This window comes from Helicoverpa zea, chromosome 1 (assembly GCF_022581195.2).
Source record: "Helicoverpa zea isolate HzStark_Cry1AcR chromosome 1, ilHelZeax1.1, whole genome shotgun sequence".
Lineage (NCBI taxonomy): Eukaryota > Metazoa > Arthropoda > Insecta > Lepidoptera > Noctuidae > Helicoverpa > Helicoverpa zea.
This window is the reverse complement of record NC_061452.1, coordinates 6,922,848-7,211,205: the sequence shown is the minus strand read 5'-3', so window position 1 is coordinate 7,211,205 and position 288,358 is coordinate 6,922,848. Positions and strand designations below refer to the sequence as shown.

Genomic DNA, 288,358 nt, shown 5'->3' with positions numbered 1-288,358 from the left:
TTCACATGCTTATTACATAAATATGTAACTGTTAAATATGATACAAACCGCAATATACGTACCTATTTACCTATTTATAGGAGAGTACAACTGTAATTTCACGTAGTGAAATCCATTGTTAATAATGACGCCTATAATCTAATAATACGTGCTAATGTGAATATCATGCAGATCATGACTAATTGCCACGGCACCGTATTTAATCATATTCCGTGTACTGATTACGGCTTTATTACTTTTCAATTGAATGCGAGGAAAATCATTAATGAGTTTTTGGGATTTGACGATTATTATAATATATTCTGATAGGATTAAAGAATGACGGGTGGAAAACATAAAAGATGACAAAAAGACGCGTTTGAAGCAAAGTAGGATATAATTGGTTTAAAGCTTAATTTGTCATCGTATTGTTAGCATAGCTAATTACGTAAGTGGATAAGCCTCCTTATCAGGCCTTATTCAATAGGTTAATTAATTGCAGTTCCGTCTGAACTTATTTAATTACGGCTCACGGCCAGCTGCAAGTTTATTTCCGCATGAACTCTCCAGCATCCACTAGTCTTTCGCCAATTACCCACCTACTTACTTTGTGTCTGCCCTTCTTTCTTGCTTATTTCACTTCGCCTTTGGCTCAGATAAGAGCAATGAGATTCTCTTTGGAGTAAGTGCATGCAGCTGACAATAGACGCTACCTGGAAGCGGGTTTTTAATGTTTCTAAGAAAAAATATCAGAGGACTTCACTTTTCTAATTAACGGGTTATTATGTACTAAGGATGAGGCGGCCATTAACACTTTGTAGTTTTATTGTTTTAACCTTGCTCTTATGTATAGCTGCATGATTCTTTGAGATTTAGGTAAGTATGGTATGGCCATGTTAAGGTATTTTTTTTATGAAACAATATTTATGTAAAACAAATAACGGTGCTTTATTACCATTTTATAAAAGTACCTACTTAAAATACCGAATAAATAAGTTTTACGTTTACCGTTCATTTTCAGCACAACAAGGCAACAAATAGGAAAATAAGTCGAAAGATGGCGGAATGATAGAACACATCTGCATCTGGTTGTCGGCACAATGTTGTGAAAATGAGGATTCAGCAGGTTTTACTTTGAATCAACTTACTGGATTTTGAACAATTTTATACACTAGCTTAACAAAGTACATGCTAGACGAAAGTCTCTACTACCGTTTGTGTTTTAAATACAAACAAAGCACTAAAACGTATTTGCTAAAACTCTAATAATGATTGACAAGGATTAAGTACGCATCTATTACGGTACTGAATGAACTTACATAGGAAAGCGTTCATACTATTACAAAGTTGAACATTTTCCAATTTCCGCCGCATGAAATATTATGAATACTCTTCGATGCTTGCACTGAAGGCGCACTTGAAACAGGAAATATCAAATAAGTCGCTTACGTAGAACCAATAAATTGCTCTGAAATACATGATTTATTTCTGAAGCAGTGAACAAGAAAACATATGATATTTTATAATAAGACGATGATACTACAAGCTTAGTTACCGTTGGCTAAATATCGGGTACCTAAATGATACATCAAAAGCCAGCTTTGCTTACGAAAATATTTTTTTATCAATATAAATATCACGATTTAGTAGAAGCAATAAGGATCGATAGACATATTCTCAGTCGTACCTAATTACTTGATTAATTAGTAGAGGCCTCATTAATGATTATCGAGTGAGGCTGGGGCAAATTGTATTTTCCAGTAAATAAATTAATTGTTTCTCGGCGGCCTCGGATTAGCGCTCTCGGCGCCTCGCTCGCCATGTGAACGTTTTTCTTATTATTTCTCCCGGGACACTCGCAACTATTAATCTTGTTTAATGCGAAAATGTGCTGCTTCGTAATTTGCACATTCCCCTAATGCAACTTCGAAACTAATTGAAAAACTAGTCTACTGTTTGACTAATGCGAGTGCAACGTAAGCTTATGCTAAAACTGACCGTTACTGTTGTGATTTCATATGCTTATTCCACTTCTCTACTTAAAATATTCAAATTGAACAACACTTCTGGTGTAGATGCGCTAATGGACTCTTTTAGGTTTCGAGACAACAATGGAAGAGTGTCTTTACATATAATGGTACCTAAGAATACAAAGGAATATCAAATGCTCACTTATTTCCCTCGTTCGTAAGCCTTAAAACCTTTTATTGTATTAATAGGTCGCGTGTATCACGCGTCGGTCGGCACACACAACGACATAATCATTAAAGCTTGTTAATAATCAACCAGGGTTCACCTCTAGAATCGGTCGCTGCCACCAACTCACTTACATCTGTTTATATTAAGACCCTGGAAACGCTTGAATAATTAAACACCATGATTACACAATCAGACCGAACACAAACCGAGTTGCTATTAGTCGTATGGTCCCCAGGTAGAGTAATAGACATCTCCATTGCCTCCCTTGGGTCGTCAAGTGTAATAAAGCAGAAGACAGTGTACCTAACCTGTAATGTGGTTGTTGTCAATCCCGCTTTGGTAGACAATCTAAACGTGTTATTCAATTTTGAGTCTTTTCTTCTTTGAAAAAGTTCAAGTCAAGAAGCCTCTTTACAATGAACCCGTTACCTAATAAGTAGTTTCTGTCCGTCGTAAGTAGTTCGACGTCTGGCGAGCACGTTGCATTAATAAGTACGAAGCGACCTCATCATCAGAGCCTCGGTTTTAATATAGCGAGTTTCAGCACGTCTTTCAAACTGCACCTACATGAAAGAGATAGCTTACATTAAAGACTTTTTGGAGTTCAACGTACGGCACACATGTGAGCGGAGGTGGATCTACCGTAGTGGACTGTGGGCCCACAAGCAAAATTTACTTGTGACGCCACACTTCTTCTTTTTTTTGGTACCTACTAAGCATCCCTCTCTATGTTCAGACCTCTTATTAACTCCCTTATATACTTGCTTATGTACAACCCCATGTACTCCTTTGTGTACCCTATTATGTGCTACCTCATATTTACTTCCTTATATACTGTCCCTATTTATACCATATGCCCTTCTTATTGTAGCTACGTGAATTTTCAGCCATGTATGTGCCCAGATACGTCCCCACGTGTGAGCTTTATTAAGTGAAATAAAAGCCTCACCGCGGTCAAGGCTGCCGGTGACACGAACAACAGTGTCGACGTGAATATGAGAACCGACGGATAGATAATGGAAAAGCCTACACTTGACTGGTTTTATTATACAAGACTGAAAATCTTTCCAGACTGATGTATCAAATAACATGAATATTTCTTACTCATAGATATCTAAATCGAAATCAAGGTAGAAGAAGTTTTTTAGGAAGACATCCTATGGGTTATATATGTACTTTTGCTGAATAAATAAACTCAAAAACGATACAAGATATAGGAACAACTACCGAAATTAATAGGGCCTTATTGAAGAAATAGGTCATCTTGTTTATTTTTTGCATCATCTGTAACTATAAAAGACATACCAACTTCAGTCAAACACATATTTAGATTGATATCACAAAAACCCCCTGGTGATATTTCAAACAGTACATATTTACAATGTCAATGTACGCATCCAACGGAGTCATTTGTGAGACGAAATTAAATCGTACAGATTAGGCCTCAGAGAAGATAGAGGCTTAGGTCATATATGGGTCAATAGAAAGTTCAATCTCCTCTCCGCGAACGTGCCCAATAAGGCTAGATTTATTTGAAAATTGCACCATTTATAAGATTGGAGAGAAAGCTTGAATATTTTACGATTTTTTTTCGTATAATGTGAGATTTTTTATCATGTCTGAGTGATAAATAAACAGATTAAAGCAATGCGCCATGCACTGGTGCGATGTAGTTAATGTGGTTATGCAAAGGTAATCGACCCTTAGGAATTGAACAACCCTGCGACATTGGCGCTCCGTCGCTCTGCGGAGTGTGTCGACCTGGCGGCGTAGGACTTCGTCCGCTTCACTCGTCCTCCCAATATGACTAGTGAGTAGGGACACCACATTTTCTATTTTGCAGGATTAAGCTTTTCAGATCATAAAAATAATGAAATTATTTCGTATAATGAACATTACGAATAAATAAGATATATATCAATATTTGTGTAAAACCCGTAACATGGAATAAAAAAATCCACATACCTATTTATCTATTTATGTTAACAATCCAGTAATAATAAGCATGACTCACAGTGGGTGGTTAACGAATAATAATTTCAAAACACAAATTACTGTATATTTTTTCCTGTCCCATTTATCTAACGATACAGCTTATATAGAAATACATAGTTAAAACGCGATTTTTATTGTAGGTAATGTCCTAAGTTTTAGGTCTGAGTATATGGTGTCCCGAGTGGCGTCTCCGCCCGCCGTCGACGCAGGGCGGCGAGGGCGCACCGTCCAACCACTGCAGCATCAAATCATTCACTGTTCTCGCTGAATATCATTATTAAAAGCCGCATTTTATGTTCCCAATTATTCCTTAATCCTGCTGCGCTGTTAAAAGTTCAAAATAACTGTATTTTTTTACAGACTTTCGAATCTATGAAAGGTTGGATTCTATTAGGTTAGCCACCACTTTTCAGTTTTTGTATTTTTTTGTTTAAAAGTGGATGTTCGTGGGAGTCACAATAGTTGAACAATGTGTTTCACATTTCCAATTTTTTTAAACATCAGTTTTTCCTGAGCATATTAACTAAACTTTTAAAAGAAGTTTTAACAAACTATGTAGTACGAGTATTCTGTGGTTTTAATGACAAACTTACACAAGTAAAGATCCACCATATAATTGAATGGGATACATGAAACTGTACTCTAATTATGATGAATGCGGTGTAACTAACCCTATAAATTACGACTCTGCCTACCTTTGGAGCTTAAATGCTATGTACTTTGGGGAACCAGCAACAAATAATAATACGTAATACTCAGGAAAACCCATGTAATTTCTCAAACGGCAATTTAAACACCTTCTGAGCTCATGGGAAAGTGATGTGAACAAATTACGTAAATGTATGTTTAGTATTACGGTGGGGAAATTGAATCCTAGGGGAGTTTGCAACCCACGCTCTAAGGTTTTTTAAAACCGATTGTTATGCGTTAGAGTAGATTATAGCCATCTGATATTATGAAATGGTTATGAATAACAGAATCAGTGTTTATATTATAGACCTAATTAATAATTATAATTTATGAATGTTTTTGTTTGAGGCTGATAAACCGATCTAATTGAGTAATTTATACTTTTATGTTTTACTTTTACATATTATGTTTTATTACATATTATGTTTTATTTTATGTTTTATATTTTATGTTTTACATATTATAAAATAATATAATAGGTCAGGCAAGTACCAATGCAACTTTTCTAAGTTTGTATGTACTTTCTAAGTATATCTTAGACACCAATGACTGTGTTTCGGATGGCACGTTAAACTGTAGGTCCCGGCTGTCATTGAACATCGTTGGCAGTCGTTACGGGTAGTCAGAAGCCAGTAAGTCTGACACCAGTCTAACCAAGGGGTATCGGGTTGCCCGGGTAACTGGGTTGAGGAGGTCAGATAGGCAGTCGCTTCTTGTAAAGCACTGGTACTCAGCTGAATCCGGTTAGACTGGAAGCCGACCCCAACATAGTTTGGAAAAAAGGCTCGGAGGATGATATAAAATAATGATTAGCATGGCACAATACAACTGGTAAATCACAGTTATTTAATTTATAATATCAACTTTAACAAATTCATTATGTTACAATTAAAACTATAGATTCACTGCAAAAATATCTATCCTTTCATGTCCTTCATTGAATCATTCCAACTGAACATTTGCTATTTTTTAATAAATTTTGTTACCCAACTAAAAATATAGTTGCTGAAAACTGTTCGGTTCATCGACCTCTTTCATTTGTACGCGTAAACATTTCGTTGTGTTAGTTACGCACACCCTTCCTTATGGGGGCGAAAATAGTCATAAAACAGAGACAATTTTTTTTTTCACTCGCTGTTGGGCGAGACAGACTCTCTGCCGAGGTGTGCTAGCCCCGAGGCCTTTGATAACTCATGAAAAATTCAAGTGCTCCCGACAATATCTACAGATACCTATGTATAAGTTTCACAGGCGGAAGAGTTATACAGTTACAGAGCTTAAAAGTTTACTTGGTTGATAACGAGGAGTTCTGAGTGAAATATTTTAATTGGGAGTTAGCATTTTATGGTGGTTGGCTATTTATAACCAAAATGGTTTTAACAAATAACACAATTTGTTTGTCTGTGCGTAAAGGGCGCAGCAAGTAAGTACTCGATAAAGAAGGATTTTACATAATGGATTGCTCACCGCTTGGGGAAACTTTATGAAACAGTTATTTAGGAAAAAATTACTGACATAGTAACGAGAATGAGAATCGCTACGTTAATGTTGATTAGGTTATAAAAGTACTACAAAATTATTATGATGCCATATCTTACTACTACATTCACTCTATTACACAAGCCGAATGTACACAAGCCGAATGTCAAGAGCTTTTTCTAGCTTAACGTGTTCGTTAAGCTCAGCAAGGCTTCAGATGATAGTACTTATCAAACTAGAATTGTGTAACTTGCAATTTTGATTTATAACCTGGTAACACTAGACCAGTCCTTCACAACACTTGCTTAAAACAGTGTTGTAATCATTGTCACATTTCACAGATCATTTTTATAATAATCTGAAATCTCAAATTGGTACTCGCATCACAAATATCAATTTCAAGATTTACCCGAATCGTTTGTAACAAATTCTCAATTTCTTACGTTAGGGGAGTATGTTTATTCTAATAAAAGTCATGCAATCTCAGCGCCCCACACAGATAGCGCAGATATATTGCCTTCATATCTGCCACGAGCAGTAAATTGCCGAAAAAATGTCGGTGATCCCTCGTACATAATAAACTAATACATATTTCATCAACTACAACATAGATGCTTCTTGCTAGCATTTACTTATTCGGGAAAAATATGTGCGAATGAGGAAACATCGTGAAACACAAATGCTGTTTTTATGTACGCGACTAATCTACATAGACGAACAAATATGTCTCGATTCCACCACCGGCATTCCCAAATGTAATCAGTCAGGCTTGAGTATATACTCTAAGGGAATTTCTATGTAAATTGTTTTACCAGACCGCGAAATGATTGGCATCAAATTGACATTTCTGCGGAATACAGATCGAGTTGCTACCTAGTCATAGAACCTAGATTTGTTGGGTATTATTAACAGTGTATTGGCACGTTAAATGGTGGGGCGGCTTTCGCGTGAACGTCTTCGGCATTCGTAACGGGTAGTGCGAAGCCAGAAAGTCTGGCAACCAGTCTTACGTACCCACGGGGCCTAGGAGACCCAGGATTAGGCATTCGCTTATTAGTCCATGTAAAACACTGATACTAAGCTGCATCTGGGAGGACTGAAGCCGACCCCAACAGGTTGGAAAAAGGCCAGGCTGATTATGATTAACAATGTATTAGCAAAAGATTTAATAAATCTACAACGTATAGGTAAACTTATTGTGAACATCTACAATCTTCCTTACATCACCCACTTGAATAAGAATGCTAATCCAATCCAGAAATCCCTCCTCGGGACGTCATGAATAGCTTCGTATAAAATGTTCTCTACGTACGTGATCGGCATTTACACAATATCGTTTCATCGCATAAAATCATTTGAAGCATACATTTAACAATAATGTTTCACATAATTTCTGTATCAATAGTTGTAGTTGGTATTGAATATTGTTTTGGGCACGCATAAATAGAAATGTATCGTGAAACACCTGGGTAACGGATGTACTCGTATATTCATCAAGTAGAATTTCTGTTTCCATTTCATTATCCGGGTTCTCAGTGGGCGTAAATAAGACTGGATGTAAATCATGTCATTAAAGGCGGCTGCGATCGGCCCTCGGCCCGCTTCTAATTGAAAATAAATCTCATTAGTTGAGAGGTTGGCAGAAGCGCATTTTATATTTACTTGCTCTCGGTTAATATACCTGAGATTTCGGATTTACTCTTGTAAAATTTTAATATTATGTTTATATCTTTTTATTGTTTAAAAATGTGGAATAATATTACTGATTACAGAATTTGTAATATTGAGGAATATTTAGCCTAGCTTAGCGTGATAATTGTTAGATTCTGGTGAATTTAGGTTCTAATTCATCAGAATTAAAATCCCTGTTAGCATATATAAAAAAACACTTCTCATTAATTGAACATGTAATATGTAGAGGAACTTGTCCTATTATTCTAGCCTCTACCGTTATGGAACACATGATTACACATCCATTGGAAATGCATGAGATCAATAAAATGCGTAAGTAATACTGGACACGATCCAGTAGCGTTCTACGAATGGTAAAAATAACACGAAGATACCGAACACAATGCCAATAGAGAAATAAAAAGATTTTGTAACTAGTTGAGCTACCTATTCCTGTGTGCGAAAGATAAGGGTCATAAATGAACTCCGATAGTAACGGTTGAAACAAAGGCTGGAGAGCGCAATGTTTGCCCTGACTCAGATACCCCGGAGAGAATGGAATGAAATGGGGCCGAGCGAAAACTATGTTGGCTAGGGCATGCAATACCGGTTAACCGGTTTCGTTTTTACCGGTAAATCGCCCATTTTTGCGAGTTTTAAATTACCGGTAAAAATAATACGAAACCGGTAATTTACCGGTTTTTACGTTTTTCTGATAAAATATAGCAATTGTTCATTTAACGTCAAATCTTTGTTATGTAGCCTGAATATAATGTAATGTTGCATACATTACGTATTGTAAGAGTGTTAAACTTGGTGTTTTTTAGGAAAGTAAACTTGTGTGTCCTTAACTATCTCTAGGTTAGATACAAATCTTCTTTCTCATCTTAATTTATAAAATCTAAACAAATTGTATTCATTCGGTTATTCTGTTTTTCCTCATAGCTGTCAGCTCATAATAGGTACAAAGTAGCTAATGCTTATTTTACCTACTCTATGACCTTACTGAGCAAGAGCTTTTACTTCACCACCTTGCGGACAGCTCTGAGGACACGGTGGAGCACACAGTCCAGGTGTGCACTGCTTGGGAAGGGTACCGCCGTGTTGTCGTCGAGGCAATAGGCAGCGGCGACCTTTCGCGTCCTTCCCTGGTTCAAGCCATGGTCCGGAGCTTGAGGGAATGAGAAGCCGTCGTCTCCTTCTGGAAGCAGTCATGCTCGAGAAGGAGATGGCGGAGCGACTGCGAGTAGCACCTCTCATCCCAGCCGCTGTAGTGGACCAGGAAGACACCACGGGCACCAAGGGTCGAGAGACGACTCCCGGCCACCATAGGCGTCGGTCTGTGGGCTTTGAGTTCGGGTGGCTCATCGTTCCACCGTCTGCATAGACAACAGACCCGTGTCAGCGGCGCGCGTTGTTCCACGGGCTCCTCAGGGAGATGTCAGCAAACCCAGTGGGACCCAGCAGGGCCAAGGCCTGCCGGGGCTGCGGGATTGTTCGAAAGAGTTACCGCGACCCTGGTCCATAAAACGCCTACTAAAAAACATGGGTTTTAGACAGAAAGAGTCTGTCGTTTGATGATTTAACATAAAAAAGGGCTTTCACCTCAATTAAAAATATATTTTTTTACAGTAATTCTTAACGTTTATCCCATCTTATGACGGGGTCGGCTTTCCGTATCTTCCTTCTTCCACTTCGCTCTATCCTCCTGAATAGACATCTTCCTCTTCGAGTTCGCAGATTTTCATGTCATTCATTACGACACTCAACCACCACGGTTTCGGCCTGCCTTTGCGCCTTTGACAGGGTATATTGAGATTGAGTATCACATTCACACTACCGATGTCCTCAGGTGTCACTCCTTTTTACATGTCCGTACCATCGCAGCCGTTTCTCTTGCATTTTGTCGGCGACATCGCGTACGGATGGTACTGACATGTTTTTTGTTACGGCCCACGTCACAAAAAACGTTTACCACCTTATACTTTGCATATTTATTTAGTTTTTGCTTTAAGACTACTCAATCTTATTGTTATAATATCACATTAAAAAAAAAATACAAAAATTACCGTTTTACCGGTTTACCGGTAAAAATATTTTTATTACCGATTTTTTACCGGTAATTTTTGTTTTACCGAAATTGCATGCCCTAATGTTGGCACAGTTTATTCCGCGAAAAAAGCTGCAGTTATTCAAATATTCGCTTATCATAATTATTTGAATGCATATAATGATGAAGATGGAAGTAATAAGTTATTCTGGCATGAAATTGTTTTGCTTCAGCGGGCAACTGTCAAACACTGAAGATGACTACTGCAGAGCCTTATTGGATGACTGGACAATAGATGACACAGATCTCGACTTCGAAGTGACGAGCGATCGTTGATCTTAAAATTTTTATACCTAACAATATAGATACATAAATAAAAATGTAGTGCATAAGTACCGACCCTGTACCAGTATTAGGTGCATAGACTAGAACTAAAATCAATTTATAACGGTTCAGGCAGAAGGTTGAAGTATTTTATTCCACTTTGTAACCTGAATAGCTGTTGTTCCAATTTATTATGACCTCGTGCTCGTTTGTAAACAATTGGTACCTACTTATCAACAATTCTTTATGCACATTACAATCCTCCTAGTTAACTTATTAGCCGTAAGTAACTTTGTAATTTACTCGAGACTTGAAAAATACCTGCTTAAGCACTATCCCCAGCGGGGCCCAGCAGGGCCAAGGCCTGCCGGGGCTGCGGGTTGTTCGAAAGAGATACCGCGGCCCTGGTACATAAAAGGCCTATGACGGAACACGACGGTTTTTAGTCAGTAAGAGTCTGCTGACACTCCCTCACCGCTGCTAACCCACAGCGGGAGGGGTCATTTGATGATTTTTGACGTCGGAAAAAAAAAGCACTATAGGTACACTGTGAGTTCAGATATGTATGTATTCGTTTATAGATGTATATCTACAGTGTACATAACAAAGTAAAGTGCAAAAAATGGCCTCCCTATCAACAGTGAAGCAAAAATATACAGGAGGCATATTGTATGTGTACCTCCGTCAATACCTCGAAGGTAGCCGGCCGATCCGTATTAATATTTAACGTGGATAGGGAACCCCTCCCAACGAGACATTAATGTCAGGATAGCGTGAGAACCATCACCTGCTGGAAAACTGGGTAAAAGCTTAAAAATATATCGCATTATAATTACATCATTACATACATTCATTCAAAATAGTCTACAGTGGGAACAATTAAAGTTGCTTTGGCTTCAAATTTATTCGGAATACGGTAAAATCGAGCTGTTGCGATATAAGACTTACGTTTGCAACTTCCACATCACTCCAAACTACATTCAACAGAAAAACGATAACTCCGTCTCTCAGAAATATAGCTACGTATTAAAGTGAGTCGAGTTTCAACGCAACAACATTCACTTCAATTTTTCATTTCAGTGCAGATAAATAAACGGCTCGAGCGCCGACCACCTGCCTGACGAGTTTTTCACTATATACTATCAATGTGCTCTTTTTTTTCATCCATTTTCTTTCTTTTCATCTTAATGCGGATATCTTTGAAACTAGATTTTAAAGGGCTTTGCGTAAACAAACTGCGAATTTAAGAGTAAAATCACAGATTACTATAATAGTTACTTGGTAAAATAGCGAAATTATTGGAGAGTAAATAAACTTTATTTCACCGTGCTACGTTCTAGTTCAAATGAAAATTCTTGGGGTTTGAAATTGAGGTAGAAAGAAAATATATAAAGCATCCGATAGACGAAGGCTTCCGGACTGGAGCCCCGTCTGAGTTTTTATTAAGTTGAACTTGTTGAATCGCCACCGCCATCCTGGGAGCTAGAAGCTTACTGAAAACCTACCGCATTTCTAAGTTAAATATACGATTCAAAAACTTTGCAGCAGCGTCGCATAAACCATCGACAGGATTATTATAAAATGCGCTATTACCCGCAGGCCTTTAATTGAAGATTAAGTAAAGGAAACTGAACAAAGGGAAATAATACCTCGTAAGATTATATAAATTTCCCTCAAAAGAATACAATTTTCCAAATTACCTAAACTTTGCCGAACAGCAATTTCAACAGCAATACAAAGATAAAATAAATTTGCGTGTAACGTTATTCTGCATTTATATGCATCCAATAAGATGTTAAATGGTGTTATTAGCCAGTTTGTAATCAGCGAGGAGGGTCTGGAGAGAAATCTCATTAAAGGCAAATAGGAAGCGAAGCGGCGCGACGCTAGACGGGGATGAAGCGCCGACGCAACTATTACTAACCCCTCGGAAAAATTGTTTAAGCCATAACTATCTGCATATAGACATAACTATGGTTTAAACTCTAATGAATATTCAACATCTTAACTATCTGTTCATATAGATATAGAACATGATTCCTATAAAAGATAGAGTTTCCTTCGACATTTGCATGATCTCTTAAATACTAAGATATAATTTATAAAACAGATATACATACCTACTATGCATTGTGCCCATGACTGAATTGTGCGCCTATGAATGTGCCTTAGCACACAGAATAAAGTTGCTGAAATGATGAGCATGTTTTAGCTACACCTTTTCAAAATAACATTGTAAGATTTCGGAAGTAGGGTGCAATTGTCTTTACAGGTGTGGGAATGTCAGACAGGGACTACAAAAAATGAATACGACCAATAAATCCATCAAAAACAAACCTGGCTTGAGACTATCGAAACTCTTCATAGACAATGACATAAAGTTATAAACTGAAAAGAAGCTTAAATCTTTTCAGTCATCAAGAACATCCGTCTCTTTGTACAGACTGCATTCGTTCGTGAAACTATGTTACAATTCAATTTTCTCTAAAGTACGAAGCAAAAGTAATATGTGAGGTAAGGTAACAAAGCCCCGACAGCTAGCCACGATGCTATTGTGCCAGACTGCAGACTGCACTCCCGTCTGCCCTTCAGACGCTCATATGACGACGAAACTTCTTATACGTTCATATTTATCTAGACACGTAAGCTTTCTTTTTCGTATACTGAGCGCAATTTATAACGAAATTTGTGCGTTGTTTTTTTAAGACTCGTGTTTTGTTTTTAATTCTCGTTATTTTAGTGTTTTTTTTTTCTAATTCCTAACTTAGAACTCGAAACTCGTTCTAACTGCGATAGACTACAAATAATAGAGAAAATCCAAAAAAAATAGCAATTTTTGCAAGTTTTCCATCAGCGTCAGGTGTTCGTTCAGTTTTAGAAACGGAATGAAATGGACACTGTGCAGCGAGATGAAATTTGGCTGTTGTGCAAACGAACAGCGGATGGCATCGTCCGTTCATCAAATAAAATGCGAACGAGAGCAGTTGCCGGGTGACCCCGCACTGCAAACACACAGCTAATTGCAACAGAACCTCCCGTCTGATAACTACGTGAAAATTTAATCCTCTCGCTTACAATCTTTTTATTCTCATTAATCCTTCGTTAAGTCTGGTAAAATTGAATTTGTTTTATTCCATGCTTAAATATTTGATGGTCATGTTACAAATGTTTGTGCCGCGTTCCTGGCTTGTATTTTCTCGGTATTTTATCAGTATTATGCAACTTTTACATTTCTTTCATAGTCATATTCAGGGATATTAATTTAAGTTGGTTCTGAAAATAGGCAGCGTCCACACCATGAATAGGCGAAATCACGCAGCAACTTTGTAAACAGCCTTTTTTCAGTGTATTCTTGAATGAGAATTCGTTTTTTTGGTTTGATGCAAACATACTGTTCCGTATAATCTATCAAAAAAGAAGTGGGATAAACCATAACACAGTGCAAGATGACGAGACGATAACACTACTATTTTATAGCAGTTAATCTTCAGTAGCACACTGTGTGTATTAAATCGAAAAGGTTTATAGTGTTAGGGTACTGTAATGATCTCAACGGTTTCATGGCATTTTATAGCGACGAAGTTTTATTGATTCAGTACACACGGCCCGAATTCTATATAAGGAAATATTGTATTTTAAATCGTATAAAAATATGTTACCAATATCGATAAACTTTATGACGTAACATTACTGTAAGCGCTACATTTAACGGTTGTCGAAAAAGAAAATCTATCAGAAAGTGTCCTAATCCATATTGGACAAATATTATTTTTCAAATTCGATGCACAATACACATGCAGATTTTACTCGAAAACCCGTGTTTTAAAATTTAACATAATACAAGCACAATTATAGTGTGAACGAGTTCTACGGTAAACTGTAAAGAAACGTAAATATAACAAATGGCATACAGATGTCGCGTTATCGAAGTCAGTGCGACTCGGGCCGCCCTATCCGGGGCACCGCTTTGTACGCATACGCATTCACTGTATCGTGATTTACATTAATGACAATGATTCGTAATAATTACCTTATATTCTCTATAACTAGTCTTTTACTTATTACAGTAAGAACTCAGGATGATGGTACGTAAATGTGCAACTTTTATATAAGTAACACGTGTTTCAATTTCTATAGTTTTAATTCATTTTCAGAAATACTTTCGAATTATTTGTTCGACAGCGGGATGTCAATTGAGGATGTGAAAGACGATTTATATTTGATGGAAGATAAGGTATAATTCTCAAAAGTTTGTTGTAGTGTATTTTATAATTTATTGACTATTTTTTAATCATACAAAATTTTATAGGTTGAGACGGTGACTGAAAAAGTTGACATAAAACTCTATTATGAGTGCCTCTGTCCAGATTGCAGGATATTTGACACGATGCATTTGAGACCGACAGTTGAGAAACTGGCTTCGAACCTGAACCTGAATCTTTATCCTTATGGAAATGCAGAGGTATGAAATGAAACCAAAAATATCTACTTCCATTAAAAATATGATGATATAGGACAAAAGAGAGATGTTTGTGCGATCATACATAGTAATTAAGTGCTATCATAAGTAAATAATAATTAAGTAAATGTACTATCGACCTCTAGTTTATTCAAGCGCATTTGTATAAACACTGACAACATAATTGAGGTCTATACTGCTGTTATACCATATCTAGAACCAAATTTTCGGAAGGAAGTTGTTATCTTCTGATATTAACAAAATATGTAATTCTTTTTCATGTAAATATAGATTTCGTTGCGTTAAAATAGGTAATGAACAGTTTGTCTCTCCTAAAAATTAAAAAATCATAAGATGATCAGCAACACGTGCTTGCTGGTAGTACGTTTATATCATCATCATATATTGAAGAATAATGGGAATGATTCTTGCTCATTGACCTCATGTTCAGCATATTGCACAAAGGAGGAAATACTCAGAATTCCTTTGCCTGTTCCTCAGGCGAATAACCGGTCCAAATTAAGACTTAATAAAAAGATCTAAATTACGGGTTCGACAAAACATCAATTCCGTTATACCTACTCGTACAGAAATCTCCGTGTAATAAATATTCGAAAAGTTATATTATAGTTCAGAAAGTGACTTCAAAAAATAACAAAGTGTCACGTAGATAGTTAACAGTTGTTGAAAGAAGTTCTTTAGAGGTTTGTACAGACATACTGTTCTTTCTTACTTTTTAAGAACAACTACTTAGTTCTTTCCCGCGGATTCACTTTCAAATCGAGGTAGATAGAGACACGTATTTTAGTAGAATAGCTTCAAAGAACTGTTATCACTGCGTATCGATTCGCTAATTTTATATACTATAGTTATCAAAGTACTACAGGTATACAGCGTGCTATAAAAGTGGTTTTTTTTTCAGACCACAGACAAGGGCAACGGCAAATACGAATTTAAATGCCAGCATGGCCCAGAAGAGTGTTACGGGAACAAATTACATGCTTGTGCTATTGATTTCCTGAGGAATAATACCAAAGCCGTCTTCTTCAACTCCTGTCTGATGGACTCGGCACGGAATGGCAGAGGATCAGACGACGCAGCTGCTGATGAGGTAAACAGGATCTGTAAAATAATATCCCCAAACTTTCTCTAATTAGAGACACGTTTTAGCAGATGGAAAGGGTATTTACGTGGTAATATACGACATTAACATACACCTGTTTTCTGTTTACAGTGCGGCAGAATTATGAATATTCCGACAGACACAATTAAACAGTGTGCAAAAGGTTATAAAGGCACCGTGCTTCTTAAACATTACGGAGATGAGAGCAAGAAGGTTGGCTTCAAGTATGTGCCCTACATCCTAATCAATGGAGTCGTTAATGACGGTCAAAACTTCATGAAAGACATATGCGCAGCCTTTAAATCACCGCCGCCGGAATGTGCTGAACTTAATCAAAATAAACGTTACTGAGCTTTGTAGAAAACCATGAGTTTTATTTCAACATTACACGAATATATATATATCACATTTTTTGCAGGTGCACCATTTTTAAAACGCATACCTACAGTAGGTATGTGGATGCTAAATGATAATAGATATCTAATCCCGTTGTTTTCTAAAATGTTTATACTAACCATAAGTTTAGTCAATCCTACAATAAAATCACATCGTACATGAAATATTTATAATACTAAAAAAATACAAATATACAAATGAAATAGAGAGATTACTTAAACCGAATACATTTTAAGGGAATTCGCAACCATTCATTGAATGGCATTAGCCTATGACTTGTGAGAAGATCAAATAATCTAGAATTTCAATAGCTGAATTGAAGTTAGGACTATCTCGATTTTTTACCTCAAAGACATAATTATACAGGATTTTCCTGTTTTTTATATGGGTCGTAGTCATCATGAAAGCCTGCAAAGTCCTATTTCAAATTTTTACTATCGATTTATCCTTTTTATTTACAACTTTCGGTTGCAATCAGTATCCAATAAAAATAAAATTATCGATCATCTGAAGGAGGATTTACACCAATTTACGCTATCGTAAGTTAACGAAAGTGCACGTATATGGACATAATATATCAAACATTAAACTATTAAGAAGTAAGAGTAATTGTATCCATTAAAAATATGAGGACAAAGACATTTAACTCTAGAGATAACGTTTAACAGCTTGTAGGCAAGTAAAAGATGATAAATTATCATCACATGGGCCTATTATCATAATAAATTGGTCATAGGCTATACAAGCGATACGACAATAGTCACCAACCGCCGACTTTTTTCTTTCCTGAACATATAGCATTCAGTCGTGTTTCAACTGTATACAATGCCTGATTGCAAAATTGTGTTAGTTGCAATATTCCTCGGAGTTGCGATATGTGATCCTAGAAACAGCGGTAAGCGACTACATACATGTAATTATATTCCACTTTGTAGATATAGGAAAAGAAATAATGAACGTTAATTGTTTTAGGATACTCGACTACCACAAGTAGTAGTAACTACATTGAAAACTGGAACGGAACTTTTATTGTAAGTTAATTATGAATGTTGGATGTTAGACATTTTTATTTTTCTAGTGAGTAAACTATAGATATTAATTTTGTAGGTACCGAGTATAATGTTTCGATTTAAAATATAGAGCACAGGTACTGTTAAACAAGTATCAAATTGTAATACTGTTAATTAAGTCCCATGATAAATTGCTTATTTAATACATTTCAGGTACCTTCAAACGCAACCACTGTAAAGGATAAAGTTGAAATCAAAGTTTACTATGAAACTCTGTGTCAGTTCAGCGTGGACTTCTTCGTGCAGCAACTAGAGCCAGCTCTGAAAAGACTGCCTTCACATTTAGACATACATTTAATACCCTACGGACACGCCGAGGTACGTGAAATTTCAGCATCATTATGGTTAATGTGATATTTTTAATTTATATAAAGCACGCTCCGAGCCGTTGCCTAGGCATTATTTCGCACGAAATATAAGCATTAAGTATTTGTCGTTTAGAAACTAGCTGTTCATTTGTAACCTGACATTACCGTTAGTGTAGACTGAATTACCTTTTATGTTATTACATTGTTCCACATTTAAGCAATCATATTTTACTAATTTGGGTAGTTCGAACTAGCAACATAGCTACTACAGTTGTTAATTTTCTAAAACAAGCACTGCCATCCTTTCTACCCAAGTGTTCACAATAAAGCGCGATTATGTCTACCAAGAACTGACTCAATTCCTTCTACAATTGCTTCAAACGCAAGGATTAAAGTGAACTGCAATCCATTTCAATATAAGTCCTCCTGCCAGCTATTAAAATCAAATGCTTCTTAGCATGCACTTAACCACGAAGTTGTACATGTGAGTTATACATATTATAAACTTATGCTATGAAAATTGCTTTAAACGATTCTAAATTACACTTGGAAACATAATATACGTCTATTACGAGTCTTTACCCTGTTGAAATGTCCCCTTCACGCATGTCGTGCGATAGTCAAGTGAGGGAGACAAATTGCTTGATGCTTGTAATAGGCACTACTATCCTAGTCTTAGGACAGACGATATGCGCACTATGTGTGAATACGAATAAATAATCCTCATTTACAAACAATTATTCTGATGCATGAAAACTGATCCATAACAGGTTTTGCAAAAAAATCACACTGAAAACTAGCAAGCGCTAATGAACGTTCCATAAAGCGGCTTCCTAAGAAAATCTTACAAGCTAAAGTTTCTATTACCTAGGCCTTAAACGAGCGACTAATTAAGGCAATTATGAAAGTCACAAGAGGGCTCAAGAAAATCCGCCGAGAAAGCCTTGACTTCTTTTTAATTCCATCGAGCTCAATAATGATTTTAACCAGTAGAGGGTGTTGAGCTGTGTTATTTACTTAGGTACATGGTTTATTTATCAATTTGCAGACTATTCGTGCAAATGGTGGATACAAGTTCAACTGCCAGCATGGAGTCCCGGAGTGCTTCGGCAACACATTGCAGGCATGTGCCATTGACGTGCTTAAGAACACCACCAAAGTACTCCCCTTCAATACTTGCCTCATGCAAAATATCTCATATCGAACCAGCTACAGCCACGTGATGTCCGTTATCAATTGGGTATGTATTGACAATCAAGAATCTTAGGTATAGTGCAGACAACAAACTCGCCGTTCCACTCTTCTCCCGAGGGAATTACTTCCCGCATCCAGATAAAAAAGTACCCCATGTACTTTCTCAGGCTGTAGACTGTCAATATACCAGCCATACTTACTTTCGTATTATAATATTAGTAGGGATCTATGAGGAATATTGTGTGCATAAATTCATTTAAACTGCGGTTTGACGATAAAAAAACTCAAGGAAAGTCCAAAGGTAACCGATAAAAGCTATTGTCCCCAAACAACATCATTTAATAACACCTTTTAGAAATATATAAACCAGTTCCTTTAAACAAGACATGCGAGAACATGATATAATTGACAGTACAAAGCGTAGACCTAAAATAAGTTGAGACCAGTTTCAGCCTAGTTAAATATAATTCTCACAAAACAGGTAAATCAGATAATGACGTGTACTCTGAGTTGTTTCTGTCAAGTCGGAACAACCAGTAAATAGGTACTGCCTTAAAAGACTACCAGTTTGTTTCCAGTTTAAGTCTAGTGCCATTCCGAGTGCTTCGGACCGTGTATTATTGTATCTATGTGCTGGTTTTTCCACAACACGCGAGTAGAACTGCATTTTGTAGTGCCGTGTGTAGTAATTGCAGTGATGTATTAATAAGGATACGTAATTATTGGGATTTTAGTGCAGACTTGCCTTTTGTGTTCTTTTCTTTTTCCAAAATAATAGGTTGCTGTTTGGAAACCATCTTCCAAATAGAATTGTTATCAAGCGACGTATTTAACGCAAAACAAATGTTTAGCTCTTTTTTTCTCAACCTTGTAACATTATCTTTTTCAGTGTGGTGCGGAGCACGACGTCAACGTACAAGACATTTGGCGATGTGTGCACAGCCGCCGTGGTTCGTATCTCCTGAAGAGATATGGAGACGAGACCCACGCGGTGGCTCCTGCTTTCGTGCCTTACCTGACGATAGACGGCAGCACCCTGTACCAAGAACAAGCTTTAAACAATTTAGTTGCAACAGTTTGCCAAATGCTAACGCCAAAGCCGAGAGAGTGTTTGACTGATTAATTTTTGCCATATGTAGATTAATTTATTTTTAAAATCTTGTGTACATAAGTTAATAAAATAAGTTATTTTCGTACATCCTGGTGTTTAATAAACACAAATTAACATAAGCTGAACCAGAATTACATTATATGGGGTCGGTGTAGTCTCGCTTGTAAGCTTTTATCCTGAAACCCCGGACACTAATCGCAGTTGCCTAACAACCCGTGTGCTACTCAAGCGTCCACCCCCGCAAAGGCCACCATTCTACATAGCTTGACCCACATCTTGGTTAACTAAAGGGCAGCTAAAGGCCCTCTTACTATGTTCTCCAGTTCCATTCAAACTGACATTGCACTTAAACTAAGGTGCATTAGCAGAGTAAAAATATACAGAAGTTCAAACTATGAGAATAAGCTTTTTAAAAGTTGGATATAAAAGAGAGTACTTTAAAACTATACCCGGGAGATAAAACCATTTCCCTCAGACATATTACATCTCAAGAAGGCTTTCTTTGTAGACAACTACAATCCGGTGTACCCCACATCAAGACAAAAGAGAATCGATTCCCGCCACGGAATAGCGGCATCCGTATGTGTCGAGCACGAAGCAATGTAGCCGAAATCCTAAATGGTTGAAACTATTGTTCTGTCGTATAGCTCGACAAACTCGACGGGCTTCCGAAGGCTCCCGGGAATTGTCGGTGCATGTGGAGACTTTCCCACACGCCTCCGCCGCGCCGGCGTCGACACCGGGACTCTTGCCAAACTGCAACACTCATTGTTCTACTTCTTGCGACCGAAGATAATGTTTCACCTCTGGTGCCGTCGGTCGCGTCGCAGCTTGCTGATAATTATATCATTGCCATAATGTAATTAATTTGTTTCAGTCTTATTATTTTAGCCAAAATCTTGAACACTTGCATTTCCTTCTTGAAATTGCTTTAATATTTTAAATTAGTATTAGTAAGTACATACATGCTCCTGATGAAAAGTATTTAACTGATTTCATATATTTTATCAGTTACCTACCTATGTATATTTCGTAGGTGGTACATAAAATGTGTTAAAGCTAAACTTATTATGCAAGATGCCTATTCACTTAATAACACCACGTGTTCGTTCCAACACCGGTTGCCGTATAATAATAGAAGGCGTTTCACAAATATATGTTAAAAGCATTTTTGACTAATCACGCTAACAAAAGCTAAAATCACTTTCAAATAAATAATTTTGGTCATTCGCATTAATCGTATTACAAAACAACATTTAAACAAGAGGTCCACACGGAAAGTGTGGTATGCACCGGCGACGTGCATCGGTGAATCATGTCACAAACATTTATTGAATTCGTTGCGTTATGACTAAGAGTGCATTGTGACCATTGCCCATTGGCCATAAACGTTATATTTAAAACCACACGCGATAAAACTCTAAGGAACATTGTAAGTGGCTTGTAGCCAATGAGTAATAAAATATTAAAAATGTTCGATCTAACTAACCACGATAAAACAAGTTCCATTGCCATATGAAAATTGTATTAATCGGAGGAACTGTTTACTTTCACTTCAGAACTCCAAAGTTGGATCCCGATGGGAATCAAAGTAATTAATACTCAGGACATTGTTCAAACAATGAGTTCGTTCCACGGCGAATACCCTAAGGTCCAATTACTTGAGACAAAGTCGTCATATTAGGTACAAGTTGGCGGAATGGTTCCATAACAGTTTAGTGTGTGGCCGTCGTCTATTAATAGAAATACAAACGTTTGCCTCAATTCCAAACAATTATATTGAGAGAAATGTAGGCTCTGTTAATGACAAAGATTAAACTATGTGTTGAAGCATATAAAACGTTGTATATTCGCTTCAGTTGAAACTGTTAAAAGCCTTTAATTAAACGCTGTGCTTTTTACAAGCGGCCGCTTCAAACTGCTGCAGTGAAATATAATTGTAAATGTTCCGTGCTTTTGTTGGCAATCGACATACTTGCTGAGTTTTTCAATTTTCCAGCGCTTTATTATGGTTTTGACTATTTGATGTTATTATATGAAGAGTTAGACACAAATACCTTCTTGAACACACTTATATCGTCATTCTTGAACAGTTTTGGTTTTCAAACTGTGATGTCGGCTATAAAACTACTATAAAGGTCATAAGTAGACATAAATCATTTATTTAATAACCTGTAGATAAGTGCAATAGTGATGACGGAGTTTTTTTATGACATTTACGGATTACGGAAGATTATCAAGATCAGTGATGATGAGGTGATGCTAACTGCGGACTAATTATCCTAAGAGACAAATAGAAGTATAAAATGATACTAAAACGTCGCACTCTTTAACATCATGGCATTTTCCCCCTAACTAATGTGCTAGTTATATGTATATTTATAAACACGTTGAACATCATTTAAAGGAAAACCAGTCGTATAAACAGTGGATCCAGTACAATTGTGTTCAGAGTGTTACGCTGACGAGGTGTAGCGTGTACGTGACTGCACCTACAACCGACACTTTGATTGACAGGAATCCGCAAATGAAATCGACAACGATGAAAAAACTGCTGCAAAAACTTATTTCTACGACTGTACGTGAGTTTCTACAGTTGAATAACAGGTGGCTACAGTCGTATCGCTTCTTACGATGTTGATTCAATGCTAAAGAAACAGTTTATCTATCAATTTGTGTGACTTTGTTATAGTATTTAGATTCAGACAATAAAACGAATCATGCATTACTCTGCTACTGGTTAAGATTTGTAATTCAACTGTGTCACGTTTTTATCAGAAGCTTAGATACCTTTATCAAAGAAATAATTTCATCCAAAATGGCAAAAATGAAATGTTTGCAAATAGTTAGTACTGTTCCGAATTAGAAATCCAAGATATGGAAAATTATAATAAAAGCGAGACTTCATTTATTTACGTCTGAGGGAATATTATTTTCCTTGTAGAGTGATTTCGCGTCGATCGAAGCTTTGTATTCCATGAATTTCTTTAAATATTGGGCCGAACGAACTAAAATTGTACGTTTTGCAGCAAATAAAACCACATATTCTAGTTAATATTTACAATCTTAATGAAATGCGAGCTTTCTAAACTCGAATTTTCTTTTTTCTTGTAAACAGGATGTGGTGTGAAAGTTAAAAAAAAAGAAAAAAGTTATAATCACGCACCATAGTTACCTCCATGCATATTCATGTTTCCTACAACATTTAAATACATATCTAAGAATCCACTGACCCACTAACAAATCTGAATACGAATAATTGCATGCAAATGTGTGATGCAAAAAACTAATTAGCAAAACTTGTTTGACAAGCTTGTGTTTTAAACAGCGGCATAGTGTGCAATAGGAACCTTTTCAACCAGCGAGGAGTGGAGTAGTGCGCAGCGCCTCGTGGCAACGCACTTCCGCGCCTCGGCGTAGCTGCACATTCCCGATTATTATGAGCTTTGACAGACCTTGCATGTTATAGTTCGGCCATTCAGAGAATGCGTTCCTGACACGTCGCGATTGAACTGACGACGTAACTTTGCAATGGCGTTGCAGTTACGATAAAATATTTTTGCTGGTTGTTTACCGTTTTAACAATTGAGGAGCATTAAAACAACATTATTATATCAATAATCAATGAATGTTATTACGTCGTCAGTTCAATCGCGACGTGTCAGGAACGCATTCTCTGAATGGCCGAACTATAATTAAAAACTTTGCGTATAAAACAAAAAACTAGCGGCACATCGTCCCCGCGGCACTGCACTGCTGTTTCGAGCATTTCTCCTGTTTACGTTCGTTGAACGCGCGGAACGGCCGTATGCGTATGTTCGCATCATAGTTGGTGGCACCGTTAAGTAATGTAGATGTACTTGTGATAAGATGAAGGTTTCGTGGTATTACGATATAAAGACATCATACATACTCGTCTAAAATAACATTAACATTATTGCAGACGTAACACTGCTTCCTACTCATTCGTAGGAATGGAAGTTCTATATTCACTGGCTTATTCTATATAATAGTTCATTATATTGGAAACCTTGACATCACAATAGAAATTGAACACCGCCACCGCAAACTTACGTAGTCAAGTAGATACGTTACAGTACCTATACATAGAGCCGAGGTTTTTTCGTATTAAAATAACATAAAGTTACATGATCGACCTTATAGGGCATTAATTATGTGCTTAACACATAATGGAAAATTTGAGGAAAGTTATGGAAAACTTGGAGAAATAGAAATGCCCTTCCTACACATTAAAAAGATATTTATTTCAAGACTAGCTGATCCCGCGAACTTCGTATCGTTCAAACCTTCCCTTGACCTCTACAAACATTTTAAAACCAAAATCAGCTCAATCGGCCCAGCCGTTCTCGAGTTTTAATCAGACTAACGAACAACAATTCATTTTCAAAGCAAGATGTCTATTCTTCTTCAATTCATCATTTAAAAATGCTACATTGCCTCGACTGCTTGATTTCCTATACAATATAACTACCTAGCGTATACAGTTAGGTGTAGTTAATGCAGTCGCGACAATTGTTTTTCCTAAGTACCAGCATTTCCGTAGATTTCCTTTTCAAATGGCTTTGTACTGGAAAAATACAGCAACATTAATAAAGTCGGGTAGACAGGAACTGTCTCTGAATGTAAATCTCTGGTGGTGCTTGGCATTCATATTACTCATACATTTTGGCAGGCGTCCTTTGGAAAATACGTAACTACTTTCTTAAAAAGTGACGTATGCGACGTTTTACTACGTAGACGAAACACGCAGACTAAAGTATTACGTAGACGGAAACATAGCTATTTCACGTTCGTTAATTTTATAACTTGTTTTTAACCTGCATGCAATATATTCTGATACTTTTTAATAATATATAATAATCATGCCTGATTCTTAGAGTCCAAAGGCTTAAAAATATATTCTGCTAAAACTGAAGGTTTTCTTGCTCAAAACTTTATACCATGCTACCAACCTATGTATAGATATTGGTCGAACTTCCATGGAAATACTGAGCAAAAAGGTTTGTCTATTCGCGTGCCACCGAGTGATGGCATGACGGATGACGCGAGCGCATGGCGAGGTACTCACAAGGCCAAGGTCCGTATTATGTAAATCATGGTGTTTGCGCACCGCACAGCACGGTCAGCCACGTTAATCACTGCGATAATAAGATAACAACGGCTCTGACGGTGACACGACCGGGTACAGGGAAATATCTAGTCTTATATGTATCTATGTAGTATATATTGATGATACCTTTCGAATAGCTGATCTCTCCAGTATCCCAGTTTTCTCTACTTGATTGTTGAGAGAATTACTTGCAAGCGTTTAGAAAAAATATAAATATATAAAGAAATCTTTGTTTATTTTTCTTTTGGGCGACTCAAGATGGTCAGTAATGCTTTTAAAAACATGTTAGTTTATTTAAGAAGGGTGACTCCCCTTGCCAATGTCACTTTGTGAAGTCGCTTTGGGTACACAGAGAACTTTTTACCCGCAGTCCCTAGCAGTTCCTCCAAGTCCCGGGAGAACCACTTACCTCTACCGGGTAAAAAGTAGCCTATGTAGGTATTCTCTCATGCTCTGGAATTAGTATTTACCATTAAAATTCAGTAGTAGTTTTAGCGTAAAAGCCCAAAAGACAGACAGCGTAAATTAAATGATGCACTACGGGTGTGTTCATTGATATTTTTAAGAGAACGATGATGAATCCAAAGCTCATGTGACGAATGCAGACATTTGCATTTGGAGTCACCAATTCCAGTTCTTCGTGTGTCATCAATACGGTGTTATGACCAGAATTCTAGATTCTAGGACAACTCAGACCTGAGTCAAAACTCTACAAATTTGAAATGATTCTACATTATTTCTCGCGGCTTCGTTTCAGAAAACTCGTGTGCCTCCTTGAAAAGAATTTTGAAGTAGGTACACTTAAAGACTTCAAAAACTATTCAGTTTATGAGTTTTCTGAAGCATCTCATTTATTTTAGCCGAATGAAGCCGCGAGAAACAAAGTAGAAGCTCAAAGAGAGGACACACAAAATAGATTTTGTGAAACATCTCATTGAACAAAATCGCTGACACATTCTCAAAGAAAGCAACGGAGGTGAGGAAGAAAGAGGGACGAGAAATGTGTCTGCATAAGCAATGGGTGATATACACTTATACAGATAAGTAAACTGTGCCGATATACTACTACTGCACCATTTATGTCGTGAACATACATTATTTATACACCAGGAAAATGCTGGAAAACTGATAAAGGAGTGCTTCATATTGGACACATTCCCTTCTAAAAGTATGCTTAGATATAAAGCCATTGCCTGCAGTCCTGAGCAAGTTACTTACCTCATGTTCTTATCCAGGAGTACTATAATAAATAGTATAGTATAATAAATTTCTATACGTGAAAATATTACAGATAAGTCCTTCATTTGTATGTTTACTAGGTTGCCTACCATCTTCAACTATTATGTAATTATAATTAAAATAATTTTATCAAGCTTTGTTTAATAGAAGGCTAGACAATGGAACAATACCTAAGTGGCATATTGCTGTGCCTACATATTAAATCATTTTCCTGCGCAATCATAAGCCCTTACACGTACTTTTCATAACATTCAAACAAAAAATCGTGCTACTTTTTCACTTCTTTGCTGTTAATGGAGTAATAACAACGACGCGTCGAGATAACCTTACCTTTGAGTAACTTAACGAATTTAATTAAACGTCTAATCCCTGTCCGTGTTAAGCCGTCAGTTGTACCTACCACAGATAACTACCGCAACCGCGGTTCCCATGGGGTCGTGGTCGGCTGACCTTCGCGTGGAAAGGGAATCGAAGCGAGAACGAACACCCAGATCACAGCGAGTCCGTCATTCTGTCTCACTAATTGTAGACATCCTTGTCGGGCTTTTCTCATGGGTTCAACGGTTACAAAGTATGTGATGGATATTCCAACCGTATCTACGGCAGGAACTTTATCTGTAAATATAAAAACAGTCATGTGTTTGATTACGTGTCAAAGTGATGGATAGACGATGCGCAGACTGAGATAAGATGATATTCGGAGGAGATACTGCGTATCTTACTTAGATGAAAAACCAAGATCCAGGGTACTCAAGTAGGTAGAAAATATGTTAACAAACAAAATAAAACATTGTATGAATTCGATAGCTACTTATACATGTTATGTCATAAAAATGGGACTAGTTTGTTCAACATACTTTCATATCTCCATTTTTGACAAATACCACATGCAGTGTAAACAAAAAGGAAGAAAAACGAGGGTGTAGTCAGTATTGTATCGTCCCCTGTTCTGGCAGAGTGCCCGGCAATACGTGCGCCGAGCCGCCACGTGCGACCTTACCGAAATGAGTTTACTAACAATATTGCACATCCATCTCGCCTCACACATTTACCACCAAATTCTATGCAACTATTGAGGGACTGGCTACATGGCAAGCAATTAAAATACCAAGTACTATACAAAATTGAATGTTGCGAGACTCTATCACATATACTTACCTATATACTTAACAATAATCTACCTTCAGTCTTCAGTACAAGGAGTATTTCATTCTTATCTATGGTATTCCATTTTTTAGTATAGATAAGTATATAATATAAGTTATATACATTTGATGGATCCCAAAGAAGCGGGATATGATTGAATTTCACAAAGACAAAGTCGTGGTAAAATCACAGTTGGTATTTATTATAACTTCAACATTGAAATGCGATTGCATAGTAATAGTCAATAACAAAATAATTATATTAATTATTGTATATATGTATATAAACATGTATAATATTGACTAGAAATACATTGTTCAGTTATTTCTTATTTTCCTCATAGCTCTATTTAAGTTTATTTCACCTATATCTGTGCCAATTGAAATGGTTTTATTGATCATAGATCATATAGCAACGTTTAAATTATAACGAAGTAGCCTAATCAAATACTACCATGATGTAGGTACAAATCATTAATTAGTACAACAACACACTCATTTTTTAGAACCTGGCAATGTAAAGTTGTCTACATTTAAAAATAAGCTATGGAATACCTTTTACCAATTATGTAATTAGTTTTTCCTTTATTGTAATCTAAAACATATCTTATGTATGATCATGTAAATTGAAGAACTCACTGTCCGTTGCGAGCAATTAATAACTAGGTCGGACGTAGAGAGGTCAGTTTTCATTAACGATGTTATCACTCCATGATTTAACTTCCAAGGTTTTAGGAAATCGCACAATCATACTTCGGATGGATCACTTGTGCAACACTGATATACACATGTACTCAAACAATGATTCATAAAGCTCACGCAGTAGGTAATTTTATTATTGTTATCAAGGATCTAATCATAATTATAGCAGGTATGCTAACGTAACCTGATATTTATTGGCGAGTTGAAAAGTTAGCACCTTATGTTACTGGTCGAAGTGAGTGATATTACAGCGTGATATTTAACACTTGGTTTTAGCTCTGCTAGGGTTATTTGCATATGGTTTTGATAAAAGTCCTTATAAAACACGTTGGTGGGCGTACCTATTGGTATCGTTGGTTTTATATGTACCTAAGTCATATGATAAAATATCACAATCAAGACCGAAAATAATTGTTTAAGAAGTAGCAATTCATTTGTTAAGTTTTTTGTATTCATTAAACCTTCATAAACCGTTGTTCGGTTACCTAACGGAATTTTCTATTTTATAACAAGTTAACCCCAAATGGAAGTTTACATTGTTATTGCGTATTGTTTCGCTCAATAAAACAGAAAACGAATTCATACTTCCACGGCCGAAACACGAAGCGTTGGATTCTTTACAAAATGGGTAACAATGTGATGGAACGTTATAGAAGGATGAGAAGGACGCGCCTTCTCGGTGACGTCACGGCTCGGTCCGGTTGATTCATTCATCCGCGTCCACGCCCGTGCGCGGGCGCTGCGGTCGCCCAGGCCCACTGCCAGCCACCGATGCGCTTACGCATTCGAAACAAATCGTCTATAACCTCGTCTACCAATAACGATCGCACAAACAATGAATAATGCATACCATTCCTAATCTGCCCACATAAAGTCAATAAAAATTGAACCATGAAGACAAAGAAAACGAAATTGGAAATAAACATGCTTTTAATATTCACAAAAAATGTGCATAAGGCATACCTAACTCGATATATGAATAAAAGGCTCAGGTAGGTATCATAAATACCTAAGTCAGACAAGATGTAGGCATGTGTGAGTAAGAACATTGGAATTAAGACACCTGTGTAATATTGTGTAATTCCGTAGAGCACTAAAGAGTAAGTAGGTGAGGCGTTTCGGAGTAGCGCCTGAGTACGACGTGGTCAGCAAGCCCGCAGTACAGCAGCAACGTTCTGCAGACATTCTTATGGCAACCATGATTGTGTTCGTATTAATTTGCAAAGCGGCGCACGTCCGTCAGGTGCGCGGTGGCCATCCGGTGCGCATATTCTTAAAAAAAGCCTTCAACATCGTGACAACTCAATATTGTTATTGATTAAACCGTTGCTTGCTTGCATTCTACTTGACACAAGTATTTGAGAATTTTAAAATCTCGCGCAGGTCGTTGGCCCTCCATTTTCATAGAAATGCCACATATTATATCAAACAATGACGTCGCATCCTGTTCATTAATGTGCAAGCAATATCAGTGTCGCACATGCCATGGAAGCATTAATCAAACTGGTGATAAAAGGTTCACTCCAGTGCAAATATTACAGCAGTAAATCACTGTTTAGCTGTTATTGTATTTCCAACTATATATCAATCATCGTTCACTTTAATGTGTACATTATAAACGTGTCGTCGTAATTATAATTCGCTTCGGTCATTTAAGTTCCTTATTCTTTGACGACTTCGTCGAATTATTTTGAAGCGTGCAGTAACACGGACGTAAATTAATCACTGAATCACACGGCACCACCGCACCGGTTCTAAGAGTTTTTGTAGGATTTCCAATATTCATTTATGATACCGTTCATAATATTATTCATAGCGACACGGCATCATACATTAAATTTTCTGTACTACTTGGACGCGCTGAATTCTGAAAAGGAAATTGTCACGTGAGTCATTTTATTTCAGTGGCACACGTAATAGGAATTAACGGTGTCAAATGAATAATACTGCTATAGTTTTATAACCATGGACGTGGAAGAACATTGGGGTGTAGTGACAGGCGTGCGTGAGGCGTGCAGCGACAGGCTGCAGGCCGCAGGGGTGAAGAACCTGCGCGGGACGCCGATAAGCCGCCAGCCGTGTTTACTCGCTCCACCATCATTATAAATCATATACGTAAAAGCAACCTCTGACCCCTCGTTAGTGTTTGATGCTCTACTCTAATAGTCGACGAAGCGAATCGAAACAGAACCAGCTTTGCAGCATAATCTTAAAACTACTAAATCATTACGTGATGCAGTTTTGAAATCAAGATATCTATTTAGAATCAGACTTGCTGCTCAGACATCATTTGTTTTTTATGCAATCCATTGTATAAGTTTAAGAGATTTCATCTAAATATAAACAAACCATTCGTGGCTGGCAGTCAGATTCATCAAATCAAAATTATGGTAGAAATAAAGTATTGTCAACAGTCGGTTACATAATGAACCAAGTATTCTCAAATATTTTGAGATTATAACACCTAGCTAGGGCAACCTCTGACCGCAGTGTCACCATTGTTGCCATTCCAGTTAAGTAATCAGTTTAAAGCATCAGTTTTATTATTTTCTTCCAGCTAATAAACAGGTAAAATTCAAATAAAATAATGAAGTCATTACAAGTCCCGCAACTATATCGTAAGGAACGTTAGTCAAACCGCAAGAAAACAGCAATATAACATAAATTCCTTATGAATAGAAGCGTCGCTTGTTTATAAAATGCGTTGTAAAAGCCGGTGGCCTAGTGGCTGACCACCATTTCCTGTGATGCGATACAACGACGCAGGCGCACTGGCCGCCTACCGAGCTGATAAACGCTCGTCGCTGCACTTCCGTCGCGCACGATGCCCCATCTCCGACACCCGCACATGCAACAAACGACATAACATTAACTGCACCTTATTTTAAAAATACACCAAGTTCTCTTAAAACACTATCACTAACTAGCCAGTCAAGTTGACGCAGCTCACTTATCTTTAAACGCTTTTTACATCTCTGTCTAATTACGTGCGTAAGTACAAGGAAATAACAGGATCCGAGAGCAGTTACAACTTACCTACAGCTCGCAGCATATTTGCATCTCACAAGATGAGCCATTACTAAGAAAACATAATAACCAGAGGAATGCTCAATTGTGAGCAATAAAGGAAGTGAGAATAGATCGCAAATCATTGAGACTATCTAATATTCGTAGCATGTGGGGCAGTAATGTTGAGAGGCGATAATGCGGTGTCATCCGATATTAGGGTCAATTGCCTTATACGATATGTTGGGCTAGTCTTTGATAACACTATTTAAACTGGTGTGCTACCGACGATGTCTATATCAACATGGAAATTATCGTTACATAAGTTATCGCCGCTGACACCATTTCGTACTATTAAGTTATATGTATGAAGAGGTGCACTGTTATTCGGCACAAATATTCTTGTAGTAAGTACCTAATTGATAAGTAGATTCTATACCAGAGAGTGGTAGGTGTGAGTGCGAATCAAATAAACATGTTAAATAAAGCCAACACTAGGTTTATCATCAGCTATAAATGTATTTTCGTGAACATAAAAGGGTACATCACGGTTCTACAAATTGAGAGGATTGTAAAATTACTTTATGACCGTGAACCATGGAGTACTTATTTTTTGTCTCTGTCGAATGATGCTTCCTGCTTGGTTTATTAAGTTGATTGATATTAGATATGGACAGAAACTGGTTTTCATACTTACCTGCATCTAAACCAGTAAATTAAACATGAGGGTTAACTCCCGTGTTAACTCTTGCGTGGATTTTGTAACATGATTTAATGTTAGATTTTAAGATTAAAAACGTCTAATAACTATACAACTTTCTCCTTATACTTGTGCATGTACTTATATCTAATTAGGTACCTACTACTTCAAATAAAACTTTTTACAAAAAAATAAAACCGACTCCCAAAAACACTGAAAAGCAAAAAAAAACTATTCTTAGGTGCATCGGCCTAGAAGTCAGTGTCTAATGGATGTTCCTGAGCTATAAGCTCACGCCAAAAAAAAAAAGATCCCGACGAATTGAGAACCTCCTCCTTTTTGGGAAGTCAGTTTAAAAAAACATAAATATTATTTAAATAGTGACTGAGAGAATAAAATTAAACACGTAATATTAAAGAACATTTTTATTATCTAATATTTAAAAATGTAAATAATAGGTATGTTGTAAGATACCTAAATAAAAAAGTGCACATCCCATGACATGGTCATACAAAAAAAATACATTTTTTAATTCCAATGAATTGAATTAAGCCGCTTTTAGTAAAATGTCAATGGCTTGGTAAATTCGAATTACATACCAAACATTCACTAGAATTTGAAAATTACTCATTCGTGTTGCGGTTTTCCGCACCAAACACTCTGGACAGTTTGATTATGATAAATGTCTACTACAATACATTTGTATTCCATTCCAATATTAAAGTGCTCACGTACTAGCAACTACAGTTTGATATGGTAAAATCGTAGTTTCAGCATATAAAAATAATTAATTTAATATTAACATTCTACCTCAAGTTTGGGCCATAAAGGTAGAGCCTTTCATATAGGGTCGTTCATTTGCAATATTCGGATCACAAAACTTACCGATTCATTGTTCTTTTGCTAGGACTGGCTACTCTATATAGTGACATCACATCCGCTTTCATTGTCGCGCTGAAATGGAAATCGTCTCGGTCAATCCATCATAGGTGTCGGCACTGGCGCCGAAGAACTGGTGTCATGGTCACGCGCGCTTGCGTCACGGTAGCGACACGACGCGAGCGCCACCAGCGCTGGCCGGCGCGAGGCCCCACTGACCACTCATCTGGCCACGGCTAATCTGGGTTAAGAGGACATTGACAAAGCTCCTTCGGCCGTGAATCTGTCTAAAACTTGATATCGATGCACCAATATTTAAATACGTGTCATACATACATAATTTTTATGCTGAGAATATCAAATAATATATCATTGACCAGAAGATGTTGTGAGGCACAAATGCTGTTAAAAAGTTTTCGAAAAAAGCTGTCAAGACCATAATAGTTTTGATTTATGTTGAAACTTTCATATTAATGTATGAAACCAAGTATAAAGATAATTCTTTTTATCCGTCTCATATTCCCCAAGAAGCCACCAAAATGTCGGGGATGTATCCGTCGATAAAAGATGTTTACCGTAGATAAACTTTCTATGTGGACAGTTGGACACTCCCGGTTCCATAGGAACTTAGTAAGGAGAATAAATTAAAGAGACCGCATAAGCAAACACGCCAAATATGGACGAACAGGATTAATTTTAGTACACCATCGACGGTAGCGGCGCAGTTCTGCATAATAATTCAAGGCAGAATTAATTTATACATGTATTATCGAGAACTGGTACACGCTTTTAATAAATATCTATTAATAGTTGTTATAAAGCTTTTTTTAATATACTCTGCAACAGCCAGCACCGGGACAAAATCAACGTCTGACTTGGTAATTGAATAAACGCATAGCGACGTGATGCAAATGGATCAAGGCCTAACAGTTCCGTGCGCTAACGGATTTTCCAATAATTGAACCCCAAACTACCATTAAACACGGATAGCATAAACGAGCTTTGACATTGCGATACGACAGTTTTAAATAGTGTCACCTATTTCAATTTATCACGTGAAATCATGAAGTAATTTTAGTAGCCGGTCGTGAGGTAACATCGGTCGTCAGGTAACATCAGTCTTACTCGGTAAGAGTAGGATACTCGCCTAGAGCGGTGCATAGCTTGCACTGTGTCCACGTTGCACCGGTAGTTCATACCTTAGTTGGTAGGTGGTGCTGCCTTTCGTGATTCTCGGCGCACCTTAAGAGCTTATTAAAAACGTGTGGACTTCCTCTCGATTAATTTTATCGCCTTTGCCAGAAGAAGGGAAAGTATTTGATTAATAGGTATGAAAAATCCATTGGATATTGGGTCTTATATTGTGTGCATGATAAAAGCAAAAGTAATTAATTAAAGCAAACAGATGCCAAAGCAGGTAATTCAAAGGAAACTACAGTACTATCAGTAGAGTTGTGACAGCCAAGAAGAGGAAAAATAGGCTTTTAAACGACGTTGTCCTACAAACCACAATTTTATTTGAAACAAATACACGGTTTTGTTTTCGATGTCCGCGTACGGCGCACTGGGATTCACATCGGTTTACACTGACACGCGTAAACAGCGGAGACGGATGACGGGCCGCCGTCCCACGGCCCATTATTTAAATCCCTTTGGACGTGAGTTCCATTATCCCCCTGCGCCAGCACTAGCCCTTGAGTGAGTGGACATGACGGACCGGCAAATACGATCTGGATGAACAAAGAAAATATACCTTTTCACTCCAGCGTGGCCACTATACCGTAAACGAGTCTTCTAAACTTCGCTGGAAAATGTCGAAATGAAAAACGAATTTGCATGCGCATTGTTTAACATACAATCTGAGAGGATCGTGACCGAAGGCGTCCCGAGACATTTTGTCATTTACTTTGAAGGGTTTTGTTTGATGGGGTTCTGTAATAATTAATCAGTTGGCGGTCCGATGACGGTCAATGCGCACTGTCGTGTAGGTAGTACAATGAAGATACTATTTCAAACCATACCTTGGAAGAATTTGTATAGATGCGGTTACAACAGAATAAGATACTGTGGCTTCTCAACACGGAAAGGTTCTAGCTGCTTAAATTTGTAATTGACTTGTACATAATGATCGTTTTCATTTATAAAGTGAGGAAGGAAAGTGGGGAAGAAACCCAAACATTGCCATCCCTATAAAACCCTAAGTTTCACCTCGTTTAAATACTTCAAGTGCAAAATGGCAATTAATTTTATAAGTAAAACACTAAAATTATGACCAATAGACTTACCTTAGGTAGATCTGAATACATTGTTATGCTCTAACGCATGCTAACATGTATTACCTTTCATGGTGTTCTTCGAGATACGCTCCCAGACTTGTACCGATAGGCAATCAATAAAGATCACCGATACGCAGCAAGCATAACAATTGGCATTATCCCCGTATCATATGTATTTATTAAACATCGACCAGTAAACTTCAAGTAATTCGAGGTATTGGCAGCGCTACCGAACCTCAGTCCCCATAAAATCACCATACGTAATGTTTATTGTACGACCGTTTGTTTCACTAACGCATGGACAAAGATCAATTCCCTTAATATTTAACGTTTCACCTTGAAAACAATGAAGGGCCGGTCACCGGAGTCACGTAATATTAAATTGTTAATACCTCGTTAACCTTTGAACATTGGCACTGATGCCTATCGATCCGTATTAGGTTTTAAAATACTTTTACCTCTTTTCTAGCGTAAATAAACCGTCCCTTTGTTTTATAGCTACATTGCTGAATTCGTAAATAATTTGATTCGGTTGAGATCCGTATTCCACATAGCGAACTGTTTGCATAATATTGTATTGTACACTATGAAATTAGGCCACAGTATGTTCATCATCTGTTGGCTAAAAAGCGGCCAAACGTGTGAAAACAACGTTAGATATTGTATAAACTAGGCTAGTCTTTGAAATCAGTTTACACATCATAATAAACACTGCTTGAGGCTACGGTTAAGGTATGGTCGATAAGGAAAGTGAAAAGCTTGAAAGCATAAATATGGGCAAATTAAAAATGAACATAAATGCCTGATGACTGAAATAGGGTTGTTAAACTAAAACTCATGAAATTTTGCGTTTGACATCATCTCCTTGAAAAATAAATATCTCTAGTAAATATTTTAAACTCTTTTAGACTGATAGCTTATGGTATTCCGAGAAGTTAATGTTTTCCTATACAATCGTCGTTTCTAGCTGCAGAGAAGAAGTATAACATTACCAAAGGAAATGTCTACTTTTCCATAAGATCTTGAAGATAAGTAAGCAGTTTAAGCACATTAAAATTGAGCATTTTTACAGTGTAAAACCGGCATTATCTCTATCAGATCAAGATGTTTGGAAATTATTTTATCCAGGGACATGAATATTGGTTACATAATATTCTGTCTCGTTTGTAATTTATTTGACTCAACATCATTTATCCTGGTTTTCATTTTTTTGTAGGTGAATGTAACAGCGGTAAAACTAAATTGGTTGAGTTTGTAAACAACAGTTTCGGAGCCATTGTTTAAGTTTTCAAGCGGTTCACTGTTCCATCTGCAATTATCTGTCGCAATGACGAAGACAACGTGGTCAAGGCGAGGTAAGCAAAAGTGTTTCAATTAGTAACATTAGCGGTTAGCGTTGGGTACAGCTGTTCGGAGGGCACAGGGCGTAGGCAGGGACGGGTCGCGGCTCCGAGAGCTCGGCGACTCCAAGCGACAGTAATTATCGCGGCCGTGTCGACGACTCAGAGGAGATCGTTCACCCCAGGGGTCGCACAATACTCAACTGTCGGGATCGCGCCGCGGCTATCACAAATCTGGGACGACTGCACGCATGCACTCGTCTCGCGGCACTCGGTACTCTCTGCTCGGTGCACTACCACAGAGCGCGACGGACGACGCTAACTTCGTAATTGGTCTTTAGTAGGTTTTCATGTCATTCGCAACAACGCTGCCTGTCTTCCTCCAAGAATTACATAGGTACATAATGATGGCTAAAATCACAAATCCCAGTACACTTGTTTACTCTGGTAGTGTAGCACAATTTAAATACTTACATAAATTGAACGAATACTAGGTACATGTGCTAACATCTGAAAAGAACTCCGACTAAAAACTTTTACACCAGTGCTTACAAAACTTTTATGTTCTTAACATTTCAATGAAAAGCTATAACAAGCTTTTTCGTAGTTTTCAGTTTCAGATCCACAAGATGAAAGTTATTGAAAATTTTAGTTTGTTAACTCTTGGATACATGGTAACATCCACTGACGAGATGCACCCTTTTACACTAGAATAGGTACGGCTAATTTTCCACTAGCATGGCTCCTCGGTATTCTGTGCCGGTCGAAGGCGTCACATAAAGGCTGTGTTTGACACAACGTCGTTTGCTGGGATAAAGCGAGCATGTATGTATTGTAAGGCAAGAGTATGATAGGGATATTATAATAGGTAATTATTGAAATAGGTGCGTATAGTGTCGCAACGCGCGACTGGCGGGCGGGCGAGGCGCGCTGCCGCTCGGCTAATCGCGCAAGTCGACGGCTCACGGCCGACAGCCGCCCACTCTCCGCTTAAACCCATATAAAGTATTCGGCGCTCAACTGCACAATAATATTCATATTTTTATACAAGTCAGTGAAGCAATATGCTAATTGAGAAACAATCACCAACGCACACACCCTTTCGAACAAAGCAGTCATATTTGTTAAACCCCCTTATTTACTTAAGCCATATCTATTGGTTGCCTATATGTCATTGTTAACTACGATTATTAACATTCAAACTGAAGAGAGAGTGTTTTGGCACGATAATGTATCGTAAGTACCTACTATATTTACTTATATGTCGTGTGATATGTCGCTTCGTAAGTACGAATCGGCATATGTGCTGATATGGGCGCATCCTTTTTACGATATAAGTGTCCTATATAGGTACGTTGTTACTGGACTCTATCTGTCTGTTGTTCTAGTGCATTCTTGTATCAGTATTGTTTACGTTCTAGCTATCAAGGTTTATTCATGGTTGCTATACATAGGATTCGTTAAACATGGAGTATAGAGCTTGCACAATTGACAACTCTCATAAAAACAATAACCAAATTATGGTTTTTGTTTTTCAAAACTAGTACTTACTAAAAAGCCCACATAGACTATTACAAACAAAGTCGAATTAAAAACAAACCATTCAACCAGCTAACGCCAAGTTTCTCAAATGCCAACAACAACGCGCCTGGCATCATTTTGATTACACATTCTTTACAAAGTTGACGTTCATCATTTCATGGAACACAAACGCTTGTGGTGCTGGCACATAGCGCACTACTGTGAATGTGTAGTCAACCTAGCATTGTTCTAGTCTTCAACTAGTCTGTCAACATTCCGCGCCTCAGCAGTCACCCGCAGCCGTCGCCTTAGACAGGATAGTGCGACCGTGAGACTGGAGCCGGGTTTATCACCATTAAACCGAAGCCCGTCATCTGTAAAGGTGTCCCGTCACCCGTCCTCCTTATTATAAGGTCGATTGTGCTCGAACAATAAGTCATTACGTACCTCTATCCAATTCCCGCGATCTCGACAAACTCCTACATTATTACAGTGTCAGTGAAAGCTTCCTAGTACACTCGAAATTGAGACTATTATTTACCTTCGTCACCTCACAATAGAGGCTGCCTTGTCTTGCACCTTAACTATGTACCTACTATAGCAATTTAAACTTTCCGACAAATGGTTTGGGTGAACAAACAATCAAAATCAGCTTTTGTAGAAAGTTAATGCCTTTCCTAATTTTGTGTCTGATGAGAGGGAAGAAATAAAGTCAACATAGAAAAATGTACATGAATGAAGTCAGGAGAATACCTACATTGTGTACAAGCTCGTTAAATTCATTAATTATTTGGTCAACATTAATCAGGAAATCAGTCTACTTATACTGATACTTTGGGACTATTAAAAACTATCTATATAACTTAATTTAAGTTATAACATACCTTATCGAGGTTTAAATATAAACCAGAACGGTTCCATTTGAAAACTTGGATGTCATCTACCTGATACCCTTCTCTTTGTGAAGGGTTATCGACCTCTCCTATCTTCAGGTGGCCTATTAGTCTACTTATACAAATCGACGTATCTTTGGATTAGGGACGTATCTTTGAGTTTTTATTTGCCCCTCATTATCGAATGTTAAAATGATAACATTATTATTGTGGTAAACCAATTAACTTCGCTTTCCGCAATGATGTTTTAATTAATTTTGAGCTGCATTTCCTTCTTTAGCAAGAGGATAAATCTGTTTATTTACACAAGATATTTTATCTTCTGTAAATAAACAGATTTGCAATGCCAACTGACCAACATTAAAAGGTCTTCTTACAAAGGAACAGTTTGAGCTTCCTTATAGACCTACCCTGTTACTACTATAGAAATTGCAATGTACACAATATTGAAAGTCCTATATTTATATGAAAGCTACACGCTCGTTATTCTTACATTAATACTAAAAATATTTATTAGACGTAGACTGTAAAGTCATGCAAACTGATCAACCTCAGTAGCTTTTCGATGAAGTTATAAGAATCTGGCCCAAATGGGAACTATGGCACATTTAGCTTTAACCACGTAATACTATGCTAAAGTGTTCCATCGGTCTGTTTGTTTGGGCACAGCCGCACCCGCCACGCTCCGCCTATACACAGCTTCATAAATGAGTTAATTAATCATAGTTAAACATCGCCTAATTCCAACAATATCACTGGCCTAGTAATTCCTCCTTGTGATGAAACAGTTATCAAATGTACACTGTACATGTTCAACTGTTCATGTAGGTCTGGGTTTGATTAACGAATGGGCGTTTCCATTTCTGTAAACAATAGTAAGGTATTTTCGTAAGTAGCAATTAATTCCTAATAGATTTGTTAAACCGATTTAAATCAGACAAGAAGATACCCAATAATGAAGTTTTTAATGCGTAATTTTATATCATGTTTCTCTGTCACAGCACTGTGTTCATGTTTACCCACAGTAAACACTTGACTAAAATAAAAGAAAATAAGAGCCAACCCTTGAGCGTGTTGTGAACGTCTTTATTGTTAAACAGATTAGTGACCAAAATTAGTCGGTTGCGGGTAGTTTAAACAAGGGAACGGAAGACGAGGGGCGGTGAGGCGGCGCGAAAGGAGTGGAACGCAAATAGCCACGTGACCCGGCCATTGACTCGGTTTATCCTAATCCGTCCCACTACTCCAGTTCAGAGCAGGGCTGAGGACGCGCATCACTCCCGAGCCCACACCCAACTACAGTTTAGACATCCTCTATATTCTACTCCTACGCATACACATATGTACTTTCACATGACCTAATACCGCAGCTGTGTGGTCCTACTCCTAAACAAGCGGCTGCGGACGAACTCTAACTACGCAATATTAATTCTGTTACTAAGTGAACAGCACACGAGCATAACACTCTGCAACACTCAAATAGATTAATCGATCAAATACGAAATAAAACTGAATACTATATAGAAACAATATTATTAATATCGTACCATCAGAAACAGATGTGAAAACGCTAACTGCGGCCGCTGCCGAATGAAAATAAATATCTCCTCATGGTCTATGCAAACAAACACATCAACCCACTTTTATATTTAGATCGATGGTACTTGAAAGTTCGCTCATTCTTCCGCTATGGCAGATGAATCCATTTGATTCATGTCATTCATACTGCTGTAAATTATAAAAATGTTTCAAGAGTTGGAGAGTTTAACGAAACTTTTACATATGTAGGAATATTTCCTTTCCACATTTCCACTCGTGTGCACTGTGCATATCCTTATTTTTTCTTTCTCATTACGGGCGAAAAGGAAATACCATGCATAATGAACCGTATCCCTATCGTGCAACCCTTTATTGTGTGCTCCGAGCCTAATGCCGGATTATGGTAATGTACGTGTGGCCCGTGTGGTGACCGCCGGAGTCACCGAGTCACAGTTACTCAGTTAATTTTATTGGAAAAACTATTCATGGGTTAAATAAATCCTTTCGTCGTTTTAAATCATGTATCTTCGTCAAGATCGTACATGGTACGTTACGTACATACTTACGTATATTGCAGTGAACAAAAGAAGGACACATCACTTAGTAATCGTTTAGTCATTAAACGATCGCAAAGATGACATGAGATGTGTTTTTAGATAGTAAGTAGTGGTAGAGCGAAGCGCAGACAAGTCAAGTCTGGCAGACAATGAGCACTGTGGTGCCGCCCCCGCGAGTCGCTTGTTACACATGCAGCTCCAGTATGTGGGACGCGAAACTTGTCAATCAGTATCAATATCTAGAACTGTTTATTGTGAAACATAACTGCAATATAAAAATACAGCAGAGTTGGCATGGGGAACGTGTTCAGATTGGCTGTCGGACGCACACTTTCAACTCAGGGTTCACACGCTTTGTTCAAATACAATGACTCTCTACGTTCTTTTTGTTTTCGTTCAGACGACCTTTGTTGATAATAAACAATATCGCGACTTTAATGAAAGAAATCATGTAGCGTGAGATTTTTATATCATTTATTTTGCAATTGACGCATTCCTATTCTATTGTAATCTACATGCCCCATTACGCGCACCTATTGAATTTTCCAAGGATTTTCATAAAACTTTTCAAATTACTTAAATATTCTCGTAATTTGCGTACTATTTAATAATGTAATAATTCTCAATGCACCGTAAAACTATTCAGCAACAAACACAAGGATTTCGCCGGGCTCCCACGTCCGCGGAATTGGTTTACGTCAGTGCGCCCATTACGCCCAAAATACACGCCACGCGAGCTACACCCGGTTAAAAAGCGTGTCAATCAATTTACATTAGGCCTGCTGTGACGATGCTATAAAGAACCAGTGCGTATACAACTTCGAACAGCAATAAATCGATCACAATGATGTAATCCGAAGGCTCTTGAAGTTGGATGACATCCGTCTTTAATTAGAATTTTGGTAGAAGAAAGTAGTCGACCCGTTAGCACAGTTGATGGTTACCTCACTGATCGGTGCTGACTTGCTGGGTGCTGCAAGTGCGTTATGTAACGCGATTGTGTGAGATAGCACGCGTGACATTTGCGCCGGCCGGGGAGCCTCCAGCTTCGCCCCAAATTGACTTCTGGCCTTCGGTTCGCTGAAGTGGGACACCCGCTCCACTCATGCGCCTTTTATGATACTTATCTGAGCGCCATTCGACACCGAACACTTGCAGCGCGCATGAACACTATATAAGCTGTCATCTCAACATGACATACTACTTGTATCGCATTGTCTACTTTCTAACGTGTGACTGATTGTGGCTGTTATTAACTACTCACACTGACAGAATGGGAATAACACCTGGAGTTCAACTTGGGTACAGAATGAGGAGTGCTGAAGACGCGAAAGGATACATCAACAAATAATTGACAATACTTCAATTGAATCAAAAAACTACCACTAACATTAAACTACAAAATACACAATAGAACTTAGACCGTGACTTAAGAATACTGTAATCCGAAGGTTTGGACTCCCTCTAAGATACTTCTTCGATAGCATAGTTCTTGAAACGTTCCCAATTAGATTTTACTATAGTTGTGTCTGAAAGAAACATAAAAATAATTAATTAAGGTGACTTCGGCCTCATCTAGGCAGTATTAACTGTTCTATTATAGTAAGGTCTTTACAAGTGATTTGTTCATTTATGCTTACTTAACAGAGGAGGTTCGAGATCGAATCTTACGGAGCATGTTATGAAAACGAAGACCGGTTTCGAAAATATATCAATTGAAAGCCTTCGCCCCTCGGCGCATGTATAATGTTATTGTACAGCTGAGCCTTGCAACACCGCACGACAAGCCTGTTACATGACAGTTTGTCAGTCGCCACCAGACGCCCCTGCGCCCGCGCCGCAACCTGACCCACAGCCCGTTCCACTTACACCGCACTGAATCAACTTTATTATAATCGTCATGTTGTATATCATCCTCGAGTATATCTTAAACATAGGTCACAAGACACTGACTCACCCATCAAAAGGTATAGGTACTTACTTACCTTTATCATTCTTTCGTTACCGTTAATGTTGAAGTTTTAATATGAAAAGAATCATGTTACACTGTTTTTATATGTTAACAATTTGCATAACAGCTCACGAAGTTACTGGTATTGAAATGTTGTATAATCGTTCCAAAATCAATACCAGTTGTAGGCAGGTAGCCACACTCAATTTGAATATGCAACCTCTTGTTTATTTCTAAATTCATTCATGAACTTGTCAATAGACATGTCACGATTTTAGGCCAGTTAACGTTTCTTAACAAGTTCAAGTTATGGCAGAGTAAATTTTTCCATAAATATGACACGTTTGTGTCGATACGTGTGCTTATGTTCAGCGCGTCCTTGGTGACTTCCTCGTGTCCGATACTCTATATAAACAACTGATCATTTCCAGCATTTGTTTATGGTTTTCCTTTGGAATATCACGTGCGCACGCGCTCAGCCCGTGTAAAAATCGAATTACCGTTAGACATGTGTCATCGCGTCCTCGTTACGGCCGCAAGCACTCTGCGGGAAACCTGTTCTTGCACTCATATCCTTACTATGCAGTAATTACAATTACCAAATTCGTAACCTAACCGTCGTACCTATCCCTACATTAGCACGACATCGTGACACAATTATTACGACTCTAGTTAAGCGTGACATTGTCGTCGAATGGAAATTCACAATAAACTACATTTTAAGTTAACTGCATTGTCATTGATTTCACCTTGAACTGAATAACACATTCCTATTTCAGTACAGAGATGTCTCTGTACAAACGAATGCATTGTATTGTAGCACATAAAAAATATATCAAACTGTCGTTTGTTGGCGATTCGTTAATTAGAATGACACAGAAGGTGTTATTTTACAACAGGTGTCGTTGGTCTTGGGTTGGAATCAATAGTTGGTGGTCACGAAATTAGCTATGATTACAGAGATGTTTAGCGACAGATGTATGTATCATCTGTATCCAGAGGCGCGAGGCGGGCGCCGCGGAGCAGATGCTGACGTGGGAGCCCGTGCCAACTACACGGCACCTACTATTGTTAGTGTGAATTAACGGTGATACAACCGCCTAATGGCGTTATATTACACATATCCAACAACAATGCTTACCTAGCACGAACATTAAGAGTCACTTGTGTCGAGAAAGAAATCTAAAATTATGTATCTTCGACCTCGTTCGCTAAGGATGGGCAATAGCTAAAAATTCGTAATTGTACATGAATACAATGCTGTGCAGCGGTCCATTGCGATTAAACATTTTAACAACTATGTTCTAAGCCGACCGGATATTAAAGATGCATGGAGTGATAGGTGCATCTTTCCCTGTACATTATACTTTCGTTCTAGTAGCCGATATTCGGAGCCGGTTCCACATAAACGCTGCAGCGGAAATCGAATCTCCGTGCTATAATATCCCTACAAGTTGAAACACTCGGATTTTACAGTTAAGATTCGTTTGACCCGTACCTCGTCCATGACGACAATGGTAATCATATTACTCACGTAAGCCTAGCGTTATAACAAGGCTTGTTTTGCTTCAGGTCTCAAATAAATCTTTATCCGTTAGTACGTTCTAGAAATTCTAAGTGCACAAACAATCTGATCAACAGATATGTAACCAATAGTGATAATGGCAGTAAAAAACATACTTATATCACAAATAACATAATTGTACCAGTTTTTTTTACTGAACCTTATTACCGCTAAAGATCACTAATCACGTAGTTCAGCGTAACGATATTTATTCTAATCATAAACAAACAGCTCAAAATGCAATATAAAAAATGTGATTTTTATTTTCTAACTTTTGCTAGATAGCTAATAAGAAAAAACTTTTTAGGTATTTACAATATGTAAAATGATCTAGAAAGAAGACCCAACTCTACTCAACAGTGAGATACGTCAGTAACAAAATGGTTTGCGCTAATTCCGTATGGGTTTTTCTTTCAATCATAACACTTATTTATTATAAGCCCAAACCGTGAAAATTCGTAATTTAATTTCATCATCCCAAAGCGCTCGCAACAAAGACACTGCAATCAATGACTGTAGTAAGAGGTAGTAAAAATCCGACGTCAACTTGGTGACCCTTCTGAGAAATATGGCATTTATTTGTTCATTGAAGTGCAGAAACGACAGGGTATGACTCAACGGTAATGACGTTGGAGACACTGGACTTCCAAGGTAAATAGACGAAGTGATTAAGCAGCATACCCATTTACCGGATGAACAATAAAAGTACTAGTTACCGACCAGCGTCACTTTCTAAAGATAAAACTTAATCATCACCCGGACGTGTAACTTAAGACCCAAGGCAACAATAATAATTAAAATCTTTTATCGATGTTTTGGCTACCGGTTTATTCTAGTTCAATTGAATGGTAAAACACCACGTCCGAACTTTCAAAATACTTTCTTCTAAATATGAGTACTTATCTGTGGATATGTACTTATCGTTTGTTTTTTTAGTTTTTCCTTGACGAGATAATCGTTACCATCGAGGTCGTCATCATGACGTCCGACTCACAATTTGTTTGAACATCCATCACAATATCTATTCGACGACATATCAATATTTTCTGCACCAGCGTGTACTCAATCCATCGTTTCCCACTGAATCATTAAGTATGCACTATAAAATAAGCGAGCTACGCAGCCATAGTATTCATCCATCTCTTCATTCCAATCAGATCAAATCAGCAAAGTTACAAGTTGCCAATGTCCTGTGCCCACTTAGTATTCATAGTCGCACAGAAGATGAGAATTTTGGGAGCCCATCAGACTTCAGAGGCGAGGCCAGGAGATCTACCGTTAGCCTAAATTACTAACTACATGGAAACTGTAATCTTATGTACATCTTCTGACTTGACTTATTGACTGTTAGAATTTAGACCTCTTAGTTCCAGGTGGTCACCACAGTAGTCCACTACGCTATCAAGTTGAGATTATTCATCAGCGTCATGTGTGTGTTGTCATTGTGGGGGCTCCATGGAGTCACCGACTCTATGACTTGCTCGCCGTGTAGAAATATTCAGAATGCAGATACTACGTAAACAAGGTCTTCCAGCTAAACTGAGTCATGTCTTTGTTATCTAATCGTTGTTTCCTCTTGCGCTGCCATTTCGTATTGCCAATATCAGCATTTTAAAATAAAATATGTAAATTATGAATGATGTTTTTAGTTGTGACTCATAAAAACCAATGATGCATGTTATGGCCCACTTTCAAATTTAATTGTAATGCTATTCATCATCACTTTGCTATAGTGACCCCCGGGGCGTTCGATCTCGTTACTTTACACAGTCTTTGTTTTATGATTCGTCCAATGCAGGTTTCACAAGTTTAGTATGATTAGCCAATTTTGCATACATGTACCTATAGTGTTCTGTTGTATATTGTAATCTGGCTCGCTTTATAATCATAATCGCAGTAGTAGATAAATAAAACATAATTGATAAGGTATTTTCTTTCACTTATATATCGATTTCCTTATCATCCTTCATTTGCATATGATGTTATGTGATAGTTAGCAAAAGACCATATTAAAGGTAGCTGTACAGGTAAAGAGTGCGTTTTGTATTCAATTCCTTTTTACCTGGTTTGTATGTAGAGGTTCCACTTTAATAATGTTACAATGTATGAGACTATGAACACTTAATGCGCAGCTATTACTGCGTACGAAGAATGTTTTAAATGTAGTGAACAAAGCAATAATGTGGTGAATACAAAGAACATAACACATACGTATCTCTATGTATTTGTCACTACTAATGCATGTAGTTAGGTTGCCATAATAATATGTATATTAGTGTGTTGTGACAGTGTGCGTGCGTAGTATTGTATGATGTGATGTGATGTTTGTATGAGCGCTTATCGCTGGGCAGGAAGTGGCTTGGTTTATTATTCGTGTCGTGCATCATGCGGCTGCGTGCGAGGCGCGGGCAGCGCGGGCGCAGCGACCCGCTCCAGGATAATTGCTACGCCTCTCGTACCCCGGCCCGCGGCCAGATACCTAGGGCGACACTAACGGAACACGCAGATAATATCTCTAATTAACTGAGAAAATCATACACGTCAACGTTTACGTACGCGTACCAGGCACCAGATACTCCGAGTGTATAAATAAATTGTGGTAACGAGGCGGCTCCATCAATCGTAGTTATCTGGGAAGTCGTGGACATTGAAATGTTGACTAGGAAATTGACTAACTATCGTCTGGACAACATGTCCTAAACAGATAAGAAATAATCACCCGTTAACGCTTTATCGGTTGCTCTGTAAATAGGTTTCTATGAATCTATTGAGATAAAACGGAAAATGAATTAGATAAAATTATGTTCATCTACTAATCTATGTAAAACGTTTTCTCTGTTTTATGTATCTAAGTCAAATTGCATATGATCGACAATATTTTCGCGTTAATAGTTTTCAAATGAACTTGTTTAAGTACTTGTATAAATACTTACGTCAAGAATTAGGTAGGTATGTGATCTGGGTAAGCGTATTTGGTGATCTAGGTAAGAAGTTTCCAAGCGGTTAAATAATTGAAAGCAAAATCAAAGATAACAATGAACTATTAATAGAAAATCAACATTCCTTTATCTGTGTATCAGTGAATTCCAGTCCAATGAATGACGAATCCTGCGGGACATCTATTTCTGGGTTTACGATGATATCTGTTTCGACAATAACCCAAAGCATAGACTAATAATATACTCCCAAAGTAATAGTAAACTTGACGAATTCGGATGTCGAATTCGGTTTTCTGTTTGTTTGAGTTCAGTAGATGTCATTTGTTTTGTTTTGATTCATTAAATGAATCTATCGGATTGTAAGGTTGTGGATTGTAATTGCCTTTCCATTCTGCCGCCCCACCCCTGTTTATTGCAATTAATCTCCACGAACTTATTTACAAATTCTTCTAGTTTCAGATACTTCCGGGACTTGCTTAAACTTAAGTACGTAAGTAAGTATACTGGTACCTTTGTAGATTTCTAGCGAGGTAACTGAACAATAAAATGAAGAGTTTTTTAATTTATAATTATCACCATCGTAGTCAGGCCACAATGTATTAGGTACATTGCCCATTGTTGGAAAATTCTTCAACTTGTTCCGCAAACATCGATTGTCTTCAGATATGAAAATTAGTAACTTAGATTGGTACAGCAGCTAGCATCATTTTATAAAGCAATGATATTTGAGGAGTATACGTCGTACCACAAAAACTTTTAAACGTCTATTGAACACTTGTCTATTAAATTACAAATTCTGACGTTATTAGGTCCGTTTTGCAGACACACTTTTTAGACAAGTGTTCAACAGATGTTTAAGTTTTTGTAGTAAGGCTGTAAGTGTTTATCATGTTTATTGTTTAGTTCAGTGGTTCCCAAACTTATTTTGTCTACTGCCCACTTTGAGAATAAATATTTTTTTTAGCGCCCCCCATTTTTTCACCTATTTAAAAACCACTATAACTTCAAATTAAATTAATTAATTATTGTGACCTATATATGTTTATTAACGGAGAGTTCTAAACGAAACTTTTACGATAACCCGCAACTTGAAACCTGAGCGCAGGTAGGTAACATACCGCGGCGCTTAGGTCTCAAGTTGACTCTTACAGTGGCGGCGTAGCATCGGGTGGCACCCGGGGCGGACTACCTATTGAGCACCCCCCAAAAAAACGACAAAATATGGTGCAATATGGTCATTCATGGTGCTTTTTGCCTCATAAAGAAACCGGAGAAAGATCACTGCAAACTTTTGAAGCGCTAGCGAAGCGAGCCCGTAATTTTTGAGTTTTGGGACATAATAGAACCCAAACATGTTTTATAAAAACCAGTCACAAGTGAAAAAGCCGCGAGCGCAGCGAGCGCGAAATTTTTGAGTTTTGGAAGAGTAAAGTACCAAAACAAGTTAAAAAAAACCGCGCAAATTGTTTAGTTTTGGGGCACAAAAGTACCTCAACAAGTTTGGAAAAAAAAAACACTGCAAAGAGAAGAAGCCGCGAGCGCAATTTTTTTTATTTTTGTGACGCAATGATACCTAAAGAAATTAGAAAATAGTCACTGTTAAGTAAAAGGCGCGAGTGCAGCGAGCGCAAAATTTTTTGACTGACTCAAAGGGCGCAGAATAAACCAGAAATGTTGAAAAACTCTTTTTTTTTTTTATAACTTTGAGGAATTAATTTAAGTAAACCGGGAAAAAACATAAATAAACGAGAAAGAGAGGGGTGACAGCCGGACTGGCACCCCTCCAGTGCGCATGCACTGTTGTAGTTTTGTTTAAAATTTGAATAATGAAGTGAACCTAGGTTTTGCAGATTAGAATGGCACCCTCAGTGACTTGTCTCTTCTGCCCGTGCCATCCTGGTCGTACAACTTGAACCAGCCGACTGATACAGGAATTCACAATTCGGGTTATTTAACAAAAACTTGTTAAAACATGAGAGATATCTACGAGTACTAATAACTATCAAAATGCGAAAGTGTGTCTGTTGCCTTTTTATTTGTTTGTTTGTGTCTACTTTAATTACGAAACGGAGCGACCGATTGACATTGACATGATTTTTATTTTTTCTATATTCAGTTAAATAGGACAGATATATGAACTACGTGGAGAGAAATATAGAACCGAGTCTGAGCAATCTTGTAATTCATATTAGTTGATGTTCACAAGTCGTTGTCTAAGAGGCCTCCTAGCTAAATAAAATTACAAATCACCCCCCAGGCCTCTACACAACGCCCCTATTTTCTTTCTGGGTCTCTTACCGCCCCCCTTGAGACCTGCAGCGCCCACAAGGGGGCGTTATCGCCCACTTTGGGAAACACTGGTTTAGTTGGATGTGGGGCGGAGGCGCGGGGCCCGCGTCCGCGCGGCGCCCCCCAGGCCAACTGGTTTGACTGCAGGGTGCTCCGTGCAACTGCGGGTCAACCACTCGCCTTACTCACTTACTGATCCAAACACGTAGGCTGATCGGCGAATACACCGACCCTATACATACTTTCTTCGCACAAATTGCAGTTACCTCTATCAAGGTTTGTGTTCATGCCAACGAACGAAACCTGTAGGTATAGGTACCAGTTTTTTCGTATATTTTGTTAGAACGGAAAGTAGCGTAATCTTCTTATAAAACAAGATTAGGCCGCTGACACCGTATTACGTAAATGACATCGGATACCGTTGATGTTTGTACGCATTTACTAAATAGCACATCGTGTAGTTTTTAAGAAGTCTTGTTAGTCTGGTATCTACATATAGACTAACTATATATTTACTTACAAGCTGATTGAATGATTTGTTGTAGCTATTAACACATTTTACAAAATATATGGTTGGGTACTCTATTAGTGTGGACACTCGTTAACTAAACATTTAAATAATTACCTGTAAAAATTAAGCCCTATCTTGTGACTCGGTTAGGATATGAAATAAATAATCACAGAAGTTGAAAACCGTTGATCAGTTACTAGCAATATGATCACAGCGTATTATCATAAGGATGTTCTACGACATCTGTGTGCTCTGTGTAACTTGTTTCTTTTACGACTTTTCCCAGAACTGCAGAATAATGATACTTCAATAAATAGCCAGTCAAGTGTATAAAAACATCTTTGTAAACGAGACGAGAACCATTTGCATTTGCACTTAGCAGGGATGTGTAGGACAAAAAACATAAAAATAAATAACAGGAGCAGTTAGCGAGCCCGCAGCCGCAACTTGAGAGGCGCGCGCGCACGCCCAGCCAGATCTCCGTGCCCTTCAGATGACTTCGCACTGTTAACTGGTGCGAACAGCTAGCCTAACCTTGTCCAAATTAATCAGAACATTAGCGAAATCTTTGACTTCTAATTACAACGGCCATCAACGGTTCATTTAACGTGATGAGTCACACGTTAAATTACTTTTCAAATTATCGTATCGACCACACAACTGTGGGTTTTAAAAAATAAAACATGTGTCTAGTTAAGGAGTTAAAATGTCTACAGAGAACCGGATGAGCCAATCAGCGCGAAATGAGTCACACGCACAAGCAAGCTCTCCCGACCGTACGACACCCGTATTGTGTGCACTGCGGCTGTAGGGCTGCAAGATAACCAATGTAACGAACACATGCTGTGGATTATATAACCAGATCCCAAGATGAGGCCATTCATTACACTAAAAACGGTGGCGAGTAAAATGAAGCTGTGTTTTAATTGCCATTTTTTTCTAAAGATGTTGAAGCTAGCAACCCTGTGCTTCTTAGCATAGTGAACTGTTCTCTCACTCACAACAATTATGGTACGGATAACGTAGCGGTGCGTAAAGAGTTGGAATACGAGCGATGGGTTGGCTCGACTTGTACGAGTATCTCGTTTGTGTTAATGTTTTGACGTGTAGCCACTGCACCGTACTCGCTGTGTCGCCTTAATCCGCCGTGGATATGTGATGCATACCGTTTTTAATAACTACATATTGCATATAAAATCACCACCTGCTAAAGAAATACGAGTTATTATGACGATCGCTTTAAGTTTAAATTCGTAGGTCTAGTAAGATAAACAGAACGAAGTGTCCACGTCACCATGAAAAGATCTGTGACGTAGGAACATAAAATATTTACTTAACGTAATCCTGCAGATTTATAATACTGATGAAATAACAACACCACAAGAGCAGTTATCATCGCAGATTTTATCAGAATAACAATCACGTTGATAACGAAACCAGTCATAAACAATCTATTTTCAACAAAATGTTATCGGTGATTTTTTCTGACACTTATTTTACCTTTAAATAAAGATAATTCAAATTAATTATTTATTTCCGAACCTCCATGTAACATTTTTCATTTCAACGCATGTAGGTATGCGTTGATGTGTATGCAATGACGTTTTGTGTTAATCTCCCCCAAATTAAGGTAGTCGATAAGTATTTAATTATTCGTAGAATTAATTGGAAATCAACGTTGAGACGAAAGGTCATTTAATACCGCAGTTAATTGGGTGAACACCAATTACCGATTTCTCACGCTCTATTGTTTTGTGCACTACGTAAAATTACTGCCTAGCACATTTCAAACATAAAAATGCTTGAAGAATGTGCTTATTGCCGATATTTGGCAACTATTTATTGGCATAGCTAGAAAAGCGAGTTTTCAATAACATTCTTATTTTGTTAATCAAATGGAACCATTTCGTCCAAGCATTGCGTAAATGTTCTTGAAATCGCTTTCTACGTGGCGTCACGTCGCCGTCGTCGCTGCCGTGATAAGCGGACCTTTACTTACGTAAATCGCTGAATGTTAAAGTACTTACTGTTACACCTTACCTTGCGTTTACAATAACGGGCTGCATGCGTTGCATTGCATCCGTACCGTTTTTACCGTGAGCCCGTGACATTGAGACAAAGAACTGGCTGGTGATGTCAATAGTGTATTAATTACCGTAAACACTAAGTATAATGACGGGAAAAAGATTGACTTCAATTAAATACTAGCGTTTACTTGATAATTATTATCAGTGCACCAGTGTTGTTTTTCTCAGTGTCTGCTACAACAAGTGCAAATACGCACTTTAAACTTAATTATGTAGAACGATAATGCATTGAAAATAACTGATGGTAATAATTACAGAAGCACACTCGTAAGCAGCCAATTGCATTAATCATCTGTCTTCCTCTGATATTATGTACTAGAATGAAATCTACACATAATTATAACAAGTACTACTCAGACACAAGTACACATTATTGTGAGATGTCTGAAGCCGGACCTAGAGTACATAGGTATATATATCCATTCTAAATCGCGACTTTAGCCATGACTATCCTATCCCGTGATGCATCATTGCGTCAACATAATTTATCTCTGCCTACTTTTGAAATTAATTATTGCATGTGATATAAATTATGTACCTACTGTTCTTCCGTGTGTCACCACCGTCCTCTATGAAAAAGCCGAACCCTCTAATTAATAACTGCACCAGGAACCCTTTCTCGTCACCCTTATTGTTTCACTAAATTATTGTATTGCAATCACAAAAAGGTTTGAATATTTTACAATTTAATAATAAATTAAAATCGTACCACGAATCGAAGATCTACGTACATTTATCCAGATATGACAATGCGCAACTGCAAACACATTCTTCCGTCATCTGTCATAAAAAATAGGGTAGTTGGACGACATGAATCATCAATCATATCATCCATGAAGGTTATAATATTAGCAGATATTGATGACCGCGGGGGGAGAGCTGTGGCTGTGGGGGGAAGGGGTATGACGTCACGCAGCACCGTCCGCTGCCCTGTGTGCGCCCGCGCCTCGCAGCCAGTGCAGCTCCCACGTTCACTTTCTACTGAGCCATCACTAAGGACATTACTACTTGCCTTCTATAAGTTTGCTTTAGCTGCTATCGGATTTAAATAAACTTTGTTAAGATTAAACTATGTTAGGTGCATACTTGTAATAAACTTATCTACACTAATATTATAAAGAGGAAAACTTTGTTTGTTTGTTTGGTTGTAATGGATAAACTCAAAAACTACTGGACCGATTTTAAAAATTCTTTCACCATTAGGAAGCTATATTATCTGCGAGTAACATAGGCTATATTTTATCCCGGTGCGGGGAGTAGCTCCCACGGCTACGGAAAACGGCTAGTATTAAATAAACCAGTTCACTAACTGACGGACTTGGTTCAATGAATGACAACTAAAAATGCTGGATGAATGATCTATACCCAAACCAGTTAATTAATGTTATTCTGTTGTTAGTTTCAGGGTATAATTAAACAATTTAGGGCAGCCCATGGTTTAACATCGATTATTTTCATTGATCGCAGTTTATTCCTTCTCTACTGCGTGTTAGTGTCGGGAGCATTGGCGGTTTGCCATCGCAGTAACCGTGACTCAACCATATAAACACACCCGATTCTTGACTATGACGGGCGGTTGTGAGACGCGCTTCGCATATTTCAATACAATTAACGACTTGTAGCTGCAACTAGCGATTTTTTGCCAGTCTCGTGTGAGAATACACACGATTTCACCGGGAAACAGCGCGGCGATGATACCTTTCGCTCGATTCGACGGTAGATAAAGAACAGCAAAAACAGTTGTCCCACTTCCCAATGACCTTTGTTACAACAGCTACTTACTAGAATACATTGGTTGTCAGCCGGCGTGGGCCATTCTTGTGAAATGTGGTCTCTGTGTTGAAAATAAGTATTATCATTCCTCAGATACCCCACATTAGGCTTAGGCACCAAGTCAACTAAATATGTTCTGAAGTGCATACTTAAATAACAAAAGATTTCCTTCGTACATTCAAGTCGACATTGAACTTTGTGGTGTCTGCGCAAGGAAATTGGCACAGGACCAAATGCCAAAACTTAGTCGTGGGGGGAGCCGAGCTTTGGATATTTTTTTCTTAGTTTTTTAATGCAATTGTGATTGAGACCGTGACGTCGAAGATGTTTAGTGCGAAAATGTAATACGATCATTATTGTGAAGGTACTAAAAGGCATAGAAACTGTGAAGAAACTGACAATGAGACCCTCACCCCTCGAGCCACGTGCGTCCCTTTACATGTTTTATGAATGAGCTTAACAATTCTGCAACTTCCCTTCGTTACTTTAGAAACAAAACAGAAAGGTTATTATGAAAAAAAGTTTAGTTCGTTCGTAAGGAATATCGATGAGGCCAAAGTTTGGTCACTGCTTAGTGAACAATGAACATACATGGAACTAACATTGAGCAGAATTGAGTTGTACGAGTGCAGTAAGTAATTAAGTTAAGTAAGGAACACCAGACACAAGTTATAGATTTTATTATGTTTTTTTTTTTTTTTTTTTTTTTCTTTATTTATTAAAGAGGGTTTAATCACGCAGTGATTATGCCACCCTCATCGGGAAACATTTACACCTTACTAGCTAATCTTAATATCGAATATATCTATCTATTAACTATAATTATTTTAGCTAATTTATATAGTAATCTTGCTTTTTTGGAGAAAGGAGCGGCTAAGATACTGTTGCACTTACCGACTATAAAATCAGGATATGGGAAAACTTGATCTCTTTCTTGACTGCCTCGGGCACATTCCATTAGAATATGATGGACGTCTTCTACTATACCACACAGTGAGCAATTGGGAGAATCTACTTTTCCCATTAAGTATGCAAAGCTATTCAATGGAATATGTCCTGAGCGAAGCCTTAAAGCCATAACTATTTCAGCTCTGCACATATCGGCTTGATCAATCCATGGAAGTTTATGAATTTTTGGTTGGATTGTTTTATACCAAATACCTTTTGATAAAGACCTTTGATCGAAATATTCTGTCCACATGTTAATACATCGAATCTTAGTATCCAGTAAGAGATCAGTAAAGTAAGGGGAACATTGGTATTCAATTCCATCGGATATGGCTTCTTTCGGCAACTGATCTACCTTCTCATTTTCAATCAAGCCAGTATGGGCAGGTATCCACTGCAGTATCAAGTTCTTGTTCTGCCTGCTTAATTCGTCTAAAGATCTTATAATGTTGTAGGCTATCGGTGTTCCACGACTGCTCGAGGTACATCGAGCCAGATGTTGCAGTGCGCTTTTAGAATCAGTGAGAACAACATAATTACCGCTTTCTAAAGACTTAATATATGACAAAGCTTCTGATATTGCTATCAGTTCCGCGTACATGATATTAACATTGCATTTGATTTTTAGCTTTACATGAGTATTTGAATTAGGATCTAAGAACGCTGCGCCAACCCCACTTTTATCTTTGGAACCATCGGTAAAAATTTTACAATAACTATGGAAATGTTGTTCATTATATTTTTTACACATTTGATTGAGAGTATAAGGGATATAGTGTTTTTTGGCTTTATGTATTAACTCCACATTTACTCTATAATAGATCCACATTGCTGACCCAAGTGTTTAACGAGAACATTTCAAATTGTGGACTAATGTAGATATCTTTAGTTTTAAGGCATTCGTGAACCTGTACTAATAGTGGCTTTTTTCGTAGGTTATTATTACATCTCTTTTTATAGATATCCTCTAGTTCATCCAATAAAGGTATGGTTAAATCTCTATCATAAGCCTTTGTCTTAAGCCAATATTTACTTGCCAAATAATATCTACGAATGTACAACGGTTGAAGATGAAGTTCGTTTTCCATGACATGTATAGCCGTAGTTTTGATGAATCCGCCAACTAACCTCATTATCAAGTTCTGTATTTTATCTAATTTACTTAGTTGCGTGTGACTAGCGCTATCATATAAGAAACTTGCATAGTCTAACCTGCTTCTAATAAGTGATATATATAATCGCCTCAAATGAACCGGATGTACACCCCAATTTGGACCTATTAAGCATTTAAAAATATTTGTCTGTCTTAGAACTTTATCTCGCAGCTCATTAATATGCTTTCCCCATCTTAAAGCGCGATCAAGCCATATTCCCAAATATTTAACATTATCTACCACCGGGAGGGAAATGTTATTAATCTTTATTTCCACATATTCCTTCCTATAACCATTTTTAAAGATACAGACTTTGCTTTTCGTTGTAGAAATCTCTAGACCTAAATCAGCAAGTAAGCATGTTATTTTATCTAAAGCTAGTTGTAATTTGTTAATTAATTCAGAAATGTCACTGCCCGTAGTGAATAAAGCAAAGTCATCAGCGTATTGTGATACACTAACCGATGTTATGCGTTTGCATATAGACATAGTTGCTATATTAAACAATAGTGGCGACAGTGGGTCACCCTGTGCCAATCCCCGACCCGAAGTACGGCCCATTACTTTGTTGTTTATTTTAATTTTTAGGTTTCTTTCCTTAAGATAATTCCAAATATAAGTACAAATTTTGTCTCCTAATCCTATTCGATCCATAATATTTAATAAAGCAACAATATCTATGTTATTATAGGCGTCATTTATGTCTATGAAGCATCCTAATGTAGACTGTTTTCTTGAGAATCCTGATTGTATTTTTAATATTAATCTGCTAAGGTTATCTACGGTCGAACGAAATTTTCTGAAACCGGTTGTCTCTTCTGATAGAATATTATGTTTTTCTATAAACCACTCTAATCTTTTCATTAGGATGGAATGAAAAACTTTGCATACACAAGAGATCATTGAGATTGGTCTTAGTGATGATGGGCTGTTCGGATCACGACCAGGCTTTGGGATTGGCACAATCATTATGTCGCGCCATTGTTCAGGTACAAAACCAACCGAGAGGAATTGGTTATATATAGCAACTAATATTTGTTTGCCATTCAGTGGAAGGTTCTTTATCATAGAATAAGAGATGTCGTCATGACCAGGCGAGGTGTCTTTAGAGCGAATTGCTTTTTCTAGTTCCTGATAGGAAATTTTTGCTTCTAACTTCGGGTTCTTTGAACAAAATGATGGTTCTAGGGGTCTAACAAAATCCTGTGCCAAATTATGTAGTAGTTGATTAGCTCTTGTTTGGTCAACATAGTCTTTATTGAATTTACAACCTTTAAGCCACTTCATTTTCCTCCATACATCACTTGGTGAAGACAATACATCTAATGACGAGCAAAAGGATTGCCATGTACTACTTTTAGCGTTACGCATAATCTTCTGGGAAACAGCTATTTTAGTTTGCAACTTATCTAGATTCTGAGGGGTAGGGTTACGTCTAAAGGATGACAAGGCTAATCGCCGTTCTGCAACACATTTTGACAATTCAGTGTTCCAGTATGGTTTTGGTGCAAATGATGTGCATGGGTTTTCATTAATTTTGAAAATCGGTATACATAGGTCCGCTGCCATATTAATGTTTCCTATAAACTGATCGTAGTTCGCTTGTAAATTGTCTACAAACTTGAAATTATCAAAGAGGTTGGTTAATGTTAGTGTATAAGTCTCCCAGTCTGCTTTTTTAAAGTTTCTACGAATTATATTATCTTGAATTGTCTCAATATATGTAGATAATTTGATTATGTAATGATCACTACCCAGTGTTTCATTAAAAGTTTTCCAATCAAACCTAATTGCTATGTCAGATGATATTAAAGATAAATCCGGAGAAGATTGTTGGAGTGTCCCGTTGACGAATTTTTCACGAGTAGGTGCGCCATTATTTAATATTATAAAGTCATGATCTATTATCGTATCGAAAATTTGCTTGCCCCTACAGTCTGATTTATATGACCAGTTGCTATGGTGTCCGTTAAAATCTCCTAACATAATTGTATTTTTACTGTCAATTGATAACAATTCGTCCCAATCATTTTGTGTTGTAGTAACACCTGGAGGACAGTAAACCGAAACTATATTTTCTACATCTCGACAATTGTGTATTTTGACCCAAATAGTTTCTACCCTAGAATTTTTAAGTTTCATTTTATGTAGCTGGGCTTTTATTGATGAATGTGTAACTATGGCTACACCTCCATATCCATCATTTCTGTCACTACGAAAAATATTGTATCCACTTATCTTAATACAGGTTTCCGGCTCCAACCACGTTTCACTTAAGGCAGCAATGTGTATCTTTTCTTGTAGTAAAAAGTTTTCTAACAATAATACTTTTGGTTGCAGGCTTTGACAATTCCACTGAATAATATTAATCTTACATTGTTTGTTACCTTTAGCCATTAACAAAGTCAAAGATTTTTTTAAGTATAGGCCAATCTGCTATGTTATCTACTACCACTAAAATTACCCACTCAACGCAGGATTTCATAATTCTATAAAATTTCGTTTGATAAGACACATTCTTTAAAAATATTATCTCCTTCAATCTCGATAGTAGCTCAACAAAATTAACGTCTTTTTGTTTGTTTTCTTTCTCATTTTTTGGTGTCTCTAATGTTGTATTGTAACCGTTGTCTTCTATAATATCATGTGTTTCTTTTAGATTTGTCTTTGCTTGTTTTTTCAATACATGGGTAGCTGGGGAGGGCAAGTCTTCCTTGTGAATAACTGCTTTAGTATTTATTTTGACAATATCAGCAAAAGTGGGTGTGCTACCTGCGTAAGAAGGAGAAATGTAATGGGATTTTGGCAAGGGCGATTTTATGTATTCATTTGGTATTATATCGTCTTTTGATGTCTCTGAAGGAATGTCAGGAGGCACGTATATTGATAAGGCTTTACGGTAGGTACAATTGAATTCTGCCATTAAATCTCTGATCTTCTTTTCCTTGAGGAATTCAGGACACGTTTTAGTCAAGGCCATATGGCTTCCTTTGCAATTGACACATTTAAAACTTATAGTCTCACAATTGGCGTGATTTTCTCCACATTTTGGACATACGATTTTATTTGACGTGCATGTTTTCATTGAATGACCGAACTTCCAACACCTAGTACATTGCGTCACTGGGAATATGTATGGATCTACGTTTATTCGTAACTCGTCAACATAAATATAGGCTGGAATACTGGGGCCTTTAAAGCAAAGTTGAATTGCCTCACTCTTAAGCCATGTACCCTCATTAGTATTTTTATCTCTATTTCGTTTATTGAGGCGACGTGCTGATACTAGAGGGACTGCATTTGGGCACACAATTCTTTTTAATATTTCCTCGTCAGAGATATCCATATCTACATCTTTTATTACGCCATACGAGTAGTTTTTCTCCATAGCTCGTTGAAATCTCCACCCTTTATCGACAAATGATTTGCATTGTTCTAACTTGAATGCACTTAAATTACTACTAAATTCAATGCGTACTCTGAACTTATTAATATATTTTACTTTGTTTATATCCTTAATACCCTCTTGTTTGAGCAGTTTGGCTAGTGCAAACTGCTTAGGTAGTTCTTCATTCCATGAAATATAAACTTCTACTTTATCGCATTCTTTAAACTTTTTATCCTTTCTTACTTCCTGCCATTCTGTATCGGACCCATCTCTTTCCCTTTTTTCAGGTTTTGCATTGTTACTTATCTCAATTTGCATTGTATCTTCTTCTCGACGTTGATCTACCTCATGTTCGATTAACGAACTATTACTCGATCCTCCATCGTTTGCATCGTCACTCAACTCATGATTCATAATAACTGCACTCGAACAACCGGCGAACCGGTTTCGTCCCAAGTGAATGGGCACGCGGTGTCGCTGCGCGAACTATATCTTCGTTACTACTAATTAGCACAAAGGAGCTCAAACACGCGTCCACCTCGTACGAATACCGTAACGCAACTGATTTTATTATGTTATGACTGCACTGAGTCTGAGGGGTTTGTGTGCTAACTACATTATTAATTAAAATATTATTCTCATGAACCAAAAAGAACAATACTCAAAAAAAAGGGATGTAGGTACCGTAATCAGGATCAAGTTAATAAAGTTTTATTATTTAATATGTAAGTATTACAACGAACCAATAAACATAAAATGCTAATCAGCGAGATGCCTTATCTAATGTTAATGTATATGACTCAACACAATTGAATTGAAAGAACAATAGATTGTCCTGTGTCAGTTTGCGAAGGTAAAATTTGACCCACCGGGGGACTATGGGTACAGAACTACAGATTTAATCCCGGCTTTATGTCGGCCAGTTTACAAGGGAATTAATAAATTGCAATAAAACTGAGCATTTTGCAGCTGCATTGGGGTACTACATAGTTTAAACATAGAACAGAATAAACTTCGACAGTTCAATATTGACGATAATAATGTCCATTGAATTACTTTCTTCTTGAGTTACTTTTATGAAACAAATTTTCGGAATCTGTACATACATCCAACTTGTAACACCCAGATCGGGCATAAAAAGACGTTGAAGACAACCAAACTTATGTTTTTCTAGTTATGTAGTTAGTTATGTGCGAGCCATCTAGAAGTTATAGTGATTGTGACAATTTTAGAAATAATTTTCTAGTATCGTGTAACCCGAGTAACACTTAAGAATTAGGTAGGTACCTACCTACTTTTACTATCCAAGGTGTAAGTATCTACCTACTTAAATAGGTAAGTATATAATAGTTTCACTTTTTCCAGCATTGACTAGTTTGGTAGTTATTCGTATCGACATCGCATGTTTCAATAGTGCCGCTAATTCACGCACGCGAAGTCTTATAATAACTAGACACGTACCAACCGCCTGCTCGTGATATTCAATTCGATATGGTTTCACTTCTGATGAGTAGGTACTTCTGTCGCCGATAACGCACTACTAAGGCAATACTTTTCCTTTGCAGTTACACGGATTCGGCTTTTAATGAGACGGCCATTATTTACGTTGTTAACAAAAATCTGAGCAAAGAGGTAAAGGAACCAAAATATTCTACATCCTAAATAAAAAATGTGTCAAAAATTATGAATGGATGACAATTGAAGTAACTAAATGTTCGGGCTTAATTATAGACATTTCAAAACTATCTATGTATATACCTGCCTAATCTCAATTTCTGTACGTAACCATGTATGTCGACGTTTTACCACCTTGATATCTGTAGGTACCATGGCAATTATGTTTGTCGCCGTCATAACGACCTTACTAAATAACCATTTTGATGGCTTTCAGGCATTTTAATTGGTTATTCATTAAGTCTTTAGTTACTGATTCGGGATCAAAGCACGTCGTTCTTACCAAAAAGAGACAGTTTGCGTCGTGATCAATGTGATTCTGGTTTAATTCGACTTAAGTAGTAATATCAACGTATGTCAACTCAACCAGTCTTACCTAGGAATATTGGGTTGCCCGGGTTACTGGGCTCAGGTAGGAAGGTCAGATAGTTGGTCCTTGTAAAATACTGGTACTCTGCATCCGGCTAGACTGGAAGCCGACCCCAACATAGTTTGGACAAGGCTATGCAGATGATGACTAACGTATCTACGTCAACTAGAAGACTCTTAAGAGGATGACCTGGGATACACAACCTGCCGTATTTATAGGAACATACCTACTTACAAACCAACTCAATATACTAAACACAACAAACCTATTATTAGGTGGTACTTATGTGCGAATCTCAATATGGAAATTCCTCAATTTATCCTTAGCATAAAATACATGTATTATATCATCCTTTCCTCTACATATTGACCTCTTAATAAGCTAGACATAGTTATTTAATGAAGAAGAGATTGAGTCTTGGAAACTGAAGTTACCTTATGTTTCTAAACATAAAGAAAACAATCAAAAGATAATGATTACTAAAGGATTTTAAAACGCAACTGATTGTCACTTGAACGCTTAAATGTGATTCAAGAAACTCTTAACTTGCAGTTAGATAACAAATCAATTAAATCATTGCTCAATTTACTAAAAAGCAATTTAGACAGCACTGTGCTTATCATTTTGACAGATTACGTAACAGAGGAGCTAAAGGATGCAGTGTCAACGGAAGTTGTGCACTGTGTAGGGTTATTAAAACCTGTTTAACACGTGGTTCCATTTCGGACAGAGGGATACCAAACAATGGACGTCTCTCACTTTGTTATTGTGACGATGGCTCAGAAGATGAGCACGTGTCGTGCATCCCGCGTCCTAGCTGGTTGGGTAAATGGGTATATCTGTAATGAAGAAATATTCACTCTTGAATGTGCTTATATATTATGTCACGCACACGACATCTACCTACTCGATATTTTTTTGGGAATGATAAAGAAAAACGTTTTAGGAGAACTAAAACTACTTAGTTTTTTTTTTAAGGACGTTAATTGGCCTAGCTGCCTCATGGTCAGTTCAGTCTCAACCAGAAAGGCACGTTGTTACCATCATCTCATGCAATGCTAACTCAATGACGCAACTTGCGCCATAGAGTCTGGGAGAAGCCTGCATCACGGTATAAAGTCAAACCATTTTAGGAACTCAGTCAAGGCAGTTCCTGCCCACGTAAATTGCGCAATCCGCGCACCTATAATAAAATAAGTTTTCGTGTTAGGTATGGTATCTGACAAATATTTTAATAAAGCATCTTGCAGTTACAATATTGAGTTTATCATGATACACATGTGTTCAGTATACGATAAATTCAATTCCATACCATGAAAGCACTTATTAGATGTTAAATTAAAAGCATTCAATGTAATAATAACTCGGCACCCGCATTGATTGTTTCCATGAGAACATTCAAACCATGAGAACAGAGGAGAGCACCGCGCCATTCTGTCGTTCGTAAGTACGAACTGTGTAAGTAAACAACGGTTTCATTATTCGAAACTGCATATTGTGCCACTGTTAACAATATTCTGGTATTGTGATTATTTAGTGACACGGATTTCGAGAAGTTTTATTTTGTTTTAAACAGGAACGGACCATGTTCAAGTAGTATTTTTGCAGCGTGAATTATATTAGCTACAATACAATGTTATGGTATAATTTTTATTGAACGGACGTAGCGTATGTTATGTAGGGTATTTATAGCCGCCCCACACGCAGCAGCAGCGCGCGAGGTGCGCGGGAGACCCGACGAGACGCATCTATTCCAGGCGAGACCTTGCGTGTTCCTCGAAGACATTCCCAAGAAAATGAAGAATATCCTTCGATTGCAACATTATCAAACAAAAATTAGTATCATGTCCATCAATGCCAACTCAATTACAATGTAGCCTTATAATGTAGAGCACAGTGTCTTGATTCCTTCTGAATCTAGCTACACAAGTTGCAAGCACAAGTGCTCTATCTTTTATTATGCATATTAGTGCTCTGAGTTGCCCAGGTTGTTCTCTTTTTGTCGGGTTGAAAACAATTTACTTAGGGGATTATATCTTACCTTACCTTCCTATTGAATAACTTATGACACGCTTGCGAAGAAGTACACACATGGTATCGATTCCCATAGGTGCGAAAATAAATTTCAGATGATAGATAGACAGCGAGGCGAGCCGATTATAAATAGTATTATTATAAGTATTCACATGTAGAGATTTGACTAAACTCGTGTGTATTCCCTTTGTGTAATACAATCAATAACGCAGGCCGTGGCCCTCCCGCTTGTCTTGCAAAACCAAAATTGTATAGGTATCTATTCACAAACTACATACCTATCTAGTTGGGGGAATATGAGGATAACTGTATGAATAAAGTCACGCAGTAAATGAAACATAAGCATCGATTACATAAAAATACTTACAATCCTACTTCTTACTTTAACTTTAAAAAAGAAGAGGTGTCAAGCGCTAGAGATTTTTGTTATATATGAAACTTAGCTTAAATTAGGATAACGGTCGTATTCTAAAGGGGTCTACACACCAAAGCCGCTGACCCGGCGGCACAGCCCGGCGGCACGACAGCCGCGGCATGTGGTGTTCTAGTAATTGTCAAATACTCTATGAAAGCCGGCGGCATGATTGTACAAAATACGGCCGGCGGGTTGGGCCGCCGGGCTGTGCCGCCGGCATCAGCGGCTTTGGTGTGTAGACACCTTTAGTTTTCGGGAAAGTAGGCAGTTCCCTTCTTCTACCAAACATTAAAATAAGAAATCAGATTATGATTTGCTGGTTAATAGATAATTATAATAAAAGGAAAAACCACTATTACATCCGGTCAATTCTATATACCTATTAGAATACTCTAGGATAGGATTTCTGCCTCGTTTAACGACCGTTCCCAATATTGTATCTATCTATCATTTGTAACATAAATATTCTATCCCTATTTCCTTGTAAGTAAATCAACATATGGATAGTACATATATTGAGAAAAGCCGTACCTGTGCCTGCCTGGTGAAGTAGGCGGTAAATCCAGTTTTCTAATTACATAGGTAAAGTACAGAATAACGTGATGCATGTACCTATTGCAATAAATGTTGAGCAAAGCTAATATTTCCAGCTGTATTAAGTACCTATATCAAACACTTTGGAACCAACCAGAGACATGGACGGTGAGTCGTTAAATGGTAATAAAAGATAGAGTCAACGGCACCTACGTGTTTCTCGGAGCATCAATTATTATTACTTACATCATGGTCATGTCACGAGGAAATGCATTCTAGTAATCCTACGGCAGCACGGTAGGTACCTACACCTACCTGTTGTCTTATTTAAGAGGCAGGCAGCACCCTAAACAAAATAGGTACGAGATAGAGAGATGCCTGTTGACGCGACGTTCGTAACATACATATAAATTAATAGCTTTGAAATGAGTTAAGTAGCCAAAAATAAAAATTAGCCAAGTACTGTATTTACATATGGACTCGTTAATGATACAAATTTTATCAATGCACGTTGCTACGTAACACACACATTTTTGTTGAAAGATCATTTTAAGTTTTTTTTTTTTGTATCGAGAAACTTTGAGAATGTGTTTTGAAATTAACAGGGTTCTCAGAAGTATGTTCAAGATTAATATATATTTTTTTCGCCGTTAAAAACTGTAGAGTTTTGGCCAAAAAATTGTTTGAGGCAAGCCAATTTCGGCTGTCAGCGCCTTAACATGAGTGTTAGACATTCTCAAAGTTTAAGTCTTTGCTCCCGTGGTTTTAATTAATCGAAGAAAACTAAGTAGAGTATTGTAACTGATTCTGTAGGGTCCTTGGTGTGTGGGGGTAAACATAAGCAAGTGTTGTACACACAGCACAAGTAGCTTGCAAAATGAGCCTCACTAAGCACTAAGTTCTGGCAAGACAAATAACAAAAGTACAACTTTATGTCATGTTTAGTTCCGTCATTAAAGATGGAGATGCACTCAGTGGTTCGTAAGTAATTGTTGCACCAGGAAGTAAACATGATATTACAACACCCTCCCGTCAACGTCCGGGCAAATTAGCTTCTATCTGGGCCACTAACGGCACATAAGCAGTAGTAGCGCACGAAAACACTAAAGCAATCGAAGCATGGCCTTAAACTCGATAACGTGCCACATAAGCCACAGAGTGGGCCTGCTTACACTTAGGTATCAGTTCACTGTTAAACACTGATGCTACTCAATTAAACTTTAGCACTTTTTTGACTACGGTACAGTCAATCTCTAATTATTATACAGTAAGTGGCCTTCGTAACCTTATTTTTGTAGGCAAAATAACGCTACAGAGATTGTCGGTTACGTCGATGCCTTCTTTTGTGCGGTAAAGGTCACGCAACGGACCGTAACATTGTGTTCGTCTTGAAGTATTGTCACAGAGATAACCAGATTCAGTATCAATGCATGTGTTGTTCAGGAAGTTGCCATGTAGCATTTATAATATTATTTTATCAATGAGTTATCAGAAAATAGCTGATTTACCACTTTAGTGCGTCATTAGTTATTCGCAAATGAAAACATTGATAAATGCAAACAAGGTTTTGGAGATATAGTGGTAGGGAATCAAATGAACTAATAGTATAGTACCTATTCATATTCATTTAAATTGGAGTAGGTACATGATCAGCTAAAAATAAATACTGAAGTTGACTTAAGTAAACATAGAGAAGGCAATTAACTTATGTGTAACAGTTATGGCAAAATAACTAAGTAGATGAATATTGCAGAAACGAGGATGGTTGCGCTCACCGTACGTCACGGTCCAACAGCTGCTGACCGTTTAGCAGCACGCGCCAACAGCCCAGTCGTTTACCCGTGCCACTTGGCGATTGCCACAAGGAATCATCGCGATTTAACGCAACAATATTCCAACAAATTAATGCAATTACTGGCTGGTGTAGTGCACATATTTCAGCTTGTACACACCACTTCACAAATTTAAATTTGGTCTAGAAAAGTAAACAGGGCTCGACTCAGTAGAATGAATTACAACTATTACTTTGTGCCTAATTGCCACGAGAAACTATAATAAACTCGTTTACCAATTATTATCTCCCAAAATACACTTATTACTTTATATCTTAAGCATTAAGCAGCAAAAGTTACACCAGTTGCATTTTGAATTCAATGAATGTTGTAGTTGATATGATCTGCGCAGATGACTGACCACTTGGTATGCTCTGGGCAATTAGTTGCCAATAACTGTTGAACTAGGTATTGCATGAAAGAAAAAAGTAATAGCATTCAAGAAGGATAAGCAATGTCTTTTTTTGGATTTTACAGAAAATTACTTGAATGAAATGCAAATGTAATTTATTCGCTTTCTATTGAATATCACAAATGTATTGGTATATAATAACTATAAATATTATGCCTAGTATACAAAACAACTGCTACCAACACAACATTTAGTTTCACCACAATGAAAGAACAGTTTGATCATTATAGAATTGCATGATTTTTACTATAATTTTTTTGTTTCCATTTGCCTCAATCTAGAATGTAAATACAAGTGTTATTTCACTGTTTGTACTAAAATATATCATGTAAATTGTGTAATATCAAAATGGATTGGTTACCTTATTTACTGAAGAATAAAACTTCACTTTTCAATCTCCCACTTAAAACTTTTATTATAGGTATTTTGTTATATGTATTATCACAAATCCTGGTAGACTTTAAAACACAATCACGCAACTGACAAAACATACTGCTTTCCTTGATTACTGATTTTTCATATAAACATAATTTACACAATAAAATATATTCTGCGACATCACTTAGGTGTAAGTTCTTACTCATCCTCGCACACCACTCTACACAATCATTAGTTTATTGCATATTGGATGGCTTTTTAATTTTCTAAATTGTCCTTGCCCTTCAACATCATTAATCTCATGAAATTATATACAAAGTTGACTAATATTACTTTACAATACATGTTTCTGCTTTAGACACGGCTATTGCATCTGTTTGCCTAATATGATGAACAAAATCAAGCTTGTTTTTTTGCATTTGATTAGCTATTTATGCTCCGATAAGGATATTTGTTCATATTATAACCATTATTGCGGGAGTATCTACCAGTAATAAAGTATGAAAATATAAGTAAAGCACCTTGATTGGACAATGGTATGTATCAACGATATTAACAATGTGATATGACGCGCATCGCGACCGCCGGAGCCCCAGCGGCCGGGGCCGGCGCGACGTCGCCGAGCTCCCCACTGGAGACGATCGGCCATCGAGCGGAGGCAGGCACGATCCTGCCTCGCTTTTGCAGTCTTACGAGAAATAAATGCCACATTACACTCTAAATATTAAAGCACTGTACAACAACAATAAGTTTTCTTTTCTTTTTCAGGGCTAACGTTCATTTCACGCACGATTTCGGCGAACATCTCGTTGACGTTGGTGCGACTCTTGGCGGACGCCTCCACAAAGGGGCAGCCCCACATCTGCGCGAGCGCCGAGCCCTCGGCGTTCGACACTTCGCGCTGGTGCTCCAAGTCGGCCTTGTTGCCCACCAACAGGATAGGCACGCGTTCAGATCCTTTTACACGCGTTATCAATTCCTTCATTGGCTTGATATCTTGAAACGTTTGATGATTCGTTAATGAATAAACTACGACGAATCCTTGACCATTTTTTATGTACAGGTCTCGCATTGATGCGAATTGTTCCGTGCCGGCGGTATCCAATATTTCTAAAACACATGGTGAATTGTCCACTTCTATTTCTTTCCTATAGAAGTCTTCTATTGTGGGGTCATATTTCTCCATAAAACATCCTGACACGAACTGCACAGTCAAAGCACTTTTCCCGACCCCACCCGAGCCCAACACGACCACTTTGAATTCGCGCATTATTGTGTTCCTCAAATCACACTTGCCAGTCTACACAACGTTTTAGAAACGTATTCTCACTATGTGCTATAAAAATGTCATTGCTATGTTGGTTTATGACTCACTCGGATACGATCACTGAGTAATTTACACATACAGCAAGCTAATTGATAAACAGCGACGCCATTTTATTTAGTTGGATGAGTGGCAAAACAACTTTGACTGCATCGCGATGGTAGTTACTTCAAAGATACAAACGCGGAAGCAAACATCTACCAACTGACTTGTTCACTGCTGGCTAGAATGAGCAGCAGCAGCAGGTTGGTCAATGCACCTTATTGCAATGGTTTGATTGGTGAATGGTAAGTATTACCAAACGGATGCCAGTGTAACCAGCTTATGCCAATATTTTTTACTAAAACGTATGCCACGATTTAGAACACGACAAGAACGTGAAACGCTTTGATTATTTATTTATAAAACAATATTTTGTGTCTTTCGACAGAAATACATGAATTGCTTATTTTTACAAAAAATACCGTTTTATCTTTATTGCAGTGCATATCTAGCATATTTAGATGTTTGGTTTTGCTTTGGAGTTTGATTCAAGTGACACATTCCCAATTCGGATTCATTCAAAATAAAAATATACATATATATTTAAACTTTCCCATGGTGCATATTTTCAATTATTCTGCTAGAATGTTTTTTTTTTTTTCATGAGTATCTAAACCTATTTCCAATATTTAAAATTCCCATTTGGTACTTTCTCTAAGAAATATGGTAACATTTAACCGGAAGTAATTTGCATGATTCAGTTGCCATTACTGCTATTCGTTCAGAAATACATATGCATAGACAAAAGTACTAAATGAATTCAAATAAATAAAATACAATTTTGAACACAAATAAATTATAATTCACGACTTAACAAACAATATGATTTGACTAATAAGAAAATCTTTAAAAAAATCTTATTCTATATATAAGATTTGTCTGATTCTCTTCAATATCGATAGCGAAACCTAGAAGAATACAATGGGCCCATCCTTGGCCCATCCCATAGGCTTCAAAAAATATAAGCTATCTTTATGGTTATTAATAGTCATTATATACTTTGTTGGAAGAAAAAATAAACTATTCTAAGTAGAAAACTAGGCGAAAATCTCACTTTATTTTATAAAAAATATGTTTACAGTTTCTAAACACAACTATTAACATAAAATAGTAAGTAATTTCATTTAATACCTTTCTTGTTATTATTTTTTAGATCATTATTTTTCTTCCTGATGCTATTTACGTTTTCATTCGTTTCCTATTCGATTGGCTACTATTTTCAGCGGCTGAGATCTTATTTTAGAAATAGAATATCCTAAGAATCGTTTGACAGTATTTACTGATTCTAGGCGCGCTACCGGTCAAATTCATGCTCTCAATTAATAGAAATTGCAATTTAAATTGAGGTCATTAAGGTCACAAGATTGGGCTATTATAATTGCGAAGTGACTCTAACCCAGTCTACGAATTCTCTGCTGATAATTTTATCCTCAATTGCAGGTGAAAATGTCGCACAAACCTACACCCTATTCGCCGAATTTCCCTCAGAGTCAAGGATATGCTCCACCGCCAGAAGGCAAAGCTGAAAGCTATCCTATGAATCCGCAAGGTGGCTATCCTGGTCCACCACCGGGACCACAACTTCCACCTGGAGCCCAACCACTGCCAGGAATGCAGCCTGGCTTCCAACCTGGCTTCCAGCCTGGATTTCAACCAGGTTTTGCTCCAGGATACCCTCATCCTCAACCTGGGTATCCACAATCGGGCTACCCACAACCAGGATATGGTCCTGTAGTTCAACAGCCAGGACCGCAGGTGCCACCAGGTAAGAAAATCTTAACATTATATTAACATCATGATGGAATCTCAGTGGTTTGCATCTACTCATGCACCTTACGAGTTTTTTTTGCTTTTTAGTGTTTTGGACACTTTTCACTGTTTTATAATGTTATCAGATATTGACCTGATTGTTCATCTACTTATGTTTGTCTACAAGTTTCAAAAGTTGCCCTCGATTTGTCAGGTCCTGAACCTGAGACCTGGGAAAATATAAAAACGTTATTTAAAAAAAAAACTGAATTAAGAAACCCCTTTTTGGAAAGTTGGTTAATAAAAGGTTTGATGATCGCAGTATTCTACCAGGGCAAAAAGGGCTTCAAAATGTTCCTCCAAGATTTAAATTATATTGCCTGCAGCAGCTTTTGAGAAACAATTAGCATTCTGATTACAAGACAATATTACATAATACTTAAATAGTAATTACTTTGTTATTACTATTGGAGAGGTATGTAGCTAGGTACTCAGTCTTTGTCTTATTTGTTCTTCACACATAAAGTTGTTGACATTTTCAAGATAAGGGTGTTTACTGTTTCTGCAATGATACCCTAGCTTCAAGAAAATTGATAATATGTGGGCATTGTATTATGTTCAGTGGCATTTCTCTGTTCAATCAATTATAACTTATCACTAGTTTATTTTTATTTCATTCTTAAAATTTAAGTATGTTAAAAGATACTAAAAATAATGGTGAATTATTCTTAGATGATTTCAATCATAAGAAAAGTAAAAAGTGCACAAAATGGCTAAAAAATAAATATTTTAACAAGAAGTATCCTACCCTTGGTGATATCAGAGATAAAAAGGTTTATTTTGAAACATTAAGTGTTTCAAGTGTTAAGAGAAGTATTTATAGAATTTATAGAAACCTATTCAAAAGACGCTCCAGTGGTTATGAAAAGTTTTTGTCAGATGAAGAGAAAAGGTTTTGTTTTCCTACAGACCGTAGTTTGGTGGAGGGTATTTACTGATTGTATATGTAGTGTATTTTTTGTTCTTGCCTTGTATTAAACAATATAATTAAGACTGTCATTGTCTGTGTGTTTAGAAGTATACATGTATTATATTTTATCACAGGTAATTTTGGTGTTTTTAAGAATATCAAATTAATTTTAAATTACTACTTAATTTTTTATTATGGAAATATATTATAAGAGTTTGTTTTTTCAGGTGGGTGGATGAGTGTTCCACAAGGGCTCACCAATTGTCCACCAGGATTGGAATACCTTTCTATGATTGATGGGTTACTGGTACATCAAAAAGTTGAACTATTGGAGGCCTTTGTGGGTTTTGAAACCAATAACAAGTACACTGTAAAAAATAGTGTAGGGCAAAAAGTGTACTATGCTGTTGAAGACAATGATTGCTGCACTAGAATGTGCTGTGGGCCCATGAGACCATTTGATATGAAAATTATGGATAACTTCAGAAATGAGGTAACTTCAACATTAATTACTTTTAACCATGTTATTTAGTTATTTAGAAGGTTGTATCTAATAAGGGTCGTAAAAAATTTGAATTAAAAGCAGGATACTTTCAAAAAAATTTTGGCTGTGAGTCTAATTTTAATTACAATTAATGGAAATGACCTTGAGCACTATTGAGTTCATCAAATCCTGTGCTATGATGGGAGTGGGCTTGTATTTGAAATCATGTGACAAAAGAATATTAATAAACTAGTTGCCTGTGCTGTGATAATTTTTAGCGATAAAACGACATTGTGTCATGCCATGTAACTTATTTTTACCACAATGGCAAAAAAAACACAAATTTAATCTTATATTTTTTAATCTTATGTATTTAAAAAAATTGTAGGTATACCTATATATATTTATAGGTACAGATGCCACCAGGCCAACTACTGAATCTGTCAATACCTGTCACTATCTGTCTTTACCAATGGAATATTACCCTTCCACTATTGGGATAAGGTTGAAAATCTATTAAAGAAATTTGACATATGCTATTTTCTGTACTTTAGTGTAAATGAGGTAGGAATTGCTGAAAATATAGTCTCACCTGACATAATTAGCCACATTATATCTTATTACTTAGCTGGTTGGGTACTCAGAATCGGAGGATGTTTCATGTTTCGTTATCTCTAGGTATTCACTTTTCATGGAAGTTCAAATTTGAGAACATATTTAATGTTCATTTAATTACTTGTGGTTTCACAGGTGATCCATTTAAATCGTCCATTGGCGTGTGACTCTTGCTGGTGCCCATGCTGGCTGCAAAGCATGGAGGTTTCAGCTCCACCGGGCACTGTCATCGGCTCAATTGAGCAAGAATGGTCTATATGTAAACCCTGCTACAGCATCAAAAATGCAGCTGGTGATGTTGTTCTTAGAATAAAAGGGCCTATCTGCACTTTCTCGATTTGTGGAGATGTCGAGTTTCACGTGAGTGTTTTTTGGATTGCTTATGTCTCGCTCTATCGCGTCTCATAATTATAGTTCAATTATCAGATGATAATGTGAAAAATTATAATTTGATTTCAGGTATACTCCAAGGATGGTGAAACCAAAGTTGGCAAGATTACGAAGCAGTGGTCGGGATTAGCGCGTGAAGCTTTTACCGATTCCGACTATTTTGGAATAACCTTCCCAATGGATCTGGATGTGAAAATAAAGGCAGTCCTTCTTGGAGCATGTTTCCTCATTGTAAGAATATTTTTTTTGTTTTTATAAGGATTAATACGAATCAGAACATCAAAAGTAAAAAAAAGGTATTGAGTCATGGATAGTCCATCTCAGATTAAACATCTCATCAATTCGAATAAAATAAACCGGAACATAAGGAAGCTTCAACAACTCTATTGTCTCCATGATTAGATCAGCTCTGAACCTTTCTGGTAGTGTCATCATCAGCCTGTCCTGATGACAACGGCACCACACGTATTGTAAAAACAAAAAAATGTATTTGTAGAGGCTTCGAAAGTACTGCAGCGATATTTCGAAGAATAAAATAGTTTCCAAAGGTCATGTGATAAAGAAAATTGATGGTAAATATTTTTGTATTTCAGGATTTTATGTTCTTTGAGAAGTCTGGTAACCAGGAGAGTGACCGTCCGGGCATGCTTTAAAATGAAAAAGCTTGTTCATCACACGTTTGAAGAGCTATACTGTCAACATATGAAGTAACATTTTACAATACTATATTTTGATTACGTTTTTATTTTTTGGATAAATATTTACTTTTGGATTACCTATTACTTGTTAATTTTTATGTGTTTTATAGTTTTAAGAATCTCTAATTTTGTATTTTTATACTAACAATTATTTTAAGCTAGTGGCGCCGTGAAGTTAATACTAGGTACTGAGTACGCACAAGTCGTCATACTCAAATCGAATGCAAAAGCTATTTACATAGCTATTGTAATGTATTCTTTCCCAGAGAATTTAAGTTAAGTTATAAGAATTTGAGCTGTGCATAAGTTTTGAATAACGTGTTAATGCCACAAGAGTTCCTTTGTCTTTAATACATATTAAAGACTTAAATGGAAACTTAAGCACACAATCACGACGTATCACGACGCCACTTAAATATCTGCATGCGTGTTTATACTTTTGATTTTGAATCACGATAAACACACTAATCCTAAAAAAATAAGTGTAAAATTTATATTTTGCTTATGGTATTTTATATTTGATAAAAATAATTTTATGCATTACTTATGAAGTTATGATTATTAGAACTATCTCGAATATAACTTGTCTGATTTGGTTAGAAAAATTGTAATGTTAGTCCACGAATTGAGTATTTGAATTATTATGAGAGTCAGCAGAATTGTTTTATATTGTTCATTCATTTATGGTCCAATGATGTGGGGTAAATGTCAAATCAAAGTAATTTTTCCTAAATCTGCAACAAAGTTGTTTTCTAATTGTCTGCAGCATAAATTTAAGCACAAATTAATGTATTTTACGTTTTATGAATGATACAATTTATCATATTTATAATTTTGGGAAAGCGTCTTTACTACATGCTTTTGTTGTTCTAGTCTATTGTGCATTTTATGTTATTGTCATTGTGATAGGAAACTGGTTGAAGCAGTTGTTAAATCACTCGTCTAGTTTTATACTTTAAGGGCTTTCAACTTATGCGTTTCAACAGTTGCCGCACCGCTTCGGCACCGCAGCAGCAGCATTGAAGCAGTGCACAACTCGCGCGCTCGCCGCTTTGCCTATCCTGGCTGTTTGATTGAATGACTGTTTTAACCATTTATCTGGGATATTTACATACTGATATTTGTTGTTTTGGTTTTCGCTTGGCGTATCCATGTTAGGTATATATTTTAACTTATTATTATTATAATGATGTTAATTTTTTATACAGTTTGTATCCTGTCTAACGCTTATGAATTTACATCAATGCGGTTGTTAACACAGCCCCTTGTAGAAATTTTGGTTTATATTAGGTATGTATCTGTTGAAAAAAATCCTATGAATTTTGGGAGACTAAAACAAAACTAAACTCATATTAACCATCTGCAATATGAACAGGTGCTAATTATAAAAAAATCCTCTTTTACGTAGAAAACCGAAGAATAATTATTACTGCTATACTGTATTATGTATTAACATTACGTAGACAACTTGTATACATGTTTCTATGTACTTACGTAATTTTTTGATTCAAATATATAATAATAACTAATATAAGCGTATACCTTTTGGAGATCGAATCTAAAATTGAATTATTATTCTTAAAGATTTATTTATATGTGAGTAATAATGACGCAAAATTAATATATTAATGATGCATTATAATGTGCCTGCTTTACTTAATCTCCACTATATTCTTAATACCTATATATGTATAAATTGTTTCTAATTATATACTATTTTTAAGTAAGTACATTAATTATGTAAAACAAATGCATTTAACTTAAGAGTAAACTGAAACCGAAAACAACTTAGGTATTTAAACAAAGGCAATTAGATCGAAATCGACAATACTGTTAGGATTTTCGGATCCAAAATAGTCTATGTATGCATGTCAGGACTTTATGTCACTGACTGGCAGATAATGTGTATTGTACTATGTAGTAAATCTTCCATTCGGACACAGGCGGTTCGTCATGTTAAGGTCTCTGCACACAGCGGGCGCGGCGCGGCGGGACGGGACGGCGACGCGACACTGAGCAGTTGTAATGTACTAGATATTACGGACGACGTCACACATAGCCGTCGCGCTCGACGCGACGCGACGTGTAATATCTAGTACATTGCAATTGCTCAGTGTCGCGTCCCGTCCCGTCCCGCCGCGCCGCGCCCGCTGTGTGCAGAGACCTTTAGTGAATTATATGTGATGACGTCTGTTACCTGTCGCCAAAGACGTGCAGCTTTTGTGAGCCGCCTTTGTCCCGAAATGTAACTTAGGCGGGCATTGTAATACGCACCAAAATTATGTTTCGCGATGCTCCAATGAATTTCTGCAACCACGTTGCCAACAGGGCAAGTCTCACAATTAGCTGATTTCTCCTATAACATGAATTCTTTCCTACCTTTGCTTTGTCACAGTTTGGGAATGTATGAGTTGACGTCATGCGTCTGTGTGGAACCCGGCTGTAGTGTGCCTTGTTAACTTTGTCATACGATTCCATACTGTGACTATCGTGTCAATAGACGCGCGCGGCTGTCACAAGAAATCCATGAAACGTTTCGCACAAGAACTTTAACAGTAATTTAGCTGAACATTACATGTTCCGATTAATATATTTATTACAGCCTATTAATCATTATGTACTTTTTAAGGAACTATATTATGAATAAACGTGTTATTAAACTGCATTGTTTTATGTTATTGTTAAGTGGGTGGGTGCTGCTAAGTCAATTATTCATTATTTCCAGCCTAACTAGCAGCTAAGTATGGATTTCTTTCAGAACATGAAACAAATAATTAAAAATTGACACTGCATTATATTTTGAAAAGACAAAAAATACATAATAATATTACCATAACATTCAGTTGATAAGTCTATGTTATGCTTGTCATAAATCAAAAGTTCTTGTTTGCCTTGAATGCTGATTTTTGTGTACAAACAGATACTTCAGCTTGATGGTAAGAAAGATCAGCAAAACTGTCTTCTTGTTGAGGCATTATTTTTTTCTTAGCTAAATTCAACTCCCTGTGATCATGCTTCATAACAGTGGGTCTTGGTAAAGTTGACATTATCTTCTTAGCCCATTGACATTGTGGCAGTTTCTGTTCATCAGGCATATCAATCTGCAATCAAAATATAAATAAAATATATGTTGAAGGCTTAAACGGGAAAAACAATGAATCATTATGATAGTAACTGTTTGAAAGAGTATTTTGTACTTACCACTCTTGTCTTTTTAGCACTTTTGTATGCAACTGAGGGCAAATTGACATTTTCTTTATTACTTGGTTTAGCTGGTGGTGCATGTTTCACAAATTTTGGGATTGAGGATGTCCCAGGCAAAGGCTTTTTAGGATGAACATCTTTCACTAAAGGTGCTATTGGACAGTTTTTAATGTAAGATGCTACTGGGCTGCTTATATGTTGATATGCATTAGAGCGACCAGGGGTTTTCTTCAAAGAAGTTGCAGATGGTTTTTTCAATGAAAGGGGTTGAGAGGGTGTTTTAAAAATAGGTTTATGTTTAGTTTCCCTTGGAGTTGAGTGGTCTTCTTTGTTTTTAGGCGTTTGATTAGCAGCTTTGATTGGTGTGTTCTGAGGAGGTTTCGGAGATATATTTGTATCTGGTTTTAAGGACCTTTTATCAAATTTTTGTGGAGATAAATCTGATGTAATTTCACTTTTTGCTATATCTTTTTCAGTCTTCACTAGTGGCCTGTCTACTTTTGCAGGTGGGTTATTTAAAATATATTCGATGACTTCTAACGTATTGTTCAATTCTTCTTCAGCCTTTTCATTCTTTTTTGGCGACATACATAACTTTGCGACCATATTCTCCATTTTAATAAAACTGTCATCAGCAGCTTTTTTGTCAAAACTAGAATTATTGAGTTCAGAAATATCCAGATTAGAAATTTCTCTATTAGGTAATAGGTTGGGTTGGGAGTGCGCTTGTAAGATTTTCAAACTTGCATTGTGATCATCTGAATTTATTGGGCTGTTTGTTGCACTGGCAGCATGTATTCTGGGGATGCAAACATAAATATTGGTCGGAAGGTTATCTTAGGATATGATAAGCTGCAAACTCGAAGAGGAAGATGTCCAGGATAGAGCGAAGGGGAAGAAGAAGAAGAAGGTTATCTTAGCGGCGGCTTTAAATATTTAATGAAACAGTTTAAAACTACTTAAATAACTATTGTTTGCAATTACTTCACACGACAGAATAGATATTCGATTTAATCAATACATATTAGAATATACTCGTTTGAGACTATGAGTTAATTTTATAAGAATATGTATAAAATCTTACGTTTGTTGTTGCTTATCCCACAAAATATGTTTTTTGAGTTCCTTGAGAGTCAGTTTTCCGAAGAATACCTCGTCGTCACTCAATTCATCCCTGTTACACAATGACATTGTAGCAGATAGTATGCGTTTTCTAACAAAGTAAACAATAGTAAATGAAATAATAGCAGTAATAATCAAATAATATTTTACACACTGAAAATAACACATAACGAACTTCTTTCAAATCATTGTTTCTTTCAAATTGACACTGCCAAATGCCATATTCTCCTCAGCTGCCATCTGTATTCAAAACATAACATAAACCTAAGGAAATGTTTTTGTCATCCACAACCATAGACATAATATAGTAAACAGGACTGCGCACTTTTACCCAAAAAACGAGCCGAGTGAAACAGTTAGTACGGAGGCCGTCTGTCCCTTTCTAATAGGGTGACTATGAGATTAAGCTATGTGAGACAAATCCGAATTTGCTAAGATTATTAACCACTCAAGCGTTCGCGTGCGACACCTGTCAACACCTCGTACGTTCACGCGCTCGATCTGTGTTGAATCGCGTCGAGCGCCCCATGCCGTTACCGATTTAAAGTGTATTTTCTAGCAAACTATTGCAGCTATAGCAAAGTAAAATATACCAGTATAAAGCTGAATTATTAATGAATCAAAATATGTACTAATTAAAGTACAGAAATCAATCACAAATGCATAAAAAAAAGTTGAACTTAACAGAACAGGCTAAATTCAAGCAAAATATTTGTTTTAACAAGTTTTAACCAAACGTTATTTAACTTTTCTCATTGATTTATACTTATTATTAAACTAGATTAAATAAGCTTTTTTTTATACCAATATTATATATACTTGGAATGAACAGTGTAGCACATTAAACCAAAACAAACAAGGCATTCCCGCAGCAATCTGTTATCGCCTCGGATGACAAAATGACGAAAAAAACGTTAAATCCTAACTATTTCCGTTTCTTTTTTCCGCATATTTTTTTTATACATTAATTATGACCTATTCTCTTAATTTCAAGAAGAATTTGATTAAAATATAGAATTTAACACACAAAAACTTAACGAAAAACTGGTACTCAAAGGCAGTTCTCGCATGCCGACTTTATTTAAATGTAAAGACAACCTATCAAACTTTGGATTGATAGCACTTATGAATATTTTGAAAGAATGAATCTTGAGGATTATTTTAATATATAACACTAATACAGTAGGATGATAAATAAATGAATAATTAAATATTAAATGCAAAGTTCCTAAACACTTCACAAAACTTGACACACAGTTTGTAAACAATTATTTTTTATATTCTTGCTGTACCTGACATACTGTTTTACCGACCCATAGACGCGTTATTTAATACAGATCCATCTAGTGTAACATTCGTAAAGCTCTTTGAAACTTGTCATAGATAAAAATTCGTTTGAAGTGCACAAGTCAAAGAGGCTGCTATAGTCGCCCGGACGCTATATTTTTGCTTCACATATAGACTGCTGAGCCATTTATATCGCCTTTCTACATTTTTTTGGGAAGCTATAACAATAGCACAACAGTTTTAATATCCATCACCCATATTTTGACTCATTACAAGAATTCATGGGCACCCTAGTTGTTTGATTTACGAAAATGTTATTAGCTTACCTGTGGAACGATATATTGCAACCACCATAGGATTCACTTTCAAAAGTATAAAAGCAACACTTTTTCACCATTTTCATAGTTTGAATTGATTTAATACAAAAAAATATAAACAACATTTTAAATGCTGATTACGCGCCAAGAATGTTCAGGGTTACCGCTAGAAAATAAAAAAAAAGCAAAATAATTTATGTTGTTTATGTTTTAAGAATTAATACGAATAAATTAATGGGATTGTTATTAATTTGTTGACTTACAATTGTAAAAATAAGATAAAAATATAAGTGATTCAATTGTTTTTTTGGGAAAACAAAACTGTTGATCACAACATTTTTTTATGCTGGCAAGGTGTTAGAAAGAGACAAATGGCCTCCGTTCTAACTATCCCTCTCGGCTCGGATTTGCCTCTGTGTATTATGCAACCAATTTAGTACCTTATTGCGTTGGAATAGAGTTCATTTTCATAAATATATATTTTGAGCGTGCGCAATCTTGTTTAGTATATTACATCTATGTCCACAACTTAAAAAATAGGGAATACAAAAGAAATAAAAGGAGTTAGTCGGATTATTATCCGAATATCCCAAAAGATTTAAAAAACATTTCTTCAGAAATCTGAAGTTTTTGGGTCTCTGCTCAAAGGGTTCGGTGCAATGTTTTTTTTTTTACTTGGCAAAGGTACAATCACGTAGCTGCGTAGTCGGTACAACGCCATCTATATATTTGGGAACTTTTAAAAAAGAAATTCCCATTATTTTGAATTATTTCAATTATTATTTTCCTAGCTGATGCCTAGACTATGACGATCACAGTGTACAGGGTCATATCAATGGCACATAATTTTGGGGTCATTTAAGTAGACCATCGAGATAGTATAGTTATAAGTCAATGAAGTAGACGAACTCGTAATCAACTAGTACATATATATATATATCGATATGATCAACAATTTGAAAATAAAAATTGAATAAAAGGAGAACCGGAGTTGGTCAGATTCTTATCAGAATGTCCCGAGAGGTTTTGAAATCAATTTGTGCAGAGTTCTGCGACTTTATTGAACCATGCCACAAATTATGCAAAGATGTAGAAATGTGTTCAGAATTACCTGAAAGATGCAGCAAGTCAGCCAGTTGTCGCTATCAGATTACAACTCATGGCTCAGCGGTAGATTACTCGCACATCAGTGTGCGTAATTTTTTTTTCCTAATAGTCAAGCAATTATTTACCACAAATTGCACAAAAAGTAGCCCGTTTAGACGCGCCTTTATGACAACGTTTTTTTCTTTGGAAGTGGTAACAGCGGAACACGCGTGAAACTGCTAGTATTATATAAATCCATACTGTATCTGTACTAAAGTTTAGCTGCATGTAGTGTACAATTTTTTTTTTGTTTGTACCCTAAATGAACCTAAACTTCTGAACTGATTTAAAAATTCTTACACTCCTAAGTAACATAGGCTATTTATTTATTTGTAAGGGAAGAAGTTCCCACGGGATGCGGGTGAAACCACAAACGGCTTGCCTTCTGCACTAATATTTAATAAGGAGGAAACATTTTGTTTGTTTGTATCCTAAAGGCCTCGAAACTACTGAACGATTTGAAAAATTCTTCTACTGTTGGGAAGCTAAACTTTTCCCTAGCCTATATTTTATCCTGGTACAGCAGTAGTTCCCCTGGGGCTCAGGTATAACCCTTCACAGTGAGCAAGAGTTGTATTGGATTAACTGATTGCTATAAATGAAACAAGATGATAGGCACAATGTCTATTAATTCAAAAAATTATGCCCATATTCTCTGAAATTTTTATAAAAATAAATAAAACCTGTTATTGTATAGGTACTTCAAAAATAATTTTGCAATAACTTATCTCTTAAAACTACTAAATTAAATATATACATGTTTATTATAATTGTCAAAAAATATTAGATCATTACAACATGTACATGACAACCATTTCCTGTTCCAGTTATGCCAAATGTCATGGAAAGTTGTGCATTTTGGAGTTGACACCATGAAGATAAAAATATAATAATGGTGGTGATGTTTGATACCATGGCTATTTAATTTTTTTTAACAACTCAGCAGCTTCAGTGTTTGCACGATGATCATCATTTGATTTGGCTGGATAGCTTGCAGCTAACTGTAAATAATATTTTGCTTGATCCTCTTTTTGCAACTTGAGATAGCAGTTCCCAAGTCTCAATAAGTTTACACTGTAGAATCTAGGCTGCACTGTTTCTGCTCTTAAAAAATATTCAAGAGCATCTTCATATGAGGAATATGGTGGTGAAGCAAATAAAACTTCTGCAATTTTTCTGTGATGCCATGGCATTTCGGAAATCTGATAACACCACTCACCTAACATGTGTAAAATTGTAGCATCATTGGGGTTTAGTGTGACAGCCATCTAAAAATAGAATTATATGTTACATAAGTTTATCAAAATCTGTTTATTTTAGGTAAAACAAGAACTAAAAATACATACATCCATATGCTTCTTTACATTTTCCAGCTGCTTTATTCGTTCTTTGACCCCTTCTAGTGCACTCTTGGCATCCAAAAGTAAAGCATACCATTTATGTACTGCATAATGGTCTTGGGATTCATTCAAAACTTTTAATATTATATCATATGCTTGAAGAACAAGAGTATTCTTGTATTGCTTGTCATATTTTGATTCTTTTGACATGTTATATAATGCTCGACATATTCGCCATTGTACCTCAACATTATTTTTATCCTGAAAATAATAAATTGATTTTTGATTATAATATGTGGTATATATCTGCGAAGATCACAAAAACATATCTTGACATTTAGTTTTCTATCAAGGGTAGGAACTATGATATGGGTATCACTGAATGTTGGTTTTTAGAATATTAGAAGTAAAACAAAAACTAAATATATTTTTTCTCTACTAAACTAGCTTCTGTATATTGAAGAATTACGGCAAGTCAGTAAGTCAGACCTTGGTAACTTGACAGCAATTAGTGATCTTTTATAGAGAATATTATGGAGCTATTCAGTTCAATTCCTTGATGATGGGTTGCACCATTTAACTATAACAGAATCATTTTCTAGCCAAGAGTGGTGTGTATATGGCTGATTATGTTTTGGTTTTCATTATAGGTATGTAGTTATATGGTGCAATTCACCCGTGGTGGTTTTAAATCTTACCCAATTAGTGCACCATAAGTACCTGATGTTGTGATAGCAAATTATAGCATTCTTCATAGTGCCCATTATCAAATAATTTATCAGCATCTTCTATAACACACAGGATCTCTTTTGATGATATACTCTCAGCCAATTCTTTAGTTTTGTTGACAGGCCATAATATAAACGCTAAGGTGGTTGATAAAACCAGCACCTCTTTAGGAAATACACTCTGAAAACAAATAGGTAATTACATCTTACCATAACACCTTCATAAGACACTATATAACTAATAAATAATAAAAATCATTGCATTTAGATAGGTACCTGTACTAATACTCTCTTGCTTCTATTCATAATATTAAGTTTATTGTGGTTTAAAACTTTCTGAACAAGCCTATAACTTACAGGATTTAATTTGTAAAATATACTCATTTTACTAAAAAGCTACGTACGCGTTCTGTTTTTGAATGGGTATAATTTTAATTTTATCTGTTTCGTCCGCGTTTTTATTAAAACCAACTTAGATAAAACTATGTGCTTTTTAAAGAAAATTCTTACAATACACATTAACACAAGCTTTATTTTTTGTAAACATCAGTAAACAAACACTGACCGCTAAATAAAAACGATATAATTTTACATAATGTCAGTGTCAATCTGACAGATAACATTGAAATGGGTCTTTAGGGGGCGTCCACACGGTCCAAGGACTAAAAAAAAAACTCAAAACTTATTTATTTTTCGATTTTTGATAAAGCGCACCTTAGACGATTAATTAATTTGCGGTTTTTGTTTTCAGATTCTTGTCTTATTGTCGTTTCCAGCTGAGTCTCCCTGATATCAAAATATAAAAGAAACGAATGTTTAAGTGGCATTTTTATCAGGGAGTATATAAGGGCGGTATATAAAAGAAGTCCACAGAAAAAGTACAAAAAGAGGGTACATACGTAAAGTCATGTTGATATTTGGGAGATTAAATAAGGGAGGTTTTAGATAGAATCCGCTAAACCTATTCTAGCTTTAGCCGGCTAGAACTAGGTATAGCCGCTCTTAGAGTTTAGGCCTAACATTGCTAGCATAGCTACATTGCTTAGTTACGACAGTGTCTATAGTAAACAACGTAGGCACACATTTTCATGTTATTTTAATCCCATGTTTAATCCATACACCAATGAATTTATTGTAACCATTAAAATATTTCGTTGGTGGCAACAATAGCCAAAAATCAATTTCTACGCGGTCCATGGGCGGGTGAGATTGTTGACAGTTCGTTGAAGAGTGTGTTGAATTGGTGATTCAAGAAATGTTTTTGGTTTAAATATTGGATTCAAAGGATTTTCACTATGCAGAGATCAGGTATCGCCAAGCTTCAATAATTTACCACTTATTTGTTACGCTTCAAACGCGAGAATTGCTTACTTCGCGCCAAATTCTTATTCTTTTTCTCGTTCAAACGGTCGCGAGTATTCAATCAAATGTTTGTATTCAGATGAACACTATTTAAAATCATATTGTTGGTATATAAATGTTACCTGTGAAACCATAGCGTGGTTGGCTGTTATATATTCTTACATCTATACTATGATAATAATGAGAGTGACTATATCTCTTACCATTGATGAAAGAAATGCATCTTACCCATCTTATGTATGTATATGCCCAAAGTGTATGTCGTAATCATGTTTGAAAGTAATAATCTACAAAGACAATGTAAAATCTAATTGCAACTAGACTAATCAAAATGTATAGGTACTTAATAGTTAATACTTGTTTGTGAAATTTTCTATCACTGTGATTTGAATTACATATTATTACTTGGATTGATCTCGTTTGAACAACATCATTCACAAAATGAATTATACTATTAAGTTTACGTTTTGTAATATAATTAAAAGTTAAGGAATTAATGCTACTCAGATAAGAGTTGCTAAAGATCCTATTGGTCAACTCTTACATACTAAGTTATTCAGTGGCATTGATGCTAATTATGTTAATTGGTGGTTACACGTTTTATTCTGAAGCCTTCATCTTAAGTAAGTGTTATATAATATAGCCAATAAAAACGAAACTAAGCTCAATGTTTGGTTTCATACAAATAATGTCCAAGGAACAAGAACAGTGACCATTTTGATGTTGTTTTTCTATTACTTACAAAATTTAATTGAAAAAATCTTGTTGGTACGAAAAATAAAACACTAATTACAAACTATTCATTAATCAACTGGATTTAACTCAAACGTTATCCTGGTATATTTTTCTGCACTAGAAATGATACACAAAGTCAAAGTTTTACTACTGCTTTGGTATCTATTTGTAACAAACTAAATTTAATAAGTATGGTACAGGGTACCAAGTGTAACTATGCCAAATTTCATAAAATTTTCTTTAGCTGTTTAAGCGTGAAAGTATAACAAACAAACTTTCTCTTGCAATATTAAATTACTATCCGATTTTACATGGTCCTGAGGGAACTACTGTCTGTACTATGATATAATGAAGCTTATGTTACTTGGGAAGAGTTTTCCAACAAGATTTTTCAAATTGGTTCAGTAGTGTTGGAGCTTTCAGCCTGTACAAATAAAAAAAAAATTGATTATTATATTAGTATAGATGACTGCAGTTTCATTTGCATGCTTGGATATCTACTTCCCATGCCTATCCTGTTTTAAAAACAGATAGTTTGTGTTGCCTAACTTGAGCTAATTTTATTCAGACATTAGTGTGAATCAGGAACACACAAATACGGTATGTATTTAATAACAAAAACCTGAAAACCATCATGGCAAAATTTTAAATCTGTTAACATGAATGCTTCAACTAGTAGCGGGAAATTCAAATTTGAATTATAATAGACCTTTCGAGTTAATTATAAACTGTAAATTAATTATTTAACAAAGTATTTTTGACATTTTCCAATATTAATTACAAAGAAATATGATATATTGTATATTTTTAAACTAAATATCAAAAATTTTGCACCTACCACTGCCATTTCTCCACCACCTAAAGATTGACTGGGAAAAAACACCTAAGACGTTAAGTCCGCCATTGTACAAAAAGTGCATGAAGTATTAATAAATAAATATATTAAAAAATTATAATAGGTGGCCACCGATATTGGGCACAGGGTCCAAGGGACTGTTTGGTTAGGGCCCCAGAGATAGAAATCTATGTATCAAGGAGAACTGCCTACTGAATCAATCCCTTGATCCTAACAAGTGCTTCATAAGGTGTTGGTTATCAGACCATTGGCTGTACCAACAATCGGCACAATAACAGCCAGTGTCAACATTCAACATGGCAACTATCTTGTGTGCTAAGTCGAGATGGTAGTTTATTTATTTGAGGTACTATATTACTGCGATCGATATGATTATGCCGCATATGGAATGTTATCTTAAGTAAAACATCTTTCCCGCTACCAGTGAAAGTATTTACCTTGACAAATATTCTTACTTGAATTTCAGAAGTAAGGACTTAGTTACTGAGGTACTCAACAAAAAACAGAGACTATAGTGAAATAAAAATATTTTGATCTATTTGCAGCATTTCTAGGACCACTACTTTCCATATCTATATAAAATATAGTTTATGATACACAGGAATTATGTAGCATTCTGATGGTTTTTTTTAGTCCAATTGTTTTTGTGTGTTTGTTACATATATATTTTTGTGATTGAAAATATACAAATAAAGAAATTGATTGGCTAATAGAAAACTATTAACAATAATTTGCAACAAAATTACTATAGCACTTTGATGTGCGTATAGTTAGCGCACTTGTGCTTGACCGTGTAGTATCCCTCTTGTTGGATAGATATACCTATTGTCGTGTGCAGACGTGTGCATGAAGCGTGTGACCTCATCCCAGGATGTGCGCTCTCACGCGGAAACTGACCACTATGTCGCCCTCGCTGTAATCCACACCTTTCTGCGCGGTCCCGGTACACTCGGCCGCTCTTGCCCGCCTAATCTAAACCATAAACCACTAATCTAATGATACTGTGTACAAAATTATTTTGCTACATGCGTGCTTAAGATTATACTAATCTGATGTTCTGTTTCACATTTTGCTATGCTTAGAATACATTAGTGTACAAATTATTAATGATATAGGTAATTATTGTTAAAATATCTGGTTTTGTACGTAGCTGATCAGTCCCCATTTCATATTGATATGCATGTTTGCCATCATAATGGAAGTGACCTTCATTTTATTAGTTTGCAATAAATTACACTTACAATTTATTTGTGGGAACATAAAAATAATTCTTCAGAGACTAAATACTTAGGTACTGTCTTAGAGAAAAGGGTTCAACTAATAACTATTATTCCGAAATATATATTCCTATCACATCTATACCTACGTGTACTACCTAAATTAACGCAATCAGAAATCTGAGTCCCCGGGAACTTCCTGTTACCTGTTAAAGTAGCGTACTTCACTCCGGGATAGTGAAGTCTTCTCCAACAGGTTAAGTATAAGTAGTTTACTAGCTTTAATTCTACAAATGAACAAAAAAAACATCTTAATCTTAATAATATCATAGACCAATAAATAATATTGTAGTTTCGACGCCTTTAAAAAATATAGATAATTAGAACTATCCTCCACGATTTGTGGATTGGTGGATGTTTGTTTCTCTTCCAAGCGTTCCATGTTTCTCTCGTTTTAAGCCGATTGACCTTACGGGGCACGCGACGCAGCAGAGCGCGCGGCCACCCTGTCGCGGGCTGGAATCCGCCGACTCGCGAATTCCCAGCATGTATTGAAATAGCTTGTAGTGCAATTGCACGCGCTGTGCAGTATCGCGCTTGCCAGCTCAGTCCCCGCTGACGAGCGCGCACACCGCCTGCTCTTCGTTGCCGCCGCAAAACGCATACTTATCTCACATACTTATGTAAACAACTAGTAAAGTCTCTGTCGTATATTGTTGTCCACAAAGCTAGCTAACACTTAACTTTGTCACATTGTCAATATTTGCTAATAATCAGGTTGATGTACAGTTGGTTAATCGTAGGCAACCCTAAGTGTAGTGATGCATTCTTTTTCTTTTAGAAGGCAAGTTATTCTCCAAAAAATAATTATAATATTTATGACAATAATCTAAATGTGTTATCAAAAAGAAGACATCAAGAAAAATATAAATTATCATGGAAGCTATGGAACCTTCCGGTTTATCGTGTAAGGGTTTTTATTTTATTTAGATTTTCCTTTTAAATACAATTATTTTAATATTTACCTACCGACTGCTGTAGATTTCAGTGTACTTAATTGAAATTAACAAACAATGTAGAACAAGATTTAATACGTTTTTACATATATAAAAAAACTCTTGGATTTGTATCACGATTTTTATTATGGACTCATCCAACATGGGGTGAAATTACACTTGGTTTACCCCGTGCGTGGTAGAGGAAGAGTAACAGAGTGACAATGCTAGATGAAAGAAAACCCGGCTTGTTATTGATTTTAATATTTAATGGGTCGCGTCATTTGTTTAATATGTCCATCAATGACGACGTGAAAACAATCGGGATTCAAAACAATGCTAGCATACAGGTCTAGTGATTCACTGAATCGTGCGTTGACTTTGCTATACAGAGTAAGTAGTATGGCTCGCTTTGCCACACATAGTTGCGTGTTATTTGGCACCTTTAATTATTATTTTTTGTACATAAAATAAAACAAAAAGCAGGTGAAAATAATTGTCGTTAATGGACGTTGATTTCATGAGCACAGAAAGTCTTGAGGACGTAGGTACATGTTGTCTCCCCTGTCTAGGTATGTTGAAACGATATCAATTTTAAATACAAAACTGTGCATAAAAATATATAGTGAACAGTGGCTAAAATAATACCAGTAAACACTTGATCAAAAATACAAAAATTACGATGTTTAATAACATTTTAATTTATTTGTTTCATGTGCTGCAATATCAACGGTGCATCATCAGCGGTGAGTGTATTTTTATCCTATTAAAATATTCTTAAACAGTTTTTTTTAATTTCTGAAATTATGTAAAAGGTAGGGCTCTGATCAGACCAGTTAATCAAATTAAATCGTTAATTCTGATACGAATATGGGTACAAAGATAATGTTAATATTTTAAATAGGTGGTGTTGAATAGATGAAACTTTATGGTTAGTGGTTAATTTAGGGAACTTCGTCACTAGCTACTTGTATAAATTCATTGATATCGTTAGTAATGCAGTGATATCGAGTTGTTGGAATTATTAGGTCGCCAGGACCGTTTGTCCGCTGGGCACGTATGTGTTGCGTGCGTCATTTGAATTACGAGTAGGAATTCGCGACCGCTATTCGGCCCTCAGGCGTCGCCTGTCGGGTGCAGCAAGCACCATGACACCGATACCAATTCCCTATGGTGACCGTCGTCGGCGCGAGCTGGGCCGCACTTACACATCGGTACCTACTGATTGCAGTGACGAACCAGTTCGCTATCCACGACGCGCAATTGTTTTATTGTTTCAGTAAGTTAAATTTGTAATCGTGGAACGGTCGTTGCATTGTGATATTATTGTGAAAATAATGTTTATTGAGCCTATAAAAACAACAAGTTAGTCCACGAGAAAAAAACAACTTAATTGATGAATCCTAAAAGACGTTATTTTGTTGGTTCCGGTCTGTTTGAAAATAACATTTTCATACCAGGCAGTCAATGATCCCAGATGATTTTGTTGCAATAAATGGCAACACACGGGGTTTTTTTTGACTAACGTGAAGGCGAGTTGTACAATATGTGGCCTACAATTTTATGAGTCAGATGGGGTGTGTTTATTAGTGAAACAACATTAACGTTTATCAGTTTTAGTTCTAGGCGAAGTGCTTGTCGTAATCAGTTGAATCACCCACACGGTCTTCACTCGACTCTTCTCCGGATGTGATTTGTCGACGAAAAAATGTGGTATCGCGTTTGTTAGTGAGTAGTGGAACATTATTTGCAGTAATTAAAACAGTATGTTTTCCTCTTGAACAGAATATGGATGTGTAGTTTATTTATAATTGAATAAAATAAGTACAAATTAAACTTGTGCCTGTGAAATACGTAAAAATGACGTCTTTATCAGAGTCTCCACTAAATAGGACAAGAAATAGACCAGTTTTGGCTCGATATAAGCCTTGTGGTGATTCTTCAGACCAGGTAAGAGTATGTTGTTATTATTAGAATATACATTATGACCTAATTAACGTACAGGAGTTTCCTGTTCAGTAACTAAACCCATTTGAACGAGCAAATATGTACTGTCTAGTTTAACAAGAATGTGATTTTGATAAAACAGTGACATAGCACTGTTAGTAGCTATGTTGATACTCTTATCAATGTTATGTATTTGTATAGAGGGAAGAGGTCGCTGGTGATATTATTAGTACTTTATTGCAACAAGATATTGCCCGCTTTGAAGGATTTTAAATATCAACTCCGAAGACCATGTTTTGTGGTTATTCTGTAAAATCCGGTAGCGGCTTTGCCCGCGAGGTGATTTGGTAAAAAGCCTATGTGTTAGTCCAGGGTATCACCTATCTACATACCAAATTTCAACCAAATCGGTCCAGCCGTTTTTGCGCGAAAGAATAACAAACATACATCCATACGTTCTCACAAACTTTCACATTTATAATATTAGTAGGATAGTAGGGTTAGTAGAATATTTCTGTCTATGTGCTACAAAAATAAGACGTTTGGAACTGTTATTAAGGTTGACCAGGAGTAAGATTGTAAATGACATTTATTAAGCAAATAGGTTGAAATCTATATTTTTACACGTCAAACATGATTTTAAAACAAGATGAGGACAGTGTTTCCTAGCTGACCTTGAAACTCTGAAACAAACGATGGTTGAGTCAATGTTGCCACATGTTTTAATGACTAAGGTCGTGAAGAAATTTAAAATTTCGTTTAATCTTCAATTGTTCTGTCTTCCGCTATATTAATACTCACTATATTGTTAACTTTCCTTCCGATAATCTACCCATTTTATATGGCCTGCCTTTCTCTCCGCCCATATGTATTAACACTTAAAAAACTTAGTCTTTTCTTCAAAATAATTTGCATTATTTTTTATTTGTTGTTTGGATTCTGTACCTAATCACCTGATAGCTCATTCGCATCATCAAAGTACCAAACTACTCGTTTTGTTTTTCGCTTAAATTCGATAAATAATAATTGCTCGAGATTCTATCATCATGACATATCATATCATCGCAGGTATCCCACTTATGTGACGGCCTTAAATTCGTTGGCATGGCAGTACTTAATTTTTTAAATATGTATATAAGTTCTTAATTGTCCAAAGAGTGAGTTTCCTAATATGGTATGATAGAATGAAAGAAATACGTGAATATCTCATCTTTGCGCAAATGCTATAATAGTGGTGTCCAGGCCGATTGTCGGCAACAGTGTAGCAGCATTCTCTCTAAGGAGATCAGCCAGCTACGAAGGATAATAATAGTGTTCAAGCATTTGCACAGACAAAGGTGCACTCCTCGTCTTGGTCCGATGGGACGGTAACCCGACAGGATTGGAGAGAGATCAGGCGCAAGACTGACATTTAAATGCTCTCTGACACACTGTATTAAACACCAACTTCCAGACTCCTCGCTGCTTTGTAAAAGTTTCTTAAAATTCCCTTGCATATGAGTCGCGCTATGCGAATACTTCATCTTCTCCACATATTGATATTTATTATTTCTACATATCGATTTAGAAGGCAAGCTTGCGTCCCAATTGGTGCAGTTTGGTCATTGACCAGTTGTAATGTTATGTTCTACTATGCTACGTTCTATTTCTGATTCAGCGTGACTTCGCCGAATTGTTTGAGTTGTAATTGTGCTTTGTGTACTGGGGTTTGTTTTAGAAACATGGCCTGTTAGTATGATCGCACGTGCCTGTTTAGCTTAGCGGCACGCTCGTCGCTGTATATATTTGTAGCCAGTGATTAATTTCGCTTTTGTGGATTTCTACCGGAATCGTTTTCATCTGAAAAGGTTTTAAGATTTAGTCCTAAATTGCAAGCACGTAGTGCACATGGTGAACATCAATACACCCCATTTAAAGAAACAACTTAAACGAGGTAAATTGATGCTCTAGCCTCGTTTTCCATTTTAGTCTGCAAAGGCATGTAGTAATAGCTGATTACTAATGATTGTCAAGTGCGCTAGTTGGGTAATTACCAACCTCAATAGTTTTATCACGCCTAATGTGTACATAATGTATTATTGACTCACCATGCATCTTATCTTTAAAGCTAAGTACGACGATTTCTGACAAATTTAAGTAAGTTTCAATTGGACTAATTGTACAGATTGTGGTTGTCTCGGCTACTATCATTTGGGTCCATGTTAACTTAAGTTTCATATTATTAAATTAGGTCCAAACATATTTCAGTAACGTACTTACCAACGGCACTTTTTCTTTCCCAAATTGGTGAAATGTGGGTTAATACTTATACATACTATTGCATTGGTCATGAATATTAAGTATGATTGTATCCGGACACCACGAACAATACACTTAAGGCAGGACCTTCCTATGAACAACTATGTAAATAAAATGTAAAATTAATCATCTTTTTTTGAGAACGGTTAAAACTAGAGCTAATAAGCTTATTAATTAAATTCTTTATGAATTTACTTCCCAACTGAAGCTGCTAAAATAATGCACCACTATTATTGGTATGTTCCAACATAAATTACTTAATAAACAGCATGGCCAGTCCGTCGTCATATGTTTTGATTTAGCTTGAGGTTCGTTACTAAACAGACGGCATCAATTCAGACCGTAACACATAAGTGCACATCGCAATATAGGTATTGTGCAGAAATAGCAAGTGGACACACAATGAAGGTTTAAATAAGTTTATTTCTTGAATTTTATGACTTTCTCAATGATTACAACGAACAAAACCTGTAAGATTAGGCGTATGTTTACGTGTGCTCCATTTCAGCTGGTGGTACCAGTGCTATAGCTGTATATATATGTACCCATACATCTTTAGTTTATCTTTCAACGTGTATACGGTTCAACACACTGTTCTACTCACTCGAGGCTCAATGAGAAAAGTAGATTGTTGTGTACCTCGTTGAAATTACGCATTCATACATACTCTCATTTTCTGTTCTGGTATCTAATATCTTATGTATACGATTTCTATAAATCGGGGCAATGTGTTGTGAAGACACATGACCATAAGTCATGAATCATACATATCATTTACATAATTATGCTTTAATTTCTTCTAGAGATTAATCAGCTCCATTTACTGGCAGTTTGATTGGTTAGACAAGTTTTCGGTTGCTTCTTAAGTCCTGGCTGGTAAAAAATAAACATTTCCGGGCAATTAGTTTTGTGTGACCGAAGTAAACTAGATGATACCCAAATGTCATCAGGTAATTGCTTTAGTTTATTAATTGGTCTAAGATCTGAAAAGTTTCAACAATTACTACCCAGCTGCTGGCTGGCCTTTCTTCTTCCTCCTGCCCTGTTCCCAATTTTATTTGGGGTCGGCGCAATATGTCATCCTCTTCCATTTCCCCTGTCACTCGTCATACTGACACTCACTCCCTTCCTATTCATGTCATCTTTCAGTTAATCCATCCATCTTTTCTTAGGTCTTCCTCTTCTCTCCATCCATCTACATTCATACTTAGCACACACTTTGTTGCATGCGTGTCATCTCTCCTCATTACATGCCCAATTTAAAGGTTTTGCATTTAGTCAACGCCACCTGGTGATAAGCCAGTAATAACACTGTATCCATGAGTCTAATAGTCGCTTGTGTGTACGATGTTTACATTTGTCCGCTTCATGCTACGTTTAGCGGTAATGTGCAGTGCATGCATGTTAAATACGACAGCCACATCCGTTAGATGGCGCTTGCTTATACGTTATAAATAACATTTTATAATAGGACTATCAGTGTATTTAATTGAATTCCGAATTGTAACCTGATGGTTATTTTATATGGTTCTGTACTGCTGCTGGAGTCTGGTGAAAGACGGCCAGCAGTCTTTCACCAGACTATTGTGTAGCATGATAGTCAGTAAAAACTTTTGCATATTATGTTTTATTTCTACTGCCGCTAAAACAACAAAAACTAAAAACTAGAATAAAGCTATTATAATGGGATTTAACAAGCGAAATTTTTAGACTTCTTTATTCACAATGGTTCGGCAACACTTCGTGTCCAACTTTTAATCAATCTATTAGTCGGTTTCCTGAGCCTTAACAGAACAGTTCTTAGAATTGGTATAATTTAACATAATACCACAAAGTTCTCTCAATATTTTTTTAAATTAGTGCAATACCACTATTGTCATTCAGAGGGGGTTACCACGAGGAAGCACGTTGGTGAAGCATGCACTGAGGGGTTGTGCAAAGAGAGACGGTCGCAGGATTGGGGTGAGAACGCGCATGCGCGTTGTGGCGGTCGATGGCTGGACCTCACTGCCACATGCGACTAACACGTGCTCCCTCCTCATTACCTACATTAATGAATCGCTTATACTATTCAGGACTTATACACATTCAAATACTATTTATGTCAAATTTGTGTCCATTCCTACTACACTGACTGTTACCATAAAAGGTCCTTAATTTGGAAGAGGTACCTATTGTCTTACGAATTTAAAATGGGAGCTCCTATAACACAACGAATCTTTGTACTTACCTACCTTAAATGTACTTCCGTTAGTGTAGTCGCCTCAATGCTTCTTGGATCCAGGCCGATGAACTAGACAGCGTCATTTCCTTTCTTGTTAGCTTACAATTTATTCTACCTCGCTTCATATATCGTGAGTAGATGAAAAATCTGTCTGTAAATGAATCTTTTTGTTATCTACATTTTTGTTGAAAGCGACATTTGGCTTCGGTTCCGTTGTTTCGAAGAGAAAGTACGTTTTTAGTTCATTTGTTGTTTATCAATTTAAAAAAATATATGCATCCTTTATTGCCTCATAGACGATGCTCGGAGGATGATGATTGCCTCATAGATCAACATGATAATGATCTTGTGTCGGTGGCATCATCAAAAAAATATAGTGGCTACTAAAACTTTAATCATTAACACTCACAAATTGAGGCGGGACATTCCTAGGTGCCTACTATTCTCTAAGAATATGTTGACCTTGACAGAGAGCAATCAACAATGCATTTTCAACCCTCCGGTCTGGCGGTCGTATGGCAATAATCCAGAGATGAAGCGGGGTAGGCAGCGATGGCAAGCCGCGACGTCGGAGGCGTCGAGCGCGGGGCGCCGTGCCCGCCCGCGCGCCTCGTCTGCACCGCCGAGCTGTCAAACCGCCTCCGTCGGGCACCCGGCTTGAACGCACCGGCACGACGCCGCACTAATTCGCGATCGTAACGAAGTACGCAGTGACTGAGTGTGTGTTTTGTAATACTCGCATGACGGTAAATTCTATAGGGAGATGAACGGCAGCACGACGACGGTGAATGGTGGCGCCGTCAATGGAACCACAGGTGCCCTAAATGGAATCGGTGCCGCGCCGCGTACAGCTACACTTGGAACTCCTAGCAGTTATGCTTATACCTCCAGTGGCTCTCTACTCGGCAGGAGCGGCACAGCCAGACCTGTTCCACCACCTACATTACCGAAATACAGTGGTTCATTCAGCGCAGGCAGCACTACAGGACTTAGAGAACGAGACAGAGAAGGCACTGGCGGATCACATCGCCTAGCCAGTCTTGAAAGATTAGCACTTCGTCAGCGTATCATTGAACAAAATGCTAATAATCAGGTGTCCATCGGGTCTACGCTCAATGCACCTCCGAATGGTCCCACCTCTGCTACCGTCACCCTTACCGACACGGCAACGGTGAGTGTCAGAGTCCCCTTGCCGTTTTTCATGTGCACCCTCAATATTTCCCCTAATAGTAGTCAACGCACCCCGAGGAAGGGATGTGTTATTTTAGTCGAATAGCCGTCTAAAACTAACGTTCTAATTTTTTGTCATACCGGATTTCGATAGTTTATTCATCGTTGTTTCTGGATAAAATAAACGAATCGCTGAAAAAAAAAACGAAATATTATTCAAGCTAACTTGTCTTAGCTTCAAAACACCGAAACATATATCGGATGATGTAAGTTACTTGTAGTGAGCCTGAAACTAGTTTGTTTACATTGAGACATATCGATACCATAACCACATAGGTACTTAACCGTGTCAGGTGTTGCATTACATAAAACAGTCTTGTATTAACATCGCTTTGAGGGTTGGCAGCTCAGACAAGTTATTTTTACAGGCAGCAGTTTTAAAATAATAACGTATTACGAAAAAAGGAAAAACAAAGACCTTTAAGTTAATGTGTCTTGTCTAACATATAAAGCTTACCAAATTATTAAAAAAACAGATGACATTGATATAAACTCTGTATCAGTTTTGGTATAGTGTAAATACTACTTTTGTTAGTAGTTATAAGTTCAAAGTATAAGCGGCTGTGACAGAGGAAAGCATCAAGAGTTTTATATTATTGTGTCTCAGAAATGTGGATGGAAAGAAGGTTTGACATAATGATAAAAGTGCCTACTTAAAAATACATACTTAAAACTGTCCTTATCACGAATACTTATATGGAATGCTAGTAAGGTAAAAGAAATCGCAATCCTGACTCGTGATTCATCTTCGAAAAATGCTCGTGACTAATGGCTAAAGTTCAGTTTTCCATGGATTAAAAAATAGAGTATGTAATGTCTTCTCTAGTGTTATCGGTCTTGGTAAGACATTCTGGTAGCCTATTCCCACGCAGTTCCTCATGTGATAGGACTGGTTCGGCGTGCGGGAGGGGTGACTGACCCCGTGTCTACAGGGTTAAAAATAACCTCGTGCAGTGGCGGACATTCTGCTCGCATGTGTCGAATTCACTAAACAGACATTAACTGTTTCACGGTCGCACCCTGACCTGAAAATTCTTGGAACAATAATTAAATACATACTTGAATCCATGGACCTTAGTTTACTAAAGTTCTTTTTGATTTGCTGCGAATTACATTGCCAAATTACAGATGAGTGTGATAATAATATACAAAAACTAAGTAGTCTATTCATCTCGTCGCATGAGTAAGCATCATTCACAAGGCACGCATATTTGAGAATGTTTCTTTATCACTGTTTGTCAAGTAGGTACAATTTCTTGGAATTCTAATCGGTAACGCGTTATCATGGACCATTGCATAGGGATCCAAGTATTATGTAGTTAAAAATTTTGAGAATTTGCTGTAATTTGGATTTATGCAAAGTAAAATATTAAATTAAAATAACAATCCAATATTGTTTTTGAAACGAATTTGGTATGAAGTTTTTCACCAACCGGCAAAAGCGGTTGGGGCACGTTCTCCTCTTGCATTGTGAAGTCTTGTGTACAAAAAACTAACCGCCATTGAGTGACGATATGTTCTCAACTTTGATACAATCGTATTAAGAACCATTTTGCGTCCCATTGGTAGTTTATTTTACCCTGTTTGGAACAATTGCTTTGCCTTTGTGTGTCTGGTGGGCATAAGTGTGACGGGCTGGATCCTTTTGCGTCTATATGGATACAGTCATAATTAACTCAGCGGTACCTGAGTTTAAGGAGGTCTTTACACACGTGGTGCTTTTTGTTACCGCCCGAGACCGTACCTATTCGATTAATTTTGGTATTTTTATGTAGGTAGGTAATCAAGATGTCTTACAAATGTTTAACATGATACAGCGATAATAAAGCTTATTTTCCAAATGAGAAATGTTAGAAATTATTAGGACGAAAAAAGGGTATTGAATATGTTTTTGAGAAACGCGGGAATGATAAGTAATCTTTATTTCATTGGTTTTCCAATAGTGAGCAACAAAAACGTCAAAATGTTTGTAATCTTAATCAACCCGTGTAGGACAGGCTCGAAACCGTGCGCTGGTGTGGCGCGCCAACCGGCAGCCGGTATCGCTTGTAACTTAACCTCAAACTGACAGTCGTGAACGGTGCTTCATATTACAACAAACAGTGTCTGTTTATAGGCTTTCGTTAAATCAAGATAAATAATTTTATTGTGATTTCCCTATTTTTAAGAACTGTTTATTACTTGTGTCATCCAGTGTTATGGTAACAGACGAAGAGGATTGTTATGTCGATACGCACAGTGCATCAATACAACCGAAACGGTATACACTTAGCACAAAACGTATTTTGTGTAATACAAAAGGATACTTTTAAAGGATTAGCTTGTTACAATGTTACATAAAGTGTTTTTTCAATGGTCATGAGATACAGACCAGTTTGTGAGGATATCAATAGTGAAGCGTCATTTGTGTTTTTTGTTGTCTTCAACCGTTGACGAATACTCGGATGTGTTTAAAATGGAAAACCGCGCACTAAATAACGCCAACGGCCATCAAACTAAATTAACAAGATGTTCTAGCAGCGTTGGAGACAGTGCAACTGATAAAGCTAAAGTTGGATGGACGAGTCCCCGCGATATCTGGAGGAACTTATCGTTGCGCAGGAAAGCTGAGGTGAATAAAACAATAACTATGTCAATAATTTCACACTTTAAGTAGGAAATTCCGTGCGTAACCAAGCAATAACAGATGTGCCTTTAGAACTTATGTCAGTTGGTACGTGCGTAATATGTACCTATATTGTAGCATCATTTAAACCCTGTTGCTTGTCTGTTGTTGAGTCTAAGTATAAATAAACTGTGGTTGATAACGGAGTAACTCAATTGAACCTTTGGCACAGAAAGTCGTTTGTATGCATGTCTCATGCTATCCATTGGAAGCATTTATATTACTGGTTGTCAATATGAATTTGATTGACTTCCCGTTTCTTCATGCAGAACAGATCCAAGTAACTATTTCCTAATCCTCGTCAGTTCCCGGGTCGATGACTTGTCAATAGCGTAATAAGTCACAATCGCACTTACTACGTTCGTCCATATATCTAACAACATGGTTTCTAGTATACTCTTAGATAACTTAATAAATCTTTATGTTCAGCCTTACGTTCATTGAAAACAGTCTGAGTCTTTAAAATGTGTACGTAATTTAACGAAATGTTCAATGGGAGGTTTTCTTTTTGAGAATTAAAAAATATAGTTCCCAAGAACAACAGACAGATGTCGTTGTACCTACTACAGGTTAGTGAGCCTTTGCCAAGTTAAAAAAAAAAACATTGCAGCGAGCCCTTTGAGTCGAGACCGAGACCCAAGATATTCAGGTTGCTGGACAACTTGGTTTCAAAATCTCTCGGGACATTCGGATAATAATGTGACTGAATTCTTTTCTCCTTTTATTCCATTTTTATTTTCTAGGCATCAGTTAGGAACTTATATTGAAAAAGAAAATCCCACAAAAGAGAATCGCAAAACCGATAAAAACTAATAAATTGTGTTCAAAATCAACTAAGATTGCTGTTTTTATACATTCGTAGAAGAGGTTCATTCAATCGTCTTAATTTAGAAACACGTGTAAACTTTTATTAAGTCCTTAGCTTTTAAATGAATTGCCACCAAAATATCCCGAGCTTCGGCTTGTCTGGTGTGGATTTATTCTGCTAATTTTTGACTTTGGTTCACGCACGGGTTACTATGGTATTTTATTAGTAGTTCTGGAGCTGGAAATAGTCACAATTCATACATAAGTTGTTCCAGAACTAGAAGTAGCTCTAGCACGCTAGCTCCTTATTCACGTTATAATTATTGACATCAGATTCTGATGTCAATAATTATAACTTCGTTATTGAGCACAAACCTTCTACCTCAATTAGTAATTATCCGCGTAATGATCCATTATGCACATGTAAGTTCACAATGTTAATTCAAGTGACAATTAATTTAACCTCAATTTAAAAATTCATGGCCGGTGGCGTACTAAGCTTAATGACACTAAAACATAATGATTATCTTCCTACTAGACCTGTTGCCAATATAGAAAAATTGTTTTTCTGTACCTATGCTTTATTGGACTTTGTATGGCTTTTTTTTATTCTTTTTATTTTGTGCTTCTCGTTATATCGCGGTTATTTCTTAAATTATGATTAAAGACCCGGTGTAAACATATACATAGTTTATATTATGCATATAGTTTATAGTAAAGTTTATGTAATGTAGTGGAAATCACATAAAAGCCATTCAGTTGTGTTTCGATTCACACAGGTACGTAACAGAGGAGAGTGTAATGAAGTATTGATTTTAATATTCTTGATTCTTTAGCAAAAAATTTCACCTCGTACTTCGCACTTGTGGTAAAGAATTGCTGAGTTGTCGGAGTGGTAGTACTTCAGAAAGTACCTGAGTAAGAAGCTTAGGTCGAGTTCAGAATATCGGAGTATCGGAACGCTATCGATTGAAATAAAGCATTCGCCGTATACATGTTTCCAGGTTTAAGTGGTACTTTAATATCAAAACATAGATTGAGTTGCGTATTCTCCAGCTAGAAATTTTTATTTGAATTTCAAGAACAAACAGAAAACCAATGCAGTTTAATGTGAAATGTATGTAATGGACTTTCAGTTACACGATGCTTGATGCTCCATTTCCTTCCTTAATTGTAGTTAACCAGGTCTCCCTAATTGATGTGGTTCTGTAGCTTTTTTTTGTATTTTTATTATTAGTTCGGAGCATGCGTCACTTATATTGTTTTAGACTACATGTTAAACTTATGTATAGTTCACAAATACACTTCAAAAATAAATACAATTGTGTACTTAACAAGTCTATCCACAAAAGTATTTATACCAGAGAATACTTATTGGGTTCACCTTCGTCTTTACAGCACTTAAAAAATTCAGTAGCCTCAAAAATATATCTATTAAAAATACTTTAAAGTTTTGTTGTAAAATACGAATTGAATGTAAGATTTGTAAAATTAGGTACATCACGAAGTGCAAATGAAAGTATATAGAAGGTGACGCCCGTAAATAGAATATCAATCTACTTTCTTTATGATTATAGTTCGTTTGTGATTAGATGTGTTAGCAATCTACAATCGATTCCACATTGTAATATTGCTCTACAGTGTGGAACGATAGATGTGCATGTTAGTCTTTCTTATCCACAGACCTACTTACTGACTTTGTTCTTAGTTCTCATGGTTTTTACGTGCTTTTCTCCGTTCAGACTATGTTCAATAGGATTTGTCCAATAATTTCTATTTGCCCGACAGCGTCACAGCAATGCAGTGTACCTTTACAATACATAATTAATTTGTATCTGTTTCGTGTATGCCTATCATATAGGTACGGAATTAATTTAAAGTTTTTTTCAGTTATTGTTATACGTATTCCTTACTCTTGGTCTCGATGAGTTTGTGTTGGCTCCGGTTTGCCCACGCTCGAGGGTCCTCCGCCCACTAGTGATGTATCTTACAATCTGTTCTTGAGAGGATTATTAAAATCGTAACTTCTATGGAGCGTAGGTTGGCAAGCGATCTATTTTATTGCGTAACTAATTCACGTATGTGATTGTATTCGCAATTCTCACGGTATTCACTTGTCAGTGAATTGATTTGCTTTTATATCAGTCCTCGTACGGCACGGTCGACGACCCGATTTGTGTTGACATCGGTGAAGGTTTTACTCTTCCATCAAGCCATACATTTGAAAGTAATGTTTAGTAAATCTTTGGATTCTGATAACAACTCCATAAATAATACCTGTTCGTTTACAAGTATTATTAATTAGCCTGCATAATTAAGTACCTAGTAAGAAAATAAGAAACACTTTCGAAAAATGGTTGAAGAGCAACGCGTGGTTTGTGCAGAGAAAGTTTGCAGGCTAAGTATGATATTACTGGCGACCTAAATTATCCTTTTTGGTTTTATGGTGAAACCGAAGCGATCGAAATTGAAATGCGTTTTTTAAATACTAGGTAAGGAAATCACGAGTTACTGAGAGCCCAATCTATATTTTGTGTCGAAAATAATGCTGAAGTTCTAGACGAAAAAGAGTACGTAGGTACGCACTATGAAGAAGTCGCGAACACACCTGTGCACATTAACCGCAACCATGTCTTCGCATTTAATGAATCAAGCCTTTTGTTTTGTATTAATGACTATAACTACTTATTGCTAGGATCTCGACTCATCACAACTTACAAACTGTATTGAAAGACATTATGCAGGTTTTGCTGCCATTTACTTATAACATTAAAACCAAAGGACAATGCCAGGGTGTGGGCTCAAAGTTTGCCCAGCAGTGGGAGTAGTTTCAGCTGGTTCCATAGTGCACTCTGAACACGAAATCCAAATATTTTTGAAATCGGTCCCAGAGGTCCCGAGAAAAACCGGTTCAAATGTTAAACTTGATCAGTCACTTTATAAAGTCCAAGCCATTTGCCCAGTAGTGGGAATGGTTAGAATAGGTTCTTTACTTCACTCTTAAGACGGAATCCAAATATTTTTGAAATCGGTCCCAGAGGTCCCGAGAAAAACCGGTTCAAATGTTAAACTTGAACAGTCACTTTATAAAGCCCAAGCCATTTGCCCAGTAGTGGGAATGGTTAGAATAGGTTCTTTACTTCACTCTTAAGACGGAATCCAAATATTTTTGAAATCGGTCCCAGAGGTCCCGAGAAAACCCGGTTCTAATGTCCAACTTGAACAGTCAGTTTATGAAGCCCAAGCCATTTGCCCAGTAGTGGAAATTGTTAAAATAGGTTCCATAGTGTACTCTGAACAAGAAATCCAAATATTTTTGAAGTCGGTCCCAGAGGTCCCGAGAAAAACCGGTTCAAATATTCTCCATAGATAGTCACTTAACAAAGCCTGAGCCATTTGCCCAGTAGTGAAAGTGGTCGAAATAGGTTCTTTGCTGCACTGTTAACACGAAATCCAAATATTTTGGAAATCGGTCCCAGAGGTCCCGAGAAAAACCGGTTCAAATGTTAAACTTGAACAGTCACTTTATAAAGCCCAAGCCATTTGCCCAGTAGTGGGAATGATTAAAATAGGTTTTTTACTTCACTCTTAAGACGGAATCCAAATATTTTTGAAATCGGTCCCAGAGGTCCCGAGAAAAACCAGTTCTAATGTTAGCCAGCCATTGTTAGCAAGCCATTTTAAGCAGCCACAAACCTAACAACCTCTTTTCTTGATAGATAGAGATATATATATCAGATAGATAGTGGTTTCACTGTTAACAGGATAAAAAAAAAAAAAAAACAGAAATAGACGTTTAAAGGTAATTGTTGTTGCTCTTGCTTTTCAGTCTCTATCTACCACAATCAGTCCTAAGTTCGAGTAGCGTCATGCAATTAATATCCTTAATGGCAATGGAAAAATCTTATCAAGACGAATAAAATAAGCTCAAACACGAGGTAGTAAATAGATACCGTTGAGGAGTTCCCTCGTCTCACTGTCGTCTCCATCGTCAGGTCAGGTCTTAACCTCCACAGTTTTGTGGTGTCGGAGACATATCCGATTGACAAGTTTTTATTCGATATGTGCTTACAATTTCCGAGAGTTCCATAATGTTTTAAGGTTTCTATCACCAGACCCTGGACCCTGGAACTATTTGGAAAGTAAATCCTTTTAAACAATAAAATGATTGTTTAAATCGGTTGGTAAACGACGGAGTTATGCACGTACTTACGTAAAAAGAATACAAACGAACTGAGAACCTCCTCCATTTTTTGAAGTCGGTAAAAAAAAATCTCGTTCAATACCTCGTATTTGTCGATTAATATTATAATGCATTTCAATTAAGGTAATAAAAGTGGAATAGTTAAGAGTTCGTAAGCATATTTTTCGTAGTATTGAATAAGAGTCAAACCAGTTTTTCTCAGCACTCCTGGGATAGATTTCGAAATATTTCGGTCTGGGACCTATTATAAGCCTATGGAACATAATACACTATGCAGTTACTGTGGGCAACTCTTGAGCCCAACTTCCATACAAAGAATAGCATTGTCCTTTGACTATGAAACGGAAATTAAGATCGTGTTCTTGGGTATCACTGTCATGTCTGAGTCATATTGTATACAGCCACCAGGAAGAGTCATCGTCTCATCGAGCAAGTTGTCTCTGTAGCCTGGCGCCACGCGCTGCGAGTAAAGCGTTGCAATTTTACTGGCAATGTCTGAGACGGATTTTTATATCGGTATAAGACGAATACCGACGTTGTCGACTCACAGCTTTGCCAGATGAAACTGCTTGTTATTCTACATGCGTGTAAATTTACCGTTGTATGTTTCTTAGTGTTATACAGACTTACATGCTTAGAAAACAAAGATAAGAATTATTACAATGAATGGAAAATTATTGTGGTTGGATGTTGAACAAGTAACATTTAATTGAGATAACATTATAGTATAGCACAAAGCATCGTCACAAATGAATGATCGTTTGTATACACACAATATTTTGGTTATTGACGCCTGACGTTTAGCCTGGAGGACAATACGGCATTGTCGATATCCAATCACTCGTGTAATTACTGCCTCTGGCTCATTATTTAGTGTTTTAATTATTGCTCTATTAAGCTTCAAGGGTGGAGTCCTATTACAAAGTATCAAGTACAAAGTGAGGTGGATCAAACTATTGACCTTAAACCTGTGAAAGAAGCTGCTAATTTTCAAAGAGTTTGTTGCAGACTGTAGTACAAGGGTGCACACCACATCTTTACACATATGGCAAATTGTAGTATAGTAGAACTGATTGTGAATCCGGCATTAGATGACACGAACTCTAATTACGCATATAATGTCGCTTTACGGTTAAACAATACCTAACTAATCTCTAGAATATTAGTCAGCGTCGTTTTCAGCTACAGTGTGTCAGCGTGACCGCCTCGCGCAAACAATAAATTGTTGGATAAATTTTACTCAGTTGAGTTAAGGACGACCGTGGAGCCTGTGGTTGCCTAGTTTCCCATACGGATAACTAATACGATTTATCCTTATTGAAGTTCAATAGTGTTATGTTTTAGTTCAATGATAATATGTAATAGGTACGATTATCCACATTCAAGTTCACCTTTTCAAAGTCAGTTGGATTGATAAGTTTGACGGTGAATCTTCCTAGTAATGTCCTTAAGCTATCTTCAGTATTTAAAAAATATGTAAAATGTTTAGTACACTAAAGAAAACATTAAGTTTAAAGAAACGGAAGAACGGAAAAATCAAATACGAAATTGACAGTGAAAATGTAAGTACAGAATGTTGTTGGATAACGTAACGATACGGTACCGATAATTTCACGATTGAGTGCTAGTATACTTGTTTCAAGATTTCGGTATAGGTTGTTTATACGTGCTTGCTCTACAAACAAACAAAATTCCGTTTCGATGTTGAGTTTGATTATTTACGTTACAGTACAATGTCCGTGCTGTGGTAAACACTCGCCGGATGGCAGTGCTGGGCTACGAGGGCTCAGTAGGCTATTGCTATTCTGTATCGATGTATGTGATTCATTAATGACTACTGATGTTTTGAAGTGTAATAGGTTCTATTATTGCTAACAATAAATGCGAAGTTCTTGTGTGCTGTCATGTGAAATGGTGAAATGTATTCTATGCGTGATGCGCCGTGTGTCGATGTTGCAACTGCTCCACGAATGTAACTGCCAGCTATCGGAGATAGAAACATCTCTGTACTCTCCCATCTGGCTCACACTCCCTAAGAAAATGGTTATGAACATTCAAAAATCATTTTAAAAATCTGTGTATTTATGACTGTGGGAGAAGTTAAACATAATGCTATTTCACTGTAAGTTTAAGGTTAACTGCAATAGTTAGGGTGTTGTTAGGCTGAGACATCGCTTGTAGATATTATTAGAATCAACCGTCACAGACGCATTACGGTCGTCGCACTTCGCAAAACTGCATACGTGTTTGCGTATCCACTTTCTTGTTCTTTTGCATATGCCTAAATGGCCATGCGGCTGTATTATTTATAAATATGTAATATCCAGCATATGCATGTGGACAGTACTGGTAGCTTGTCAAGTGTGTTTAATCTTTTGCTATTGTCTTAGATCAGATGCTTTATGATATTATTGACATGTGTGCCTTGAAATTCCAGAAATCATTCGTTTATATTTTAAGGCCAGTTGAGAGTTTTTATTCAGTTGACTACATAAGTTCTTGCTATTCATTAATTTCATGGGTTTTGTCGGAAAACTCGTCCTAATATAAGAGTAGGGCTTGTTTTGTGATAGTTCAGTGAATCTTAAGTACCAACTATGCAGTATGTGAGTCATCGCTTTCGTTCTTAGCACCTACGTAATTACTAGTTATTGGTACGACGAGGTTTGCTTGATCGACGCAACGATGCGTGTTTACTTCATGCACGTATTTGTTTTAAACAGTGAAACTAACTCGTTTGCACACTTTAATATTTTCTTGGGTAATGCCATCGTAGTAACTAGCTATGTTAATATTATAATCGGGCCATTTGCGCTTTCTTGTTGTTCTTTCTACGTGGAATTTATCTTACGCACTAGAATACAACGTATCATACTGTACGTACCTAATTAAGCATTATAGATATATATAACTTCATTGTCCAGTAACGTTACCTTGGAATCGGTGAGTCATCTGACGCTCGCATGGAGCCGGCTAGACCGACTTGTACGGCTATACTTTAGTTGCCTGTATTTATTGTGACGATGTTGCGTTGCATACAACTCTGTTCATTATTTGATGGGTAATTAATAGCTTTACGCAGCGGAAACCTTGTAAAGGAACTATTTACAGTGAATCTTGCATTCCAGTAATATAATCTAATAGCTAAAATACTGAAAGAGAACTTTTACTTATAAACTCGATATACTGAATAAAGCATGCGATCCATTTATTGATTTTTAACGACATGCGCACAGTACATGTTTAATAAAAAAACTAGGTAGGAATTCTCAACATTTTACGTAATTCTTTTCACATTTTCTAGTAATTTGTAAGGTATTTAAAGATCACTTATGAAGCAAAATAGAAATTTACTAAATGACAATTCTGTTCTTTTCCAGTTACAAAGTAAACGAGAATTGTTCTTCAAGTCGGACTCAGTGAGTGGCGGCGGCGTGAGTGCGACGGGTCCGCCGATAGCAGCGCCGCCCGCGCCGCCCTCCGTGCTGAAGGACGCGCTCGCCAAGCGCGCCACTACGTTGCCCGACCAGCTGGAGAACAACCACCACGAGTCCAACGGCAGCATCAGCAAGCTCAGCAACAGCGTCTCTGTGGACGCCAACAAGCCGCCCAGCTCGGCGCCGCCCCCCACCCCAGCGCCCCCCGTGCCCACCTCGGCGCCTCCTGGTGCGTCGCTGCGCTCTACAGAGAACATCATCAAGGTAAGGTGTTTCCGCTTAAGTAGACATAATGACAAACTCATGAGATTCAATAAACAGTTGGCAGTCAGCACACGCTAATATTTCCTCTTCCTGTTACAAAACTGTTCCATTTCAAATCATTAGTAGTTACTACCTTGCTTGACGATGCTGAATTAGGTACCTAGTAGAGCACAGCCGCCTTGTTTCTTACTACGTATATCTCCGTATCCTATTTATTTACAAAAGTGTATCTAGAGAGTTTTTCTCGTGGCCTACCTTTTTTAACATATACAGATGAAAAGCTTAATTATTTCAGCTTAGTTTAAATAAACGTATTTTGTATACGTAGGTATATACATGATACTTATTTGTTCGTTTTCTATCACGTGCAACTAGATAGATCACGAAGCTTACCTACCTATTTCGTCGTGCTAATAATAAATTGCATACAACCACGACGATCATTATCTCATAACAGTGTTCATTATAAGCGGTCACTCAGAACAATAACAGTGTTTGTATTCGTTCGAGGGTATTCAAACAATGCGAGTAAAAAGTTTTAGTGTTTTCATCCAACACCTAATAATTTTTTTATGATGTTTTCATGTAAGTTTATTTATTTCTATTTTTGTTTCAAAATTTTCAGAAACCGGACCACCCACCAGTTGCGCCAAAACCTGAATTACCAAAATTAGAAAAGCCAAAAACCAAAGAATTAGATGGATATGTCGGATTTGCAAACCTACCAAACCAAGTATACAGAAAAGCAGTAAAAAAGGGATTCGAATTCACGTTAATGGTTGTAGGTAAGATATTTCTTAGTGAGAGAATAACGAACATTTCTGATGATTAAAGATTTAGTTGTGTGTATTCTTGTGAAGATTGAGATACTTAATGAGTAATTAACTTGTTCACGATTTTTAGGTGAAACGGGGTTGGGCAAGTCAACGTTAATAAACTCACTGTTTTTGACGGACGTATACGATCGGGACAAACATCCGGGTCCTTCACTACGCGTCAAGAAAACGGTCGGCGTGGAGACCAGCGTGGTGATCCTCAAAGAGAATGGAGTCAACCTTACACTAACAATAGTCGACACACCAGGCTTCGGCGATGCAGTCGACAACAGCAATTGGTGCGTGATTCAAAACATCCTTTCGAGAACGCTGCATGCAATAATATTGTCGTAAATTAACACACAACACGCGAAATTAGTTCGTCGACGACATTCACCAAACAATAATAATTTATCATTTACATTATTGAGCAGAATACGGTGGATTGTCTTAGATTTCATTATTGACTCTTATTGAAGTGTTGATATTGTTGGTGCTGAAATGTTTAATGTTTTAGTTGGCAACCTATCATCGACTTCGTTGAGTCGAAGTATGAAGAGTTCCTGAACGCAGAGTCGCGGGTGACGCGCAAGGCGGCGCCGCCCGACACGCGCGTGCACTGCTGCCTGTACTTCATCGCGCCCAGCGGGCACGGCCTCAAGCCGCTAGACGTCGAGTTCATGCAGCGGCTCGGAGACAAAGTCAACATCATTCCGGTCATCGCGAAAGCGGACACTATGACTCCGGAGGAGTGTAAAGATTTCAAAGAACAGGTAAGTTACGTGGAAAGTGGAAACCGTGGCAATTTATTGATGTTAAAAAGAAATAAAGTTATACGTGAATTGTATTAGCCTTACCGAAAGGCGGCAGAGTACCTAGTACAAACATCAAGAGGTAGTTTGTCTTTCCTATGACTTGTTCATACTGTTTATAAAAAATAAAACAACTCGTCTGCAGATAATGAAAGAAATAAGTCAACACAAAATCAAGATCTACGACTTCCCGGAGAGCACGGGCGAGGAGGGCGAGGTGGCGGAGGCGGCGCGGGGGCTGCGCACGCGGGTGCCGTTCGCCGTGGTGGGCGCCAACACCGTCATCGAGACCGACGGCCGGCGCGTGCGCGGCCGCAAGTACCCCTGGGGCATCGCCGAGGGTATACTCACTCTACTTTCACACTTGAACAATTTAATGTACAGCTGACTTGAAATTATAACAATACGTTTGATTATTTACAGTGGAAAACCTGGAACACTGCGACTTTCTGGCGTTGCGCAACATGGTGATAAGGACGCATCTCCAGGATCTGAAGGACGTAACGAGCTCTGTACACTATGAGAACTACCGCTGCCGGAAGCTCGCCGGCCTCTCTCACGACGGGAAACCGCACAGAATCAATTCCAACAAGTAAGACGACCGTTGCTAACCTCTATCTGTCGCCTCATTCCGCTCTCCATGTCAACTTGTCATTTATATTGTGCTAACAGATTAACTTTTCAATCGAGTGTTTACCTGTTTCTCGGGTCTTAGTAGATCTTTACAACAATATTTTTGAAACAGGCATGATTAGACATAACAACCTAAGTAGACAGGGTTGCTAAAACGTACATTATATTTAATAATATTCTAACATTTGTTTATTTTATTACTGCTGTCACCGCATTTAAGGTGACCAGACTTCATTTTGGGATTCCATGGACTAAAATAACTTTTTGTCAAGACTTTAAACATTAATGAGTGGTCATTTAACAGTCTTCATTGCTGCATGTCTGGTCACCTTTAACATTAACTCTTCTATTTACTGTCGCATTTATGTGCTACAGAGTTTTATTTTATTTTTAATACTACTTAGATACATTTTTTAAAATAGCTCTGCATTGATATTCCTTAATTAATGAATGTTCTGTGCTTGGGCATGCAGAAATGAAATATTAATTGTTGTCATAATCTTTGGTTCATGAATTATTTGAAAAAATAACATATGTGTTTAATGCTGTTGTTTTTTAAAATAACCATGATTAATATCATATATCATAATAACTTGCAGTCCACGCGCTTACACAGTGGCATTAATAACAATTTATTCCTCATTATGTCCGTTGCGTCCAAATAGTGATGACTGCAACTAATTTGCGTGTGTCACACTCGACTGCACACTGATTTCTCAGCATTCATTTGTGTAATAGGTACATGAATGTCTTGTAAACTGTCTTTCAACTGCAATAAACCGCTTACATCACACGGACACGAAAAAAGCAAAATTACCTGTATTTTATGTTCTTAATGTACACAACTTGTTAATGACTATGCATATGAAACAGATTATTGTTTTACGCAATAGTCGTATGTATTGAAATGTTGCTTATTGTGTGTTGTTGTGTTTGTTAATGATGCCACTGTGAGTGTTTGCGGGTCACAGCCGCGTGTCGTTAACTCTGGTTGTGTTGGTTCAGTTTGTGCCCGCAAGGATTGATGAACAGTTTCATGACCGTTTGGTAAGTCCGTCGCGTCGACGTATTTTCATAACTGCAGCTTGTACATGTAGCACGTTGTTATTGTCTATTTGTTCCCGAACATTTAGTTACTGAATCATTTCTTTTATCCCCCTGCTTCTTTTTCAAAGAGTGTAAGCTTTAACTTTGGAGTCACTTCAATTACTTATTATAATCTTTCTTGTTACAGTAAGTCATATTCGGTATTTATAGACGGATGGAAACTATTTTAAAATGACAAGTTAAAGCTTTCAAAAATTTTTACGATTTAATTGTATAGTTTTTTATGTGTGTAGACTTGGGTTTGGTGACATGCACGCTTTTGCTTTCATTTTGTAATTGTATGTATTATATTCATGTATCTGTCTTCAGCGGATATATCTCAACGCGTTAATATCGTCTGGCATGTAAAATAACTTTATCCTGATTCTAGAAACGAAGAAATTGCTCTCGTCAACTAATAAACCCAATTGACAAATTGGCCGTCGTTTAAACGTGACTGGTCTACTGTGGCCCACATTTCACATATCGCCTTACCTCCTTTGTCTATAGAAGTACCTATTGATGTGAATGTCGTTAAACAGTGAATATGTCGAATAAAATAAATGATACTTGAACTGAGCCCCATTACTTGCTGACTTGTTTTGCATGTCTTTTTTGATACGTAATTCATTATATTTACTTCTTTTATTTTATTGGTGATTTTTTTCTTTATTACGATGTTGTCTATGGTCGAGCATATAGTTCTAAATGTTAATACTTGTTCCCAGGAATCCTTTGGCGCAAATGGAGGAAGAAAAGCGGGAACATGATCTTAAGATGAAGAAGATGGAAAGTGAAATGGAGCAGGTCAGTTATTCTATGGCAAAGGCAATCTTTAAAATATAACACACAAACAATCGAAAAACAAGTTTATCTGTGATCAATGCAGTGTTTTTACTCACAAGCTATCGAGTCCATGTTGTAACTCTGCTGAGCAGTTTTAGTCAGCTAAAATTAGGAAGTTACGTATAATTTTTACACTACACTTGTATTTCGTGTACACCAAAGCGGTGCTAAATAATAGTATGGACGAGATGCGAGGACTTCACTTATATGGGTCAGGCAATTGTCATTTCCGCCGAGGCATATAATGCTTTTTCCAGAAGAATGTCTGAAAATGAAATAATAATTATTTAATTATGTATAAATAATGACTACTTTTCAGCTTTGCTGACAGCTTTTTTATTATAGCCGAAAGGCAAATGCATTGATGGCTATATAGCCACGTCAACGTATTTGTACAAATTAAACAAAACGACTTCTTCTAAGGAGGCCCTAGACCTGCAATAGCATTGTGCTATACAATAAAAATATATTACGATAAAAATATTTTGGAATTAAAATTTTGGTCGCTATAAAAAAATAAAAAATATATCGGAATCTTCAATATTACATTATTACTGCAAACGTCAATTTTGGGCAATATTTAAATGGACGTTAAAATAATAACTCTGATGAGCGTTAAATAGCCATTCATAAAGTATATAATAACCCCAGCACTTCATCTCATACAAAACTACGCGCTAAAGAACCGCTCGACCGATTTTGTGAAAACTTCACGTAAATCATCTCCTAAATAGTCCGTTCTTGAGTTATAACGAATAGTGCCATTGATTTAAATTCAGTTTCATCATCATCATCATCAGCCTATAGCAGTCCACTGCTGGACAAATGATTCCAATTCAGTTTAATGTTTCAAATTCAAAAAACATGCCTCTTCATACAACATTTCTGGAGCAGTATTCCAAATTTAAAAAAACTCTAAACTTCTTCGCCACATTCTCTCCGTTTTTCAGCAAGAGCACCTTGGGCAGATGAGGTTTTTAATTCAGGCACGGATGATGTTGATTGGCCCCTTGGCATGATTGGCCCATTGGGCGACGTGACTGTCAATAGTAATGTTACGACAGGGTCAGCGGTTAACTAGTATGGCATAAGTTATTAAGCATATCGTGTGACCGGTCACCAGGTGTTCGAGATGAAGGTGCGGGAGAAGCGCGCCAAGCTGAAGGAGTCGGAGGCGGAGCTGGCGCGGCGGCACGAGGCCACGCGGCGCGCGCTGGAGGCGCAGGCGCGCGAGCTGGACGAGCGCCAGCGCGCGCTGCACGCCGAGCGCCTCGCCTGGGAGCGCGACACCGGCCTCTCGCTCGACGACCTGCGCCGCCGCTCGCTCGAGGCCAACTCCAAGGAGTACGTACTGCTTGTGTCTTATACCGCGCTACAGCTGCAGCAGTCGGAGGCGGAGCTGGCGCGGCGGCACGAGGCCACGCGGCGCGCGCTGGAGGCGCAGGCGCGCGAGCTGGACGAGCGCCAGCGCGCGCTGCACGCCGAGCGCCTCGCCTGGGAGCGCGACACCGGCCTCTCGCTCGACGACCTGCGCCGCCGCTCGCTCGAGGCCAACTCCAAGGAGTACGTACTGCTTGTGTCTTATACCGCGCTACAGCTGCAGCAGTCGGAGGCGGAGCTGGCGCGGCGGCACGAGGCCACGCGGCGCGCGCTGGAGGCGCAGGCGCGCGAGCTGGACGAGCGCCAGCGCGCGCTGCACGCCGAGCGCCTCGCCTGGGAGCGCGACACCGGCCTCTCGCTCGACGACCTGCGCCGCCGCTCGCTCGAGGCCAACTCCAAGGAGTACGTACTGCTTGTGTCTTATACCGCGCTACAGCTGCAGCAGTCGGAGGCGGAGCTGGCGCGGCGGCACGAGGCCACGCGGCGCGCGCTGGAGGCGCAGGCGCGCGAGCTGGACGAGCGCCAGCGCGCGCTGCACGCCGAGCGCCTCGCCTGGGAGCGCGACACCGGCCTCTCGCTCGACGACCTGCGCCGCCGCTCGCTCGAGGCCAACTCCAAGGAGTACGTACTGCTTGTGTCTTATACCGCGCTACAGCTGCAGCAGTCGGAGTCGGCGGTACCAAAACAGCTGGACGTTCCAGCTGTCGTACGTCTTCGTCATCGTATTATGCAATTTTCACCAATAGATTGCTTGGCACGGTCGCTCCTTGGCTGGGTGTACTAAGGAGTATTGGGTTTTCCAGATACTAGGTTGAGGAGGTCAGCCCAGTTATTCTGCAAGCCAACCCCAACATTGTTGGGAAATGGCTAAACATATAAGATAAATTGGTTCGTAAGGAAAAACTAGTTCTATGAAACAGTGACTAAAATTACAAATATTCCTATGTTGATAAGAATGGTAAAGACGGGTGGTGCGCACAACCTATTACCGATATCATCACAATCTACCAATTGTCCCTTTCGTTTTACTCCTTTTGTTTCCCTTCTGGTTTTGAAGGGTTAATATGTACATATTTCTCAATGAAGTTTTACTATGTTTGATTCAACGTTACTTTTCTGTACGGTACCCATTAGTAGACGGAAGAGTATGCTTATTGGTATTTAGACTATCACAAAAAGGAATTTAGGTATGTGGTTTCTTTAGGTGTGTATGTGTTAACACATTATTTTTATGTTCCAGGACTGTCGACGGCAAGGATAAGAAGGATAAGAAAAAGAAAGGTTTGTTTTAAACTCGCCCATAGTCTCGTTGGCCTCGCACCCACCGTTACTTGCGCGTGACTAACCTCGCGGCGACCGGCGCCACATCATCGATCGACAGTCGGATCCTCGGTCGCACACTGCATACATTTTGGAGGTCCGAGTACAAATTATACAAGTTTGATTCCTAATGTCGCGTTTTAAATTTAAAAATAACGAAATATGCCTTGGCGTCTAGCCTCTTTATTCGTTAATACCGAATTACCCGAATAAATTCGATCGATGATTGTTACTATTAGTGCATAACTATGCTAAATGAGATTTCATTTTCTGACCGCATCCTTACTGCGGCCTCTTGTTTGATAACAAAACATACTCGACGAAATTATTTTTAATGTCTATGATATCTGTGACTTTTCGAACATAATACTATTTAAATACTATACGTATTTTAACTCTATTCGCGTTGTAAAATAGATACTTAAAACCTTCTGATTGCTAGAATTGACAAACCTTAGTTTATTGGGACTGTACATATCGAGATTAAATTGTTGAAACAGAACTCGTGATTGTCTTTGTATTTCAAATCTGAAAATCAGCTTTGAGTAGCGAGATTTGTTACATAATAAGTTTTTAATTTTCAACCTAACTGGGTTATATTATAGTGCCATTTTCAGTGTTGTGACGAGTAACTTTGCTGTCGTAAACACAATAATTGTTATTGAAATTGCTTTTGTCTTCTGTCCAGCAATGTGTGTTCACAATAAGTATTTGTCTCACTAATTACTGTACTTCAAACTTTTGTATGTTCAGGTCTTCTTAACTAAATAACTTGTTTGGTGACTCTTCTGTTTCTATTTGAACAACGGTACACGTATGCCTTTTTACTTGTAATGAAATAGATTCAGCATATTATTAACCTTATAAAAGTTTTAATCACTCAAATTCAACAATAAATAATTAAGTAAAAGGGTGTGCCACTGAACCTCACTTGAAAATGTTTTGATGTATGCCAAAAATATTGTAATTGAGTATATTCTTGTAATTTTACGTCACGTATTGAGATTTTTTACGTCATTTGCAGATTGGTCTTTTAAGAGTGTCGCAACTGGAATAGTAATATAATAAGGACCATAGTCCGCACACGGCGCACTTAACTAATTAGTAACTTATAGTTGTATGGACTTAGCATAATGAAACAACGATTATCGAAGACTACACGATGTAATAACATATAACTGATATTGCGTTGAGGAACTTAATACAAAATTCTACCACAAGTCTACATTGTATGAGATTACTTTTGTATGTATTTTATTTATAAGACTTTTCCATGACAAAGCATTTATTATGATAAGTGAGGCCTAATTTTATACTTCTTGTGTTTCCAAAATATTTTGTAATACATATTTTATATAATTATTTATTACTTTTGGGGTTTGAAACTGTTTTAGCTGCCTGCAGCATTCGACGTAGCACAAACAATATTACAGCTTATGAGTAGACATTTACGTCCAGAAAGATGCCAAATAGCTTAATATTATATTAACGGTATACTTTGATCGAAGACAGATGTCTCATGATTTATTGTATTTATTATATTATGATATGTTCATAAACACTAGATAGACAAACTTAATCCGGAAAGTGAAAGATTCAGCTCAATACTTGGATGAAATTAAGCATAGGCACTAAATCTATATCTTTACTGATAAATATAGCATAATAAAATTTCAATATAATAATATTGGAGATATACTTATGTTAACGCTTTTATTTTCTGTTATATTTATAAGTAGAGAGAGAATACTGTAGCTATTTGAAAAATTCGCATTAGGTAAAACACCATTCTAAATTTTAAAGCGAATTAGATAAGAAATATTTTTTACTTCTATATCATTACAGTGTAATACGATTTCGGCTTAATTGGTGCATTCCACCTGCCGGAGGTTTGATTCGCACGGCGTTTGTTATAACTATACAAAGTTATATTGTGCTTAGTGATATTAAAATATGCTCATAGTTCAGTTGTGAAATAGAATCTAGCTCTAGCTAGTTGTTAGCGTTTCTTTATAGTAACGGATAAGGGAATGATGTAAGGATCTCTCACCAACAACAAATATTGACGAACTCATCGAGCAGTCTACAATTATATACAAATCTATTCATACTTTTGTCAACTCTGCTATTAATCTTTGATCGACTTTAATACATGCTATAAAGTTACTGTTGTTTTAATATCTTCTTAAGACTCATAATACACATGAATATACCGCTTATCGTTAGCGATCTTATTTTAGGTTATGTAAATATTTTGTTTAGTCATTACTATCTTACGAGCAAAATATATATTATCCGGTTATGTTACAAAATGACACGTTATTTATGAGACATGCATAATCTTTATTTAATCAGCATGCAATTTTTGAATACATTTGTATTATTTCCTCCACTACAGTATTGACTTCCGCGTTAAATTTAGTACTTTAGGTAATAAGATTATGCTTAATTTTGTATTTTGTGTAGGGTTACGGCCCACTACCATACAGATCATTTGCTTAGTCATTACGATGGACTTGTGATGTGTTGGGAGAGGAAGGAAGTTCAGACGATGTAATATATTGTACCTTTGAATAAATATAAATAAATACGTAATATATAGGAGTAGATCGTTTTATTTTATATTTGGATACCAATGAAGTGAAAGTCAATTAGGAGCGAGATGTAATGAAAGTCACAGATCCTTGTATGAATCCTCATTTATTTGGTGATGTAATAGATCACGTACACAGTGTTATTACATTCGTCGACCACATCAAAATACAATCCATAAATTCACGAACAACCTCAAAATATTCTGTTATGTAAACAACGTTACTACATCTAGATATATTATTAAATATCTTTGGCAGCACTATGGAAAATATATTTCTACTTAGGGCCGATTTTTCAATCATCAGATAAAATGCCTAATAACTATTCTAAGGAATAACGTTATTGGACTGTTTATACAGACGAATAGATGCTCGTCGATTTTTCATTAGTAATTTATTGCATGAATAACGTTTTGATCCAATATTTCAACTCTAGCATTTTTAGCTTTTGAGAAGTGAAACAAATATATCGCTAAGCAATGCATTAGACAGAGACAGACTTTTTTCTATCCTGTCAAATTATCCGTCTATAATTTTTAGGTTAAAAATAGCCAGTTCAGTTTGAGTTGTTTTTGATTTTGTGAAAAACATAAAGTAAAATAATGGAAAACAAAAAACGAGAGCGCTCAGCCAATTTTGATTCTGCTGAAATTCAGCTCCTAATTAATTTAGTGGCAAAATTTAAAAATATTGTTGAAAATAAAAAAACTGATGCCGTTACTAATAAGGATAAGGAGGCAGCCTGGAGGCAAATAGAAGAGAATTTTAACTCCTGTGGAGTGTCCACAAATGCCCGATCGTGGAAGACCCTCAAATTGAAATACGAGGGTATAAAAAAAAACACAAAAAAGAAATCTTCTCTGCAAAGGCAAGAGATGTACAAAACTGGAGGAGGGCCTTCAAAAGCTCCAGAATTCAGTGAAATCGATGAAAAGGTGCTTAGCATCTGCTCGAACATAACAGGACTTGAGCCACGTCACGACAGTGACACTATTTCAAGTAAGTATTGGCATGTTTTTGGTTACCAGTTACTATTTAAAGTGCAAAAGCTCACATGTAATAATATTTTTCAGAATCTACTCCTCTGGAAGAAGTTGAAGATAGTAATATTATTTTTGAAATAGAAGAAATACCAGAAAATTCATTCCAACCCCATCCAGTAGTTGATTTGGCCATCGGGGAAATTGTTGAGGACAATCAAAAAGGTATATGTCTATAAAAGTCAGATGTTCTTAAATTCAGTTATTTTATTTTAAGGAGCATTCTATGAGGCCATAATTTATAATTTATGCTTGCAGGCAGGTTGTAAGATTATAGTAGGGTACTACAGATTGTGTTTTGATATCTAATAATAAACCAAACAAATGAAACATGTTTGGCCTTACTACAAAAACTTAAACACCTGATTTACACCTGTCTAAAAAAATTGTGGCTGCAAAATGAACCATATGTCAACGTCATAATTTGACATTTTTTTAGACAAGGCTTAAACTGACGTTTAAAAGTTTTTGTGGTAAGACGGGTTATGTTTAATTAGCCCATAAGCCCATACTAAATGTAGGTATACTTTCATGTAATGTATTGTATGTAATTGTTGTTGTATTACTTTCAGAAAATAATTGGGACAAATGGCACCCAAAGGCTTTAAAATCAAGGGTGTCCAATGTATTAAAACCAAATGTCTCCAAAGCTAGTGTCACCGCCAAACTAGACAAATTAAGCGAAGCTCGACTGGAGCTAGTACAGCTCCAAATGAAGACTGCCAAACTTGAGCACCAGTTTATGGAGGAGGAGCATAAACTGAAAATGTTGCATTTAGCTAATGATGAGAGAAGAAAAGAAGAATTACACTCATTACAATTAAAACAAAATGGGTGTAATTGTGGAGCAGTTCCAAATACCATGACTTAGATTTTTGTTCATTATTTTGAAAAATAAAAACTTGACTTTAATAAAATACCAATGTTTTTATTATGTAACATTAATTGAAAAAGAAATTGCACATATGATAAACATAAATTTCTATTGAATGAATATAAAGATTATATGTAGTAAAACTGTTGAAAAATTGAGCTTGGCTGCCCTAGATTATTCAGTAGGTAAGGCATGAAAATAATTTATTAAGATTAAGTTCCTAGTATGGCACCTTTCATCACCAGTAAAATCGGCTATAGCGGGTGGAAATATAGGCTGTGGTGGAATATGCAATTCTGGGTCCACTGGAGGTTCCTCCTCATTTTTTGATCTTGCCAAGTTGTGTAGTACAGCACAGGCTACAATCACATCTTGTGCAAGCGGCAGCCTACACCTTAATCCTATACTTAGGACTGGAAACCGTCTTTTCCAAACTCCAAAGCACCTTTCAATAACATTCCGTGTTCGAATTTGTGATTCATTATATAAAGTCTTAGTTGGTGTGTCTGGATTTTGAAAAGGAGTGAGTAGGTAATTAGTTAGTTCATAACCACTATCTCCAAGTATAATTCCATTGCCAAATTCACCATTCTCAAAGTGGTATTTCACATGTGAATTGGCAAATATCATGCAATCATGGGTAGAGCCAGGCCAACGTGCAACTATATCTTGAAACATCAAGTCTGCTGAACACATTGCTTGAACATTAAACGAAAAGAATCCTTTTCTATTCCTGAATTCTTCTGCAGTGTTACCACCAGGCGACTGAATCCTAATATGGGTGCCATCTATAGCCGATACTACTCTAGGGAATCTGGCTATTTTATAAAATTCTAGTTGAGTGCTTCTGATGTCTTCGTCACTTCTTGGCAAGTTTATGAATATTGTTCTTAAAGATGCTATAGCTTCAGTAACTTTTTTAATAATACGGCACATAGTGGAACTATGAATACCACCAAAATCACCAACAGTTATGTAAAAACTTCCAGTGGCATAAAATCGCAGTGCAATTAATAACTGCAACATGGGTGAAATACACTGATTTCTGAAACAAATAAAAGCCCTTATTTTAACTGATATTGTAAGTACATACATAGGTAAGCACTATCTTACATCACGGAAAGTGCGATATAACAGCTTACCGCTTACGTACCTTTCTGTTTGGTGCTTGATTTTATTTTCAATTAGGGAAAGTAAATATTGCACCGACTCTTTCCGAAGTCTGAATCTGCGATGAAATTCTTTTGAATCCCAAATCCTAAAGTGATCAGGCCTTGGGCGGATTATTCTTTCTTTTCTTTCGGGTGGATTTATATATTCATTTATTATAGTCTCTTCTTCGATAGCCAAGTCATCAATATTATCGAAAATATCCATAATAAATTGTTAATAGCGCAAGAAATAACTTTCAGGCCTTGGGCGGATTATTCTTTCTTTTCTTTCGGGTGGATTTATATATTCATTTATTAAAGTCTCTTCTTCGATAGCCAAGTCATCAATATTATCGAAAATATCCATAATAAATTGATAAATTGTTAATAGCGCAAGAAATAACTTCAAACTAAAACGTCATCTGCGTCAAATTATCAATCGAATAGTACTTACCTGGCGGTCAAGGCGGCAAATAAATTAATTCCTCAGATAAGGATTTATTCGTCCAATAGGTCTTACTCGACCATTGAAAAATTCATCAACTTCGCTATCTCTCGAATATACCCTATCTGTTTGTTTATCTGACAATTGAAAAATCGGCCCTTATAATAATGAAAATGCAACTTCAAATATATTATAACAATCACAACAGTTTATCGACAATACAATCTTTATACACAAAGTAACATTAAATTGATTTTAAAATATTTGACGATACGTGAATTAACTAAGACATTTCCACTGAATTTAATTCTATCAAAATTACTTTATTTACATTATCTATTCATTTATCGGGGTTTTACTCCTTCAGGGTAATCAATTTACACATTACATGACAAGAGAATAATAGAAAATATATGTATTATACTTAGGTACATTGCACATCATTTCATGTGTGATATTAAGTGTCTGATCCATTATTCATTAAATTATGATTTGTTTATTTCTCTGCAGATTATTGCTTACGCGCGGTACATACGCGCTAAGGAAATAGGCATTCAACTTTCGGAAGCTCAGTTTTTTTATTAGATTATATTTTTTTTAAACAATGGAAATTAAGCCACTTCTTTAAATGTACCAACGTTATTTGAAGTGCAAACAATATTACATAACTTGTCCTTATATCTAAATTGTCTCCTTGCTTTAGATTGCTCAGCGTCGAGGTAGGTCAACAGTTATCAGGCCATTCATTCACTAACTATTCGCTATTGAAATCAATGTCTTGCTAAGTGATAATTTGCATTTAGGCAATTTCAAATTCAGCATGAACTAAACTTACTGTTAGTTAAATAGAAGAATCTCGTGCTATGGTCTCCTCGATCGAGGTCCCAAACTATATACCTTTTCTATATAATATCTAAACTATAATTATATAATTATTTAGTATTTATGGTTACTATCTTGGTGTTCTTTCGTGTTACTAAATTTAATTACTATAAAACGCTGAAATTATAGGACGTTGTACTAAATCTCGATAAGTATCTTGTAATATCACAAATCACTGTATCGCTAAACTCTACTTATACACTAACCGATAAATTATGATATCGATAATGTGATGACCGTTAATTATTGTGTAATTCACTATTATTTTATGATAAATTATATGATTCGATAACGTGGAATATTTCTGTAACGGTGCTAATTCGCTAAACGCTAAGTCTAAGCGAGGAGGCACAATGGCACAGCTATTGTATTCACGACCTACAATATACGTATGTACTCCAATGATACTATGATTAGTAAATGATACCATGTATTCGTTAACTTTATACCATGATATGACCGTGAAAGCAGTGACTGTCAATTAGTTGTGTGGCGGAGCGCTTATCAATATTAATCTTGCTCGGTATGGACCAACTCTTTGTAATTTGATTTTTTAATGTTGTTAATATATTGTACAAAGTATATCTTATTATGACTGACTATACAAAAAAGTATAGTCTTATTTGCTTGCATTTAGCAGTTAAACATAACGGCCAGCTGTAAGTACTTTACTTACTCCAACACTTGCCTAGAGCATTCGCAATCATTATTTATTTTTCTATAAAATCAATATGATGGCATTTTAATCATTTCATAGCCCACGAATCGATAGACATGTCACTCCACTATAATTAGTGAAAATCCTTAATAAACTTAATTGTTATTAACAGTCAAAGCAGTTACGCTAAACTTTGTTCTAACTTTACGTGGCCACAAGTTCGATTCACAACTCTTCTTTATAAAGCTTAATCAAGCTCTTTACATTAGTTATAATATTGTGGGTAACTAATCTAATCATCTCGTTTTACAATTGAAACTGACTTATAAGTAATTATTAGAATTCTAGATTAATACATTAGGTACTATGAAGTAGGTAACTAAGAAGGCAATAAACAAGATTAAAGATTAGTTAAAGTAGTCAGTATCGTATTAGATAACAATTTCGTAAGATATAACTAGAGGTAATACGAAAGCCAACATCGTTCACGTAGTTTAGAAGAGTAAATGCTAAAAGTATGTGAGACAAGCGAAGTGTTATATAGACCGATGTTAGGTGAGTTCGAGCACAGAAGACAGGCACCGTTGTACCGGCGAGACACAGAGTGAGTCACACTGTCGTAGCGGTGGCGAAGCGGCGCACTACTAGTTACAGTCAACTACGAGTGAAACTTGCAGCTGGCTTAGACAACTACTTACATACGTAATATCGTGTCGATCATTTACACGTATATTAAGTGACAGTAGACCTGTTCTCCCAGGAGTGCATATAATAGCGTACTACATACCTTGTACTGGCGTCATTAGGTAAGGGACATTGTATAATGCTAGTTTGAAACCTTGCAAAACTGCACCAATTTATTTAGATCCTATCGTTTCATTCGGCATCCTTATCTAGCGTAATTATGCTTGTTTTATGCGAAAACTTTCTTTATCTAGATAATTATACTTAGGTAAACTACTCAACTGTTTCTTAGAGTTAGGCACGCTCATTTTTCTATGATTATTGATAAAGCTCTTAAAGACTAAATAACGACTTTGTCGTTCGTCTGTAGGCAGTTGAAAATATAACCTACAAACTGATATGTTAATTATTGCCGAAACATACAGTCGATGAGCGGTGTTGCAGAGAAGCCGGGCGATGCGCGACTACATGCAATGCCAGCCGTATACACATCGCAGCATGCACGAGCGGTTGCGGAACGAGTGCCCGCGTTCTGCGCCGGCGCCACTGGCCGACGGTCTATATAACACTGCGTTTCTGGGCGACGGGGGGGTTGCTGGGGCAACCACCAGAGTCAATTTCCCTCATCTTAACATTAAACATCCTCCCGTCGGAAAGATGACGTACGACATCCATTAACCACGGTACACACATGCAACACACATCTATTTGTTCCGTTTCACAATCATGCAATGTATACAGCCGCACGCGCAGCTTGCACAAGTTTAATGTCAATATGACCATTTTCTAATGTATGTACACGAACTCGTTGAAGGAGAAATGACTAAGAATGCGATAACATCGAATGCAAGAGTAACACTGTGTAGTTCTGAAGTAGGTATAATGTAGTAAAGTACTTAGCATGTTCTGAAAGTAAAGTCGCCGCCGATGCCAAATGAAAGTGAGGAAGCGGTCGTGCATAACGCAAAACAAAGTGCAACAGGACCACGGAGAGTGCAGTAGGGTGCGCAGAGAAGGTAGCTTAGGTGTAAACAATAGTAAAGGACATATATTACATAATAGATAAAGTTAGTAAGTAGGATTAGAAATACTTATTGTAACAGGCTTAGAGAGGGAAACTTAAAAAAATAGGCTTCTCTGTGTTGTTTACGTATTAAATGTAACAATGTGTAACATTATGAAAGTGTAACAAGTATTATATTTATTGTACGATTTCACTCTTCTTAATTATTGATCACAAATTGTTCTATTCGAGGCAATATTTATAATATGATTTCAAATGTCTGTTTATGCCATTTCTACTCTATTATTAAGTTAGCGCTGAAAGCTACATTTGAGAATATCATGTAAAGTATTGTGGTGTTAACATTGAAGGCCCTGATAATAGTAACAAAGTATCATTTTAATATTATATTATTACTTTAGATCCACAGCCAAATGCGTTGCGTCCGCACGCTTGCGATCTAGCGTTAAGAGTAAAAATACTAAGAGTTGAGTTGAAAAGACGCTTTGTGTGTCGCAAGTGCTCTGCAGAAACTTACTTTGTATATCGTACTGTCCATCTTACTGTAAACTAATTTGCTGCAAACGATTCAATAACCGCCGTACTTTAAATGCGAGTTACAATCATTTGCTAGCAAGCGTCGGAGTGCGAGTACCACACGCAGTGAAACCTAACTGCGTTATATTAGGCATTGTGTCACAGTTAGGCATGATTGCATGTGGGCCCCAGTACCGGTACTGCGCTACATATTCATAAAGCGGTGCGAAATGCCGTTCGTTGTGTAAACGCCTCATTCTATATCATCATTCTTTTTTCCTTTCACTCCAGATACTCCTACTATAACATGCATTGATTCACCAATTACAGTACAACCTTACCCACTTACGCTAACATTTTAGTTATAAAAATCTGTTAACTGAATGTCTATCCAATCACTTATTAAATCATAAGTATCCTAAATGTCCCACCCATCCAATAATTAAAGGCATTTTAGCACAGATTTATGTATAGACGCAGTGTCGGTTCTTCCGACTTCAGGCGACGAGTAGTTTCAAGACGTTTAAGTCTTTAAAACAAGAGGAAGCTGACCCTGGTCCGGCGCGCGTCGCCCTTGCCGCGCCGGCCCATGCCGTACTGTCACATGGCCGTGTCGGAGCTACTCCCCCCCGGCTTGGCGTCGCCCGTGGCGCCGCCGCCCGCGTCCTCGTCCCGCGCCGCGCCGCGCCCGCCGCCGCTCGCGCCGCCCGCCGTCAGCCCCGTGAAGTCCAGGTTGTACTGTATGCCATACCAACACAAGTTACACTTATGCAACACAATACTCACTACGGAAGCCACTAAAAAGAAAAATTTCCAGCAAGGAAAATTTTCCCTTTTACCGTGACGAGGACAGTTCCTACCATTTTGAAGGTGCTTTTAGATTAATCTCAGATTTCCACTTTAATTATGTTTAAAATCATTCTGGAGGTGGCATTTTGAATAACACACAAATCTAAAGATATACACAATTCTCAAAATGACAAGAAACACCATGCTCGCGAACCAATTTCTGGTTAATACTCAATAATACAACACATAGTTGAAATAATCCAAGAATAAATTAAAATCATATCTTTTATGTAAGTGTAAATAAATCTCCAAAAATATAATTTGAAAACAAGTGTCTTGGGTTAAATTGACTTTAGATTAATTGTAGAAAAATACTTAGATAAAAGAGAAAAAAGAAAGTTATTCATTTAAGTTTATATTCCATGAATAAACATTTAATTAAAATATTTTAAATACCACACCGATACTAAACTAAAGTTATCAATCGCAACATCACACCAACAACATTGATATTAGCTATGGGTTACACCAAACAATGCTACACTAAATCCACGATATTAGTAAGTTGTCAGTTTGTTAATGAATTGCGTTAGATACAAACTGAACTTTAAAACAAATCACAAAATCTGTATCCACAAATACCTACTTCAACCATTCAGTACACTATTTTCACTCTTATACGTGGATGCTTTTTGTAAATTTGGCTTCCAATGCATAGGAACTCTCTCAGGCATACATAGGGAATACTGAAAATAAATGTAACAAAATAACACAAACAATATAAATGAGGTATGGAAAAAGCAAAAATAATAACAAGATAATAGGAACAGAAGTCGAAATACACGAGGTATAGTCGAGACAGTTCATAATAGACATCGGTGATAATATCCTACGATGTGTAATTTAGCTGTCCTCGTATAATACATGTCCTGGTTGGCAGATTATTTTGTGTGTACAAGAAAGATGTTGATTAGCATACGTATTCGTAAAGGAATTGCATTATGGACATGCTCGGGAAACTACGTATACAAAAGTACGCATATAGAACGGTGAATATGATGTGTTAGCGGGTGCAAGGTAGAGACAGACCGAGTCGTCCCTCGTCTGTGCTGACGTTTTGTTTATCGCTTTGTCCAGAGGAATAAGACCCTGGAGGGGACGGAACCACCCGGTGCATGGAGAAGGAAAAACAGATATAACTAAATAAATATAATTAAAATTAATAAACCGTAAAAAATAGTGGGAGTCGTCACAATTTGAACTGCTCTATTACTAAGTAAAACTATGTTCTAAATAACTAATGAGATTGATTCTTGATGTCTTCTTAACTAGTTTTAAAATATCAGTCGATTATATTATTTTTTCTTTATATTTAATTATATCAAGAATAAATCTCTTTACTTTAATCACACTGTTTCACCGTTTTCCCGAAACTCTAACAATCACGAATTAAATATAATCTTTAAAGTACTTAACAGGTGCAACACTCTGGTGCCTTTTAACCACTCCCACACGGGCCTCCCACGGCAAAGGTACCTAAGGAACATTATGTTCCAATGCACTAAAATCTTTACAATTCCTAGAAAAGTTACTAAACTGTCAAAATGTGCGATGTGTTGCTCGAAAAAGAAATCGGAAAATATAATTGAATAGTCAAATAAGTGTATGGAATGAGCGGTCACCTTGTTCGCGCAATCGAAACATGTAGTTACGACTTTACTAATAACGTTCATAAGATGTTTGGTCTCCTGTATAACGTTGTCTACTTTGCTGAAGGTGGCTGCGCGCCCAACCGTCGGCTCTTTCACCGTGAATTGTAGCTGTTGCACATACGTTGGGACCTTATCAAGATGCTCAAGAAGTTCTTTTTTTGTTGCTCCCGCGGGTACCTTAAAATATATTTTATATGACAGATACATACATATAGCAGTGAACTATATTAAGTCTTCATGCGTAATACGTTTACCTGATAAGAAAACTGTCGGACAATTTTATAAAGTCTATTGGCTTCCTCAGCGAAATACTCCGCTTGTGTGAAGAGGTCTTGAGTAGTGTTTAGACGGCCTTCACCTTTTGTGAATTGGTACATAGCGAAGGCCATGGAAGACATATTTTTTGCCCTGTAATTTATAAAAGACGAGTCTGGCATTACACAACATCTCTTTAATTAAGTACTTAGTATATTAAAAGTAAATTATTAATGTTATGTATATACCTCTTCACAATATCGTTATTTTCATCGGCAGCTGCGCCCTGCCATTTTTCAGTCTCGGCATCCATTTCAGAAGACATCATCTTCATTTCTAGACCAGACTTTGCGATTTTCGCTTGCTCGTCAGAATCCAGCCTAACTGCTTTCAGAGGCTTGCTGGTTGTCCCGTGTTTCTATGGATTAATTTGCATTATAACATTATGGACAAGATTGTGATCAGAACGATGATTTTATAGTTCTGCTAAGAAATAAAACTGTTTGACTCAGATTGTAATACCTAATTGTAATACCAAAATCTGTAACTGCGAACGGGTCGAAAGAAGCTTCAAAGTTCAAAAGGCTTAATTTGGTTTATAGTGATCAGGATGTGTAGATGAATGAGACGTGGTAATACCCCTGGCCTGGGCAGACTGCTGTACTGCTGCTTGTCGGGGCGGTCGTCGGTGAGGTCGAGCAGGTCGCGCGCCAGGCGGGCGGCGTCGCCCAGCAGCCACGCCCACATGTCCACGAACACGTCGAGGTTCTCGCGCGCCGCCGCGCTGCCCGGGTGCGCCGCCAGCGTGCGCGCAGCCGTCACCACTTGCGGACCGTATATCCTAAGGTTTATTTCGGCAAACTTTGCACTCACTTGCAGAGTCTCCGACAAAGCTATGTGCCTCAGTAATTTGCAAACCTGTTTATACAAACATTAACGTATTACTTCGAGATTACCGTAATAGTTACTTCGGGTTGCCGTTTCACAGGATTATGTTACTAACCCAAGCAAATATTTTTGTTTTTACCTCTATTATGTGATCTAATTGTTCATGGAGCCGGCTGGCTATATTGTGCAGTCTCTCTGATTCTCTCTCACCACAGGAACTAGCTGAAGATGAAAACATTAAGTTGCTTTATTTTATGCTCGATGAATTGTTTAGATTAAAAACTCAATTTAGAATTAAGCCATAACGATTAGTCGATTCTAGAAAAGCTGGACATGCAAATCTCTAAAATGTATATTGTTAGGACAATACTCTATACCTGGTTGTTTACCTATGTATGCAAGGTCGGAGGCGAGTCTCTTCGCTTCGTCAGCGAGGGGGGCGAGATCTCGCGCTTGATCGCGCGCCGCAGCGACCAGCGCGCGTTCAAGTTCCGACGCGGCGCTCGTCGCACCCGTGCACGCACTCTCCAGCGCCGTCGCAGTACCATTGGCACCTTGCTCTTCCTGAATCACGAAAACTTAATAAACTCTTTATACGACATGATCATTACAAATGACGGTGGTAGCTTACCAACGATACGGCGACCGCAACTAATCTTTCTAATTCGTAGGCTATTCTCTCGGCGAGCGCGAGTATTCTCTGTCGATGTTCGTGAGAGGTGTAGGCGGAGTCGGTGAAGTCGTGCGTGCGCTCGACGAGTGCTCGCAGCGTGGAGGCAAGCGAGCGCCGGCGCGTGATGTCTGCGCCGCCGCGCGCGCGCGCCGTGCGCACCTGCCCCGTGAGCCCGCGCAGCGCGCCCAGCGCCGTGCCCGCCTCCCATTGCGCGGCCTATATGTTCACTTTATTTTACTTTTAAACTAAACATATCGAACATTCCAAAATACTTGAAAATAGCTGATTCCTACCTTACCTACGCTTATCTAACACGGGACAACTAAATACCTAAGGTACACAAAATTTGTGAAAATTGTTAGCTTTGAAAAAGGTGAGTACAGTATTTGAGATATGAATGTTGATAATAAGGTTAAATAAAATAGTGCTATGTCATCTAAAAAGCAAAAGTAAACATCTATAACATTAATTGGGCTTCTAAATCTCATAACTTCTATCTTAGTTAAATAAGTACGTTTTATGCAGGCTTTACATAATTACTTACCACTGCAGTGTCTGTACTTACGTACCGAGTTTTAAACCTAATCGCAGAAAGTTAGTATACGTACCTACAATGTTAGTTAAGTAGCGGGAAGCTTAGCCAGGCCTCTATAGCTAAGCTGTTGGGAGCGTGATTGTTAGCAGAATTTGGTGACGAGTTCAAGTTTTAGTCTTTACAATCTATAAGTAACTACATTTATATAAATATAGGTGCATTACATAATAATAATTTACAGATCTGAATGCTTCCTCAAGTCCGAATTTAATAAGAACATTAATCCTGAAATACAAACAAGAACGAGCGTTTTTGGTACCAAACGACAATAGAGGACATCAGGACATTAATCATACAAAATCTGGAATAATATCTATTGTAAGTAAATAAGAACAAAAAAGAATAAAATAACTGGGTATTGAGTGTTAACAAAGTATGAGGAAGCAAATTGCATAGACAGATAACATAGTTAGGTACTAAAAATACAAATAATTTATAAAATATGATTAAAAATAAAGCATACAAGAGCAAGAGAATAATCTAGTGCTTATTATATACAATAACAATTAAATTCTTACATAAAAATGATAATGCACTCGACTACCTGCTTTCATTAAATTTATACCTGTTCATGACTATCCGAGAAAGGTTTCATCTACAAGAAAAGAAATAAAAGAATGTTTATGTTCGAAGAATACGCATCAGAAAGTGTCACAGGGTAGGTTACAGATATAGCAATCAGAGACATTAGCAATCTCGATCTCTAGAAAAAAAGTGGCGATATTTCCATGCTTTGCTGTGGCTGTCATATGCTGAAAGTAGATGTTATGTTACATTCTAGGCAGGTGCCCACATTTGAGAAAATGCTTACCTATTTGATCTATTTACAAACCTTAACCTTGTTAGGTACGTAGGGAACAAAATAACTGATTTCAAATATAACCTAAGTATACGTGACTCTCCTCAATATAAGCTTAGTGTATGAAAGCTACGCTGTAACTGTCCCAACGTGAATGCTGCAATTGGTAGCGGGAAATTCGAAATAAAATGTGGTTTTCGATGTTTTATCTAAGTTAACACTCGATATGATGTGTGATCTTATCGATCGCGGTAATTATTTACCTACCTCAAAACTAATTTTAATGTCCTTAATTAATATTAAAAGTTCATCCCCTAGGTAATATAAACACGCTACTAGTCGGAAACATTCATCTTAGATCGGATTTAAGGATTTTAAAGAATCAAGATAATCGGTGTAAGTATAGTTAAAAGAGGTAGGAGTAGGTAACTACATTTATTTTAATATTGTTGTGATAAAACATAAGTTAAACAATAAAATATAAGTGCGTGTAGTTTCGATAAACTATGTAGGTATACCTAAGTGATAAAAAATAGAGTCTTAAAAATGTACTATTGGACTTGAATATATTATATCAATACGTTAAATACTGTTAGTTATATACCTAAGCGGACATCTAGAGGAGACTGCCCATCGCGATAGCACGTCGATGTCTATCTGCAGATGTAGCCCAGCTAGCTTGATAGCCCATCGATATTGTCGTTTTTCAATTAGCTTTCTATTCGCTTATTGTAGGTCTCTCATAAGTGTTATAAATACAATATTTATACATGTGTATGTGTATTATATTAATAAGATTAAAGAAGAGACTCAGTTTCGAAAACTGCTTTGGTATTTATTTTATCGTTACAGTTGAAGAAATGGTTTAGGATACTTTCATAAACTTTTTAATGTTAGGGCAATGTAAAATATTTTTTTTTTAATATATTTGTGTTTTATCAAATTAAGCTGCAGCATTGTTTGAAGTGTTATTAAGACCGTATAAAGGTACAATATGTATAAAATGGGCAAATTGTCAGCGAAAATTAAAAATTGAAACGCCATTTTCTTGTTTGCTCACTGATGCAGTTTTAAATTGTTCTAATCTCCAATGTGTGTACAAGAGTATTATTACAAGATACAAATAATAGGGATTTACATTCGTAATCAGCTGGGCAAAGTTTATGGACAGTCCATGGTAGTTTGTACATATCTGTTCCGTAGTCCCGGAGTTGCGGGCTTGCGGAAGCCTCTCTAGTGTCTCATGTAGTATACGTACGACTAGGTACAAACGAGCCAGCGTTGTACTTGTATTATAGAACCACCATTACTAAGGAGAGCCATTTCGACTTCTTTTTTTGTAATATACATCTCTATTGTAGACATCACTTGTAGTCTCACGGGTAGTTTTGAACTTTTTTTCGTTTGTTTAGTTTATCTTTTTAAACTTCCACTTTTTCATCTTAACATGAATATTAAAAAAAAAAATTGTTAAAATCTTGACTTTACACAAACGAAGGTGCTTTCTATCTGTTCTACCAATATGATAAGTAGCATGTTCAGTGTTCACATTTTCTATTAATGTCGAACTTAAGTCCATATTTCAGTAAAATTATGTATGTGTTCTTATGAACATATTATACAATATATCCATATAATATAATGTGTGAGAGAAACAACAGTTTCCTATAACGTGTGCTGACTACACTCCGGAACGTGCTTAGTGGCGCGCGTCTCTCCGCTAAACTTGTTTAGACGATGACATGTACTAGTCGGCAAATGTTTGCACTTGTGGCGCCTTACCTAATGGTTTCTTGGCTTACATCGCTTCAAGCGTTATATTCCTATCATAAATAAAAAATGCAGCTCAAACTGTTCGCAATTTTTGCCGTTGCATTGCTGCCATGAAATTCAGATATTCAGAATTTTTACTGAAGCTTTTGTTCGTTTTCCATGTTCACAAAAAGCGGCAATCTGTGAAAATCTGTCAATTCTCTGTGAAAACCTTTCAAATACAGCATCCTTTTATTTTCCCATTTACATTTTGATCCTATAGTTGAAAGTATTTCTAGAATAGATCTCTTACAAAGAAAAAAGTTTTCAAATGAAGCTAAACTTGATTCCCAATTAAGTTGGCTTCAACGTCTTATTTTCTTAAGCGGAGTTTTGCATCCACAATGAGAATTTAACCCCGTAGATACCCGTTTCTATTGCAAACTCTTAAGTCAGTTACGACTTTTAAATTATTTAAATCTATTTTCATAAAGTGCAATCTAAGAAATATAATGTCAGAAGGCAAGAAATCAATAGGTTTTCGATGTTCTTATATACCTATATGTAGATTGATGTTGGGTGTTTGCATAAAGGAAGTTTATGTCTTGTAAAGGGATATGGGCTACTTACTTGGATCGGCCGGATAGGGAATAGCTCTGGGATATGGGACGGAATATAAGCTGTGTCCTTTAAACTGAATTTGTAGGTAGGCTGGTACCTAATTCTGGGTACCACTTTATACAAAAAGGTTATGTGGACATGGACAAATGTTAACATTGCGTGGCACCTACTCATTTGGCACCTGCCATTGTGGTACCTTTTTTATATAAATCTTCTAAGCTCATATAAAAACCGTCATCAGATGAATGGATTCAATCAACGATGGGTATTATCAAAAAGATTGAATGTTAACAGATTACTCACGGATAATTTGATTAAGCGATAATGTGTTGATGTAATCGTAAAACAAATGAATTCAAGTCCGATCATGCATTGGTGAATCGGACCGTTCCCGCAGGAATACATGACGGCGCCTATACGGCGTTTGTTGTCGCGTATTGTGAACATTATTTACTGCATCTATTGTTGTTAGCCCGGCGCCTGACTGTGCCACGCAATTTATGTCCTTACCTATACGTACTATTTTCACGAAGCTTTTCCGGCGTTTTATGGAGTTTCTATAGGATTTTTAAAGAATGGGTCGAATTTATTGTCAAAATTTTCAGTTTCATATGAGTTACCTTAACAATTTTTTAAATGAGGTATTTTGAACTCTTACAAAAATTATATAACATTATAGTAGTTAGGTATCACACAAAAAATATTAAGATTTTTTAGCAAAGTAAACTGCATATTTCAAGGCTGTCTAAGAGTAGGAGTGTGACATCAAACCTCATGGGATTGCTCCTCGTGTCCGGGCAGGCCGTCCCTCACGACGTAGTGGATGAGGTCCATGGCGCGTCGCATTTGACAGAACACCGTGTCACGGTTCTCCCGGGCCGACGCGCTCGTGGGGTGCCTCATACATGTCTGCCAACAAAGCACATTGGCTGAGCTCGAAGTTTGTTTGTTGTTTGTCATAAACGTCGTAAAGTAACTGTAGATTTTATGGAAATTCTGTTTGTTGACCCTAACTGTTATCATTAGCTGCACCTGTATGATTTATTTATATATTACATAGTATGATTTTCTAACCACCGAAGTGGTTTAACTAGTAATTTTATTTTGTTTGCAGAAAGTCAGACAATAATATTAAAAACTTCTTGAATTCGGTACTATCTACTAATTAAAATTTGATGATACTATAACTGTAATTAACTTAAATATTGAATATTTGAGAACTATAAAGGGTTCTCCTATTTAGACCTACTATTACTTCAAAAATAAATATAAATGTTGTGATTCTTTCGCGCCAACGCGCAGCTTGGGAGCCCCAGGCATGCCTGTCAAGAACAAATATTTAGCTATTCTGAAGACAAAACGACTGCGGTAGAAGCCTCGACTCTACTATGAATGAAGCCCCATCAGTTACTTGTGTGTCATAAAAGCGATAGTAAACCAGGGGCAGCAGCTTTTAGACCTTGTGAAAAGATGAGGCCGGACACTACTTTTTGAATTTGCACTGTGTGTTATAACGCTGAATATTTTAGGTAGGTACAAAAAGTGTAGCAATGAAATATATTTTCTTTGGTAAAACGGTTGCCATTTCATTCAGTTTAAGCAGTGTTCAACTTAAAAGCATCACGTAATTAAGCTGCCCACGCGGTGCTCTTGCCCAGTGCGGTTTTCACAATCTCTATCGAAGCTGCATTTGTATGCCGTTCACACAAACGTTTAGTGGCTAATAGCAGTAATGGTGAGTTGTCAGCCGCTTTGTGGCGGCCTACATTTTTGCGGTTGACTTTCCGCGAACAATATTATTGATCCAAATATGAAGTCAACAGTTTATGAACATAGTAGGAAAATATGCAACGTAGGTACAAACAAGTGAATAAGAGGAACCCCTTAGAATAGTTCACACTCAATATAAATTACTTTACGGAGTACCTGCACGATGACTGCGCTAAGTTCGTTCGTACATACTTGTGCCTCATAGTCATAGTTTGCGGAAGGCGTAGGAAACTGTGACATAGGTGGTGCAAACTTGTGTAGTTGCGAACGATTAAATTGTTCTAGAACTATTATTATAGCGAAATCTTGTACTGCAATGATGTCAAAATTTGAACTGTTGCGGACGCAGCACAGGAAAATAGTTGGAATCAGATCTTTATCAATGTGACACGTCTAATATAGAGCGATGGAAAAAATGAAGTCTTGTAAAATATGTCATGTGAATGGGTGGGGGAGGCTTCGGCGGCGTGCGGCACGCTCGACGCTCGCTCGGAAGCGCTGACAAATTGCTAGCTTTGCCATCACACAGCTGACTGCGATTGTTCACTCACCCTACTCATGACACACTTGACACTAGCAATATGTACCAGCTACATCCTCAAAAACTTGCATTTATACCGCCAGTAATAACTGTGCTGCGTTCAGTGAAGTACCACACTTTTCATAGTTAAAAGCCTTTGTAATATGAATAAGGTTAGTCAGACTAAATAAATAACACATAATTATCTAAATGACGGAGTCCATCTTAGCAGTTTATGATCAGTTTGCAAGTGACCTTCGACCAAGTAAGATCGTCTCTATAAAATGCCTCCTTCCAAACTTAAGTTGACAAGGTTCTTAAAATATTTTATTTCTTAAGTCTCCAGGCAATAAAAGTTTGTCCTAAGATACCTGCGATGGGAATTGGTACATTTTATCCCCTAGCTCTTTCTTGTGAAATGTAAAAGAATTTTATTCAATCAAGTCGAACCTAATGTTGGCAAACAGCAGGTTAAATTGAGGGTAAAAAAGCTGCTGCTTCATTCACCACCCAAAGGTAGACTGGTAGAAAAGTCACCCATTGTAAAACGCTGTTGTGTTGTCAAAGTGAACAACTTTGTTTGCTTTTCTTTCAAAAGTAACCAACTATGCCTCAGCTATGACTAACACTGCTTTTGTCACAACATCATTCTACAAATAATGAGACGTCCTCTCGACTGGCTCGGTGACTGTCGACGAAGTCAAGAGTCAGGCCATAATTTAGCAAAACATTGCAGATTGTGATTGGTATTGTCTTATACAGTTTAGACTACAAAATCGTATGAGAAATGAGCGTCCATAAACCTTTGTGTCACAAACAACGCAGTGTGGTCCCGAATTGGGTTTGGAACCTACATAATTGATAGGAGTAGCGGCGGCCAAGCGACAGGGCTAATTTACGCGAGCCACGGGACTCACCGGACACTCCGATTGAAAATTTATTACTGTCCAGTGGTGTTAAGAACATGCCCTTCATCAAGGTATTGTATTGTGGATTTTTAAGTCAATAATTGGAACTTTATAATTTTTAGATCTGGAATTCATGTTGTCACGGTAGCGAAGCGATAACTTAAAGCGGTTCAAACTGGATGTATAAAGCAGCGTCACTAATAATATATAATAATTAAGTGACTACGGCTCTGGAGCGGGCAATATTGTAATGAGCACTTTTGGCAAGTGGATTGCCTTGTACAATGTTATACATGTGAGTGCTCGGCAAATGATGGCCATCCGCTATGTACCCACAAACTGGCAGAGACTGATTGAATAACATTAACTACATGGTTTATACGAACATTTATATAGAAACAAACTGTAATAGAAACAGCAATTTTCGTTTGCAGGCTAGTTGAAAGTTTGCAGGAGTCCTGAATATTTCTGAATCTGTATTAAGATGAAAGGTGAACACAATGATAAAATAATTTTACGGTTAATAAGTTTGAATAAATTCACAAAAAACCTTGGAGGAGGTGAGTAGCATGAGGGTGGATCGTTCGAGGACGTTTCTTGCTGCCGCTACTTGTGCTCGTCTTCGCTCGTCGCGCAAGTCTGCTCGCCTCTCCGCGGTTAGCCTCGCTAGCTCCACCATGCCTCCGCCAAACTCCGTGAATGCACGAACGAACTCCGCGAAGTTCGACACCGACTCCAATCGGTCCAGGGAACGTGCCACCTGTCGCATACACAAACTATTATAAAAACGATGCACGCACCACACCTCTAAACCAGGAATTGTGCCACGCACGAACTCGGAACATTGCAGACGAACTACGGACCGCAAGGAGAAACTTCTCTCACAAACTTTCGTAATACTGTAATGGATACTTGCCACGTGGGATGTGAAACAGTTTAACCGCATTCTACACATTTCGTCCAGTGCACTGCTAAGACTGGCGGGATGTCGTATTTACAAATATTCGTACTTGTTGGTATTACCGTTCTCAGTAAATAGGTCAAGGCCTGACTTCGGAATTGAGGTACGTACAACGTTGATCTACGGCTCGGGTGGATGGCAGTTCTATATAACTTTGTCCATTAATCGCTTACCCTTGGATTAGAAAGGTAATGTAAATCTATCTATGTATAATTAGAAATAAAAAGTTATTCAGTGCGCGGATGGCACTGTGATTTAATCTATTTCACACTGTGATTTTATCATTTATTTGATTTACACAATATCCAAATGTTTTCCAAATGGTTTTTGCATGCTACAGATTTTAATTACTTTTATGGCATTTTTGTGGGTTCCAATGAAGACCAATGTTAGCAACGTGATTTTGGAGCTTTTGCAATGTTAAAGAAAACCTTATCCTTAGCCAGCAACAACTGTCGTACGACGACCATGTCTGCGAGGAGCAGCACCCTGGTGACGGCCGCCAGCAGCGCGCGCGCCGCCGACACCATGCCCGCGCCGTCTGCGCCCGCGCACACACGCTCGATTGCTCGACCTGCCAGGAACAAAATAAACATTATTGATTTCTGACACTTAGGTATGCGAATATTAGACATTTAAATAAAACTATTTTTCATCATCCTCCGAGCCTTTTCCCAATCATGTTGGGGTCGGCTTCCAGTCTAACCGGATTCAGCTGAGTACCAGTGCTTTACAAGAAGCGACTGCCTATCTGACCTCCTCAACCCAGTTACCCGGGCAACCCAATACCCCTTTGGTTAAATAAAACTATTTTTATGGATATATTATTGAAACCCGACGTTTCGGATCCTTTACAGCATCCACAGTCACCGGTAGACTGATATTTTATTGATACTTGATAGATAGATAGATAGATATATTCTTTATTATGCACACCAATTAAAAATCAACAAGAACAAACAAACATTTTGAAGTTGGTGACACAATGGGCGGTCTTATCGCTAAAAGCGATTTCTTACAGACAACCTTTGGATGGATTGTGACAAAAAGGAAATAACCATATCGCAGGTAGTTTTGGTGCACTATGTATATAAAATAATAATACCTAAAACAATAACAAATAAAATAATATATATATATATGTATATATAATAGATAGATATAACAGAAATATGTATATATATATGATATATATTTAAAGTTGCCAATTAAACTTGACAATAGTCTGCAACAGTATGGTATTATACCCAATTACAAATTGGAAAGGTAGTGTTTTTTTACCAGGTTCTTGAAGATTGCTAGAGATTGAGCCTGCCTTATTGTTACGGGCAACGCATTCCACAACCGCACAGCTTGAACGGAAAAAAGATTTATCAAAGAAGTTAGTGGAATGCATTGCCATCTCTAGCCTCAAATTCTGTGATGACCTTAGATATTTTGCATGTGCGTCATTAAGGAACTTAAAACGTTCTTTGAGATAGGACGGGTTTTTTGGATTGAACAAAATGTTGTACAGTAAAGACAGGATATGAGTATTCCGGCGAAGACGTATAGGAAGCCACTTGAGTTTTGAACGGAATTCAGAAATATGATCATATATGCGCAAGCCAAATATAAATCTAATACAAACATTTTGAAGTCGCTCAAGTTTATTAAGCTACTTGATGTTTTAGTTACACACAGCTACCCTACATTTTGTTGATTATTATTGACGATCCGATTCACGCAAAACAAGCTCAAATCCTTAGGACTGGCAGTTTTTGGGATTAAATAATATTAATATAATCGCGATAAAATCCGTAACAGTAGTTTTATTTAAATAAACATTATTATTTATTTTGAACTAGAAAGATTTTGAGCATAAATCTTCATAATGTTTTATGAACTTTTTCTACTGCTAATATAAATCCAGAACATCAAGAAACATTGCGGGTTGGCAACAAAACATCAAGAAACATTGCGGGTTGGCAACAAAAATAAATATGTATTCTAATGTTATACAAAATTATAGTTCGGCCATTCAGAGAATGCGTTCCTGACACGTCGCGATTGAACTGACGACGTAACTTTGCAATGGCGTTGCAGTTACGATAAAAATATTTTTGCTGGTTGTTTACCGTTTTAACAATTGAGGAGCATTAAAACAACATTATTATATCAATAATCAATGAATGTAGTTACGTCGTCAGTTCAATCGCGACGTGTCAGGAACGCATTCTCTGAATGGCCGAACTATAATTGTAAATGATTGGTAATCAGTTAACAACCTGAATCTCGTAACCGTAGCATGAATTTGAATATATTGAGGTGAGAAAGGATGCATCAGGTGTACTCTAACGTCGAATAATGACTTTCTGACGACCCGTGGCGGCGGGAAAATCTTGCAATTTCCTCAGACTAAGTATATGAAAACTATGCATTCCTAACTACTATACCTAACAAGTTAATGTAATTTTGCAGCCTTTTTATCGTCCCACTGCCTCCTCACAAGGAGAAGGATACCTAACATAATATTCTAATATACCTGAAATATGTACGTTCTTAAATGTTGAAAGTAAAGTTTTTATTTACGAAATAAGGTTGTAAGAAATATTCCTCTTTTTGTTTGGTAGATAAATATGTCTAATGGCATAAGTAAGAGTAATGCTTTAAGCACCCTTCCAAGACTCTATTATGTCTATTACATACATCTACTAAGTTCTTGGTTATTTATTCTACCAATTTTATTCAAACTGTTCTAATTTCTTAGTTGAAGTTACGTTTACATATAAAATACTCATTGCGTGTGATTCCAGTTAATGACTTTATTGATCAATGTCGTTACCTGCAATCAACAAAATACTCGCGTGCTTGTATTTACCACAGCTTTCAAATAACGGTTAATTGGTACCTATCAATATTTTTTTTGTATTTTTTTGTTTCGTAACATAGGTGGAATTTTTTAGATTTTTTTAGAACCGTAGTGGAGAATTATAACTTTTGCAGGATTTGCTACGAGTCCCAGTAAAGCAGTCCTGTACAATAGACAACCCAATTTGACGATAACAGGCAGTAGCTTTTTTATTGATATGTGTTAACCTTTACGGTTATGTACCGTGATTACGATACGCAACCGGTATCGCTTCACAAAGCAATGGCGTACTAATTAGCAGTGTTGTACGTTCGTACAGTATTGTATTGTGTACTACACAGTCACAAAACGCAGGTGCTCCATTGTTGTTTTTAATGAGCAATTTGCTTAATATATTAGTATTTAGTGCTTTCAGTGTAGCAATTTAGCCCCGCTGTTACAGCGGCCGCATAATTTACTGTTTTGTACCGGGATTAAAATGTTCGCGTAAACTGAAACTGAGGAACTTGCAGGATTAAATGACAGTTTAATTTTAGTGCATGAATTGACAATATGATAACTCACAGTAGTACTTTACTAGAAGTCGTTTATCATATAGAGAAGGCACTAGCAATCCTCGCGTAACATGTTCGAGAGAAATATTTTCTTACTCAAAGAGTAAATCAAGGAACGTAATGGAATGTAAGGTAGATGAAGGCGGGTGAAATAAAGTGCAATCAAACGTGTACGTGTTTTGGTTGGGAGGGCGGAGAGCGTTATTGTCGACCCGAGGCCGGACCGTCCGACACTACGTATACATGGGTCTAGACGAGTAATGAAGGTGCCACCCCCACTGGATTATCCGAAAACCTTACACCCTGCCCGACGAACAAATCGCCCATATTATTGCAACTGAGATCCGACTCTATTTCAAAAAGCAATAGCCCGAGATTATTTTCACTGATTGTGTATTCTTTATTGTAAGCTAAGGTATTGATTCAGGTCCAACATTGTATAGATACAGCTTATCTTTCAGTTTAAAGGATAAATATAGGAATGTAAATATATAGGTAATAAATATGCATGCATTTACTTCCTAGTGTATAAGTATAAGTGAAAATATTAATTTTACGTTACGTTTAATAAAATATACAGATTCTGTAACTAATGTACTACGCGAGACCATTCGTAGACCCCTGTGCTACGAAACGCTACGCTTGGCTACGCAGTGTAAAAAACATTTGCATCTTTTTTTAACTATATGAACTGAAATAAAACTGTGTTGCATTTTATGCCCGCGTTTTTTGTGGCAGAAGAAATGTCTTTTGCGGTCAACGTAACCCAACCGCGTCACGAGCGCTCGGTTCGGTTAGTGTACCAATATCGGAAAACGATATTCACACCTAAATGTAGACATTAACATTTGCAGAAAAACCGGTTACAGAGAGAATCTCGTTCGAAATTCACAAATCCTACGAAAATCGCTCACGGTCGATTGGAGCGGCAATCGGTCTTAAATGAGATTAATAAAGGGTCCCCTAATGTGGCTTGGAGAGATTCGTGCACATCCTACAATTTATTAAGTCTTTGACACTTTTATGCTTAAGTTCCACGTGCCCGATTCTATTTGGGTCGGGCGCGTCGCTTTAAATACAACCGGCATAAAATAAAAATAAAGCCCTTTTGCTGTCAGGCGAAGGTTGTGAGTTTAATTCGATTCACCAGAATGTTTGTCCCTAATGTGTATTATGTACGTAAAAATATATTGCGGTATTATTTAATTACAATTAAAAGTCATATTTTCAAACGGAAATTATTTTCTTTTATTCATAGGCATAGGTTGATATTGTCCGCACGTTTATAATTAAGCGACTTTTGTGTGAAAAAACTTCTAAGATACGACGTTCAAATCATAGGTAAGTATTATCGTAGTCAAACATATAATAATATTAAGTGCTCCTTTTTGTCTTACCTACTCTATGTATCGCTAAGCCAGTACAAAAGTAATTATATTCCGCATAATTCTTCAAATGGCTGCTGTAATTAACATTCCGAGTAAAAAATACTATTTTTCTATGAAATATAAAGTGCACGTTCGCCGCCCTAGCATCGATTAAACGTATTGGTCATCGGCAATAGGGCACCACTGTTATAGGTCACCAGCTCACGCCCTGAGTACTAAGTAAAGTTCGAACTACTGAGTAAACTCTTTACAACTAAGTCCCACAACTTTTGTGGGTACGCCAAGCTCCATATACACAGATACCCTGTTAGATGGATCTATACGTAAAATAGAACTAAAAAACGTAACTTTTTCCCGCACTGTGGATGGAAGCCGACCAAAAGCTACGTTTACAATTTATTGTTATATGTATACAAAAAGTGCGAAATACCCTCATGTAATTTGAACTGGCAGAATTTAACACTAAAACACCGCTGTTAGACCTAGCTTTGTTTACCAGTTAAACCAACCCCACGGTTGGTTGTGATTTTTAGCGTGCTATATTGGCACGCGAGGTTTGTCCAATGGGTGCAGACTTAATTGCGTGTCAACATGCCGCTTATTGTTAAATTGACCGCCGCCTGGCGAACGGGTTAGCTGATAACTCTCCCGAGTATAACTATTAACACGATAACTTTGCATGTTCTGACTAGCGAGTTGGAACACTATTAAGTAGTTAAACAATGTTCGTAATCTGTTTATTAAATCGTTTGTATTGTTTGTGTACAAAAGATAAGATTTAATGTTCATTTTAATTTGAAAATGAAATAAGAAGGGCACAGCTGCATCTCTGAGAGGCTTTGCCTATTGATTGAAAAAGTTGTTCATTCGGTAGAGTAGCAATTTGGGAAGTGGGGTAAATTGTTGCCTAAACCAGCAGATGGATGAAACTAGAAGCGTGGTGTGAATAATAGCTGGCTGTGTGAACCTTGGCTGTCTCTCACATACGTTTGATAGGTACGTACGGTTTTTACGCTTTAAGTCAAAATAGGTCTCTATGTTTCTTTTTCGATTCTTGGTCAAAGAAAAAAATCCTGAGCTACACACTAGCTGCAATTAGAGCAGATTACGGTACGGGTAAGGTATAATACCACGTTACAGCGAATGTTCCTCTAACGGAGTGTTGTAAGCCCCAAGCTCTTTACCTACTATCTTCAACGATTATAACTACGTTGAGTCCAATTAGAGGGTATAACCATGTAGTAAAATAATTAGTTTAGCAACTAGGTTGTACTTATTTCCAGGAAAAAAGTTTGCAGAAAATTCTGTTAAGAATTATTTTTCTGAACGCCTATTCATTAATATTGTTATTACTTAGGGAATAGCAGGTGTATGACATAGGTATTATGTTACTGAAAATTCTAGATACTTATATTAGAAATGAGAAAAATTTTCGGTTTGGGTGCTTCTCCTTCAATCATGCTTTAACGACTGAACGTATACGACTACATAAAAGTTATTATTTTGGATATGTTCTTTTTGTTTCTTCTCTCGGGAAAGAGAGTTTAAGATCAGTGAGCAAGGGGGACATTAAATCGAGAATGTAGATGAGAGTGTTGAAGATGTTAAAAATTTTCGGGTGATACGGCAGGTATTTAGGACGGTAGCTTTTTGAAGCATGTGAAGTGTGTAAGCAGGCATGTGGAGGGTGTTAAGGTTTTGCTGGAGTTATTAAAAGTTGTTATTAGTCTATTAACAAGTCTAAGGTTACCTTCATGAACTGAATGATATTTTTAGATGTTGAATTCTCTTCTTTGGATAGTAATGAAGTGTTTGTTCCTGATTAGTGTTCAAAGAAGCCATTACATGCATTGTTCAGTGAGCAATCAGCACGGCCCTACCGTCACGCTGGCTTTCCAGCCAGTTTGTTATTTAAAGCAGTGACATTTATGCCGATAGTCTATAGTTTTATATATACCTACTCTATTGGCCCAAAACGTTTCTATTAAATATATATTTTTTAACAATATTAAAAGCAACATGTCCTTTGTAAAACAGAACAGATTTGTATATCATAAAAGTTGTCAAATTACCTATTAGATATATAGTTGTGAATTAGTTCTCACGTAGGTAACTAACTTTGGGAGGTAGTAGCTACAATTTGTAAGTTAAGTAGGTATTAGCAGTGAGGCATTAAACCCGTGTATTTCGAAATATTTTATAATACAATTCCTGCTAAATGAACATTGCACAAAGCGGACGTTTCGAAGTATTGCAGTATCACAATAATTTAAAGCAATTGCTAATTGTGTTGCAGTGTAACACAGTTGCCTTCATTTATTTATTAGTGGCGGCCGCCGGTGCATATCGATTTAATTAATCTAAATCTAAGGCGGTGGGGTGTGATAACATCAGCCGTCAGATGATCGTCCATATCCTAGTCCCGATCCTTCCTGTTATCACTCATATCGTAAACTTTTCGTTCTACTCTGGAGTTTTCCCTTCACTCTGGCGGAAAGCTTACGTGCGTCCTCTTCCCAAAATTTCCAGCCCTACCCTCCCCAGTCACTTTCGTCCAATTTCTATCCTACCTTTCTTATCCAAAGTGCTTGAGGCTTGTGCTCATAAGCAATTTGCTCGTTTTATCTACGGCAATGAGCTACTGAGCCCTTTCCAATCCGGATTTAGGCCGGGCCACAGCACTTCTTCTGCCCTCCTCAAAGTGACTGGCGATATTAGATTTGCTATGGAAGACGCTAATCTCACAGTGTTGGTACTCGTGGATTTTTCAAATGCGTTCAATACCGTCAGTCACGACATCCTTTTATCTATTCTATCACATCTTATGGTCTCTTCTAAGGCGTCAGACTGGTTTTCCTCTTATCTTCATGATCGCCAGCAGTCGGTTCGGGTGGATGAGGATTCATCTGCGTGGTGTTCTTTGAATGCTGGCGTTCCTCAAGGCGGCATACTCTCACCTCTGTTATTCTCCATATTTATAAATTTCCTTACTCCTGAGCTTCAGTGTTCATATCATCTCTATGCCGATGACTTGCAGTTGTATCGTCACACAAAAGTGAATGAGTTGGCAGCTGCGCTTGTTAAAATTAACAAAGACTTGGAGGTAGTCAAAAGTTGGTCTGACAGGTTCGGAGTGGCAGTCAATCCTGTTAAATGCCAAGCTATTATCATTGGTAGCTCAAGAAATTTAGGTAAAGTAGACGCACTTGGGTTACCAACTTTGGTATTTGACGGGATAAATATACCGTTCAGCTGCTCAGTGAAGAATTTGGGCCTTCATCTTGACTCTTCACTCAATTGGCAAGCACAAGTTGCAGCTGTCAGCCAAAAAATCACTAGTACACTGCGGTTTCTTTACCGCTTCAAAAACTTGCTCCCGTTCCATGTAAAAGCAATGCTTATGCAAACCTTAATCTTTCCTATAATCGACTATGGTGATGTTTGCTACTATGACCTGAATGCAGATCTGCTCAATAAACTCGACCGGCTTCTCAACAATTGCATTCGATTCGTTTTTAATCTTCGCAAGTACGATCATGTGTCAGCGTATCGAGCGCAACTTAAATGGCTACCGATAAGACAACGACGTGTGATGAGGGCATTAACTACTCTTTTTTCTATACTTTATACCCCGTCTTCACCTTCCTATTTAACCTCTCACTTTCAGTATGTGTGTTCTCAGCATAACAAAAATCTCCGCTCCTCTAATAATCGTCTTCTTCACTGCCCTGCTCACCGTTCAGACATTATTCACTCTTCCTTCTTTGTGAAATCTATTCTTCTCTGGAATGAGCTACCTCTGGAGGTCAGGATGGTAAATAGTCGACACACTTTTAAAATGAAACTGCGAAATCACATCCATGGCAAGTTGGCCGAATCACTACAGTAGTTCATTTTTCTTACCATCTTCTCCTACATTCTCCTGGATACAGTTGTACATATATATAGTTATATATATATATGTATATATATATATTATATTTATATATGCATAAATATATATTTTTATTATCTTCCACTGATGCTCAAATTGTGTTGCACCTACCACTTCTATTTCACCACCACCCTAAGGTAGACTGGCAGAGAACGCCTAAGGCGTTAAGTCCGCCGTTGTACAATGTGCAAAAAGTATTTTAAATAAATAAATAATCGATGCCAACCATATCGATTGCTGTACTTTTACGAAACAATGGAAAAATGTTTCTTTGTATTTCACTGGTAACTACAGGCATTGTAGCTTTACAATGGCCGATCAGAGGGTTACTTTTTGTTATGGTGCTTAACGAGTTTTTTTCTGCTGGAGTTGGCACGTTTTTGGAATACTATTGTTTTAAATATGCGACCTGTTTTTATGAGCTCATATGAGCTCATAATTAGCTGGAGTGCTAGTTAGAATGAATTTATATCGGAAAAATGAAATAAAACATCGTAAGGGATAAAACTTTCTAATGGCTAAAGTATCAAGGAGGAAACTAATCAATCGTAGAGAATCCAACAACATAGAAACAATTTTCTATCACTATTACATTTGTCTACCTATGTAGACTCAACGATTATTAACCAAGAGCCGGCAAACCAAATAGCATTTATATTCCTTGTTTAAAGCCAATACATTTACGTAATTAATGTTCCAAGTATAATAATTCTAAGTGTTAAATCATAATGAATTCTGTCAATTGCGGCATTTAGGGGAATTAGCGCGGCCCTGATTGGGATGCGCGCTGCCCGACCTAAGTTTATCCTCCCTAACGTATTATGAGTTCGTGACTTGAAATATTATTAAGATATTATCGTACATATGTTTAATAAACGTGTGCACTTATAGCACGCTTTTGTCATAATTTACTAATGAAAACTGCAATTTGCAACTTATTATGCTCGAACTTATAGGGGAGAGTTCTAAATCGATAGTAACATTTACTTCGAAATAAAACCCACAACATTAAACTAACGACCAGAAACAAAAAGGGCAGTTTATGTGCTTACATAGTTATTAAGTAATGGCTTTATTAACTCCCCATTATCTGACACAAGGCATCGTATAACTATGGAACAATCGTGTAACCATTTGGTATGTTTTATGACTGTTTGGCATGGCGCCCTCGTATTGGGGTTAAGGATAATGGAGACAAGTCGTTAAATCTTCATAACACTTATGAAAAACCTCGAGGATGCTTCAGATAGGAAGCCAGCGGGAAATTATAGCACTAACGATGCTAATGAAGATACATATGTATCTACTACATAGGTGTTATGTTACATAATATTTTCCAGAGAAGAAAACTTTACATGTTTTTCTTCAAAACTCATACAGTTTTCATTAGAAAAATCTATGGCTGTAAAGCATGAGGTACCGGATTGCTCAGGTAACTTGGTTGAGGAGGTCAATCAGGCAGTTACAGGACATGTAAAATATTGGTATTCAGGTGCATTTGGTTAGACAGAATGCAGACCCCAATATAGCTGGAAAAAGCTACGAAGCTGATGAGACGAATTTCGGTTTTCTATAATCTTCTCTTTATGCCTTACTTTTAGCTAAGACATACTTTCATATAAGGCCCGCTAAGAAATGTGTTCAAGCCGTGCATTTCGAAATGTTACAGCTACACTCTGATATTGAAGCAGTTATGAGCGCGCCAGCTCGTAGCTTATGTCAGAAACTGTTACATTTGCATGCCTCTAGTTACACTGAATATTAGAAAACCAGTTTATAGATAAACTAAGGCGAGTTTCTGTAGGGATGTTACTTTTCTGTGAGGGCGTAATCAAAGTCGTTTTTTTATTAATCAAGGAGATGATGGTTTAATTCCCTACATTGTTCAGGTAATATCATAATTTACTTAATAAAAAAATCCAGATATACAAAGCATTAAACTAAATAAGTAAAGAGGAACTCATTTTTACACAATGTTGCATTTAAACGCGAGAGACAGTTGGTCAACTTTATGTGGGCACTTACGAGCATTCCGTGGGCAACATTTAGTTTTAGCGGTTTCAGTAGTCTTGTGTTTATAAAACGGAGCCGAAGAAGCCATAAACATAAATTTGCTCGTAAACCGTTAATCTGTTCAGACTCGACTTAATACACAGTTATGTGCCCCGTAAACTCCATGCAGGAGTTGTAAGAAAATTATGTGTTAAAAATTGACTAGATTTTTTATTTTTGTAAAGTAGATACCTACTAAGTACATTTTGTTTGATAATCCTCGTATGCAGTTTAAATAATGTCGTTTTTGTTAGATAGATAGGTAGAGTAAATCATGGACATATTGTCCTGTCTTTCTGACAAGACAAGATCGTACCAATTTTCACTCAATTCAAAGCTCAATATAAAATAAGCTAGCAATGGATTCAGTCAAGTAAAATTCGCAGCATGACGAAGGACTAGGAGGATTATTTAATAGTTCTGTTAGTTTAATTCATTATGTCAAATAAACGGCCCGCAGCCGTCCGTCGGAGGAACGATTATGAGGTGTGACACCTATCCGCTTCCGTGCTCAGGAGAGCTCATTAATCTGTCAGCCTCAGTATCAGTTCCGCTTGTCAGGCCTGTCATCTGGTCTCCGGGGTGAATCGGATAAATTCGGACGCTTTGACTAATTATGTGAATTGCTGTTTCAACTGACGCTTAATGTTTCTTAGTTGTGGAATTAGCGAAATTGCTACAATATCCGGTCCATATATGTAAATTTGAGTGGGAATACTTAAATTGGAATAAAGCCTATTCTTATGTCGATAAAGGGAAAGTTCTTCACTTAAAACAATGTGAATCAAAACACAAAAACAGGGAGCGAGCTTATAGCTAAGCAAGCAAGCATAATAAATCATTTATAAGGTCACCGCACACGTGTGCGGTATACGATCAGATTCTCCCACACGGAGCGTTTTCTAATTCCCGTCACGTGGTGTTGCGGACTAAGGCCAGGCTCGCAGCTGTGGTCTCTGCGGCCGCTGCGGATGCTGCGACTGAACAAATCCGCATTTGTGGACCGACGCCATTTGTGTCCCGCGGAATTGCGGAGCGCGTGTGGACCGAAAGTAATGACGTGCCGCTGTCGTCATAAATTGTCTGATAAAAAATATTAAACACATTCGTGCATTATTTCCACGCGTGTAATGGTTTATTACCTTGCTTGCGTAAGCGGTGAGCCGCTATTATGTTGTATCGCTTCTGTTATACAAATATCGGTTTTGGAGAGTTCTGTAGTCAGCGTGTTTCAGCTGAATGCCCCGGCTCGCCTACTATTCCACAAAATGACGCCTTTATTCGCAACGTTGGATTAGAGGGAGAATATTTCTGAATGCTATATCTAAATCAAAACAAATCTAAAGTTAGGTACCTATGTAGCTACATACTTGATTTTCTGGCTACTGAACATCACACAAAAATATTCTTTAAATAAAATTCATGTTAAAAATGAAATAGTGATCAAAACGATCGTTTCCGTTTTTATTCTCTTCGTTTTTGAAATGCATTCAACATTTTTCTACTTTAACTATTTTATTACCGTTTCCGTTTCTTGTTATTTGTTTGACTTGGTTCTTTGAGCAATTTAGTTTATTTATTGAACAATTAGATGCATATAAGCGGAGCTATTTCTTTCTAGTAAAACTTTAATGAGCTCCACTGAGCAGTTAATTGTTTGTCGTCCTCGTCCCTGAGGGTAACTTATTTTGTTGGTGTAGTTGTTTCAAAATAAGTAAGTAGTAATTGTTTTTGTTTGCATTTCCAAAATTCCCTGTTATAGTTTACATAAGTAGGTACCTATGTGCTAAATTAATAATGTTTACATGTCATAATTTAAAGTAAGACGAGCACCTTATTTAAAACTATAAAATACATAGCATATGAAGATTGTAAGTTGTAAGTTACAAAGTTTCAGCCGGGAGCATCAGAAACTCGTGAGATGCATTCAGTAGAGTTTTCACCGCCACTGAGCATTTTTGAAAGCGAAGTTTACAGTGTGTAATTTCGATGCATTCCGGGAGAACATTGACTTATTGAATTTTCTTGCCGTAGAAACTACTGTGATTTACACAGGTACTTATGTCATTTTTGTAAAATTATCGGAAATCTTCAGGTTCGGTGAGGACATCTACGACAAAGAACATGTTTAGATGCTATGACGGTGTTCATTCGATCATTGATGCCGTCCATAATATTGGCCAACTGCAAAGTAGTAAAATAACAAAAGTACGTTTGTCACTCTAATTGCACCATGATATAGCCCAAGTACTAGAAAAACACACAGCTGATATAAATACAAAAGTTGCGACGCGTCAAGTGACTCAGCTAAATGTTTCAACTGCTAATTTGATCCTCGTAACCCGATAAACTGTCACATAGGATTAGGAATTCGCTGAAACTGTCACTCCGGCCATCAGTTATCCAGCAAAAGTTAAGCCAGAGTTGCTTTCTACATTCAAAAATTGTCACTCGATTAAAATGATCGAGTCGATTTACGCATTTTTATATAAAATACAAGGTGGCACGACTTTGAAAAACAAAGATATTGCAAACGCCTGTAATGATGTGCGAGGAAACGTGATCTTTATTAGAATCGCGATGTTTTACGTTATTCATGCGTCGAAGGTACATTTCACCTTTGAGGAGTAACACGCACGGTACATTATTCTCGCTTTATCTAGCCAATAACGACACCTCATTACCGGGAACAACTTGTAATATGCGCGGAATATTATGCTGGAAAATGTTAGCACAATTTTGTAGCGGCACCGTACATTTTGACACTCACGATAACTTTTTCACGAGTAACAGCGACTTAGAGTGTATAAACAAGCATAATGAGAAACCAGGCTCGTACTAAAAGTAAACAACTGTTCGAACTGCCGTTCAGTCCGTAGTCACAATGCTAATCCTTTGATCGATTAATCCGTCGCTCCACGGCGCACTCTTGTAGTGCAATGCTAACTAGACACAAATTGCAATCACACATAGACTAACACCAGCCTGCCTGTAATATTTTACTAACCATGTCCTATATGAGAGTAACGTTAGCATACATACAATAATAACAAATACAAAATATGAATTTGATTCACGTATCTAGTGCAGCACATAGACAAGTTAAGGCCGTAATTTTCTGCCGCGGAAGATGTATTTCCCGCCACAAAGTATATTGGTTTGCGTCAAAACGGTGTTTTACTACTCCTTCCGAGTTCCGATAAGACATCGCGTATCGCGCATACAATCAGGGCCCGCGCGGTAACGAGTTAACTCCTTTAATATTTATTTATGCACTCCCCACATCCCCGCTGGGATTCGTAAGAGCTTCGAGTTATTTGCGGAATAACAAACTTACATTATGAATAAATATTCCATTTGAAACAAACTGTCAGTCAGAGCTGACGTTGAATGACAGAATAATCTTCGAAGCAGTTTGAAGCTCGTATTAGTGGGTATTATTACAGGATCTTAGAGCACGAAAAGCCTGAAAGGGTATAGGTTTGTAGCTGGGTTTGACAATAAATTGAATATTTTATGGCCCTAGCGGGCAAAAGCTGAATTTACGAGGAAGCGGCCTGCTCAGTATGGATATAAACTGCGAAGGATTGTTTATGACCTCTGTTGAAATGAGAAATTCAAAAACAGAAAAATATTAAAAATGCTATGTTGATTGTATAATTATAGAAGTATAGCCTTATTTTATGGTAGAAATGTAAAACATTTTTTATTTTATACTTCAAAGGGCAAATTCAAATCACCTACTAATAAAATGGCACTTTTTATTACGCTTTACGGGGTTAAGCCGTACGTGGGAAAACGATAAAATGCCTCATTATGGCTGTAACAGTGCTTCACAATTCAAAGCAAAGGAAAGTTTCTTGCAAAACTTTTACAACTTAGTCGTGGAGCTTAACATGTTGCAGCTGTCTTTTTCTTCTTGCAGAAACCTGGAAATTAATGTTTCCAGTCAGTTTTTCTAGTGTTGCGGCTGAAGTTTAGTTGTTGTATTATTTACGGGCAGTTACAGTCCGTGTACAGGTTTGGGAACGGTCCGGGTTACGTATAGCTTTCAATTTCCTGTAGCCGCACATTGGGGCCACATAGCGTCACATGCAAATCACGATTGTGGAACATAAATCAAATGTGTCGCGTGCTACCTTGCACGTATTTCGGCTATTGATGAACATGTGTTAATGTTTGCCTAGGTAATTAAACTGGCTTGTTTATACGAAAACATTAAGGATTAAAAAGATAAGCAGACCAATTTGTTCGACTGTGTAATAAGAAAGTGATATCGACTCTTTTCGAAATATTTTTTAAAGAAAAATGATATAAAGGTATGATTCCAATCGACGCTGCACGCAGCAGTGTTGCCGCAGCAGTGTTGCCGCAGCAGTGCTGCGCAGCAGTGCTGCCTGCCGCGCTGATTCCGAGCAACGCGGCAGTGTCGCTCTGTTCGTGGTGATGCGTTGTTGAGTTGACAAGATGTCGATTGATGATCAACTTTTATTTATACTGTTGCAAGAGGAAGAAGTCTAAGTCAGAGAAATTCATCCTTTTGTTGTCAATTTACGTGTCAACATTCAAGTAGGTACTCTTGCTGCGGCGGCAGACGCGTCACTACTGGTCTGTCGCGGCGGCAGGGCGACACTGACGCGCAGCAGTGCTGCCGCTACATTGCTGCCGCGACTTTGCTGCCTAGCTTAACAATAAATTCCCAACCTCTTTGTAGGTACCTATGTAGGTATAAAGAATATTTTACTTTTCTCACTTTACATACACTCTTCATCACTCACTCACTCATCATTGCTTCATTTAAAATTGTATTCGTGTGCACGTGGCTAGAGCTTTTTTTCTGTTAGCTAAGTTAAACAAAATGGCGCGCGGCCAACTTTCAGTTTTAACCTACCCAAATACAACCTACGACACTGAAGTAAAATTACTATAGAAGAAAAATATCACTTCAAATATATTTGAACCTTTTGGAATCAGAAACACTGAATATTCACGACGAATAAAAATAAACGAACTATGTTTACTTTTACATTATTATTCTTGGGGGAAGGATGGCGAAATATACTTAATTTACGGAATAATACGAAATACCCTTATTAACGGATATGTTTGTTAAGTCGGATAAAGTGTAATAGGGATATCAGTGTTTGTCTTTCAGTAGCAGTCTGGTGTCGGATTCCGTAAGTACACTCTTGATATGCGATTTCCCTACTCGTGCTGTGTTTACCACTTTTGATATATCTCTGTGATAATAGGTACTTATACCGTATCGTCAAGAGAAAAAATTGGGTCAGAGAAAATGCCTGTAAGCTTTCTATTTCAATAAATTAAGAGGATGGTGACACAATCTGCCAAAGGTTTCTGAGCAGGAAAGTTTGGATTTCCCATCAGAACGCCACAATTCAATTTAAAGATCATCCCTCAACCAACTCAATTTTCTTCCGGAAATAAATAGATTCCGATAAAAAGACGAAACGACCTGCACCTCATAGAAAATATCGTCGTTATTTTGCATAGAAATACACCATAACAGTAAAAATATCACTTTAACGTACTCCGAGGAATAGCTGGCAGTAAACCTGCAGAAGTGCCTTTTGAAAAAAAGTTATATTTTTGTCATATGTAGTAGTAGAGGATGACACTATTGTAATCAAACAGAAGAAAATTAGCCCCCTTACTTATAAAATCTCTAATCACCTACTAAGCAACATTTTAACTAATCACAACTTAATGTCTTAAGTAGTGATTAAATGTTAGTTAAGACATGCTTAAGCTACGTTTATAAGTAAGAATTTTCTTAAACAGCCCTTAAGTATTACTTATATTTAATTCACGTTTATAAGTAAGGCTGAAAGTCCTCTGGCTGCCATTACTTAACACACTCCAAATAAAACCGCCAAACTGAATCGAAACTTTTCTTGTTGCTCATTTTCAGCAGCACCAATCATAAACAAACCTATCAAACACGAACAAGGTAAACAGCATTAATATTACATCGTACTTAGTGATCCTATATGCAAACAGCCCGTCATCGCAGCTTAGTACGTACATTAAGTGATTGTAACCCGTTACCTGCGTAGGCAGTGTTCAGGCATGCATACAGAACCACTCTGTTACGTGGCTGACAAAGGACAATGGGCAGATTGGTATACCCCACCAATAGCAATGTCATATATATCATTGGATAGGCCTTTTTATGTAGAACAATATTTACTATGACAGCTTTGCTGAAATGTTTGTCCGTTCTGAGATATAGATCAAAAACTGTGCAAAAGTTAGAACTAAGTAATCTATTGATAACTCAAGTTTTTAAAGGAAAATCTAAGAACTACTAAGTGTAAGTCTTGTATATGAAAGAAAATCAGATTACAGTATTGATTAGCATCAGTTTTAAGATTGTTTGTTATCTATATCTCAGAACGGACAAACAATAGAACAAAGCTGTCATAGTAAATGTTGTTCCAGTTAAAAAGACCTATCCAATGATATGTATGACTTTCCTATTGGTGCGGTTTCTCACTACGCCCAACATCCAGTTGGTACAATAAAAGGTTGAAATGCTACATAATAGTAACAATTATGGATCCTAACGGGCACAGTAGTACTTACAAGACTTAAAGTTATTAGTACTTAGATTTTCCTTTAAAAACTTGAGGTATCAATAGATTACTTAGTTCTAACTTTAGCACAGTTTTTGATCTATATCTCAGAACGGACAAACATTTCAGCAAAGCTGTCATAGTAAATCTTGTCCTACATAAAAAGGCCTATCCAATGATATATATGACATTCCTATTGGTGGGGTATACCAGGTCCCATATATTTGTGCCCATTGTCCTTTACGAGACAGGAATACCAAAACCGGGGATGTAATGCCTATTGTACGTAGAGAAGTGGCGTATGAGTTTCTGTATGTATACTAGTCGGTCGTTTCCTTTACGGCTTAATGATCCGTGATTAATATACGCGTACCTCCGTACTATTGAATGTGTAGGTACATTAAGGATTTATGTAATAAAGGTAAAACTTTATGATTAGTGATTCTGCAGGCGGTAGTGTTGTAGGTAATTAGAATCTAAAATAATAATCGACGGATTATATTATTATTTATTTACTTATGGTTACTAGTCATTTACGTTGTAGAAGTGGACAATTGCTTATTTTACACCATTAGCAGAATTAAATTGCAAATTATATTAGCTTTCACGTTATCTGAGAATCATAATAACATTTGCATATCATATCTAACGACAATTGTTCCGTATGTAACGTAGCTCAATTACTGTTAAACGTTAAGCTATTCTAGCAATTATCTCGTCTGAACCGATACTGAACGGATAATACTCTATCAATAACAGTGTTGATTAGTGTGAATCGAGCCTTAATCATCGCTCGCCGTAATCCTTAGTTAAACATCGATATTAATCCGATTGACGGTCACACTATGAATTTCGATTGCGCTGCACAGCTTTAAGCGATATAGGTTTATCTCTCTGCAAGCGCTGAAATCGCTTTTCGGTTACGTTATTGTAGTGCATGCAATTTCTTGTAAGACGCTTTTGAGAATACGTGGGTACATTGAATACCCATCATGGTTAAGCGGGTAGAGCCGGGACAATTCTCCGGATTTATTTCATTTGTATTCGGCTCGGGGAAGTGGGACATCTGTTATTTATGTAGGGTCTCAATATAGAAAGGTATTTATAGATTTGACAAATTATATGAAATACTTTTTGATTAGGTATAGGAGTAGCAATTATGGATGCCCTACCCTTTTTAGGGTAGTAGTCAAAAACGGAAAGCTTTACAGTACAAGACGAATGGTAGCGGTCTAATGGAAGAAATCTAGTAAGTGCCTTCAGAAGGAAAATATGAAAGGAATCGTGTTGTACCGGCCCTGTACGATTAATGGGAATCGGCATTATATACTATCTGATAACGGTTTTATCCCATTTGGGCAAATATGAAAGTGATCCATAACAGTTTTCCTATGTAGCAGTTGATAATAGGCATATTTATTTTGCGATGATATTACATTGTATAAGGATAATGTATCTACGATATCACTGGCCTCGTAATCACAAATGCCACCACGTTGATTTTTCCGCGTGAAGTTCCTAAGATTATGCTGTCAATGCTGTAAGTGGCAAAAAGTCTCCGTAAGTAATCATCATCATCATCATCATCTCAGCCATAGGACGTCCACTGCTGAACATAGGCCTCCCCCTTTGATCTCCACAGATACCTGTTGGAAGCGACCTGCATCCAGCGTAAGTAATATATGACTTCTAAATACATGAAGGAATGTGGCTGTGCTTAATAGTCCTCCCACGTAGAGCAAGCGTAATGTTAAATTATTACGTTCTCACTCGCAATTTCTGGATGCTTTTAATATCGTTCATTTGTGTCAATTTACTGCGCTTCTCCACCGTGCAGTCAAACTGTATTAAAAGAACAAATTAAACTCGGAATGAGTAGACCGTCAAGAAAAGAGCAAGACTTAATTTAATTATGAATAGCTAGCTCTCGGGGAAGACATTGTGGAAGGTGAGTTACAGAGAATTACCTCGGCGACACTCCGACGCGCTCGTTATTGCGATATCAATTTGGTTAAGAGGATTCAATTCGACAAAGTGATTTTTTGTTATCAATTTCAATAATTCAGGCATGTGTCTTGAACTTATCTGTAAACGTATTTGCAGTCCAGAATAAGCTACAACCATGAATCACTGTAAATGATTAAAACGGTTATTAGGCTAAGAAGCCGTTACTAACTCAAAGTTGGCAATGAATCCTTGGCTGTCGGGAATAAGGCCGAGAGCTAAGTTAAACGCCTATTACGGCAGAAATAGGCAGCCTATTTACTTAAGATTGTGTTATTTATTTGCTAACGGGAGCTTGGAGTATCGTTTCGTCGCCAAATAAACTAGCAATTGTGGGCATCACATAGTGTAAATGAGATTTCTTTCCCTTGAGGAGCCGTTCCATTCAATAATTTAGGTGAACTCGTGTGCTTGAACTGAATTCAGGAAGTTCGGCTTAACACAACCGTCAATTATTCAGTAGTTGTGGTTAAGACGTGTAAAAGCTCTGAGAATACTTGATGAAGATAGGGTGATATAGTGTAAAACTTCCGAACGGTTCATGCAGGTTAGCGCGGACAAAGGAGCGGAAAGTGTTACGGGAGGCGACGGGAGATTGACAGCCTCCGACCTGGGACGGGACGAGGCACCGTGTCTGACGAATGTGTTTAAGAATTTACTTCAGCATTCTACCAGTCAGGATCGAATAAGATAGATTGCAATGTTTTTCCTTTGAGAGACTGACTTCGTATGCATTGTTAAGCACGCGGATGTGCATGTACCTACCTACTTACTTGAAGAGAGGTTTATCTTTAATAACTTACGCGACAAACGTACTTGTTCATTTAAGTAAAAAAGTTGCACGTGCATAAAACTTAAAAAAATCCTTTTTTAAAGCACATGGCCAATAATTTAGATGCTGGGTAGCATTTAAAACTACTGGCAAATTTCCAGGGAGTGAAAGTTATCATGAATATGAAAATACCAAATCTGTACGTACAGTTATTTTCTCCAACAATTTTTATTAAATAAGATGATAATTTTATAGCTGTCCACAGACCTTGACTTTCATTTTGTATCTTTGAAAACTTTTATTCTGTACCACGTTAACGAAATCTTGCTTATCTCTCGGAAATGATAAGTACTGAAACCGTTTCCTTTTGTTGTGAAGGTTGACTGACCGTGTACGAAAACCCGACTTATCACGGCATATTGGCGCTGGCACGGATATTCGGACCTGTCCTTTGTTGTTATCCTCAGGACCTTGTTAAGTTCCATCTCAAAATAAACGAGCATTGTGTAACCAATAGATGTTCGAAATCCGTATCCGTTTGTTATCGTCGTTAAATTCTGTGTATCTCTTAGATGAATTCCGGTATCTGAGGTGGAGGTGCTAATGCTCAGGTTTGCGGTCGTCTCGGTTCAGTTGGCAGTCCCAGACGCCACTGAGCCGGTGAATATTGTTCACCGCAGCGGCCCGTATTGCTAGACCACGTTTATTTACCGGTGGACAAGTTTTCAATTGCATCTCTGATGCGTTACGGTTTTCGATTGATGGGAGAAATTGTGTACTTTTTTCTATGATAAATATGTTTTTTAAAATTTTTCACACAAATATTTTGTAAGCAGCATATGGATCTCCTTAATTTTAGTACGTGAAGGTACCTTTATTTATAAATGTCGAATTAATTAAACTTCATGTTAAGCATTTTTAAGAAAATGTCTACAAAGTCATTTCATTAATTGCCTTTTGAAGGCAATTCAATTAATTTATTATACAGCACGTAACAACACAATAACAGCCCAGGGAATGGAATAATAGACTGCAGTACAATTAAACTGTCCGTTAAGGATTTGCTCTGGTACTTATAAGTAATGACTAAAGTTAACAAAGTTAGTGAGTTTCCGCCACATATAATATTTGTGTCGGGTGGAGGCGTCCGCCGGCCCCGACAATAATTTGCCGAAGCTTAGCGTTAAGGGTCATTGGGTACACTATCCCGGATTTGAATATCGTTCCTGTTTTATGTACCTATGTAACAATTTTGGATTTTGTTACAATACATTACTTTTCATCAAAATAACTCTTGCTTACAAAAAAAAATATAAAGAGCTAAACTGCAAACAGGATTATTTATTTCTGTATCGTATAAGTACCTCCAATAGTGAGGACGTTGTCTAGAAAAATGGCTTCTCTACACGGAAGCTCAACCTAAACAAAAATAAACTGTAAATAAAACAAAGGAACCTGATAAATTGTAGCTCCTAAGTAACAGTGAGCTACGAACTTGCTACGAGAGCTACGACAGTTCAGAATAAATTGATTTAGAACTGTCTGAACTGACTCCTCAAGCTGTATTTTGGTGAAATTCTCTGAAAATACACGTAGACTCTGCTGGTTAAGTTTATGTAAAGTGGTTTCAGTATCCTACCCTGAATGCAAAGCACGGCTAAACGCAATGTAGTGTCACCTTATTACAGTATAGATTTCTCCGAAACGGGGAAAAGCCAGATGTGTTTTGTGATCAGACTAGAAAATTGTAATTTGTATCCAGTAATCTTATTAACTTCTTTATTACTTGTAAATCATGCGACCTATCGCATGACGTATAACAACGTTCTTTGGGTCTTTTGATCTCGTCCTCGTGTAATAATAACATCATGTCAAGGTTTAAAAACATTGTATATTATGACGTTAACGTATCCTTTGAGGATACCACGGCAGTGCTCCACGATTGACTCGTCACAAGTCTGTCAGCCTGTCGGGCGCGCCCACCAACTTCACCCTTTAATTCCACTTTCCCTTTTGCCCTTTAATTAAAATCTAAATTGACCTGAATCTGTTTATTTATTCAATGCAATATCCACATCTATTTGAGCTTATCTTTGTACCGATCCCTCGTTAAGTAATTACGGCGGTATGAATAACATAAATAAAAGATGAATGCCAAAATCTAGAGATTGCTCCGCTCTATATGTAACATCGAATAATCTAATCCGCGATTACTTTCGTAAGTGAGGACGTACAAAGCGATTCTAAGATTTTGAGTGCCATATCGATATAATTTTCGATCTTGCAGTGACTATTATTTTTCTTATCCCACGTAAAGAGGCACTTTCGCTCTAAATAGCACCATTGACGGGGTGTTGGCGGCGGGACGTGCGGCGCGGGGGGAGCGAGCTAAAAATAGACGACCGCCATAGTGGGACAAGGCCATGCTCTCGGCGCCTTAACCCGGCCCACAGGTACGGCTTACCAACATCCTTGTGATTAATCTTGGCGTATTTGCGAGCTCCATTCGAGTGTTGGATTAGACGCACTTAGATAAATCTCAAACGCCTCTTGACGACTCGTGTTTCGGGGCTGAATATCATGGCAAATACCTGCACGCGAGAACACGGTCGCTCAACAGTAATCTGAGAATGATTAACAAACGTTCTCATTGATTGTTTTGTGATTAATGTAATCTTAAGTAAAAGGAGAAAGATAACTAAGTACCTGTGCGTAATTTATATAATTTGTGTAATTCGGATAACATTATATATAAGCGCTTTGGTTTAACCTGTACCTAATAAATATGTATATAAGTATAACATGTTCGTGAAACCACCAATATATCACCTGTTCGTGAAAGTCGATAATAAATAAATAAATGCAACGCATAGCTTTACATCATTCAACGACGTAGATAGGGTAGAGGGTACTTGGTATTTCAGAGTGTTATCGTGATTTTTTTCGATTGAGTATTCCTATAATAAATTATTGTAACTTAATTTTGTATTCATATATGGAGTATTAACAAACTTATAGATATTGATGGATGGCGTGAATGAGCGGCGGAAAGCTGGCACTAATGACGCTCGCATTTTGTTCTCACTGCCTCAAGCAAGATTAACGACGCTCAACCCTTTTTTAATTATGCAGCTTTTGTGCTGAAGAGTGGCTGAGTTTTTTAATTTGTCTCCAAAGAGTCTTGGTTAGAAACTTGAAACTAACAAATTAGAAACAAAAGCGAGATTAACTTCATACCTTCGCGAATAAATTATGCTGCGGCGTACCTACGCGGATAAAAATGTAGGCGGTAATACAGTATCTCGTAAACTTTATTTAACTGTTACCGTCGCGTGTACCATTAAAAAGTTGTAGCAAATGTGAAATTTATTTAATATAGTTTTAACTTCCTTTCCGTGCGAAACATTCATTACTCGACCTTCGCGATGATAAATGAACAGATAATTGCGAACTGTGCAAGTTTACCGGTGGAAACTTTGTGTGGGCTAAGTATGCCTAAGCCACAAATGTGAACATTCCGTAATAACAACTGTATGGGCAGCATATTACTGAAAGTATTGAGAATGCCACTGATGATCAAGTTCGAGCTGTATGCCTTGGGGCTTTTAAGAGAGCTGCATTCATCCACTAGATGTGTCTGAGAGGCGGTGAATGCCATTTTCGACGGAGTATGAAAAGGAAAAAGCGCTTTGCAAGCACCTGTGTATGTATTCATTCTTTTGTTCGGCGGAGGGCGGTCGAGAGCCGACGAGGCGCTAGCACGCTTGCCGCGACAAATTTTAGGATACAGTAAGCGTCCAATACTTGTACCTTGTTGTCTGAATAATTTATCAGATAGGTATCTGTTATATAAGAAAATAATCGTCATTAATAGAACGCCGCTTAATATATTAAGAATAAATCAGATATGGAAAGGCATACACGTATTTGAATAAAATTTCGTAAATAAGTATGTAGGTATTAATTAACTCAGGTAATTCCCCTGGCTTGTTGCGCTGAATGTTATAAGGTGTTAAAGAACACACAACATAACAGTTAAAAATAAAACGAAATTACATATTATTGTATTCAACACTAATATTAACCGTGTTCCTAAACTCATCATTCATAGAGGGAGATGTTCATAATTAAAGTGTAAATCAAAGGAATGGAGTTCGCTTAGAAGTAAGGAAACATGTTAGTTCAGAGTCTGAGATGGGGGTTATCATTAGCTATACTTACTATACTACTACATATAGCGCTAGATACTCACGATGTTGTAGGACTGCGGCAACTTTGCAGATGTAGAGCTTTGCAGGGACAATACGACTATCCGCCATATAGGTATGTATACCTGACATTTGAAACTAACACCTTTGTTCTAGGTAGGTATTATGGATTTCATAATAAGTTTGGAAAAACTACTTCCAAACACCTATTCGAGAGGCTTTTAGAGAGGCTCAATAAACACGTTGGCGTTATTCAAAAGAAAACCCGAGGTCGGAGTGGCATTTAACTTAGGTGTGCAAGAAGGTTTTATGTGAAATGAGCGCGGTATTGCACGAGAGCTCATAAGAGGACGATTATATGCTGCCGTCTACGTGTTTTGTTTTAAAATCTTTTAATATTATTTCTCCCGCCTCCTGCGTACTACTTACCTACTTACATTTTAATGCTTCTTTATTGCCTTGGAACAATGCTTCTCTCTCCGAGCTAATAAAACAGCCCACTACAGCCAACCCATTTCGATTATTATACAAGCTACTACCACAGATTATATAATAGTTATGTTACTACGTTGTTAATATTAGTAGACCTAACATATAAAACCTTACACCAAAACTGAGTGTAAATGTGTACATACAAACGCTTCGTGTACGTGAACATTTTCGCTTTTATCACATCCGTTTCTTTGTGTCACCAGAATAAATAAACAACAAGGAAAAAATTATTCGAAAACTCGAAGGAGGCGGAATACTTTTTTGTGTACTGACAAACGAAACTTTCAGACTCGGCCTGGAGGTTCGACGGCGCAAATTGCTGCCAACGGGAGAGTTACCACCAACAATAGATAAAGTACTAACCGCAGTAATTATCCGGTGGGATTCGCAGCGAAAGAGCATCTGGCCTGTTGGTGAGCGAGGATTCTCGTTAACGCGGGGCAATATGCCTTATGTTAATGAGGTGGATGCAGAGTGCAGCCGTAATGAGCCGCCCGCCACCCCACATGCTACATGTTACACACTACCCACTTACGTAATTACAACAGATTACATTACATGTTTCATGTTTAACAACTGTGTTACGCACGTAGACAATATATGTCGCGTAGCGTGTTTTTTAATATTGAAATGTACGTAAAAAGTTACGGCATCCTTCGGTTGCTTCCTTTTGAATATTTAATAAGGTTTAACACGTTTGTATACAAAAGAGATTCGATTGACTGCAGCCGTTAATAAACGTCAGTAATTTAATTGAATCAGCCAGAATATCGGAAATATTCACGCACGTCAATATTCATAGCTACTCACTTTTGTAGGCATATTGAAATATTCTGTGCAAATAAAATGGCCTTTTAAAGTGAGCTAATGTTATTTCAGCACTCATTCACGTAGCTGAGTTTTTTTATACAGTTGAAAAGTAGATATTAGGTACGTACATTGACATATATTCTAACGATAGACAAGAACAAACCGTACCCGCTTATGTCGCCTGTTGACATCTTGTTGACGTATTGTGACGTAGTCATCCTCATTGATGTGAATTGCAGAAGTGACATAATATTTTCGCTCGTATTTTGCCTACACTCTTCATTACTCAAAAAGTTTATTTATATCTAAGTGAATTCAAAATCATGTAATATATTAAAACCAGGAACTTATTGTTAAGAATCTTTGAATATTACTTAATTACGATGTTTTTTTTCTTAAAACTAATAAATCTTAGACATGAAATGCACTTCGAGTGTGATGCATGTTTGTTATTGGATGAAATGAATGGATATCGATGTTTATGAGAGGTATGGCTTATATGTCAGAACTACATATGTAGAGTTTTTAAGAATGTGGGGAAGCCCGCACCGGGATAAAATATAGCCTATGTTTTTACATTAGCGAAATACATACGACGTCATATTATTTTCTTGAAAGTAAGAACCATGACAAAGTAAAGCCTGTTTTCATTGATATTTTACCTACTACCAGTTTTATGGCACATCTGTTTCTGCATGATTTGCATAATCTATTTTTAAGATGGCGGGAACAACAAATTAATGTATATTTGTAAAATTGAATTATAAATTAAAAGTGTGATATACGATCGTTGTAATTGCATAAACAGCGTGTAATTTTACTAACTTGACTATCGAATAGTTAATATATGTAAGTTTATACCTTAATATGTTTTTTCTATTTTACAATTGTCGTTTCATAGACATCCATCCCATCTAACGCAAGTGTCAAAATCGATCTGATTTGCTATGCACAGTCTGCAGTGCATTTCAGTGTGGTAAGCTTTTTGTTCGGAACGTTCTATCTAGTACGTAGTACATATATATCGATGGGTACGTATTGAGTAAAATCAACTACAGTATAGCCTAACTTCCATTGCATTACGTCGTTGGAACCTCTTTGAACCATAAGATAGGTATCGCAATTGTCACGATTTGATATTCAAATGTGTATATTTATCTAGTACGTTACAGCTTGGCAACTCTGGAGGGAAATGGCTGTATTTGGGATGAAGCTTACATAATCCGCGATCTGACTTCATAGGGCTCAATACATTTTTATATGGAAATTGGAATACCGTCGGGTATACTTTACATCATTATGGATATTGAAGAACCTAATGATTGTATCTTTTGAGGAATTTAACGTAACGCCTATCACTGACAAAATAACTTTTTAATATAAGTAATGATAGTTTAAAAATGATTTAAGATAAGAATAGCTAAAAGAATGTCCCTATTTAAACATCTGCCTCGCTCCAAAAAACTCTGAAATACAAGATTTAAATTATACTTACTTATAAACTCGAGTTTTTTAAACTTGTTTCATTTTGCGTCCAGATCTTTTCGACTTTAAATTACTTCCATAATTTATCTACTTGTAAAGTAAGGACAATGTTGGGCTAAAAATATAAATATAATAATTCTGATGCCAATGTTACTTGTGAGATGGCGGCAGATAAAAGAGTATGGAAGAAGAAAACATGCTGCGCCGACCCCAAATAAAATTGGGATAAGGGCAGGAGGATGATGAGGATGATGAATTCTGATGCCAGAGTTGCTAGATTATGTAAATGGCTTTATTAGCATTTGTTTTAGCACCTTTGTTCATTCCCTCTTATCTTAGAAAGTTTCTTAAATGGTTAAAGGAGTGACTATGTATTTATTTACAGACGTCTTATAATAGCAAGCTGATACCTGATGTTTTATGCTTGTCTTGAAATCGAAGTAGACTAATATTACGTAATCTAAAAATTACAAGAGCCAAAAATGAAGAAAAGCGCTGAAAACAATGTACTTTTTCCAATTAGTGTGTCCCTTTTGATTACCTTATTCTAAGGAGGCGGAGCGGAATTGTCTACGGTACGAAGTAATAAAACCGAAGAGTTCTGTTATAAAGCTGAGCGCCAGAATAAGCTCTTCCCTTTCTTTAAAAACCTACCCTAATCCCTTTCTTTTAAAATATAAAATACAACTAAGTTCAGTTTAGGAGCTATTCGCTGAAGTTTTAATCAAATTAAATGTTATTCGATGTCGTTGCAGGAAAGCGTATTTTGTTAGGTCATTAACGTTGAAAACGTGCTCGTTGTGGATTCCTTCAAATGAAAGACCTTTTTAAGGCATTGCGGTGACAGTTTTGACTGTCACCGTGTCTACTGTCTACTTCAAGTTTATAAACAAAGCTATCATCTTAAAGAATTTTGTAATTGTTCAGCATGTTTATTGGATATTTAGGTGAAAATAGACGTGAAATAAAAAGTCGTGGTGGCCTAGTGGGTAAAGGACCAACCTCTCAAGTATGAGGGCGCGGGTTCGATTCCAGGTCAGGCAAGTACCAATGCAACTGTTCTAAGTTTGTATGTACTTTCTAAGTATATCTTAGACACCACTGACTGTGTTTCGGATGGCACGTTAAACTGTAGGTCCCGGCTGTCATTGAACATCCTTGGCAGTCGTTACGGGTAGTCAGAAGCCAGTAAGTCTGACACCAGTCTAACCAAGGGGTATTGGGTTGCCCGGGTAACTGGGTTGAGGAGGTCAGATAGGCAGTCGCTTCTCGTAAAGCACTGGTACTCAGCTGAATCCGGTTAGACTGGAAGCCGACCTCAACATGATTGGGAAAAAGGCTCGGAGGACGAGGTGAAAATAGACACAATCGTCAGTTGAATGCTAACTATTAAGCGAAGATTGTAGATAACCACTACCAAATAGTAGCTATACGTACATAATATAAGTATCCTTCCTAGAACATTAAGAAAGTCGTAAAACCTAACAACTGCCTATAAAGCAAAGATAGCGCTTTGTATTTCTCGAGACAGCAACGATACAATGATTAATGAATAGCGGTACTGACCGAATAACGTATTCTATGATATTTATTCAGGATCGACCCTTTGAATATGTTTGCTAAGTAAGAAAAAGTGAACATTTAGAAAACTGTTTGTTCTCTAAACACCTTCCGTGTCGCGCTCGGATAATGCTGTAACCGCTCTGTGAAAACGAACAAACAGGTTTATTGGTCCGTAATCAGAATATATGCTCGATGAATAAAAGCTCGTGTTAGTTGTTTTTCGAATGGTGTGTTTGTGGCGGGTGACGCCGCAGTGGCGCGGCGCCTCGCCAACAGCCTATCACGCCACTGTCTTAGGCTTCTGGGCGACACATTCTGAGATCGCCACTTAAAATGATTCATACTATTCTGCCCCTATTAATTATGGCAATTTTTTTTTCATAAATTGGCCTAGAATTTCACGAAACTACACTGAAATGGCACTTACAGATTCTATTTGAAGACGGAGAATATTTTCCTTAGATAGCTTAGATAGATACGTGTTTAAAATGCCAATAAAATACTTGGTTATATCGCCGATAGAACATTTTCTCCATCTAAAGCTTCTGAAATACGGAACGTCTCGGAAAAATCGGACCACCTGGTGACTATAACTTACTTGTACCTACATTTTGTGTCTGCAGATACGAAATATTCCTTTTCCTTTAGATATTCGCTGGAGCGTGATGGTCACAACTTACGGATGTCCCACAGTGTATACGAATATAACCAGCGTTTGTGAAATTTATCTTTGGAGTATCTGAAGACATTTTCTGTTATTTTTTGTAGGTATATTAACATTTTTGCTGGGTACTAGAGCTATGGGTGAAAAGTGTTATTTAATCATTGTAAGCAATATCTAAATTAATCTGTGAAAGTTGCCTCTGGATTGTACACGATAGTTGGCATAGTTTGCGAAGTAAAACCGGGCTTATTTAAAGGATTAGATCGTTAAGGTGAGCGGTAATCAGCGCCAAGGGGCAAATAGTTTGTTTGAGTATTTTCTACTTTAGGGCGCCTATTAGTTAACTTTGCAAGTGAGGAAGCTATCGTAAGTGCTTGTAGTCTGTTTAAGAAGTATTTCCCACATAACATGGTGAAAAAACATAGAAGATATATAATTGTTAAATCTTTGTATTCTGCTCCAACGGCGATGGTCACATTCACAGTGCCCATTGCAAATCTGTGCTTACCAATAGAGGTATAAATCGGCACAGAAAGCGTATGAAAATTGGTTAGCAAGAGAAATACCGTTGCCATAATTGTGGTTAGATGTGGCTATGATTAGCAGACGGGTCACAGTTAAAAGCATTATCACAGGCTCTGCGGTTGCCCTAGGGCAACATTTGTCCGGACCGGTCACCTGCATAATACATTGTACGTATAAAGGGATCTTATAGCAAAGTACGAGTATAATTTTATTAATGTATAAGATATTCTGTTACAGCCTTTTTATCGTCCCACTGCTGGGCACAGGCCTCCTCTCGCACGGAGAAGGATTGAGCATTAATCACCACGCTTGCTCAATGCGGGTTGGTGATTTCAGACTATATAGTCCAGGTTTCCTCAAGATGTTTTCCTTCACCTTTTTATCAGCCATTGGTGTCTAAGATATATTTAGAAAGTACATACAAACTTAGAAAAGTTGCATTGGTACTTGCCTGACCTGGAATCGAACCCACACCCTCATACTCGAGAGGCTGGTTCTTTAACCACTAGGCCACCACGACTTGTATAAGATATAAGACAAGAAAAGAAGAAAAATATAACACAAAAGGTGTTATATATACCTACAATGAAAACAAAATCAAGAATTCTTATATAAAAAATGATTCCATTTTAATCTAATCAAAATTGACTTTTCCCTAAAGAAAAGCCATTCTGGCTGAAATTCACAGTTTTTGTTGATTCACACTTTTTTCTAATATGTAGATAGATGCGTAGCACGGAATGGTGACGTAGGTATATGTATAAAGCTTCACAAATATTTACGCTGAAAGCAACTGAGCACTTTTTTATTGATATGAATACGCGCGCAGAGAAATCATCAGGAAAAATATGAAGCGTATTCCTACGTAGGAATATATATTTTCCTCCCCAAGTGGAAAGTTTGAAACGTCAGGAAAATTAGAATTATACATTTATGGGAAATGAGTCTTAAATGTAAATAAAATTTTCAATCATGTCGGGACCAATGTGTATAATATTAGTTTAGATTTATTTTAAGAGGACGAATTGGAATTTTTGGCGCCAAGGATCTCAATTTTTCTCAGTAAATACAAAACGGATCAAAATACAACTTGGTTACCTGAAAGTTCATGATATAAACCTTATTTTGTTAGACGTCAAAACATGATTAGGTAACTTTTATAACAGAGAAAAATATATCAAACATACCTCTTTTTAAAAAGAGATTCACATATTATGGGCAAACGGGACCGATTTAAGCCTCTTAACTTTATTAGTATATAGTTGAGTATATACATACTCTTTAAAATTGTAGAAGGAATTTTTATCAAATTATCATTTCTAAATAATAAAATTACAAAACCATTTTGTCGCTTACGACTTTTAGTTATAAGCTAGCGCGCGTATTGTTATCCTCGCCCCGCTCAGGCGCTCCGACCCGTTTTGGCGCCTTAGATGCGCGTGCCGGTTATGGAATTATTGTTGACCAATTCGTCGCCTTAATACTGCAGTCATGAGTAGTCTTCTCTTCATGCGAAAACTGTTTTTGTATCAATATTTTTTGGTGATTACTGATTATTAAGATTATAATAATCTTCAGGTTATTTGAACCTGTACCACATCAGGACACAGTAAACTCCACTCGAGTCGTTTGCCCAAATGCCCACTCGCTATCGGTTTAAGCTCCACAAATAAGTACCTTCATATATCGCATGGGTACTGTACCGCATAATCCTTCCTATCTGCAATATAGTCTGCAGTATAATCTGCATATAGTACCTAGAGTGGGATTTTTGCTGAAAAAGTCTAATAAATCTTCAAAAAATAAAACTCACAACTAGATACATGCGTGATATACTTACTATCAGTTGATATTAAAAGAGATTACAGTTGAGTCCACATGTATAATGTAATTAGGTTTTTGGATAGATTGAATACAAATATTTATCAGCAGGTGTTATTTTCCTTTCAATTTCTCTTTTAGCTCTGTTTGTGAAGACATTTATTTCACTTCTCTGGCACAATTTTGCAGTTTTATTGTGCCAGTATTGGATTACAGCCGCAATAGAAGCGTTGGCATTGCGAACGAAAGTAAAAAGAATGATTGCAATCACAAACTTAACGAATGTACGGAAAAAGAACAAAGCAATGTTTTACCCCTAAAAGGTTAAACTGGCATTTTATTAGTTGTTGAGACTGTTGTTTCCAAATAAAATAATAATGTTGTTCATTCGATAACGGTGGGATGTACTGATACGTCGTCAATTACCCGCAGCGGTGCGCTTGACAGTTGGGAATTGACTGCGGAAAAACATTGCTTGCATACTCCCGAGTTAGAAGAAAGACTATAAATATAAACAACGCCTGGAGACGCTCCTGTCTCGGGAGTAATGTAAGGGAAACTTATCCAGTTAAACTTTCCAAACCATTTGGGTGCCTTCTGTGTGGCTTCGCTTAAAAATTTCTTTTGTCTCAATTGCTAAGGAAAATATAGTATGGCGTGACCATTAACTTATTTTGTAGTAAAATACGGCTTAAATGGAGCTACTTAACTTGTATGGCTCCTTACGTAATGTTTCCGGACACGTAAATGTGTTTTTCTTCTAACTAAAACTGGCGCAGTACAATGTTGGTCAATGTTCCTTATCGTGTACCAAATACTGCCTATTCAACGAACAGCCTATTTTAAACTTCAGAGTCTTCATATATCTATATAAATAAAAATGAATTGTTGTTCGTTAGTCTGATTATAACTCGAGAACGGCTGGGCCGATTGAGCTGATTTTGGTTTTAAAATGTTTGTAGAGGTCCAGGGAAGGTTTGAACGATACGAAGTTCGCGGGATCAGCTAGAATGAAATAAAAGTAAATCTATCCATTCGATCTTTGCTCTCATAATCATCAAAGTTGTACAGAAAAAATATCTTTGTTTCTTACACTCGTCAAGATTTTTTACTTTGTTCTTTAATATAGTCGATTCATAATTCATTAATTACTTTCCAGATTTAATATAAACAATATGCTAGTTATGTTTTACTCGCATAACAGCAGGACATAAAACAAATACGAAGTATAGCTTCTTACGATTCTGCTAATGACATGATGAGGCAGACGCAACTAAACGATTGGCTATAAATCATCACCGAATGTCGATTCAAGATGATTGTGTAATTAATTGCACAACTAATTCACGCAATTGTTCCATACCTATGAAATCTATATTATGATCCAATTAGTAATTATGTCCACTTGTAAACTTATTTCTTTAAAATAGTAGAAATATGGATAAATATTAAAATTCCATTAGGTACATGGGAGATTCGTGCAAGAGGCAATGCGGTGCAGTGTGTTATTAAAGATCCCGTTGAGTATAGAACTACTAAAAGTAGTGGGTAATTGTTGTAGAATCCACGCAATAAATAGCGTATAGCGTCGTTCTCGCCTCGGGCTCGACGCCTCCCGGGAAATTATTGACGTTTTCCGACGAACAAATTGCACTGTTGTTGCAAATCAACGTCCACACTACCGTTTTGCCAATACTTTTATCATATAGGTACCTATCAAGTATGTATTCGTTTAAGTTTATTTCTAAACCGAATACAGCCTATGGTGAATATTCAAAGTAGAGGAAAATTCTCTCATTAATTTATGTGTTCAGTCAAAGCTAACCAATTAAATATTTTGTGCAGACTTTGTGTAAGTAGCTTTTAATTTTAATAGGAGAGCAGCCATGTTTTAGGTACAATATCAAAAGCAAAGGCAATATCAAAGGCTCATTAAGCCCATATGTATGTGGTTGAACAAAATTTGGAGCATGTGTACCTGGTTACTATGTACCTCAATATATTAGGTAGAGATTTAAAAGCTAATTGATGTAACGATTTTCGGCTTTCGTGAAATAAAAATCACGTCATCGTGAGTAATAAGAAGAGGAGTATTATCTAACAGAGACTTGAAGCGCCTACTTGAGGTACTCATCGGCGCAGATAAGAGTGATAAATGTGCAAAACGTGGAAAGTATATTCGGACACATAGCCATTAAAATGACACGAAGTTTTTCAAACCTACTTTTAACTATTTCACATCCTGTTCCCGGGATAAAAATAACATTAAATCTTTTATTCATGTTGCTGGATTTAAATAACTGACAGTTCAGCTTAAAGGTAAATGTATTTTGGAACAGATAGCGAGCAGATTGGACCTTGTTTAAATAAGTAATGACTGTTATACATGAGTTAAATGTATGAGGTGCATCAGTAGACAGCGAGTGAGTCCGCATGAATGAGGCGGCTCGACGATGCGATCGATAGCGGCTAAGTGATGACCACGTCGACTTTCTGTCGGGTAAAGTAGCGGCAACCCGCTGCCTCCCAACTAAACTTGCTAATGTTATTGATACTGCCACTGTACATACGCCCTTTATTTCGGCGGTGTCTGAATCTTGAACATGCTGTTTGTTACGCAAATTAAAGACTCAAGCCCCTAAACGTCGTTGTTTATAAATTCTTGCAACTGCTAATGAACTTTACTGCACATAAACAATAAACTGTAGTTTCTGTAAATAGTTCTATTAGTGCCAAAAATGCAGTGTAACGTGAGAAATAGCTTAAACATACAGTGCTCTTAACCCCACTCTGAGCTACTTTAATAAATTGTAACTGTGTCGCGCAACATTGTTAAAATTAAGTTATGTGAGCACGGAGTTAGTGTATCTACGATGTTTGTGTGTTTTGGGCACATACTATTATAAGACTAACATCATTATGGTGTGAAGTCACGGAGACCGCATAATGTTGTGTAAGGGAGAGACAAAGTGGATCGTGATTCTTTTGTGACCGCTCGCTTTTGTCAACGTAGACATAGATTAATGCGACTTCAGACGAACTTTTCTAACAAAATATGATCCAAACTATCATTTTTACAGCAAAGAATATTCTTTAAACCGGATAGGTAATAAATTATGCGAACAGTGTCACAACAAAGGTATTGTTTTAAAACTAGCGCACCGTAGTTGCTGTAAGTTTTAATATTGTGTAAGAGGGAGTTCAAACTTTCAGTACTTTACCTAAAAATACTACATTATAGAAAGTAGGTTATCGCGATAAACTATTTTATTGTCATTTGACCTAAAAAGTTTACTGCAATCAGTGTAAAACAAAAATAAAGTATAATTATGTTTCCGTGAATATCGTTAAGTTTGCCTAGGTACTGGGGGAGTCGTAATTGTTAGGTGTAGCGGGCCTCCATTCCACTAACGAGTTAAATGAGTTAGCAATTTGCCGATGTATCTGCTTAATTGACTGCGATCATTAGTGCATCGCATGTCTTTTTGAGATTTAATCGTTGTGTAATGTAGTCACTATTCCGACTTAATTGTGGACACACTACTTTCTAAACTGCATTATCAAAGTCGTTTGTTGGAGTTGTTTACAAACTTTCTTGGTTCAGTAGAAAATGCTGAAGGTATATTATCTTTTTCAAACCATTAACTTTAATGTAGATATAAGTTACTACAGCGTGGTACCTACCAAGAAAATGTGCGAACATTTTCCGATATTTCATTTCAGCGAGCGATAAAAACTGCTAAGTTTACCTATGAAATATTACCTAGAGAGAACTTGTGGAATTATTCCAGAGAGTAGGCTATGTAGGTCTGTACTAGATCCGTCACGATGACATTGTGCTCAATGTTTCACTCTATCGGTGTACTCCTACTGACTTTTACTAGATCCCTTTTCCTTCATTAGAATACGACCCTCGTTACATTATAGTAGTTAAAACTTTCGTTTTCATAAATTCCCGCATAAAATATAATTTACGTACAGCTAGTGGAGCAGAATGTTTAAAAGGCCCAAAAACAAAGACGTCGAATTTTGAAGACAAAGATTTAACTTAAATATTTCCGAAGTAAATACTCGCTTTCATGAATAAAACATGGAGCGCAGATTAAAAGCGATAAAACTAGCGCCTGAAAAAGGTTCGTACTATTTGAAAATTAACTTTGGCGAGCGTATTTTGAAACGGTCTGGACATTGCATGAAATTGGATGGTTTAATTCGAGTTTCAACAGTTCATGTTACGATTGCGTCTGCTTCGTATTGCAGAACAATCCTCCTAACGAACTAATTAGTTCAAATAAATGGCAATTTGCCTGAGCTAGGCCGTTCGGACTAGTTTCCTGAAAAATTTCAACGGGAGCCCCCAATTGCGCGAGCCTCCGATGAATTTCCGACGGCCGGGTCCATATTTCCGGGAAATGACGAAGCGCTCACATGTGTGTGTAGGCCGTAACGGGGACCTTCGTGATTCGTTCAATATGTTTAGGATAAATGATGGCGATGAATATATCTCCTACCTGAAACTGTTATCAATACTAATGATGTTATGTCAACTTGCGCAGTTGTAGGCTTTAGTTTTATGATAGCGATTAATCCTCAAGATATGATTTATTTTCTGTTTTCCTTCATGTCACTGTGTGGCTTCCTGTTTCTTCAAGGTTAAATTACTAGGGATTAGATATTCACAAAGTAGTTGTAAGATCCAGTTGTGATTCTAAAACGAGACCAGTGTTGAATTTAAAGTTCTCAGCTTATTGAAATTCATTTAGTATCTTCTGGGACTCAAATAAATCACACAATCTCATCTCAAAACTAAAAGTGTTCAGTATAATTTTATGAACATGTTTGAAAGTATTTTCGCTAGTTATTAATATCAATAAGTTATTTGTCTTGAAAACTTCCACGAGCTCAGAGCTGTAAACATGTCAACACGCCACTTTTTATTCCGATAATAAAACGGGTATCATCTATTTTCACGTGGAAAGCTGTCCGACATTTAGATTATAAACATGTTACACAACAGATTTATTTCATCAGACACTCATTTTGCTACTGAAGTTTCTAGCTAAACTTTTGTCCAGTTCTGGCATTTAACATTCTGGCAACTAAATTCAACCAAGTAGTTTATTTGATTGTATGATAGCAGAGACGGTTAAATCATTTAAAGAGTCTGTGATCTATTTGCTTATTTTTACTGCGGTTAACAGACCACATGTTTTTCACAAATTGTGTCACAAACATTACGGGATGACGCCGGCGCCATAATGCCTCACGAGTTTCAAAACTGAAACTACCTCGTGTAAACTTAGTAGATAACGCGAGTATGGCGCCTATTACGCAGCACCGACCGGCTTCCTTTGACTTCGTCTTGAAGTAATTGCATTTATTTTGTGTGTTTAGTACCTATACGAGGGGAATGTTTGCGTTCATTCAATTTGCAGCGAGAAGCCCCTGAGGGCGGTAATCCCTGGCTTAGGCCTGTTGCGTCCTGCTTTTGATACTCCTCTGCGCACGACGCCGGCTCTCATCGAATTGTTTTTACTAATGTATGTCGGTTTGTGGGCTCCCAACCACTCTACCTTCTGATGGCTGGATTACTGACTTCATACGGTTATTGCTTTCAGACTGAGATACTGTTTGGGTTTACCTGTTGTGCCGCCAAAATTTCTGTTTAAAACCACCTGTAGGAAACCACCTGGTTACTAATCACAAGACTGTTTGGAAATGAGGCGTTCCAGATTACTATGAAAAACTATTAATCCAGCCATGTTGTGTCAAAAAAACTCCATTCTAAAAACAAATTGATTTCACATACCTCCCACCGTGGGAAGAATGGCAGCATTCAAAAAAGTACGATACATTTTCATAATGAGTGCGTGTAACTCCTCAGTTCAGCCCTCTGCGACCCAGAAACCGGGAGTTGCACTTTAATATAGCACGGCACTGAAGCGAATGCCGGATTTTCTATTCTCGGCCTTGTCTGTCAAGATTTATGTGTTGTGCCCCTTTAGGTTTTTGCAATATCCCGTGGTACACATCGCCGATTTGTTTTCTTTTCGACTCAACTTTACGTCTGTATTTTTAGTTCAAATGAGAGTGTTGAATTGGAGTTGATGAGAGCTGTTCTTTTATTGACGTCGAGTTCTTTGGTAACTGTCTGTTATTGCGCGATTTTTTGTTTCGATTTTGTTACGGCTATATACGAGGCTTCTGAACACTTTACGGATTTGTTTGTGTACAGCATTACTAAATGTATATATTATAACAATATACGAGTCCGAGTACAGTAGCGTAGACGTACGATACGATACCAGTAGATATTTTATACTCAACTGTAAACTGAAAATGAATAAACTTCCTCTGCCAACATGAAATACACGCGGTAAAATATCAGCTGGCTATCTATGTCAAGTTCATTCATAGTGAAAGTTGTCTGCTTTTCCAATAACTTATTTACAGGGTCGGGAATTACTATTTGTAAACAAGGTAGGTCACGGTTTCACTGAGACGGGACTGCATTCAGTCGACCCGACGCAATATATAAAATAGAGATGAATTTTCAAGGTTTTCCTAGAACTGGACTGTTTCACTGTTCGTTTATATGTGTGTGTTGATTCATGAAATGGCAAATAGTAAAAGTGAGTGTATGGTACCTACTACTATGTTACTATAACGTAAGTTGTACTTTCAATACACAGCTGATTCGGTGAGTTGACTTATTGATATTGGTTGGTTAGGTTATTCTTTTTATGCCTTTGATTAGGCGATTTTATAAGAACGTTTCATCACTCATCATTTCTTTTCCACAAATGATAGTGAAGATTTTCACGCGCGGGAGCGTTGTCGCGTCATTTTTCAAACAAACTGCCAGCAGGTAACGATGGAGCGTATCCGAACGGGATAAACGATAATCAAATTATCGTGAGCGATGTTTAACACTGACTTTATTGCCTGGGAAAGATTTCTGAACAAACATAATGCTTGACAGGGTTCATAGAAAATTTTGATTTATATTAATGAATACGAATTTATCCTTACTAATATTATAAATCGGAAAGTGAGTTTGTTTGTTTGTTTGTTCCGCTTTCACGCCGTAACTACTGAACCGATTGCTTTGAAATTTTGCAGACGTAAAGTTAGAAGTCCGGATTAAATAATAGGGTACTTTTTATCCCGAAAAAAATAGATATTCCCGAGGGAAAACAAAAATATTGTTTGCTTGATGGATGGATTGTAGATGGCGCTGTGTGTCGTTTAAAACAAGGTAATATATTGCAAACGAATATAAACATGTAAATTTAGAAGCTAAATGATACGATAATGAATCCCGGAAAATGAGGAATTCCCGAGGGATGATGTACAATTTGTTTAATCGTCTAAACTGTTTTTTTTTACATCTACTTATATATTGCAAACGAATATGAACATATAAATTCAGAAGCTAAATGATACGATAATGAATCCTCGAAAATGAGGAATTCCCGAGGGATGACGTACAATTTGTTTTATCGTCTTAACTGTTTTTTTTACATCTACTTATCCTGAAATAACTCTAATTCAACGAATTACTAATTGGTATAAGTATTAGCTAAGTTATTTAGTTCTTGAGGTATGCGATAGATGGCGCTGGGTGTTTTTAAAACGTGGTAACGATGTGTTTTTAAATACGTAAGAAGTGGAATGATAGCTTTTTAAAACGTGGTGACGTTGTTTTTTTTAAGATACGTAAGAAGTGCAATGATATATCGCGCTTTAACCTGTAGCTCATCGTATCCAGCGTTACATCGCGCTTCTTAGATTTTTCCGTGGGAATGAGAAGTTTTCTTATAGTTGTGATTTATACCGCAATATAACCGAATTCCACGCGGGCGAAGCCGCGGGCGGAAAGCTAGTTACTCTATAAATCTTGCTAGTCTGTTATGTAGGAAAGACCACTGACTAAAAATATTGTTATTTATGGAGTTTGTAAAACTTTAAAATAATGGGTCATGTAATGAAAAAAGTGTCAGTAAGTTAGACAGGCTAGGGTGCGACTAAGTATCGTCACTAATGGAAGCACGGGTGTTATTGCCATATTGGCTAGCGTACACTTCCAGCATAATTTACGCTCGTTTGTCTCCTTCAAAAAGTAAATTAATTGGAATACTTGAGCCGAACAGCTAGAGAATGAGTATGGTGAAGATGTTTTCATCTTAGAATATATGCTGAACTGAAAGTACGTAATTTACCAGAGGGCCGAGACGAGTTTATCGCAGACGGGGGTAATTTCTCTTAGAGCCGTTTGTACCAGAATTAAGTGGTTCCGAACGTGGTCGGGGCTTGTCTTATCCCGGATGTGTTGCTCGATACTACCTCTTGTATTCACGTACTTCGTAAGTGTGATCTATATCGCAGCTATTTGTATTAAGTGTTTGTGGACTCTTTGTGTTAGAAGGAACCCACGTACTTGCTTATACTTACCTATAGGAATTTTTCTTTAGTATATGAATCTTTTATTTACTTGTGGAATAGAAGTGGTAGGTCGCTGTATATGCTCTATGATCTTTGGTACACCAAAACTATCTATATTATAATCGGTTTTAGTTGGCTATAGGCATTTGAGTGAGTTTGTACATTTCCAGATTCTCCAACACAGAAATAAAAGTTATTTACTCTGTAGAGTTTTAAACATTTATCAGTATGTCAGTTCATTGAAAAATAACGTTTTTCCGCAGGCTATTAAACATTGCCGGACTCGTTAATAGATACCTGCCCACGGAAACAGCAGACATTACACAGATTAATGTCTTTCGCCGATAACTGTTTAGCGCTCGCTCTAAATGACAAAACATTGTATCGCGTGTTTTCCTAAATTTAACGGCCCTTTATTTCTAACTCGATAAATAGCTATTCGCGGTGAACTTAGCCCATTGGAGAAGTTCGTAAGGTATAATGTGTATTCGTCAAAAAGCGGACCGGAAGTCGTTGGCAGTTCCACAAAGGTCGAAAGTTGGCATTGAATCGCAAATAAGAGAGATATTCAACCAAACTAGAGCCAAATGTGGCTATAAATTTCTGAACGGGCGTCACTGCCCTATATTTATACAGATTGTAAACTTCGCCGTCGCTACAAATTGAAACTGTGTATTGGAAAAATGGATTTCTAATCACGTCTTTTCTTGCAGTCGTAAAAATGTTTGTGTATAGCTACACTTTCACCAACATACCTACTCCTGTGCATGGTTCACCAAATACACGCCAACGAACAATGACACCCCTTGTGCTTTCCTTGCAAAGCAAATAAATGTGACAACTTGGAATGACATTTAAATGAAACACTCACTGGTTGGAATTGACAAGCCAAGGGAAAAGTGACAACTTAATTTTGTAGAATCTTGACGAAGGGAGTTTCCTCTGAACAATTTAATAGGTTTTAAAGGTCTATTTGACAGTTGTCGAAATATTTTCTGGAAGGTTCGAAAGTCCGGTCGACATGATTATTCGGAATTTCGCAATTATCTATTGTTCTTTGTAGCATTTTAAAAATGTATTCGTTTTATAATTTCCATCACAATTTACAGTTTGATATTAATATCTTTGCACAAAGATGAATACATAGGAGTGGTCCTTTATTTTTGTGGATGAGTGGATTATAAGTACTTAATGATAATACAAAAACGAAACTCTGAAAATTGCGGTTAAAAACAGTTGCAACACGACTGCGGTAATGGACACGAGGTGCACAAATGTGCTATCATTATGTTGAAATATCCAGGATTTATTTAGATTTTTCATTGTGTCTACAAAGAGTTGAAATTAACATAAAAAGTGTTGGCAAAAAAAATGTGATAAATGGTTATAGGAGTTACTGCAAAGACTCGTAGCAGAAAATTAATTAGAGGCAAATTATCCAATTTCAAGAACCTACTTCATTTTGCGCGGAGCCAAAGGTCTAGCAGTTTGCAAAATGAGAAACATCAAATCTGACATCATGTAATTAGTTCACAAATAAACTATTGGGTATTTTGTTGTGACGCAAAATACTTGCGCTAATAGTTAATAAATTACAGCTTCATTCAGGTCAATTTAAAGGCGACCGTTTAATTAACAAAAATTTGAATAATAACACGAAGTTTTGCAATTTTGCCGTGCTCCACTGCGTTGCTGACATGTGAATACATGAATGCCTCTGTAAATCGTTTTTCTGTAAGCAGCAAAATTTTATGTTTCAGAAATAACATTGTTTAAGTACCTTAATAAGTTTGTCGTATGTTTCCAAGGTGTGTCGTGTAAACTTAAGTAAAGTGTGAAAATAGCCTTCAAACGTGCCTCATTTTAGTATCAAAATACTCATCTAATCACGGTAACCCAAGAGTTCTTGTCCGTGACCGAGGCGTGATTGTCAGCCATTCTATGAATATTCGTACTTATGAAATACAGCGGAATCACAATTTCTCACAAAGGATGGCCAGGCAAGCATAAAAGATCTTATTTGGGCGTGGAGCCCCTGGCCATAATCCACAGGGTGCGGGATGTAGGCCGCACTCAAGGGGCGCATTATCACGGCATTATGCTGATGCGTGGCTGGGTCCTCAGCGTCTCCGTGACGTCACAGTTATGCCGGATTTATGCCAATAATCGTCTTTCTGAAGCGCCTTTTATTAATGCTGCGTCTATGTTTTATACCGTCAACTTGCTTATTTATTATAGTGATTTACAACTTAAATGCCTCGTTAGTTAGGTTGTCCTTACTATGACTTTTATTTCTAGCTTATTTAATTTTATACAACATCCAAATCGTATTAAAAGGCATACGTATTGAAGTAACTTGAGTGTTGGTTTGAAGTGTTATACCTACTATAAATAAAGTATTTTTATTTCAGTATAGATACGAGATTTCATATTTGTTTTGCAACATGAAGGAAGAGGTTTTGGTAGTGATATGGTTGAAAATATGTATCTATTTTGCGGTCTAACTGACCACTATTTGTCTTCTTTCTACCCCTGAAACCTGAAGGTAAGAGTAGGTACAAAACGCTGAAATGTCTGGAGTCTAGATACACTATTTCAACAATAGCAGTAACTATGAAATGGCGATCGCTGGCATTTAGTGGCCTTTATAATTTTATTAAAATATTTAAGCACTCGCTCAATAGACCTGCACAATGACTTTCGTCTCGAAAGGGCATCGCTCCGACTGTGACTTTCTTTAAAGTTCATCTAACCTTTGTTATATATCAAAAATTATGTCTTCATCTTTTAAAAGTTTTAACTGTAAAGTGTCTCTTGTGTTTTTTTTGCGTTGGGGTTTAGGGGCCGTTCAGTTCTTCAAAAGAGCGAAAGTTATGTCTGGGGGAGCCTCTATCAGAGAGTCACGCGTCGTTGGCTTCGTCGCACTTTTGTTCAGTGACTCGCTTGACACTTAAGGAAACGAGCACTGAGGTCGCGCCCCATCTACTTTATATGACAGTGTTATTTTTGCTTCATGGCTTAGGTACATCCCTATGAACAAAATTAAATCTTAATGTAACATTTAGGTAACTGAAACCGAATTCGAAAGCAACTGGAGAGTTTTAAACATTGTTAGGATTAGGAGTTGTCACATGGATAAATTCTCACAGTTTTTAAAAAGTAACTCAAAGTAAAAAATAGAATCTAAGCAAGAATGGACGCGAGAGAGATGTTAAATGCGATACAAAAGTTTTGTCGGCAACTTAGCTGTTCCAAGTTAAAAGTGTTGTAAGCAGGGCCGTTATCCAATAAAGCTTTCACAACTTCCCTTTTTACGATTCATCTGGGACAAGGCAGTTATATGCCATAATCGTTACAGCCTCTCTGCCACTGTAAAACGTCATAAATGTCCCACCGGGCTGGTCTCGATTACAGTCAGGTGTTCTTACTGCGAACGTAACCAGATTAGTTAGAGATTTTGCATGGAATTGAAAGATGACCAATTTACATTACAGCAACTACGACATAGTTACTCCTTTATCAGTTGAAGTGTGTGTAATTTTTTTTTGAAAGTTATAAACTTTTATACGGTATTTTAGTGTTCTCTTAACCACTTTAAAAGTCGCAAATGGTAAGTTAAACGCATGAAGTAAATCTTCTAGTGGCGTACTCTAAAATTCTTTTGTTGTTAATAAAACTAGTATTCTCATAAAGTCCTATTAAATTGTAGCATAAAACTTGTAAGGTAAAGGAATTTCCCTTATTTCTCGGTTATGAATTCCGCTAGAGGATTTCTTTATTTACTTGCAATTGTTGTGAAATATACGTGTTAGTAGTACGGAAGAAAATGAAACTCTATTTTATGTGACTCTGGAGACATTTATATTTAATTTCGCAAAAAGTTTGCCTCTTTCAAGAGCTGGAAAACTTCTGTTTACAAAAGCTTGACATTAAATAGTCATGTATTTAATATTTATTGGGCAACAAGCCCTCAGTAAGTACAAGGTGGTAAAATGTTTCGAAGAATAATTCGAATATCTTTTTCGATCCAGAAGATTGTGATCTCAAAGGCGCCACTCGTTCTCGTCATCCAGTACCTATTTCGCCTAAGACCCTTTGAATATTTCTTCAGACGAGAATTTGTTTCCTTTTTAACTACTTTGAGTAATATTACAACGTTGATTCACAAAGCTTTTGTGTAACGTTGTCAAGTAACCTTTCAAAACCACTTTATCGCTTTAACAGGAGGCGTCGTGTTGTTGGTTCTATGATGTCGGGTTTGGACGTTTTAAGTAGTCTTATCGGATGGTTTTTGTTTGAAGTGCCATCGTTGGGGGTTATAATAGCAAGGTAAACCCGAAAATTGGTCCTGAGCTCATTATAATGCGCATGAACGCGACCTAAAACACAGCTGTGACAAGGTTGAACAAAATATACGGTTTGATGTAAGTTTTGATTTACGGAAGATTCAAACATTGATATGAAGTAAGTAAATATTATGAAGGATTTATTGTATACCTTATCTTCTGCAAATATCATTTTGTTCGCTCCTAAATTAAAAAAGTAGATTAATAAAGATAATATTTATTGATGCGAACAGAATTGTTAATGAATGTTACTTAATTCCATAAACGAAGGTACCAATTTGAATTAATAATCGGTTCAGACAAAGAAAACGAAATGAAGGGAAAAAATGGAAATTGCTTTTTTTCTTTTATCTACTGGCCTTAAGTAAAGGTCGCAAAATGTGCCTATGGCACTTGACTTTTTCTGAGTTTATAAGGAACGGTATGTATGCGGTGCTCTCTTTGTATTTTTAATAACTCGACGTACCTACGTTGGTGTTTGTATAACCTCATATTATTTCTAGTAATGAAATTTTGACAATATTTTTCATGAATAAAGCGCATGGATAAAACAGCCCCTTTTGCCGATACAAAATGAGGGACATATCCAAAACAAACAATATTTAGTAAAAAGCTTAACGTGATAAGATATTTAACGATGTCATTAATATTTGATATCAGTTAGCGAGTAACCGTCACGAATAAAGGCTTAAAACAACTTTCTCCGGGATGATTTTATGAGCGTTGCGTGTTAGTTTAGGGTTACTGTAGAAGTTGATGGTACCTGCGTAATTGCTGCGGTACTCCGCCGATATTTACCGACCACGTTTAAGAGCACTGAATATTGCATTCGCTACCTTCTGCTTCAGGAGCCACGAACGTGAACTGAAACTGTGTACCTGCCGTACTTTATTACTTTTCCACTATTCATGGCGCAAATACCTACTGAAACTGTTTTAAAATGTAACGTTCAGGAGGTGGGTGTTATGAACACAAACGGGTACTGCAAGTGGAAAATATTATCTTTGAAATTGCTTTGGCGCAAGGTTTATTGAATCAGAAAGCCCCTGTGCTCTTTCAAGAATAGAGGGTACTGATACGGTTTATGTAGGTACCTGTTAAATGTTTTATCTACCAGTGTGAAATTGTTACATCTCCCGAGCTATGTTAACCGCTATCAAAGTACCACGTTAGATTTTCTTCTAAACTTGAAATTGAATAGCCCCAGTCGCACAAATTGAGGTGAATGTTTTCATTAATTTTCTCGCAGAGTTGGGAATAGCCTACATTATCACACTCGCCATAAAAGAGCATATTAATAATACGGCATCATGCTCGTACGTCAGCGTCGGGGTCGGAATAAACAGTCGCTTAGCTGCCGTTCGTTCACCGACGCAGTGTGTACACAACTGTATTTAATAACAACTATCCAGCGAACCACTACCGCATCGTTTGTGTCAAAACATATCGTAAATATTTACTTTAATAGTCGTTAAGTATGTACTACAACATTTATAGCCGCATCAGTTTCCGATTATTTTTATCTATACGGCACACGGTTTCGCAAATTCGGATGAACGGTCGATATTTGCTTATTAAAGTTTAAACTTAACTGAAATTGGCACGGAATGTATTTTTATCATCTGCTCTGTCATCCTTAATGACCCCAATATGTATTCTGATTTACTTTTTCTGTGTTTAGGTAATAAGATTACTTAAGTGTAAGATGGGTAATTCTAGTCGTTGAAAAGATTAGTAAGATTAAGTAAACCCTGAAAGAAACTGAGTTTTTACCTCCATTGTGGAACAAAATGAAGATTCCAGAATAGCTTAGAAGCTACGCCGATATTATCAAACGTATTATTAGGTCGAGAATTGGGCCATGTGATTTCAATTCGTACTCTAAATAAAATATTACACACGAAATTGGCTTTGGCAGCCGCATGTTCGTTGAAACGCGCTCATGATTTTGTGTGTAACCTTCCATTGATTATGCAAATAAATCTTAATTGCCTGTTTCGGCGCTTGTAATAAAACAAACAGAAGCTTATCCTTGAGAGTTGGATGAAAAGCTGCTCCACCTAATTATGTCGATGGATCCGCAAATAGCTAATAGTTGTGATTGTGAGCCATTTCAGCAAACAATGGCTGAGCAAGAACAGCATTAGGACAACTATCCATTAGCTTGGAAGTATAGGAGTGGCCGGCGAAGGTCACAGTCGACACCTGTTATTTATTAGATTTGTTTCGATCCCGGATAATCTCGTTACAGCTGACCCACTGCGCGCGCCCTTGGCAAACCCAATGAACGAACGACATTTTTCGGTTAGTGAAAAATGTTCACGGGAGGGCCATTACAATTTTGATGGCGCTATTAATGGTAAGTAATTACATGAGCGTTCATCTGTAACGCCTCGGGAGCTTTGATATTATGTCATTCTGCCTATATAAAATCGAGAAAGAGGGGTTATCAATGTTGAACTGAAATCGGAGTCTTAAATAATTCCTTATTTAAGCCATATCATATTAAAAACCATAATACTATAGTGAAGTCCGTCAGTCAGAAATTAATTGGTATCTAAAGCAAATCATTAAGGAATTTAACGGTATGATAAGGGTAGATTGAATTACAATGGCATTCATGATTGATGACATTTGCGATATCAATTTGAATTGAATACAATGTCCACGGCTTGGGTTTCGAGAGGATATTGAAATCGTTCATGTGAATTGCTAAAGCCATTATTCAACGGGCGTATAACTGTATGTTTTGAACTCCGCTGTGTATTCGCATAAGGTAAGTATTGCGGTCGGACGGTTTGCACCCTCGTCTTTAAAGCAACCGAAAATTTTAACGAACGAGGCGTCGAACGATGATGTGTGGAGTGCCCTCTCGGAGCCCATTCGACGTGACCACCAGTTCATGAAAAAGTAATATGTATGACATTTACTGAAGTCTGCGCATTTACTACACTGAACGTGTATAATGCACATTGCACACAGTTTGTTACTCTGGCGATGACATCTGAGGCGCGTGTTATACTCGCTGACGCGCACACACTCTACAAGGTTTACAACTCTACCGATCGGATGTTTTGTCAAAACACGACCCACGTTACGAAACACTCACAAAATTAGGTTTTAGTGGCATATAAATAATTTATACATCGTAAAAGTGACCCAATAAAAAGTGGAATAAAGAAAAGTGATTTATTTCCAAGTTACACCGATTTTATCAAGTAAGTGAGCGGGCCCATTCGGGAATTTGATACTGTTATAGTCTCGCATTACCCTTATCTTTTGCATGCACGTGTTTGTTATTATATGTATTACGTTCGTTATTTTTGCATTATTTAATCAGATATATCTCAATCACTGACGTATCATCTCTCACAAGAATTCCAAGATCATAAAATGTAATATTTTGTAATAATATAAGTAGTTCAATAGTAAATGATGAAAAGCCGATAATAAAACAAGTCTTCACTTTCTGTTTTTCGGCGTTCATTTCTAAGCAACTTGCTAAGCAATTTTAAGACAAAATCAGTAAGCTGCGATCAAATCACAGCATTCAAAAGACTATAATAGAAAATAACACGTTTTATTGTAGCACGGTAAGCCTCGAAATTGATCGGCTCCCGTAAGCTGAAGGGCAGAGGGACAGGGGCGGCCATTGTTTGCATCTTTTGTTTGTTGGCATGCTGGAACCGGTAATAACGTTCAAGCATTAAAATTCGGGTCAGGTTGTTGACACAAATTTATGAAGGCTGTTAGAAAAGGGTAGCTATAATTCTACGCATTATCCGCGACACGTTTAGTAAAGAATCTGAAAAACGAAATAGAATAATGAACATAATATATCTTGCATATTTGAGATTAGAATACCTAATGTACTTATTGAGCACGAACTCTTTCCATACGAAGCTTACGACTGAGTGCTCACATACGAGTAATCCAATCTGAATGTTCAGAAAAAGCTGTACAAACATACTTACTATTTGAATAAATCGTACCGCTAAGATAGATTCATTATTCAGGAATAATTCGCGTCCCTGTCACCGGGGACAATGGGAGGGTCCCGACCCGAGTGAAATGTAGCAGTAAAACTTTAAATTAAGGAGCCAATCGCGAACGGACATAAATCCACTTTTTGTCGCAGTGATTCAAGGCCCACCTTATGCGAACTATTTCTTAACATTTAACTGTGCATGTCCATTCATTCGAATATATATGGAGGCCCCTTAAATACACAATAGAGATATTGAAGAGATTTATAGGTCACGCAAGCCTTGATTAAAACCCTCTGAATGGTAGTATGCGAGGGTGGGTTTAATCCCACCGCTTTCCATTTGTATATTTTACGTTATTAAATTAATATTTGAATTTACACATTTCCTCAGCTTTCTAAAGCTCTCGGGATTTTTAAGCTTAAACCACTTGACATATTTGCGAATGTAAATATTAATGTACCAGCGTGTAATCTACGGATGGTTTATGGTACATAGCTGAGTAATTTGACGCCTCAAGTTTAATTGTTGTGTTTGCCTAACTTAAACACATTAGCGAGTTGATTGTATACCTAAGTTTAAGTTTATTGTCGGTGAGGGGTGGCGTCATTATTAAAGGACTTAGCTTTAATTAAATAGCTAAGAAACTATTTCAGTAAAATGGCACCAAGCAAACGTAAACTATCCCGAAAGTTGTCCAATTTTCACGAAAATTTATGTGAAAGCACATAAATTCGAAGTTAATAAAATGAAAGAACGATTTAATTTGAATTTTATAATAGCTTCGTCATATTGCCTCTGTTAAAATTATACAGTTCATATTTTGGTTTATTACGCAATTCTCCCTTTTCCACTTTGAAATATAGTACCTATATTTAAAGGCTTGTTCTCTTAGCGGTATATCTATGCGTATTACATTTAACAGAAAGTGTACCGTAACACTTACCCCTAGTCACTCATATTTTCTTCTGCACCAATGTCTTTGATCTATTTAACTTAATGATAAGCTGTAAAAATTCGTGGCGTCCTTATGGCGCAGTGACTGACCTGCGGCCCTCGCCTCCTTGCAGGCGAGCACCATGCTGTGCCGCACGTCGGGGTTGTCATCGGCGATGGTCTCGCCGACGGCCACGAACCGCTCGACGGCGCAGCACACGGCCGCCCCGACGCGTTGCACGGCAGCCCCGCCGGACGCCTCGCCGCGTGACGCCACCAGACTGCTGATCTGTGACAATAGGGCATTATCATTCATATGTTATTTGTTGAACAATAAAAAACACAATTTATTGCATCGTGTAATATGGCCAAATATGACAACCTAATTTTAAGATTTCCTCGCAAGTGAGATTGAATCTCTTTTTTCTCAAGAAAATTTTCCCCGTATTCTCGTTTCATCCAATTTGTATTCTCGACGTCCGACGTCGATGCTATAAGATTAGCTACTTGATTAAACTACGCTTTAAATTGGAAAATCAATAGAGTTATCGGCAGTATATTGTTCATTTGATAGCCTGGCATTGGGAAAATGCCTTGCAGAAAATAAACAAGTACCTACGAGAAAATAATATTAGATTTCTGGCAATAAGAAAAACGTAACAGGTTCGCTGCCTATCGGTTGTCACATTTAGCTTGTCGTGAAGGCAGAATGTCGATATTAGTCTACGAGAATGATAATTATGTGCCTCATTTTCCAAGTTCCTAGATATCGGTAAGGTAAACGTACCAATAGTCGTCGGATTTCGGAAATCACTGACTTTGAAGCGCTACTGTGTGTTAAATATTCAATAGAAAATGAAATTTTTTGCATGACATGATAGAGTATTTATTCGTTATTCTAAGTAACTAATGTTTTTTTAATCATTTTGATGGGTTTATATACTTATTAAGGCAAAAGTAAAAAAAGGGCGATTTGTACCAATAGTCGTCTGATTTGTACGGATACTCGTCAAATATTCCCAGTACTCGTCAACTTTTAATGCTAATGTAAACTCTCTGCTCTTGAACATAAAGTTCAAGTTATGTACATTTTTTTGTGGTTGAATTTGTTAAGCATACTTGTGCCTTTGAAACATTAGGTAGATAGATAGAAAATCAAATCCCTATTTAGAATAGCGGGTCATATACTGTTAGAAGATCAGGTATTCAATATAACAGATACATAATTGCATTTTAATTTATATTCCTAACTATCAAACGCTTGGAATCACAAAATCAGTCTATAAAATATGTACCTATCTATATGTCATATTTCTTAATCATAATAACCGTGCAGTCATGTACATATGTGGCACGAGTAAAATTATTACTATTAAAATATTTAAATTGTAAAATAAAATAATCAGTTTTCACAAAAAATAAACGCCACATTCATTAATCAGCCATAGGATGTTCACTGCTGAACATAGGCCTCCCCCTTGGATCTCCACAGATAACTGTTGGAGGCGACCTGCATCCAGCGTCTTCCGGCGACCTTTATAAGGTCGTCTGTCCACCTTGTTGGTGGACACTGCGTGCGCTTACTAGTCCATGGTCACCACTCCAGCACTTTTCGACCCCATCGGCCATCTGCTCTGCGAGAAATATGGCCTGCCCATTGCCACTTCAACTTGCTAATCCGGTGGGCTATATCGGTGAATTTAATTCGTCTACGGATCTCCTCATTTCGGATTCGATCACGTAGAGAAACCCCGAGCATAGCCCTCTCCATAGCTCGTTGAGCGACTTTGAGCTTTGAGATGAGGCCGTTAGTGAGAGACCACGATTCGGTGCCGTAAGTCAGCACTGGTAACACACATTGATTGAAGACTTTCGTCTTGAGGCAGTGAGGTATGTCGGACTTCGATTACCGAGCTTCCAACAGAGAACGGGGTGGGCTCAACATGGACATTTGACATAATTTTCGTCTTGTCCATGTTCATTTTCAGGCTCACCCGTTGTGAAACTCGGTCGAGGCCATCGAGCATCATACTGAGTTCCTCCATCGACTTTGCCATGATTACAATGTCATCGGCAAACCGAAGGTGAATGATGCATTCGCCGTTGATATTGATGCCAAGTCCATCCCATTCCAGGAGCTTGAAGGCGTCGAGCCTTGGTTTCGCTGTATGGTCTCTTTAACACAATTTGTATTAAAGAGAAATGCCGAGCATAGCCCTTTCCATAGCCCGCTGAGCGACTTTAAACTTGTGAACCAGCCGTACCGACAGTGTCCACGTTTCGGCTCCGTAAGTCATGACAGGTAGGACGCACTGATTGAAGACTTTTGTCTTTAGGCACTGTGGGATCGACGATGTTAGGACTCGACGTAGCTTCCCAAATGCAGCCCAACCCAACTGAATTCTCCTATTCACCTCGTCCTCAAAGTTGTTTCTACCTAACTGCAATGTCTGCCCGAGGTATACATATTTCTGAACAACTTCGAGAACGGCACCGTGTATCGCAATCGGTTCCGGTAGAACATGTTCATTGAACATGACCTTGGTTTTGTCCAAGTTCATCCGTAGGCCGATGCGTAGAGAAGATTCAGCCAGGTCGTTCAGCATCTGTTTTAGGTCCTGCAGCGTTTCCACCATGATGACGATATCGTCAGCAAATCGCAAGTGAGAGATGTGTTCGCCATTGATGCCGCGTTCTTTCCAGTTCAGCGTCTTGAACATATCCTCCATTGCATTAGTGAACAGTTTCGGGGAAATAACATCCCCTTGTCTCACTCCTCGATGCAACGGTATGGGCCTTGTTTGCTGATTCTGTACTTGGACGGACATTGTAGCGGCTTCGTAAAGACATCTCATCACTTGGATGTATCGCCAATCTACTTGACAACGCTGCAGGGACTCCAGAACAGACCAGATTTCAACCGAGTCAAAGGCCTTCTCATAGTCCACAAATGCTAGACACAGGGGCTGATTATACTCTTCGGTCTTCTGTATAATCTGCCGCACTGTGTGGATGTGGTCTATGGTGCCGTATCCGCTCCGAAACCCAGCCTGCTCCGGTGGTTGGAATTCGTCGAGTCTTCGCGCAAGTCGGTTCGTGATCACTCTTGAGAACAGCTTATAGACGTGGCTTAGGAGGGAAATGGGTCGATAGTTCTTCAGCTGGGTTTTGTCTCCCTTTTTGAAGAACAGGACGACAACACTCCTACTCCATGCCTCTGGAGTCCTCCCTTCAAACAGGACGGCATTAAAAAGCTTCTGGAGCTCCCCCAGTAATATTAGCCGAAGAACCGATAACCGTTGGGGTAAACGAGTTCTAGAGTGGAGACCACGCCTCGGCAAACGTAGTGTAGGACGTCCTCAGGCACGGTGGAGTGATGACTTGCGCAAGACGGCTGGCAGGAGCTGGATGCGAGAAGCCGAAAATCGATCTCAGTGGCGTGCACTTGGAAAGGCCTATGTCCAGCAGTGGACTGCGATAGACTGATGATGATGTATTAAAGAGACGCAGATTGTGTCGCAAGGACTTAGATATTCGTCTATTGAGCTGCTTATATGACTTCGCGTCGCTGGAAGACTGCAACTGTAGCAAGCGTCCTTCAGTCATGAGGTTTAAGGTTTGATCGGTCAGTTTTTGAGGTCTATCTTTACGACAGGGTCTAAAAAACTTAGACCCTACCATGCGGACAGTTTCCACTAGCCCGTCGTTGATCTCGTCCACTGATGCTAGGTTCTCAAGGCAAGCCAAGCTATTAGAGAGCTCGAGTTGAAAGCTTTCTGGGTTTTGTATATGGGACCGAGTAGGTCGGAGCGTAGACTTCATCAGACTGGACCTTTCAAGTTTAACATTAATATTCAGCGAGGCTCTTACGATTCGGTGATCGCTACCGGTTTTTACCCTATTGATCACAGAGACGTCGCTGTATCCGTTTCTTGTCGGTCATGAAGAAGTCTATCTCGTTTCTCATGAAACCATCGGGACATAACCAGGTCCATTTCCTGTGAGGCGGCTTCTGGAAGAAAGAGTTCATCATGAAGAGTCCCTTTTTCTCCAGAAAGTCGGCCAGCCTCTGTCCCCTAGGGTTCCGTTGCTCATACCCAATTTGCCCCTCTCTCAACTCATCACCGCTTTTCTTTCCCAACTTAGCATTAAAGTCCCCCATAACAACAGTGAAGTGGGTTTTGGAACTATGTATGGCTCTACTTACGTCCTCATACATAGTCTCCACCTCATCATCGGAGTGTGATGAGGTCGGTGCGTACACCTGAATGACCTTCAGCGAATATCTTTCGGATATTCTCAGTATTAGGTATACCACCCAGTTCGATACACTGTCGATGGATGTTATGTTGTTTACGAGGGACTTGTGAACGAGAAACCCGACACCACCTTGGGACTATTGGTCGCCCTCCCGGTAGTAGAGCAAGTTACCAGACTGCAGGGTTACTGTGTCCTCTCCCTCTCTACGGACTTCGCATAACCCTATAATGTCCCAATGTAACTTGCTCAACTCCTTTTCCAGCTCGCAGATCCTTTAACCAGTCCTCAATGTGCGTATGTTGTGTGTTACCAGGGCCAGTCATCGTGGGGGTGGGTAGCCGGATCTCTTCCGGGGATTCTTAGCACCCCCTGCTTCGCCGTTACCTTGACCGCTACCCGCGCCAGGAATAGCGAAGCTGCCGGGACTGGGGGCCTAGTTTCTGTGCCTATCATAATCATAATTTGCCGTTAATCGCCACGCTTGGCAGGCGGGTTGGCGATCGCAGTGAGGGTGTGCGGTACACGGAGGGCGCTGCTGCCCGACCTCCGGTTTGTCCCTTAGTCGCCTCTTACGACACCCACTGGATGATTTGGGGGAACTCAATTCTAAGCCGGCGTTCCACGGCGGTTTAGAATTTCATTATTCTATTCTAAACAGCTTCTATGACTTTTAAAAGGCCCTCTTGCTTGTAGTTTCTTACAGTCATGATCTGCTATTAAAATGACGATGATGCAATCACTAGGTACATCCAATTTTAAATAAAAAAATCTTACTTAAGATTACTCTTTACCCATCAATATCGAATACAACAAGCAAAGAAGTGACAGCGCTGGAAGCTATGTCATCTTAGTTTTAAAACTGATTTTAATATTTTTTGCATCAAAACAGTTAGCTAGTAGAATGACATAATTTTTATACAGGCGAAGACACGTTAGGGAGACGCGGTACAATACGCGTGACGACATGCAGTTATTTCGAACAAAAAGCATAGTGTAAGAACAGTCAAGTCAAACACAGTTTTATCAACAATATTGTAGTCTAAACTTTAAATATGCTTGTCCTAGAGAGTTAACAATTTTGTAAAAGTCCCGATATTAGCTATTTATTCGCATTTTGTACTGTAAAACACAAAATATCCTCATTATGACGTATTTAGGTGCAACTATTGAGCATGTCCCAGTAGTCGTCATAATAATTCTAAAATTGACGAGTTTTGGGTCAAATGGGAGTTTTAAAGTACCAATAGATGTCACATGAAAAAAATATATCTTCTATGTTAAAAGTATTCCAAATTGCATATTACATCGTTAGCAAATAAACTTAACTATCCAATTAAACAAAGAAACATACCACAGACACCACTGGAGTCATGTAAATCAAAACACAAAACCACGTGCTGAGCTTCACTTTTGACAGCTGAACTTCACGAAAAAACGATTTTGTTAGGGCACACACGTTTCGACTAACATATCTCCGATACCATGACTGTTAAAACCCCATATTGTCATTTCAATTGTGCAATATGTTATCAACAATATGTTGACATATAAACTGGCCCATTTTAAGTTCAATAGAAAAAATAAATAAAAGTTTTTAGATTAATTGACGACTATTGGGGCATGACGACTTCACCCGCGTTTACCCTAACATAAATTGGCAGTCTGCGAAGCTCGAGAGAGCGGGGACACTAAATATAGGCGGGATACTTTACTGCTTATTTAGAATACTTATTTATACCTTTTCATTATTTTACGACATATTTATCTACTCCTATAAGTTTTAAGATATAAATTACTTCAAGATATAATATTATTGAGATATACGCCTTTACTTCTTTTGACTAAGTTTTCACTTGTGTAAAAATATGCTTTTGTGTATGGATATAATTAATGATAAGGGTTTCCGATCCTCTAAATAAGATCATAACGAAGGTCAAAAAGTTCTGAAAGTCAGATACATTGGAGTAAGAAAGTACGTAACTTCTTGATTTGCTACGCGTCGCCGCAGCCACACTGCGGTGGAAAGCTCTCGGGGTACAAATATAACATAACATTGTTTCATGGAGACTGGAGAGCAAACCATTTTGCTACTTAAATGTATAGGGTCGGTCTGCAAAAAATGTAAGGTAACTTTTATATAAAATAAGAAAAAATATATTGAAAGTACTAGCTACTTATAGAAATGATATGATATTTTCATACAAAAAAAATATTAATCAGGCGTTCATTCAAATTGTTTCACATAAAATGTTTATAACTCGGCAACTTTGCACTTAAACGTTGTTTGTGTGAGAAATTGCAGGTGTCCGATACTGAATAATAAATAAAGTGAGTAACTTCTCGTAATCTAAGTTTCTTTGTGTGGTATGAAGAAATAATAATGTCAAGTAAATAACGGTAATCAACCAACGGCTATCTGTAATTTAAGAACAAAGGCTTATATAGCTTTGATACGAAAAACCATTGCGAAAATGGCAATTCCGCCAGTTAATGACCTATATAGTGATTAAACATTTCTATTTAATGGGAAAAGAAGATTCGATGAGAAGACTAGTAGGAACAATGGGAACGCAATCAGAACACCTGCGGGATTTTCTAAATCCGGTGAAAGACGACCGGGTTCGAGGGTACGGAATATTTCCTTTAAATTCAGCGAGGTGCTATAATACATCGTTGGAGTTTGGAATAATGACGCAAAAGATTCAATCAATCTGTCAAGGGATCTGCGCCTCAGCATTCACTTGTAGAATTGTTTTTGCTTATCGAACTGTACTACGGTAAAACATGCAATTCATCGAACTAACTCAACGATTTATTAAATAATCAATAATTGTTTCGCATGGTGGTTATTTCAGAACATCTGATATTGAGGGCAATTTGTAAACCATAAACATGCTTGGCAACTAATTTGCATTGAATTAAAAGTTTAGGCCTTTGGCTGTGTCTGGTATCGAAGGTTAAAGCTCTAAAATTTATTATGTTTACGCAATATTTTTTCTTGAAAGGATTGTTCCCTGGTTTCAATTAATAACTGTTGAATTATTTATGGGCTTAATTTGATATAGATTAAATTAAAAATTCAAGATGTCCACAGGCTCGTGTTGCACAAAGGATCTGCAGTGACATTGAGTTGCGGCGCGTCGTCTTTGTTTAGCTAGTCGACTGCTCCGAGTACGAGATAAGTCAAACAAGTACAATGTCAACTCCAGTCACTCGCACGTTACGTAAGCCACTGAAAACTTTGCTTAGCCAAATCAATGTTACACCTTGATAGCGTTTATGATCTTTAATTATTCCAGACTGAGATCGTAAACTTCGTCTTTTTTATGAAATAATTGTTTTACGCACCCGCTAAATAGTAAATAGCGAGTATTTATTCACAAAACTACGGTGGATGTCGTGCTCACAACTTTAATTTATATAAATAAAGGAAAGAAGTAACCTGAATATAGTTCCTACGGTTAATTACCACTGCAATAAAAAAATAAGAGACGAACGGAATTCAATTAAAAGTTAAATGCCGAACTTTGTATATAACTTTATAAATACTTGATTACCATGATGCCAGGGCCTGTTTGGTTCATTTGCTTTTTTTAATGCAACAATTAAAATTAAGTATTATTTTGAACTTGCCTCATTCATCTCAAAAATAAATCGAGATATTTATAAGAAAAACATAAACCACAACAAACTTTGAGTCCATGACGTAAGAATGCAAGAAATTCAATTAAACATTATTTTGGAAGATGGTTTGAGTGTCGTCGGCCGGGACGCGGGGCGAGACCGCGCGGCGCGAGCTCCGATCAAGGTCGTTCTTGCACGCGAGCTTCTTTGCCACCCCGCGCCAACACTACTTGTTGCGCTACACGCTGCATGGCCAGCAGACGAGCTGGTCGTGCGGGAGCCGGTACAGCACTGAGGGTCGAGCTCAGCGAGCACCACGTACCTGAGGCTCCCGGCGCGCGAATTCATCGTCATCGGAGAGAGCGTCCATGTCTTGGAGCGCGTGGCGCGCGGGCGGTGGGCGCGCTCGGCGGCGCGCAGTCCGCGGGCGCGCACGTGCTGCGTGGCGCTGGCGTGTCGCTGCGGCACCGCGCCGCTCCGCCCGCGATCGCCGCGGCACTGACGGACCCGGCGCACATCGATCGCACCTACCCGCCCGCCCCACGACGCGCCGCCCGCTACGAGTCCACGTGGCCGCCCGCCCCTCGTGCTTACTATGACACCCCAAACTTTTGGCGCTACTAACTTATACTTTACTTCATCTTTCGTCAATAAGCTTGACAAACAGCATGCAGGTTATGCTTAAAAGCGATCCTGGACGGGTCAAACATACATATACATGGTAAAAGTCTTGTTGATAATAAACTAGCTTCATTTGAAACAGCCGCCGCACTCGATGCCTCGTCGCGGCTGCGCGGGCCGAGGAGCAACAGATTGTTGTCGTGGGCGGGAAGTTCTAATCGCGGACGTCAAACCGGCGACGCAATAGAAATTACAGCTACTACGAAAATAAAAGTACGATTTTAGTCGCGTACGTAAAAGCGGGAATTATCGTCGGTGTTCTCGTCGTGCGCGACGTCACAGGGCCGCCGACGACGCAATCCGTTCGGTCGGCGCGTAAGGCACGCGGCCGGCGCGAGTGGTGCCGGCTGTGGGTGAGGCCGAGCCCGAGGCGCTGGTGCATACCTGCTTGATGAGGGGGAGCAGGGTTCTCTCGATGGAGCGCGTTTTTATCTGTGAGAGATCGACGTCGGGCAGGCCGGTGGCCGCCATGGCTGGCGCGGGCGCGACTGCGCGTGTGCGCGCGCATGCCCGGCCGGCGCCGCCATTGGCGGAGCGAGCGCCGTCACGTGCCCCCCTCCCCCCGCCAGCCGCCCACGAGCTTCGCCCGCCCGTCGTAAACATGCGATTGCGTGTTTGGTTTTAACACATACTCTTGCGGGCTTTAAAAACTACGGCTTTACGTGTTTTACTTTGTTTTGATTTCGAGCTCCAATTATAATACATCCACGTGCACGATTCATCTATATTTTTTATTTATTTGCTTTACTGCGGACTAAGTTAAGGGAAACAAGCATGTAGCAATGCAGATCTAAATTAAAAGCCTTTTATTGATGCACAAACTTTATTTTCATATCGTTGACCACCCGAACAGAACATTAATTAACTTATTATTAATCATTGGCACATTATCACAAAGGTTGTCAATGATTTATCTATAATTTTTACATACGTAGGTACTTATGATAACAATCAATAGTTTTACTCTCTGTAACTGTGATGGCAATAATAAGTCATTTTGAAACAAAATCACTTTTCCGGTGAGATCCTACTTTCGATATTAATAGTAGATAATAAGATATATGTATTAATACTGATAAATATTAGAAGACAATTCAGATTATTCGAACTTTCATTTTTACTGAAATTAAATATTTACTAAAGATATAGCAAAATTATAACTTATGGACTAAAAATATCTTTAAGGCTTTGGTAATTGCGTGAAGATTGAAGAATAGATAATTTAAAAGAAGATTTCTTACATTATAGTACAATGCTTAGTTTTAGTTTATTACAACACATAGTAAATAATTTCTTTTATTTCAATCTGGCTTCTGATTTTTAAGAAGATGAGACAAAATACGCCAAGTAGGTGTAATTTAATATACAAGATGTTACTAAATAATAAATAATTTATAACAAACAACACATTGCAAGTTTAATATTTCAACAGGAACACAATTGAAGTTCATACGAATTATTTTACACGGTTTGAAATTATGTAAATTCTACATGCAATACACTGCAACATGAAATATGAACAGTATAAATAGCAAAATAATATTTAGGACGGCAACGGTTACAAAATTCCAATCATTTAAGTTTATGAGTTACATTAATTTTACGTGCTCTTAAATATTACCTACTAAATTATGGCTGTGAGGCAAGCACAATCAGTATTGTTCAAAATAGCCGGCAACTGTGTAGTTACCTCGAGTTTTAATATTCGATCTTTACAACTAAGGAGGAAGTCTGAGGAACGTGTCGAGGAAAGCTTGAAATCGTGCAGGAACGTTATTCACGCTTTCATTGTCTAATATCTTAGTGTTAGAGAAACTCTGGACATCAACTGTGATGCCCAACTATCTAATACAATATGTTTTCAACAAGCTTTGCGAAACTTTCCTGACTGTAGCAGTCAAACTACTGGGAAATTGAGAACACCTTATCTCTAGGAGGTAGAGGTGGAACTCGCTTGCTCCTAACTTTCCAAGTTCCCGCTAGTTAGCTTATCAATTGTAGTAGACGCCCATACTGATCTGCGGACGACGTTTGCACAAGGCTTGCTTGGAGCTGGTACTGTCTTGTGAACTGTCCGACATCCAGGGGCTTTGTCCCGACGAATTTCGGACCTTCCGCTTGCGAAGGCTCTCAGTGGGACCTAGCGTGGGTCTCAATAACTGTTTGAACCTAAAGGGACCCTCCGTGTAGTCGTCGTCTGAGCTGAAGACTGGGGTCGCAAGTATTTCGGGCGAGTTCCGCAGTATCTTGCGCAAATCAGACTCGGGGTCGTAGGTGGGGTTGTATGCGAGGCGCGGAGGAGGCTCCGATTTTTGAGATTTTCTTACTAGCTCGTTGATTTTATTGCTGTTGAAAAAAACATCTATCAGTATGATTCCTATTTTGCGTAAAGTATCGGTCTCGTCATTTGAGAATGGCGAGGACAGATTATAATTCACGATTTACTCTATCAAGCTTTTTTACGGCAGTATATTGGCAAAATAATGTAAAAAAAATGTACATATGGTTTAAAAGGGAACATTATTATATAACATATACATCAATACAGTCAACAATCTAACTCTAGCGGTTTACCAATAACGAACATCCATACCCATCGTTTCTGCTGTCCACAATGAATGCCGCATGTGACAGAATGAGAGCGATTAGTTTCGTTTAGGGCCAGAAGCTAGCCGATTCTAATTCCCTGTAATTTCTATGTTCCCCGTGATTTCTCTGGTCCCCGTAAGCCATATGTTCTCTGTTATCTATGGGGTCCCTATGATCCCTGTATTCCATATGGTCTCTGTGGTCCCTGGGCTCCCTGTAATCCCTGGGGTCCTTGTTATCCCTGTGTTCCCTGTAGTCCCTGTCGTGGGGATCGTACCTGACTAGTCCGCCGCACTGCCGGCTGCACGGCAGGTTCTGCCAGTTGTTTGCCTGCAGATGTCTGTCGTCCTGGTACATGTGACCGTTGCTTGTGTGCTGGTATCTGCGAAGGTTGTAAGCACTTCAGTACTTTGACTTTAAACGACAAGTAGGTAGTATTTCTACTGAATCACTCTAATAATGACTTTTGGTGATGAGTGTTTTTAGTAGCAGAACTTTTATGAAATCACAGTTGTTCTCTTACTTTGAAAGTATGTAGCTATAGTTTTTGCGGAGATAGTACACATTGCGAACAATTTTATTTTTATGTTTTATACACAACAGCCATAAAAGTTCCTCTTATCTGAAAATACTATGATTTGATAACATTTTTATGGTGACATTAAATAAAATCGTGGCATGACGTGAATATATAGTGACTATATTACTGAAAGTAGATTTTTATGTACATGATTTTGCTAAGATGGAAAAGTACTGTGATGTTTGATGAATCTAGTTAGCATCACACTGCTTGTCGACAAACCTTGGGTTTTTGATCTCAATATCTTTCTTACAAATCAACGGTTCGTCCCATGGCCTAGCGGGACTCTCCAGGAACTCAGGCGACGGACTGCATCCGTTCCATTAGAGTAAGCATGAACAGTTGCAAATAACGATTCCATGAGTGATATTAATAAAAATCGAGAGAATTGGTAAAATCTGTGATTGATTTAATATTTGATTAAGAAATCAAACTCAAATAACACACTCATGAAGGGGCAATTAATTAAAAGTAAACATTTGCGTTCCGCAAATCGAGTTTCGTTTTATTACGTTTTTACTGCTATCGAAACTGAAAATTCTGATTGATGTGCTGATATTGTGTAGATATTACGACTGGCTGATAGACTATAAAACTTGCGGTGTGACGCAATCGCGTTGTCATCAACAGATGAAAGGAAATTTTTTATGAACTTCTATCGTAAATAATCGAGACGGTTTTAAGACGACGACCTACAGCTGTCATATCGTAGGGTATTCGATGGTTTACAAATCCTAAGCCACTAAATGTCGACATGTAATAGAGATTCCCGGTTTTACAACGGCCTGATGAAAGAATCCTGGTAGAAGACATGCGTATGTTCAGCAAGAGATATACCAAAAGGTATAAATCTATTTTCCATGCTAATTTATTATAAATTATATACTTTGTCAAGAAATTTTAACCTTATTTTTTCTAGATACGGTGTTTTCTAAACGTTTAACGTGCCTTTAAAAACAGGAGTCCAAGTATATCCAAGAAGTGATTGCGTCAAGTGTTACTTAACTTAATGATCAATCAACCTATGCGGCTATTACTTGGTCACTATCTCCGAAAGTCATATTTTAATTATAGATTCAAAGTCAAAACATGAACATTTACAAACATGTACATTTATAAAAGTTCTCTATATTCTACCATCACATGGTCATGCAGTCAGTTCAGTGCATTAAGGCGATTTAGTTGATTCAGCCTGTATTGGCATGATGTGGATCTCTTATTTCGTGTACCTACTGGTATAATAATAAAACGTCCAAAGCTGATTTCGACCACGGCGGATGTTCTCATATACCCAAGGAGATGAGTCAGCTGCGCAGGACATATTATAGTGCACAAGCATTTACGCAGACTCAGGTGCACTCACTATTCCTTCATTCACACAGCCCGAAGGGACGGTAATCCGACACCACTGGATAGACCTACTGGTATACTGAGCACATGGTTACCTGGACAGCCTGCTGGCGTCGCGCTCGAGCTGCGTGGGCTGTCCGCGCAGGATGGCGGGCACGAGCGTGAAGCCGGGCGGCTGCCGGTACTCGTCCGCGCGCTGCACCTCCGCCAGCCGCACCCCGGGCTTGTTGCGCCGGAGGTTCTTGTGTACTTCTTGGTTCTTATCGTGGACCTGAATAGAGGAAGATTATTTTTTAAGTTATAAATTAGTTTAGGAAATATATTTGCTCCAAATTTTTTTGTTAAGGTTTTGTCTGTAGTAGGTACCTATATTGATTGTATTTCTTGAGTTGTCTTAGGTAACAGTTTTCTGCAGCCGAATTTCGAAAAAGTTTAATTCGAAATTTATACATATAAATTTGTATGGAGACACTTAGACACTGATGCAGTGTCAGCATTCATTCGATATTTGGAATAGGTACCAGCACTATAAGACAGTCTTTATCGAGACGACAAGCCACATAGCTAATGACCCCTTTACCTGGTCCGCAAAGGCATGCAGCTGGTCAGCTCGCTCCTGCACGGAGTAGTGCTGCATGAGGCGCTGCGGAGCGGCCGGCGCCGCGTGCGTCGGCGGCGGCGGTGCCCGGCCTGCTGCCCACTTGCGACGCGCCGTGTAGCCGCGGAAGTCTGCAAGAAAAATATTAAAATAAAAATCATTTAATTCAACACCATAACCCATATACCCAAAAAGACCAAACTTCAGGTACAAAAATCAAAGATTTCAACGAAATAAAGTCATGGCAACAACCAAGAAATCCAGAGGGGCATGTCAAAGCCTGTGCCTGCCGGGGCTGCGGGATTGTCCTAAAGAGTTACCGTGGCTCTTGTACACACAAAGGGCTTAAGAAAGAACATGGTGGGTTTGAGTCAGTAAGAGTCTGACATCATTTGTCATTTGATGGTTTCCCATCAAAAACAAAAGGTCCTGGTACTGCTGATATCAATGCAAACTAACCATTAATAATGACATATTAATTTAATCATTTAATGCAAATACTTACGACTTTGTATAACAACAGCTGCTTTGTTAGTATCAATGTTCTCCTTATTTCCCGACATAGTTTCATTGGTGTCGCTGTCATCTGACGTCATTCGTCTCAAAACCTTTGCCTTCATCAAAGCTTTATTCTTGTTTGGGACACCTGTGGGAGAACAATTTATTTTCATATAGGTAGTTCAATTTTTTTGTAGATCACACTTTGCAAACTTTTGATTATTTTTGTAGATTTCTTAATTTCATACAAGCTTACTACGGTTTCATCCGCGTCTCGGTATGACTGCTTCCAGTAGCAGCATGGTGACAAAACTATTCTACGTCTTTCTTCCGGCTCTAAGCTAATTTTTAAATATTTTTAACGGTTCAGCCATTCTTGAGTTATGAAATGTGTAACTAACACGACTTTCTTTTATGCATATAGATAGATAGATATGTTCCACTGACCGGACTTATGTTGTTTCCTCTTGCTGTCCTGCTCGAGCTGGAACTCCCTGGCCAGCTGTCTCTGTCTCTCCTGCAAACGCTTGCGAGTCAGCCAGCCGCGCACGTGCTTCTGTAGCGTTAGCACTGAGATGGCCATCTGCGCCTTCAGCCGCTGGTAGTGTCGTCTCGCTAGCCAGCCGCGGACGCAGGCTTGGACTAACACTACTTTTCTTATCTGGAAATAATAGAAATTATATTAGAAAGGAAACTATATTTAAAGACAGCTTTATACTTCACACATAAATATCGTATAAGATAAATAAAATATTAAAACACGATTGAAGACGGAAAAAATTATAAGTCTTATATCCGTAGCCCAGCAACATCTGATTTTTATTTTCTGTATGAAACTTTTCACGTTTTGCCGATAAATAAATAGGACATAGGACTATTTTTATGAAAGTTTAATTCTGAACATTGATAAGTACTTGGTCTTACCTGTTCTTCATAAATTCTCGCCAGAACTTCGACGTGGTAGTATTTAAGGAACACCTTGGATTTGCCGAGGGCCCAGCCGTCCATCTTCAGCCTTAATAACAAGAGCCTGCTAGTGTCACGGTTGGGCTTCACTTCCTCGTCATAACTGAATGCCAGGAAACCGTACCTAAAAGAAACACTGAAAATTAGAAACATTCATTCCGCTGACAACGTGCAAGTTTCGTGCATGTGACATACTAACCTAGCCAGAAAATCTGCAGATAAAGGAGAATCTTTACTTTTTACATTCTATATGAATTATTGTTTTTTCGTTGAATCAGACAGAAAAAGAAAAAGACCCCGAAAAAGCTTTTTAGAATCAACATAAAAATATTGAAACAAAACACTTACCTCTTCAAGAACTCTTCAAACGAAAGTCGGTGGGAAAATCCAGTTTGCCTTATCCTAATTGTCTCCAAGACTCCGGTGTAGCGGAGTTGTTTCAATATCTTGGCGGAGTCGAAGTGTTTGGGGGAACGCGAGTCGTTGGGCTTGAGGCAGCGCACGAACTGAGGGGTGCCGCTCACCATCTTCTGCAGCAGCTCCATCAGCGAGTACCTGAAGTACGTCGACACCGTCTGCTGAGCTCGTGACTGCGATGCTAGTCCTCGACTGTTGAAGCGCTCCTAGAAATATTGTGACATTGCTTAAATCACTTCCAATTTAAAGTAGCAACGTATTGGTGCAACAGAAACTTTTATCTATCTTTTCTCTCGTATATAAAAATGAATGCCAATTTTCGTTGTAATCTAGACACACGGCAGTGTGTCCGCCAAGTTCGAGCAAATAAAAGCGACACACCGGCCGTGGGTTATATTACACGAACCATTTCGGGCCAAATTCGACCCCCCTATAACTCAAAATCTATTTTATTTACGCATATCAAATTTCTAGTATCTGTTGAGACCCCCTCACTTATCTAAAATACAAAATTTCATTAATATACCTATTATAGGTCTTGAGATATTGACGACAGAAAATCGCAATTTTTACTATACATTCACTGACTGACTGACTCACTCACTCATCAAAAACCTAGACCACTTCCAATGGTCGCATTGACTTGAAATTTGGCATGGAGGTAGGGGTTTATGTCAAGGTAAAGGGAAAAATCTGAAAATGGCCAAGTGCGAGTCAGTTTCAAAATAATATAGGTGTATACCCGGTGTAAATTTATACCACTAAGGAACTAAAACGACCTAAATCTATATTTATATAATATATCTTCGAATGGTCGTACCGATCTGAAATTCGCTACACAGGTTTGTATTTAGTCAAAGTAAACTAAAAATCTGAAAACGGCCAAGTGTGAATCACTTTCGAAAATAACGAATGTGTAACTTTGATCTACGAACATAATACCTATATGATAACATGTCATGTCAGTCAGTTGGTAAATCTAGTCCATTTAGTTAATCTAGTTAATTTCTTTGTAAGAAGCATGGTGCATATTCAAAAATCTGAAAGATAGTATAAATGAGACATTTCCTTAACAAAAATAAATGAAATCCCACCCAAAACAAAAATGTGAAAGGCTGCAAGTTTTAACAGAAAATTAAATACTTGATTCATTGCGTTTAGTAGGTTTATAACAAGGTGTGTGAAAACTTGCCAAGTAACATCATCAAAAAGTAACTATTTTTAACTGAGGTATGTGTGTATGGAACTTGGTACTTATTCAGATCTCACTTCTTTTATGGGCGAAGCATTCCCATATTATCGAACTTGGCAGCCTTTCACATTTTTGTTTTGGGTGGGATTATAATCCACACCAATACTAGATGGCTTATGTGAAGTATGCATAAAATCGATCGAGCGGTTCTCTATTACATTTAATTTCACTCTGTCCATAGGAAAGCACCGGGCTGCTAGTATCTCATATTTTCTAGTTCACACTTACCCTAACTTCACTAGATGTCGGACTCTCCAGGCTCCTAGAATCCATATCTCCTTGTAATGGCGAATACAAGTTGCCAGTCTTAGTAATAGGACATTGGAACAGGAACCTGATGATGTCGTACTGACTCTGTCTCATCAGCTGAACTACTTCAGGTGGGAGGAAGTTGCGGTTCTTCTCTAAGAAGCCATCAGCTTGGTAGACCACGCGACCCGCGAAGTGATGGACGGCGAAGCAAATAGCGTCAGACTTTGGACGGACGTAGTATTTGCTTTTGATGTTACTGTGGAACTTTTCTGTAATCAAATATATCATAGGTCACGTCTATAGCTTTATAGTGGCACTGTTGGTAACAAAGGTTTAGTGAAAAATTATAACGTACCAATGAGACTTCTATCAGTGGCTCTCGGGAATCGACTCTCCTCATCTAACAACGCCAGCATCCCCATCGGCCTCGACAGCAACATGTCCAACACTGGTCTGTTATCAGAGAACTCCACCAGATCCACTGGAACTCCTTCAGCCATGTACTCCTGCTGCTCCCAGGTGAATATGTGTTGGTTGAAGTAGTACTGGATCTGTTCGTTAGCGATGTTGATGCATAGCTGCTCGAACGAGTTGTTGTTGAAGTTCTCGAAACCGAAGATGTCGAGTATGCCGATGGAGAGTTGTTCGTTTCTGCAAACATAAATGTAAGTAATCATTAGTTTTTGGTCGGATAATATTGATTCTAAAAATAATTAAGGAAATCCATTTTTCGTTATTTTCCTAATGCATATTAATAATACATTCGTACATTTATTTGACACAACACAGGTAATTCGGATTTGAGGGCTCATGCTTAAATAACTTAATTATAGGATACATAATTAAAGACAAAAAATACTATATGGATGGTTGATATTCTATATAATTTTTGAAATACTTACACAGTCGGCCTATTCTGGCAGAGCAGCGCGTTGATCCTCTCGACGATGCGGTCGAAGGCGCGCGCGTAGAGGCCGCGCGCGGTGGCGTCGCGCGCCACGCCCGCCTCGCCCGGCGAGCTGCGCCGCGCGATCGTCTCGCCGCGCGCCACCACGCTGCTGCTCGTCAGGCACTCGCGCAGCTCCTGCGTCTCCACGCCCAGCAGGCATGACGCTGGGGATAGGGAACACAAGAGTTTCAAAGTCAAAGTCAAAGCTCTTTAATCTGAGTTCATAGTTTACAAAGGTCAGTTTGTATATAATATTAAGTCTCATTATACCCTGCTCGTAGCAATTTGAAGGCAAAGAGAATCTTATTATAATGTAAGTTATTTCAATGAGGATGATGGTTTGAATAAAAATGACAAAAACTACTTCTGTGTTGTAGATATTAGGTTATTAACGACTAAGTTGAATTGACAACAAACTCACGCGTAACCAATTGCATTGCAAGCAAATGTTATGTACCGAGCAAATAATGTGTCATCTAGTGTCATCAAACTTTGATAAATAACAACCACTTTTGGTGGATAAAATGGAGATCCATTATTTCAATACTAACAAAAAAACAATTAGCAAAAACCTCGAATGTCGTCTAGACACTAAAAATAAAGTAAACTACGAAAACAAAGCACCGTGTCTCCTGGCATCAGATAAACGGCCTCATTATAAAGTCGTAAGGCGGTCATTAGTTACCTCTGTGCAGCGGCGCGGTGTCGATGATCGTTGCCTTGTTGTCCGTATTGTCTTCGCCCGCTGTTTCACCGAACTCTATGTCACCGAGGTGTAATATAGCTGCCAACATCTTGTACAGCACTAGAACCTCTTCCTCTTGGAAACCGACCACCTGGAATGTTGTCATTGTGATGCTCAGTTATTTTATTTTGAAATTATTTATCTGGGCTACCTACTGTGGAGCAGAAAAGTTTTGAATCTTAAGAAGTGAATTCATATAGATTTCAGAAACCCCTTAGCATATAATTATCACATAACGCACAATCCAACCACATATTGGTTTATTCTGGGTTCTCACCTTGAATGCCTGGTTGAGTTGTCTCCAGCGATGCACATTGTGTTCCCTGTGCGCGACGGACAGCGGCTGCAGATAGCGGTGCCGGGACTTGAGGTGCTCGTCCAGGTAGAACTTCCTCCAGCGACCCTCGCTCTCCAGCCCGTCGTACAGGTAGTAGAACACGTGGAAATTACTCTCACCCCTGAACATTTGACAATGAAAGCTTTATCGTGGGTTTTGGTGTGACACAAGTTTCTGAACATGTCACCCGACTAAAACGATTTTAAAGACGTTATCACGTCAAAAGTAGAGTTTCAAAGGAAAAGTGAACTGGTAATTTTAATTGGGCCTGTTTTAGTACACATCTTAAAGTTGGAATATATTTTATGCCTCAAATACATTTTGATAAGTCAAAAAGTTTGTCCCCAGTCCCAGTAACCCGCATCGACGAAGAATTTTATACTTATTGCTCATCGGTACTCAAACTTTATCTCGGTCAATTGGCTCTTACGATTTACTCGGAAGTTTTGCAGGTCAGTATAGAAAGTACTGTATTTGAAAATTTTTAAATAAAATGAGTTCTACTTACAATGCTTGGTGTACAACTCTAGACTGTTCCAGTAGATACACTGATATTCGAGCACCAGATATTCGCCCAACTCTCATCATAGACAAATCTAGGTATTTGCCGAAACGAGAGCTGTTTGCGTTGATGCCAGTACGAGCATTGCCGAAGGCTTCCATGATAGGATTCACTTGTAGGATCTTTTCTTCTAAGTTGCGGTTTTGAGTCTGGAATAAAATATGGTCAAGTCATTTGCCTGATGGAAATAGGTCACTACTACAAAATTGTAAGTGTTTATACTAATGGTCCTACAAGTTATGCCTGAAAAAAAAGAAAATAATGTTACTTACCTTTGACAAAAACACAAGTTGCTTGAGCAACAGATTCGCAGACTCTGTCTTCCCTGCTCCACTTTCCCCTGATATAACAATCGCCTGATGCAGCTTCTGATGCATGAGAGCCTGATGCGCCGCGTCCGCTACCGCGTAGATATGCGGCGGGTTGTCCGACCGGCACCGACCCTGGTATATCTGTTGAGTCTAGAACAATTAGAATAATTCACATAGTCATGCGCTTAGAAGCAAAAAAGCCAAGTTTTATCGGAACTAATAATATTGTCTTCGATATAGTTGGTTCATCACTGCTTCTAATGGAGCTTGGAAAGACGTGTCAAAAATCCCGTTCCTTCTACATTTCAACCACGCGCAAACAGCAAAGCAAAACACCGCTTCGTAACCCACACATTAATAATAAAGTCCAAATGCGTGAGGACGAATTAATTAAACACCTTCGCTCCGCCCAAAGCAGAGTATTTTTAATGTTGTGGTTACTTTCGGCGTCATTAAATTACCTTACCTTTGTGGTGTATATTCCCACGTCGGTGAATGGGTTCACAGCGACTAGTATATCTCCTATATAAGTGTATATCTGGTTCTGTGTGTATCTCTTCTGAAGTTGTTCTACGATGGCGTCTTCAGTCAACACTTCTAATGTCGCCAGGTCATCTGTGTACATTTTCTCAGGTCGTGCTTTTCGATGCGATTTGAGTTTGCCTCTCTTAGTCGTAGCCTCAGGCGCGCGAGAGCCTCTCCCCTCGGCCCTCTGTCGTTTTATTTCCGCTTGAAGCTCTTTACGGATCTATAAAAGAGCATGTTTTTATTATAGATATTATAAAAAATCTCCCATCAATGTATCTGCATTACTAGTATCATGGATAAGTAACAGTCACAAATCAATTACTCATGTTATCTAGAGCTCATTGATTTAATTCCTATCGAAGATAGCGCTGATAGCAAAGGATCTGACAACTTTGTGAATATAAATACAAATTATGTTACATGATACAGAAATAAGTGTTATTTTTTATAAAAATATACAAAATTACCTTATCCTCAAAGCTACTGACTGCGAGTAGTAGAGGATGTTCCAAAAGTTCTCTCGCAAATGGTCTTTGATTCATGTCTTTAATTAAACAGTCCGCAATAAAGTCCACTAATTGCGGTGAAAACATTTCAGGGTGTGACAAAGATGGCGGTGGGTTCCGAGGTATTTGAAATAGTGCCCTCATAGGGTGTAGCCCTGACAGTGGAGGTTCACCTTCAGCCAATTCTATGGCCGTTATGCCTACTGACCACACATCGCAGCGGCAGTCGTAAGATTCGTCCAGTTGTTGTTCACACGCTATGACCTGCAACCGAAAACAATTCACGTGTGACCTTAAACAGTCATTATAACACGAGATCATTACAACTACTTTCAAAACGTCACAAGTATTGTATTCGGGGCCACGAATATTGTTCGCATTATGTGGAACAGCTAGATAATAGCAAGTAGGTACTTATGCAATTGTTCATATTTAAAAAAGTCGTTGACATTTTACCTCTGGCGCCATCCAGTAGGGCGTGCCGACTGATGTATTTCTTCTAGCGGCTGTTGCAGCCAGGTGTGACGATACTCCGAAATCTACCAGTTTGACTTCAGCATCTTCGGTGAGGAGAATGTTATGCCCTTTGACGTCACGGTGCATACATCGGTGTGCGTGGAGATGTGTCAAGGCCCGGACGGTTCCCCGCAACACGTACGCGAGTTGTGGTTCGGTGAGATTGCTCCCGCGAGCCCGCATTCCCGCGCATAAATCAGTCACCGAACCACCAGTACAGAGCTGCAAATATAAAGGTCACATTGATTTATGCCTCTCGCATAAACCGCAGAATATGCAGCCTATAAATAAATTGTATACCGACCTCCATGACGAACCATATTTGGTCGTCATCCGAACACGCGCCGCGTTTTAAGAACAGACCGAAAAATTCAGGGATGTTGCGATGTCCGGACAAGTCACGAAACACGAGGAATTCTTCTTCTATTTCTTCAATGTTTTCTGTGATATTTTCTAATATCTGTAAATGTAAAACGCATAGGTATAGATAGATGTAGATTACAAAATCTGATTTAATGAAAGGGACTTCATTTATGTAAACAAATCTAAAAGTAGATAAAGCCGGTTGATGTATGTATATTGTACACATTTGGTATCCATTTAAGTTATTGTGTTCCAAAAGAGAGGCTGCCAAGCCATGCCGTGGCATGTATTGTTAAGCGGCCTTGACATCAATACTACATTTGAGATAACATCTATGCAATCAATTATATGCGTATGCTAACAATACCTCCATAAAAATTCAGCGACCTATTCTGTATACACAGTATTCTCATACACATAGTACTTAGTTGTAATCGCACGTTTATACAAATATGTACCTACGTTTAAATTGTAATCTTCCCAGAAGCGCATAATTGCACTAATTACGTGCTTAATTTAATGAGACGCAGTTTGGGCAGTAATTTGTCAGTAAATAACCGTAATCTGTATTCAAATTAAACTATTCAAGAACTACGCCTTAACAGGGAACCCATTACTTTGAATAGTTAATAAAGTTAAAGTTGTAGGACTAGTGTGACTGAGGCAGTTTCTCTCGGATTTCACCCGTTCAGTTTACGAGTGCATGCCCTATAAATGTTGTTGACCTTACTCGTGCTCATACTAAAATAACATGTGGAAGTAATCGTAGGCACTTCGGCATTCTCGAACGATGGCTTTTAAGTGACGTCACCTCATGTGTTAACCTAAGATAAGGTTAACCAGTTTTATTGTGACTAATGCTGATAGCCGTCTAGGTTTAAATAAAAAACTAATTTACTGCCGGCAGTTCTGCAGTAAAACTGGCTAGAGATTACGTGTTCAGCCTGTTGATATTAACAACATTGATGCTATAATTTAGATATTAAAATGACCTACACCAAGGTTTTCGGTAAAATCATGACAAATGATAAAATTACACCTACTTGATTATTCCAACATTTTATTTGCTGTTATTCTATTCGTTCTACCGGAGGTTTAGCGGTCTTTTTGACCTTCGCAATAAGTGCCTAAAACTTGATTTGACGTTGTCAATCCTGTCTTTCTCTCCTTTGTCACGCCTTCCAATCGAAATGTTTCTTTGTGAATGTAAGATACATACCTTTTGAACTGTGGGCATTTGCACGGTTATTATTTTAAAACTGTTTCTGTTCAAAATTCCCATGCTCAATCTCAACATACAACAGTCTAAACAGAACGTACCTTAACGGCGACGCGTCTGCCTGACTTCTTATCTCTGGCGCAGTAGACCTCTCCATACGTGCCCTCTCCGATGAGCTCCTGCAGAGTGAACCGGTCGCGAGGGTCGGCGGCCCGGTCCAACTCCACGTGCTGCGAGAGCCCGCGGTAAGCCACGTCGCTGCGCATGGCTCAGCAATCTCATTGAGACACCATCTGCAACAACATATTTGACAATTAAAAGCTAAATCGTTTGAAGTGATACAATGCAGACTTTACCGAGGTTTCATTGTGACGATCATTCTTATTATAATTATCATTGCAATACACTATGTACAAATTTTCAAATAATCTGAACAATGGCCAATTATTACACACACCTAACGGCTCGAAATTCGGATAAATTAATCAACATCCTGGCTATGAAGAAACATTAGAAATATCTGCATTTTTACACGCTACAGTAAAGTTTCTTAAGAGATCCAAACGATAACACCTAACTACCTAATGTACGATAATGTCGACATCGACACCACTTTGTTTTAGTATACTGCTTGGTTATGCATGAGTGCATTATGTCGAGTTTATCAATTATAACAAGGCAAAATTTTAAAATTAAAAGCGCGAGAAGATGTCGATATTCTCATAGTAATTTTATTTGAAAGATTGATTATCTATCACGTAAGTAATCAAAATACAAATAATCTTGTACTTCCTGTCACTGAATTACTGAAAAGCTTAAGTTTGATAAAGATAAAGACATTATTGGACACAGATATCATTGGACGTAACACGATAGACTGACAAATTGCTAATGTAATAGGTAAGCGTGTTAAAAGAACGATACACATTTGAGATTCACTTCTATGAGACTCATTCCTAAATTAGGTATGAAATGGGGTCAACATTGCATTTGACAGTCATTATGATCACATTGAAGGCTTAAAAATGCAATGTTATGAATTTATGATACAAAGTCCAGTAATTAGCACGTGAAACAGTTGAAACATCCGGCAAGAAATAACTGTACCGCAGCAGAATCGAACACATCCGCAGAACTATATTGATTTCTAATAAATATTATTAGCAACTCTTTTAATAACTTGTGTTTTATAACAACGTCTTTTATTAAACAGGCTTTCTATGGAAACGATAACCATATAGCTGCATGCATATTATGTCTGTCCCAATATTTAAAAGATTCTATATTCACATTCACGTTAATTCTACGAGTTGCTACGGCTGTCATTGAACATCCTTGGCAGTCGTTACGGGTAGTCAGAAGCCAGTAAGTCTGACACCAGTCTAACCAAGGGGTATCGGGTTGCCCGGGAAACTGGGTTGAGGAGGTCAGATAGGCAGTCGCTTCTTGTAAAGCACTGGTACTCAGCTGAATCCGGTTAGACTGGAAGCCGACCCCAACATGATTGGGAAAAGGCTCGGAGGAGGAGGTTAATTCTACGAGTTGTCACATTCCACGGACCGATTAACGGAATAAATATTTAATATCAAAATCTCCTTAATTTCTAAGCCAAGAATCTATTAATGTTTACGACAATTTGTTGTTCGGTTAGTAATACTGAGGTGATTTCTGAAAAAGGAAAGAAACGGAATTAATAAATTGGATGTACCGTTGCATGCGCCATCGCGTGGCGACTTCATGCGTGCTTGGACATAGGATGAAGTACCTACTGTGTGTTGTCAATAAACTTGCTCAACAATAATGTGACAAGATACCTTGGAGATACTATTTAATTTTTATTACACGTCCAAAACAACTTCCTTATGATTAAAACCGTACGAGGACAAACAATGAAATGTAAAGAACGATGATACAAAGTAAGAAAACCTATAATTCTTTAGGTTTTCCTTGTAATTATAAATGAATGGATGTACTTACTATGAATTACACAATTGATTACAGTAATCGTTAATCGTAAATAAAAGACACCAAGAAACAACATCGATTTCCGCAAAAGGTTGGATAAGTGCAATCTCTCGTTAACTTTCAAATATAGTTTTAATGCATTTGAGGAACTCTGTCACATAATGTTGCCATATTCGTAACACAAATTACGATGGTGTAACTAAGACGTACATATCTACTACTTGTGTGGTGTCAAATTGGTGCCAACCTTGGATTGCCGTATGTTGCAATTACCCAACTGAGAAATGAGTCGACAATATTTGAATAGAGGACAAACAAACATTCACGATTGAGGTAATTTGTACAGAATAGTGACTTAGCTGTATGTTAGACGTAACCAAGGCATTTGTATTCTTATTATGACATGAAATTTATAATGAATTGATACGTAATGTACAACAATTTTATATGTAATAGTAATTTGATTATTGTGTTAATGATAATAGAAGTGGACTTATAATATCAGGTAAAGAACCTAAACTATTTATAAAATATGTAAGTACCTATAGACGTTAACTAAATGAACGCTTGTTTGCTTTGTAGGCCGTGGTATGACATTATGACATCATGCACTGCACATAACATTGTATTGCTAATAACAAGTGGACAACTGGCGATTATGAGATATTTAGAGCTTAGGTAAAATCAGGTTATACATTTATACAGTTATCTATACATTTAAAAAATATGTGGGGACAGAATACAATTTGTATCTAATTCTTCACTACGTAAATAACAACACACTTGCGTATTGCATATTATTCCCAGAATTACATGTTTTACATTTTATGAAACCTATGCAAACTAAGCAGGTAACTTGTGGTAATTCTTTTAAACCTGAAGATTAACTGTTGACGTACATGTTTTCCGCGAAAATGAGTAATATTAATCATGTTTTAGTACCTATGATAAACAAAGTCAATTAGAGCTTCATTAAAACAAAATGATTCGGATGTAAACATAAATGACCGTGTTTTTCCTGAGAACAAATTATGGAAGCCAAATGTGATAATGATGTAAAACAAAAACTACTTTAGTAAGTACCCAGTTTTTTTTGCATGTTTGCGATTGTATCGAGCGTTGATCCTAATCCGGCGCTAAATGCGCACGTCTGCAATTAGTCAACACAACACATCATAAATGGACATTAGAATGTTTTCATGTAAAAAGAGGTCTCGCTCAGTGTGACTGACGGCCGCGACTGAAGCTACACTTTCACTGATTGTTTTTGTCACGAAGACGTTGCGACGGCCTGCCGAGCTCATTTTGATAATTATAAGGTTTAACACCGTTGTCATGTTAATAGCCACTTTTTAGTGACAGACTACTGGTAATCAACATGCAAGATGCTCAGGGCGATCATTGTTATTCATACCTTAAAGTAGCTGGATATTTACGAGTCAATTTGCTATCGCTTATCAAGAAATATTGATGGCTAGTATAAAAAAAATGTAACAAGGTTATGCTTGTTCTTCAAACTGACAAGCAAAAAGGTTTCTTAGAATTTCTTCAGTTGGTAAGTTTCCGTGTATATTATGTTCAGTCACACTCGAGTAGTTACATATGTGAATATGTGAAATGTGATTCAATAAATAGGAAATTAGCAGCATTACATTGCTTTCCGAGTTTCTTATTACGTTGTCGAAGGGGTCCGCGTGTTTCAACTCATTGTTTTGTTTCGTTCCTGCATGTGAACAATAACATTATTACCAATCTTTTCTTAATCTAGTCCGTTTTTAATTGCGACTTATACAAGCCTTAATTAATAAGAAGGTATTTCAGTACGTGCTGAACGATCGCGAGTCATGAGAGGGCAATGTGTTTCACATGACCATTTTAGATACAGCGTTCTCAGGTTCAATAGCGGGTATTGTATTTTAATAATAGCATTAGCCATTTCCTGTTGTTTACCACTTTCTATTTTGATAGCTTAGCTGTTTGATAATATAAACAAATAAACTTAGTACTTATTCATTTTTAATATTTCGTGGCTCCTTGTCTGGCAACCTCGTGTGTTCTATTTAGTATTAAATAGGTTTCGAACGGTTACTGACGGCTGGTCAATAACGGTACAAGTTCCGATATAGTGGGAGGCAAACCACGGAATGCATAAGAAGGGAACGTTTCGTCATTAGTGAGAATAGTCTATGATATAGTGAATATAGGTTTTATGGAAAAGACAAACAATATTTCAGGCATTTGAAAAAACTCGATACCAATAAGTACATGTATCCAATATAGGATACCTAATAGGGCTTTCAATACCGGTATTACGGGATCCCGTAATACCGTGATCACGGATATATTTTGGTCTTTTTTCAATACCGGTATTGACGAGCCAATACCGTGATTACGGTATTACAATCTTTTTATAATTATTGTGGTTTGTTGTAATAAGTAGCAGGAAGTTGTATTAAATAAGATAAATAACTACGTATTCGTAAGATGTATGTACTGGTAATATTATTCTCACACTTTACACTTGTGTGTTAAGCGCCAACTTTTATCTCCAGCATACCTCAACCTTTCTTAAACAACTGATTCCTTAATCGGTCGAGCGAGCCAAACGATGTTATTGTATTGTTAGTCAGTAGTAAAGAGACATCTCATCACTAGGATGTATCGCCAATCTACTTGGCAACGCTGCAGGGACTCCAGAACAGACCAGATTTCAACCGAGTCAAAGGCCTTCTCATAGTCCACAAATGCTAGACACAGTTGAAGTTGAAGAACAGGACGACAACAGTCCTACCTACTCCACGTCTCTGGAGTTCTTCCTTCAAACAGGACATCGTTAAAAGCTTCTGGAGCTCCCCCAGTACAGGCTTACCTCCTGCTTTTAATAGCTCTGTTGTAATGCCATCCTCGCCAGGGGCTTTTACATTTTTGAGCTGTCTCAGAGCGATCTCGATTTCGCCACTGCTGACTTCTGGCAGGTCTTCGGTGAAATGGCGTGTTAATGTGGCTCTAGAATCCTCATTTCCGGGATCAGGTCGAGATGCATGCGATGCGTATAGCTGGCCATAGAAATTTTCCACTTCCGGACCTTCTTCAAGGACTGCCGGCACCGAAGAAATGACTTCTCCACTTGTTGTGGTCAGCTTCGTCAAGTGGCTTCTTCCAAGAGATTGTACGAACACCTTTGACCCCCGATTCAGCTCAATTGCTCTTTCAATGTCAAGATTATTGGAGCACCGGAGGTCGCGTCGTACGCGCTTGTTGATCTCTTGGTTTAGAGCCCGCTTAGCTGACGAAGTGACAGGCGGGTTTTCACGTCGTTTCTTCATAAACTCTAATGTCTCTTCCGAAAGCTTTGATTTCTTGCCCTTACGCTGCCTGTTACAGAATCTCGAACCTTCCTCCCTGAGGATCCGAACCACATATTCGTGGTTCTGGTTAACGTCTGTTGTGGTTTCCACGGCGGCAAATCGGTTCTCCAAATTTGACTGGAACGTTTCAGATCCTGAAATGGTTTGGAGCAGTGTTGGTCGGAGCTTGGCCTTCATCAGACGGAAACGTTCGGCCTTGAAGTTGATATTCAGAGAGCCTCAGACAAGTCGGTAATCGCTACCGGTATTAAACCCATTGATCACGGAGACGTTTCTACATATGTGCTTCTTGTTCATCATGATGAAGTCAATCTCATTTTTAGTCATAGTGTCGGGGCTATGATTGGATGCTTTTTTGAAACTAAAGGATTGTGTTTTAAAAGTTTTAATCGATCTAAAATCAAACTCCGATTTCGAATTAGACGAATTCGATTTGACAGTATTAAAAAATATTTACAACAGCCTTTCTGTAGTCATGTAGTCAAAGTAACGGTATTCGAAATTTGTAAACGGGATGCCAATTTACTAAAAGTGGATATTGTGCTAAAATGTATGTTGACGAAGTTAGATGGTCAAGCTAATGACGTAAGCCAAAAAAAACAAAAAGAAAGTCTCGCAAAAGCACTTCGAAGACGCATAAAGGAGCGACGACTTTTAATATCTAGAGTATTGCAATATTTGCATGGCCGACAATACCGTGATCACGTGATCACGGTATTGAAATTTTTATAATAATACCGGTATTGATACCGGTATTGAAAAAATCCGGTATTTGAAAGCCCTAATACCTAATAAGATAAATGTGTAAAAACAGGCATGATGACGTAAAAAACATGAATTACAAATAACGAAAATGTTTCCTACAAATGGAACTACATAACGCTTACATTGGATAGAAGTCATTTACTAAGCTTCGACTATAAAACAAATAATTTTCTATGGTCGAACATGTGAAAGAGTTGTTCAAAATAATGACGTGCCAAGCCAATAATGACCGCCATTCGGCTGCGGGAATAAGAGCATTAAGTATTGGTCCAATGGCCGATGTAAGCCGATAGTCAATTTGAAATATTACTTCCAATAAGCGAGATAGTAGTGAAGTCCATTGCCGTGAACCGACATTTCTTTTGTAGTGCAAGGTAATCAATTTTATACTGGTAATTGTAGCGAAAGCGTTCAAGAAAATTTGTTAACATTTCGTCTTGAGCGTATTGTATTGCGTCGGTAGTTGCGTTTCGCAGTACTGAGAGTAAATAGGTAGATACTTAGGTTTACGAAATAGGCCCAGGCACATTTGAACTTCATACAAATTCAAAAGTTAACACCACTAGTAATAAAACAATTTAATTAAAGTACAGTATTGATAAGAAATCTAAAGAACAACATATTTCCATTTCCCAGCATTAGGTAGAAAGCTAATGAAATTATCAAATGACCTGCGATCTGACCTTTGGCCGATGCTAACAAAATGTAAGACAATGGATTTAGCTTTGTTGATTCAATATTGTAGTACAACGAAGCCATAGTAATGCATAATGCAATCCTTTCATGGCATTATAGTGAACCTCATAATGCTCGGCCACGGTCGTCGGACGAACTGTCTGGGGGATGGCACTACGCACACACGGACGAATCAAGCCTGTAAAGTGCTGACACGTGCAAAATAGCTGACCATGTACATGCTCACGCATTTATACGTGTGCGAAGTTTTATCACTCGTGACGAGCCAGAAATTGCACAGTGGTATCAAAACCACAATAAGCTTGCTTAATCATCGCCTATCTATTGCAGTGATTGTAGATAATCATTAAAACAACCTAATTAATTAGATTACAATCAGACTCAGATAGTATCTAAATCGAAAATGTTTGGTTAGTGATTAAAATGCAGATACCCACAGTTATTCAATTGACGTAAGTCAGCACATGTTACATTACCGAGAAGAAGAAAAAACATAATGCAAGTGTTAAAACAACAAAACTTACATTGCATATTGATACTACCTTAATATTGCTTAATTGGAGTATTTCCACAACACTACAATATCGTGTTTACGACAGTTCACACGTTAAATAAAATTGAGATCATTGGTACTTATGTTACGTGTAATATAGACACAGCGAGTTACCAAACTTCCTTGTTTGACAGTCGTGCTGGTAATATGATGCATGGAGTTCAGATATCAGAATACTTGCAATTTACTGTATGTATCAGTTACTTAACAAGTAGGAAATGGTATACAAATATACTTGTAGGTTTTATGCGTATGAAGGGGTTCTGCAGAAACAATAATGGATTTTAAAAAGTTGGTAGTTTTTATTTCGTGGACGTACGTACATGAAATATCTAAAAATAACTATTTCTTTTACAACTTAAACTCAATGAACCATGGTTTTATCGACTACAGTTATCAAGTGTACGTGCAATATTATTGATTCGTTCAGTTGTATTATAAGCTTAACATTGTCATTGTCTCGTAAGCAGCGGGAGAAAGATAAAATTCAATAACAATAGGTCACAAAAAGTAACCAGATCTCACCGAGAATTCAATATCTAGACCGATAAATAACAACGCAATCAATAGCCCGAGACAATACCGCAAATAAAGCACAGATCATAAGTAAAATTGATGGAACTTTGAACAATCAACGAGTAGGGTATTCATTTTTTTTGAGATTGTGTGCAAGAAATTATGTACAGTCATCATTTTGCCAGTTTATGACCCCATTTAGAGTAAGCCTCAATAGATACAATTTGACACGTTGCGCTTTTACAAGTGTGTTTGCACATGCGAGACTTACCGCAAACATTTTCCTACATAGAAACATGAAATCAAAAGTGTTGCATTTCAAGCAATGAAAATTTTGAAAAATGTGGAATAAGTGAAAAATATTTCCACTTCTTAGAGAAATTTTACTTACAAAAGATCTTGCGGCCGTGACTCTCGGTGTGAAAGACTTTGATAAACGTGATACTAAAATTATTTTTGTAGCCATGACGAGAAAGTAACACTTTCAACAATAATCAACATCGACTATACTTTTTACGAAATTCATCGAAAACAAAATAATAGCTGACACCTAAATAGTAACACGTTTTCAATGTCAACATTCGCGCCATTTTGCGGATAAACAAGTTGTTTTTTTTTTTACGGGCAACGAGAACTTTATATTCAGCCATTGATATACAAGCTGTTGATTTGCATCCGTGCCATAGTCAAGGACGTAATTATGCTAATGATTCTCGACCCAAATCAACAAAAAAATCGGTACGTAATTTTTAATTTTTAGTTTTTTTTCGGAATTCCGTCAATGTCATCTAGCCATATTTAAACTTGGCGCGTGTGTTACTGGCCTTAAAACCGTGCTGCGCCCTCACACAAACGCAAACACAAAGCATACGCAACGATTATTCATAAATTTCATTCATAAAATTGGGTTACTTCTGAAATACTACGACATAACAATGACAAAAAAAGCAGTGCATATTAGCTATTTCCCGTCTTCTGTAATTCCAATCGATTATTTACGTATTTTATGTCCTCCTCCTGAAGTATGGCACAAATGCAAATCAACACCTTGTATAGGTATTCAGCCTATAAATCAGAGATCTTAAACCTAATTATAATTACATTTCCCGTGTCACGATAAGTATCCGCTACTATTTTTATTTCTTGTGCAATTCAGATTATAGCAGCATAGCAGATTATAATTATTTTGTTGCTCATTGGGCGTCATTAATAAGTGTTTGAATTATTTTCTAAACGTCGAATAATTTCCGCGCTGTAGCTGTACTTTTTAGCGCCAAAGGGATTTAGTTCAAAGAGTATAGTGTATTTCAAGTAATTTTTAAGTTACCATAAAAAAAAACAGAGTTTCACAAATTATTGCTCATTACGCAGCAACTGCGTAACTATTTTTATGTACACGATTATTTCCGAATGTTATGGTCGATTTGTAATGGACCCTTCACTAGCTTTTGATGAGCTATAAAAGGCAAAAGCGTGAGCAATGGCGGACTGTTTTATAATGCGAGAGACTTTTTATTGTTTTTCTTTTTACTTGATGGATATTATATTTTGTGATAAATGTGGTATTTTAATTTACTCGATTTATCTTATCGTGTGGATAGAATCGCGTAGTAATGCTTATTAATATTAAAGCGTGGCGGTTGTGCATCGATCATTAGTAACGGTGCGCGGTGTCACGGACTGGCCGATACCGTGCCATTAACATGCGATATAACTACGATATTTATTAAATTCACCATTTTGTTAACGTGACTCAAGAGGGCTTCGTTTCACTGAATTATATAACCGTTATTGATACGTTACTTGTAGTAAATTGCAGGAGTTTCTCCATGGGTAATAAAGTACAAGTTTCTTTATGATTTGTTTCTTTTTTGTTTTTAGTCGACATTTCTTATTGTTGCGTAGGTATGCGTTGGTTCTTATTTGCGCATCAGTACGAAAGTACATACCTACATTTATTATTTTCTCTTCTGAGGAATATAAATATTCTTGGATGCAGTGTAGGACCTATAAATATCTCAATTTAGGATTTAGTATACTAAAATGTAATGTTCGTCAATTGAATTAATAGATATATTTAAAACATATTGATGGAATGAGGAAGTATGAAACTGCATTACATAGGCTGAATGACACTGACCTTGTTATTTGTGAATTATTAATTAAATAAACTTGTTTTTTCGCTATCCATTTATGTAATGATGTCATGTTGACCTCAAGAATGTTCGCAAAGCGTATTTGTAATATGTGTTATAAATAAATACAAATTAAAATGCATTTTCCCAATTAAATGAATTGCTTATTATTATTAAATGAATTGCTTATTAAATGAATTGTTGCAGCAAACTCAAAATGTAAGAATGAGTTATATTTCCTTCTTCTGTTGTAAAATAACAATAAAATGAAATTAAACAACGTGATATATTGATATGATCCGCTGAACACGCAAAAACTTGCGTTTACTTTGATTCATGATCAATTTGCAATTAACTTTTGCAGTGTGTATAGTTATTGAAAGCCGTCGGTTATTATCAACGATATTTATTTGTTGTTTTAAGCATTAGAAAATACCTATTTGGGGAAATTATATTTTTATAACTATTTTATGTTTTCCTGTGTCATAACTTTACCTACCTCCCTCCATCAACATATTTCAGCAGAAAGGAAATAGATTGTGATATTTCATGATTGCTTTCTAAAGTTCTTTTATAGACAACGATCATCTGTTTTTATCATATCTATTTAAATGTTTTCAAATTAATGATAAATGACACAAGTACAAAATTCTTTTCTTATAAAGAACGGCTATTGCGTTTTTGATCCATGCATTCATTAACGCAATCAGCTAATTGAACTGTTACAAAGATGAATGGGGACTTTTATTACTAGGTATATGATAAAACAGTTGGTGCAATACTCTTTGTTATATTTTATCAATCATCTCCGTCTGTCGTAATTCATATCGTACGTATAGATTTATATCAGATGACTATTACCTAAAGATATGGAAAAATGGAAATGGTTTCACTACTTGAGGAATACATCAAACTGAACACTAAAATTGCCTATGTTTGTGACAGTGGTTGAACATTTGAACCGTGTGATTAGCCATTTAAAAGCATTTGGTGAACAATAATGATCATTGGGCCGCACTTCCTGTGCGCCTTACTCTTCTAATTGAACACTATCTGTAGTAATGGAGCGTGCGTTCTGTGGTCCTGCTAGTGACCAGATAATATTTTATGAACTCGCGTAAAATTTTGTCATTCGTTATTTTTTTTTTATAGTTATGGTCACAAGATCTTCAGGAGAGACCAATGTATTAAAACATAAAGTTACGAAACGAGAAAGTTTGAAAATCTATATTGGACAACAAACCTTATGGTTTTGTTTCGAATTTCTCTTGTCCTCTCAAGAGCGCCTACTGCCTACGTCATTAAACCTTCTACAGGAAAAAGAAAATGCGGCCTCTTAGCCACATACGTCGGCGTGTAAAATAAAAATAAACAACTCGGCAAAAATCTAGAACGCTCGCCGTCTCCACAAAAAGCGTAAAAGCAGAATTTACGTCCCTTTGTATGTTGAACCATATCTAATTTGACGACACTGAATAATTTAACGATTTCTATTTCTGCAACAACCTTAAAAGGGGGATCAAATGTCATGGATTTCTAAGTTACAGTAGCTTTCGAAATAAATTGTGACCCTAATGCCATTTTAATATGGTTTTGGTAGAATGTACACGATGTTAGTTGAGAGCTAACCACCTGTCACGAATTGCGCCGATGGCTGCGTCTATTACCTAAAAAATGTCTGCACAAGGCCAGAAAATGATCTTGGTATTTAGAATTATTGTAAACAAATATTCAAGTTGTATCTTTATCAAATGAATTATGGATATGAAAAGATATCTACTCTTACTGTATGTACAACAAGGGATAAGAAGAGAGAGTCTAAAGACCTACTTATAGTATATTTTGATATTGTATAGTTTGCGAATAAAAACAATGAGGCTAACTTCAGCTTTGAAGAAAATCGAGGTGGCCTTAATACGATGCTCTAATCACAGAAAGCCAAAGCGACGAAATTACTATGATTAGACTTCGACTGAAATTTAAAGAACCGATAAGGTTTCCTAATTAAGAGTTACATTGATCGTCACGTGACGTGAAGGTTCGCAATGTCACGAGCAAGGCTAATCCGCCACCGTCACCTTGAACGCGAACACGTGGAAACCATAACAATAAGTAGGGATCTATCATTTATTGGGGTGAAGCTCGCATTCGTAGGGATGAATTGATATTAGGGTTTCTAATTCAATTTCCGCAAACATTGATGGGCAAGGATTATGGAAAACTAAGACTTAGGTACGTTGAGCAGGAGTATATAACGTGGCAGATACTTACTAGGTACTATCCAGAAACAGTATGGACAGTACGTTTAGTAAGTTCGTCAAAAATAAATGATACAAAATTGAGAAAATTATGAAGTTTTTAGAGCTTAAAAATTTGTTATTATAATACTTTATTTTATAATTGCATTAAAGAACCACATAAATACACGCAAGAGAATAATATTGTGCACAATAAAAATAAAGTATTATAATTAAGCATCAGGCTACCTGACCGGTTTGTGAACCAGTTTTGTGTCTTGTTGTCTTTCACTTTAGGAAGTGATTTTCGAGTTTTTGAATTTCAATAAATATGATTGATAAAATTGAGGCTCTACTTCTTAATCCATCTATGTCAAGTTTCGTAAGTAAAGCTATGATAAATAGCATACCTGTCTATTTTGCAGTTAAATAATGCATCTGTCTGCATATTACGTCTATGGTCATTATAACACGAACATCCTATAATGCATTAGTTATTAAACATCGGAAACAGTAATGTTTACGTTTAAATTCGTATTTGACCTGGTATTTCAGAATCGAAGAGAATTCCGTTTTGTGTATGACAAAAATTAATAATCATATATTCAATACTTAACTATGCAACACGAATATGTCGTTATTGAGATCAATATTTCAATGCCATAATGTTTTAGAATAGGTGTGAAATAGTTGTAGTTTTTACTATTTAAAAATTACAAAACTATGACACTTGACGTTTAGAATTTTGACATGGTTAATTTTAATTCATTATATTATTTTCTTCCAGCAAAAAGTTATAGTAAATAGATATAAGCTAACTTATTGCTTTATTTCTAAACTGATTCAAATCGATTATTTGTACCTAAAGAATTAAATCTTCATAGAAGGATGGTTGCATAGTAGGTTTTGTCGGTATTTTTCCAAAAGCTTTCTCTAAATTCGAAAAAGCCTGTAAATTATCACAAAGAGTTAACATACGACATGCTTAAATAAATAAATGCAAGAATAAATTAATTTGCATAATTGCGTCTTCGTGAATACATAAAACTGTTAATCTGCTTCTATCAGAACAGTTATCACACATAAGTAAATAAATGTTTATTTTTATTAACTCCCTCATTAATTAGTAGTAGCTATAACTGTAAGCGAAAGTTTCAGATCTCAACAAAACATTTATTCATGCCTCATTCCTAATATATGTTTACCTAACAAGCTTGACCAAATACGAAAAGTTACTTCCTTATCAGAATAGAAATGATCTCAAAGAAAATTATAGGCTTTTGGCGAACCATAATGTTTGTTATACTTAGATACTTAATTGAGTTTATATTCCTTTCAAATAAAATGGCGAGAAACGTGACTGCCATGCAAGTATTTCATGATTTTCTCTTCATCCATTTATGGCGTAAGCGGTCGTATAAATATGAAAATATTATTTCTGTTTTATTTTCACAAACGTAAAAATAACATGATGTCTCATCACGGTTTTGTCTGTCATATGATTAAAATAGTCTGTGGTTAGAATATATCAATTACCCACAAAATGAATCTATTGTAGGACCTAATTTCGGAAAAAGGTCAAACTTTAAGAGTGCCAAGGATTTTAAAATATTGATTTCGAGTCAAAAGTTCGATGAGTATGGTACAACCAGGTGGTCGAATATAATTGTTAAATGAGATTAAATTTAGCACACCTGCAATGACTTAGCAGCCTATTACACCCACAACTACGTAAAGCTGTAATAAATGTAAGTAGGTGAGAATAAAGCAAGTTTTTGTCAGTCTACTTCTTATTATAAAAACTCGTGAGAGCAATGCATTCTAGATCTTAGTTGCATACAACCAAGGTTGCGCAATACGTAGGCGATGTTTAGAGTACATGCTTACTGTCAATATCGATACTTGCGGAAAACAATTTTTTCTTAATTTTAAAATTAGTTTTTCGACTGAGGAAAATGTGATCAGCTATTATGATATTCCTTGAAAAAAAAAATATAGCAGTCGGTACTTTGCATTTGTGTTCGTCTAAGTTTTACATTAATCATATGTATTTGTAATCTCTTACAGATCAGATAGTTGAACAACACCTGATGTTTGATTTGCTAATGAGAATGCAGTTAGGTCGTTCAACCTCTTTTATTTGCAAGCAGGAAATGTTAAGGAATAATTTGAATATAATATTAGTGGTAAATATATGCGCATATTTGTAGCAGACAAGTTATTCCTTCAGTGTTGGTTAGCGCTAGACAAAGACAAGCCCCACTCGCCGGGTGTGTAGTCTGTACCACGCTTTGCCTCAATGACAATTCCCAACGCTCGATTGTTGTCTCGTTATTGTTCTGTGTCCAAAGTATTCAGTGCATGTACACCACTCAACCATGCTGCAGGTGTGTAAATTGCTATAACTGAATCTACACTAGTGAGAATTTAACGAAGCGCACTCATTTTTATAATGGAAGCGTCTTCAACTTTGGAAGCAGTTTTTTCGGCTCTTAACAATTTGTTGAAGTCCAAATGAATTTAAATTATGGATCATTGAATTATTCAATAGGTCAACATATAACATATAAATCAATGAATTATGACATAAGATTAGTGGTTTGCAGTGATTAATGAATTAATGACACAGCTGAAAAAAATTGTATCCATACTGTAATAGTAAGTTTAGAAAGGAAATCTATTGAAAATTAGCTAGATACATACAATTTCCTCATAGATTACGCGAGTGCTTGATGATTACTCGAGTGCTAATAGTGCGGTTCTCTGATTATATGCAGATGTGTAATTTAGAACTTAATAGATCTAGAAACCTCATTTCCAACGTGGAAATGTGAAAATTGCAAACATTTAGTTTAATAGCGCCTGCATCATCATTTCCCTGCCCATATTCCAGTGACCACTGGCCATTACATACGTCAGTATTATTTATATCCATTTACCAACGAATCATGTTGTCCCGTTACATGATCATAAATTGAAAATTAAATGTTCCATTTAAACACTGATTGAATTCACTTTTACGAGCAGGTATACTACATAGGCAAGTGAAAAGAAACTTAAAAAAATATTTATGTCGCCAGCAGAGAGCGTTTTAGTTAATAATGCACCTTGCAGTAATTTCATTATTGCATTGTTCAAACTAATTATATAACTATAATAATATAAGTAACTTCACGCGTTACAAACACAGGTATTTGGTACATTACCTGAGAACTTTAGTGCAATCATACTTCGCAATTTTCTTAATAGGAAGTTTGTTCGCAATGGTCAAAAAGCGATATACATCAAAAGGCTTCCGTCAGTATGGATTGGGTTTAGAGAAAACTGATTTAAATAAGAAAATACCTATTTCAATAGGCAGCTGCCATTGTAAGATCAAAAAAGTGATTTATTTGTCCGATAGTTGCATATTAAAGCCAGTTGATTGTGTAACAGTCGATATTATCTTGTTAATCACAATAGAATTTAATCTGAATCTACACAAAACAGCCCGAAAGAATGGGTCTTTTGAGTCCATAAAGCGCTGCTTGTTAGTAACGACGACATTAGCGTATAGGTAGGCGAGGTAGGCCCGTTTATACCAACTATTCATATGTCTGAAGTTTACTAAATCATTATGTACTAAATGAGCCTTTTGTCCTGAACCAGACCCAGTATAAGATTATTGGTGAAAGAAAAAGTCAGGAAAGTTTTAGATTTGAAGCAGGATTAAGACAAATTAAGATTAGAACATCTAATTGTGCAATAGGTCTCGTGACAAATTAAGATTAGAACATCTAATTGTGAGCTTTGCTGTTCAGCTGTACTTTATCAGATAGTGAATCAACCATTATTGATAACTTCCATAAATCTATCGCGGTGATTCACTGGTCAACATTTAACCGTTTATTGGTCCATATCATCCACAGTCAATATCAATTGACCGACAATGTTATTTTCAATTGCTTTTAATTCCCCTCGCGATTCTTTAGAACTAAATGCTCTTTATGAGACTTGCTGTATTTTGCAATTGGCTACCCATATCGTGTGAATGCCGAGGCAGGCACAATATTATGACCTCGATAAACACGAATAAGTTTCTGAAGTGTTATAATTAATAGTTCATATTACTTTACGGATAGCTGTCAAAGAAATGAAAGATAGATAACAAAATTGAAATGGCTTTTTGCAATATCAGTCAAAGATTTTCAATCAAAGATGCAGTTAGAAAATCTTTTGTAAAAACATTAAATCCATATTCATCATATTCGTTCTCATTTTATTACTCGTTCATTAAAGAGATTCAATTGAAAAAAACAGTAGCTAACTTATCTTATAACATAACTGTTAACTGACAAGTAGGTACATTGAAAGCATGTATAGGGAGAAAGCCAGCATAATCAATAATACTTTGAATTAGTCACATATGAAACTGTTTTTTGGCCGTTATTGAAGCCAAAGTGTACAGTGTTGTAAGGTAAAAATAGGTTGGTATTGAATGTGAAGTCAAATTTTAAAGACTTGAAAACCAACCTAACTGTTTCGTTTAGTTAAATATCTTTTTGTTTGCTCGTGTTTAGGTTAAGTCTAGATTTTGAAACACTGTGATACATAATTAATTAAGAACCGATATAGAATAGCTTCTAGCATTTACTTTCAATTTTCTAAGTGCAGGAGAGCTTTAAAAGCGTTTCCATGTTTTGCAAAAAAGCCTTGCACATTAAACTATAGCAAGCATTTATATCTTGATATCACGGAAAGTTTGTAAATTTAGGCCTAAATAATAACGGTGCAACATAGGTTTCGACATTGAACGAATTGAACTGTTGCTTTAATCTATCGAGACGCAGTGAAATCTGTCGAGAACCGGGTCGATATCATGCAATTGTAAGCGCATCACTCCGTCCGGTCTGATTGACAACCGGCGTGACGTATCGGTAGCGTCACACTTTCCGACCGCGACCAATACTCGAATTAATAACTTGACTGTACCGAGCGAAATATGAAACAAATTGAAATGTTTCCCATTGAGTGCGAACACGAGTGAGCGTCGGCTGATGTCGCCATTCCACAATTAGATCCGGAAGAATCTCACCTGCGTTTTAACCACGAGCCGTCACTAATGCTCGCCGCTGCGATTGTTCAACAAATTGACAAAAAATCTGTTTAAATAAAAGCTTTTCTCCGCTAAATAACAAAACTGTACCTAACTGCTTAGGAACCACTTTTGGATGTGCCATCAGGAGACGGCATTCAAATCAAAACCGGATTCAAAAGTAAGCAAATAAGCTTCTAACATGGTTCTTGCTTGCGATTCGTAAGTAGCTTAATTTGACAATAAATACTACCACATCGCGGACAAATGAAATGCTCTCGTTGCGTTTCCGGCACAAATGCACCAGTTGATCGAACAATACCGTGGTAGTTTTATATGAAATCATGCGAAAACGGCACAATGATTTATTATACAAAACACTCCCACGTATGGTAACGCGCGGGACGTAAAAAGTGGGATGAGCATTCAATTGTATCGGTTTGTTCGAGTTTACTGATCTCCTGAACGCGATGTACGGAGAAACATCTAGAGAATGCCAGGGTTGTCTTGTAACGAGATATTGCAGAACTTTATTTGAAATCTACCGAAATGATGTAACTCATCTTTGGCAACTTGCTCCGTAATCTTCTGAAGAATGATTAAAGGCAAAGTAATCAATAGAGAGTTTCAAAATCGACAACTTTTATGGTATAATTTTCATACCATACTTGTAAATTCGAACACTTTAATAGGAATTCGATTTCATGATGTTTCCATAACAAGATTAGGATTGAAGTGATGATGCAAATAAATTGTGAGAATGTTGATCGGCAACCCTGCGGCTGCCACACTTCAATGCGGTTCTTATAACGGCAATTATTTGTTTACGCAACTCATACGTGCTAACGTCGAAGAGCTTGTAAATTATACTTATCTCTTATTTATTACTAAAGTCAAGGTCGTACTTAGTGTCGTGAACATTGTTAAGCAAATAGTATTCAATTGCCATTTAGAAACTATTGTGATTCATTGAAATGTACTTTCTCACCTCGGCTATGCCAATTGCATACTGCAGAGACGTGTGTACAATCAACAAGAAAATTGGTACTTACGTACTTTTATAGTTTTCATTTTTCATTATAACTGTATGTAACAACTTATACGTAACTTTTTTAATGATTGCAATATTTTATGTGTTGTTTTATGAAACGAAATTAATTCCTCTTGTCAATGTTAACTTCTCACTATGCCTTATCATAAAAGTAAAGGCAACAACACACGAACCAATGACTTCAGTTTCCTCTTTCCTCTCGATATTGATGTTAATTGGAATGTAGCAGGAAGAACAATGTGAGGTGCAGTTAAAATAATTGACTAAACGATCACAGACATCAAGGAAGTGCTAAAGTGTTATTGCAAAAGTTATTTTTAATTTTATTAGTTGTAAGTTTACTGCGATGGTTGTATTTTGTTTGTTATTGCTAAAAATAAGACCGCTAGTTCAGGCAATATATGAATAAAACATTCCATTAATTAATTTCAGTGAGCAGCCTTATTAAAAAAGTAAAAGGTAAAAGTTCAAAAATGTACGAATAATTTAATATTAATTAGTAACATGAAACCCAAAAATCAATTCTGCCTTTCCATTTAGGATTTTTAGCATTTTAAGAGACTATAATTGATGATTTTAGCACCCTATTAGCAACAATTTGTAGATAAATGGTCTATTATCTATGTAAAAGACCTAAACGGAAATCGTTATCTAATGTTTATTTATTTACATTTAAACATTTTGTAATAGTATAATTAAGCTTTAGTTAATGCTAATTATGAGGTAAGTAACATGAAACTCCTTTCAACGCCAATGATTACAGCATTAGTAGGGCTTTTGCATTAGACTGTCTGATATATTCTTATCATGTGCAGGAGGCTGTAGGACAAAGGCATTAAGCGTAGGTGCACACTAGTAACTGCAGAACAAGTTTCAAGCCTAGTGTCAAGAGTTTTCCTTTGAGGACGCTCTGACAAAACAAAAATATGTAAATTACAACAAAATTGTGTAAATTACAGCCTACCCCGATTGCGCAATGATCACCATGGACTGTCGAATCTGAGGTCCCGGGTTCGATTCCCGGTAAGGTCAGTTGCGAGACGAGCATGCTTGTTGGTTGTCGTCTGGGTGTTTCAATTTGTAAGGTGTTCCGATATACAGCTATCATAATAACGGCTAAATTGATGGAGTTAAGTTACCACTGACTACTTACCTCATCTACCGAGCCTTTTCCCAAATATGGAGTCGTCTAAACGGATGCAGCTGAGTACCAGTGTTATGCAAGGAGCGACTGCCTATCTGACCTCCTCAACTCAGTTACCCGGGCAGCTCAATACCCTTTGGTAAGACTGGTGGTCAGAGTTACTGGCTTTTGACTACCCGCGACGACTGCCAAGGATGTTCAACGACGGCCGGGATACAGTTTAATGTTCCGAAACACATGCAGTCATTGGTTTCCAAGATATACTTAGAAAGTACCTACATACAAACTTTGAAAAATTGCATATGTAGGACCTACTTGACTGACCTGGAATTGAACCCACAACACTCATACACCACGACTATATATCGTCACTAACATTTACCTTTGTTTATGAAAGCCTACAAATTTTTTTCTTAGTCCAAACATGGAACGAACTTGACAGCATGCATACAGCCTGTAATCGCGCATACGATGACTGGTGACTAGGCCACCGAGGTGAACTGTTTCACAATGTTCAGAGTTTAATTCCCGGTTACGGTAACAGTGCGAAGTTTAGGCTGTCCTTATGAGACCGCATAATCAATCAAACCTTCGGTTAAAACGTGCAGTGTAGGTATAGAGGTGATAAGAAATTCATTCGATGACACATCAGAACGAAATAATGAGACCATTTTGCAGCATACAATACAAACATCTTCAAGTTAAAAGTAAGGTTCTTAAAACAAGATTTATTAATCTAACTTTGATTAAGTATGCCTTATCAAGTTAAATACTTGCTAAGTATTTTGTAAATATAATACTTGTTTACCATAAAATTTACAAACATGCATCTATATAGTATCATATAAAATCTAACACGTTTTGCGCATTTTATTGTGCCGTTAAAATAATAAATTAATATTTAATGAAAATTGATAAACCATCTGTTATTTTCTATTAATATTGAAAATAAATTGTTTTGCATTAAAAATAACTATCTGAATGAATATTTTAATAGAAATAGTTTTATATGCAGTTTATCACACAGAATACCGTATCATACCCATACTCAAAAATTTCATATAAAAATATCATTAAAGTCGTTCAATTTCTTAAAAGTGAAAACTTATTAGGAATATTAAAAATGATAGAATAACAAATTTAATTGCCTATAAAAATATATTTTAACAAATACATGTTTTGAAATTGTGAAATGATACTTATTCTATTTACATCCAATCAATCATTTTGCACTTACCCGCTAAATACAAAATAGCAGCAGCAACTGCGTCCGTATCCTTGTAAGGTCTATCAATGGTCCATATAAAGGTATCGATAGCACATTCACTTTCGGAATTACTTATAACTTTATTGTTCGAAGTATTAAGTTGCCGGCATTTTCACGCGAGAGAAACGCACAGCGGGCGCGCGGCTCCGCGGTTAGACACATGTGAAATCAGCTGTGGCTTGGTCGCGGGTAACGGAACGCCCCCCACCGCCCCGGCTGCCGCATGCCGCAGATAAGCACCAGATAAGATTATCGCATGTTTATTTACGGATGAACTTAGGTACTGGCCGAAATTGCACTTGCGTGAGTACGTCTGACGCCGGTCGCCGAAAATCCGTTCTGATAGCCAGTTTAGTCATACCCTTATCAGTTCCGATAAATACAGTAAGAATTTCGTGTTAAGTGCGTGATTGCGTTACGGAATGAATAACGCTTATGTTGATGTAGTAAAAGATTTATTCGTATCTCAATCATTTGTTTCTCACATTTATGAATGCAGGGAAGCTATGCAGCATGAAGAATCGTCTGCCATAATACATAATTACTATCTACCACTAATTATTGCTGTTGTAAGACCACTGTGAAAGCCTAAGCCTGTGGAAGCCTAGAGTTTCTTAACACTTATTGTCACGAACTTTCCCTGCATCAATTGTACACTGTCTACTTAAAGCCATAAATAATTTATATTCCTAGTTCTATTTGTAACTCATAATATCTAAATACATATATTTATATAATCAAATGCAATACAATGACTGCAATTAAGAATGAATAGAGATTACACAGTTGCTTTATGTATTAGGAAACATTATTTCATTACATGTAGGTAGTGACTCGTTATGTCTATCAATTTCCCAAAGCTAAAATGTTAGTATTACAAATAGGAGTTGAGACCCGGATAATTCAGATAGAAGGCGTTTATATTATGCACTACATAAGACTGCCAGTTCTTTACAGATTCCTTTACCCGGTTTTAAAAATATATTTTTTTAAACAAGGAAAATTCGCTTTAAGCAAACGCTCTTACCTGACATTTTATTCTCAACAGGTATTTTGTACTTTCTCTAGAAAGGCCGCAAGGATTTAAATATACTCATTCAAACACAGAAAACATTTTAATTCCAATGTTTGCACACTGGTGCGAAAACCAGTCGAGGTATATTAACGCCGCAACATGCAGAAAGCACACTCGAGGTGTCCCGCAAGGTTTCACTTTAGGCCCATAGACCCTAAGGGGGCTTATTCAAATGACAGCAACTTGGGCTTCATTGCGTCTGCATTTAATGTCCTTTCACAAAAGTCATAGAGAATCGTTGGCCTTATTTATTGTAAATGTTGTGAGATAAAATTAGCATTTTAGAAAATCAGACATATTTGCTTGTTATTACTACGTAGACTTATTGCTCTTAAGGACTGTAAATGCAAGGTCATTTACGCCATGTAGGTACATTTTAATAATTTTACACTGTACCTATACTGTGGGAATCTCTTCACATTTACGCACAAACAATGTAACTAGCTGATAGGTCTATGCAAAATAACCTGAGAACTTTCCAAATGAATCCGCTCCAGTGCCACTCACCACGCTATTGTCAAGTACGACTGGCCCTCATCATTCCAATTAGTTGTTACAAATCGATTCACTGTTCGATTAAATAATAGTCGATTGTTAACTCGATCAGCGCTAGGCGAATTGTCTGAACGGTGTGATTCAGGTTTATGTTCACCATTAGAGCGTTTTGTTACGAAACTGCTTCTATCATCGTTGTTCGCTACGGCACATGATAATTTTTAGAAGTTTATAAAACCCACTGACTTTTAACCTGCTTTCCATATCGAATTTTCCTTCATTCAAAAACTAGTTGCCTAAAGCCGCGTACGCACGTACGAACAAATTTGTTGCGTTACATGATATGCAACAACTTGGTTCGCACGTGCGTACCACTATCGAACATCGAACACTCTGTTCGTCAAACATGTTCGCGGCGATCCTTGTAGTGTGTTCTGTATGGACGGTGTTCGAAGCGCTTTAATAACTTCACAATCGACCACTTCCAATGGCGGTGTCATGGCTACTAAGATAGAGTTCACGACTGTTGTTCGCGAACTCGACTCGAACTAGGTTTGCGTTCGTGCTCGAATATGCCGTCCATACGTACGAACCAAATGTTCGGGTCTGGTGTTTGTGTTCGCTATGTTCGTGTTCGTACGTGCGTACGCGCCTTTACAATATTCGTGTTTTGCAATTTTACAAGCAAACAAAACAAAATTGAAATGGTTTGCCAGCTTTACTTCTGGTGATATTCTGTGCATATAAAGCATATGTATTGCAGTACGAGCGACACTTTGATATTATCTTACCTTTACTAGAGCCAGTCGTGAGGCAAATGTCAGGGGAATTGGCGGCTCACAGAGCATGCTTGTATCACAGTAGGCCTTTTTGGGTGCCGCCGTATCATGTTAACGGAATTCATTGGCGAACGTGATTCATGATATTGTCCTTAAGAGGAGTGGATTTGAGACTAGAAAGTTTTAATAATCTACCACAGGCTTTAAAAATAACATAAATCTTTCGTTCTAGATTACACTTAATGAAAACCATATCCCATAAAAATATTATTACAATTGTTGTACTCGTACCTGCATTGTTTTATCAGTTTGAGTTCATCGCTCAAAGTGTTGCAACACAACTAATTTACATCACTGATGACATCATGGCAGTTATTTATTTGTGCCCGAACAGCGTGAATCACAAGGCGGAATTTTATTATAATGCCGATTTCATTTCGACTACAAAACCTAACAAAAGTGCTACAGCTCATTTGCATAGTTCTTTGTATGTTTTTAATCTGAGTCTCACGGGTTTGTGCAAGGAACCTCAGTGTATAAAAAAAGGTTTTTGTTGCTTTGCCAGCGGCTGAGATGTTATCTGTCTAGTCACCTTGATCTTTGCACGAAACTGCACAAAACGCACCGCTTGACCTCCGCGCCTTCTCCTTTCTGTTCAGTTCTATGTACAATTCTTCTCGTTGGCTCAAGTACTTATTGATTTTAGTATTAAACCCTGAGTCCAAATGAGTCACGGCCTCCGTGACAATATCATAAGGTCAGTTAATATTTGTATAAGAAATGTTTAAATAAACATTTTAAAACGTGCGCAAGGTTGTATTAAATATCACGTAAAATTGTATCATGGTTCTGGCACTTAGAAAACTATGGCAGCGATTACCGACAAACATTTTGCCATGGCATTGTGGCTCCAACAGTATGGAAATTGAACTGCAGGTAACAATTTAATAGAAACTCTGAAATAGAAACTAGTCGACAATATAAAAGCAGTGTTCAATTTTCACCGCAAGCATCTTATTTTATATCGACAGGACAGGTTAAAGATAGCCCGTTAGGCACAATTGAACCGTTTGAAAATATAATAGCAAGCAATGCTGTCACGTAAAAATCAACCACTATACTTAAGGCGAACTAATTTATGAACGGATGTAGAAACAACATTCTTCGTTCCCAACTATGTTGGGGTCAGCTTCCAGATTGACCGGATGCATATATAAAATGTTTTCTGATTCTGCTCTGTTTCTGAAACTTGCGGGGTCAGTCCTGGGATATTAGGAAAAGTATCCAATAGTTGTAATGTATCAATATTTTGTGAATAGTACATACAAAGACTTGCAGTCTGTGTATTTTTCCAAATGTTAGCATTTTTCGTAGAAACAACTTGCATTGCTCGAGAAGCATTTGTAGAATCTTGATATTTGTTTGTTACCGATAGAGATTGTCGACAGACAATCATTGCTTAGCATGCCTTGTAGTTAGAATTTAGGTACAACGATCCAATTGGAATACAACTTTCTATTGCACTTTACTTTGATCAAGAAATAGTTGTTTTGACAATCGAATTTCACTGTAGGTACCGCAGACTTACTGAGTGTTTATAATATATTTTATATAGTTAATATACTGTGCCAGTCTTGACCATACCGAAGGAGTAACCTAATAAAAGCTAGAAATAGGATAAAGCTATATAGTTGCATAAGTCATGAGTTAAATAAATATACGTGTAACTTTTCACTTTTTTATTACCTAAAAAGATTTATATGTAAGTGAATTCACTGGTCGAAAATCTAGAATCTAAATCAGCTTTCTTTTTTGTGACCTCTGACTGTATTACATAATTACGCACCTAATATACCATTAAAATTTACATAACAGGTTCTTTTACAGAGAGCTTGTAAAAAAAGTTAAAAATAATCGTATGTTGATGAATGAAATAGTGTTCAAAATTACAGTTTACATGCGATATGTATTCTAATAGCAATAAAACGAGTCACATACCATTACTACGGTGATTTACGATGTTGGTTAGAAGTACGTTCAATATCAATTACGTATTTAATCATAATTTAAACGGTATTGCGTGATCGAAATATTTTCTTTCGAAATCAATCGTGCAAGAAGTAGTTTCGAGGAGATTGTGTGAGATACTACACCATCATCCATATTTGCTCAATGTTAGGAAACGAGTAAACTATTTGCATGGTCTTACAACAACAGGTACTTATGAGGTAAAGGTTCAAAACACGAAGAAGCGCTTTGAGAAAAGGTAAGTGGTGCCCTTGCGATTTGCTAGGCTCGTCTTGACGGAGGCACGGAAGTGGTACTTTGATTTACAGAAATTGTAAATATAAAATAGTGCATAATACAACAGACATGCATAAGTATAGAACACAATACATAAGTAATTTGTACCAAATGGGTAAAATTTACAGAGGATACTTACAAAAATCTGTTTTGCGTCTTAAGAATTTGAAATCAATATTCAGATATCAAACTTTCAGGACAATTTCGTAGCATGTCATGCATAGTATCTCTGCGTCATGAATGTCGCAAATGCCATTACAATGCAAAGGTGTCGCTGCATAGCTACATTGCAACACACATAATGCGAAAATCTGCTTTCCCTAAAGGTTGTGGAGGTCAGATGGCATCAACAATTACTTTGAGGACGTTACTAAATCTCAACTTTAGCTCGTGGGGACAGATAAATATCGAGCTTAACGCAATCTTAGGGAGTTGAAATTTCCTTTAATTAGGACAACAGCTTGTTCTCTTGGTTCTTAGACCTCCCATTAACTTTCCTATTTTACAGGTTAAACTAATGTTAAGTCCTGCATATTACTATTAGACCCAAAACAGTTCCTCGTTGAAAGTGAACGGAAAGGAAGTATTCTATATGCATGCACTCTTCGCAGCCTCCCAAGTACAGTAATCATGTCATTATAGGAACAACACGTAAGTCTCACATATAAATAGCTATTTGCGGCCACAAAACAAATCACCGTCATCTGTCACACACGTCGGTCAGCGAATTTCTCTACGATTATATCGTTGTTCTAGCAGCTACTTACTGCTCTACCGTGATAACTTATTTTATCTTAATACCAAATTGATAAACGTAGGAATATTTCATAAAAAAATGGCAAAAAATTCCAGATACCTTTGCAAAGAACATTTATCATACAAACTATCTAATTACAAACCAAAACTTTTATTTAAGTACTCATGTACAATGCTTGTTGCCCAAATCAACATACACAAAAGGTGTAGCTTGATATTGCTTGATATTAATTTCCGTTTAGAGATGCATTTGCGGATTAATTCAAAGCACCGCTTTGATGCTCCAGTAGTTATAAATATATCCCAAGTTATTCTGTGCACGCAACCTGATCTTAGCGTAATGCAGCCAAACTAAGCACGTCTGCTGAACGTGGCCTGCTTGAAAATAAATTTAATGTTGTAGTTGAAAGTAAACATATCTTCATACTTCTTACAAATATGTTTTCAATAACTGTTTGCGGCAGTGGATATACTTAATCATTAAATTAAGAAAAAAAATATAATCTCATCTACAAATAGAGATTAGACCAAAACTTTTGTTATTTTTTTATGTATCTATCACTGTATTTAATAACATATTTAATATATTTATGTATTTAACATATTAAATCATGGTGGGAATAGAATGAGAGGTACTATACCTACCTATTCTAGGTGAGAAGTCCCTTTTGTAATTATATTTACAGCAAAATTGCAAAACTAGTAACAAGTGAAGCGTGTGATTATTCCGTTGCATACCTGTATAGTGCATACTCATAAACCTAACTGCTTCTAACAACAATACTCTAACTGTTCCCGCAATTTTACCCGGGTCCCGACTGAACTAATTCTCACACGCGGATAAAAAGTATAGGCTATACGCCATTTTTAACCGACTTCCCAAAAAGGAGGAGGTTATCAATTCGGCCGGTATGTTTTTTTTTTTTTTTTTTTCTATGTATGTACATTAGGGTGTCCCTTAAAATTCAACTTCAATATATTTTTACGCATACCTTCTAAAAAGTTTCGTATGGACTTAATAAAGTCTAGAAATAAATATAAGCCCGATTTATAAGCGATAACCCGTGCCGACTTGAGTTTTTAACTTGTCCATACAAGTTGCGCGGGAGCAGCGCGGCGACCTGTTATTGCGAGTTTCAATTGTCATTTCATAAGTGATTTCTAACATTTTTAGTGCCTTGTTGTTTATTTTGTGAAAATGTCTGTGAAATTACGAAGTAATAAACAAAATATTTTCCTTATCGGACTGCCAAGCCACCAGATAAATGGTGCAAAATTACCATCTAATCGACAAGTTCTCACCGTTTTATTTTACAATATTCGTGAAGTCAAGCTGACTGTTAGTGAAAGTGCGAATCTTGTTATAAGAGAGTGCATTATATTTTGGGAAAAAGCCAGAATTCCTACGAAGACAATCCCTAACTGCGTGAAGAAACTTGTTGATTTATATCATGTTTGGAGGGAGCTGCAAAAAAACTGTAAGAAAACTCAGTTGACTTTCAAGAATCGTGAAACTAACTTTGTAAAAGACCTTGATAACTTATTTGATATTGCACATGCAGATGCTTTTGACAGAATGAAGATAGAGGAAGACAAAGATTTCTTAAGGAAACAGAGAGAGCCAGGTCGACCGGGATGCTTAGGTGGAATCGACAAAAAATTGGCGGAGAAAGAAGAACGAGATAGGTAAAGACGATTGGAAGAACAGGAAAGAAAGGTAAAACAAAGAGAGTTATTGGCTGTTGCATCTACTTCTTCGATAGATAACTTGGAATGTCTTGAGAATTCGGATGAGGAACAGATTTCGAACTCTGAACTTATAGTTCGGCCATTCAGAGAATGCGTTCCTGACACGTCGCGATTGAACTGACGACGTAACTTTGCAATGGCGTTGCAGTTACGATAAAAATATTTTTGCTGGTTGTTTACCGTTTTAACAATTGAGGAGCATTAAAACAACATTATTATATCAATAATCAATGAATGTTATTACGTCGTCAGTTCAATCGCGACGTGTCAGGAACGCATTCTCTGAATGGCCGAACTATAGTACTCAGATTCCTTGCCCTGAAAACAGTTTTAAAAGAGGCACGAAATTTCGTTAAAGCACATATTGCTAAGACAAACATTACATCTTTGTTAACTTTTTATAAGACTGAACTGTTTGTTAGAGACGATTACCGCGAATTGGTTGAACTATGCGTTGTGTTCTTAGGAGGAGACACAGTGTATAAACTAAAACTCAGGCCCCCCGAGCTTTGCATCAAGCGCGATGGATGGCGAGAGCAATCTATTCTATAAAAATATGTTTGCTTCAATCGCAACTTAAAATTACTGCAAAGGACAAAAATGCTCTACAAGATGTTTGTTTATTTATCGTCACCTTGTATACCAAACCTTGGCTCGAATGTACAATGGCAGTTAAAGCACCTAACCAAGACTTGTCCTTTTTGAAAGCTCTAAAAGAATATGAAAAAGTAGACGCGACAATTTCCAAGGCATCCATAAGCAAGTTTATTCGTCATTTATGGTATTTGTGTGAAGAAACAGTCATATTATTACTCTTTGATGAAGAAGTTGATACCAAAACCAAGACAAAAATTATTAATAATTTAAACAGAGACGAAAGTTCAGATTCCTCTAAACGCTATGTCCCATCGAAGGAAGAAATTACGCAAAATTTGTTTGGTAAGTACTTAATATTTTCTTGTTTCTTTTTCAAAGTTTTGTGGTTTAGTTTTTGCTTATTTTAATGGTTTTTTCTTTATTTCAGATATGACGCTGGATGATTTTGTAACTCAAAGAAGCAAACGATTTCTATCTCGACTACAGATCGACGACAGTTTTCTTCGGGAAGACGTATCTTCGTGGGGTGACAATCCTGCTTTTTTGGAAGCTAGAAGACGATTAAGTCGTTTGAAGGTCGTAAATGACACTGCTGAAAGAGCTGTTAAATTAATGCAAGATTATAATGGTCTTATCACGGCTGAAGAAGAGCAAAATCAGTTTTTGTTGCGTTGTGTTCAGGAACATAGAAATTTGTATCCAGACTGTAAAAAAACTACACTAAAGAGAAGTTACCCTAATTCATTATTATTATAATTTGTATTTAAATAAAAGTTTGTATTGATATTTTTTTAGTATTACTCATATTTACTTTATTTGTTGCATTTTAATTAGTTTTGGATCAACCCAAAACGTCAGACCAAAACACCATTTTTTATTAAACTTTTAGAGCCCGGTCGGCACAGGTTGCAAACATGCTACAGATATGAAATTTCATATTTAAGTACATTTTAGCATTTATAAAAAAATTGGAGGGTATGTATGCGTTTCGAAATTCTAAAAAAAAATTTTTTTTGCCATATAAGGGACACCCTAATGTACATCGATTACTCCGAGGTTTATGGACCGATTTACGTGATTCTTTTTTTGTTCGACTCGGAATAGCTGCCAGTTGGTCCCATAGTCATCAGGTCAGGATCTGATGATGGAAACCTTGAGAAATCGAGGGCAACCTTCGAAAGTTGTAGGCATACATAGGGTAAAAACTTGATACTCAGGTGTACGCCTAAAAGCACTATTCAACAGTGAAGATTTGGAGCTGATCTGATGATGGAAACCAGAGAGGGTCGAGGGAACTCGACAACTGAATATGTAAACTACCTCGTGTTTGGGCTTAAATTATTTGTATTGACAAGACCTTTGCAACAGTGAAGGTTTGAAGCTGACCTGATGATGGAGACCAGAGAAAGTCGAGGGAACTCGACAACTGAATATGTAAAATACCTCGTATTTGGACTTATATTCTTTGTATTGATGAGAACTTCCCACTTGTATGGATAGTGACAACTATACGTATCACTGAAAAGCTTTAAATAAAAAACTTTTTTACAAAAAAATTAAACCGACTTCCCAAAACACTAAAAAGCAAAAAAAAACTATTTTTAGGTGCATCGGCCTAGAAGTCGGTGGCAAAATTAACTTAGTAACATCCATTAGACACCGAATTCTAGGCCGATGCAATTAAAAATAGTTTTTTTTTGCTTTTTAGTGTTTTGGGAAGTCGGTTTAATTTTTTTGTAAAAAAGTTTTTGATGTATAAGTTGATAGAGTAGCACCCACACATTCACACTTTCGCGCATATAGTGCAATTAATAATTGCAAATACGTAATATTTAAACAAATTGCTACGTGAAAAGGGATTACAACCAGGCACGCGATCTGTATACACTGGTGATTAATTACTTAGTCAAAAACAATGAGGAAACTTGTGTTCAGTGTTAATAAGAGTCTGTAAACAATGTGCGTATAAAGTAACACCAGTCGCTGGTTATCATCATTCATCAATGGAAGTGCAAATTGATGTGTTCATCTATTAGTACACATTTACTTGTTTAACTATTACGCCGAAATTATTTATACCACACCGTGTTGATTACAACAGGTTGAGCTTCATGCTAACCAGATTGATTTATGATTACAATATTTTACAATGATATTAAACATTTGTGTCGCTTGTAACAAGCAATAGCTTACATTAGGCCTAAGTGAAAAAAGTATTCGTCTAAGTAGCAAAATTATCGAAATAGAATGTGTTTGTAGTAAACTTCACTAGAAAAGCATTAATATTGCAGAACTACAAAAATCCGAATGGTATTTAGCCTACAAGCTAGTTTATAACTGGTTGTGTTAAACACTTGTCTCAAGAAGCGCTTTAAATCATAATTATTTATATGTAGGTACTTACCTACCTAAATGTATGTTTAATTGCCATACTCATCAAGAAGGAAATAACTCAAACAGAATGACTGACATAAGTAGATATCTCAAAATTATTTCAAATAGCACACTAAAATGTTGAAATAAAACTGCCATTAAAAATAGCACTGTTGAGAGTATGTATGTAGATGTTCAAATGCAAGATTTTGTATTAATTCATAAATTAATATTCTTATAAAAAAAAGAGACGACACTGAAATCGGATAAGCTATAAAGGTATTAACGCAAGCTTGCACAAAATTAAGAACAAAAGGTCGCACGAGCCTTAAACAAACCAGTCATTTTGTAAAACATCATTGTTATAATAATGTACAAAGTGTTAATAAGTTACTAAGAAACATTGTTAGGTAATAAACACATTATGAAGTGCAGTTAAACAAGTGAGGTGGCACAAGTTAAGCTCTCGTCCCGCTATCGACACGGGGCTGTGGGAAATTGGAAACGTCAGTGAGATGCGTGACTGCTTCAACTATTGTTTTATCTGGGTAGGTCGAATTGGCTGAGGTTCCACAACTTTTGATCTACCTCTAGATGTTCGCTTTATTAGTTTCATGATTAATACCTTTCACGTTGAAGTCCACAACAAACCCTAGGTTTCTTTAAGACTCGTTACACGTTAGGATAAAGGATACCCACTCACTGTGGGAGTCTCAATCTTTGAATTTCTATGTGATTTGAACGGAGATTTTTTCGTATCGATATAAATTAAAATGACTGAATGGGTGGATGATTGCAGCATTTTCGTAAAAGGTAGTAAGTATATTGGATTCTTATTAATGCACTGGAGAAACAACTTCAGTGTGTGTGAATGCATATTGCATATTCATAGAAACAGTACTTTATGTTAAGTAGCGCATCTGGTTTATAATCTGGCTATACTCGTAATCCGGTGCTATCGATGGCTATAATTAATAGGAAAATTATAAGTTTGAGCACCTCATGAAGCATAAAGAATACTGGTTTAATTGCCGCGTAACAGATTCGACCTGACAGTAATGAGAGTGACTCAAAAACAGGTATAGCTGATGATTTAATGTTTTTACACCCATAATGTGAACTTGTTCTTGTCGGAGCTGTTAAACAGACTATTGTTGAGAGCAATTATTTTTTTCACTTATTAATTTCCTTTGCATTTTGATTTCTGATGCATGTTATGGCCCCGTTGTAATTTAATGGCAACTGTTAATTACATGTATGGCTTTCGCGGTGCCTCTCATACATCAATTAGCAAGGCAAGTGCAAAGAAATGCCGTGTTTACGCAAAAGCGACATGTAATTATGCATAATGTGCTCTCGATTTTTTGTCGCAAAAAATATTATGTTCTGGTATTTGGACGCTAAATAGCAGACGAAATAATCAGCTTGTAAATGAATCAGAATCAGACCTTCGCTTTCCTACAAACACTTCAAAGATACTGTTATTTGTTATTAATAAGTACTTTTTGGAATTTTTCATGTGCAAACAGTATTTTACTTAAATTATCAGGAACGGTTCTGCTTGTCACTTTTGTGACATGTTAAGTCGAAAACATAAAAATTTATTTGTTGGGACTAACTTATTACAATATTCCCAGGTTTGTTATCCGTAAAATAGAGAAGGAGAGGATAATATAAGTGCTGAAATTCCCCCATCTCGCATTTCACATGACAACTAACATCTGTGGCACTTTCATCTTTTTTGGCTCTCCCAATGCCATCTGTCGGTCACATGCATTAAAACGTAAAATGCATCACTTCCGAAACACTGCACGCTTCCCGACTACATTCCTAGATGTCTTTAATTTTCTTCAAATAATGAGGGTTTTCTAAAATGGCGTCCACGAGGTGGCAGCACCGAGTCGTCAGGTCCAGGTAACTGTCAAAGTGCTTATCTTTACTGTGAATAGTGAACGATTTTAGTGTTTTTTTATTATTTTATAATTAAAGCACTGCATTATTGTTTTACTATTGCGGTTGAGTAAATAAAAAAAACTAAATCATATTGTGTTAACAAATTTTTCAACAAGCTTTTCCTTAGTACCAGTGACTTTTGCACCCTCTCTCTTAGCTCAATTTTTAGTTCGGAAACCTTATTCTGACCGTAGTCCATAATAAAATCAATAACACTTCCAATATAACAGAATTTCAATAAACAATAATATAATAGTTCGGACCCTACAATTCCATACTATTTGACAGCTGTTTGGACCAGACGCATACGTGGCGCCACCCTGTGGCAGAAAAAATTGAGAAAACCCTCATTACTTATAAGTATAGTTCGGCCATTCAGAGAATGCGTTCCTGACACGTCGCGATTGAACTGACGACGTAACTTTGCAATGGCGTTGCAGTTACGATAAAAATATTTTTGCTGGTTGTTTACCGTTTTAACAATTGAGGAGCATTAAAACAACATTATTATATCAATAATCAATGAATGTAGTTACGTCGTCAGTTCAATCGCGACGTGTCAGGAACGCATTCTCTGAATGGCCGAACTATAGTTACAATACTTTCAGAGGATAATAGTATCACTGGAGGGAGGCAAAGCAACCGTGTAATAAAAAAAAAAATACATGCGTCACCATCTGTTGCCTTTCGGTGATTAACACCTTAATGTGATGCATTGGATTTTATTTTGCATTCTTTGCATTTTTTCTCCCGAACTAAGCAGTTACCGAGCTGGAACGAGCAACAATTTGCAGCAGCATGTTTATTAACTAGCACCCATAAATCACGCCGCCTCTGTTATTTGGTTTAGTTAATGAGAGTGAAAAAAGCAACTTCATTAGAACCTAAGAGATATTATAAAGTTGTAAAATAAGATTGATAGCAATACGTGATTTCTTTTAAAGCTCCATTTCTTCCATTCTAAAAAACAGACCACGTTTCTAATACGGTCGGAACAGCATGGTTTAAAGAGAAAAGTCAGTAATGGCAGGATTATGATCGTCAAATGGATGCTATTCATACTGAATGAGGGAAATCATCTCCCGAGCCATTTCCCAACCATGTTGGGGTCGGCTTCCAGTCTAACCGGATTCAGCTGACTATGGTTGACTGCTTATCTGACCTCCTCGACCCAGTTACCCGGGCAACCCGACACCCCTTGATGAGCCAGAGAAATCCCCCAATTTGATTCGAGTAATAAAGTAGGTACGATTGCTCAAGCAGCTTCGCGATACATAAAGTCCAAGTTCCTCAAAATGTTTTTCTTCGACTATGCTCTGTCCAATTGGTGTCCGGGATATACAGTACCTACCGAAAAATGATTAAGAAAAAAAATATTTGGTAGGTAGGTACTTGCCTGACCTGGAAGCGAATCCGGTCACTCTTTAGGGCGACTTTAGGGCCCTGATGCCGTAACCTTATAGGCCACCACGTGGTTTAGCTTTGTTTAGGTATAATATGAAAAGTGTATCCTTTACTACTTTAAAAATAAAAATTAATACAACAAAAAAAACACAAATATGCTGTAAATAGTCTTGTAATTTTCATTGTATCATATTCATAATGGAAAATGTTATTTGATTACTTAGGTATTGAACATACATAAGAACATAAATTTATCGATGCCGATGCTAGAACTACTTACTAAATATTATACTAGCTACAATGCAGGTAATTTCAATATCAGGAAGCAGTTTGTGCGCGGATATCATAATGTAAGGTACACACCGACGTTTTGATATTTGAAATATTATTCATTCAATTTTGAACGTCAACTGTAACCTTTTTTGCAGTCATGCCGATTACCGAGACTGAGTGGCTTACAAAAGACGAATAAAAAATAATTACTGAAACAAAATAAATAAATCTCCCTACAGAACTAATTTAGATTAGTTAAGCAAAAAAATCTGAAGACGTTTCATTATTTTTATATTATTCATTCGATTTTGAACGTCAACTGCAGCCGTTATTGTGGTAGCCAGGCCGATCACCGAGACTAATGGACACACTCAGAGACATTTAATGGTTACTTAAGCCGTTCCTTAATGAAGAATTTCTATGAGAATCTGTCACTAAGGAGTGACTTAAGTAATCATTAAATGTCTCTGAGTGCGGGGGTGAGTGGCCTAGAAGTAACGAATTTAAACTAATTTCGATTACTAAACAAATAAATCTTCCAACAAAACCAATTTACATTAGTTAAGCAAAATTAATTTTATTTTAACTTTCCCGAGTTATTCCTTTTTATGTAATGGTTCATGATACTAGTAGGTACGCAACCTTCATTAAATCTTAATATTTTACGTACATATTTTCAACTAAATTCAGTCTGCGTGCCTAGTGTCCTTTCAGAGAGTGAGAGAGAGAGTATATTGCCAACAGGAATGCGACATAGAACGCCGTGAGAGTACTATAGAAGTAGTAGGTCATTATCCCACAGGCTAGGAAATAAAATATATTTCTTCCCGTCTTAGACGTGTTTCTTATTGCTATGGAAACCACTTTGCGTAAAATTTTAACCCTGAGGAGGTTGCAAGGTTAAAATTTGTGATGATAATATTATTCATTTTTATGCTCTACACATAAACATCAAATGGGTTTCCTGCCACTTTTTGGAGAAGGTCTTCGGTATTTTCTTAAAGCGATGTTTAAATCATAAAAGCTCATGTGGTGGAAAGAAAAATATTCCGGATTTTGATAGTACAAGCATTTGCCAGCGTCTCGGCCGAGGACCTGAAAATGTAATAAATAACATAATACATGGACGCTACCAGTTCTAAAATGAGGGACCTACCTAATAAGATAAAGAAAATAAAAGATAAATAAATCAATGATCAAAACGATCGACATATTTGACATTACCTCTCCTGATGTGTTTCGAAAGACTCCAGTGGGAATGTTTGGCAAAGTCTCAAAGTTGGGGCACACATCGTTAGTGGACAGCTTGTGACCCAACTTGCGAGACTGAAACAATAATACACACATTTATGTTATTGATTAGGTATTATAAGGTTATTGATATAAAGCAACTGCGGGTTAAAAAAGTTGTCTATCAGTTGATTTGCTTTCTAGAGACAAAATTCGACGTAGAAAACCAAACTCAAACTTACATCATACATAGTGGGAGCACCGGGATTACTGCTGTCCCCAGAACTGGGACCTAGTACGGGCTGCTTATCGCCTTTGTCACCACCACCAGAGCAACTGCTGCTACGAAAGCGCGATCCCAATTCATCGCCACTGGGAACCCAGCGAAACATATCAATTTTTGTTTTTATCTGGGAATTAATAGCAGCACGAACAGTTTTGTAGATAGATGCCATCGCTAACAGATTTCGGGTAGGCGTACTTGAAAATTTTACTCCATTTTTACTGCCACTTTCACCAAAAATACATTATGAGGTATTGCTAACGGGAATAATAAATGTAACTGAGTTGCTTTACATTTTACAATTTTTATAAGTTATTGGGTATGGGTACTATAAAATAATCTTAACAATTAATAGATGATATTGACGTCAATCAAAATTTCTGAAAGATAGGAAAAAGGATGTAGTTGATTATTATCTGCCAGCAATTTTAGAAGTCTTGTCCATTTGTCGCGAGAAAGAGCGTTGTGCCAGGCTTTTCACTATGGGATATCCTACTATTATAATAATACAAATGCGAAAGTTTGTGAGAATTTATGGATGTGCCATGTTTGTTATTTTTTCATGCAAATACGGCTGGACCGATTAGATAGGTGATACACTGGATTAACACAGTCATAGGCTATTTTTTATCAACACATCACGCGGGCGAAACCGCGAGCAGAAGCTAGTATAATATATATTACACCCTAAGATATATTTTTTTATCGCTCGTCATACATTTCACCCTGTACTATAATATAATATATATCATATATAATATTTCATTCCAAATTGTTATTAACTAGCTTCCGCCGGCAGCTTTGCCCGCGTATAGTTCGGTTAGGTATAGCTTATTTTCAAGAGAATTCTTCAGAAGCCCGGGATAAAAACTATCCTATGTTCTTTTTCAAGGTCAACTCTATCTCTGTACCAAATTTTATTAAAATCAGTTCAGTGGTTTAGACGTGAAAGCGTAACAGACATACAGACAGAGTTGCTTTCGCATTTATAATATGCGATAGCAAAAGTGGACGTTTGGTCCACAAAAAGTCGGTCAGAAAATTATTATCAGAACTTCGCTACAAAAGACCGGCCCGATTATCTATCCAACAAAAAGTATGACATGGTGGGAGCTTTGTTGAAATTTAATGAGAGAATGCGTTTCATTGGGGACTCACGCACCGGGTGTTACTCTAGCTTATGGGCGTCCAAGCAGCACCGTTGCAGTCCACCTCGGTGCACTCCGGTTCAACCTACTGTACCCCTGCTCCACTCCGTTCAGTTCTACCCTGCTTCGCTTCACAGGAAAACCTTTTAACCTGCTAAGGCTGCAGCTCCACTGAGGCGGAGCAGAGCATAGAAGAGAATAGCTGTGCCGTAATGCATCACTCACATGGCTTGAGCGGAGTCGAGAAAAATTTTGCAGCGCTAGTCGCTAGGCTTTGCTAGACCTTAGTCATTAAACGCAAATAAAAGACCAAATACATTTAAACATTTAATGCTTTCGGATTATTTTTCACTTTTTCTTAAGCTTTCAGAAAATCAGTAAGCATAGGACAAAACGCGTTCAGCAAAGCTTCATCACCAACATAGGTAAACCAGGTGCCGGGCCGCCGCTCGCTGCGCCTCCCTCTCTCGGTGCAGAACAACCTGTACAACATTCAGGCGTCAACAGTTTCATTATTTCGTGAGGTTTCTGCATACCCTGTGATACGTTATTACGTCCAGAGGCTCCTCTTGCACTATTGAAGCCACCGCCGCCGGACAGCGGATTGCGGCCTGGTTGGACTGAAGGTGGAGTCTCGAAACAGTCCGCTTTACACGGAAGGTCCCAAACGCATGGCGGCGGTGGCTGCCAGTGTATACACCCAGGTCTAGTACATGGCTCTTCTTTGGCAACAGGTTTTGTTGCGTTATGAGGACGACCGCTGTGTCCAGTAACCTTTTTTTCACTAGACGCCAGTTCTTTTGATTCAAAAAGTTTCAGTATTTGATTAATAGTTTTTTCATCGAATGCCATAGCAGGATGAGTATTTTGAGCGTTAGAGCCAGAACTATTGCAAGAGCATGGACAAAAGTCATTTGGGTTATTAGCAGGAGGATTTTGTCTCACTGGAACAGAAACGCCGGGGCAGGGGCACGTATGCGGTTTCGCACCACTACTATTGACAGACGCTTGTGTAGGCACAACGAACATTTGAGGTTTTACTCCACCACTACCAGAGGCTTGAGTAGGTACTAATGTAGTTGGACACTTACAGCATTTCCCGCTCTTATCCACGGCTACATCGGGAATAATACCCTTTAGCTCGCAGACGATAAATTTCTTTCCTCCAGAGCTAGTATCTGCTGGTCCACCTGAGCCACCACCACCTTGAGCCTGAGTGTGAGCTGCCAGCGCAGCAGGGTCGGCGAGACCGCGAGCGCGAGCCAACTGACTGGGCGCACACAATGGGTCGGGTAGGACAAGACACGCGGGCTCGCCACCGCATCCTGTGCGGCGACAATCGTGCTGGAGCCCATTTCGCTTAATACAATGACAACTGTAGTACATGATGCCACCACGTAACTCGCGACTCTTGATTCGCTTCAACTGATTTTCCTTTTCACTCTTTTTTTCTTCGCCTTCCTCCACCACTCTGTTACCTCCATCCGAAGGCTTACCTTTCTGTAAAGATGATAATTTGTTTTTAACCGCCTTAAAGGGGGTGATAGACGGGCGAGCAAGTACGCGTACTTATGGCTCGACGACCTTTTTCGCTCGTGTGTCACCCTAAGTACGCGTACTTTAAAACCGTCGAGTAAGTTCGTCGGCGATCCAACCGGTTTGAAATTTTGCTCGTAGCTCGTCTTGGCTCGTACGTGTGGCAGCACTGCGAGCCGCGAGCCGCCATTTTGTTTCGCCAGTCCGTGGACACGCACGCTTGTTTGAATTGCAATTTTTGTTAATTTTGATTCATAAATTTCTCAAAATGTGTGATTTTCGAACTTATTCGCATGAACTGCTAACGGAATTTATAGAAGCTTTCCGAAATAACCCTTGTCTTTGGAAAATTAGAAGCAACGAGTACAAAGACAAATATTTGAAGCTTCAAGGTTATCTTAATTTATTAGAAATTATACGGAAGGTAGAAAGAGATGCTACGATTGAGAACGTCAAGAAAAAAATTAATTCATTAAGGGCATAAATAATTCTGGAAATCTTCCTTCTCTTCACGTAACTCTCTTACTAAATGTACATGGGGTAAACGCTCTCTTTTTGTAAGCCAGTTCTTAACCCACACTTTTCGCCTTTGTCTATTGTTTTTAGTTTTTGAAATGTAATACGATATAATTCCTAAATAACACAAAGCTTCTTCTGTCGAAGACATCGCGATACATAATGAGTAAGCTTCACGTGTGTCACTACGTCGAGCCGAGCCGAGTTCGCGATCTTAAAAACCGCGTACTTTAAGTATGCTCGTCTATCACCCACTTTAGAGTAATATAGTCTGTCCGCCGTGAGTGATTTAATAATAATTTACCGATGTTCAAGAGGCAAGGGGTAGAGGACGACGTCGCGAAAAGGCCTTTATCACTACCATTGTGATATAAGGTCGAAGTCGCTGAAGCGTGTGACGTAGGTCTTGCCGGGAGGTGGGCGTCGCACGCACGGCGGACAGCACGGCGGACACGGCCGGGGGCAGCAGCAGTCTGCCCGGCACAGGTACCGTATAGAACCCTGCTGGAAGAACTGGCAATCTTGCAGTCCATTGCGCTTGAACGCAGATCGCGGTAGACACTGTAGCTGAACATCGATATGGCTATTAGATTTCTATCCATGCAGTTATAATAATGTAAAAAATCTCGACGGGTATCAACTTACCGGAGGACCACAGTCTTCGTATTTATAGCAAACCATAGGACCACACGGTGAACACCTAAACAAAACATTTATGTATTTCTGTGATAAGATGTTAGAAGTTTATCAAACACATTCGATATAGAAAAGAAAATACTTACATCTTGAGATTAAAATTAACGGCCCTTTTAAATATTCAGGAATAGCAGGGAGGAGGGTGTTTTTTAATATTTTTATTATTTTGTGATTACAATTTTAGTTACATGAAAATAGCACAAGAATTTACAATAGTTTATTTTATTAAAATTTACAAATTTTTATTATAAAAATACATCTAAACTAGTCGAAGTGAAAATTTCTTCTGTCAACGATTTTTTTTCTTTTGTCTAGTTTCAATTTTTTTGTTCTTTTTTTTTTAAATGCTTCTGTGCCAGGATTTGTGACTTTCTTATCAGCCAACAATTTGATACCAAACTCCATAAAAATAAGATCAAGGGCACACATGAGTCAGAGCATAAACTCATCCAAATTCTTATATTTTACAGGTGTTGCGAAGCATATTATATATTGCATTCTGAAGGCTTGACATACTCGCAGCTTTTTAAGTCTCCAACGTAACTTTGTTCTTCGACTTGCCTACAGTCGTGGTCATTGTATTCGTTGGCGCGGCTACACAACGCTAGTTTCTTCATTTGCGGTTTGCAACAAAACTGGGACAGTCGTCTGTGGTTGATCCGCGCTGCAGCTGTACACTGCTCGTCGCGGTTGCACAGTAACGAGTGCTAGTGCTTAACGCGAGGGGCGTAGTTTACAGATGCTACTTAATTCTTCGGCGTGTGGATTGGCAAAATGTGCAATGCAGGCAACACGCGAGGGCTCGCATATAGGTGCAGGCAGAACCGAGCACTGTGGATTGTTCTGACAACCAGTCCTGCGACAGTCATACTGAAGGCCATTTCTCCGAAGACAGAAACAATCTGTTGAGAGGATTCCACCTCGTAATTCACGGCTTTTGCTTGCGCGCACAGTAGTTCCCAATTTCATAAATGTGTTTGGTTTCTTTCTATTCGGGGATTTTCGGTCACTGTTTTCACTCGCACCTCTTTGTAATCCAGATGTATCTGCATCTTTAATATTATCTTTTGTAAAGTTGATAGCGTTGTTTATTTCTTGCTTTTTGATAACATAAAGATAACAGTCGTGTTTGGCGTCTTGTTTGGTCAATGGTTTGACCATATTAGTAATTAATGGGATCAGGCATTCTTTGAAACCATCTCTTTTTATGTTTTTTGATTTTATTCGTTTGTCGATGTCGGTCTTACGTAGTTTAGTTACATTTGATCCTATTTTGCCATCTGACTTTTCTTTTACACAACATGGAAAGACAATATCGGAGGTGGCTGGAGGTGGCACTGACTTTAAATCTAGCTCAAAACACAAAATATCACCATCGTACTCGAAGGATAAAACATTCGGCTTTGAAGTAGCGGAATTTCCACAAAAATCGTACTTCATTTTCCACGGGAAAGCTTTATTTATATTGATTTGTAAAGGTTTAAACAAATTTAATTTTGTCCTATTAATTTAATTTAATTTAATTTTTAAAAAAATGTATCAATACATGTTAGGTATTTGAATGCAAAATAAAATTTAACTAAAATACCTTCCTGAACCATCGCGATTTATTATTTATTATAATCTAACCTATTTTGGACACTATATAATGACTGTGTTTCGGATGGCACGTTAAACTGTAGGTCCCGGCTGTCATTGAACATCCTGGGCAGTCGTTACGGGTAGTCAGAAGCCAGTAAGTCTGACACCAGTCTAACCAAGGGGTATCGGGTTGCCCGGGTAAGGAGGTCAGACAGGCAGTCGCTTCTTGTAAAGCACTGGTACTCAGCTGAATCCGGTTAGACTGGAACCCGACCCCAACATAGTTGGGAAAAAGGTTCGGAGGATGAGAATGAATCTAACCTATTTTGTTTATGATGTAATACTGTCAACAAGGAAAATTTATTTTAAAAAATAAATTGCACTGACAAACGTTTTTTTCTCTATTCAAACGCCACCCGAGGTGTTCTAAACAATGTCGTTTGATCAAAAGGGTAGTACAATCAAATCGCTTGCGTGATACACACTATATAAAAAGACCCAAAAAAACTTTAATCTTTTAAAAACTCTTTAAAAAACAGTGACTTTCCACAACGTTTTGGGTCTAATCGACCGACTTGTTTTTTAGGCCTTTTTAAGTACTCTTTACACCCCATAGAAAATGTAAGTATTTATAATTTTAAAAGCATTTTTGAACGCTTTCTTGTTTTAAATTAACGCTGTGAAATTCCTTTCGTAGGTGTTGCGGACCGTGCGGGGGCTGCTGTGGCGGCTGCTGCGGTGGATGCTGTTGTCCCTGCATCACCATCTATACTTGCTGCACGAAGATTTGCTAGTGGCACCGAGTGACACCCATTCGCGCAGACAAGCCATGGTGTCTGCGTCGATGATGGTGTACCGACGCCTTCGATGTTTTTGTCTTCGAAGTACACTCCGTGCCGTTTTGTGGAAATAAACTACTATAAATAAGCGTATCTATCTAGTTTTATTTTTTTTGCCGTCGGGCAGCAGCCTGCTGCTTGTGCGAGCTTCTTGTACACGTACGATCCACTTCACTTTGTAAAAAAATCTTTTAATATAGCATCACTAGGCCCCGCCCTATAAGGGGTTCTCCACACAATAATACAATACCATCAATACCACACCACAGCCACAACCACACACGTATCAATACCACACCACAGCCACAACCACACCACAACGACGCCATGTCACGATTCTCACACTGCCCCGCATGATGCAGCGTAGCGCGTGGATGCGTTTTCTTCCGTTGTTTGAAAGTATCTCCGTTTGTATGGAAAACACGCACAGTCCAACACATTGAAAATGCATCCACGCGCGTTCACGCGGATCACGCGCATACACGCGGAGAAATATACACCCCCGCGCGTAGGTGCGGGGCGAGACGCAAGGTATGGCACACTGAGGTGATCTTCACCCTGCCCCGCATCACGCTGCATCTTGCGTGTCGACGCACCTACGCGCTTTCCTGCGGGAGTGCAGATCTGTGAGTGCATCATCGTGCGGGTTTTTTACGCACTCACGCGCGTAGGTGCGTTTTGTAGATTCAGGCAGTTGTCCCACCAACGACGAGAAAACTACTAACTATCGGCTATTTCCTCGCTCAAGAAACGTACAATAGATACGAGGCAACGATAAAGGGTCTCAGCACACATATGGGATCGGAAAGGGATCGTCACCGTATCGCCTCGAGCCGTTCAGAATGGTTTGTATTAGGGTGCGTCCACATCTGGCGAATGCGCCGCGAATGCGCAGCACGCGAGCCGATCGCGAGCTGTCCGCGAGCTGCGCGCGTGCATTTTTGTTCGTGCGCCGCTTCTGCGCCGCCCGCGCGCAGCTCGCGCGCGGCCTAAGCGCCGCACGCGAGCGGCGCGCAGGCGGCGCGCGACGTCTGTCATCTTCGATAGTACTGAGCCAATATACGGAACTGTAAGGGCGAGAACTGATTGCGCGCAGATCGCGCGCCGCTCGCGCGCTCTATACGAGCCTTGCGTGAGTTGCGCTAAAGAGGCGCACCGAACTATTGCAGTGACTGCACGCGCGCAGCTCGCGGACATCTCGCGATCGGCTCGCGTGCTGCGCATTCGCGGCGCATTCGCCAGATGTGGACGCACCCTTATGTGATCTTCACACTGCCCCGCATCACGCTGCATCTTGCGTGTCGACGCACCTACGCGCGTTCCTGCGGGAGTGCAGATCTGCATCATCGTGCGGGTTTTTCACGCACTCACGCGCGTAGGTGCGTTTAGTAGATTCACGCACGGCGGCTTCCATTTTCAAATATACACGTCACGCCCATTCAAAATCACGCGCGGCAATGCGGGATTCAGTGTGCCATACCTTGCGTCTCGCCCCGCACCTACGCACGGGGGTGCGTGTTTCTCCGCATGTATGTGCGTGATCCGCATGAACGCGCGTGGATGCATTTTGAGTGTGTTGGACTATGCGTGTTTTCCATACAAACGGAGATATTTACAAGCAACGGAAAAAAACGCTTCCACGCACTACACTGCATCATGCGGGGCAGTGTGATAATCGCCTAAGGGTGCGTCCACATCTGGCGAATGCGCCGCGAATGCGCAGCACGCGAGCCGAACGCGAGCTGTCCGCGAGCTGCGCGCGTGCAGTCACTGCAATAGTTCGGTGCGCCTCTTTAGCGCAACTCACGCAAGGCTCGTATAGAGCGCGCGAGCGGCGCGCGATCTGCGCGCAATCAGTTCTCGCCCTTACAGTTCCGTATATTGGCTCAGTACTATCGAAGATGGCAGACGTCGCGCGCCGCCTGCGCGCCGCTCGCGTGCGGCGCTTAGGTCGCGCGCGAGCTGCGCGCGGGCGGCGCAGAAGCGGCGCACGAACAAAAATGCACGCGCGCAGCTCGCGGACAGCTCGCGATCGGCTCGCGTGCTGCGCATTCGCGGCGCATTCGCCAGATGTGGACGCACCCTTAAACTCCCTACTGCAACGCACACTAAGGCGATTATCACACTGCCCCGCATGATGCAGCGTAGTGCGTGGATGCGTTTTTTTCCGTTGTATGGAAATATCTCCGTTTGTATGGAAAACACGCATAGTCCAACACACTGAAAATGCATCCACGCGCGTTCATGCGGATCACGCACATACATGCGGAGAAACACGCACCCCCGCGCGTAGGTGCGGGGCGAGACGCAAGGTATGGCACACTGAATCCCGCAATGCCGCGCGTGATTTTGAATGGGCGTGACGTGAATATTTGAAAATGGAACTCGCTGTGCGTGAATTTACAAAACGCACCTACGCGCGTGAGTGCGTGAAAAACCCGCACGATGATGCAGATCTGCACTCCCGCAGGAACGCGCGTAGGTGCGTCGACACGCAAGATGCAGCGTGATGCGGGGCAGTGTGAAGATCACCTTAGTCGTTTTCTCGTCGTAGGTGGGACAACTGCCTCACGCAGCTCTCGTGCTGCAACTGACAATCTGCAGTTCACATTATTTTGGATATATGGGTGAATCCAAAATCTGCGTCGATTCCTTCGGCGTCTGTTATGATGATAAGGTGATCTTCACACTGCCCCGCATCACGCTGCATCTTGCGTGTCGACGCACCTACGCGCGTTCCTGCGGGAGTGCAGATCTGCATCATCGTGCGGGTTTTTCACGCACTCACGCGCGTAGGTGCGTTTTGTAAATTCACGCACAGCGAGTTCCATTTTCAAATATTCACGTCACGCCCATTCAAAATCACGCGCGGCATTGCGGGATTCAGTGTGCCATACCTTGCGTCTCGCCCCGCACCTACGCGCGGGGGTGCGTGTTTCTCCGCATGTATGTGCGTGATCCGCATGAACGCGCGTGGATGCATTTTCAGTGTGTTGGACTATGCGTGTTTTCCATACAAACGGAGATATTTCCATACAACGGAAAAAAACGCATCCACGCACTACGCTGCATCATGCGGGGCAGTGTGATAATCGCCTTATATAGTATAATGACATCGTCATCTTCGCTCGATCCACTCGTCTCGTCAATGTCGATTTTCTCATTATCCAATGCACATACAGTAATAACGGTATGCGTACATGATGTTCGTTTCACGTACATCATTTTAGGATAAAATGATCATGTCCATCAGGATTGAGGAGCCACTTTTTGTATCTTAATGAAATTTTGTACTTATTTAGTAGTAAGTTAAAAAGTATTGTAGGCTCAATCTTGGAATTTGTAGTATAATAGTTCAAAAGTTATATGAACACAAAGGTGGCTCCTCAATCTAAATATTTGGACTGAGGAGCCACGTTGGAACACAGAAAGTATACGATGTACATTCTTGAAAATTTTGTATGATTTAGTAGTAATTGAGCGCAATGAGTACTAAAAATTTAATTCCACTACCTTTAATATTTAAGAAGATACAATACTTTTAATGTGGCACCTTAACCCATACAATGAAAGTGTGAATTCCCATGAATCGTAAGTGGCAAATTCAAATTACACCCCATAAACATTTAGTAGTAAGTGTACCTGAATTTGTAGTACATAAACAAAGTAGCAAAACTGAGTGAATTTTGTAAAAAAACGTATTTTAAGTGGCTCCTCAATCCTGACGTTTCTGAAATGAGAAAATGCTTGAGTTACCTGAAATCGGAATGGAATAAAAAAAATAAAGACACTAACATTTAGTATAAATTTCTACTAAATATACATGCACAAATGAAAATTGTATGTATTCAATATCTGATAAAAAATCATCTTTTCCATATTCCTTAGGACGTCGCCATTAAGGGTGACCATGTAATATGAATAAAAATCAGGATAAATAGGTAGTTCTCAGCTTTGCCGCCAATTTTTTATTAAACCTCTGTAGGCAAACACATTTATGGCTATTCCGCCTCTTGAATGACAAAATATTATTGGGTAAATACAAAAGTATTTAATAACCTTACTTAATAAAGTACCTATTTAATAAACTTGCTTTGTCATTCTACATTGCTGGAGCGGTGTAATGTTCCAAATTCAAAAAACGCGCCTGTTTTTTTTTGCCCTTTATAGGGCAGGCTAAAGTGTTACGACCATACTGCCTAGTATTTCGTAGTGGCAATGGATTTGATTTTCATTGTCCGTAAATTCGATACTTCGCATTTTTTTTTTAATAATGATAGCATTACATATGAAACATATTTGCTGCGTTGTTGTAACCGACTTCAAAAAAAAGGAGCTGGTTCTCAAGTCACTAGTTATTTTCATTGTTACTCGCTACATGCTCGCTACCTCGAAGACGCCTGGACCGAAATGATTTTTTTTTCTTTCTACTCGCAGTTTTGTCCCATAGCTAACAGGTTATTCGTGATATGACTATGAAGGTTTGGATCTTACTTGATGATGGAGGCGACAGAAAATCAAGGGAACTCCGTATCGGTATATAGCAACTGCCAAGTGTTTGGGATCATTGGCTTCGTATTAACGAGATCTTTACACCGAAATATGTTATGAGTACCATATCAGACCTGACAATGAAGACAAAGTGCGTTAAGGGAACTCCTTAACGGTTGATAGCAGCTACCTTGTGTTAGGCCATATTTTATTTATTTTGGTAAAGAGTTTCCACAACTGCCACTAAGGGTACTTAAAATACACTTTTTTGCAAAAAAAGCGGGCACCTATGTTAAATCTTGGTTTTAAGAACTTTATGTTTCAAAAGGTTTTAATGACTAGAATATATTAAATAATGTCGGGACATAAATAATGTCGGGACACCTTTTTCACACACGGTCGGTTAGCCCCATGGTAAGTTATTTATTAACTTGTGTTATGGGTGCTAACACAACTGATAAACTACATATAGCTACATATATACATATTTATAAATACATATCATAACACCCAGACCACGGCCAACAAGCATGCTTATCACACAAATGTCGACCGAACCGGGAATCGAACCCGGGACCTCAGGTTCGGCGGTCCGGCATGATGACCATTGCGCCATCGAGGTCGTCAAGATATTACTAGCATCAAAAGGTTTTGCCAAGCATGTGTATCTATTCTTAATTTTAATTTTGGAGAATTGCTAAGTAAGTTGTTAAAACCTTGTTCTTAATTTCTTAATTTCTAGTAGAAATTTTTTCGGTGTTTTGAATAGCAAGTTTTCCAAGTGATGTTCAGGAAACTGATACTGCAGTTTTAATAACTGATTGATGAACATTTTTGTTACATCAAAACATTTTAGAAAAATCATGCACATTTAGTAAAATTGACAGCTGTACTAAATGAGAATAAGATCATACAGCACGACGATTGACGACAAATTATTAGAGATAAAAAATAATAAAGAATATAAAAAAATTGGCGGCAAAGCTTCTTCTTCTTTTGTGTCGATGACATGTCATATATTGAGACTACACTATGTCAGCCCAATATGCCGCCACAGCGAGAGCACGGCGGCAAAGCTGAGAGCTATTTATCCTGATGTTCTTCATATTACATGGTCACCCTTAATGGCGACGTCCTAAGGAATATGGAAAAGATGATTTTTTATCAGATATTGAATACATACAATTTTCATTTGTGCATGTATATTTAGTAGAAATTTATACTAAATGTTAGTGTCTTTATTTTTTTTATTCCATTCCGATTTCAGGTAACTCAAGCATTTTCTCATTTCAGAAACGTCAGGATTGAGGAGCCACTTAAAATACGTTTTTTTACAAAATTCACTCAGTTTTGCTACTTTGTTTATATACTACAAATTCAGGTACACTTACTACTAAATGTTTATGGGGTGTAATTTGAATTTGACCCTTAAGATTCATGGGAATTCACACTTTCATTGTATGGGTTAAGGTGCCACATTAAAAGTATTGTATCTTCTTAAATATTAAAGGTAGTGGAATTAAATTTTTAGTACTCATTGCGCTCAATTACTACTAAATCATACAAAATTTTCAAGAATGTACATCGTATACTTTCTGTGTTCCAACGTGGCTCCTCAGTCCAAATATTTAGATTGAGGAGCCACCTTTGTGTTCATATAACTTTTGAACTATTATACTACAAATTCCAAGATTGAGCCTACAATACTTTTTAACTTACTACTAAATAAGTACAAAATTTCATTAAGATACAAAAAGTGGCTCCTCAATCCTGATGGACATAAATGATCATGTCCATCAGGATTGAGGAGCCACTTTTTGTATCTTAATGAAATTTTGTACTTATTTAGTAGTAAGTTAAAAAGTATTGTAGACTCAATCTTGGAATTTGTAGTATAATAGTTCAAAAGTTATATGAACACAAAGGTGGCTCCTCAATCTAAATATTTGGACTGAGGAGCCACGTTGGAACACAGAAAGTATACGATGTACATTCTTGAAAATTTTGTATGATTTAGTAGTAATTGAGCGCAATGAGTACTAAAAATTTAATTCCACTACCTTTAATATTTAAGAAGATACAATACTTTTAATGTGGCACCTTAACCCATACAATGAAAGTGTGAATTCCCATGAATCGTAAGTGGCAAATTCAAATTACACCCCATAAACATTTAGTAGTAAGTGTGCCTGAATTTGTAGTACATAAACAAAGTAGCAAAACTGAGTGAATTTTGTAAGAAAACGTATTTTAAGTGGCTCCTCAATCCTGACGTTTCTGAAATGAGAAAATGCTTGAGTTACCTGAAATCGGAATGGAATAAAAAAAATAAAGACACTAACATTTAGTATAAATTTCTACTAAATATACATGCACAAATGAAAATTGTATGTATTCAATATCTGATAAAAAATCATCTTTTCCATATTCCTTAAGACGTCGCCATTAAGGGTGACCATGTAATATGAAGAACATCAGGATAAATAGCTCTCAGCTTTGCCGCCGTGCTCTCGCTGTGGCGGCATATTGGGCTGACATAGTGTAGTCTCAATATATGACATGTCATCGACACGAAAGAAGAAAAAGCTTTGCCGCCAATTTTTTTATATTCTTTATTATTTTTTATCTCTAATAATTTGTCGTCAATCGTCGTGCTGTATCATCTTATTCTCATTTAGTACAGCTGTCAATTTTAATAAATGTGCATGATTTTTCTAAAATGTTTTGATGTAACAAAAATGTTCATCAATCAGTTATTAAAACTGCAGTATCAGTTTCCTGAACATGACTTGGAAAACTTGCTATTCAAAACACCGACAAAATTTCTACTAGAAATTAAGAACAAGGTTTTAACAACTTACTTAGCAATTCTCCAAAATTAAAATTAAGAATAGATACACATGCTTGGCAAAACCTTTTGATGCTAGTAATATTATGACGATCTCGATGGCGCAATGGTCATCATGCCGGACCGCCGAACCTGAGGTCCCGGGTTCGATTCCCGGTTCGGTCGACATTTGTGTGATGAGCATGCTTGTTGGCCGTGGTCTGGGTGTTATGATATGTATTTATAAATATGTATATATGTAGCTATATGTAGTTTATCAGTTGTGTTAGCACCCAAAACACAAGTTAATAAATAACTTACCATGGGGCTAACCGACCGTGTGTGAAAAAGGTGTCCCGACATTATTTATGTCCCGACATTATTTAATATATTCTAGTCATTAAAACCTTTTGAAACATAAAGTTCTTAAAACCAAGATTGAACATAGGTGCCCGCTTTTTTTGCAAAAGAGTGTATTTTAAGTACCCTTAGTGGCAGTTGCGGAAACTCTTTACCAAACTAAATAAAATATGGCCTAACACAAGGTAGCTGCTATCAACCGTTAAGGAGTTCCCTTAACGCACTTTGTCTTCATTGTCAGGTCTGATATGGTACTCATAACATATTTCGGTGTAAAGATCTCGTTAATACGAAGCCAATGATCCCAAACACTTGGCAGTTGCTATATACCGATACGGAGTTCCCTTGATTTTCTGTCGCCTCCATCATCAAGTAAGATCCAAACCTATGGGACAAAACTGCGAGTAGAAAGAAAAAAAAATCATTTCGGTCCAGGCGTCTTCGAGGTAGCGAGTAACAAAGAAAATAACAAGTGACTTGAGAACTCGCTCCTTTTTTTTGAAGTCGGTTACAACAACGCAGCAAATATGTTTCATATGTAATGCTGTCATTATTAAAAAAAAATACGAAGTATCGAATTTACGGACAATGAAAATCAAATCCATTGCCACTACGAAATACTAGGCAGTATGGTCGTAACACTTTAGCCTGCCCTATAAAGGGCAAAAAAAAACAGGCGCGTTTTTTGAATTTGGAACATTACACCGCTCCAGCAAATAATGTAGAATGACAAAGCAAGTTTATTAAATAGGTACTTTATTAAGTAAGGTTATTAAATACTTTTGTATTTACCCAATAATATTTTGTCATTCAAGAGGCGGAATAGCCATAAATGTGTTTGCCTACAGAGGTTTAATAAAAAATTGGCGGTAAAGCTGAGAACTACCTATTTATCCTGATTTTTATTCATATTACATGGTCACCCTTAATGGCGACGTCCTAAGGAATATGGAAAAGATGATTTTTTATCAGATATTGAATACATACAATTTTCATTTGTGCATGTATATTTAGTAGAAATTTATACTAAATGTTAGTGTCTTTATTTTTTTTATTCCATTCCGATTTCAGGTAACTCAAGCATTTTCTCATTTCAGAAACGTCAGGATTGAGGAGCCACTTAAAATACGTTTTTTTACAAAATTCACTCAGTTTTGCTACTTTGTTTATGTACTACAAATTCAGGCACACTTACTACTAAATATTTATGGGGTGTAATTTGAATTTGCCACTTACGATTCATGGGAATTCACACTTTCATTGTATGGGTTAAGGTGCCACATTAAAAGTATTGTATCTTCTTAAATATTAAAGGTAGTGGAATTAAATTTTTAGTACTCATTGCGCTCAATTACTACTAAATCATACAAAATTTTCAAGAATGTACATCGTATACTTTCTGTGTTCCAACGTGGCTCCTCAGTCCAAATATTTAGATTGAGGAGCCACCTTTGTGTTCATATAACTTTTGAACTATTATACTACAAATTCCAAGATTGAGCCTACAATACTTTTTAACTTACTACTAAATAAGTACAAAATTTCATTAAGATACAAAAAGTGGCTCCTCAATCCTGATGGACATAAATGATCAACTTCTAAATTGGTGGCTCTGCTGAAGAGTATGACACCGATATTTTTATTGCTTCCAATATTTCCCCTTGCTAGGTTTTTCGCACGTGTTTATTTGGTAGAAATAACGAGTGACTGAAACCTTGCAATGTGAGTAGCGTCGTGTGCTAAATACAGTTTATAACTAGTTTGTAATTCTAATTATACTGATTAATTCAGTCATATTTGAGTAGCTCCATGTGCTTAGACATCTAAACTGGCCGGGTATAGGGAATAGAAATGAAAAAGTATAATATAATGAACCAAAACTTTAATACGCCACTGAGTTTCACAAAACGAATGGAACAGCACTGGGGTAAGACGCTTCGAGACTGAACTCCCGATTTGCTGAGAATAGACGTCATATCGCAACCAACCCGGAGTACTAGTCTCTTGCAGCTCTCGCTTGTCTTGTTCACGATTAACAAATCTTTGTACAACACGTGTGGATCGTTATTTTGGGACATCCGCAACAGCAGCCGCCTCCGCAGCAGCCACCGCAGCACCCGCCACAACAGCCCCCGCAGGGTCCGCAGCAACCACCGCAGCATCCCCCGCATCCACCGCAAGGGCCGCAGCCACCGCATCCACCACAGCCTCCACACCTGACGAATTACAATATTTTTATTAACTATTCACCAACGACTTCGCAAAATCATGATGTGTCATGTAGGATTGTAGGATTTTTTGAAATATGCTTGTAAAAAGACAAATCGCATCGCCCCTAACTGGCAGACTACGTGTTATATCGCGTGTATCACCGCGTGAAGGTCCGCTGTGTAGAGCCACCGAGGATTCAGGGACGAGCGCAACAGATCTCAAGGCCACGTCTGGCCACGTCCGTGTACAGGCTTGCTTAGTGCCTATAGGCTCGAAAGTAGCTTAGTACGAAGCTAAAGGTAAAAACTAACGTTCGAAGATGTACGTGACCGACCAGCATACAGCGCGCTTGGAGTGCATCATGTAAACGTGTTTGCTTTTGTAGCAAGGCGCAAGGCAGCTCTCCCAACCTTCTAGGCCCTAAGCAAGCCGCCAGCCTGTACGGACGCAGCCATAGAGATTTTATACAAGTGTAAACAGTTCATTACTTACATTTTGAGGATATGTTTGATATAGTTACTGTAGATAGATAAAAATAATCTTCACCGACGGTGAACAATATTTATGATAGTGATGAAAAGTTTATTCAAATAGATTTGTTCAATTATTTTCTTAGAAGATACTGTGTTTTTATATCTTTACGCGTATTTTCTACTTTTTTTGCTTAATTTTATATTTACTGTTAACTACACGATAGATTTGTAAAAACTGATTTCATTTTGACATTCGGCGACCTTTTTGACTTTTTGACATGTTCGGAGACGTATTTTTCAAATGATTTAAAAAGTTTTGTATTCAGCCTTTACTTCCTTACTTAATTTTCCAAAGGAGGTCTTAAATGCATTTCTATACTACATAATATTATAAAGAGGAAATCTTTGCTTGTTTGTTTGTTTGGTTGTAATGGATAAACTCAAAAACTTCTAGACCGATTTTAAATATTCTTTCACCATTAGAAAGCTATATTATCTGCGAGTAACATAGGCTATATTTTATCCCGGTGCGGGCAGTAGCTCCCAAACATCGATATATATGTACTACGTACTAGATAGAACGTTCCGAACAAAAAGCTTACCACACTGAACTGCACTGCAGACTATGCAGTGCCCAAAATGGCAAATCAGAACGATTTTGACACCTGCGTCAGATGGATGTCTATGAAACGACAATTATAAAATAGAAAATACATATCAAGGTATAAACTTACACATATAAACTATTCGAGAGTCAAGTTAGTAAAATTACACGCTGTTCATGCTATTACAACGCTTGTATATCATACTTTTCATTTATAATTCAATTTTACAAATATGCATTAATTTGTTCCCGCCCGCCATCTTGAATTATGGATTAAGAAAATCGTGCAGAAACAGATGTGCCATAAAACTAGCAGTAGGTAAAATATCAATGAAAACAGACTGCACTTTGTCATGGTATGTTCTTACTTTCAAGAAAAAATAATTAAATTCGCGAAAATTTGTGATAGCCCTCTTAAGGGTGCGTCCACATCTGGCGAATGCGCCGCGAATGCGCAGCACGCGAGCCGATCGCGAGCTGTCCGCGAGCTGCGCGCGTGCATTTTTGTTCGTGCGCCGCTTCTGCGCCGCCCGCGCGCAGCTCGCGCGCGACCTAAGCGCCGCACGCGAGCGGCGCGCAGCCGGCGCGCGACGTCTGACATCTTCGATAGTACTGAGCCAATATACGGAACTGTAAGGGCGAGAACTGATTGCGCGCAGATCGCGCGCCGCTCGCGCGCCGCTCGCGCGCTCTATACGAGCCTTGCGTGAGTTGCGCTAAAGAGGCGCACCGAACTATTGCAGTGACTGCACGCGCGCAGCTCGCGGACAGCTCGCGATCGGCTCGCGTGCTGCGCATTCGCGGCGCATTCGCCAGATGTGGACGCACCCTAAGAAAAAAACATCGTAATTAATATTAAAAACCCTAAAAATAAGTTCCTGGTTTTAATATATTACATGATTTTGCATTCAATTAGATATAAATAAACTTTTTGATATATTACATGATTTTGAATTCACTTAGATACCTATAAACTTTTTGAGTAATGAAAAATGTAGGCAAAATACGAGCGACACTTCTGCAATTAACATCAATGAGGATGACTACATGTCACAATACGTCAACGAGATGTCAACAGACGACTTATCGGGTAAATTATTTGTATGGATGTTCTTGTCTATCGCTAGAATATATGTCAATGCTCCCAAAGGACGCGGGTGAAACCGCAGGAAAACGGCTAGTATGACATAAAAACACCATAGCCGTGCTGTATACAAACACAAAAAGCAACAAGTAGGTACAATATACCGTATTTCGGAAGGCACTTTGAAATTGCGGGTCCCAGTTGGCATTTTAATATCTCTGGCAGTCCACATGGGTAGTCAGTCAGAGGTTAGAAAATGTCTGCACTAGTGTAATCTACATACTTATACAATACTATCTCCCTTTGGAGCCAGGGCAGATATATGTATATACCTTTTTTATATTACGAGTATATAGATTTTTTCAAGCCAAAAGGTGATCTTCACACTGCCCCGCATCACGCTGCATCTTGCGTGTCGACGCACCTACGCGCGTTCCTGCGGGAGTGCAGATCTGCATCATCACGTATGTATGTATGCATTATGCGGATTTGATTCAAGATCAGGTACTTATGTACATGTAACTTTTATCAAAGTACTAGCTTCCGCTCGAGGCTCGCCCGCGTCGAGTTCGGTTATATCGCATTTCCAAGAGAACTCTTCAAAAGTCCGGGAGAAAAACTGTCCTATGTTCTTTCTCAAGGTCAACTCTATCTCTGTACCAAATTGTATTAAAATCAGTCCAGTGGTTTAAGCATGACAGCGTAACAGACAGAGTTACTTTCGCATTTATAATATTAGGGGTATCTAAGAATATTTTTCTGAGTGTTTCTGAGAGCAAACGTCGAGAAAAACATCTCGATGAAACTTTAATGTAATCGCCGATCCATCTTGAGCAAGCGTGGTGATTTAAGGTCTCTGCACACAGCGGGCGCGGCGCGGCGAGACGGGACGGCGCGGCGACGCGACACTGAGCAGTTGTAATGTACTAGCTAGATATTACGGAGGCCTTCACACAGAGCCGTCCTGCTCGACGCGACGTGACGCGACGATCTAGTACACGATCTAGTCCCGCCGCGCCGCGCCCGCTGTGTGCAGAGACCTTTATTCCTTTTCTGTATGTGATAATGGCATGTTGGCATATGCCGTGCAGTGAAATAAAGAGGCTTATGATGAACTAGTTTCTGCCAGCGGTTTCACCCACATCCCGTGGGAACCTCTGCACGAACCCGGATAAAAATATAGTAGCCTATAGCCTTCCTCGATAAATGGGCTATCTAACACCGAAAGAATTGTTCAAATGGGACCAGTAGTTCCTGAGATTATCGCGTTCAAACAAACAAACAAACAAACTCTTCAGCTTTATAATATAAGTATAGATTCATTCGGTATAATGGACTTGGACCTTGCATCTTGCTATGCCTCGCTTGACCACTGGGCACCTGATATGCACAGGGCACAATGGTCCAAACAGGTGCTAAAACAGGATATTCCGCCATTCAGGCCAGTCATTATCTGTTTATTTTTTATAGCAAAAGCAATTCAAGTATTTTTTTAAAGATCTGTCAAAATCTTAAAAAAAACTCAGATGTGAAAATACAGAAAATCAAAGAAACAATTTTTTTATAATTTTTTACAAAAGTATTTGAAATATCAAGCAAAACAATGTGCAGCCCCATCCAATGCTTGCCAAGTTACAAGGAGCCCCCAACGTATATTCCTTGTATCCCCATCAGAGTAAGTTTTAAAATAATAAAATCCTATTTGGACTTTTTTTAGTAGACTTGTTACTTTCCCTGTATTCAGGAAACAAAAAGATTGGTAAAAATATCGGCACCAGGATTACGCAACAACTGAAGTATTTGCGATTCATTTATACTTCCATATAAGCTGTCCACAACCCTTTTAATGAGCTAGAACCTCCCTTGCTGCCTGGGCAGACGTGGGCTTAACATTCCTTAATCCTCTTCTATTACCTAAGAAACTATTATAGTAAAAAACTGACTGAGCGGACAAAAGGACAAAGTGCCTGCCAAAATCAAGTGCGCAATAACCACGACTGTCATAATAGCTACTACAGATCTGTATATTACATATTTAAGGGTTTTACATAGTTTAAACGGCGGTATCATTGAAATTGTAATCAGTTTATTCGAAAGAATAAAGAATAAGAATAAGAATTACCCCGCAAAGAATACAATCGTTAAAAAAGGCAACCCATCAAATGTTGAAGGCAAAATGGTTGACATTTCTACCGCTCCACCTACAGTAGAAGAATCATGGTTTTGATTCGACAAAGGCTACTTTTACTTTTTAATATAACGACCGATCTATGTAGTTCTGAATGCCCTTGCACATAAGATTTATTTCACTTCTTTACAATACAAAAATTATAAAAAATACACTTCTTCCAGGGTCCACCATGCCTGCCTTGCGGTATGGATAATTGGACGGTTCGCCGACCCCTCATCGTGCATGACAGCACGTTTGACTACAGACCCACTAGCTGGCCTGGCATGGTGTTGAACAATCAGGACAAGAAAGTGCGGTATCAGCTCATCAATTTTGAACGGCCTGTGTGTACCTATATAGTTACTTTTTTCGAAACTTAGTAAGGGGAAAATAATGAAAATTCTTGATATTTTTAGTATCGTCTAGCTAGCAGCTTCTTCCTTATATTTTGTTTAGGTCTGTGTCTTCGAAAAACACTGCGAAAGCATGTAGACTTCATCTAATATAAAACAGATATCGTCTTAAAATGCGAACGATGTGCGTGTTAGTTGTTTTATACACGCAGGAACAAGCCTAGATATGAGACTATATTTTAATCCGTTATGTTTATCTGGCCTCACGTTTCTTTCACCACTCTTCAGTTGTAAAGACTAGATAGATAATAGACTAAACCGTTAACTTGCAGGTAAAATCGCACTATCCGACATGTTCTCCATCCTACAATAGTTGCTGCTAATCTGGTAAATAATTTTAATGACTACTTTCTATAAACTATAAAGTCTGAAATCACCAACCCGCATTGAGCAAGCGTGGTGATTAATGCTCAATCCTTCTCCATGTGAGAGGAGGCCTGTGCCCAGCAGTGGGACGATAAAAAGGCTGTAACAGACTACTTTCTAATGCTTAACAAAACTAATCATAGATACGGACAATTAAGATTTACCTCATTTATGACGGCCTATTTAGTGAAAAAGAAAGTATAGTTTCTGACATATAAAAGAAAAACTGCGCATTTTGAAAAGAGAACTGTCATATTTATTGGAAGGGTTTGACATCAATCATTCAGTGACAGTTTTTCAATTCGTCATAATTTTGGGTGAGCAAAATTTATCCGAGTGGAAGTTTTTAATAAATAATTAAAATATATACAAATAAATCCACAAAAATGTGTGATCGAATGGGTGTTATCGGTCAATTGCAGACAGTAATGTCGGCAATTCAGTAAGTTTGACAAATTCTTGTCTACATTTTGCTTCGCGCTCTACAGTTCAGGCAACTCGAGTATAGTTTTCACAGGAAATACTTTCCAAATATCTATGCACTTGAAATATTTCTGTTTCAGAGGTTGCGGCGGCTGCCGACCGCACTGCTGCCGACCCTGCCGGCCGTGCTGTGGCAGCGGCTCCCTCGTCACAGTATACAGTCAAGTAGCACATATCCAGTGACGGGCCACCGCGCTCGCGATCACTTACTAAGTCACATACCTATCTTTGCTTGTAATCCTCAATGAATCGACCATCGCTAAATAGAACTCCTTGTGGCATCTTTCTCATCTGTGCCTGTATTCCATAATTCCATCTATAATTCATTAATTAAAAGTTTCGGGATTAGACCACAATCAAATCCCAATAATTTGGGATCCTTTTCAAACAAAATTTCGCCTTGCATATCAATTATCAAAATCTTTTCTCGCGAAGGTCTTCTCAGGTTTTCAAAATAGAAATTTTCTTCGGAGTGCGTCAATACTATTTAGTAAGTAGTAACAATAGTTTTTTTTTTTACAGATGCCGTGTTAGCGGTGGGCCAGCCGCCAAGACCAGTTGCAGCATTCGACAAAGCGGTTATAGAAATTGGTCATCATTGAAACTGAGGCAGGCTAAAGAAGGAATTTAATAAGTTAATTTGTCTGGTAAAAGTTCTGTACCGTCACGTGGTTTAATTAACTGGTTGTTATTATGTAAAAGTGTCAATAAAAATTGTTATATTTAATTTGTTTATATTTACGGGTATAATACCTATACATATGTTATACGCCCTCTTCGGACTTTTTGTAGGAGAGATCAATCCTACCGATTTTTGTAGGGCTATCTATGATATTCTGAGATATGATATGATCACACACGAGGGCGAGATGCAAGGTATGGCACACCGAATCCCGCAGTGCCGCGCGTGATTTTGAATGGGCGTGACGTGTGTGCAGGACCACCACAGAGAACGGCGAATATGAGAGCCGCCGTGCGTGAATCTACAAAACGCACCGACGCGCGTGAGTGCGCTAAAACCCGCACGATGATGCAGATCTGCACTCCCGCAGGAACGCGCGTAGGTGCGTCGACACGCAATATGCGGGGCAGGCAGTGTAAAAATCGCATTATCCAGTCTGCTCGTGCGTGTGGACCAGGAAAGCATGCGCATTCGTGCCATTGCAGGCGGGACAGCATGATACAATACCTACATTACGGGAAGGTTGTGAGCCTATTTTATAGCTTTTTTTAATGTCGTATGAGACCCGCAGCGCCAGGGTGCGTGAAGCAATGGACGGGACGAATAGCATATCTAATGTCTTTGTGCATGCTAATAAAAAAAGGCCCAAATCTTATTAAAGTCAAATGTCCGTAGAATACCGATTGGCCGTCATCTGTATCATTTTGGTGCTTATTTATATAGAGAGGCTTCTCAATTCGCCGCACTCACGCGACAGCCAAATGCGACGGTCGCTTGAACCCGAAGAGCTCACACGCCGAATGTGGTATCAGCCTAAACGCTATAAGAATAGCTCAGCTCCAAGAACTCATCCAGCATCATCATCAGCTCCAAGAACATGAAATGACAGCTTTACACCATCCAACCGCGTTAAGCGCAGTTAACCATTGCTGTTAATCGAGCATGTACATCGTACACGTACATAAATATAATTTGGTATTAACGAATAAAAAAACATCAGGAAATAAATAATTTACAAAGAAATGTCTTCCAGTATACCATGTGAAAGGAAAAGAGGAATATAAGGAATAACTTCCACTTTTTTGCAGTAATGCTCTAATCTATTAAGTTATTCTAAAATTCACAGATCTGAAGGAAGGTAAGTAACGCTAAGAAAGCACAAAAATTTACCACTTTACCCTACTCTTCTCCGTCAATTCTCGCCATAAATACCGTAGTGGGAAGGTGCCTTTACACCTTTCAGCCGACTAGATTTGTTTGAAAAATCTATTAGTCACCCAAAAATCTGGTAGGCCTGGAGAGGTTTATAAATAGGTGCACGCATTCCAGTCGCGGCTTTCATTCGAGTTACCGAGCCATATTAGTAACAAAATTTTAAAGTAAAAAAATCAAAATGACGGGTTGTTGTCCTGCTCCTCCTAACTATTGTTGCCCTGTTCCTCCGTCTCCGAACTGCGCACCGATGTATCCATTGAAGTGTCCTCCGAATGGTCCGCCTGCACCGAGATGTTACGCCGTAAACCCGTGCATCAACATTTACAGTTGCAACACACAAATTATGTAACCTTAAGTGAAGAAAACCGAAATACAATTTTGTGAAAATAGTGTTGTGAAACTCAATAAAATCAACTATGTTACCGTGTTGGAGTTTTAATCTTTTTGTCCTTCAAGTAAGTCCAAGATTTTGGTATCTCTATAAAATACCTGAACGGCTGAAACTGAATAGCCACGAGACGATGTGGTTTTCGGAAATGGTTTAGTAAATTACGATCATAAAATTGAAAAAAAAGATGGCAATTTTCTAGGAAACTAATAAATCTACTTACACTAAGTGCGTACTAAGTATATTAAATAGGTACTAGACAAAATATAGCCTATATTACACGGGAATAGTCCAGTTATTTAACAGCGATAGAATTTTTCAAATCGGTCCAGAAGTTTGGAGCTTTTATGGTATAAAAACTGCATTAGGAGTTGATAGGCTGCTAATGTCCCGTTTTTACCTAGGAAACCCCTTAGTAAACCGAAAGCCAAATTGTTATGAAAGTGGACTGTACTAACTTTTCTCTATATTGTAAAATTTAAGATAACTGTCGAAGGTTTTGAAACATGTTAAAAATATCTCAACTAAAGATCAAAGATTAGAAATATCTGTACTATAGCGGTTTGGTTTATTTGGTGATCATTTTATTATCATAATCTTATTTAAGACCAGGAGTGCGTTTATACGATTTAAAAAGCCATGTTTCAATAAAATCACTTTTATTTCAAAACAATCACCAACATCACTACTAAAATTTATTTCGTCACAAATCATGGCACATGATACAATACAGAAATTAAAAAAATAACTTTCGCTACCGTAGAGGAACTGGGACTGGATACCAACAACAAGCTTGTGGGCCCTGAAATGAACAAAAGAGAATATTTACTTTTCAGCATTTGATTTTATTATTTCTTAGAAAAAAACCGGCCAAGTGCGAGTCGGACTCGCGCACGAAAGGTTCCGTACCATCGGACCAACGGACAAAAAAATCACGTTTGTTGTATGGGAGCCCCCCTAAATATTTATTTTATTCTAGTTTTCAGTATTTTTTGTTATAGCGGCAACAATAATACATAATCTGTAAAAATTTCAACTCTCTAACTATCATGGTTCATGAGGTACAGCCTGGTGACAAACAGACGGATGGACGGACAAAGGAGCAAAAACAATAGGGTCCCGTTTTACCCATTGGGTACGGAACCCTAAAAAGTACAAGTAATATGGAAGTTTTCTTACCTGTCTCACATAATTTTCAACTTTATACCGTATGTTAGGGGAGGTCCTCGTGAAACACTCGCCAGGCAATCCAGTCTTCCTAGTGTGGAACACACTGTCATGAACTATTAATGGCCGTCGTCGTGTTACCGGGTCAAGTTCGCAGTGTGGGCAGCAACTACGGCATACCGGCAAGCATGGGTAGGGGCAAGGAGGCGCCCGGGGGCAAATAGGTCGTTGTTTGGGTAAAATAGGAGGAGGGCACTGGGGATTACAGCAGGGTAACACCGGCTGATAGCATGGTGTTGGCTCTGGGCACGGACAGACCTGGAAATATATGAAAAGATTTGTAAAATGTATGTTACTGTACTAACCAATAATTTGAACGTTACGTATACTGTGGAAAAACCAATACCGGTGGCGGATCGCATGGCGGAGGTGGGGGACAGCAGGGAAGCACAGGTGGACAACAGACTGGTGGAGGTGGAGGAGGCGGGCACGGCTCAGGAGGCGGGCACCTACGAGGTCTACACGGTGGCAAAATCGGCACTATAGGTGGCACGCAGTCAGGAATCACGGGGGCTGGACACTGCCGGAACACTGGGCAGCATTTACACGGCGGACACGGCGTACAAGGCACTGGCGGCGGACAGCACGGCTGGCAACATGGGCACGGCGGGGGACACGAGTAACAACAAGGACCCGTACCACACGGTAATATTGGTGGACAGGTCGGGCAGAAAGTACATGCGCACATTTTTTCAGATTTTATAAACCTAATTCTATTTTATATTACTCAATAATTTTTATTTTTTTGTAGTTTTTTTTATTTTAGTTCATTTTTAGGAAATTATATAAAAATATATTTTTGATATAGATATACTTTTTATGTCAAGATAATAATGTAGTGTTTGTATCGTCAATCAATCATTCCATCTTCTGCCAGCCAGCCCCTTTCAACAGAAAAAGATTAGAGCATTGGCGCTAGAATCGCTGGTGGCCCTTTCCCAATATTCTATACCTGGACGCAAACATTCGGTTTCCGGATTCGGTTCCAGATCAGGAATTCCGAATCGGGATTCCGTGACAGTATCGCAGATATCCGGTTTTTTCAATTCGGAATTTACATGACCAATACGTATAGAGTAACTAAACATCTAACTAAAGCACGCCGTCATGGACGATGACGAATTTGATTGCAATTGCACTTTTACTGGCGCTGAACAAGAAAAGAGGAAGCCTCGTTACTACACAAAGATTGACTGAAAGTCAGTTCTATGTTACCCAGAACATTTTTTTAGGTATTAAAGAATGTCTATTAAATTCTTTGATGAACTTTATAAAGGCAAGAGAAAATAAAAAACATAATACTCACATGAGACTGTGTTTGAAATGTTTGAATACAGAACAAAAATTCACCACATCATTGGGGTATGTATTTATTTAAAATCAATTACTTATAATTAATAAACTCTGTGTAATTTTTTTTTTAAGGAACTGGCCGACCCCTGGATATCGCAGGGTATCCGAGTCGGCAGTAAAATACTCACTAACCTTCGCTTTGCAGATGATATTGTCCTATTCGCACCGTCGGCAGAACAGCTGCAACAGATGCTCCAAGAGCTGAGCTCCGCCAGCCTCAAAGTCGGGCTTGTGATGAACCGGTCAAAGATTAAAGTAATGACTAATAGCGCGAAACGTAGGGTCGAGGTAGATGGGCAAGAGATACAACATGTCGACGAATACATCTACTTGGGCCAGTTAGTGTCCTTCGAAAACAGGCAAGACAAGGAAATCGATCGACGGATCGAAAACGCCTGGAAGAGCTACTGGTCCATGAAGTCGCTTATGAAGGGTGAGCTCCCTTTATCGCTGAAGCGAAAACTAGTCGACATGTGTATTCTGCCCATCCTAACCTACGGCGCTCAGACTTGGTCTTTGACCGAATCTCAGAAGTCCAGGCTAAAAATATGCCAAAGAAGCATGGAGTGTAGCCTGCTCAACATACGGCTTAGCGACCGGATACGCAACACCATTATCCGGTCCAAGACGGGCATACTCGATGTGGGCAATAAGTCTGCAAAGTTGAAGTGGGATTGGGCGGGTCACATCTGCCGAATGCACCCGGACAAGTGGGCCAATATAACCACAAAGTGGATCCCGGAGGATGGAAGGCGACCGAGAGGGAGACCAAGGAAACGCTGGAGGGAAGACTTGGACAGCTTCCTCTCGGACTGGCCTCAAGCAGCGAGGGATAAAGAAAAGTGGAAGGCTTTGGGGGAGGCCTTTGCCCAGCAGTGGGACAGCACAGGCAAATAAAAAAATAAAAAAAAATAATTATTCCCTCTCGGGAATCTTCACACTGTAAAATTAAAAACTGTGAATCTTGACTATCTTCAACAGCAGTTTCTTGTATATAGATAGTTCGGGGTAGTTGGAAGATGCAAGATTTGCAATGGAGCGGATAACAATTTTAGGCTGAGAGGTACTCTCACTGTTGACAGGTTGCTGGAAAGATGAATAAAAATAACTTGATGAGGTGAACTTTGCGGTACATATATCTTTCGTTGCATACTCGGAATGAAAGCTGGTGAATTGTCATTGTACGACGATGGTTCATTTCCCATAGTGACATTTTTTACCAGTTCGAGCATGCCCAGTTGAAAATTATTTTTTGTTGAAGATTCATTTTTTTCATGTAGCTTCTGAAACTTAGTAAAAAGTTTGCATCGTCGTCTTCGTCAGTACCTATTGCTTACCTTTGCAGTTGCTTTCGGCCTCTATTGCAATATATTTGATATAAGAGATGGAACATATTTTTTTCTATTCTCATTAAGTGCAGGTTTATTTGTTACCAGTGGTGGTGGTGGTGATCATGACTCCAAAGGATTAAGTCTATCTTTTTGAATTTCTGTATCTTAATTTTGGTCTTCATTTTCGTCTTAGGTAGCATGTATTTCCTTTGGGTAATATGTCTTAGAATCCCTTTTACTAAAAATAGGTGTAAGAAAATAAAGTAAGTCACTAAAAATGTTTGGCCTTTTTGGCGGCACTGCCGCTGGGAATATTTTTGTTTCTTTAAACTTCTTTTCGGTAGAAAAGTAAATACCTACTATCTTTTTCCCATTTCTGGCAACGGGTTTGAATTTTTAAGAATTAAAGGGCGATTTTATAGTGGGAAGCCGAACTATTTCTGCGCTTGTTCAAAAAACCTGTAAAGCTATTTAGAAAGTATACCAAACCGCAGAAATGAAGCCACCATCATCAGAAGAACGTTGGATTGAAATTGTGAAACCATTCTATAAAAATAAAAACTTTCCAAACTGTGTAGGTGCAGCAGATGGGAGGCATATTTGTTTGATATCTCCCCAATATAGTGGGTCTGCATTTCACAACTACAAAAAATTACTACTCAATTGCATTGATGGCAGTAGTCGATTCCGACTACCGGTTCATAGCTATAGATGTGGGAGCCTTTGGCAGAGACAGTGACAGCAATATTTTTAACTATTGGGTTTTTGGTAAAAGATAAAATGAAAATCGTCTTAATTTGCCCGAACGGAACCCAAATCTCTGCCAGGAACTAATGGACCACTTCTATCGTATATATTTCTAGGAGATGAAGCTTTTCCATTAAATAATAATTTTTGAAACCTTATCCAAAGTTTAATCTCAATAATCAACATCGAATTTTTAAAAATAGACTGACTCGATCTCGACGTATTGTAGAATGCGCTTTCGGCATTCTTTCAAACAAATGGAGGATATTTCATACTAGTTAGTTTGACCATACCACCAGATTTTGCTGTTCGACTAACAAAAACAGCAGGTGTATTGCATAATTTTATACGCAGAAAAGGTGGTTATATAACTTTACTGGTACGTTGACTCATTATTTCGAGGATTTTCCATTTTATTCTTCAGGACAATCCACAAACAGAGGTCGAACAATAAGAGATAATTTCGCTGAAAACGTCATGACGGGCGGCGTCAGGAAAATTGTCATATCTATACAGTGATAAAATTATCAACCCAGTTTGATTTAACTATAAAACCAATAAATATTATGTACTTACATTTGTTTGTTATGTCTGGGTAATTTTCCCAGTTACTAAAAACATTTTTACTAATCTGCTCCCAAGCCAAATCCTTTACGTCTCTGTTATGGTAGCCTGGATTATTCAAATCCCATTTACATAGATTTTTTTCTATGTTTATTATTTTTTCTACTTCGCACATTTTTATCCAAACAAACAAAAAATCAAAGTAAATAGCGTAAAGGCAAGGTGAATTTCCATAAATGACAAACGAAAGTGGTTCTGATTGTGATTCGGAGAGTGGTGATTTTTTCCGTGCGCTCGCATAGTCAGAACAAGCAAGTCAGTCAGACAAACAGTCAGGTGCGATAGCTTCAAGCTCTCTGCACGGTGAACTGCAGAGTTCTATCATGGACGCACTTACACGAACCACTTGAACAGTTGGAACTGATTCGGGCGGCCGACAGCTTGAAGCTGTCACCCCTCATTGTTTCAAGAGGTTTGTGTATTGAAAGCCCTAGTCTCACGGAATCCCGAAGCAGGATTCCTGATCGGAAAACTCCGGAAATCCAATGTGTGCGTCCAGGCTAGTACGGAAACAGAATGCAGCTGAGCTAACCTTGAAGCTGAATTTTAGTTAAAACTTTTTATAGTGCACAAAGTTTTAGTTTTTCTCATCGTTTTTCTAAAGAAAAGAATAAAAAATTTCACCCACAACTGTCATAAAATCAAAAATTTTATGAACATCAAAATTGTTTTGTATTAAATATTAAATATTTTATAATATAAACATAAAAAGTGAAAAATCGTAATGAGTGCTCCGTTCTACAGCTATGATCCTTGCGTGTGCACGGGGCAGCCGTGCGGTGCATGCTACCCCTACACCACGAAGCCTTGCGCTGCGTCGTGTAACGACCTGAGGCCGTGCTCGGTGTGTCCAGGGGGTGGGTGCTCGCCGTGCCCGGCTCCAGTGCGGCCCTGCCCCACCCCCTGTCCACCATGCCCGGTCCTTCCGTGTCTGCCACCTTGTCCACCATGCGATAAGGTACTTTCTTTTCTATTCTATTTATTGCACATCTGTCACAAACAACCTTGAATTCTGATTTTAGTCAAATTATTCCATTTGGCTTCACAGTTATGATTCTTGGCACTCTGACAAAATGTTTACTTTTATACTTTTCAATGTTATTTCTAGTCTAGACTTCAACAATTTAATTTTGTTTGTAGCCTATGACGCCGGTGCCAAAGCCTGTGCCTCTTTGTGAGACAGTAGCGATTCCGTGCTGTCGGCCAAACCGGTGCAAGCCGTGTCCTTGCTACTGCTGCACCGAGCCCGGGATATGCTGCCCCAAGAGGTGCAGCTATCCAGGAGTGCCTGTTTGCGGCTGTGGCTGCTGTGGACCATGCATGCCCGTTTGGTAGTGGAGTACTAAAAAAAAATATTTTGTTCTGTGTGTGTGTCTTTATAATACAGTTATGTTTTTGGAATACTTGCCAATTTATTGTTTTTATTTTTGGAAATTGCTATAATTAAGAATCACATCAACGGATATCCATAAAGGCTACTATACTATGGGAGACTTAAGCCTGAAACTTCGTTAAGCGTTAAGGTATACTCTATTAAACAAAAAAAGACCTCGGCCCAGGAGTCTTTTATAATCGGTAAACATCTATTTAAAATAAGAAAGATCCCGACGAAGTGAAAACCTCCTACTTTTTTTGCGAAGTCGTTTAGTTATTAGATACTAGATTCTACCAGTGGTTTCATCTGCATCCCGAACCATATAAAAACTAACGCTATACCTAACCTTCCCAAATAAATAGGCTATCTAACACTGAAATAATTTTTCAAATCGGACCAGTAGTCCCTAAGATAAACAAACTGTGCAGCTTTATAATATTAGTACTTAGAGATGAGTCAAATTATGTTGTGTTTCTACTACGGTGCCGTAGTAATTCATAGCTAGCGAGATAAATCCTTGAAACCTGAGTTTCGGGTTGCGTCTTGTAGAAGGCTAGTATAGATTCTTCTTCTTCTTTCGTGTCGATGACATGTCTTATAGTGAGACTACACTTTGTCAGCCCAATATGCCGCCACAGCGAGAGCACGGCCGGTTGCGCTCATGAGCTCCTGCCGCGATCAAGTTTCAGGGCACAGTGGGCATGCGATGAGGTGGGACATGGTCTGCATAGCAGCCCCGCACTCGCACCCAAGGTCCGCCCCGCCCGTGAAACCCCACCTGGACTTATTTATTGTTTTTGCTTCGGCCGACCTGCGTTCGGAGTCTGTTTAGAGACTGCCAAACTCTTCTCGGGAGATCGTGTCCAGGAGGGAGACTTTCCAAGAGCGGGACAAACGGAGTGGGCAGTGAACTCCTCGACCGCCAGAGTTCCCGTCTGGCTAGAGAGGCCTCACCATCGACAGGAGCTAGTGTAGATGACTAAGCTAAGACACTTTTTTCGCCATTCAGTGATGATATGACTGACTGGCACAAAATATGAATAAGTTACAGAGAAAAATATGTTCTGCATTCGAACCACTTTGACATTCATTAATGTCATAACATCATTTCTATGAAAATCATCTAAATTACTAAAAATTATAAAAATAACGAAACCTTCAAAAAATTGGAAAATTTTATAACAATAAACCACAAAAAACTATCAGTAAGTATTTGCTACTTATTTATGGGTATGTATTTAGAACAGCATTAGGTACTAGTTTCAGTCAGGAGTTTCTCCAGCGACCCGCGGGAACTACTCTGAGCATCCGGAAAAAAGTTGCAGAAGAATGTGGCTTTCCCGAAAAATGGGCTATCTAACACAGTTTTTTTTTCAAATCTATTTACTTGAGCGCGTTAGCGTGTTCCTGCAAATAAACAAAGCTTTATAATAGTACAGAATTTAAGATTTGAACATAGCCTGAGCCGACATTGTCCTTAACCACAATACCCCACAGCAGATCTATCAATGACGTCATCCTATAAATGGCGCCACTGCAATCCGTTTCTGTTTCTCAATATACTTACCCAGATACAGACAGATAAGTATACTTCTGCGTAACAGTACGTTTGTTAAAACACTTATCTGTGTAGATGTGTCCTATCTAGATATCAGTACGCTGAAACTACTGACCGTATTTAATTTTTCATATTTCATGTTTCTTCGCAAATTCAAATATTATATCATTTGGTAAGAAAGTTCATTATGGTAGTACTTACGGTACCTATAAGAATTCCATCCGAATTAATTAAAGTAAATGTTCTTTTAGCTTTCTAACAAGACACCTTTATTGGCAGATAATCTAGCAAAGCAAACTAGACAGGGTTACGGTTCACAAGTATGTCAGTGTTGCCCCGCGGGTACGAATGCTGCCGTGCTCCTCCGAGGTACGGCTGTGTTCGCGGAGAGTACAGCATCTACTACAAGAGGCCACGGTGCGGCCAGCCCAGGCCACAGCCCTTCCAGCGAGAGTGCGCCTGCTACTACTGGGGATGTCCTAGCAACGCACCATGTGAGAGGTAAAATACGATACTTCCTTTTGTTTAATAGGCTCTTCTTCTTTATCTGTTCAATTTCCATTTACATCCTGCCGAAATAATTATTAGTCTTAGAAACTTTGCTTTTCGTACAAAATATGTTAACCTATGCTATTTTTACAAACTCAGCAAACTAAACTCTGAATTGAACACAGTCATTCAGGTAAAGGTGAGCCAGTTAACCCATTGAAACTCTTAAATAGACCGTCATAGATTAACAGGCCTGTAAAATCTTAAAACGGGTCGTAAAGAACATTCAGTACTAGGTACATACAGCAATATTGTTATAGCCCGTTTAAGATTAGTTAAATAGGTTGTTTGTTATTTAGACACATGATGAATGGGTTCAAATAAAACTGATTGCTACGAACACGTATGATAATGTTCTGTTATGCTTGCGTATGTAAATCTTAGGATTTGAATTGATTAATTTCTTCGCTTGGATCTAGACGATACTTATGTAAAGACAGAAATAGTATAGATAGACGAATCTGATGTGGAAAACTACGACCAATACCGAGCAAGCACTGTTGCACATGGAAATTTCAACAAAATGCTTCTGCCTTAGTATCATGTGTCAAAACTCTGCCACCAGACCAAAGTCTGTCAAAAGTTTGAAAGAATCATTGGGGGTTAAAGTGAAATTGCGATCCATTATTTGGTTGTCGTTCTTTCCCAGGCCGTGCTGTTACGACTACCCTTGCAAGGCTCACTGTTTCAACCACGGTGCGTGCACGAGGCCCAGCGGCCGGTACGCGCGCACTGTCTGGTACCCCGGCGAGTGCTGCCCCGTCGTGCCGCCCTGCCAGGCCTTCACGTGCCCCAACCCGCCCTACCATCCCTGCTGCTACCACACTTGCAACAAACACGTCTAATGTCTAAATAATAAATCAACCTCGGAAGGTTTTTAAAACAAGCAACTGTTGGATTAGCAGTCAGAGGTTCTCTAAACAAAATTCGGGAGCAAGGAGGCCTCCATTATAGGAAGACCTTGTTTTAATGCCTGAGAGTGTTATTTTTTTGCAAGCTGTAGAACTTGCAAAAGCAGTCGTTCCCAAGTCCTTGATTTAAAGCTCTCCCGAAAGCTTCAAATTCAAGGAATACTCAATGTTTTTCGTAAGTTCGTGGAAATGCAGTCCTGATGTCGTACTTGTGAATCGTAAACTGTGTTGTCCAAAATAAATGAGATACATAGCATTTAGAGTTTATTTTTATTTTTGTACTAAATCAAAACCATTTTATGTTCCCATGATTTTTATGTACCTACTCTATTATTTCATAAATAGGATCTAACTTTTTCAACGACGATAATTGTTAAATCAGTGCAATTATAACATTTTCAGATGCTAATAAATGGTAGATGCTAATTTACGGGTAATTGGTTGTTTCGTCTGAATAAAAGTATCAGTGACATTGGTATCAATTCACGAGTATGCAGAATATAATGATATATGATGTAGGTACTTAGAAACCTGTTTATAAACTTCTAATGCTATTCTGGCATGCGTCTCATTCCTCCCACGTCTTCGCACCACGCTGAGCTTCCGACACTAGTGGTTTTCGCGCGCTTTTCGCGAACACTTGCCTTTGTCGGTTTAGGCTACGGCGTACGCCGATAGTTTCAGTGACTTCAGATCAAGCGCGTTCTTGTGACTTTTTTTTCAATAAAGTGATTTTCTACTCTTTAATACGAATGTTTGCTTCAAGATGTCAGTTGTGTTTATTCTTCTAATTTTTAATATTATTGGTAAGTTTTACATTTTAATAGACAAAATATTACAAAAGAAAATACCTCTAGTTTTCTTTGGTATAAGATAGACAAGTTATTGCACAACATTATAATATTTCTTCATCAATAACATTTTTTAGGACAACCCGAAATTCATTTAGTACCTAATCAATTCACAGTCACATTATCACCCGCTCATTATAATAGGGAAGTCCCGGTTGCCGTTAGGTACTTCGATGCTATATAATTATATCTAACTGTATTAATCAAAACAAACATTAATAAAAATAAGTCTCCGCCTCAATAACAAACGTCAAGTTCTTAAAGGCCAAAATACGGTGTTTGTTGCTTTAATAAATTGTTAAAAGATCTATATTTGATGAGCACAATGCATCTCTTTGTTTATAAACACTAGTCATGATCATAAATATATCAGAGCCTCAGAGTATATATCATTTAATGCGTCACCAAATATATCGAATAAACGGTCATATTTATCATGAAAAATGACTGAAGTATTTTTTGAAAACAGGTTTAAATGCTTTTTCTTCTAAGAAATTATAAAACGGCCGAATTCTTGCTACTACAAAATAATAATGTCTAGACAAAATTTCATATGAGATAACGTCATCTGTCTCTTCTGGTCAAGTTCAGGGAGAAACTGATTCATTTAGAAGCGTACTCATTTATCACGGCAGATTGTAATGTAGGTCGACATTATGTGCATAATGTCATTGACAAACATTTTTTGTGTTCCTACTTTGATAAAATAAGGCAAATGCGAAGTGCACTCTATTCAGCTACAAGCAGATACTTACCATGTAGGTATTTACGTCGTTAATTAAAGTAGCAGGGCTTAATAATATCATCCTGCTTCGTGCACCCGGAAAGCTTTTAAATAGCCCTTCTCGGTAAATAAGCTATCCAAGACAAAAACATTTTTTGGTGTTGAACTTCAGCTTCGAATAAATTGAAGACTGGGCAAGGGCTTCGCAATTACTCACCTATAGATCTCTTGGATCTTTAAGATTGATCAAGCTAGACAATGACTTCTATCTAGTTAACAAGATGTAAAAAATAATACGCAAACTAACTAAACACGTTCATAAAAGTATAATACCTACCAAATATCTTGTTTAACAAAACAAAGCGGACAACTCGGGACTGTTTATAAAAACATTAAGTATAAAAACATTACCTAAGTAGTAAATACAAAGCTTTCACTAAATTGACACCAGCATGGTTCATAAATATCAGGTCCAAAACATGGACTATTAAAAAAGTAGTGCAAAATAGTTAACACATCCTTAATTGAGTCATCAAAGAGCATAAGAAACAGCGAGTACTTCCAAATGTAAATACGATACAAAAAATGCAGCCTAATTCGATGACTTGTAAATTCTTTAAGTACTGCTGAACGTTTTTTATAAGTAGCTAACATAAAATTGTATAAGGATACGACATAAGTTGACACTGTTGTTTATCTACGATCAATTAATACAAAGTGCAGAACAAACAACTCTAATAGAATCATACTTTTAGATCATCAACTATTATTTATACATGACATCATTTCAAAGAGAGGTGAAACATCATAAGCATTTATATGACGTTTTAATGTCTAATGAAATGTACTATAGGAATATTTAGCTAGTTATTTGCATGCAACTGCGTCTGTAATTATTTCAATATCTCAATAACTTCCTAATACTTATGTTGTGGTACTAACATTGCCAGCCTCTTATTTGCATATTAGTAGGTATGTGGTTATTCAATTATTTATGGTAATAGTCTATTAATTCGCTATTATAGTTCGGCCATTCAGAGAATGCGTTCCTGACACGTCGCGATTGAACTGACGACGTAACTACATTCATTGATTATTGATATAATAATGTTGTTTTAATGCTCCTCAATTGTTAAAACGGTAAACAACCAGCAAAAATATTTTTATCGTAACTGCAACGCCATTGCAAAGTTACGTCGTCAGTTCAATCGCGACGTGTCAGGAACGCATTCTCTGAATGGCCGAACTATAGAAATCACATTTTTAATGTAATAAAATAATTTGCAATAGTATTTTATGCGGACTTGATTTCGTCCGCCCCGTTACCATAGAGTTTCATATTTAGATAGATAGCACGTTTTTATCCATATGCAGTAAGTTTTTTCGACATGCATGACAACTGCAGCAAATCTACCAAAAACCAAGTCAAAATATTATAGCTACTGTACCTACCAAGAAACATCCATTCTGAATTGCCAAGAAGTCATTGTCTTATTTCAGTAGGGACCTACTCGTACCTAAATGCTTCTCGTCTCGTACAAAACATGTCACGGGCTGAAATATCTTAGCCGTGGCTATTGTAATTAAGAGATTTGCTATTTTGCATAAGAATATTAGGCATTCATACCCCTGCCAAATTTTCAAGAACATCATTCGCTCCTATAGTGAAACAATGCATTTTTTTATAGGTAGGCAGGTGACATTATTGTCATAAAAAAAAAACTCAAAGTTATCAGGGGCAATCTTGGTTATAGTAATTTACTAGAGCTCGTCACTTACGGTAGGTAGGTACTTACGGGAGAATACAAGCTTAGTGCTTATATGAGTGCTCATAAAGCGACAATTTTTGGGTCAATCGCATTTTCACGAGCTACACAAAACTGTCTTTCAGTATTTTTAAGTTCTTCTTTATATCGTTACATGTTCTTGTACAGCAACACATTCCTGAAGAACTGTTTCTTTGCAGTTCCAAATAAAGCAGCTTTTGTCTTGGGATATTTCTAGCGTAAATCAGTAGCTACCTAAATGTCTTTGATAACTAAAATAAATGGCCGTACCTAACGCAGCATGGCGATGTTATTACCGAAATTATCAGATCAGATCTAGAATCGAGTCTTTTGTGAAGTTTGAACCAAAATTTACATCTGTTGCATTGTTGAGTAAGTTCGAATAATTCCGTAACAGGATTGTTCATAGCGTTATTGATAGCGGTCTCTCTATTCTGATGTCAGTAATTTGAACGCAGTACGGGTGGTCAATACGTAATTTATTGCACTCAGGCCACTTACAAAATGTATATTGTCAATGCTTGAAATTGTTTTATAGCCTGATGCACATTTGTGACGTCAATCAAGATTCTCATCGGTTATTCGTTTGTAATTGTCCTGAACTGAAGTCGACCACATATAAACGCAAGATTATTCAAATAAATAAGTTAAACATTTTGTAGCGGTTTCAGCCACGGCCCGACTCCCTTTACCCTTAGCCTTAGCCGAATTCTTATTTTTGCGAAAGAAATCTTCACGAGCATTCTGGTACGCTATACCGCGTGGATCCAGAAATCCAGATTATACCAATGGCCTCACCTAGTCCCATAAATGTAAAATTATAGGCAGGTAACGTTCAACACTAGTTGCACTTTATGGTAAAATCACATAAACTATTGAAATAAAAATTGTCTGGACGTCTAATACGCTGTAAGAAAAAATATAGTTTCGTTTCCACTGTTAGGGAAGTCAGGCCACGTTTAAAAGGTTGATAAAGTCACCTTACATGTCTGAAAGCAATGATGGAATGGTTTATTCCCAGCTCATTCCAGCGGCAAGTCATTCCAGCAACATGTCATGCATAATACTAAACAACAATCAAATATGTATCCACCTGCAAATGCATTGGAATGTGGGACTTTTGCCAGATACTTTATATCTCTTATTGATTTCATAGTTAGTTTATAGAAAACAAAAGAAGTTTATAACCAAATGAAAACAACATTATAAGAGACTAGAACTAGATAGATTTGTGCATCAAGTCATCACGTACCTACAGTATGAGCCACTACCTACTCTCAAAAATATTTAGACTTTCAGAACAGCAACTGTAAAATGCGTCGTATACAATGTATTTAACTTTGAGTGTGTTTTAGTAGTTGTTACACGTGTTTGAATAACATTAAACATACATTGCCCATAACATTTTATTTACTTTTTTCTAGGATCACTGAGAGCCCGCCAGCCGGACATAGACATCAACAGGTTCGTAAATTGACGTAAACTTTTTGGCACTAAGTAAAAGATTGTTTATTACATCAACATTCGAAACTGTTCAAATAAAATTGTTTTTATCTAAAACACTCCTCAAGGTAACCTTTTAGTTCGTACCAGGAAATAAACGCAGTTGTAAATCACTTAACATCAAAACATAGACAAATAAATGCTCAATAAATATGGTATCCACAAAAGCTAACATTAGGGCTCGCTGAAATAGCAAGCATACGTCAATTCTATTCCCATAGCATACCTGACTGCCTAAACAGATTACAAGCTCTAGTTTTCGTGTTGAGAAAACTCAATAGGTTCTTGGTGTAAATATTTAAAATTAGGAGAGAAAACCTTGACGAAACATGTACTTTTTCTTTGCATCTATCATTAGCATTATGGTATATTCATTTGCATTTCACGTGCAAGTGGTAATTGCATGTATCGAAACTTAAATAAATCCTCTTATTTTCAGAATAAAACTTTTACCGAAAGAAGGATTTCACAGTCGACCTACAAATTATCACAACCTACCAGCAAATTATCACAGTCGTCGTTCGATAATAACCGATCACTACCGAAGAAATGATTATGACAATTATAGCAGCCGGTTCACCGAGTTACGGCCGCCGCTGCACATTCGGTACGATGCCCCACCACTTACCGAAGAGAAGACGGGTAAAATATACCAACCAAGAGAAGACCCGCGGCTCTTCTATCAGTCTGATGCATATATTAAAGAAACTAATCGGAAGAACTTGAACAATGAAGTGTCGTCCGTCTACATAGGACGTGGAGTCGTGCGAGCAGGCGAAGTAAGCCGCAGACGATCGCTGCCAATTCGTTTGAGAGATAATGAGTCTAACAACATCAATGAAGGTTATTGTTAATACATTTTACCTAATTACTTTTTATTTCAAGGTCTCGTCGAAATAAAACATTGAAAATATTTTTCTTTAGATATCTGCGTGCGATGCCCCCCTGACAGAACATTAATTACCAGGCCAGGTGCTGATCGTGCCAAGTTACAATATCCTCGGATATTCTCATGTTCGGGAAGGAAAGCTTCGAGGCACGTACGTTTCGTTCACATGTTCGGGCCTAAATTCGGCTCTCTACTGAAAGAGGGCTCCCACATGGTTGTCGGTCGAATCATGCATAAAGACGAAGTGAGTTTATTTTTATAAGTTTTTATCGTTGTTATAATTATTCAATCTTACAACGTTAATGTTGTTCGTTCCAGATTCTCCAAACATGCAAAATGCAGATACATGTCTTGGTACAGACTTGTGTCGTGCCCAAATATTTAGTGCCACATTGCGATGCTGAAAATAAAGCTTGCAACTTTACGTGCCGAGACCCGAAAGCTGAAATGCGAGGACAAAGAACACTGACATGTGGTGACGACATGAAGTGGTCAGGACACTTGCCTGCTTGTAATGGTAAAATCATTAATCATTTTGCGCACTTTGTTTAATTAACAAGATTATGCTACAGCCGCATCAACCAGAGTTAAAAACAAAGGGATAAACTACAACAGCCATCGAGTCATAGTCATAAGAGCAAGGCCGTGGGACATTGAAATGTTCTTTTATCACCATGATTCATAACGCGTGCGTGTACCTACTTCACACATTGCAACAATTATTACGAATGTCCGTATGATACAGACTTATGATAAAGCTTACTAGATAATAAACTATATTGAATATGTAAGCCCACCAAAATGATAATTGTTTATTAAATTACTTTGATTTTAGACATACATTTTCCTTAGATATCTGCCAACAAACAAAATATAGGTAATAGGTTAATATTATAATTTTAAATGTATTAGTTCACAATAAATACCTATTTATATACCGGTAAATCCTATAGATTTCATATTTTACGAGGTACGCATTTGCCAAAATACTGACTTGTTTAAACTTAGGTAGGTATTAGTGGAAAGGAAAGGAATGCGACTTATTGGAACCTACTGTTGATTTTCCACTATTTACAAATATCACTGTGTATTCTCCACAGCTCGTTCGTGGTGTCGCCCTCCGCCTCCCCCCGAGCACGGGAGAGTCAGCTGCAAGGGCGTGACGTCACCAAACGGCTGGGGGCTCAACGAAGGCTCCAGCTGCCGAGTGAGATGCGCTCGCGGATGGAAATGGAGCTCTCGGTCTATGGCCGTGTGTAGGCGCGGCTCTTGGACTTACGATCTAGGATGTCTGCCGAAGCGGACCAAATAATCGTGTACCTAGCCATACTTTTAACTGGAAGAGGGAAATTCTTATATAAGTACTACGGTTATTCTATTTTTTACTTACCTAAGTCAAAATCCGATATGCGGCGTGATCTTATCAATCGCGGTAATAACATACCTCACAGTTTTTTTGATTTTCTTGTTTAACTCTGAAAATAAAGTTGAATTTTCCGCTACCAGTTGAAGCATCACTTAATTGTGATAATTATGTATAAGTAATAATAGTAGATAATAGTATGAATTACTTAGGTAGTTAAGGTACTTTCTTTACGACGTTTGTAATCTTACTCAACAGTTGGTATCGTTGATTGCTGTGTCGAGATCGAAAATGCTGAATGAAAGTGCTGTAAGGTATATTTGCCTAGCATCAGCATCGGAGACAGCCAGTTGATCAGCTGGTTCATACTCTGCATAATGTCTCCGTAAAAACAGATAGTTGTCCAACAGTCATTACTTCTGCCTGTGACTACAGTTGAGTGGTGGGAAAATCCACCGGTAACGGCAACAATTTGGCCATCATTGCCAAAAAGGTGGACAGGAATATTCATAATATGTGGGTTATTCACCAACTGGACACAAGGGACTGGATACACGTGTGTCCAGTTGGTCAAGGCTGATTGAATTTCCTTCATATGGTAGTACCGACATAGTCTATCCTGTCTATCTAGTCTATCCAAAGGCTATCCAGTTGTAGTTCATATTATTGCCGAAACTGAGGACTGACAGCTCCGAGAGAAGAACATAACAGCTCGTCGATGCACATGCATATGTGAGCCACATTGTTACGATTGTTAGAAGCAGCTTCAGAACTGTTTAAAAGGAGATATTCATATTTAAACAGTGCTAAAAACGTCATTGCATTTAAGCTTGAAAAATACTTTTCATGAAATCGAGGCGATTTTCAACCTGACTGTTGTGGCCAGTTGGCGAACATATAAAAGTGATATAATTTAAGTTTTACCAAGTAGAAAGCAATGAAAATCTTGGCGTGTCCAGATGACTAAATAATAAGTGATACTAATTTTGAGTGTCACCAACTGGACACACGTGTGTCCGGTCTCTTGTGTGCAGTTAGTGAATAACCCTAATATGTGACACAAACGATAATATTATCCCGAATCGGGAAACCCGAATACGTTACAGTAGATATATATAATAGATAAGAGAGTCTTGCACAGTTCATTGTATTATCGGATCCCGCCGTAACGAGACCTTCTTAGTACCTACATATATCGTGTGCGTAGATTGGAACATTTGTGTGTAATTGTAAAAATGAAGAACAAATTAATTTTCATCGGAATTATTTGTATGATTGCTACGGCAACATCAACGGATTGTCCCTCAACGAAAATTTCATTCGTGATAAAACAGGGCCAGTGTTATAATTACGAAAGTGGTACCGTTAGTCACAGCACTTCTATTGTGAATGATCCGTACAAGATAAATCTCTTTATGGACAATTTATTACCTTTTTGTGAAACCGACATTTGCGGAGATGGTCGACATCATTTATTTTGTACAACATCCGGGTCTAGCAGCGGTGATTGTATTTCTGGCAATGCAATCGAAAACTTTGAAAGGATATATGCCGGCCGGGTGGACAGCGTGGCTATAAAATACAACGAATTGACGGTTATTCCTGCACTTGTACGTGAACTCATAGATGGATTTACATCTGAAGATCGTTCGATAAAGCTATCTGAGCATCGTGATCACAAGGGTGAAAGCTTGACGATACATACGAAGAAAGGACAATGTATAAATCTACCTACAGAATGGCAGATGCGAGTGTCGTCGTATGGATCGAAAAAACAAGCAAGATTTTATACCGGAGAAAATTGCACTGGTCATTCAGTTGTTGCCTGTCGTGAATTTGCGAACACTGGTTTTTGGGAGGATTTAGACAATTTATGGGGACTGTTATGCTCCACAGATCGTATGAATGACAATACTCGATCATTCAAGTTTGAATAAAAATGAGTGTGTATAATGCATTTTTCTATTAAATTACACATGTACTTTTGTTACACCATATGTAAACCACGTCACTAGGCAGACAAGGAACTCTTGTGCAGCTTAGCTATGTATCAAACAATGCAATAAATACCTAAATCATCATCGAATTAAAGTTGTGGCTCTTGGACTTACAATCTAGTACCCTAGTACGTCTGTCGAAGCGGACCATATAGTTGTGTATCTATCCATACTTAAAACTGGAAGCGGAAAACTAATAGTTTTTTTGATCATCAAAAGTGTTTTTTCGATGTTTTACTTATTTGCCGCGTGATCTTATTGATTGCGGTGATAATATAGCTCAAAGTATTTTTGATGTCCTTGTTTAACTCATCAAAAATATTTTAATGTAAATTTCCCTTTACCAGTTGCAGCATCACTTAATAGTTGTAATTACTTATTATAAGAAACAATAATATAAATTACTTAGGTGTCTCTCCACTGATATTCTGTTCATAAATAGGTAAGTCTCTATAACAAATAAACTTTAATTTAAGAATGATCTGCATGATATCGATAAATAAGTACAATTAACATAACAAAATCTATTTCATATTGCAATAAACATATCCATTGTTCTTGTGTCTTTTCTTCAGTGCTAAGGCATAATATTACCTATCAACCTTAGATGTACCTACTTAAATAAAATACCTACCTCATCATCCTCTTCCTCCGAGCCTTTTTCCCAACTATGTTGGGGTCGGCTTCCAGCCTAACCGGATGTAGCTGAGTACCAGTTCTTTACAAGGAGCGACTGCCCTATCTGACCCCTTCAACCCAGTTACCCGGGCCCCTTGGTTAGACTGGTGTCATACTTACTGGCTTCTGACTACTTACCCGTAACGACTGCCAAGGATGTTCAATGACAGCCGGGACCTACAATTTAACGTGCCATCCGTAACATCATTGGTGTCTAAGATATCCTTAGAAAGTAGGTACATACAAACTTAGAAAAGATGCATTAGTAATTGCCTGACCTGGAATCGAACCCGCGCCCTCATACTTGAGAGGTTGGTTCTTTGCCCACTAGGCCACCACGAT

General features: G+C 37.7%; 17 protein-coding genes and 2 long non-coding RNA genes across 29 annotated transcripts; 10 read left to right on the top strand and 9 right to left on the bottom strand.

Annotated features, from left to right (window-relative positions):
• Positions 1 to 12,814: 12,814 nt before the first annotated feature.
• Positions 12,815 to 16,333, top strand: LOC124630824 (gamma-interferon-inducible lysosomal thiol reductase-like). 2 transcript variants are annotated; one of them, XM_047164849.1, is made up of 5 exons: positions 12,815 to 12,901; positions 14,542 to 14,621; positions 14,697 to 14,849; positions 15,769 to 15,957; positions 16,081 to 16,333. In XM_047164849.1, exons 2-5 carry the CDS (start codon positions 14,574 to 14,576, stop codon positions 16,318 to 16,320), a joined length of 630 nt encoding a protein of 209 aa, XP_047020805.1. In that variant the 5' UTR covers positions 12,815 to 12,901; positions 14,542 to 14,573; the 3' UTR covers positions 16,321 to 16,333. The 2 variants fall into 2 exon arrangements, with proteins under 2 accessions (XP_047020805.1, XP_047020796.1); XM_047164840.1 differs by lacking the exon at positions 12,815 to 12,901 and adding an exon at positions 14,271 to 14,472.
• Positions 16,334 to 17,143: 810 nt separating this feature from the next.
• Positions 17,144 to 20,133, top strand: LOC124631801 (gamma-interferon-inducible lysosomal thiol reductase-like). The gene is made up of 5 exons (XM_047166413.1): positions 17,144 to 17,260; positions 17,338 to 17,396; positions 17,589 to 17,753; positions 18,792 to 18,983; positions 19,827 to 20,133. Exons 1-5 carry the CDS (start codon positions 17,191 to 17,193, stop codon positions 20,058 to 20,060), a joined length of 720 nt encoding a protein of 239 aa, XP_047022369.1. The 5' UTR covers positions 17,144 to 17,190; the 3' UTR covers positions 20,061 to 20,133.
• A 47,106-nt stretch (positions 20,134 to 67,239) lies between these two features.
• Positions 67,240 to 68,828, bottom strand: LOC124629912 (ras-related protein Rap-2c). The gene has a single exon (XM_047163580.1). It carries the CDS (start codon positions 68,497 to 68,499, stop codon positions 67,954 to 67,956), a length of 546 nt encoding a protein of 181 aa, XP_047019536.1. The 5' UTR covers positions 68,500 to 68,828; the 3' UTR covers positions 67,240 to 67,953.
• Positions 68,829 to 69,541: 713 nt separating this feature from the next.
• On the top strand, positions 69,542 to 75,143 carry LOC124631680 (phospholipid scramblase 2). Of its 2 annotated transcripts, none has more exons than XM_047166210.1 (6): positions 69,542 to 69,705; positions 70,036 to 70,360; positions 71,542 to 71,807; positions 72,549 to 72,773; positions 72,873 to 73,034; positions 73,397 to 75,143. In XM_047166210.1, exons 2-6 carry the CDS (start codon positions 70,042 to 70,044, stop codon positions 73,454 to 73,456), a joined length of 1,032 nt encoding a protein of 343 aa, XP_047022166.1. In that variant the 5' UTR covers positions 69,542 to 69,705; positions 70,036 to 70,041; the 3' UTR covers positions 73,457 to 75,143. The 2 variants fall into 2 exon arrangements, with proteins under 2 accessions (XP_047022166.1, XP_047022175.1); XM_047166219.1 differs by lacking the exon at positions 69,542 to 69,705 and adding an exon at positions 69,820 to 69,950.
• A 1,132-nt stretch (positions 75,144 to 76,275) lies between these two features.
• Positions 76,276 to 78,075, bottom strand: LOC124633156. Its single transcript, XM_047168295.1, has 3 exons — positions 77,790 to 78,075; positions 76,703 to 77,504; positions 76,276 to 76,602 (listed from the first exon to the last, which is right to left on the bottom strand). Exons 1-3 carry the CDS (start codon positions 77,993 to 77,995, stop codon positions 76,375 to 76,377), a joined length of 1,236 nt encoding a protein of 411 aa, XP_047024251.1. The 5' UTR covers positions 77,996 to 78,075; the 3' UTR covers positions 76,276 to 76,374.
• A 3,114-nt stretch (positions 78,076 to 81,189) lies between these two features.
• Positions 81,190 to 83,256, bottom strand: LOC124634374 (regulator of microtubule dynamics protein 1-like). Its single transcript, XM_047169943.1, has 4 exons — positions 82,922 to 83,256; positions 82,638 to 82,826; positions 81,924 to 82,178; positions 81,190 to 81,845 (listed from the first exon to the last, which is right to left on the bottom strand). Exons 1-4 carry the CDS (start codon positions 83,027 to 83,029, stop codon positions 81,495 to 81,497), a joined length of 903 nt encoding a protein of 300 aa, XP_047025899.1. The 5' UTR covers positions 83,030 to 83,256; the 3' UTR covers positions 81,190 to 81,494.
• A 549-nt stretch (positions 83,257 to 83,805) lies between these two features.
• LOC124645699 (septin-7) lies at positions 83,806 to 116,382 on the top strand. Of its 7 annotated transcripts, none has more exons than XM_047185600.1 (11): positions 83,806 to 83,953; positions 88,555 to 88,556; positions 106,566 to 106,886; positions 107,512 to 107,671; positions 107,790 to 108,000; positions 108,219 to 108,474; positions 108,659 to 108,854; positions 108,937 to 109,105; positions 110,961 to 111,039; positions 112,202 to 112,422; positions 113,699 to 116,382. In XM_047185600.1, the coding sequence occupies exons 1-11, from the start codon at positions 83,941 to 83,943 to the stop codon at positions 113,748 to 113,750; spliced, it is 1,680 nt and encodes a 559-aa protein (XP_047041556.1). In that variant the 5' UTR covers positions 83,806 to 83,940; the 3' UTR covers positions 113,751 to 116,382. The 7 variants fall into 7 exon arrangements, with proteins under 7 accessions (XP_047041556.1, XP_047041548.1, XP_047041539.1 ...); XM_047185592.1 differs by lacking the exon at positions 83,806 to 83,953 and adding an exon at positions 87,448 to 87,782; XM_047185583.1 differs by lacking the exon at positions 83,806 to 83,953 and adding an exon at positions 88,301 to 88,382.
• Positions 116,383 to 116,477: 95 nt separating this feature from the next.
• LOC124645740 lies at positions 116,478 to 118,329 on the top strand. Its single transcript, XM_047185618.1, has 3 exons — positions 116,478 to 117,371; positions 117,446 to 117,577; positions 117,985 to 118,329. Exons 1-3 carry the CDS (start codon positions 116,975 to 116,977, stop codon positions 118,281 to 118,283), a joined length of 828 nt encoding a protein of 275 aa, XP_047041574.1. The 5' UTR covers positions 116,478 to 116,974; the 3' UTR covers positions 118,284 to 118,329.
• Positions 118,320 to 124,205, bottom strand: LOC124645736 (putative nuclease HARBI1). Its single transcript, XM_047185612.1, has 2 exons — positions 119,440 to 124,205; positions 118,320 to 119,331 (listed from the first exon to the last, which is right to left on the bottom strand). The coding sequence occupies exons 1-2, from the start codon at positions 119,661 to 119,663 to the stop codon at positions 118,461 to 118,463; spliced, it is 1,095 nt and encodes a 364-aa protein (XP_047041568.1). The 5' UTR covers positions 119,664 to 124,205; the 3' UTR covers positions 118,320 to 118,460.
• On the bottom strand, positions 123,954 to 194,400 carry LOC124645685 (alpha-catulin). 2 transcript variants are annotated; one of them, XM_047185544.1, is made up of 14 exons: positions 194,271 to 194,400; positions 185,433 to 185,610; positions 136,321 to 136,463; positions 135,479 to 135,688; positions 132,502 to 132,639; positions 127,922 to 128,179; positions 127,668 to 127,854; positions 127,430 to 127,512; positions 127,042 to 127,320; positions 126,651 to 126,820; positions 126,402 to 126,555; positions 126,118 to 126,324; positions 125,082 to 125,181; positions 123,954 to 124,384 (listed from the first exon to the last, which is right to left on the bottom strand). In XM_047185544.1, exons 1-13 carry the CDS (start codon positions 194,355 to 194,357, stop codon positions 125,083 to 125,085), a joined length of 2,193 nt encoding a protein of 730 aa, XP_047041500.1. In that variant the 5' UTR covers positions 194,358 to 194,400; the 3' UTR covers positions 123,954 to 124,384; position 125,082. The 2 variants fall into 2 exon arrangements, with proteins under 2 accessions (XP_047041500.1, XP_047041493.1); XM_047185537.1 differs by lacking the exon at positions 125,082 to 125,181.
• Positions 194,401 to 194,690: 290 nt separating this feature from the next.
• Positions 194,691 to 229,490, bottom strand: LOC124645668 (myosin-IIIb-like). 2 transcript variants are annotated; one of them, XM_047185521.1, is made up of 21 exons: positions 229,166 to 229,490; positions 208,526 to 208,717; positions 207,147 to 207,302; positions 206,783 to 207,064; positions 206,288 to 206,590; positions 205,759 to 206,040; positions 205,254 to 205,442; positions 204,928 to 205,130; positions 204,360 to 204,540; positions 204,023 to 204,173; positions 203,291 to 203,501; positions 202,744 to 203,039; positions 202,365 to 202,657; positions 200,816 to 201,090; positions 200,426 to 200,591; positions 199,949 to 200,162; positions 199,509 to 199,649; positions 198,986 to 199,134; positions 198,501 to 198,676; positions 196,753 to 196,857; positions 194,691 to 196,232 (listed from the first exon to the last, which is right to left on the bottom strand). In XM_047185521.1, the coding sequence occupies exons 2-21, from the start codon at positions 208,688 to 208,690 to the stop codon at positions 195,878 to 195,880; spliced, it is 4,293 nt and encodes a 1,430-aa protein (XP_047041477.1). In that variant the 5' UTR covers positions 208,691 to 208,717; positions 229,166 to 229,490; the 3' UTR covers positions 194,691 to 195,877. The 2 variants fall into 2 exon arrangements, with proteins under 2 accessions (XP_047041477.1, XP_047041484.1); XM_047185528.1 differs by having other exon boundaries at positions 205,254 to 205,433.
• Positions 229,491 to 237,172: 7,682 nt separating this feature from the next.
• On the top strand, positions 237,173 to 237,736 carry LOC124634982. Its single transcript, XR_006984948.1, has 2 exons — positions 237,173 to 237,292; positions 237,378 to 237,736. It is a non-coding gene; the product is annotated as an uncharacterized LOC124634982 (long non-coding RNA).
• Positions 237,737 to 243,904: 6,168 nt separating this feature from the next.
• LOC124630916 lies at positions 243,905 to 244,638 on the bottom strand. The gene is made up of 3 exons (XM_047164962.1): positions 244,426 to 244,638; positions 244,178 to 244,279; positions 243,905 to 244,048 (listed from the first exon to the last, which is right to left on the bottom strand). Exons 1-3 carry the CDS (start codon positions 244,636 to 244,638, stop codon positions 243,905 to 243,907), a joined length of 459 nt encoding a protein of 152 aa, XP_047020918.1.
• Positions 244,639 to 246,013: 1,375 nt separating this feature from the next.
• On the bottom strand, positions 246,014 to 249,523 carry LOC124646174. The gene is made up of 4 exons (XM_047186262.1): positions 249,388 to 249,523; positions 248,100 to 248,233; positions 246,706 to 247,114; positions 246,014 to 246,096 (listed from the first exon to the last, which is right to left on the bottom strand). Exons 1-4 carry the CDS (start codon positions 249,521 to 249,523, stop codon positions 246,014 to 246,016), a joined length of 762 nt encoding a protein of 253 aa, XP_047042218.1.
• A 933-nt stretch (positions 249,524 to 250,456) lies between these two features.
• Positions 250,457 to 250,875, top strand: LOC124630924. The gene is made up of 2 exons (XR_006984459.1): positions 250,457 to 250,564; positions 250,641 to 250,875. It is a non-coding gene; the product is annotated as an uncharacterized LOC124630924 (long non-coding RNA).
• Positions 250,876 to 269,303: 18,428 nt separating this feature from the next.
• Positions 269,304 to 270,587, bottom strand: LOC124634294 (vegetative cell wall protein gp1-like). Its single transcript, XM_047169813.1, has 3 exons — positions 270,123 to 270,587; positions 269,729 to 270,034; positions 269,304 to 269,351 (listed from the first exon to the last, which is right to left on the bottom strand). Exons 1-3 carry the CDS (start codon positions 270,462 to 270,464, stop codon positions 269,304 to 269,306), a joined length of 696 nt encoding a protein of 231 aa, XP_047025769.1. The 5' UTR covers positions 270,465 to 270,587.
• Positions 270,588 to 274,555: 3,968 nt separating this feature from the next.
• On the top strand, positions 274,556 to 275,242 carry LOC124635076 (small proline-rich protein 2H-like). The gene is made up of 2 exons (XM_047170867.1): positions 274,556 to 274,789; positions 274,972 to 275,242. Exons 1-2 carry the CDS (start codon positions 274,556 to 274,558, stop codon positions 275,164 to 275,166), a joined length of 429 nt encoding a protein of 142 aa, XP_047026823.1. The 3' UTR covers positions 275,167 to 275,242.
• A 1,558-nt stretch (positions 275,243 to 276,800) lies between these two features.
• Positions 276,801 to 278,484, top strand: LOC124632709 (sperm mitochondrial-associated cysteine-rich protein-like). The gene is made up of 3 exons (XM_047167660.1): positions 276,801 to 276,936; positions 277,044 to 277,265; positions 277,963 to 278,484. The coding sequence occupies exons 2-3, from the start codon at positions 277,087 to 277,089 to the stop codon at positions 278,156 to 278,158; spliced, it is 375 nt and encodes a 124-aa protein (XP_047023616.1). The 5' UTR covers positions 276,801 to 276,936; positions 277,044 to 277,086; the 3' UTR covers positions 278,159 to 278,484.
• Positions 278,485 to 278,805: 321 nt separating this feature from the next.
• Positions 278,806 to 287,895, top strand: LOC124630398. The gene is made up of 6 exons (XM_047164280.1): positions 278,806 to 279,030; positions 283,011 to 283,050; positions 283,529 to 283,932; positions 284,014 to 284,222; positions 284,297 to 284,495; positions 285,079 to 287,895. The coding sequence occupies exons 1-6, from the start codon at positions 278,991 to 278,993 to the stop codon at positions 285,288 to 285,290; spliced, it is 1,104 nt and encodes a 367-aa protein (XP_047020236.1). The 5' UTR covers positions 278,806 to 278,990; the 3' UTR covers positions 285,291 to 287,895.
• Positions 287,896 to 288,358: the final 463 nt, after the last annotated feature.

Excerpts from the sequence above, each read along its gene's own strand:
- LOC124645736 (XM_047185612.1), bottom strand. The coding sequence starts at position 119,663 with ATGGATATTTTCGATAATATTGATGACTTGGCTATCGAAGAAGAGACT. Across the intron at positions 119,332-119,439 it reads ATCAAGCACCAAACAGAAAG|AAATCAGTGTATTTCACCCA; the intron begins GTACGTAAGCGG and ends TATTTGTTTCAG.
- LOC124634294 (XM_047169813.1), bottom strand. The coding sequence starts at position 270,464 with ATGTGCGCATGTACTTTCTGCCCGACCTGTCCACCAATATTACCGTGT. Across the intron at positions 270,035-270,122 it reads CGCCATGCGATCCGCCACCG|GTCTGTCCGTGCCCAGAGCC; the intron begins GTATTGGTTTTT and ends ATATATTTCCAG. Across the intron at positions 269,352-269,728 it reads TTGAAAATTATGTGAGACAG|GGCCCACAAGCTTGTTGTTG; the intron begins GTAAGAAAACTT and ends TGTTCATTTCAG.
- LOC124645668 (XM_047185521.1), bottom strand. The coding sequence starts at position 208,690 with ATGCGCAGCGACGTGGCTTACCGCGGGCTCTCGCAGCACGTGGAGTTG. Across the intron at positions 200,592-200,815 it reads TTTGAAGAGTTCTTGAAGAG|GTACGGTTTCCTGGCATTCA; the intron begins GTAAGTGTTTTG and ends TGTTTCTTTTAG. Across the intron at positions 196,233-196,752 it reads CAGTGCGGCGGACTAGTCAG|CAATAAAATCAACGAGCTAG; the intron begins GTACGATCCCCA and ends TTTTTTCAACAG.
- LOC124629912 (XM_047163580.1), bottom strand. The coding sequence starts at position 68,499 with ATGCGCGAATTCAAAGTGGTCGTGTTGGGCTCGGGTGGGGTCGGGAAA.
- LOC124633156 (XM_047168295.1), bottom strand. The coding sequence starts at position 77,995 with ATGTGTTATTTTCAGTGTGTAAAATATTATTTGATTATTACTGCTATT. Across the intron at positions 77,505-77,789 it reads TGGGATAAGCAACAACAAAC|AATACATGCTGCCAGTGCAA; the intron begins GTAAGATTTTAT and ends TTGCATCCCCAG. Across the intron at positions 76,603-76,702 it reads GTGCTAAAAAGACAAGAGTG|ATTGATATGCCTGATGAACA; the intron begins GTAAGTACAAAA and ends TTTTGATTGCAG.
- LOC124630398 (XM_047164280.1), top strand. The coding sequence starts at position 278,991 with ATGTCAGTTGTGTTTATTCTTCTAATTTTTAATATTATTG. Across the intron at positions 283,051-283,528 it reads CCGGACATAGACATCAACAG|AATAAAACTTTTACCGAAAG; the intron begins GTTCGTAAATTG and ends TCTTATTTTCAG. Across the intron at positions 284,223-284,296 it reads GAATCATGCATAAAGACGAA|ATTCTCCAAACATGCAAAAT; the intron begins GTGAGTTTATTT and ends TGTTCGTTCCAG.
- LOC124645699 (XM_047185555.1), top strand. The coding sequence starts at position 95,043 with ATGAACGGCAGCACGACGACGGTGAATGGTGGCGCCGTCAATGGAACC. Across the intron at positions 111,040-112,201 it reads TGGAAAGTGAAATGGAGCAG|GTGTTCGAGATGAAGGTGCG; the intron begins GTCAGTTATTCT and ends ACCGGTCACCAG. Across the intron at positions 112,423-113,698 it reads CTCGAGGCCAACTCCAAGGA|GACTGTCGACGGCAAGGATA; the intron begins GTACGTACTGCT and ends TTTATGTTCCAG.
- LOC124645740 (XM_047185618.1), top strand. The coding sequence starts at position 116,975 with ATGGAAAACAAAAAACGAGAGCGCTCAGCCAATTTTGATTCTGCTGAA. Across the intron at positions 117,372-117,445 it reads CGACAGTGACACTATTTCAA|AATCTACTCCTCTGGAAGAA; the intron begins GTAAGTATTGGC and ends AATATTTTTCAG. Across the intron at positions 117,578-117,984 it reads TGTTGAGGACAATCAAAAAG|AAAATAATTGGGACAAATGG; the intron begins GTATATGTCTAT and ends TATTACTTTCAG.
- LOC124630916 (XM_047164962.1), bottom strand. The coding sequence starts at position 244,638 with ATGGCATCTATCTACAAAACTGTTCGTGCTGCTATTAATTCCCAGATA. Across the intron at positions 244,280-244,425 it reads GTGCTCCCACTATGTATGAT|TCTCGCAAGTTGGGTCACAA; the intron begins GTAAGTTTGAGT and ends TTATTGTTTCAG. Across the intron at positions 244,049-244,177 it reads TTCGAAACACATCAGGAGAG|GTCCTCGGCCGAGACGCTGG; the intron begins GTAATGTCAAAT and ends TTACATTTTCAG.
- LOC124634374 (XM_047169943.1), bottom strand. The coding sequence starts at position 83,029 with ATGAGTATATTTTACAAATTAAATCCTGTAAGTTATAGGCTTGTTCAG. Across the intron at positions 82,179-82,637 it reads ATTTGCTATCACAACATCAG|GATAAAAATAATGTTGAGGT; the intron begins GTACTTATGGTG and ends TATTATTTTCAG. Across the intron at positions 81,846-81,923 it reads ATGTAAAGAAGCATATGGAT|ATGGCTGTCACACTAAACCC; the intron begins GTATGTATTTTT and ends TTCTATTTTTAG.
- LOC124632709 (XM_047167660.1), top strand. The coding sequence starts at position 277,087 with ATGTCAGTGTTGCCCCGCGGGTACGAATGCTGCCGTGCTCCTCCGAGG. Across the intron at positions 277,266-277,962 it reads AGCAACGCACCATGTGAGAG|GCCGTGCTGTTACGACTACC; the intron begins GTAAAATACGAT and ends GTTCTTTCCCAG.
- LOC124635076 (XM_047170867.1), top strand. The coding sequence starts at position 274,556 with ATGAGTGCTCCGTTCTACAGCTATGATCCTTGCGTGTGCACGGGGCAG. Across the intron at positions 274,790-274,971 it reads CTTGTCCACCATGCGATAAG|CCTATGACGCCGGTGCCAAA; the intron begins GTACTTTCTTTT and ends TTTTGTTTGTAG.
- LOC124631801 (XM_047166413.1), top strand. The coding sequence starts at position 17,191 with ATGCCTGATTGCAAAATTGTGTTAGTTGCAATATTCCTCGGAGTTGCG. Across the intron at positions 17,397-17,588 it reads ACTGGAACGGAACTTTTATT|GTACCTTCAAACGCAACCAC; the intron begins GTAAGTTAATTA and ends AATACATTTCAG. Across the intron at positions 18,984-19,826 it reads TGATGTCCGTTATCAATTGG|TGTGGTGCGGAGCACGACGT; the intron begins GTATGTATTGAC and ends TATCTTTTTCAG.
- LOC124630824 (XM_047164840.1), top strand. The coding sequence starts at position 14,394 with ATGACAATGATTCGTAATAATTACCTTATATTCTCTATAACTAGTCTT. Across the intron at positions 14,473-14,541 it reads AGTAAGAACTCAGGATGATG|AAATACTTTCGAATTATTTG; the intron begins GTACGTAAATGT and ends ATTCATTTTCAG. Across the intron at positions 14,622-14,696 it reads TATATTTGATGGAAGATAAG|GTTGAGACGGTGACTGAAAA; the intron begins GTATAATTCTCA and ends AAAATTTTATAG.
- LOC124631680 (XM_047166210.1), top strand. The coding sequence starts at position 70,042 with ATGTCGCACAAACCTACACCCTATTCGCCGAATTTCCCTCAGAGTCAA. Across the intron at positions 70,361-71,541 it reads AGGACCGCAGGTGCCACCAG|GTGGGTGGATGAGTGTTCCA; the intron begins GTAAGAAAATCT and ends TTGTTTTTTCAG. Across the intron at positions 73,035-73,396 it reads TTGGAGCATGTTTCCTCATT|GATTTTATGTTCTTTGAGAA; the intron begins GTAAGAATATTT and ends TTTGTATTTCAG.
- LOC124645685 (XM_047185537.1), bottom strand. The coding sequence starts at position 194,357 with ATGGCGGCCACCGGCCTGCCCGACGTCGATCTCTCACAGATAAAAACG. Across the intron at positions 136,464-185,432 it reads CAAGGAGGCGAGGGCCGCAG|GTCGAGCAATCGAGCGTGTG; the intron begins GTCAGTCACTGC and ends TGTTCCTGGCAG. Across the intron at positions 126,325-126,401 it reads TCCGACAGTTTTCTTATCAG|GTACCCGCGGGAGCAACAAA; the intron begins GTAAACGTATTA and ends ATATATTTTAAG.
- LOC124646174 (XM_047186262.1), bottom strand. The coding sequence starts at position 249,523 with ATGGTCAAACCATTGACCAAACAAGACGCCAAACACGACTGTTATCTT. Across the intron at positions 248,234-249,387 it reads TACATCTGGATTACAAAGAG|CTACAGTGTCTACCGCGATC; the intron begins GTGCGAGTGAAA and ends ATCGATGTTCAG. Across the intron at positions 246,097-246,705 it reads GGATAAGAGCGGGAAATGCT|GTTGTTCTGCACCGAGAGAG; the intron begins GTAAGTGTCCAA and ends AATGTTGTACAG.